This window comes from Dromiciops gliroides, chromosome 6 (assembly GCF_019393635.1).
Source record: "Dromiciops gliroides isolate mDroGli1 chromosome 6, mDroGli1.pri, whole genome shotgun sequence".
NCBI lineage: Eukaryota > Metazoa > Chordata > Mammalia > Microbiotheria > Microbiotheriidae > Dromiciops > Dromiciops gliroides.
Genome location: NC_057866.1, coordinates 157,331,123 through 157,574,915, shown reverse-complemented (window position 1 = coordinate 157,574,915; position 243,793 = coordinate 157,331,123). Strand labels below are relative to the sequence as shown.

Sequence of the window (243,793 nt, the reverse complement as noted above, 5' to 3'; positions counted from 1 at the left end):
AGTATAGATGTGAACATGTCAGCCCCTCCCCCTTCAATAAACTCCAATGACTCGGCACCTCCAGGAGCAAATACAAAATGTTCTGCTTGGCCTTCAAAGCCTTTCATAACCTGGCCCCTCCTCCACCTCTCCACCCCTCTCACACCTTACTCCTTTGTATGTATTCTGCATTACAATGGCACTGGCCTCCTTGCTTTCCCAGGAACAAGACACTCCATCTGTCAGCTCCAGGAGCTTTCTCTGGCTGTCCCCCATGCCTAGAGCTCTCTCCCTCATGTCCACCCCTGCACCTCCCCCCCCCCCCGCCCCCCTCCCCCCCTCCCCCCCCCCTTCCTTTCTTTGGCCGTTAGGCAAAATCCGGTCTTCTACAAGAAATCTTTCCTGATCCTCTTTAATGCTAATACCTTCCCTCTGTTGCTTATCTCCAATTATCTCCTGTGTATCTCGGATGTACATGGCTCTTTTCCAGTTGCCTTCCCCATTTGGCTGCAAGTTCCTTGAGAGCTGGGATGGACTCTGGCCTTTTTTTGTAACTGTAGCGTTAGCACAGTGCCTAGCACAGAGAAGGGTCCTAATGAATGCTTGTGAATGCAGTGAAGAAAAGGCCAGAGCCTGCCCATGGAAAAAGAGCTGAACTCTACCGAGGTTTCAGCTCTTGCCCCACAGCGCCATCTAGTGGCTGAGAGCAGTAAACCTCCCTGAGGCATCTGAAGGCTGTCTGCCGGCCTGTGGTGAAGAGGAGAAAGCTGAGCAGAAAAGACTGACTTCAAAGCTGCTTTGCTGTAGCAAGAAATTTGAAGCTAATTGAATGAAGCATTCTGTTTCGTGAAGAGCTGGGCCCTTTATATAACTCAAGGTTACTCATTAAATCCTATCTCCTATTAGATTCATGTGCTTGTACAGAGAGCCCTGTGGACAGAGATGGCAAGCTCCTTTAGAAAGAGAATGGTTTCTCATTTTATACCCATAGGCCCTAGCACACTTCCTTGGAAAGAGTACTCACTTCGCAAATATTGGTTTAATTGAATGTTGAGTATCTTCCCTGCAGCTTTCATGGACTGAGTTTTGGCAGGCATTGGATTAAATGAATTCTAAGTTGTCTCCCAACCCCAGGTTCTGGATGTAAAAAACATGCTGTCATCCAGGGTGGTTATAAATCTAAGCTGTAAGAATATGTGACTTTAACATTTTGATACCTTTTGCTTTTATATCATAGTCACTTCTAGGTATTCTGTACTCTTTCTCCACACCCTCTATCTCAATGAGCCTTTCCTTATAATAAAGAAAAACAATGGAGCAAAACTAAATCTCATTGTAATTACACCTTACATCATGTGACGTTCTGTACCAATGGTTGCTAACCTCTCAACAGAGACAATTGTTTCATCTCTTCTTTGGGACTAAAATGGATTATTACACAGGGTTAGTTAAAAGTCACAAAGGGGTTTCAATATTTAATAACTCCTTTATTTTTTTGTTTTTGATTTATGATGCCATAGCATCATATATAGTAAATATAGGAAATGAATTTACATTACATGTGAAAAATCAGATTTCATAAATAATGAAAAATAAAAATAATTTTCAAAAAGTTGTTAAAACATTGTGACTTTTGGTCCACCCTGTACTTACTCAGGATTTCAACTTCTATGTAGTACAGAACATATACTGTTAGCTTAAAGCACAAATACACATATTATAAAATAGTTTCTCTACATCCTCAATATAAAAATTTATTTCACAATGCCATAGTAGCCTCTATTTTTCTTATCAGCTAAGTTAATTCTAATTCATAAAAAAAAAAACTTTGATAGAAAAGCAGAGATAGGATCTGGATTGATGAAATTATAAATTCAGGGACCATTAGAAGACTAAATTTAGATTCAAAGATCTACTCCCTTTATAATTTAGAAGTATGCTTATATAGAGAGAGCAGAAATAGATGTCACAATTATAAGATTATAATGAAATTTGTGAATGAAGGACAAGAATATGAAGAGGAGCGACGCAAGAACAAAATATGAAGGACTTTGACTAGAAATAACCCAAAACTTTGGAAATGGACACAAATATTTTGGTAAATATTTGTGAATTTAATAAGACTGAGTGAAATTAAAATGTGTTCAGTATCTGGAAACATTAAACTGAACTGTAACATAAAGTACAGCCAAGCAAACACATTATCAGATAGGAAGCCAAAATATAAGACAAAAATCTTAATTCCATTCAGTTGGGTTTTAAAAAAGGGTTTGGAAAAAAAAAATCACCAATACTAAATTTAAATTCTTTTTAATGTGTCCATTTTCAATTTTTTTTCTTTCCATTCCTTTCCTACTATTTGATTCTAATCTTATTTTTCTTTCTACCACTGTCCCACACCGGCCCACCCCACTCCACTCCAGTCTCTTGGAATCAGTATCACTAGGATAATTTTTTCCTATGTCCAGTTAAAGATCACTTATCCAAAAAACTGCCCTATAACTAAGGAATCAGAGTTTCACTTATTACGATGGACTCAACAATCAGGTTACAGAAGGCAGGCAATATAGGATGTATAGTGAAAATAAGTTTGTTACATATTTCTTTGAGATGTTATTCTATCATTATAACGAGGTCCATAAATTCACAAATGTTAGAGCTGGACCTTAGAGATCATTTAGTTAAATGCCCTTAACACTCATGGACAATTAAAATGATCTTTCAGTGAAAAACTTTAAGCACTCTATACTTCCTGTTCTAACACTGTTTTGTTCTTTTACAAAACAATGAAGGATGTGGGAGAAATGATAACTCAAACTCCTCAGAAGCATTAATATTATAGTAGCAAAAAGGATACCTTGGCTTTTGAAGGTCTCAATTCTACTAGGTTGTAAACACCTTTCAGTTCTATTTTAACATAATCCTGGACATAAGCCTTGTATTTGTACAAACTCTCCTCATTAGTGGATCCATCCATGAATTTAATCACCTGCATGAGATGCAGAGTTGCTAAGAGACTGAGGAAGAAAGAGCCTGTTTTAATTTCTAGCTTGGAGAGAGGACACAGGTGCTTCTAGATTCTAGCTTCTTAAACTGTGGGTCATGTAACTGAATGTGGGGGTCATAAAAAAAGTTTGCAACAGCAAAAGGTTATGTATACCTATTTTATATACCTATATACCCAGAGTTGCATAAAAATTTCTCAGGCAAAAAAGGGTCATAAGTGGAAAAAGTATAAAGTAGAAATTCACTATGTAACTTGATTTTTTCCCTCTTCTTAGAAATAATCACAGGCTCATTTTAAAAGTTTTGACATATAAAAAAATTTTTTTTAAGTAAAAAAATAAATAATAGGGGCAGCTAGGTGGTATAGTAGATAGAGCTCTGGCCCTGGAGTCAGGAGGACCTGAGTTCGGATCCGGCCTCAGACACTTAACACTTACTAACTATGTGACCCTGGGCAAGTCACTTAACCCCAATTGCCTCACCAAAAAAAAAAAAAAGTTTTGACATAAAAAATAATTATTTAATTTTATTTGCAAAAGAAAATTATTTTAAAAAAACATAAAAAAGATGTAAGTATGCACAAGATATGACCAGATCATCTTACAGATTGTTTTTAATGCAAACTCTTTGTTATTAACTCTTGGTATAGTTGGAATTTAGTATTACCACAACTACTCAAAAGTTCTTTTAACTATTGTTGTTTGTCCTTCATTCTCAAAGAGGACCATGACATCCAAGTGATGTCATGACTTGCTCTGAATTGGATTTAAATGAAGGAGGGCTATGCAAGGCCATCAACCTCACTTTCTCTTCCAGAGCCATCTGGGTCCAGTGGCAAGACAGATATCAGGACAACTGGAGATGGCCCAGATGTTTAAGGCAGCTAGGGTTAAGTGACTTGCCCAGGGTCCCACAGCTAGTGTCTGAGGTAATATTTGAACTCAGATCCTCCCAACTTCAGGGCCAGTGCTCTAACCATTGCACCACCTAGCTGCCCCCTCTTTTAACTATTAGCATCTTTTTGAATGGCATTTGTGTTACCATACTGTTCAAAGTACCATAATTTCTAAAAAGAAATTACTTTGGAGATTTTTGTGCTATAATAGTGAAAAAGCCAACAAAAAATTAGGAATGCAGAAGGACCTGCAGACCCAGGAGAACTCTCTCACCAAGATGCCTGAGGTTTGGACTTATAGATCAGGTTTAACCACAGAGTGGGGCTGGTCTTTAAAGAGGGAGGTGAGCATCTTTTTCATGTTTTGTCTGGCTCTTCTTACTCCCACCCTAGAGTCCTGAGGAAAATCATTTAAAACTTAAATTTGGGGGGCAGCTAGATGGCGCAGTGGATAGAGCACCGGCCCTGGAGTCAGGAGTGCCTGAGTTCAAATCCGGCCTCAGACACTTAACACTTACCAGCTGTGTGACCCTGGGCAAGTCACTTAACCCCAATTGCCTCACTTAAAAAAAATAAAAATTAAAAATTAAAAAGTTTTAAAAAATTAAAACTTAAATTTGGCTTGAGTTTACAGTGTCTCAAAAAGGGATCAACAAAGTACCTTACAGAAAGGTAACCATTGTACAAGGTAGATTAGTGTTTAGCTTGTAGAGAGGCAAAAATATGTATCTCTTACATTTCCTCCTCCCTCCCCTCCTTCTCCAAGGGAGACTTGGATTCCTGCCAGAAGGGAAAGGAAGAAGGTGAGAGCTGATGCTCTTCCTAGCTCAGTGACCAATAGGGATGGGAAAGGCAAGAAGGGTAACCAATCAGCTTTTGGTTGTAGATGTACTTGAGCAAGAAGCCAAAACTCTTGTCCCATACCCCACCTGACCAAAGCATATGTTCCAAGGGGATCACTTTTATTTTATACATATACATATAAGTGATATTTACATAGACACACATACATATACATACACACAGACTCCCAGGATAGAATGTAAGTCCCCTGAGTGAAGATAGTGTTTCACTTTTTCTGCAGTTGATTGAAAGAAGAGCTAGGAGAAGCATAATTAGAATAGTAGAAGTTTTGAAACTCAGATCCCCAGAATATTATTGTCTTGAATGAAGCAGGTCCTTAAGTACGATAAAATGGACAGAGCACAGGCCTTGACCTCAGAAGAACTAGGTTTGGATCCTGGCTCTGTCTGGGTGGTCCTGGTTAAGTTAATTAATAGCTTGTATTTATAGCTTTAAGGTTTGCAGTGCACTTTACATATGTCATCTCATTTGATCCTCACAAGCCTGGGAGACAGGTGCTATTATTATCACCATTTTACAGATGAGAAAACTAAGGGGGGCAGAGGGTAAGCAATTTTAAGTGTGGCACTTGAATCAATCAATCAACAAACATTTATTAAATACCTACTATATGCCAGGCACTGTATTAAGTGCTAGATACAAAAGGAGGCAAAAGATAGCCCCTGCCCTTAAGAAGCTTACAATACAATAAGGGAGACAACATGCAAACATATCTACAAAGCAAGCTATAATATACAGGATAAATAGGAAATAATAAACTATGATTAAGAAGGGTTGGGAAAGGCTTCTGGTAAAAAAGGGATTTTAAATGAGTCTTAAAGGAAACCAGGGAGGTCAGTAGATGGAGTTGAGGAAGGAGAACATTCTGGGGGGGGGGGGGCGGGCAGAGGCAGCCAGAGGAAATGCCTGGAACCAAGAGATGGAATGTTTGTCTGAGAAATAGCCAGGAGACCAGTGTCACTGGATCAAAAAGTAAGGTGTAAGAAGCCTGGAAAGGTAGGAAGGAGATTAGGTTACAAAAGACATTGAAGACCAAATCAGGCATTTTATATTGGGTCCTCAAGGCAATAGGGAGCTGTTGGGGTTTATTGAGTAGGGGATAAGCATGGCCCTTCTCTTTTACATACCTTTGCATTTGCTTTTTCCTAGTCTCTCTCTGGCAGTAGTAACGTCAGTTCTCTGCGTTTACATGGTGGGTATAGCTTTAGTCCCCTGCTGTAAGGGAAGAGTAACTAAAAACTGTGTTACCGTGACCTTTCTGAAGTAAATGATTGTAATTTTTCTTGTAGGATCAGAGAAAGCTTTAATATACTATCTGACCACTGATGAATGGATCTCCTGGTCCACACTTTTATACTTTGTCCTACTTGGGATATTATTTTCATAATCTTCCAACTTTCGGGCTTGCAGGGTTTATGCTTGAGTTTTATTTAGTACTTAAAAGAAATGAACCTGAAATTTAAGTATGATGCCACCAGATGGCAGTAATTAGTGCAGTTACATGGGCTAAACTCTTACAGGGTTATGGGATCATGGGATTTAAGGGATAGAAGAGGCAATAAAGACAATGCCGTCCAATCCCCTGTATTTAAAGATGAGGGCCAGAGAAACAAACTGTAGGGGTAACTCATTGAGACACAGTATCAGGCTTTTCCCACGATTGATTAATTGATTGTAAAAATACAGGGGCAGCTAGGTGGCTCGGTGGAGAGAGCACCGGCCCTGGAGTCAGGAGTACCTGAGTTCAAATCCGGCCTCAGACACATAACACTTACTAGCTGTGTGACCCTGGGCAAGTCACTTAACCCCAATTGCCTCACTAAAAAAAAAATAGATTGTAAAAATACAGTTTATCAAGGCTAAAATCCTCTTTTCTGTGCTATATGGTGCAGAGCTTTGGGGTCTCAGTCAATCAGGAGTACAGCTTGAAAAAGTTCAAAGTTCCTCTTTGAAAAAATATTACCCATTTGTAGTATCAATGATAGCCGTGCCAAAGTGGGTTAATGTTCTTTGGGGGCAAGAACACAAATCCAGTCCTTTAATGTCCCCAGCAGAAGGCTTTTGTCTCTTTCTTGTATGACATTTAAGATTGATGGCTCTTGTTTTAATTTCATTTTAAATGAGAACAATGATAAAAGGAGGCAGCACAGTATGGTGGAAAGACCACTGGATGTGGAGTCAGAGGATCTGGGTTCAAGTCCTTTTACTTGTTATGAATCCGACGTTAGACAAATCTCCTAAATTTCCTGGCTCTTCACTTTCCTCATCTGAAGAATGAAGGAGTAGAAGAGATGGCCTCTAAGGACCCTTTAAACAATAGATAAATTACCCATATGAATATTTTTGCCACAAGTGCTTATGGAAGATTTGATTTTTCTTTGAATAAGATCCATCAATTGTCTACAGTACTGAGATCTTCTCCAATACTACCGTCATCATCAAACCATTAATCAGGGTCTGGGTCACAGGGACCATGACACTTGGGAAGCATTGCTCCAGTAGTGAGCTAAACTATCTGAACTCGAGGTACCTGAAATAGATCATGGTTTTTTCCAAAGCCTTCACTGAGTTAGAGTTCAGCATCACTCCATTTGTTCAGACAATGGGAGAACCATCCAGTTTTACAAGATTTCTGTTAAAGCCATTGTTGAATATTTAATTTTGATATATGATTCAATATCCTTTTTCAAAGTTGAGTTTAGTTCTAGGGGAAAATATTGTCCCTGGAGATAAATTTGTACATTTCCTGTGGTCAAGAAAATAAAATCTGCAACCCAGTGCACTTTTGCCAGGCACTGTACTAGGCACTGGGGAGTCAATGACAAAAAATTAAATCATCCCTGTTCTCCAGGCTCTTCCATGGATAATAGAACACTAGTTTGGTATTTAGAAGCTTGGTATTTAGAGGTATTTTAGGCCCCTAAAAGCTTGAGGAAAATGATGGGGTGGGAAATTGGGTAGGACTCTTTATAACCACCACGGGTTGTTTCTCTTGTCTACTATTCCTAAAAAGTCTGGGGTGGAGAATGAGTGGGAAATAGTAGGTCAGAGCCTAAGGTATATCATTATGAATTGAGCAACACATTTTATTAAACATATATTCTGTGCAGTGGGCTTTAGTAGACACTGTCAGGCATTCAAAGAGAAGTATGAAGCATAGTCCCTACCCTCCATAAACTTCTGGTTGAGAAAACAAAGCATTATGTACCTGAAAAGATTACTAAGAGTAGAGATAGGAACCAGGCCAATTATGATTTTGAGCCAAGTAGAAAAAGCACTTATTTATTCAGCCTACTATGTTCCATGTATTGACTAAGTGCTGGATTTCATTGGTATAGAAGACTTTGGGGGTGAGGAAACTGCCTCCCTCTGCCAACCAATTCAGGTTGGCACCTTCTCTGCCACTTACAGTCTTTTAGAGTTGCCTACATATCTGCGAGGTTGTGACTTTCCTGGGGTTACACAACGAGGATGGATCAAAGACAAGACTTGAACCGAGGTCTTCCAAACTCCAGCTCTTTATCCACCGTACCACAATGGTATCGGGCTGCAAATAAATGCCCAATGAATAGCAAGACGTTCAGAAGGCAAAAACACTTCCAACCTGTGGTGAAAAGGAAGGTCTTATGGAAGTGATGAAATTCAAACCTTAAAGCATGGATGACTAAGATTTGGATAAGTAGGGGCAGAGAAAAGACTGTGAGAGGTCTTGGGGAGAACAAACAGGAAACTTCTTTGAGATTCCCAAGTCAAAGATTGAACATCTTAAATCACAGTGATGGTGGATTGGAAATATTGGCCAGAGCCTGTAGTTCAAAGTTACTTAGAATCTTCGTTTACGTGGGTTGGGTGAAATGGTGTTGCATTATGAAGGTAGGATGTATAACAGACTTTGGGAATTTTAAAAGGGAAGACAGAAACTGGTCTTGGAGGCATAGGGCCAGATTACAGGTCCTCTTGAAGGCTCACTTAGGTTTATCATTCTATGACCAGATAAGAGCATTGCTTGAATTTATCCCATTTTCTTAGTCTTTAATCTCTTGCATACTTGGTTCCTTGAGCTTTGCATTATATGGGCACAAGAGGGAGCTCTCCACTAAACAATAGCATTCTCTCAAAGCTGAGGAAAGTGCCATATTTATGGTTTAATTTATGTTTTGAATTTGGTTCTATTATACTCTGGCAATCATTGCCTCAACCTCTATATGTATGCAGAATTGAGTCCTAGGATATTAGAGTTCACATGACCTTAATTTAGGCAATCTCCTAAACTGAGCCCCTGCCCTACCCAGGTTTTAGTGGCTTATGCAAGGTCATAAAGCCAGTGACAAAGGAGACCTTCAAGAAAGCAATCTAAATAATAATAATAATAATAACTTTTGGAGGGTGAATTTACCTGTTCCTAAGGTTAAGCAGATCAAACTGGCCTTCTTATCCATCTGTAATCTCCATATCTTTTCTTTGCTCCAGCTGTTCTCCATGTCTAGAATATATTCTCTCCTCCCCTCCCCCCTAGAATCCCTTGTTTCATTCAAGAATTATAGCTGAAGGGCAGAGAAGTTGGAAGTGAGAGAAAGAGAAGGCTGCTGAGACAGTCCAAGGAAGAAATAACAATAATTATTAAATTACTATTAAATAAATATACTGGCATTACTTTATAGCTAACATTTCTATCACCTTTTTTTTTTTTTAGTGAGGCAATTGGGGTTAAGTGACTTGTCCAGGGTCACACAGCTAGTAAGTGTTAAGTGTCCGAGGCCAGATTTGAACTCAGGTCCTCCTGACTCCAGGGCCGGTGCTCTATCCACTGCGCCACCTAGCTGCCCCTCTATCACTTTTACTATCTGCCAGGCACTATGCTAAGAGCTTTACAATTATTTTCTCATTTGTGCCTCAAAACAAACCTGAGAGCTAGGTGCTATTATTACCTCCATTTTACATATGAGGAAACTGAGGCAAACAGAAGTAAAGTGGCTTTGCCGGGTCACATAGTCAGTAAGTGTCTTAGACTGCGTTTGAACTTGGGTCTTCCTGACTCCAGGTCTGATGTTCTATCCGTTGTGCCATGGAGTGCCCACGGCTGTCCAGAGAGCAGTAGCAATGGCAGTGGAAAGGATGTATAATAGGTAAGAGTAGGGGCAGCTAGATGGCGCAGTGGATAGAGCACCGGCCCTGGAGTCAGGAGTACCTGGGTTCAAATCCGGCCTCAGACACTTAACACTTACTAGCTGTGTGACCCTGGGCAAGTCACTTAACCCCAATTGCCTCACTAAAAAAAAAAAAAAAGAAAGAGTTGGGGACTGATTGGATGTGAGGTACTGAAGGAGGTAGAACTGAGGATTCTTGAAGTTTTCTGCAAAATCAACTGGAAGGATATTGGGGACTAGGGAAGTCAGGAAGCCCAATAGGGAAGTAAGTCAGGAAGGGAGCCTGTGGGGTTTTGGAGGGAGGGGGAGAGAGAGAATGAGTTTGGTTTGAGTTGGTGGTGATGTCCAACAGGAGTTCAGAAAACAGGTCTGGAGGTGGGCCTGGGGCTGGAGCTGGAAGCCATCTGAAAAGAGGCAAGAACTGAAGCTGTGAATGGGGGTCAGGTGTCCCAGAAGTGCCCTGCATGGCGTGGTCCAAAGAACATTAGATCTAGGGCTGGAGATCCTGAGAAGCAACATGTTTGATAGCAGAGAGAGGGGAAACTGGATGTGGAGTCAGCTGGCCTGGTTCAAATTCTTCCTCCAAGCCTTATTACTTTCAATCACTTAACTTCTTAGGAGCTCAATTTGCTGATTAATGTAATATGGGTGACTAGCTTGAAGGTACCTTCCAGCTTTCAATCTCTGATGATAGAAATCTAGTCCTGTTATTTATTATTCATGTGACCTTGGACAATTCACATACCCTCATTTAGAGCCTGTTTCCTTTTCTGTAAAAGAGGACAATTGGATACATTCTAATCTATTGGATACTACTATTGCCCTACAGTGACTAGATTGTTAAGGTTTCTAAATCTTTGGCAGAAGCAGGTTGGAAAAAGTCAGAGGTTAGTGAACAAAACTAAATACTGATTCTACCCATTAGAAGAGAAAGGGGGTGGGTCTAACTGATAAGCCAGCCCTCTGATGTGGGGGAGGGAGGAGGAAGGACTAATAATGGGGAATGTTCCTTCACCATCTCTCTGCTCTTTTCTCCCTCACAAGAATGACAGAACACAGGTAGTTGGAACTTAGAATTTAGGAACCCCAAAACAGCTCCTTTGTGCAAAGAAGGGAAACAGGGAAAGGGGTGTGATGGGGTAAGACTGAGCAGAAAGGGGTCAGGAAGAATCTTCTCATTGATAAGTTGTGTGTGTGTGTGTGTGTGTGTGTGTGTGTGTGTGTGTGTGTTGTTAAAGCTAACATAGAGCAAGCACATCAGGGTTTGCAAAGCATTTTAAAACATACATTATCTTTTTGGCACAACCTTTTGACATGTATGCTATTGTACTGTCATCTCCATTTTATGAAGGAGGAAACTGAGTCTGAAAAGTGTTATGTGACTTATCCAGGGTGATAAGTGTTATGTGACTTATCCAGCTAGTGAGTATCTGTGATAAGATTTGTATTCAGGTCTTCATGATTCTCTAGTCCAGGACTTTATTCAGTCAGTACATCCCCTAGAGAGATGCGGTTATAAGCTATAGTAGGTAGGATGAGACCAGAGTTAAACTACTTTATTGGACTTTTATTCTTCCCCATGGCTAGAATTCTTCCTTTCCTTGTCTCTGACCCCTTGTTTCTCTGGTTTCCTTCAAGTCTCAGTTAAAGTCCTTCTGCATCTGTTGCAAGAAACCTTTCCCCATACCCCTTAAAGCTACTACCTTCCCTCTGAGATCATATCTAGTTTATCCTGCAAATATCTTGTCTGTACATAATTGTCGACATTAGATTATAAAGAATTGTTTTGCCTTTCTTTGTATCTCTGGGTGCTTAACACATGGTAGGTACTTAGTGAATACCTGTTGACTTGACTTTTACCTGTGTACCCATGAGGGCTCTAGAAAACTGATTCTGGACAGCTTACAGCCTTAAGTGAAGATTCAGGGTGAATTGAAGGTTGTAAAGAAATCCATGGTTAGAAGAATGGATCAGTAACTGGTGGATGTAGCCAGTATTTGTCAGTATCTAGGTATTTCTTTTGCTCCCACTTTTTATTGTACCCATGTTTATATTTAGCAATCATATTCCACTAAAGTCCTACTCTAGTGTCTCATCCTGGCACAAAAGTGACTGGGTTTTCAGTAGAGAATAAACTTCAGTCAGGGGTCATTAGAGGAGTTTTAATGATTAGTGATTTGGGGCATTTTTTATGTGGCTTTTGACAGCTGGGGCTTCTTCCCTTAACTGCCTCTTCATATTCTTTAATCATTTCTTTATTGGAGAATGGTCTTTTATGTTTATTTGAATCAGTTCCTTATTAGCTGCAAGTATTTTTTTTTCCCAGTTAAATTTTTCCCTTCTAATTTTGTTTGGGCAGGTTTTCAATTTTATCTAACCACAATTGTCCATTTTGTCTTTTGAGTCCCTCTTTATCTCTTGCTTGGTCGAGAATTCTCCTTAAAAAAATCTGATATGACCTTTTATATCTAAGTAATACATGTGTTTGGAGTCTATAGTAGTACATGGTATGAGTATATGGTATATGTTGGTTTAAACCTCATTTTTGCCAGACTGCTTTCTAGTTTTCCCAACCATTTTTGTCAAATAGTATGGGTTTATCAAGCACTATGCCACTCTGTTTGTTTCTGTATGTTATGTACCTATTCTGTTCTCCTGATCGGCATTTCTATTTTTTAACCAGTACCAAGTAGTTTTGATGACTATTGTGTGGTATAGTTTGAGATTTGAAACTACTAATGGGCCATTTTCCCTTACATTCATTACATGACCAGCCTACATTCTTTCCTGACCATACATTTCCTGGCCATTTCTTATGCCACCTGAGGATGTAAAATTATCAGTAAGTTACTGCAGTCTTCATAGTCATATAGCACCTACTGAAGAAGCAGAATTGAGCTTCTGGATCAGGGAACAGCTTCAGATTGTTAAAAGTACTATACAATTCATTGTCCATATGCACTGCTACTTCAAGTGGGACTAAATGGGAATCTTATAATGGGGACAAGAGGCATTCTTCATCTTCATTTGGTTTATTTGGACTGTTAGGCTTTTGACCAAACCTTGATCTCATTGAGAAGGCTCCAGAGTATTCTGAGGCTTGGAGCAATTAGCACAATGGTGTCCAAAACAAGGATATGATAGACCTTACCGTCTGTATGCAAAGCCTCTATGCAAGTCATATTCCACAAGAGCAGCCGACTTTTGGGGGAATATGCCACTTTCTGCTTTATACCTCACTTGATACTGATGATCAGGAGATTGTTGAACCAAGTTATCTCCATGGCTTCTAATTTTAACATATATAGGGGAGGAATTATTGGAGGTAAATAGCAATTTCTCTGTCTTCTGTTACAGATATTGATGCATTAACTATAATTTTCTTCAGGGTAGCCTCTTTGCTTATGTTCTACCTTCATTATATATTGTTGCTATTTTTTGTGCCACCTTTGCAATGAAATAATGGTTTATAACTTCAGTATATATGCTAATTTAGTTATGTCTTCGGTGTATATGTTAATTTATTTTATTTTTTTGGTGAGGCAATTGAGGTTAAGTGACTTGCCCAGGGTCACACAGCTAGTAAGTGTCCAGTGTCTGAGGCCAGATTTGAACTCAGGTACTCCTGAATCCAGGGCCAGTGCTTTATCCACTGCGCCACTGAGCTGCCCTATTAATTTATTTTAAATAAAATCATGTTCTTGGTAGATTTTCTCTCTCTTCATCTTCTGTCATAGATACTAGTGCACAAACTAATTATCTTCATGGAAGTTTTGTTTTGTTTTAATACTTATGCTCCTCTTAAGCCTTGAATGGTAAGATGACCAAGTTTCTTGTAAAGTGCTGTTTCTTAGCATCTTTTGGATACATCATCAAATCAACTCTCACTTTGTTAAAAAGTGGTTTACAGTTGGCTTTTTCCCCCAAAGATGATTAAAAAAACAAAAACAAAATTTTATTAGTATTAAGGATTATACTCTGTTTTTTAAAAATAGTGGGCAATCTAAGTCATTGAGACTAAATGACCTACCTAAGATCAAAGTGTGACACATTCAAGACTAAAACCCAGTCAGGATCAAAGAATCATCAAGTTCATGTAAATATATTGAGGACCAAATATGAAAGGACTTTTCCACGGTCCCAAAGGGAGAAAGTGGCAGAATATGAGATTAGAATCGGGTCTTCTGACACCAAGTTCAGTGCCCTTTCTATTGTACTTGTTGTAGAATCACAAGGCATTTTTTCACTGTTCATATACTGCCTCTGATCAGATCACTGATTTCTCCTTGAGCACATCATTTTCTCATAGGATATTTCCTCCTCAGTGCCTAACTCTTGGAAGAAAATATGACAGCAAGAGTCTGAGGTTGGTTCCAGTGGAGCATAATGGATTTAGACTCAAAAGACCTGATTTTGAATCCTACCTCTGCCTGCATGATCCTTGGTTAGTCATTTACTTTCTTTTTGTTTTTTTGGTTTGTTTTTTTTTTTTTTTTTTTTAAGTGAGGCAATTGGGGTTAAGTGACTTGCCCAGGGTCACACAGCTAGTAAGTATTAAGTGTCTGAGGCCGGATTTGAACTCAGGTACTCCTGAATCCAGGGCCGGTGCTTTATCCACTGCGCCACCTAGCTGCCCCATGTCATTTACTTTCTATGGGCCTCAATTTCCTCATCTGTGAAAGAAAGGTATTGGACCCTAAGGCTTCTAAGTTCCCTGCCAGCTCTCAATCTATGATACAATAGGAAATGCACCAAGTTCTCAATACTGGGAAAACAACAATAACAACACAATTTTGGAATTATTTCTCCTAATGGATTTTTAAATCATGCTTTGAAACCGCTATAAATATCTGAGCAAAATGGACCAGGTTGAGAAATACACAGCACTTACTGAGTAATGGCAAGATATCTTGGAACACATAGACCTGAGAATCAGGCATAGAAAGGTCATTTTGTTCATCATTGTTGGCAAGTGGGTCATGCTATACACACTTATATTCATAACTTCTATCAAGTGAGGCAGGCAGCCTCTCATAAAGAGCAAAAAATATGGAAGGAATAAAATTCAGCACTCCTCCCAATAGTCAAACCATCCCACTGAAAAAGGTGGGAGGTGGAATTCATGCAAACAAACCCTTAGGATACTGAGAAAGCTCACATTCCTGTGCTTCTGCAGTGCTACTTCAGGGTAAAAATAGGGTGTTTAGAATCCCTCTAAGCCAATACCACACAAATGTAATTTGTCAGAGGCAGCAATTTAATAAAACAAGAGTAGTAAAATAGAAAATTTTAAAACATGGTCTTTGACCAAACACAGATTAGAGAAACAAGATTGGAAACTTTGTTTTGAGTTTTTTATAGTTTTCCATTTATTTTAATAACCTTTAAGAAAAATAATTTTACTTAGTGTTAAAATGACTAAGTTTAGGGAAGTGTTACCAGATTAGTTCAACAGTAAGGAAATGTAACCTGTCACTCAAACACCTTTTAAAATATATAACATTCTGAAGTTGCAGTACCCCCAAGTTTCTGTGAACAAGGTAGTTAGACCTCTCTCAACAAAAGAGCAATCAGAAGTTTTGTTTCTACATTACAACCAGGAAAGATTAATTTCTTCTCAGGAAACATATTTACATTTGAATGCCTAGAATATTCATGAATTACATGGCCTAACTTTGCAGGCAGAAATATAGAAAAGGAGAGAGAATGTGGGAATTGAATTGTTCTTGCATCCTACTTCCTAACTGTGAGGTTGACCTTATAGAGGGCAATCACATCTCCCTATAGACCTACAACCCTCTGAGATACTGTCAGAGATAGAATAAGGAAATGAACAGGCTATTGGCCCTCCTCAGAATGGCAATTCTTATCTAGATTTTTATGGGGTACTGTTGATATACCTGTGTAAATACATCTATAAAATGGTTAAAGCAAAAATGCCAAATTCAGTTAGTAAACTGGGTCTAAGCTCATCTTATCATAGCTATGAAATACAATTTTTTTTACAATACCACACACATTGTTTATAAAAATGAGAATGTTATTAATAGTAGCTGTGCTATTATGGGAAATTATATGTATATAAATATGTGTGCTTATATTTATATACATATATAAATACATATGCATACACACATATTCGTATATGCTTGATTTTTTCATTCATATTCATATTACCCATCACTACTTGGTAGGCCTTGCCTTCCACAGTCAATCATCAGGTCATAAAACAAGAGCCATCATCCCATCTCTTGCTGTTTCTAAATGTTAAAGGCTTTGCATAGCTCTATAAAATACTTATTTCATCACTTTCAAGGAGGCAAAATAAGGAGGCATTAAGTATATTTGAAAGCAGCTGGGCATGTTCTACTTTGTGTCCCAGATATATTATGTAGCCATGAAACAACTTTAAGATTCAACAGAATACAATTAAAGAAACCTGGTAACTCCCCACTGGTGGGAATAAAACCAATGTTATATTCTCAGCTTTCTAACATCCACAAATATTAACATATTTCAAAAATCACCCTAACTTCATTTGTCCTAGTAGGGGGGAAAAACAGGCCAGGGAAAATTTTGATGGGGCTATGGACTGCAGTATTTATAAATCAAATTAAATTTGGTCTGCTATTACTTCCGTTGTGTGTAGTTTTTTTTTTTTTAATTAGAAGCCACAGTTGCTTTTATATATATCTATATCTATGTACCTCAGAGTATCTGCGTAGTATTCTCTATTCTGCTCACAGTTGTTCATGTGGTATTGATATAATTGTATGTACATTTAATTGGCTAGAGTACAAACAAAAACATTACCACTGACAGCTTAAAAACTGTACTAAGAGATGCCCGCTGTGGGGTGAAATAGCTTAAATCCTTTGAAAGTCAAGAGAGTAAAAAAATTTGAATTTTTTTTAAAAATGTAAATAAAGATTAAGTTTTGAAATGCTAGACACCTTCATGAAGTGTAATAGCTGCTTAGGAAGCAAGACATTAGCAAAATTATATTTAATGTTTAAAATACATATTTACCATTTTATGAACACCAATCATGTGGAAAAAAGACAGCTGAGATACCCAAAGCTAGCACAGTGTTCTTGAACTTTCACAATACCACTGACTGATTTAGCACCAGACTCACTTTCCAGGAGAATTTCTTTTTTTTTTTTCATTTAATCTTAGTGAGAAAATTTTCAGTGGATGTTAATTTCCTACAGCAAACTGCCTTCCTAAAATATTTCAAGTACCCAAAGTGCTCACCCTTCATGATGGGAAAACACTCACAACTATGACCTGCTGGGAGTGCTGCATTCCTAGGGGAAACAATGAAGAACTTGACGAAGTTATGCAGAAAAGAAACTATCACATTTTTTCACCATAGCTTGAGATCCAAGAGACCATTTAAAAAATAACATACAGTTCCTATTTCTCAGTTATCTTTAACTTCTCTTTGAAAATGTTTTAAGTCACATGTACTAGGCAACACAATTCTGCATTTTTTCACAGACCAACTAACTAAGTTTGGGTAGGTTAGGCACATTTCATAGCACTTAGCCTTTATTTTATGGTTCCATGGCAAAACAGTTATATCACATTTGAACAATCTGATATATTTTTTTAAAAATCACCTTGTAAAGTACATCTCAGTTTTAGTTTTTTTTTTTCTTCCAAAAAAGAAGCAAACATTGAAAGCATCAAAAAGTTACTAGCTCTATAGCCACCTTATTAGGATCATTTATACACTGTGGATTGAGGAAAAAATCCACTAAGATGATTAGGCACAGTAGTAAGGCCAACATGCTAGAAAACAGGACAGAATGGTTTAAGTAGGCAACAGTCAGGGGTCTGGATGTAAGAAGGGAGAGATGTCTTACAACTGGGGACAGTCTTCTCCCTTCCTCCTTTTCCCTCCCTCCTCCATGTTAGTACATTTTATTCCATATATATATATATTATATATATATATATATATACTAGGTCTTACATATGTCTGTTGGGTAAAGAATGGTAGTTTCTTCCTGATAACTAAATCATGTTTCTAAACCAAGGCAGATTAATATATTGTAGTCTGATTTTAATGCCATCACCGTGGTACTCATAGCACAGGACCAAGTTTAAGATGGGAGATAGTGTTATCTCAAAGCTCTTCTGGTGCTCTCAAGAGCAAACCTAGTTATGGGTGCCCAAAGCTGAATTCCCCATTCTAGCAAGTCATGTTACACTGAGGCTCCAAGTGTATGTGGAATTGGGGCAGTGAATAAAAATCACAGCACAAAAAAACCTTTACATCCTCTACTGGAAACGCAACAGGTGTCACACATGGCAATTACTTACATAACAGCATCTGTTCTTTTAAAAAAATGTATGTATATATATATATATATATATATATATATATATATATATATATATATATATATATATATATATAAAATATCAGTTGCATAGGGATTTAAATATAAGGCCAAGAAGAAGATTAAGTAAAATAAAAATTCATAGAAAGGGCACTATGGTGTCAAAACATAGTTATTTCCATTCCTAGAATAATAAATCTGTATTACTGTCTAATTAAAAAATCACAGTATGTTACTAGTACTAACAGTGAATGTCAACTGTCCCATTAATTTCAAGTTGGAAACCAAATACCAGGACTTCTAAGTGAGACTAAAAGCTCAGTCCAAACCTGATCAGTGTGATGAGCACAGCAGTGCTCCGTACGTACCTGATTATTTCTATATTTTCTACCTTTTGTAAATCATGTAAAGATCAATACATGTTAATAAATGTGAATCACAACATTACTGCATGCCCTCAGTGGTTTGCAGGCTAAGTCAGTATTTAATTATTGAGTCTTTTAAAGGTGCAAGATCCTACCCTGCAGAATCTTCACCTAATGAACCCCAAACACTGTCATTAACAAAAACCAAAAAAAAAAAAAATAGAAAATTCCGCTGCTAAACTAAATGTGTCTAAGGAAGAATGGTAGGTCCTAAATCCAGAATGGTTCATTATGATTAACTTATAGCATATGTGTTAGGGGGGCAAATGGCAAGCCCCTCATTATGCTTTGCATTAATTTTTTTTTCTTAAGTAGCAAACTATCGTTCACCACTTAAAGTTTCAGGTAGTCAATTAAGTTGTGAATCTACTTCTAATGCACTTTAAAATGGACAAGTGAAGTTTAGACACCAAGTTCTACTCTATATGTAGCTTAATTAACCTAGGATTGTTATTTGGAGTAGTGTGAGGAAAAATGAGAACTCCCAAAAGAACTTCGTTAAGGTACATTATTTGGGAATACCTGAACCCATATTTTAACTGAAAAAGTGCATAAATATAGTAATACTACAAATGTATTAACTGGAGAACAAATGTTTCTCTGGGAGCTAAACAATACTATTTTTATATGTTATTTACATCATGTATTTTGTTCAGATACCACAAAGCACCATTTAGGGTAATCAATTGCTTGATTTTGTCTGAAATGTCTATTGACTTCAACTCCATTAATTTCAAGGGCCTATCCGGAGTCGAACAGTCAAGTCCTCTTCAGTCAAACACTGCTGTGGATGTGGCTCTGTACCATCTTTTACCAGGAATTAACTTGAGAATTCTGGTTTCTTCTGTTCTTGGGAGGCAGCTAGAGAAGGATCTTCATTTGACACTCTTTGTTGGGGTTTCGGATTCTGTAGACTGTCTCCCATCAGTCCAGGCTTCTCGGGTACTCTTTAAGGCCAACGTCTTCTGTTGGTCTACCACAACATAGTCCACTCTCTCATCAGCCACACTGCTACCAGAGCCGCTGTTCTTTTGCTAAGAGGCAAGGAAAGAAAAAAGAATTAGAAAGAGAAAGGAAAGAGGTAAACAAATTAAGACTAAGAGAAAAACAGTCATCTAATAAAGTGCCTGCTTAAGAAACAAGAGACAGGAGGCAGCTAGGTGGCACAGTGGATAAAGCACCGGCTCTGGATTCAGGAGGACCTGATCAGGTTCAATCTGGCCTCAGACACTTGACACGTACTAACTGTGTGACCCTGGGGAAGTCACTTAATCCTCATTGCCCCACCAAAAAAAAAAGAAAAAAAAAAGAAACATGAGACAAATTACTATATGAAGATCAACCAACTGAATACATTCTACAAAGGCACCGATTGCAAACAATTTGTTCAGGCCCTTTCCCCATATTTATCAAAATTGCCATCTCTCTCTTGGATACCCCCCCTTAATACTAGGGTTAAAAAATTCAATTTCATCTGACAAAAATTTATTACACAATTACTACATGTAAGGTACAGCACCAAATTCTGGTGATATAAAGCTAAAAATGAATATCCCTTACGCTCAAGGACCTGGAGGGGGATGCAGGGAGAAGGGGGAGAGAATAGTGGCAGGAATATCTGACCATCTACACATACCAAACATCCACCATCTTTTATCAATCAACAGTATTTATTAAGCATATGCTATGTGTCAGGCACTACATCAAAATCAAATATGAAATTTCTAATGAAAAAAATAGTTGAACAAAAGCACACACATTTAGCCTATCTTATGCTTGTTGCCAACATCTCCTCTTCAGGTGAAATGTGTCTTTTTTCAAGTTAGCAAACTGTGTGTAGTCTCTATTTCCCTGGTATATAAATTTCATTTACCTTCCGCGGTGGTGTTGATTTCCCAGAATCTAAATCTAGGTCTAGGTATTCCACTTGTTTGTCTCCTTTAGGCTTTACCATTGGACTGCTTCCTCCATCTAGGCTATTGCTGCCAAACAAATTCTGAAATTGTAACAGAAAAAACCATTAACTTCAAGATATTGCAATGAACTCTAACCTGGTGTAGATGATCTAAACATTGTTCTACGGAGAAAGAGATCAAAAGATCATCTTGGTTTAATAATCAATGCACACTTTTAAAACTTCCCATAGGTGAAGCAAGATGTATTAAACTTAAAAAAAATAAAAATAACAAAGCAATTTAATATGTGCTTGTGACAACAACAAAGAGAATTTAAAAATTCAATCTCAGCTCACACTTAAGTTGGCACATCAAGGTGCAATCTCTGATGCGCCTTTTTGGGGGTTTTGTTTTATGTCCATATCTGGGTATTACATCATTGTGGGAAGTTCCCAGTGTGGAATTCTAACGCCATCCCCTCCCACACCCTCAGCCCTCTGCCAATGATGAAGATCAGCAACTTATCTGTTACTTATTGTCCTGGTGATGTCTGGGGCCTGTTGTCATTCAGTTAGTATGGGTTATAGGAAGACATCAAATACCACTGTTTTCTATCCTGCCTCAATGTTAATGTTATTTAAAGTAACTTTAATGAGGGGATGCCCATCAACTGGGAAATGGCTGAACAAGCTGTGGTATATGATTGTAATGGAATGTTATTGTGCTATAAAAAAAATGACAAGCAGGATGATTTCAGAAAGGCCTGAAAAGATGAATTGATGTAAAGTGAAGTGAGCAGAACTAGGACACTGTACATAGTATCAGCAATATTGTATGACAGTCAACTGGGAATGACTTAGCTATTCTCAGCAATACAATGATCCAAGACAATTCCAAAGGATTCATGATGAAAAATGCTATCCACATCCAGAGAAAGAATTGATGGAGTCTGAATGCAGATTGAAGCACACTATTTTTCATGTTATTTTTTTGTGTGTTTTCTTTCACCACATGACTAATATGGAAATGTTCTGCATGACTGTACATGTGTAGTTTATATCTAATCACATGTCTTCTGAGGGAGAGAGGAAGGGAGGGATTTGGAACTCAAAATTTTAAAAACAAGAATGTTAAAAATTGCTTTTACATGTAATTGAGGGGAAAATAATATTTTTTAAAAATTATTTTAAATTTAGCCACACTTCCTTGGATCATGGGTTTAGTGCTGAAAAGGACCGTATTAAGAATCTATTATAATCTTCTTATTTTATAGTTAAGTAACTGAGGTACAAAAGCAAAGCGACTTGCCAGAAGTCACAATGACAGGGCCCAGATCTTCTGCCTCCAAGTCTAGGCTCTTCCCTGCCTCTTATGGACTCATCAGAATACTAGGGCTGAGAGACCTGGGAGTAAGTAGCCCAGCTCCTGCATTTTACAGAACAGAGTGCAGGTCTTAGGAGGATAAACCAAGAGTAGGAGCCATTTACATTGGGAAGAATATTGACTTTGAGCCTGAGGCCTGGGCTGAAGCCTTGGGGCTACTATTTATTTTGTGACCACAAACAGGACCTTTCATCTCCTTGTCCTTAGTTTCCACACTTGCAAAATGAGAGGGTTGTACAACTTCTGGAGCCTCTGCCAGCTCTGAATCCCGGGCTCTGACTAGAATGTAGGGCTGGTAACACCCCCATCCAACTCTAATTTCTACTCCTTGGTCTGGCTATATTGTACTTAAGCTTTGATGCTTGAAGATTAAATTATGATAACAAAAATAAAATCAGTAGAATTTGGGCTGGCAAGTTTGTGCAATGGCTATTTTCACTATTTGTGGTTTCCTCCTCCTCTGCAAGAGAATGGACATTTCTAGGGATTCTTCTCTTTGCATTCCTGCTCTTATCATTTCACACAGTATGGGGGGAAAAGCTATATTCCAAATGGTCACTGAAAGAATTTTTGCTCTAAGTTTATTTGATGGAGAATACTTAGATTTACAGCATCCCATGGTTCTGTACCCACACAACCATACACATTTTAAAAAAAATTCTCTGGTGGAATAATTTTAATATTCTAAAAGGTATAGTTGTTCTATGTCTAATGACATCCTAGCATAGTTGTAAATTTTTTACTTGATAAGCAATGTTATACCATGGGGAAAGCATTAGATTTAAGTTTGGAGGGCCAGGATTAAAATCCTAGCCCTGCCTTTGGTGGTCATGTTAGCGTTTCTGGGGTCTTTCATATATGTAAAATGAGGATGCTGGATTATATGATCTTTAAGACCCCTTCCTGTTTCAAATCTGTCCTGCTAATTATTGTGGATCAAAACTGACGTTGTTCTAATGAAAGTCGATTTTCTCTTCTTATAACCTCAGATCAACTTGCCTAGATATTAGATCATACTCTATTATGTAGAGAGTGATCCCAACACCACATATTCAGATTATAATGCCTATTTGTAGTCAGCAGCATGATGAGCTTGAGGGAAGATGGCAACCATTCTAGCTTTCCAAAATGGCACCTGGCATTTTTTAACAATGTTTAAACAAGGCATCTTTATATACCTGTCCACTCATCAAGCCTTTTCCTACCCTGCTCTTCGTTAGATACCAGAGCAGCTAGTAGTGTCTATGTAGAAATATTTCATACATTCCAATTTCTTTCAGTTTACAGATCTTCAAATCTCTGATTTCCAACATTCCTCTTTTATTTAAATATCCACCCTCAATTTAGCTCTTTCAGTCTTTCCTCCTGCATGCTTTCTCTAACTCTTCTCTCTAGATCAGGCTGCTATAATCTCTCATGTGGGCTGCTGCTCTAGCCTCCTGTTTGTTCTTTGTGCCTCTGGTCTTTGACCTTTCCAATCCATTCTCCATTAAGCTATCAGATATTCCTACAGCCTATATCTAAGCCATGCCACTGCCCCATTCAGGAAGCTTCACTGGCCTAGAACAGAATATAAACACTGCACTGCAAAACTCAGCATGCCAAGCTCTTCCCAAGCTGGCTCCAATATATTTTTTCTAGATTAATTTCATATTACTCCCCCCTCACACATGTTTAGATTCCCACCATACTAGTCTACTTGCTTCTCCAAACATGATATTCTGTCTCCTGTTCTAAGCCCTTATAAAGACTGAAATGAGGCTCCTTCAGGTGATGATGCACTCCTTCATTCCCCAAATTACTTTGCATGTGTATTCACATCTATGTATGTGCTATTTCCTTTCAGTAGAATATAATTTCATTGAAGGCAGAGACTATTATTTGGTCTTGGTACTACCCATTTCTGTCACAGCAACTGGCACATAGGAGATGCTTAAGAAACACATTTTGAATGGAATTGAAAAAATAAGTAAAAAATCTTGCTGCTCTTTTAATATACTATTTTTAATCCCCACATCAACTCAAAAATACTTAATTTGTACTAACTTAGTCATGTATATCTTGAAGTTTTAAAATGCAAGGAGTTCTTTTCACACACAAAAATAGTTTTATTGATATTAAGTCCCCAACTCTAAAAAGTTTTCTCTGGTTTGGGGCCAATCTTGTAGATGGTTCATCCCATTTTCTATTATATTTCATACAATTAAACAAATGTTTTGTTTGCCAATAGGCTTATTTTAGCATGTGGGCCATAATGATGATGACCACCATATAACATTTATATAGTGCTTACTATGTGCTAGGCATTGTGCCAAGCACTTTACAATTATTATCCCATTTGATCCTCACAACACTCCTGGAAGGTAGGTGCTATTATTATTCTCATTTTACAGATAGGGAAACTGAGACAAACAGAGGTTAAGTGACACAGCTATTAAGTGTCTGAGGCCAGATTTAAACTTGGGTCTTCCTTGTTCTAGACCTGTCCCCAGTCTTAATGGACTCAGACCCTATGTGCTCTACAAATGGAATTATTGGGAAGAAAATAAAGTTACTAAAAAGGATCTGTCACACATAGTCAACTAATCAAAAATATAAGGATAACCAAATAACAAAGGTTGCAAAAAGTCATAATTTTATGTGCAATGCCTAAGTCCAGGCCAACTCCCAGATAGATCTCTGGGGAGTGATGAGCTAGGAACAGAGTGGGAAATGCAAACTATACAAACTAAAGATAACCATAAAAACTTCTTGGGGGCAGCTAGATGGCGCAGTGGTTAAAGCGCTGGCCCTGGATTCAGGAGTACCTGAGTTCAAATCTGGCCTCAGACACTTGACACTTACTAGCTGTGTGACCCTGGGCAAGTCACTTAACCCCCATTGCCCCGCAAACAAAACAAAACAAAACAAAAAAACCTTCTTGTAGCATTCTAATCTGGGAGGCATATATGTGTCTTGCTGCTTCTATACTGAGGTCCTGTGATGGCATATTCCAACTCCGAGTGGGCTTTAGGCTCTGTCTTGGAGGTGGAGGAGAGTGGAGTGGGGTTAATTATTGAAGGATCAGAAAGACTTTGTTCCAGCAGGACTCACTTCTCATTGCTTACTCCCACAGTAGGAGTTTGTATTCTCTCAAGACTCCAGCCACATGTTAATTTCCTGTTTTGAGGGGCAGGGTCAGAGCCATGATTGCATTATCATACAGAAGACTTGGTATGGAAACTCCACCCCCGACAATGCACATCAGCAACTTTTCCATAACTTCATAGGATGGAAGATTTAGATCTGGAGGGGACCTTGGAGGCCATCTAGCCCAAACCTCTGATTTTTTTTTTTTGGGGGGGGGAAGGCAATGAGGTTTAAGTGACTTGCCCAGGGTCACACAGCTAGTTAGTGTCAAGTGTCTGAGGTCGGACTTGAACTCAGGTCCTCCTGAATCCAAGGCTGGTGCTTTATCCACCGAGCCACCTAGCTGCTCCTCAAACCCCTGATTTTTCAAATGAGACTGAGGTACAAAGAAATTAGATGACTTACCCAGGGTCACACAGGTACTAAGAACTGAGATCTGAACCTGGGTCCTGACCTCAAATCCAATATTCTTTCTACAGCATCATGTTGGAGGCATAAATTGACCTCAATTAAAAGTAAATTAATTTGAGGGGGCAGCTAAGTGGTACAGTGGATAGAGCACTGGCCCTGGAGTCAGGAGGATCTGAGTTCAAATCCAGCCTCAGACACTTAACTCTTACTAGCTGTGTGACCCTGGGCAAGTCACTTAACCCCAATTGCCTCACCAAAAAACAAACAAACAAAAAACCAAAAAAAACCCCAAAAAAGTAAATTAATTTGAGTGGACACCTAGAGTTCCAGCTCAACCTTGATTAATGAGTTTGCTAACAGCTATTTCCCCTTCCAGGAAAGCTCGGGTTTGTCTTTAGTTTAAGAAGAATGAATTCAAGGGCAGGAATTTGATACAATGATGAGATTTGGGTGGGGAAGGGGAAGAGACTGAGAAATTTACAAATGCAATATCAGAGTGTCAAGAAAGGATATAATGAAATCTCCACTCAAACCATCTCCTTCCCCCCTGTTTGGCATATTAAATGTTGAATTAGAGTGAAAATGAGGTCTGATATTTATCCTTTATCTCTGAGGTTTTGGCATGCCATTGTATGACTGCTTTTGTATTCAGAAAAAAACTAAACTAAACAAAAACTCCCCCAGAGATTAAAGGTAAACTATACAAATATATTTTGAACCTCAAATACATCTCAAGGAGAGGAAATTACCTTGGTAAAGCACTTACACTCCTTTAATTAACCCAATGAGAAAATATTCTGCTCTTGATATAGTTTCTATATCATCAATGATAAATTTAGAGAGAAGGGGAGAAAGGATGGTAAGAAATTGCCTTTTTTCTTGTGTTGGATTAGTTTACAGCTTGGGAGAAATGAGTCTTGCTTCAATCTGAATGAGAGATAAGCAGCAGCCATATGAGAAGGGCAGAGGTTACATGCAGATTTTACTTACTGGGTCTTCGCTGGATAGATTTGGATTCATGGGCACATAATTCTCTTCACTGTCATGAGAGTCACTGCTTGAAGTTGTGCTATGAACTGAATCCGGTCGAGGAGACATAGGAAACCTGGAGGAGCTAATCACCAGGAATTATTTTTATAAGCAATATAAATTAGAATCAAATTGCTTAAAAATTGTATTAAAAATACAATTAATTTTTTTTGGTCCCTGTTTATATTCATCAGAGTTTTATTTACGATTTCACACAATCCTTTATTCTTAGCCCATTGAAATGTGTAATGAATCTCTGGAGTTTAATCTTTAAAAGGCCATCTTTCTGTTCATGCACAGAGTTATTTTGTGTGGGAACCAAATGATAGGATTATCAAACGACTCCTGTAAAGCTGGAAGGGACCTCAGAAAGTCACTGAGTCCAATCCCCCTTTTTATAGATGAAGAAACTGAGGCACAGAGGAGTTAAGCGTCTTCCCCAGTCACTAAATCTGGGGCAGTACTTGAACGTAAGTCCTTTTTACTCCAAGCCTGTTCTATCCATTGTGTCGCACTGCTTCTATTAATGAAAAGTAATAGGAACTGTAAGGGCATAAAATTCTAGCTATGATGTCTAAAATCTAATGAGTGATCACCTTAAATTAGAAGTTTTTGCAAGAGTTTGGAATTTTAAGTATTTATTAAAGTTTAACTCATGGATAAAGTATGAGATTTGCCTGCTCTCCCTGTCCTGCCTGTTTCTGCTACCAAGCCACAGAAAAGGCTTCGTTCCTCCCTGAAGCCTCCTGTGAAACAGGAAACAGGGCCATACACACACACACACACACACACACACACACACACACACACACACACACACACACACACAGCTCCAAGCTAATTGGTTGGTAGCTCTGATTGATGGGGCGGCAAACGTCACTTCCAGATGCTAAAGTCACATGGTTTCTTTTCAGGCCAGAGCTCACAATGTCCCTCCCAGCAAGGGGTGTCATTCCAATTCTCACAGAACTATCCACCTGATGCCATATAAAAACAACTTCAGTTAAAAAAAAAAAAAGGATATTAGAAAATTTCTTTTAAAAAATCCAGCCTATATTATGTATACCTACAGGATGTTCGGCTGGGGGGAAAAAAGATGAGCTGGTCATGCATTGAGAGCAAAAGACAACCAGGGACCTAGCTACATACTCAAGTGGGATTCATGGATGTTCAAATGATATAGAACAAGCATTCTTTACCTGGGGACCATGGCTAGGGTCCATGGGGGGGTGGGGGGAGGATGAATTTGGATGGAAGAAAACGATATTTTCAGTTTGACTACATTCTCACCATTATTTAGCAATTCTTTCCATTATGAGTGTGGACAACAATACGTTATTCTGAGAAGGGGTCCTAGGCTTCACCAGATGATCAAAGGGGACTATGTCAAAAAAAAAGTTCAGAACTCTGGATGTAGATAGAGGAAGGACAACCGCCCCTCCCCAACTTGTTAGATGTTCCTCATGTAGGGGATTTATATAAGATAACACAGATTGTGTACACATAGCTGAACTGGACCCCATCGCTGGAGGGATTACCAACATCAATGGGACCACAGATGTTTTGGAGTGGTGGAATATATTGAAAGTCCCTTTCAAAAACCACTGGCATATACTCATACATATTCATAATCAACACGCAATTCCTTCTGGTGTGGCTGCACCAGCATACAGAGAAAAAATATCCCACATACACAAACAATCTCTGGGCAATGCTTTTCACATTATTCTCACTTTTAAAGAAGAGACTCTTAGCCCTCCTTCCTCCATCTCATTCCATGCCAGCCTGCTTCCTAGGCATGCCACAGCTTCTAAAAATTACTCTCATGAACAATGGTAATTATTCAAAGTAATGCAAATAAACCAAAGACTTACTCTCTAGCAAAACTCCTGGTAATAGGAGATCTCACAGGAGCTGGGAACTCTTCCCACTCTGACAATGGTTTGATTTCCAGTGGTGCTGGCTTTACTGTATGAGAAACACACAAAGAGAAAGAGAGACAAGATCTTAAGGCACAGGACAATGTAAAACACATATGGTATTGTAATATTGGTGTGTATGTGTATATGTCTGCATACTTTTTTTTTTAAAGGATCGTAAGAAACCTGAGAGAAGATCTAGTTCAATCTTCTCATTTTACAGATAAGGAAAATGAGGCACAGAAAAATAAGTGACCTAAATCACACAGTTAATTAATGACAGACCTGAATTAGAACCCAAGTCTCCTGGTTCTTGGTCCAGGATTTATTTTACTAGACTACATTGCTTTTTGATTTAAATGCCTATTTAATTCATGAACATTTTTTAAAAAGGAAAGAAATTGTGAATAATTATTTCATTTTTATATATGCTTCTCAATTAAGCTTCTCTTGATTAGTTGAAGCTGAATAGCTACTGTTACATTATAGAGAGTTTTTTTCCCCTCTCTCTTTTAATAAGCATTTAAAAAGCACATTCCTTCCTGAATTTAGAAACAATATTGGCTCACTTTTATAGCGCTTCTATGGCTTACAATGCGCTTTCCTCACAACAACCCTGTGAGGTAGGTAGTATGAGTTTTATTATCCTCATTTTACATCAAGGGTGAGAGATTACCCAAGGCCCCAAAGGTGTTAAAATGCAGAGACAGGATTTGAACTCAGGCACTCTGACCCCAAATACCAGGGCTCTTTCCACCATAGAACCATGCATCCCAAACCCAACAGTAATCATACAACTCTATCCATTGTTTTTTTGGTTTTTTGGGTTTTTTTGCGGGGCAATGGGGGTTAAGTGACTTGCCCAGGGTCACAGAGCTAGTAAGTGTTAAGTGTCTGAGGCCAGATTTGAACTCAGGTCCTCCTGAATCCAGGGCTGGTGCTTTATCCACTGCACCACCTAGCTGCTCCTCATTGTTTTTTTTTTTTTAAAGAAACAAAGATCAACGTTTTAAGATATTTCTTTAAAATAGAGGATCTTAACCTGGAGTTCATAAACCTATTTTTTAAAAAAATATTTTTGTAACTATTTCATTATAATTGGTTTCCTATGTATTGTATTTTATTAATTTATAAATATTATTCTGAGAAGGGATACACAGGCTTCACCAGTGTCAAAGGGGTTCACAACACACAAAAAAGGTTAAGAATCTCTCTTTTAAAATATCATAATGAAACATAACATTTCACTATGAATTGTTTCTTAAAACATTTGATTTGTGTCTAGTCTAAAAAAATTAGTGATTCCACTTTTTTAAAAAGTAAGCCAAAGACATTTTTTTTTAAAGTCATCTATTTTTTGGCTAAATACAATAGCCTTAATACTATTTGCTTTCTCTATGGGAGACAAGGAAAAGATGCCCGCAGTTTCTGTTGCTGAATGATAATAAAACCAATAAATGACAGCTAGAAATAATTAGTTTGATTTATGGGTGATCCTGATTTGCTCAGTAAATCAGAACCCTCAGCAGTCTGAAAAGCTAAGTGACACATGCATGTGGCAGCTTAAAGACTTAATTTGGACACTGCCTCACTTAGATGAAGAATTCCTCTTTGAATTCCACAGTTCTTGGCCCCCATCACCAAAATCTTAAAGTTAAAAAAAAAATTTTTTTTCCAGAAATGATGGGCTCAGAAAAACAGCTCAATTGATTCCAAACAGCCATTACTATAAATAATGCCATAGTACATAATGTGTGGTTAGGTCAGATGCTCAAATAGTCTGCACAAGGCACATGACTGAGGGCTCTGGGCAAGACAAACAAGCAATGGGCTATGAATTGCTTCATTAAGATTTTTGAGATAATGAGATAATGTTGCTGATCACTGTATTTGGAGTAACTGACCCTGCCTTGGCTGATCTTGTCTTCTGAGATCATAATTCCCTCTTAAACCTAGATATTTGTGGCTGTTCTGACAAATGAAGCTCGGTTGTTTTTCTAAGTCTAAACCTTATTAACTCATGGAAATAGGTTACATATATGGCGTTCTCTAAAGTGTGGTAAATACCAGCAAGACACCATTTGCAACGATACAAGCCATCCACAAACTTGAGGGCAAAAAAGTGACACAACAGGTTAAAACTCAATACCAAATATTTCCTTTTTTAAACACATACACTTTTGTTTTGTTGTTTGTTTTTTTTAACTTTTATTTGCAAAAATAATAGGGATTATAGGTTTAGAGCTGGTTAGGAACCTAGAAGCCAATGAGTCCAATCCCCTCTTTCTACAGATGAAGAAACTGAGGCAGATGGAAATTAAATGACTTGCCCAGGGTCACACATCTAGTGTCTGATGCTGGATTTGAACCAGGTCTTCTTAACTCCAACTCTAAGCAACCTATCCAATTTTCCAAGAGTTGGATTTCCTTTCAAGGGAAAACTTTACTCCCTCCCCAAGTTACATGTAGATAGATAAGCCTCATTTGTAACAGCAGTAGTCATAAAGGCCTTACCCCCCATCTTTCCTTTAATGTAAAAAAAATTTTTTTTTAAATCCCAAAGTCCCATAGAACATGCGGTGCTAAAGTACATACCCTTTCGTCTTGTAGCAAAGTCACCTATGGTTTGTGAATCAGTTCGCTCTAAACCATGGGGTTTAGGTCTTAAAATTTTGGGACTTTGACCTAATTGGTAGAAAGAAGACTCTCTTAATATAATGTTCTTTTTTTAATGGGAAAGTTGGAATTCTGTAAATAAGCAACAGAACCCTGTGCAGAGAGGTTACATTTCAAAAGTATAAGCCCATGGAGAATCTTGCAATCCAGCCATGTCTCATGCTAGGATAGAGGAAGCACCACAACTGAAAGGAGTAATAAGTTGCATGCAAAAATATACATAAGAAGCAAAGGGTTATAAAAGATGGAGGCTTTTTCATAGACTGGTTAGGTCATTTTTAAGCATCTTATGGGAAAACCCAACCCCTTCCATGTTAGGAGCTTGTCTGGCTAACATGATAAAAAGACCCATCACCCAAATAAAAATTCTCAGAGCTAATGCAAACACATTTCAATGTCATCATTTCTCTGAAGTTTCATATCTTCTATAAACACACACACAGACACACACACACATATACATACATATATACATATATACAATTCACAGGATCATCCATCTAGAGCCAGAAGGGACCTCCAACGCTTTCCAGCAGAGCCTTCTCTTTTACAAATGAGCACCTAATCTTCCCTACACTTCCCCATTTTCCATATTTTGATTCATTCACTCATTCATTCAATAAACATTTATTAAGCACCTGCTACATGCAGGCTACCATGCAAATACTATGTGAAAGAATCAACAGTTCAACAAGACAGTCCTTTTCTTCAAGGACCTTTCAGTCCAATAAGGGCATAAGACATAAGCCGAGATAAAGATAATAAACAATATTACGTGAAAGTACATTGGACAGGGACAAAACCAAATGCTAAAGTGCGGCAGGAGGATGAAGGTCATTGCTGACCAATAGAAAGAAGGTTTCATGGAGGAGGTGGCACTGGAGTTAGGCTTTAAAGGATTAGTGCTAGTGGCTCTTCCGAAAACCCCATCTGATTATACATCTTTCCTCTGAGCTGCCATTTTCTGACAATCACTGCCCCTCTCCCCTCAATCAATTACATACTTTTGTTAGTCTAAGATAGAAAACTCTAAATTCTCCTATTTGACTTTTTTCCTGGTAAGCCTAAAATGGCATCCCCATCCCCCTCCCCCCCCCCCGCCCCCGATAACATGAACATATTCTGCAGGGACTCTGTATATGGTTCATACATCTGGGTCTGTTGATAATAATTCTCTTTGCTACTTTAGTTTGGCCACATAAAAATATTGCTGTGCCTACTATCATTTCCCCATTTAACCTCTTCTGAGAATTCTGGAGTAAACACTTCATGGACTTGCACTGACTGGCACCAAACTTTCCCCATTGTGACTTGATGTCAGAAAAGTAGGTGATTCCAAGTCACTCAGACTTGTAGGTTCCAGAGGAGACAGGATAAACAAGGAAAATTGTGACATGGAGAAAAAATGAGGAAGAATTTGAATAGGCAATTCATTCACATGCCTTCAAGGGCAACACAAGTCAAGATTGCTATGCCTATGGCTTTTAAATGTTTCCTATTAACTTTTAGTGATGTCATTTCCTTATCAAAATAGGTTTCAATGAAATTTAGAAAAAGTCAAGTCTCTGTAAAAAACAAACAAATTTCTCACTGTTGGCAATACACTAAAGATGAATTATTATCAACAGACCCAGATGTATGAACCATATACAGAGCCCCTGCAGAATATGTTCATGTTATCGGGGGCAGGGGGGCAGGGGGATGGGGATGCCATTTTAGGCTTCCCAGCACACTAACTGAAAATTTTGAGTAAAGATGATGACTAGCCTTATGGCATGTAAGGCCATGAAATTATTGTGTCATCCCTACCTAGCAGCTTGCTTTTTCTCTGCATCGTTGTCTCTAACTGCCAGATTTCCCCTCTAACACCCACACAGGAGGATTAATGGGATCCCATGACTCCCCACGCAGGGCTTACTGAATTTTGTTCCTTTACTCCTGTGTGTGTGTGTGTGTGTGTGTGTGTGTGTGTGTGTGTGTATGTACGTATGTACATTTGACAGGAGAGAGCTATAAAATCACACTTTGCCAGTGTGCTCACAGCCTAAAAATTTCTCAAACTATCCTACAAAAAGTTTCCTTTTCATCAAGTGTGCAAGACAAGTGATTTGCCCAAGGTCATAGAAGTTAGCCTAGAAGTAAAGACTGGAAAGATGGTCCCAGTTCCCCTGATGCCAAAATCTGGTGAGTTTCCAGTACACTATACTGCCTGGGATCTTGACAATAGAGATGGATGAAGATGAAATCAGTAGGTCAGGCCTAGTCTTCCTTAAAATCTGATCTAGGTAGGGGCAGCTAGGTGGCGCAGTGGATAAAGCACCGGCCCTGGATTCAGAAGAACCTGATTTGATACTTACTAGCTGTGTGACCCTGGGCAAGTCACTTAACCCCAATTGCCTCACTAAAAAAAAAAAAAATCTGATCTAGCTTACTAGTTTCATCTGTTGTGCAATCATACCACTATCTTCTTCCTTAGCTTAGATTTCCAGGTAGGAAAACAATGATTATATTTTATGTTTAAAAATATAACTATTTTGATAAAAAGAAAAAGAAAAAAAAGATATAATTTTTAGCCTGCAGATTGGTCAAAATGAGCAAGAGCTTTCACAAACAGAAAGCAACTCACAGATGATTCACTGAGGCCTACTAGAGTCGACAGGTCAACAGGTATTCAAGAGAAAGTATAATGTTGTGACATTACAATGACCTTAGATAAAAATCATAATCTTATATAAATTGTATCCAATTATTACTTAAATAATTTAGGAGACCAAAGAGGCTTTCAAACCAACTATATGTTCAATTCACCACTTACTTTTTGCTTAAAAAAATCATTATAATTTAATTCACTTCAACTCAAAATAAAATGTGGCACTTATTGTACATTTCATCCTGCTGTAGTTTAAAAAAAACAAAAATGTTAGATTTTATATATATATATATATATATGTAAACTATTTTGTACCCAAGTATAACTCAAGGTTAGTTGTTTTTGTTTGTTTGTTTTTCAGGGCAATGAGGGTTAAGTGACTTGCCCAGGGTCACACAGTTAGTAATTGTCAAGTGCCTGAGGCTGGATTTGAACTCAGGTCCTCCTAAATCCAGGGCTGGTGCTTTATCCACTGTGCCACCTAGCTGCCCCTCAAGGTTAGTTTTAAGTAATCCATCTCAAATGTTCATTATTCTCCCTTTTTCACAGGTGAACAGCACAAGGAGTCTTCAAGTAGCCAAAGATACACAGAAAAATTTGCATCACTTTGTACATATATTTCTGACGGGAGTCAATTACATGAACAAACATGAGCTGAATGTTGTAACACCAGGATTCAAGACAAAAAAAGTGAATTTCAGGCTTCCTCTGTAGGTTGGTCACGGGTTAATTTGGGTATGCTATAATTGTTTTTCCATATTGTCTGTGTATTTGTCTGTATGTCTGTCACTCTCCTGCCCCCACTACTAAGATATCTGGAATGTCTTGTCTTCCTATTCACCCCTTCCCCCAAATGTTCTAGAATATTGTGATACAGGTAAAAATACAACAGAACAAAGAACAGTAAAATAAAAGGAAAAGAGAAAAATCCATTCTTGTGAGATGTGGACCACTGACTTCATTGCTGACAACATGCCAGGGGAACTAAGGGTAACTCCCAGAAAGAAGCCTCAGCCAGCTGCAGCCTGGCCTCGACAGAGAGAGCAGAAAAATATAGTGACAGATAATTGTATGTGCAAGGCAGAGGGATAGAGCAGGAATAAAGACCTTCAAATACATTATAAGATGAAGCAATCTCCACTTGTTCCACCCCCCCTTCTCTGGTAACTTCAATGGAGAATCAGAGTGAAACCCAGAAGTCACCCTCTACAATGGAAATGTTGACATGTCATTCATTATAGGACAACTTCAATATGGAAAAGAAAATACAAACACAATCACAACTCTCATTCTAGCATATGAAAGTGTTTTTTTCTCATAACTCATAATTTGTATCAGCATGGAGATGATACAAATAACCTTCCCATTTTATAGAAGAAAAAAATAAGGCTCAGAGCAGTTAAATTTCTTGCCTAGTGTCACATAAGTGGGAAGCAACAGCTGGGTCTTTAAAGTTAAAGCTGAGTGAAAAAAAGAAAGGGATAGCAGAATCCCCTCAAGTTTGAAGGCACCCAAAGATCTCCTTGAAAAGACTGATGACCAAAAAAATAAAAAATACTGATGACCTAGGATGTTACTGATCCACCTCTATGATCCAGTCTTCACTTTAAAGGCATCTCCTGAGATATCTAATTATCCATTGTCTTAATCTCTACACTTGAACAATAAGAATGTACATCATTCATACCGAAGGTGATTGATTCATAGATTATCTGTATTGACTTTGTGAACAAGTGAATTATCCCCTGGTGGAAACTAAGAGATGAAATTTTTCTTTGATGAAAGATGGTCCCAACACACCCAAAGCCTACCTGACAGAGTTAGGTAGTATGCAATCTCTCTTAAAGGGAAAATACTATGTATTCAGAGTAAGAGTTGGTTGGTCCATATGTCACACTTCTTTTCGACTTAATGAGAATCTTGAACTTTAGAGCTGGAAGGGACATCGTGGAATCACCTAGCTCAAACTCCAAGGTTCGATTTGCTATTTTTAGGAATGGCAGGACTAGTTCCTGGGTCTCCTGCCTCTAGTCCCAAGGCCCTGCCACTCTACTATATCATTTGGGAAATTTAGTCACCAGGCAGTAGCTGAGTTGATGCTTAAGCCCTTTTATTGAACTATAATGTCATCAACTTGGATGTACCCTCTGAAAGTGCAGATTCCAGATCATTATCAGAAAAAGCAAAGAGATTATTTAAAAAAGAACCAGAGAATTATAATCCTTATATAGCCTTATATTAAGGCTAGGAAATGTGGCCTTATGATTAGTCTACATACTACCTTCCATCAAAAATAATCCCAATGTAATATAGCTTTCGAATTTTGGTGCTCCAGAAGACTTCTGAGAGTTCCTTGGACAGCCAGGAGCCCAAATCAATCATGACTTAAAGAAATTAACTCTGACTATTCATTGGAAAGACATTTTAAATATTGAAGCTGAGGCTTAAATACTTTGGTTATACGATGAGAAGACAGGACTCATTGGAGAAGACCCTGATGCTGAAAAGATTGAAGGCAAAAGGAGAAGGGGATTGCAGACGATGAGAGAGGTGGATCATGTCATGGAAGCAATAACCATAAGCTTGGACAGACTTCAAGAGATAAAGGGGGACAGAAGTGCCTGGTATGCTACGGGGTCATGAAGAGTCAGACGCAAATGAACAAAAACAATATAGCTCCCCACTTGGCAATTATAACAGGGGAAAGCAGAAATAAGCAGAATACCTTTCTTAAAGGCTTAAAAACACTTTGGATTTTCACTTCAAATTAAGAGCCAAAAGCAGCAAGTTGGAGTAAAAAAAAACCACACATATATACACTTACCTGTTTTGATTCTCTGAAAGTAACAACCCTGCATTAATGCACAGTCTTGTGGCATGAGTATGTGCTCTCCAGGTATACTTTAAGAGATCCCTCAAAGAGTCCAGAAAACACTGAAAGTCCCCCAACTGGAGGGAGCACTGTGAGCCAGGAAAGGGAGTAAGTACTGCTATATAGTCTGCCCAGACACCTCACCCTAAATAGGCCTCTTTGAGACCAGGCTTCCAGAACCCAGTATTTTGGAAAACAATAGGTTGGTGCCTTTAAAAAAACTTTTATAGGAGTAGTGATTAATAAAATAAAGTTCTGCATCATTTTACATTAAAAGTGCACTGTTTTTTACCTTAACAGATTTTAAAGACTTTTAATGGAGAAAAATAATTTGAGTCGACAAAACACTGACTAATAATAGCTAATGTGTGTGTGTGTCTTGAAGGTTTATCAAAGTGCTTTACAAATATTAACTCCTTTTCTTTTTTAAGCTCCTTTTATTTTCAAAACAACCCTGGGGGCAGCTAGGTGGGTTCTTCCAGCAGTGGATAGAGCACTGGCCTTGGATTCAGGAGAACCTGAGTTCAAATCCAGCCTCAGACACTTAACACTTACTAGCTGTGTGACCCTGGGCAAGTCATTTAACCCCAACTGCTTCACCAAACCCCCCCCCCCCAAAAAAAAAAACAACCCTGGGAGGTAGGTGCTATTGTTACACCTATTTTAAAGATGAGAAAATGAGGCAGGCAGAGGTGGATTAACTTGCCCAGAGTCACATATGATTTCTGGTCCGTCTGACTCCAGGTCTTACCCATTAAGACATCTAATTGCCAATCTAGAAGAGATGACTGTATAAAGTGTGTGTATATGGCACACACAGACACACACGTACTCATATATCCTCATTTTTAGATACAGAAGGAAGGGACTTTAGTATCTAATTTAAACAATGGCCTAGAGAGGTGATCTATCATACCCAAAGTCAAGAAGGTATTAAAGAAGAAACTGAGCCAGGATGTGAGCCCTGGGTACCTCTGATTCCAAATCCAGCACTCCTGCTACCATTTCATGATTTTTGAGATTCTTTTTATTTGGGAAGAACCAACTCAGGTGGTTTTAGGAGCTGCTCCCTGAGGAGGCAAGAAGACCAGGAAGAAACATGCCTTCAGATGAGCACACCCACACCTTTTAGAAGGGGGCTAACTGTCCCTTAGTGGTTTTTTTTACTCTAGGATGTTTACAAAATTCCACAAGATTGGTCACTGTGAAAATATGTCACTAACCCAGGAAAATTCCATCAGAAAAAGGTTTTTCTTTGTATCATATGTGATGCCAAATATTTAGCTGATTAAACTCCCAGCTATTTCTAGTAGGAATCCCCCAAATCAAGAGTGGAGAATAACAGTTGCTAATCTTAAATAAAGTGAAAGAAGATTTAAAATATAAAGACAACCCCCCCCTATATTTTGAATTAGGGGTTTGTTGTTCAATCATTTTTCAGTCCTGTCCAACTCTTTATGACCCCATTTGGGGTTTTCTTGGCACTTGGTTTGACATTTCTTTCTCCAGTTCATTTTACAGATGAGGAAACTGGGGCAAACAGGTTAAGTGACATGCCCAGGGTCAAAGAGATAGTAAGTATCTGAGGCTGGATTTGAACTCAGGAAGATCATTCTTCTTGTCTCCAGCCCGGTGTTCCATCTACTGCACCACCTGGCTGCCGTGACTTAGGGGTATATGGTCTTAAAAAATCTAAGCAAAATTTTCCCAAACTTATAACTAACTTCCACTTTAAAATTTGATTTTAAAATCTTAAAATATAAAATTCTCATTTTTACTTTCTTGGAGGAAGGAGAATAGGAGGGAAATAGAATGTTCTATCCTATGATTTCATCACTGTAAGCAACTGTTTTAACCAAAGCAGAAGGGCAAACTGCTCTGTAATTCCTCTCAGAGAGTTGCCCAGATCACTGAGGTTAAGTGAAATGCCCAGAGTCACACAGTCAGTAAATGTTAGGTGCAGGATTTGAACCTGGAGCTCCCTGATTCTAGTCTAGAATGCTAGGAATCATTCTATGCTGACTCTCAAAAGTCTCATTTTAAAAAAAAGTTAATTTGCATTCAATCATTTTACATCTCCATACCTCTTTATATTTGTCACATGAAAAAATTTTTATATCAAGCTTAAGCAAACATTATAACATGATTTGATAACAAATTAAAAGATTCTCCAAAAAAAGCCACATCATACCTTATTTTTATATCCACCGTACCTAAATGTTTGCCAAGTTGAATCAAAATTTACAAGTCTGATATAATATTTAGAGTAATATATCATTAAAAAATAAAAACTGGAGAAACTAGATTGGTTTTTCTGGTCCCTGTATTCCAGAGAATTCTAAAGTGACAAGGATGAAAGGAACCAAACTTCCTATGTTTCCTTGCATACCTTTTGCATTTACTTAACTCTGTACCTGTTGTTTCTACTGAAGGAATAAAAAATAACCCTTGCCCCCTCATTCCTATTTTGTTTGTCATCGTATTCCTAGTGCTCAACATAGTGCTTGGCACACAGCAGGTGATTAGGAAATGTCAGATAAACCCTGTAAGAACTCCACAGACATCTTGACACTCTCACAAATGAGAATGACTGAGAAATACCACCAGTGGACATAGGCAAAGGGAGTCATCTCAAAGCAGCCACTACCTCATGTTGGCCATCTGGGAGAGTTGGGGCTCATCACTGGGTCTCAAAAATTTTTGTAGGAATATTTTAACCTTAGTGGCCAAACTGTGACTTGATGCATTTCATCTTCCATCAATTTCTTTTTTCTTTTATTCTTTTTCTTTTAAAAATTTTTAAATTTATTTATTTAAATTTTTTTCATCAGTTTCTTGAAAATTTTAGTCTCATTCATAATTCATAGGTTTCTCTGTCAGAGAGTAACATCTCATATATATATATATATATATATATATATATATATATATATATATATATATATATATATATATATATATATATATTCCCCCCCCCCCCAAATCCAAAAACCCAAAAAGTCCAAACTCAAAATAAGCCCTATACTGGGGCTGGAGGGGAAAGGAAGATGGACTCTATAAGACACTCACTGGTAGAGAATCCAGGGTTATGCCTTAAATCTTGGAGGTTTTAGAGTTCCTGTGCATTCTTCTGGCTACATTCATGCCAAAAGTATTCTAAAACTCATTTGTGCCGTACACTAGCAGCTGACCTCTGTAACGGTCACCATAAGTAAGCCTAGTGTGTTACTCAGTGTTGGCTCTTCATAATAAGTAAGGGCAGAGGAGAGTCATCCACTGGAAATGACATCATGCCTAACAGTGACTACTTCAGTGTGTTTCCATTCAACACTAGCTTGAATCAAACTTGTTTTCCTATTTTAGATCCTACTAAATAGAAGACAGATGACTGCCCATACATTTCTAGACCACAACATTAATTTCTGGGTTGTCAAATCTACTTTGTAGGTTTTTGTATTTGTTAACTTGACATTTTTACCGTGTGTGTATACACATACACACACACATATATATATATATACATACATGTTTATGTATGTATATATATATATATATATATATATATATATTTGTATACATATATATGTGCTCACCCTCTCCCCCATTAAATGTAAACTACTTTTGAGTAGCCATTGTTTCTTACCTTATTTGTTATCTCCAGGCATCCAGCACAGTGCCTGGCACATTTATTTAGTTGTTCTTTTTAGTCCTATCTGACTCTTCATTACCCTATTTGGGGTTTTCTCAGCAAAGATACTGGAGTGGTTTGCCATTTCTTTCTCAGGCTCATTTGAGGATGATGGAGCTGAGTGTCTTGCCTAGGGTCACACAGCTAGTAAGTATCTGAGGTCAGATTTGAACTTAGGGAGATGAATGTTGCTGACTCTGGGCCTGGCACTTTATCTACTGTGCCACGGCACATAACTGGTACTTAATTATTGCTCATTCCAATGTGCTTGGCCAAAATTATTTTTCATGATAATGAATAGATAACATAGTAAGATTTATCAGTTTATCACTTAAAAGAAACTTTCCCACCAATGTGTAGTTGGTTTCAAAATGTATTTTGTAAAAGCCCAATAAGCCTAGTTTTAGAATTTCATTCAAACAGTAAATGGCAATTTCTACTTTCACCATATTTCTTTCACTATAAACATTTAAAATGTAGAACAATACTTTGGTTCCAGTAAGGATAAAGACAGCATGATTTACTGGATGGAGATCCAACCTTCAAGAGAGGAAAATCTGGGGGTTCAAGTGTGGACTCTGACACATTTATACTATGTAACCACAGTACTTTACTTAACCTCTCATTAAGATGAAAAGTTACAGGTAAGTTACTGATCTTTACTGGGAGTTCCTCACATTGATGTGGGGGACACAAAGGTTCCCACCAAAACCAGTTTTCTTTGGTATTGTATGGCAAGACTGTTTAACGATCAGCTAGGTCTATTCTACATCCATCCTACTGTCAACTATAAAATAAGCTTTCTGTTAGTTTTTTTACTATAGACTTTCGGAAATCCCTGAAGGCATTTAAAAAATAAAGATAATTATACAAACTGGCAAGAAAATTTAAGCTCAGTTTTTATTAGTCAAATAAATTTGAAAAAGACCATTAAAAAATTTTTTTAAAGGACCAATTCCCAGCATTCCATGATAGAAGCGAGAAAGTCCTTTATTTTTTTTTTAGTGAGGCAATGTGGGTTAAGTGACTTGCCCAGGGTCACACAACTAGTAAGTGTTAAGTGTCTGAAGCCAGATTTGAACTCAGGTACTCCTGACTCCAGGGCCGGTGCTCTATCCACTGCGCCATCTAGCTGCCCCCAAGAAAGTCCTTTATAAAGCAAGAGTATAATCTACCCCACAGGTCAATGTATCCCATCAGGAGACGCACCTTGACCTATGGTAGAGTAGGATCCCAGTCTCTTTAGTAATAATAACAACAAGATTTTCAAAGCACTTTATATAAATTAAAATCTGCACAGTCCTTACCCTGAAGGAGCTTCAACAGGGGAAAACATACACAAACACATATAAGTGATTAGAAAATATATAGAAAGTAATAAAGGGAAATGGTAGCCCCCAGCATTATTGTTGCTGATTAATAAGGCACCTGTAATTTAGCATCTTGGAAAGCTGCCAGGGGGTAATTGAGGTATTATCTTCACTATGGTGCCAGAGCTAGTAATAGAACTTTAGCTCAGGCCTTCTTGATTCTAAAGTCATCCCTCTATCCATCACCCCATGCTACTTCTACTGTGTAATCCTGGGCAAGTCACTTAAACCTGTTTGCCTCAGTTTCCTCATTTGTCAAATGAGCTGGATAAAGAAATGGCAAACCACTCCAGTATCTCTGCCAAGAAAACCCCAAAAGGGGTCACGAAGAATTGGACACGACTGAAAAAAGACTGACTGACAACTAAAACCTCTACTGAATATAGATAATTCCGTGCATAAAGTAATTAAAATAAGATGAAGCCATTCAGCACACAATGAAATGAATGCCCATCCTCTGAGTTCCTGGGTGTTTAGCTAGATTTTTAGGGAGACATAGACACAGAAAAATGATGAGCTCATAGCATAATAATATTGGCCACAGTTATTTTAAATGAAATTTCTCTTTCTATCTGTTGTTGCTGGACTTTATTGGTAACATATAGAAATGCTGATGATTTATGTGGGATGATTTTGTATCCTGCAACTTTGCTAAAGTTGTTAATAATTTCAAGTAGCTTTTTAGTTGATTCTCTAGGATTTTCTAATTATAAAATCATATCATCTGCAAAGAGTGATAGTTTTGTTTCCTCATTACCTATTCTAATTCCTTTAATTCCCCTTTTCTTATTGCTACAGCTAACATTTCTAGTACGATATTAAATAATAGAGGTGATAATGGGCATCCTTGTTTCACCCTTGATTGTATTGGGAAGGCTTCTAGCGTATCCACATTACAGATGATGCATAGCATAATAATCACTAACATAGCACTTTAAAGTAAAGCACTTTATATCTAGTATCTCACTCAGTTCTCACAACGCCCCCCCCCCCCCCCCAAGCAAGTGTTACTATTATGCTCATGACACAAGCTGATGTGAACTCAGTTCTCCCTGATCCAACCCTAGGCCTAGAATTCGATCTAATTTGTCACTTAGCTGCCTCAGAAAAACAGTTTTTTAACTTTATGGGGCCTCAGAAGTTATCCAGTCCAACTCCCTTACTGTACAAATGAGGACACTGAGTCAGATAAGAGATTAAGCAACTTGCTCATGGCCATACAAATAACTTCCTTATCAGGGACTGTATTGAACTTGTGTGCATATCTTACCAAAATTGCTGCAATGACTTAAATGTTTTTAAACAGTGTTTTTTATACACATAGGTCAAAGGCCAGACTGAAAGTAAATCTTTCTTTCACCTGTAACACCATAACAGGCACAAACAATAAAAAATCATTACTATAGTAACAAATAGACTGATTTTTTTACCTGGTAGAGTTATTAAAATGATAAAGAATGACATCAAATTATAACTATATTTCTCACTCATTAGATTCTATTCTGGGTAATAAAAAATGACCAATTCAAGATGACTGAAACACTATACCAAAATTGATTAATAATCTTTATGGAATTTCAGCAGATCACCGAGCTCACACTTGCATGCCCACCACACACACACACACACACACACACACACACACAATTTCAGGCATTTTCTGTCTATCTCCATTTGAGACATTATTAGAGCAGTCCAATGCTATTTATAACCACATTTAAGAAACCAAAATCAAAAAGACTATAGCATGCTGGCCTCACCTTTTCTGTCTGGCTTGAGATTCCTATCAACAGGGGGCGGCTCACAGTCTGCCACAGGAACTGGCCTTCGGGGAGGGGTCTTTGGGCTTGACCTGAAGCCCATGTGAGCAGGAGGTGGGACCTGCATTCCAAAGGATGAAAAGTCAAATGTCCCTGGTGTCATTGGCACATAGTTGGCTTCGTGAATTGGCTCTGTAAAACTGCTGGAATGCTGTCGTGGTGGAGAGTTGGGATTCATTGGGACGTAGTTTTCATCCAGTTCTTCACTCGATACACTCCCCATTGTCAACATGTTTTTGTTTTTCTAAAACACATAACACACATATTTCCTTTAATAAAGACAGAAGTGATTATCTAAGGCGCTATCAGTGGGATAAATCCCACCTACTTCTTGGAAATAAGGAGGTATATACCAAACACCTTTCTTTTCTTTTCTTTCTTTTTTTTTTTTAAACTCCTATGATGCTAAAAGGCACAAAGTTTTTGGTGGGGTGGCACACAGTGAGATGCCAGAGGTCAATCATACTTACAAGGTGGGCATGAAAGCCTTCAAGTGAGCTAGATCTATCGCTGGGAAATGTTCGTGGAATATCATAGGAGTCTTGAGAACTAGCATCTAAAAGAAAGAACAACAAATTATAAATTCTTATTATTAAGAGTCATTCCCAGTATAATCATAATGATTCATTTTTTTAATGAAAAAGTCTAAGTAAAAAAAAAAATTAAATGAGATTTTAAAATGCTTTCTAACAGAATGCCACCAATCTGGCTGGCACATTTTGAATAGTGTACACTCTTCCTGGTTCTAAGCACTATACAAGGGAGGCAGCCTAATAGAGTAGACAGAGTGACCTGAATTTTGGGTCAGGAATCATTGCCTCTGACACTTACTAGATGTGTGTCTCCGGGGAAGTCAACTCTTAGAGCCAGGGGCAACTCTATTTCCTTTGTATTTGTTTTGCATCTATTTTGTGTGAGCTCCTATTTAGAAAACAGTAAGTGACCTGAGGGCAGGGGCAATTTTATTTGTCTCTGCAATCATCACCTAGTACGCATATATCATGCATGTAACAGATTGTGGAGCTGAAACTAGAAGGAACCTCAGAAACCATATTATTTCATAGATGAAACAGAGGCTGGAGGGGGCCAAATTAAGGAAGCCAAAGTCAAGTAGGGGGTGGTATTGGTCAGAAATGGGTTTCAGAGAGGCAGCTAGGTGGTGCAGTGGATAAAGCACGGGTCTTGGATTCAGGAGGACCTGCGTTCAAATTTGACCTCAGACACTTAACACTTACTAGCTGTGTGACCCTGGGCAAGTCACTTAACCCTCACTGCCCCACCCCCACCCCCCAAAAAAGAAAGAAATGGGTTTTGATCTTTGACACTAGAACCAGTTACTCTTTCTGCTGAACCGTGATTGACAATCATCTGTCAAATGCCTTCCATGTATCAAACCCTGTCTTAGGCCCTGGGGGATAATACAGACAAAACCAAAGCATATGTTGCCTACAAATGCCTGTTGAATGAACTTCACGCTGGAAGTACTCTGTTGATGAAAACACAGATCTTTTGTAAAGGGGGTCTGTGTAGTCCTTGTTCCTGCTTCTGCTACTTTGTAAATCTTCTCTACATTGGATAAAAGAATAAGCTTGAAAAAAAGGTTTAAAAATAGCCACTTGCCTATATATCTATTGTTCTGAAAGTCCATTCTCTTGGAATCTCTAGCCAGTGTAGTCATGCCAGCTTCTAGGATGATCAATGCCATGCTAGAAGGTCAAGTGGGAGTTATGTGCAGAGAAGGTAAATCCAAGTTTCCTTTTAGGTCTGTGTCTAAAATTCTATGACCTTACGTGGGCAGTGAGGACAAAGGCAGAGGGGTATTTGTTTTCCTGCTTGTTAGAAGGAAGCCTTCCTGCCACCTTTAAGGCCGTCATGGCTGAAGGTGGGCAGAAGGTGGGCAGAAGCTGGGCAGCAGTAACCTTCCCCCTCTGATTCATTTGTGAGCTGATTCAGTCATCCATTTCTAGTGCTGGGCTAGAGCGTTATAGCAAGCTAGATTGATTATAATCTTATACTCAACTATGCATTTCTGCCTGGGAACTGTGTTCACAAGACACGGATGTCTTGGCAGTTGGGGATAGCAGGAAAAGGGGACAATATACATACCCACTTTACACAAGCCTTTATGAATCTGATCTCCTTATTTCAAAGTGGAACTTGAACTTTTCTCAACTCAAATTCTGTTCTTTTAAAAATATATATATTTTTTAAATATTTATTTTAAAAATATATATATTTTTAAAAGAGCAGAATATATATATGTATATATATATATATGTATATATTCACCTAACAGAATGATATGCTGGTTCTATATTAAAACTGTTTAGAAAACCTACAATAGCATAGCCTTATCTGATCATCTTAGAGGAGGAATCCTTAACCTTGGGAGTCCATGAGTCCTCAAAAAACCTGTGGATAGATTTGGGGGGTGGGGAAGAAGAAATTCATAAACTTGAATGGGGGAAAAAAATTACATTTCTATTTCCCCTAACCTCTAAGTGAAATTTAATATTTCCTTCATACAAAGACAACAATAGCCTTGACTTGCCTATATTTTGGAAAGTACTATCTTGTCATTTAATATTCATAAAGAATAGGGGGCAGCTAGGTGGCACAGTGGATAGAGCACTGGCCCTGGAGTCAGGAGTACCTGAGTTCAAATCCGGCCTCAGACACTTAACACTTACTAGCTGTGTGACCCTGGGCAAGTCACTTAACCCCAATTGCCTCACTAAAAAAAATTTAAAAAAATTAAAAAATTAAAAAAAATATTCATAAAGAATATATATCAGATTTGGGGTTTTTTAATATTCTGATAACTATTTCAATATGATGGTTCCCTATGCAACACTATGTTTTTCATTTTATATATTGACAAACCTTACTCTGAAGAAGGGTCCACAGTTTCCACTAGATGCTAAAGGGGTCCATGACTCACAAAAGGCTTAAAAACCCCTGCCTTAAAAGATCACAGATTTAGAACTGGAAAGGGCTTATCTAAGGCCCTTTGGAATGACGCCACCTGCTGGAGACTTACTGTAGAAGAGTTCCACCCATGAAATGAAGGTCTTTGAGGGCAAGACCAGGAGTCTTTTCTTTGGCGTCAGGAAGTGACGCAGGCTAGTGGGAGGAGGAAAGAAGAGACTGGCGCTTGTTCTCACTCTCTTGCCTTTGGACTCTGGTGGAGAGCAGAGCTAGAAATGTGCTGTCCCTTTAATAGATAGGAATCTAGGCCTTTCTCTCTCTTTACCAAATTCTTATTCTCCTTAATAAATGCTTAAAAGTCTAACTCTTGCTAAAGCTTATAATTTATTGGCGACCACTCATTAGATATTTTAGACAGTTTAGCTAGAATTTTAGCCCTTAACACCTCTCACTCCATAGAGGAGGAAACTGAGACCTTCAGAAGGGCAATTACTTGCCCAATTTCACACAATAGAACTAGGATTCAAACTTAAGTCTTCTGATGGCAAATTCAGTGATTTTTCCATGGCAATGCAAACACATTTCTTTAGAAAAAATAATTAATTCTCCACAGTTCAAAAGAAATGAGAGACACTTAAACAATGCCAAATAGGTGTGTGTATAACCTTCAGGAAAATCCTTTAAAATGTTATACACTGAAGACAGAACGTAAGATCCATAGCTTGGATTCTGGTATAAGGCAGGTCTTATCTTGGACAAACTATATATTTTCCAAGGAGATTTCTAAAGAGAGACCACATCATATGGCCATTTTACTTGGAATATATATTTTTTCTACATCATGGACTTTGAGGGAGCTGTTATAACAAAGTGTGGAGAACAGGGCCGTGGGGTATACAGTTTCTAGAGGTATAGAAAAATGCCTCCCTGAAACATTTTCTGGATAGACATTTACAAAGTCATTAAAACTAGCTTTGCGGGGCAGCTAGGTGGTGCAGTGGATAAAGCATGGGCCCTGGATTCAGGAGGATGTGAGTTAAGTGTGACCTCAGACACTTGACACTTACTAGCTGTGTGAACCTGGGCAAGTCACTTAATCCCCATTGCCCAGCGTAAATAAATAAATAAATAATTTGGAGAAAAAAAAACCAAACAACTAGCTTTGCAACTAAGATGGTCTAAAAAAATCTCTGCCTGCAAGGCTGATGAATCAATCACTCAGCCATGGATGATGACACTTCACAGAAAGGGGGAGCTGAACCAGTTACAGTTTTTTTCAAACAGCATCCACAAGCACAGGTGAGGGAGTGGGAGGAGCTCTCTGGCTATTCCAAGTCATTTTCCTGGGCTGCTATGGCTAGGAAATGGGGGGACAGAATGTTCTACTGATGAGGCTGAAGAACAGTTTTAAAGGTTAAGTGTCAGCAGGGATCAGCGACCTATCTCTAGGACAGGATACTAGTGTGGGGGTAGCTGAAGAATAAGATAGAAACCTTAACTGCTTCACCATTTTGGAAAAATCAGACCCTCTGAAAAGCCCAGTGGCCACCCGTTCATTAAAACTCTGGTACAAGGAACTCAGTGGAATGTGCAAGTATATCAGGGCTAACCTTTCCGCAATCTGTTCAGATCCACAGTGGAAATGGTATTACTACGAGATGGTGGGACCCCAGATGTGGGGATAGAGTAACTACTGTCTGTGTCTGAGGCGGTGCGGGTAATACATGTTTCCACAGGTGATCGGTCGTGAGCCGGGTGCGGTTTTGGGGGTCGTGGTGGAGGAATATCTGGGATCGTCTCTAACTTGGACGTCTGACCCAAAGCTCCGTCTGGAAAAGTCCTTGGAATCTGGTAGGCATTGCCAGGTGTGGGGGGAATGTCATAGCTAGCAGAGAGCTGTCTCATTTGCGTTTCTAGGGACGATGTCCCAGATGGCGTGTTAAAAACATAGAGCTCTCCATCCGCCTCCGTACTCGATGGAGAAGCTGTCTTTGGTAAGACGTCGTGGGAGTAACTCCGGGGCAGGTTATACAGGTTGGAGTCCACAGAGACAGAGACAGCTCGGGGAGGCAGAGGGTCATACATGGTTTGTTGCTGAAAGAAGCCATTCACCGCGGGTTTGCTCTGAGAGGGAGCAGAATTTTTATGAGAAGGGACGTTATCATTGCAGTCTGTCTCTGAAGAGGTGGATTTGGCCGAATCAGCATGGGGTCTGGAAGAGAATTGTTAAGTACAGAACACATTGTTAGTATGGTGAAAGAAAGCACAGGAGAACTTACTCAGGTTTAACCAAAACCAAACCAAACAGTTCAACAATTAAAATATACAACTTAATTTTTCTTGGGGTCACTTAATCACAAAAATCAAAGAACTTCAGAGATGGAAGAAGGGGACTCATCCAGAATCTGGATCAAACCTGTGCTGTAAAAGGAAGACTCTCTTCAACTACATGCATGAGAGGCGGTCATCAAGCCGTCCAGCGCAGGGAATCCTACTAAGCCCCCACCCCCACCCCCACCAGGCCGCCATTCCACCCTTGGACAAGTCCAATAGCTGGGAATCTTTTTTCTTCTACTACCACTAAATCATTGGCTTCTTTGCAAATTTCCTTAACTGCTTCTAGAACTGAATCCTGGGGCCCAAGAGCCCAAGAGCCCAAGTCTAAAGTTTCTGCACGACAGGCTTTGAAGTACCTGAGGACAGCTATCCCCTGAGCCTTCTCAAGGGCCTTCACAGTTGTTGCCCTCTTCTGGATCGCTTCTAGGATACAGAGGCCAGAATGGAACAGTATGCTCCAAATGTGGCCTGACCAGGGCAAGGGGCAGAGTTGTGCATGAAATGAATAAAAGGTAGCAGGTAAATTGAGAGGATGTCAAATATCTCAGTGAGTACACAAGAATAACACCAGACATAACAACTCCAAATGCAGCCCTGCTCCACCTTCCCTGCCTTCTCTCAGTCTCCCAACACAACTAGCTTTAGAAGGGTTATTACACTTTGGGAAGGGTAAATGTTTTAACATATAGACATACTCTCTTCTGAACATTATATGAAGCTTTTCTGGTTGATTTTATCCACTTATGCCAAATTCCTTGCCTGCTATAGTTAAAAATATAAAGATGACATAGTTTGGTTAGAATCTGGTGCGAGCTCCGTAGGTTTTGTAATGCATGGGTTTGATGGATTTGGAGTTTTCATCTTTCTATTTTGCAGTTACTCCCCTTCTCTGGAAACCAGCCAATAATGCAAGTACCATATGGGAAGAGAATTAGAAATTTAAGAAACTTAATTAACCATCTCTCCAAGTCATAACAAACCTCAAGAAATGGAAATTACTTTCTTCACATCATACCTTTTGTTTGGACATGCAGAGAAACATTCAACTAAATTAGGATTGGAATTAAAGGTGCTGGGGGTGAGGAGAGGGTTTAACATCAAGCAGTCTTCACACACAAGCCAACACAAAACTAATGACATTAGCAAACCCCATACCTTCAGGCTGATTGCTCAACAAGATGCACTCACCATCTGCTTGGGTTGAATGAGAACCCCTGGTGCATTTCAATGGAATTACTTCCTGAAATAGCTTGGGATAAATTTCCTGTCTCCATCCTCCTTGACCTCTCTGTAGTATTTGACACTGTTGACCATACTTTTTGAAAAAAACAAAAACAAAAACTTTTCTCCTTTGGTTCTGTGACACTTCAGCTATCCTGCTTCTCTCCCTTGCTTGTCTCTCTGAGCTGGCTTCTCTTCTCTAGGTCTAATTGTCCAGGTTTCTTGTGTCTTGGCCATAGAATCATAGCATTTTAGATCGGAAGGAATCTTAGAGATAATCTGCACACTCCATTTACAAAGAGGAACTTGAAGCCCAGAAAACTTAAATGATATAGCCAAGGTCACAAAGCTTTGTATGATGGGGATGACAATTAGCTATCACCGTGTTTATTTATGCTGACAGTCATAGCTGACATTTGCATAGCACTTTGTACATAGCATATTCTTCGAGCCTTTCAACAGCCCTGTAAGGATGGAAGGACAAGGTTCCACCCATTTTACCGGTGTGAAAATTGAAGCCCAGAGGCCAAATGACCCGTCTATCACTGCAGAACTAATGTTGAAGTTGGAATATGAAATCTCTTGTTTCGATCCTGATTTTAAAAAATAGTGTGCTTTCCATTATGCCACAGAAACTTATTGGTTAGCATAGACATCAAAGATAACAGTAAGTTAATGGCGGAAATGAGACGACAGTCCCAGCCTTCAGAATTTCCAGTTCAGTTCACCGCAGCTCCCACTATTCCATAGTTTCTCCCCACTACTTGAGAGGTTATATGCTACTAGAAAGCAATAAACTTGGGGCCAGAAGAAATCATGATTCGAAGAAACCAGGTTCCAGTATTTATGACTCATGGAAGCAGGAGCAAGTCCCCTTTCTCTGAGTCTCAGCTTCCTCATCTACTTTATGAGGTTGCTGTGAAGATTTGCGTTCAGTCCTTTTGCAGCTGTGTCTGACTCTTGGTGACCCCATTTGGGATTTTCTTGGCAGAGACACTGGAGTGGTTTGCCATTTCCTCCAATTCATTTTAAAGTGAGAAACTGAGGCAAACTTTTTTTTTGAGGCAAACAGGGTTAAGTGACTTCCCCAGGGTCACACAGCTAGTTAAGTGTTAGAGGCCAGGTTTGAATTCACAAAGATGAGGCTTCCTGACTCCAGGCCTGACACTCTATCCACTTTGTCACCTGGCTGCCCCTTGCTATAAGGATACCATTCTGTAAATTGTATAGTATTATATAACTCTGAATTACGGTTACTTTTCTTGCTATATTTTTTCCCTTGGAGACAGCAGGATACAATGGAAAACACTCTGCCTTAGGAGTCAGAAGGATCTGAGTTCAAATCCTAGTTGTATTAAAAAGATGGGGGACTGTAGACAAATCACTTTCTTTTTTCTCTCCTCTGTGAAATAATAGTATTGGCATAATGGGCAAGAATTCTTAACTTTTGTGGTCTGGTGAAACTGAAGGACCCTTTTCTAGAACATTTTAAAATATACAATGTCAAACATAAGATTACAAAGGAAACCAGTTATACTGAAATAGAGTTATCAGTAGCTAGTATGCAAAAATAAGTAAAGAAATATATTTCTATGTACCTTATACGTGCATGTATATAACTGTGTATATCTCTCTATATGTGTGTATGAACAAGTGTATGATGTATGCCTCTGTATCACACAGTGCTCAGCACTGCACTGAGTGCCTTACAATCAGCATCTCACCTGATCCCCACAATAATCCTGGAAGGTGGGTGCTATTGTTATCCCCATTTTACAGATGAGGAAATGGAGGCAAAGAGAGGGTAAGTGACTTACTTGCCCAGGGTCACACAGCTAGTAAGGGCTAGAGGCCAGATTCAACCTCAGGTATCCACTGTGCCACCTAGCTGCCCCATGATCTGTCACAATATTAAAAAGGCAAATTCACAGAGCCCAGGTAAAGAACTCCTGGCCAACGTGATCTCCAATGTCCTTTCCAGCTTTTGTTCACATAGGACTCATCCATTCTCATGGCTTTAACCCCTAACCTAATTCTTCGACCCTAATTCTTGCCCAGGATCTGCCCAGGGGGCAGCTAGGTGGCACAGTGGATGAAGCACCAGCCCTGGATTCAGGAGGACCTGAGTTCAAATCTGACCACAGACACTTGACACTTACTAGCTGTGTGACCTTGGGCAAGTCACTTAACCCTCATTGCCCCCCCCCCCCCATCAACTGCCCCAAGGGTATTTCCATGTGGTTGCCCTGCTGTCATCTGAAAGGCCATACCTTCCCTGCTGATCCTTTGCTGTGTCCCAGCTTCCTCCTTCTGATCTGAGGCAGGAGCATTCCTCCATCCTATAGGCTTATGGCCTTGGAGTCACCTTTGACCCTGTCCCTCTCCTTTTCTCCACAGCTAGCCAGTCACCAAGTGACATTCTTTATACTCATAACTAATGAAGGGTGCTTCAAGACAGAGGGGAGCTGGAGCCAGCCTGACCCTCCTTATTTAATTCTCTGTGTGAACATTTACACCTCAGAAACCAGCAACCCCTACAAATTAGGGCTTGATGTGTTTTGTTGGTTATCTATATTTAATTAAAATTAAGGGTGTTGTGTGTATACCTCCCCACCCCCAGGGACAGCCAGCTGTTAAACATTTACCAACACATCCCTGCGTAAATACCATCTTCAGTGTGTCATTTCCCTGCTTGAAAAGCCCTATCAGTTCTCTACTAGGCAGCAAATAGAGAGAGTTCAATTCATAGGATCCCAAACTCAGAGCTAGAAGGACCTCTGAGGATCAACTCCCAGCTATACAGGCATAGAACGGTCTTAGAGCAGAACAAGGACTTAATCCAGCTCTTTCCATTGGACCCTGATGCCTCCCAATTAAATTATTTCAACAAGTTCAATTCAATAAACTATTATGGAACAAGGCCCTGTCCAAGGGACTGGATGTGCCAAGATGAAAAGCAACATAGTCCTTCCCCTGGGGTGCGGGGGGCACTAGCATTCTTAGCAGGAAAGAGGATGCACAGACATATAAATACTCAATAGCATGGAGCAGGCACATCCCAGGATCTCCGATATGGAGCATTTTACAGTGAGGGAAAGTACTTCCCTCAGGACCCCACAGTCAAGCTTCATAGGCCAGATACAAACCCAGGTCCTCAGACTCCAGTCAGTGTTCTTCCCCAGCCTGACCTCAAAGCACAAGCATCCAAGTGGCCTGGGGATATTTGAGGAAGAAGAGATCCCTTTGGGCTGGGGAAGGGAGAGGCAGGGAGAGCTTCAGGGTGGACCTAGGCTGGGCCAGAAGGAGAGCATTTCAAAAGGTAGAGATGAACAAGACTATTCCAAGCCAGGGGCAACAGCCCCTATAAAGGCAAAGAGGTGTGAGGATCCAATTAATTAGATAATTTAATTAATGAGCTGAATTAATTAGCATTTACTTAATTAAATCAGAGCATTTAATGAATAAGAATTTAATTATTAAAGGCAAATTAAATCTGGGAGCAGCTCCTTTTTAGTCCCATTTATCTGGAAGACAGTATATATAAATGAGAAAATTATTAAAGCAAGCCAGAGATAGGGGGAAAGGGACCTACTAAATGCCAAGCACTATGCTAAGTGCTTTGTTCCAAATATTATCTCATCTGAACCTCACAATCCTGGGACATAGGGGTTATTTGCTACTGTTGAGTCATTCAGTCTTCTCTGACTCTTCATGACCTGTGGACTACAGCTCACTAACAATGTCCATGGGGTTTTCTTGTCAAAGACACTAGAGTGGTTTTGCCAGTTCATTTGACAGATGAGGAAACTCAGGCAAACAGTGTCAAGTGACTTGCCCAGGGTCACACAGCTGAGACAACATTTTAACTCAGGTCTTCCTGACTTCAGACTTGGTGCTCTATCCACTGAGCCACGTAGCTGCCCGAGGTGCTATTATTATCCCTATTTTTACAGTTGAGTAATTTGCCCAGGGGAATGCAACTAGTAAGTGTCTGAGGCTAGATTTTTTTGTTTTTGTTTTTTGGTGGGGCAATGGGGGTTAAGTGACTTGCCCAGGGTCACACAGCTAGTAAGTGTCAAGTGTCTGAAGTCGCATTTGAATTCAGGTCCTCCTGAATCCAGGGCCAGTGCTTTATCCACTGCGCCACCTAGCTGCCCCCTGAGGCTAGATTTTAACCCATGTCTCCCTCACTCTAGGCCCACTGTACCACCTAGCTACCTTGAGACAGAATGAGGAAGAACCTAAGCATCAGGATGAAGAGTTTTGACCTGTGCAATACAAAGATTATTTTGGCAAATGGATAATGGATAATAGATTAGGAAGGTAAAAGACTAGAGGCAGGGAGACCAGAGAAAAAATTATTACAACAGTCTTAGTCTGAAGTGTGTTGGTTAATGTTTTACAATCAGCTCTCTGGGGGAAAGAAAAACACATGACACACTTTTTAAGTTTGATCTGTGTTATTAACAGTTTTTCCATCACTTTCTTAAACCCACATAAGCAATAAATAATTAAAAGAGCCTTGATTGGTGGCATTTGTAAATTCAGTGTAAGTGCTCACACTGAAAATTTAACAATTGGCTTCGACAAACTCCTGAATCTAGGCAGGAGGCAACGAAGCCTCAAACTCGAATGATGGAGGTGTGACGGGAAAAGAGGTGAGAAATGAGAGACTGAACAGGGAAAAATAGCAGGACTGCCCAGATGTGGAGAGGAGAGCGAGAGGAGTAGTGATAGAAGAGGGGAAAGTCAAAAGTAACTCTGAGCACTTGTTTGGGTGACTAGGAGGATGGAGGCATTGATATAACAGAGAAATCCACGGGAGGAGCGGGTTTCAAGGGAAAATGGTGAGATCGGTTTAAGACGAGTCAAGGTTCTTGAGAATCTGACTTAAGGCTGTCTGTGTTTCTGAATGATTCCCACTCTGCGTCAGTCTGATCTCTATGCTTCTTTCCATTTCTTCATGCTGTTCACATGAAATTTGGCCTCCTGTCTCTCTGCCCATCCAACCCCTTACCTTGATCCCAGGCACTACTAGTTCCCACCCACATTTCTGTGAAGCTTTTCCCAATGACTCAAGCCCTTAGGGAGCTTTTCCTTCCCTGAATTCTAATGCTGGTGTCCCCCATACTTTAATCCTTCAATTTATACTGTCTTGTTATATAATTATTTCATGTCTACGCCATATGTGTTAAATAGAATGTGAAATCCTTGAGGAAGCATGGCACCTGTGACCTAGTAGCTTCTTAATAAATGACTGTTAAATTGAACTGGATTAAAGGAAGGATGACATCCCCTAGCACTGTGTTGGGCATATAGGAGGTACTTCAAAAAAAACAAAAACAAAAACAAACCAGACTTTTGATTTCACGAGTGTAGAGAACTCCCAATGAGAAAACTGGTTGTGTAACATATGAGACGTGGAAATGTCTAATGATTTGCTTCTGGGCCACACAGACAGCATTGGTCAGAGTTAGGACCTGAACTCATGTCTTCCTGACCCCGAGCTCTCCACATGCTACTACTGCCTCTCTAGCCCCCATAAGCACTTATCACGAGATTTTCACTTATTCATAATTTATGTACAAAATGACTGAAGAATGATTACTTATATATGGGAATTTCTGCCAGAGCAGCACAGCATTGCAACAGCTGTGCCCTCACTGATCAAATGAAATAATACATACAATGCGTTTTATGAACCTTAAAGAGCTCTGAAAATATGAGCCGATATTGGGCAACAGAAGACTCCAGGCAAAGGGGAAAATGTAGAAAAAGCTTGTGGTATAGCAGTCATTTTAGAAAGTCAACAGTGGAACAGCGGCACTCCTACTTTTAAGGGGAACCTTGGTTAGTTATCAAGGCAATAAAGCTGGAGATGTGAAATCTGAAAACACGCACAGCAAACAGTGCAAAATCAAGTTAGAGTGTATATTATTAACTAGTGAGATTTAAAAAAAAAAAAACCACCTTTCTTCTACAGGCAAAATCCCATCACAACTAATACAGAGAGTCTTCCTCTGGAAAAGGGAGAAAACACCTTCCATGTCCCCATTAAAGTCCCAGAAGTAAGAGCTCTGTAGATCTCACTACAAAAGACTGTACAACAGATCCAAAGAATAAGGTCTTTGCCTGGTCCTAGATCACACAACAGTCACTTACTATAGAGCAAGAACTTGTTTGACAACTTAATTCCCATGTGCTTTAAGGGTAGAGAAAGGAGCCAGTCCTGATTTCTCTCTTTATGGTTCTTTAAGTGCTTTTACACCCATCATCAAATCAGCATAATGTACTACTGGTCAGGAAAGTGGGGAAACCCTGGCTCTGTGTGGGGCTACCCACTTAACTATTTGTGAGACCCTGGACAAACCCGTAGCCTGCTCCAGGTAACTCACTAGGAGTTAAGTCAAGGGCTCTGAAATCTTCCGGCCAGAAGAAGCTCCTTCCTGCACTGGTTCCCTGTGTTGGTGAATCTGAGGCTCATAGATTTGGAGCTGACAGAGAACCTGAAGGTGACCATGAAGGTTTTACAGATGACTGACCTGAGGTTGGGGGGGTCTGGGGGAGGTCAAACTGTCCCCAAGATCACAAGATGATCTTGAATTCAAAGCCAGGTCCTCTGACTCTAAATGGAAGCAGTTCTATTGCATTACCGAAGAAGAAGGTGGATCGTACAGATCCTTCAGGATATATACGGTCATCTCATTTGACCTTCACGATCACCTTGTGAGAGATGCTAGTCACACTGAGTCATTTAGAGTTCATACAACTAGCTGCAACAAAGCAGGCCTCTTGACTCAAAGGTCTTTAAACTGAAGAGGCACCAGATAACTATTGTCTTCCAACTCTCCTTACCCCGCCCTCCTTCATATGTACTAACTAGCTACAGAGAGCCATTTAAAATGTCAAATGAGGAACTGCATGAATATAGATCTAGGACTGTGGAAGAGGAGGGTGGGCTTTTGTCTGTCTTTTTTCCTTTTTTCTTGGAGGGGGGGATATATGGAAAGGCTCTGAAGCCCTCCAACTTTACAGAATCATAGCTTCAGAACTAGAAAGGAACCTTCAAGATTATCTAATTCAATGCCTTCCTTTTACAGGTGAGGAAACTGAGGGTCAGAAAAGACTTTCTCAAGGTCATGTGTAATTGCCAAAGCTGGGATTTGGGTCCAGGTCTTTATGACTCCAGGTCCCCAGACCTTTAGCTTTGTGCCATATTCCATCTCCTAGATGAAGCAGAGGAGTTCTAAGAGGGGATTTAAATTAGATTAACTTCCATCCCAACCCAACAATTTGGATGTCCTAAGGCCTTTGTTATGTAGGGATTTTACCTGCTGTAATTAATTCCTCACACACAGACACCCCGCTTCCCACAAAAAGCCACAGAACACCAACACTCACAGCAATGGGATCTTTTTGCTTTCAAAGTCTTCAAGAAGCAGATATTCTTCTCCTTCTTCAGAAACAAAAGAGGACCCTTGGCTGGTTTATAATCACATAAGAAATGGAGCAAGATCACCATTTACACATCAGTGAAATGTAGGCAACTTAAGTCTGCAACAGAGGCTACGGCAGACAACCTGCATCATAACTGTTTTCTGACAGGGCTTTGTGAAACAAGCCTGCACCCCGCAGCCCATGGTTAAGATCTCTCCTACACTTCCCTGTGCATCCATTAACCTCAATATACCACATCATTCCTGCAGAGAAAGCAGGCCTCCAACCTGGAGTAGCAAAGACTGCCAACACAAAATGCTAAAAGACAGCACAGAATCTTACCTTGCGGGTTCAAGCTTCTTGCTTTGACAGTTGATGAGCAAGAGGTAGTCTTGGGGATCATCCTGAATAGGAAGAGGTTCCAGGTGTGGTGGTAAGTTAATTAGCTGATAGGGAGGAGGTAGAGGACCAGGGGATGGATCCATCTGCAGAGGGGCTGGTGATGGATTTACAGCTAAAGGGAAGTCAGCTGAGGGCTGCAAAGAGCCAGGTGGTTTCACAGGATCTGGAAAGCAAAGTACAGACATCAAGTTGTGGTCTTACTTAGCGTCATAGATTTAGGTGGAACAGGTCCTCAGAGTTGATGTTGTCTGCCTTCTTCATTAGATTCATGAGGAAACTGAGGGTCAAGAGGAAAAGTGACCTATATACAGTCACAAGGGTGGTAAGTGGCTTGGCCAGGATTTTAATCCAAATTCTCAGAGGCTAAACTCTGTCAAATCAATCAACTCGTATTTATTAACACTAATTGCTACTAGTATTAATACTAAGTGTACTCATAGTACTAATAATACTAATTAATGCTTAATAAATAAATGAAATGAACTGCTTAAATAAATGTTTAAAGAAGTTAAGTGTATTATTATAATCTATTATAAATTTATTATGATTTTAAAATAAATTATGTTTGATATTTTAATAAATCACAAATTTAAATAAATTTATGGCTTAACTAAAACTACCATTATAAATAGTTAAATCAATAAACAAAGATTTATTAAGTACCTATTATGTATCAGGAATTGGGCTTATAAGTACAAAGAATGAAGCAGGTCCTATTCACAGGGATCTTGAGTTTTAATGGGGAGGGCCAACAAATACACATAAAAATATATACAGCATAAATATAAAGTGAATAAATACAAGTATACACAAAGTACATTAAATGCAAAGAGGTTTAAGAGGTAGCACTAGTTGTTTGTCCTTCATTTTTTTTTTAAGTGAGGCAATTAGGGTTAAGTGACTTGCCCAGGGTCACACAGCTAGTAAGTGTCAAGTGTCTGAGGCCGGATTTGAACTCTGGTCCTCCTGAATCCAGGGCCAGTGCTTTATCCACTACGCCACCTAGCTGCCCCTGAATTCTTTCTTGACCAAAGCATGGATGTAACAAGGAGGATTCTTCATCTTATGTGACTTGAGAAGGCCTTGTCCTACAAAGTCCTCTAAAATGACTCAGCAGCTCCTATCAATGTGGGGAAAGTGTTAGATTAGCTGTTAGAGGAGCTGCATTTAAATTCTATGCTGTTACTACCTGTTTGTACTGAAGCCAAGTCCCTGCCCCACCACCCCCACCCCAGGCCACAATTTCCTATAAAATAAGGGGACTGGATGAGATGAGCTCTTAAGGTCTCTTCTAGATCTAAGTTGTACGAATTCATAACCAGAGGATATGGAACAAACAGTTCCAGAAGAAATGCAAATTGTCTTAGAAAGAGGAAATATGAGAAGACATTCATTCCCACTCCATTCCACCCCTTTGCAGAGATGGGAGGTCCACAAGTGTTGCATATATTTTTAGACATTTTTAATGTATTGATCAAACAAGCTTATTTTTCCTCTTCTTTTTTTTTTTGAGGGGGGGAGGTCTAAAAAAAGTCAAATTGTTATACAGGATGGCTCTCTGGAAGGTGAAAAGAGGAATACTAAGAGAAATTGGTGATATAAAATCAATATGTCAACAAAACTTTTTTTTTTTTGGTGAGGCAAGTTAAGTGACTTGTCCAGGGTCACACAGCTAGAAAGTATTTGTGTCTGAGGCTGGATTTGAACTCAGGTCCTCCTGAATCCAGAGCCGGTGTTCTATCTACTGGGCCACCTAGCTGCCCCTTGAACAAAAGTTTTTAAAGAAAAATGAAAAAAAAGAAATACAAATTATCAACAACCATATAAACAAAGCTCTAGGACCCTAAAAATAAGAGAATTACAAATCAAAACAACTCTGAGTTTCCATCTCCCACTTATCAGAAAGTCAAAGATGACAAAAAAGGAACTTGACCGTTGTTGGATGGACTTTGGGAGGACAGGCATACTAATGTATTGCTGGGGGAACTAGGAAGTGGTCCAACTGCTCTGGAAAGCAATGCAGAGCTATACCCCAAAAGTCACAAAACGAGGCATTATGCTTTTACTATGGTTTACATATCAGAAAGAGAGGAAAGACAAAAGTGAAAGGATTCATATGTGCAAAAATATTTATAGCAACACGTTTTGCAGTGGTGAAGAACTGGAAACCAAATGGGTGTTCATCTATTAGGGAATGACTGAAGAATTTATCATATATGATTGGGATGGGATACTATTGTGCCATAAAAATGATGAAAGGGTTGGATTTAGAGAAATTTAGGAGATCTCATGTAGACTGATAGAGAAGAACTGTGAATGACTCAAAAACCATGTTTAATGCAATGACTGTGCCGAGACATTCATTTTCAGACATGGTTTTTAGGGATCTGTTTTGGGTGAACATATTTATTTGTCCCAAGGGAGGCTCCCCCCGACCTCCCTTTTTGGTGATGGGCTTGGGAGTGGTACAAAAAAAAGAAAAAGCAGTCAAGGAATAATTAAAAATACACAGAAGAAAGTTCAGAAGGGAGCACACAGCAAGGGCAATGTTGGCACTACCAAATTAAATTGAAGCATACCAAAAATTCACCAGCTGTGCATAGTTGAGAGTCAGAGGTTCATTTGCCATCTTCTTCTTTTGTTTGTTTTATAAGTTCATGTTCATGCTTGTTGATATTTGTCAAGTTCATTATAATTAAAAGGGGGGAAAAAACTTCATGAGCATGCTTTGCTCTGTTTAGCAAAATACTCCAGCTTTTTTCTAGCAAGATAAGCAAAGCCAGACTCCTAGGAAGCCCTTTTTCTTATTTAAATCCTCCATCCTCATAGTTTAAGAGAGGGCTACAGTACAGTGGCATAGCACTTGGCCCTGAGATGATCTTGCTGTGCATTTTCTCTCTTTTATCTGGTATTTCAGCATTTTTTCTCAGAAGTCACAGGGGGAAAAATTTCCTAAGGCTAGGAACAGCCAAACCAACGTCCATTTCTATCTACCAAGGTGTCCCCACAAATGAGTCACTTCTGTTACACAATCTATGGCATCTGCATGACCACAGGGTCATTAGTCCAAAGGCCTAGCACTGGAAAAGCCCTTAGGGGTCATCTAGTTCAACCCCCTCATTTTACAGATGCTAAGGCCAGCTCTGTCATCTCTAGGTAGGAGAGACAGATTGGATACAGGTGCAGTTACTAAGGGTGTATTTCCTGCTGCAGCAGCTCTCCATCCTGCATGGAAAGTTTCTAATACCAAAATTTTTATAATATTTTGCAGGATTAGTCACTTGGCACTTCTAAAAAACCACCCTTGTGCCGATGCCTCCCCTTGGCATGGATGTGACCCCAGGTTACTTAGGACTATGCCAAGTCGGCACAAGCCCTGGCAGGTTTGACCAGGCTGGCAAGGTGTTAAGTGTGGGTCAGACTAAAGACTAGCTATCTGCTGCCTTGAGGACTAGCCTACTTAAGTAAAGAAAGGCTCATAAGGAGAAAACTGGCCACCAGGTTATGAATTTAAGGAAATGGATAAAACCTTTCACGTCCTTACCTGCTTTAAAATCTATGACCCTGTGCATGCGACAAATGTTCATTCTGTTCCCATGACTGAGCCGCCCTCTCAGCCCACAACGTCCATCTCTCTCTGCCACACCTGACCCTTTATTTCATTGGTGAGTTCCTTCTGGGCCTACATTTTAGGACAGATCCAGGCCCATTATGCTTCATACTGCTTTTTCTGATTTTTTTGGACTTCGCCACCACCAGAAGGATGTTATGAGAAGCTGCCTTTTTACCTTCAGTGTCACCAGGTGCCCATGTGGGTACCTTCTGCCATGTCTATTTTCAGCTCCCTTTTATATGCTATCTTCTCTCTCATTAGAATCTAAGCTCCTTGAGGGTAGGAACTGCTTCTGTGTGTGTGTGTGTGTGTGTATACATATATATATTCCTAATGCTTTGCATTAGCACAATGCCTGGCACATACAGTAATCCTTTCCACATCGAAGGGTAAGGGGTTGAGGGTTTTATGGGCAAGGTACCCCTGAAGCCTGGAAAAATCCACATAAAATTTTTGGCCCCCCTTTGTACCAAGGAAGTCTGATTTTTTTTCCTCTTTTTTGAAAATGGGGTGTTCACAACACCTTATTGTAAAATATGGGTTGATATTACACTATACTAGACGATACATGTATTTTATGCAATTCTGAGTTTCTAAACTTTTTCTGTGTCATCTTCTGGCCTTTGTGTGATTGCGGCTTCTACAAAACTCCCCCCAAATTCCCATTTAATTTCTTATGCTGACCCATGATATATCAAAACCTTGATGGGGAAGGTCATACTGTGGAAGGGATAACTGTGCTAAGCACTAGTAAATGCTAGCTGCCTCTCTACCTAACTGGTTGTCTCTCTTAACGAGTCCATTGACCAACAGTTAGGCAAACCATTGGAGGAAATAAGACACATCCATATCGACATTCTCACTGTAAATAAAAATAGAAGAGAAAGAAAGAGAAGTGAAATGGAAAGATGACTCCCAGGTTCATGGGGAGGGAGGAATATAAGAGTTGGTAATGTTGGTTTTACTGTGTTTCCAAAGGCAACAAGAAGCTTCATTTCATGAGCTACTGTAATGCCCACAGGAACCAAATATCCGATAGGCTGTCACGAATATGACAGCCCCTCCCCCCCATCAGACACATCAATGAAGCAGAGAAATTCAATGAAGAACTTAACAAGAGCACACATATTAAGTCAACATTCAGGTGAATAGCTGATATATATGTGTGTGTATACAGACAGACATACATGCATGCATACATACACACACATATGAAGGGAATTCCACTCTAGAAGATCACAACATGAGCAGGCTAAAGAGATATGGAGGAACTCTGATTGCCATTTGATGACTTAGGGGCTATGCATTCAGGTCCTAGAGTTTCCCTATTTGTGAATAGCAACACCTGCACAGCCCATGGAACAGGACTGTTGTGAGAAAAGTACTTTGAAAGCTTTTAAGTGGTACAGAGGGGCCATCTCCAGTCCCCCTGATACATATCTGGCCACTGGACCCAGATGGCTCTGGAGGAGAGAGTGAGGCTTATGACTTTGCACAGCCCTCCCTAATTTAAATCTAATTCACTTGCAAGTCATGACATCACCTTCCCAATGTCATTGGTCTTCTTTGAGATTGAAAAGACAAACAACAAGTAGAATAGAAATGTGAGTTCTAGGGGCAGCTAGGAGATGCAGTGGCTTTGTAGTCAGGAGACACTGGGTGAGTCACTTAACCCCTGACTGCTTCAAAAAGAAAAAGAAATATGAGTTGTTACTGTAGAGGAATTACCCACAAAGATGAAATCACAGATCCATGAAAAAATATGCAAGCAACTTGTTAATGCTCATGTCTTTCTGGGTATGCAGTGTGCTTTTGAGCTCTCTCTGTCTCTGTCTCTCTCTCTCTGTCTCTCTCTGTCTTTCTCTGTGTCTCTCTCTCTGTGTCTCTGTGTCTCTCTCTCTCTGTCTCCATTTAATTTCTATTCTGATACTGACCAAATACATGGATAGGGATAAAGTCCAATTTTCATACCCATTATGCATCCTTAATACTGAAAGAAAACCCATTTATACTATAAATATCTGCCTTCAATAAGATAAATTTCCTTTTTAAAATCAGCAGCCTCTTCCTTTCAAGGGCCAGCTTTGCAAAACTTGACAGAATAATTTATCTTAACTAACGCGATAAATCCTTTATTGAGTTCAAGTTTGGTCCCATACTTCCTAGATAAATTGAGGTCATCTAATTCAACACTTCTCCCCTACCCTTGTTTTACAGATAAGGGAAATAAATCCTAGAAAGGCTAACTGCCTTTCCAGTGATATCACAGGTAGTAAGAGGTAGAACCAAGATCCAATTCAAGCCCAGGCCCTCAGATTCCAAATCCAGTATTCTTTCCACTGCTGGTGTCATAGTTCTGTACTGTCACCCTTCCAAAAAGCCCCTGACAACATTTTTGAAATAAAGGGAAGGGGGCGGCTAGGTGGCGCAGTGGATAAAGCACTCTGGCCTTGGATTCAGGAGTACCTGAGTTCAAATCTGACCTCAGACACTTGACACTTACTAGCTGTGTGACCCTGGGCAAGTCACTTAACCCCAATTGTCCCACAAAAAAACCCCCAAAAACCCCCACAGAAATAAAGGGAGACTAAAAACGACATTATCCACAGTTCTCATAAAAATCTTGACACAGAATAAAGCTTTCTCTCCTTTACAATGACACAAACCAACCTAAAAAGTTACAGTGAAGCCACAAGAACTGTTCGATTACAGATCTGTCTGGCAATGAGAGCCTTTAGCACTTGGTGCATGGAGTGCTCATTTTCTGAGCAAATGGACCATTAGGAGAATTCGCCTCCTGATGCCACTAAGGTCCTCAACCAGAGAGAATTCCAATATGAGGCATTTTGATGCTGCTGTTGTTTTTGTTGGGATTCAGTCAGGCAGAAGAAATATCCAGTCTGTACTTTTTCAGAATCATCTCTTCTTTCAAGCTCCCCAAGTAGAGGAATCCATTCTTTCCCTTAGCATAATCTTCCTTCCTGGCTTCCACATGGAAGATACTAAGGGAAGGGAGGGAGAGAGAATGAAGCATTTGTATAGCCCTATAAGCCAGACACTGGGTTAAGCACTTAACAAATATTATCTCACTTGATCCTCACAACAACCCTGTAAGATAGGTGCTGTTACTACCTCATTTTACAGTTGAGAAAACTGAGGCAAACCAGAGGGCAAGTGACTTGCCCAGGGTCTCACAGCCAGTAAGTCTTGAGGTCACATTTGAACTCTGGTCTTCCTGACTCCAGGCCCAGTGTTGTAACCACTGTGCTGCCTCTAATAACTCACATGTACCATGTTTTAGGATTTACAGAGTCCTTTCATCACAACAACCTAATGAGGAAGGATAACTACTAATAATTTCACACCCCTTCCTTCTTTTGTCAGGATCTCTGATTTTTATTGGTGTAGAGTCTGACACTCCCTCCAATAATCTGTTAACTCAGAGACTTTGAAAGCTTCCAGGGGCACCAAGAGACACCCTCCAAGGTCATGCAGCTCAAATATACTTGAGGAAGGACCTTATGTATATATGTGTATATGTACATGTATATGCGTATATGTGCATATGTATATGTATATATGTGTATATGTACATGTACATGTATATGTATATATATGTATGTATAGGTGTATGTATGTACAGTCTGATCTCTATATAACCACAGAGACAGCATGGTATACTGAAAAGTGTTGGATTTGGAATTGAGATCCGGATTTGGACCTGGCTCTGAAACTAGCTGTGCAGTCTGAATAGATCACATGTGTTTTCTCATCTGTAAAATGAGAGGAAGCAGTGGCATGGTGTAGAGAGTGTGTAGCCTTCCTAAGCTCCCTGAGGGCAGGGACTTTCTTTCTCCTTCTTATTTGTATCCTCAGGGCTTAACACAGTGCCAAGCACAGAGAAGGTGCTTAATAAATGTTTATTCATTGAATTGAAAAGGGACCAGCCTTCTGCACTGAAGTAGGGTGAGACCGGTAAGGAAAGTCTGGGGAGCTCGAGCTCCCCGTCAGTAACTGACAAAGAGTGAAAGGAAAGGAGGTGGTGTGGTGAGGAGAGAGGGCACTTCCCATGTTCCCTTGGAGGTTGCAAAGTGCTTTGCTGTTCGGGCTTAACGTTAGAGAGCAGCATTGATACCAATACCTGACATTCTTATAGCAGTGTAAAGTTACAAAGCATCTGATTTACATCCACGTACTGCCTAGATGCACAGAAGTCTATTTAATGCACTAGAATTAACAGGTGACAGCACAAATCTGACCTAAGGCAAGTATTTACCTAGCTCTCAAAGAAGGGCTTATGAAAAAACATAGGTGTCATTGGGAGCCAAAGAAAAAGAGGATAGGATAATGGAAAGGTGACTGTATCCTAGGGATTATGTGTGTAACCTGCAGTCTGTGATGTGACACCTGCCCTAAACACTAGAGTATTAATCAGCTCAAGTTCAGAGGACCATCAATCATCTAGTTCAATCCCTTTTACTTTCTCTATGAGGCAACTGAGGCCCAGGGAATTTAAGTGACTTACCCAAGGTCATTCAGGCAGTAAAAAGAGGCAAGACTGGAACTCGGGTCCTCTGGTTCCAGACCCAGGGCTCATTTGGCTGTTCCATGCAGCCTCTTTTGAAAGTAACCTTAGGGCAGCTAGGTGGTGCAGTGGGTAGAGCACCAGCCCTGGATTCAGGAGTACCTGAGTTCCAATCCAGCTTCAGACACTTAACACTAGCTGTGTGACCCTGGGCAAATCACTTAACCCCAATTGCCTCACCAAAAAAAAAAAAAAAAGTAACCTCACTATTTGAAAGGTTATCAATTCTCATTTTTTATTCTAATTCATTGTAACTCATGAAAGTTCTGTTCCAATATCCTTTGCATAGAAATATTTTGGCTCTCTCTCTACCCCCAGGACATACAGTCATACAGCAGGGAGTACCTAAGTTCAAATCCAGCCTCAGACACTTGACATGTAACCCTCATTGCCCCGTAAATAAACAAACAAACAAATAAATAAATAAACAAACAAAAAAATGAATGAATGAAGTCATACAGCAAATCAATTGAGTAAATCTTCCTGGTGGGAGTAGAGGTGCAGAGAGAAGATAAAAAGTCATCACACAGCAGGACAATCCCTCTCCAAGGCAGCTTCATTTATTCACATGATGAGTTTTTCTCACCTTCTAATTTCCCTGCCAACAAATAGTAAACCGTGTTCTTACCCCCTCTGTATGCATAAGATGTTGCTATTTCATGAACAAGATCTGGGGTGCAAAAAGACAGAGAATTGAAAACTGGAAGATAATCCCTTCATTTTATTTTTCAGTACTGCTGATGCCTTTTGATCATTTGTATGTAATTTCCAGATAATAATAAAAACAGCTACCATCTCTATAGCATTTTAAGATCTTCAAAGTGCTTTCTTTGCAAATACTATCTTGTTTTACAATCACAACAACCTTGGGAACATAAATGCTGTTATTCCCATTTTACAGATGAGGAAACAGACAAATTAAGTGATTTGCCCCAGGTCTCACGACTAGCATCTGAGTCACATTTGAACTCATGTCTTCCTGGGGGCAAGTCCACCATTGAGGTGCATCTAACAGATATTTTCCTCCCTAAAAAGACTTTCCTGGTAACAAAGAAAAATAGTTCATCCCAGAGACCTGACAGTGTGTGCAATATTCCAAGCATATAGTCCTCATCAGAGGAGAGGAGAGGAGAGGAGAAGAGAAAAGAGAAGCTGGTGTCTTTCTTCATCTCTTCTCTGGGGCCAAGGTTCAAAAATTTTATTTTAGAGACATGGCAACAGATGCCCAGAAAGCTTCAGTGATTTGTCCAAAGTCAACCAGGTAAGAATTCATTCAATAGGCACTGAATTACACCTACTAGGTGCTGGGTGCTGTGTGTGGAAATAAGGCCAAGGGAAAAGAAAGACAAATGCCACTTAAGCCTTTAAGGAGCTTGCATTGCTTAAAAAATTAAATATAAAAAATGCAAAAAGTAGTTTCTGGGGGAGGACACTATCACAACAAGCTTCCAACAGGAGCTTTGAGCCCTGGTCTTGGGACTTCAGGTGTGATGGATGTATCCCCACTATATGTTTCCTGTTTTTTCTATTCTGCTCACAATATGGACTACTGAAGAGAACAAACCAAAAACATCTTTCATGATGTTTACTTTAAATAAGGGAAGGACAGCTGTGAAAAGAAAGTACCAACTTCCAAAATCAACAACATCCCATAAAAGATTTTCAGAATAATGTAATACAGAAAAATAAGATGAAAGGATTGTTTATCTTCCAACTTTAAATCCTCTCTGAATTTCTGCACTTGGCCTCTTGTTCATAAAATAAAAAGTCTTACACCTACAAAGGGAGTAAGGATTTTAAGAAGCCTCCCGTGCGTTGGCTCAGAATGCACCCTCGGCCCATTTGGTGGTTTCAGAGCTATTTGATGTGTGTGAATCTGCCTTGCTTCATTTCACATATTTGAGCAGAAGAACAGCCCTAGACAGGACAAAACCTCCATCCAAAGTTAAACAGACTTGAGGGGGAAAATCCTGCTTCAGTCACCAGAGTCATGAGATGGTGTTGGCCTGCTACATTCTGGAAGTGGCGCTCAGGGTTGGTTTGAGTCTGGCCAGTGTACTGCTGCTCTGGATCAATGCTGGCATCGAATTTCTGAGAACTAAATGCTCAGCTTGGGTGTGCTTCAGTATGTCGAAAACTATTCTCACTCTCCTAGCAGAAGGCAAGGAGAATGTAATTGACACCCATTAAAGACACTGTAGGCTGCTGGGGCAAAATCCTAATTGAAATTTACTTAAGAAGCGGATAATGACTAATAGAGAAAATCTCCTGAGTTTTTCTTCGGCTGGAAGTAGATTACTAAGTGAAGAGCCACACAAACAACAGGAATATCTTCCTCCTCCCCATACCCTTCCTATTTACTCAGTTTTATTAGCTTGAAACCAGTTGTACTTGGCATGCCCTATAAGTCTGCCTGGGCTGGAGTGTGTGAGTGAGAAGAAAATAAGTGTTACTAAATTGGTATAGTTTTTTAAAAAATGGCATAAAAATCCCAGCTTTCCCTGCAATGATGGTGAAAGTGGCCAACATGGTGAGCAGTCTGCCACTACTTCCTGTAAGCCCCTATAACCAAGGATTCAGGTCTGATCAACTAAACCACCTTCCCACTAATCCTGTTCCTGCTGCAGATGATAGAGACTTGTGTAGCATCACCAGACATCCTTAGGCTCCTATGGGTGCTCCCCTCAAGGGGTTGAACCATCAATGAATCCTCCATTTCCCTTCACACCCCCCATAAATGTCCTTGTCTAAAAAATTAAATTAAGTTAAAAAACAGGTGTCTTCCATCTTCATCACTAACATACTTGACCTGTATTTATTGTTTGTTTTGGTTTGTTTTTGTTTTTTTTTACGGGGCAGTGGGGGTGTCAAGTGTCTGAGGCCGGATTTGAACTCAGGTACTCCTGAATTAAGGACCGGTCCTTTATCCACTGCGCCACCTAGCCACCCCCAACCTGTATTTATTTAATCATAATAACTAGCATTTCTATAGCACTTTAAGGTTTGTAAAGTGCTTTACAAATATACCGAATATTATGACAAATAATATTCTGGAAGCTTGGAAGGTTGCTACTATTATCTCCATTTTGCAGACATGGAAACTAAAGTAGACAGATTGAATGATTTGGCCAGGATCACACATCTGGGAAACTGGGAAGTACCTGAGGCTGCATTTGAACTCATATCTTCCTAAGAACTCCAGATTCAGTGTGCCATCTACATGTCACCTAAACTGAGTAATGCAGCTATTTTGAGAATACCGAGGGTCAGGGTGAATGTGTGAGAGCAACTCAGGAAGATGTTTTCATTAAGAAGGATAGTTCGGCTGAACAAAGAGTATTTATAGGAGAATAACATAGAATAAGGTTGGAAATGCAACAAGGGGAGCTTGTGTTTGTTTCTAGAGAGACAAGAGAGCAACTGCAGTTATAAAGTAGGAGAGTGCCCTGGTCAAACCTACGATCTAGGAACCATTTTGTAATCTCTGTGAAGGATGGACTAGAAATGGAAGAGAACTGAAGCAGAGTCAATTCTTACCTGTGAGGATACTCTTTTAAAAAAATAGTGCCCTTTAAAACTGGTGAACAAAAGGGCAGCAAATGGAGTCTAAACACAAAGTATTCGCAGATGCATTCTCAAAGGAGATGACCCAGAGTAACCCAAAGGTTCTTCAACTGATTTCATCTCCTTCCAGGGACCCCCGCTTTAACGCAATCTAATTAAATCTTTCAAGTGGAAAATTTCTCTTCTTCCTCTTGCTAGTAAATGCCTTTGTCAAGAATGTGAAAAACACTTCACATAGCTTCAAGTGTAGGAACCCCTGAAGTGATTTTTTGACAAGAAATATATTTAACAGAAGGATGATCAACAGAGAGACCAAGATGACAGTATCCAAGAGGGATCGGGGAGAAGTCCAGCATTTACGACTCTGACTGGTCGGTCCTAGCTGGGCCAGCAGCCCAGGAGCTGACAGCAGAGAGCCGGTTTACTCTGACAGACAGGAGGCTGCACAACCATCCAGAATTTATTAACCAAGGACCTACTATGAATGAGGTAATTCGGTGCTGGGGAAACGAAAACAAGAACAAAACAAGCCTTGATCTCAAGGAGATCAGTCTATTGAAAGGAAGGAATACAACATGTACACACTGAACAGATAATGGAGGAGAGAGAGAGGGAGAGGGGGAGGGAGGAGGAGGAAAAGGAGTGAGAAGAGACACAGAGAGACAGAAAAAGAAGAGGGAAAGAAGGGGGCACAGAAGAGGGGGATAGAGGAAGTGAGAGATGGGGGAGAGAGAAGGGGAGAGAGAGAGAGAAAGAGATAGAGAGAGAGAGAGAGAGAGAGAGAGAGAGAGAGAGAGAGAGAGAGAGAGAGAGAGAAGGAGGGAGAGGGAGAGAGAGAGCTAGTTAGAAGGGACCTGAATAATCCATCAATAAATCAGCCTAACAGTAACTGCCTATTCGTGGGATAGCTAGGAAGATAAAATGAGTAGGGTGATACAGTAGAGAGGACCCTGATTTGAAGACAAAGAACCTGGTTCAAATCTTCTTTCTACCCATGTATTAAACATAAGGCTTCATGACCCTGAGTTTCCTCAGTTGTACAATGAGATTCGATAAGACATTTCCAAGGTCCTCTCTAGGCCTTGATCCTATATTTTGTAAGCATGAAGCACTCTATGTATGAACACTGTTATTTTGATTATGCCATAAGATCTGCTGTTGTTGTTTGTTCTTTGTTCTCAAAGAAGATCATAACATCAGGATGATGTCATGACATGACTTGCACTCAATGAGATTTAAATGAGGCAGGGCTGTGCAAGGTCACCAACCTCACTCTCTCCTCTAGAACCATCTGGGTCCAGTGGCAAGATATACATCAGGATGACTGGAGGTGGCCCTGGATGTTTAAGGCAATTAAGGTTAAGTGACTTGCCCAGGTTTATACAGCTAGTAAGTATCTGAGGTGAGATTTGAACTCAGATCCTTCCAACTTCAGGGCTAGTGCTCTATCCACTGTGCCACCTAGCACATGTCCCATGTCATGAAAACACATTAAATGTATTATAAATATAAATAAATATTAAATAAACCTTTGTAACACTGAATTTACACCAGAATTTTTCAGGAGCTCATTGTATGAAGTATACCTGGAATTTAGTAACTGACAATGTTGATGTCATATGAATTGGTAGGTCCTACTCCTACCTTCCCCCTCCTATGCCCCAATGGCTTAGAAGCTCAGATGATTAGGGAACTTCAAGTCTTGATAATGGAGTTGGTGGCTAAGCTTTTGCTTACTCTGAGAGAACTCCATCCTCAGAACGGACAAGGTGCAAGGGAAAGTGTTAAAATCAGTCTGAAGTGCATTATACACACCAAACTGAGGTTTGTCTACTGGGATCAATTTTCTTGGGCCTGTTCTCTAGGGAAACCTCAGGAATAAAAAGACTCAGGTTCAGGGTAGATAATATACTACCTACAAGCAGGTAGGTAGTGGAATGGAAAGAGTTCCAGACTTAAAAGTCAGGAAGACCTGAGTTCAAATTCTTCTTTACTAGCTAGATGACTAGACAATTTATTTAACCTCTCTGCTTCAGGACCCCAATATGTAAAAGGGTGATAATAATAGCACCTATTTCACAAAGTGGTTTGAAGGTCACAGGAAATAACAAATGTGAAGAAATTTGCAGAACTTTAAAATGCTATGTAAATGCAGGCCATTGTTACTATTGTTGTTATTAGCCCAAAGCATTATTATAAGAAAAACAATCTCAAAGCTTTTGCTGCAAGCTAGGTGGCTAGGTGAATAGAGCTGGGTCTGAAGTTAGGAATATTCATCTTCATGAGTTCAAATCTGGCCTCAGACACTTCCTAGCTGTGTGACTCTGGACAAGTCACTTCACCCTGTTCGCCTCAGTTTCCTCATCTGTCAGATGAGCTGGAAAAGGAAATGGCAAACCACTCCAGTATCTTTACCAAGAAAACCCAACTGATAAATTAAACATGACTAAAACAACTGATGGACAACAAAAATTACTATCCCTATGGTTCTTTCTAGAGGGGCCAGCACCAGGCTATCAAATAGGACCCTAGGACACACAAGTATTTGTTAGTGCTAGGATACCTTGGTCTAACCTATCAAACTTCTCTTGCTCAAAGAACTCTGCTCACACACAAGTGAATTAATTTGTAAACTTGTGACCTTGATGATTCAGAAACAATCCTTATGCAGACTTCCCAGAAAAAACACACAGACACAGACACAGACACACACACACACAGACACACGCACACACACACACACGCATGATATCACTCCCCTAACCCTCAACTCTACTAAATATAAGGCTTCTCAGAAACTTTACATAATTTCAACTAACTGTAATTGACAAACAGAGAGTGCAAGCCAACTTTCCAGGCATTCAGTAATATGGGAAAATAGCAGGGTCATGATATTCTAAGAAGTTCCTGGAACTAAGAGACAGGTCAAATCCACCACCACCTCCCAGCCCCTTTCCTTTTGTTTTAAAGAAGAAATTCATTGTTCTCAGAGGGAATAAGACTAGTTATTCTCTTCGACCTTGGGATCACAACTCAATCTACTCTTTGCTTGTTCTCCACCCCCGCCCACCCTCCCAAAAGACCCCACACAGAAATCCAGCATCAGACTAGGGGAGCTTAAATCATTTTGGGAGATCTTCTAAACTCCCAATTGGGGACATAATCAGCTTTCCCAAAAAAGGAAGAGAACTCTCTTGGGGCTAAGGTGGGGCAGCCCCACAGAAATATAAATGTATTTAGCATTGGCTTCAGCTCTTCTGAAGCAAGTGCATGGCAAGCAGATGACCCACCGATGGAAAGGAGAATAAAATGTTTGTGTAGACATGATTAAACAGTACGAATGAGATTATAAAGGACATAAATGACTATGCCATAGAGAGTGTGGCATCACTTAAACCAAGGGTTTTTAATCTGGGGTCTGTGAACTTGCATTTCAAAGTGTTTGATAACTTTGTTTCCCTATCATTGGACTCCTTTGTAATGCTCTGTATTTTATTTTATGCATTTAAAAATATTATTCTAAGAGGGGGTCCCTAGGCCTCACCAGGCTGTCCTGTGCTTGGAGTGAGGGGGTGTCTATGACACACAAAAAGGCTAAGAACTCCTGGCCTAACCTGTGGCTTAAAAAACAACACATCTTGCAAAGTCAGCAAGGAAGCATAGACTGCAGATGGCTTTAAAACCAGAATTGTCATTTGGTTACTGTGTTTTGAATACATAAAATACGTATTCCATGCCCATAAAAGCACACTACAGAATAGTTAGTTAAAACCATCATATGAGGGACATTTCATATTTAACTGTTACATTCTGGAAAATCCAGGTCTATGAATATAATAAAACATTCCCATTTTTTACTAATTCGCAAAGGTCATGACTTACTAAAAAACACAAATTAAAGAACATTCAAAGAAAGACAATTTTACTCTTTTCAAGGGCAGTATGCATGCTGGGCTAGACAAGGACTGGCAAACTGGTCCTTCAGGACTGGTTTTTGTTTTGTTTTGTTTTTAGGGCAATGAGGGTTAAGTGACTTGCCCAGGGTCACACAGCTAGTAAGTGTCAAGTGCCTGAGACTGGATTTGAACTCAGGTCCTTCTGAATCCAGGGCTGGTGCTTTATCCACTGTACCACCTAGCTGCCCAAGGACTGGTTTTTAATGAAGAGATAAGATAGGAAGATGTAGGGAACTCCCTGGATGAGGAAATTCTCTTCACTAATTAATAGGGTTAGTATCTTCTCTGTAATTTTTCACCTGAAGGAGTTGTAAAGAGAACTGAAAGTTTAAATGGCATGCTTAGAGTCACATACCCAGTATTCTTCACAGTCAGAACTTGAACCCAAGTCTGAGGCCAGGTCTAGCTGGACCTGGACTAGCCAATTTGAAATGGGCACTGATATAACGGCAACATAATTGACTATTTTTTCAAGTGCTCAAAAACAGTTACTAAGTTTTTTTTTAAAAAGATCCCTTTCATAACTTTGTTTATATTATCAAATTTCTTAGCAAACCCCCCCTTTTTAGAGCAAAAAGTAAACTTCAGCTAAGCCTTGGGCCCCAAATTAACAAATTCAGAATGAATAGAGCCAAGAAACATATCCTCTATCTTCCTATTTTGTGCCTCGGTTGATACTAGTATTCAGGGGGTTGAGTAAGTTGTCTGTTAACTCATCTTCCAAGCATTCAATATGATTTTGACATATGCATGGGGGGCAATTTGTCAGAAGATAGCAGACCTTAAAGGCATTTGTTCTACCAGGTCTAATGGGTTTTTAAAAATAGAGAGCAACAGTACATATACACAAAATTTATATACTTGTATATACAAATGTATATATGTAAATATGTAATGTGAAAATATATAAAATGTATATATGCACTATACTATACACATATAAAATCACACTGTGCTTACCGTTTACCATAAATTGTTCGCTGCGCACACTACCCCCACATATATAAATATTATTCACTATGTATATAAATATGTGTATAGATATATAAAAAATAAACACAAGATCCGACTGTGCTTTTGTTCACTATAAATTATTTCATATATATGAATGCATATATATATATATGTATGTACAAGACAATGGAATGTGATAGATGAGATTTGGCAGGTCTGATTTGACTGGATTACTAGTTGACTAGATTCTAAGCACATCTGGCTGGTACTTGAGAGTACTTAAGAAAGCATGGTTCTCAGAATCTAAAAACACTTTGAACTTCCGGCCCAGTCAACCAACCAGCTTGAAGAACTTCCCATTTCTGGGAGGGGACAGGAAGGAGGAAGGAGAGCCTGCGCAGAGAGCACTGTCTCCTTGGCTTCCTGACTTGGTGGCAGAGAACTACACAGAGGAATTGAGGAGAGGACTACACAGAGGAGTTGAAGAAAGATAGGATTGCCAGGTTGTAGGAATTCTGTTCTCAATCTTTCTCTTTCTATCTTTCAATAAACCCTTAAAAACCTAAACTCATTTTATCAGTGATTTTAGTCAGTTTCCCCCAAAACTGGGGGAACAGATTAGAACCCACATTTAGAATTTTAAATTATACATCCTACTATGTTTATTGTTCACTATGTATAAAAATATATATATATTTATAATTGTATTCTACCAAGTCTAATGAATTTTTAAAGTACACAATACTACATACACATGTATACATTATACATACTACATATAAGACATACACATGATCCCACTGTGCTTATTATTCACTAGAAATTGTTTTTATACACATGTATGTATGTATGTACAAGATCCCACTACGTTTATTGTTCACTATATATAAAATATATAATTATAATTTATTCTACTGAGTCTAACGATTTTTTTTTTTTTTTAGTGAGGCAATTGGGGTTAAATGACTTGCCCAGGGTCACACAGCTAGTTAAGTGTTAAGTGTCTGAGGCCGGATTTGAACTCCTGACTCCAGGGCCAGTGCTCTATCCACTGTGCCATCTAGCTGCCCCCTAACGAATTTTTGATGTGAACAATACCCCGCCCCCCCACACACACACACCTACCCCATACACACACCTTTCCCAACCAAACCAGGTTCCCTCCCTATCTGTCTCCTACTGCACTCAGTCTGACCTTCTAGGAGTGGAACACCTTGAGGACAGGGATTCAGAGCCAAACAATGAAAGCTTAATCTAATGTGGTCTAATCTAGTCTAAAAAGGCTTGCCTGTTCTCCTTTCAGACCTTCATCAAAGATGCCTTGGGCTGATTATTTTCATAAAAATGTTGTAGAGATGGATGGGACAGTAGGCAGGCCTATGGGCTGGTCATGATAATGTACTCCATCCATCAACCCCGGAACATTATAGCCCCTGATAATTACTTTAAAAGGAGATCTCATGCCTCACTAGGGAAGGCCCTCCAGGAGCACAAAAACATCCGAATTTGGAGTCAGGGGTTCAAATACTCCCTGGCCACCTGTGTGACCTTGGGCAAGTTACTTGAGGTCTTCTGGCCTCTTCTGTAAAAGGAGAGAGGTTAGACTGGAATTCTGAGGTGTCTTCCAGCTCTACAATTCTGATCTTAGGTGGTTGTAACAGTCCGGCGAAGGCTTGAAGTGTTTCAGATCCTGGCTTCAAGGACTGCAATCCTGCAACCATTCTGACTGTTCTCCTTTCCTCCCTTATATCCAAACGCTAAACAAGTTCTCCCTATACTTTGTGGTTTGCTCCTCCCATAGTCATTCTCTTGGCCTAAGCCCTGACCCCTTCATACCTGGAGTTATTCAAGATTTTCTTGGCTTCTTTCCCTGTCTTCAGTCTCTCCCCTATTCCACTTCAACCCACATAAGGCTGGCAGACTGATTTCCCAGGGTACTTTGCCTGTTCCTCTCCTTTGCCCTCACCTCGCTCCCCTCTGAATCATCTTTATTGTTGTTACATTTTCTCCTAATTAGTAAATTCATTAAGAGCTAGTCTGTCTTATTTATCCTAGTATCCTTGGAGTCCAGTTTTTGTGGCAGGTAAACAATGCCATTTTAGAACTGCTGTATGTGACTAAGAATCTCCATTTTGACTGTGATGTGCTAATGAGGCCTGAATCCATTTCATCTCATCCAGGTGTGCAACATGAAGCTTTGTCTGTTCTTTACAAAATAATCTCAGTGACCATCAAACCTGGGAGCTCTGGAAACAAGGCTTCCACATAGGGAAACCTAATAACATCAGCTATTTTTTCACCACAGGATTGGTTGAGTATCTGACCTCCACTTTAGCAGATCTGCTGGTGGGTGAAATTCTCCCTGGGCTCTCTGGGAACTCAGGCTGAGAAAGCCTCCTTTCACATAGTAGTAGGTTCTCAAGAAATGCTTGCTAAATTGCATCAAATCTTTATCAATCTATTTAAGAACTACAGGAGGTGGATCAAATCTCAGCTCCTTACTTCAGGTCCTTAAACGGCTTATCTTCTCACCTTTATGGTTCCCTGACATCCCCTCTACTCTAGCCACACCAAATTTCTTAAAAGTTACTCTTGCTTGCCTTTGTCTGGAAGCCTTTGCTAATGCTTCTCTTTTCACCTGGAATGCCCTCTTTTCCACTAATCAACTTCTATCTAAACCCTTCTAAAAATTCACTTCTCCCTAGAAGGAAGTCTCTGACTATGGCCCAATCAATCCTGATGCCATTATTTAGACCCATGATTTCACAGGAGTGGGGAAATACTCAGTGTGGATAATTTCCAAACTGATGTAGACCAGCCACTTGCTCATAAATTATAGTCATAGTAAGTTGTCTGGGGCACTGAGAGCCACCTACCCATGATCACAAAGCTTGTAGGTGTCAGAAGGCAAAGATTTGAACCCAAGTCCTTTTGATTCCCTCTATCTACCATCCTATGTTGCCTCTCTTTCTTATACTGCTTTGTAATTGTTTACTTGTTCCTCATGGTTATATTTGGTCCCATCAAGTAGATCTGAACATTTTATGTGTTATTTCTTTTCTAGTCCTTCCAAAGCAGTTAGTGTTGTACACACACAGCTAACCAATTAAAACTGAAGAAAGCCAAGATACACAGCAATACATCTTCCTATTTTATGCTTTACTTGATATTGTTAATCAGAGAAGTGAACAAGTTATCTCTGTGATCACATTTTTCAAGGATTCATGTATGATTTTCACATGTGCATAGTAGGGTGGGAGGGAGTTTTGTTCTATTAAATGCTATTGACTTTTTTCTTCTACCTTCAGGGAACAGTTTTTCTACTGATTTGCATTTTTTTAGTTGCTTATCTTAAAAAGAAATCTCTCTGAGCTTCTGAAATCTAGAAACTTATCTATCTCTATAATCACAAATAACAGATAAAGGCCTGGGAGGAAACCCAGGGGACATCCAGTTCAACCCCTACATTTAACAGATAAGGAAAATGAGATGAAAAGAAGTCAAAAGATTTGTTCAAGTTCACTTAGTCAACTGGTCAGTCAATTAACATCCATTAAATACCAATTCAGGATTTCCACATCATCATGAATTCAAATATGATCTCAGACACGTTCTAGCTGTGTGACCCTGGCCAAGTCACTTCACCCTAGCTGCCTCATTTACCTCATCTGTAAAATGGGCTGGAGAAGGAAATGGTGAACCACTCCAGTATCTCTGCCAAGAAATCCCCAAATAGGGTCATGAAGAGTCAGACACGACCAAAATGACCGAACAACAACAAAAGTGCCTATCCTATGCTGCTCACTGTACTAAGCATTGGGGATACAAAAAGAGGCAAAAGATAGTTCCCTGCCCTTAAGAAGTTCACAGTCTAATGGGATTTGATTCCCAAGGTCGCACATGTAATAAGCATCCAAAACTAACATCCCTTCCAGTGTACCATGATGCCTCATTATAAAGAGTGAATTTTGACCCTGCCTTTGCGCCACTGAGGGATTGGCTGGGTGGGGCCACCCTTTTAGGAAAACCTACACTTGAGCCCTGACTCTGTGGCCTCTCAGCATCCCAGACCACTAAGACAATAGATTTGAGTGTGTATTTACACAACTGTGTGGTTCCCCTGCATAGAACAAATATTCCTCTCATTAAAGATATAGGTACCTTTCCTAATGTGTTATGGAAGAGAAACAAGTATGTACCATCTATTTAAGCCAAGAAATCACTTAATGATAATTCTACAAAACACAGCAGAAAAGATGGTTCACTATTTGAGTAGTTCAGCTCATGAAACCTGGCACTTACCTTCCTCTGTAGGGTTAAACCCACAGATGTCACAAATACAACGAACCCACTTATTCATCTCCTCCTCACTGTCTGCTACCAAATAGAAGATGCGGTCGATTGTGTTGATATCAAAAATGTAGCTGTTTTCAAACTCCTTTTTGTTAAATGTCAATCCGGCGTCTACTTGTTGACATAAGTTTAAGTCGATAATGCGGATGGGCTTTTTGGCGTGATCATTTTTGTAGTATTCCAATACATCTGGATCTCCCGTTAAACGGCCACTTCGGAGTACGAACCACCTCCTCTTCCATGCCTGTGGAAGAGATCAAAACATTCATTTAAAATGCAGGAATTAAGAATGGTTTTTAAAATAAGACATGAAAAAAATATAAAAATAAGCCATGGACCAAAGGTTTCCTGAAAATATAACTACAGTTTTAATATTTGAAATCTCTTATTATGGATGACATGTTGATGGGTCATGGAGTAGACTAGCCAACATATAGAGCTCATCTCATCTGTCAATACATATTGTTTAAACAGATTTTTGTGGTTGTTCGGTTGTGTTGGTTTTGTTTTTTTTTCCAGTCATATCTGACTCTTCGTGACCCCATTTGGGGTTTTCTTTTCAGAGATACTGGAGTGGCTTCCATTTCCTTCTCCAGCTCATTTTACAGATGAGGAAACTGAGACAAATCAGGTTAAGTGACTCACCCAGGGTCACACAGCTACTGTGTCAGAGGCTGGATTTAAACTCAGGAAGATGAATCACTGAGAGTTGATAAACTAAGGTAAAGACTTCTTGGAAGTTTCACTTCATGGCAGAATTTTTGAACTGGCAAGCATTCCAGAAAACAAGCAAGCAATGGGAATCTCTTTGTCCGTGTCTCTCTCTCTCTCACACACACAGACACACACACATAGACACACAGACACAGACAGACAGACACACACACACAAAGTGTGGTTATCAAGAACCTGTTGTAGAGATCTGTCTGTCTGAATCCCCTCTCAGCTGTGTCTTGTGTGACTTTGGGGGAATCTGCCTCATCTCCCTGGTAGATGAGAAGATTGTAGAGGACCTCCAAAATCCCTTCCAGCGCTAAAGCTCTAACCCTAGGGGCCTACCTAGTAAAATTCAAACTCTTCTGTCCTGGGAAGCCCTTTCTGAACTTCTCTCCTGTGACTGCCTGCCACATCTTCAACATTCCATCCAAATAGGATTGCTTTCTACCCACCTAATACAACCTGCTTTCTATCATCTCTGGGCTTTTGCTCTGTGTCTGGAAAATCCTCCCTCCATCTATCACTGTCTCTTGAATTCTTTTTTTTTTTTTTTTTGTGGGGCAATTGGGGTAAAGTGACTTGCCCAGGTCACCCAGCTAGTAAGTGTCAAGTGTCTAGTGTCTGAGGCTGGATTTGAACTCAGGTCCTCCTGAATCCAGGGCCAGTGTTCTATCCACTGCGCCACCTAACTGCCCCTCTTGAATTCTTTAAAGCCCTTCACTAATAGTAGTTCTTCCATGAAACCTTCCCAGTCTCATATAGCACCCCCTAATGTATTCATCATGAGTTACAGTATATGTTGCAATTATCTGTGTATATATTATATCCTAATTGGTGCCTGTAAACTCCAAAAGGACAGAAATACAGCATCTCCCTAAGGGACCAACAGTGCTCATCACAAAACAAATGTTCAACAATGATCTATTGGGGCAGCTCGGTGGCGCAGTGCATAGAGCACCGGCCCTGGAGTCAGGAGTACCTGAGTTCAAATCCGACCTCAGACACTTAACACTTACCAGCTGTGTGACCCTGGGCAAGTCACTTAACCCCAATTGCCTCACCAAAAAAACAAAAACAAAACCCCAGAATTTTATAAACTCCTTCCAGGCCCAAAGAGTAGCATGCTGAAATGGATGAGTGTCCAAGTGCAGCCAAGCATGTGTGGTCATCTCAAGTATTCGATGACTCTGTGTTCACAAGCACACATGGAGTGAAGACGGAACCAGGAAAGGATGGACTCTGCCCCTTTCCCTTTCTCTTCCATAGCACTCAGTTTTAAAGGGCATTTGAGAACTCAACTAAATGGCTAAAGACAGAAAGAAAGGGAATAAAAGACAGGGAATGCACACACACACACACACATATACAGAGAGGGATGAAGGCAGTAATTTCATTGGCTGGTTTGGTTTGCTGAGTGAACATCACATGTGAGATGAGCTTTCTCCACAGGAAATTACAGTCCTAAAATATTGAATTTAGCCAACCAGCACCTGCTCCTTTTGGGGAGGGGGGTACCTAACGCAAATGAGAATGTTTGTTTCAGTCACATAATGAGTCACTCTCATTGAATCTGGCACCGATGAAACTGGAAAACAAAAGCAATTACATAAACTACACACTTTAATAAGGCAGATACAAAGATTCTCTGGATCACAGTACAAAGCACAATTTAGCAACCGAATAAAGCTGGATGCCAGACAAGAGAACTGACCTCAGCACCCCGGCTAATCACAGCACAAAGGCGTCTCTATGTTTTCAAAGCACAAAATGAGCCCACATAAATCACTCTTTGTTATCTGAAAATATCTGGGATTCTTAAAGCGTGTTCTATTTTTAACCTTGTGGCACTTGTCGCCCCAATGAAAGCCGTAGGTTGCCCCACCAAGTCTACAGTAGCAGGGTAGAAAATGCCTTTCAAAACCAAAACCCCTGAATCGATTTGGGGAAAAACTTTGCATGCAGAAGTCCATTCTAACTTAATTTTCACTGAAAGAGATGTACTTGGGACAACTGGGGGCAAAAAGCTGACTTTTCATATATCTAACTCCATTTCTGGCGCCTCTTCAGAGATCGCATGATGCAATCTGGGACCTGAATCAAAAAGACCAGGGTTCGAATCTCACCTAAAAACTTTTGCTATCTCTGTAACCTTGGGAAAGTCATAAAACTTTCCCTAGGTCTTAGTTTCCCAACTAGCCTCAGGAGGCAAAATTGGATGCATTGGGTGGAAGTTGCAGAGTCAAATTTTGGTGTAGTGTTAGGAAAGTATAAGGTGTAAGGAAAAACTTATCAACATCTAGAGTGCCCCCATGGGTAATGAACTGCCTATGTAGGTAGTGATTTCCCAATCACAAGATGTCTCCAAACCAAAGGCTGGATGACCACTTGTTAAGATACAAGTCTGACCTCTGAGGTCCTTCCTAATCTGGGAGATTCTGTAACTTTTTTTAAGGTCCTTATTTCTGAATTTCTTTTAGACTTCCTTAGGACTTTAGCAAACCTCCTTGGCTCAACTGTACACAGGTCTGACAGGCTGGCTGGGTGGACGTTTCAAATAGCTTATTTATTTTTCAGCATGGGAACTCAGGGCACCCTAAACTATAAGCAATGGACAGAAAATGAGGCATGCACTCATAAGCTTTGTGGAGATGGCAGCTTGTTACATAAACCACCAATCAATCCAACCTTCTATTTTGTATGCCCTATGTGGTATAACTCATGAAAATTCAGAGATCAGATGTTTTAATTCTCCTCTTTCCTTATACCTTAGCAAGCAGATGACTGAAAGAACGAAAAAATAAAGAAAAACAAAGATTTCCTGAAAAAGAATTTTGCCTGGATCTCTGCTTTGTCCCATCCATGTCTTATCCTGTCTTATGTATTGGTTATGCCAACGTCCATCTCACCGCCCCCCCCCCACCGCCCAGCTTAGGACACTGTAAACTATGTCAGGGTAAGGACTGGTTTCTTTCCCCACTCCCCCAACTTCATGTTTCCCAATAGTAAGTACAGCACACCGCACATATAGGTACTTAACAAATGTTTCAACTCAACTGAAGGTCTCACTGATCAATAAATAGGATAAGGCTACAATGCAATAGAATGGAAGATTCTTGAGGGCAAGGACTGTTTGGGGTTTTTTTTGGGGGGGGTCTTTATATCCTTGTGCCTAGAATATGTTGTTGTTGAGTCATTTTCAGTCATGCCCCTCTCTCTGTGACCCCCGTTTGGGGTTTCCTTGGCAAAGATGCTGGAGTGGTTTAGGCCTCAGCACTCTATCCACTGAGTCATCTAGCTGCCCCACAGAGCACATAGTAGGAATTTGATAGGTGCCAGTTGAATTGAATTAAACTGATAACATAAAAGGGGAGGCGAAGGATTCTGGTTTGAAGATATCTATGGAAATCTTGTAAGACGGTGTTATTCATGATTTGAAAAACACATCCTCCCCATTTTTGGTTGTGCCATCTCTCCCTCCCCTCTCAGGACTGCCCATTTCCTCCTTTCTCCTGACTACAAATCCTACCAAATCTTGAAGACTCCTCTGAGCAGCCTTCCTGGAACACCCGGGATACCTGGCTCCCACTGGGACTTAATACCCTTCATCTGAAAACCCTGGATCAGCTCGGGATGTCTCCAGTCATTGTACTGAACTGTTACTCATCTCTCCTTTTGCTATTAACTTTTCATCTATTTATGTCATTTCCCTTTTTCTTTGCTTCCCTTCTTCACTCCCCCCTTCACTCCCCCAAGCCTCCCTGTCAGAGAAGTGAAGACTTACTAAGAATGCCCATTTAGCCTCTGTGAGATGAGGGGGTTTGCACTTCTTGTTGTTTGTCCTTCATTCTCAACGAGGACCATGACATTTGGGTGATGTCATGACTTGCACTGAATTGGATTTAAGTGAGGGAGGGCTGTGCAAAGTCACCAGTTTCACTCTCTCCTCCAGAGCCATCTGCATCCAGTGGCAATTTGACTGGACAATGAAGGTGGCCCCAGATGTTTAATGCAATTGGGGTTAAGTGACTTGCCCAGGGTCATACAGCTACTAAGTGTCTGAGGTGAGATTATTTTTTTTGGTGAGGCAATTGGGGTTGACTTGCCCAGGGTCACACAGCTAGTAAGTGTCAAGTGTCTGAGGCTGGATTTGAACTCAGGTCCTCCTGAATCCAGGGTCGGAGCTCTATCGACTGCACCACCTAGCTGCCCCTGAGGTGAGATTTGAACTCAGGTTCTCCCAACTTCAGAGCCAGTGCTGTACCTACTGTACCACCTAGCTGCTCCTGGGGATTGGAGTAGGTGATTTCTAATGGCCCATGACATTCTAAACTCTTTTACCTTCCCCCAAGCATTCTGGGAAAATATAATGAAATGGAAAGCACACGGTATTAGAAATCTCAGGTCTGCCCTAACATGCTCTGTGGCCATCAGTGAGATATCTCCCCCAACCCCCCACCCCCCACCCCATCTGAAGTTAAATTTCCTAACTGGCAAAATAATTGATATGTATGACATGATACCTATATTCCCCCCTTGTTCTGATATTCACAATGCTAAATATTTACTCCCCCAACTCTGCCCATATTATGGGGCTAGGAAGTTATTAATAGTTGGACAAAGTATAAAAGTACAGATCTTTAGGGGAGATCTTTTAATTTTTTAAAAACATCTTATTAGACTTCAGCTTGATTTCTTTTAGGCTCAAGTCTAAACATCTATGGTCTTTGCTGAAAGACCAGTATCTTAGAATCATAGAAGGGCCCTCAGAGATAACTGAATTATCAGCTTTAGTAATGGGAAAGAACCACAAACATCATTCCCCATTTTATTTTATTAAGGTGGTAGCTGTGTTAGTAGAAAAAGTCAGATGTGAAAGATGACTGAATGCAGAAACAGTAAGATTTGGCAACTGACTGGCTGTAGGAGACTAAAAGAATGGTGATGCCTTCAAAAGAAATAAAGTTTTTCGGGAAAGTATTTAGGGGGTGGGGGGAAATAATGAGTTCTGTATTAGATATCTTGTGATTGAGCTGTCTCTAGGACATTCAGGCTGAAATTGCCAATGGGCAATTAATTAGGGATGCAGGATTGAAGATTAAGGGAAAGACAAGGCACATATATAAATGTGGTAGTTATTGGCATAGAGATGGTAACTGAACCCATAGGAGCTGATGAGGTTACACAGAGAGAGAGAGACAGACAGAAAGAGACAGACAGACAGACAGAGACAGAGAAGACAGAGAGAGAGATAGAGAGAGAGAGAGAGAGAGAGAGAGAGAGAGAGAGAGAGAGAGAGAGAGAGAGAGAGAGAGAGAAGGAGATAGGAGGGAAGGAGAGACACAGAAAGAATAGGGTAGGAGGTCTAGGAAGGAGCCTTGGGAAACGCCTGCAGTTATGGGACGGGACCTAGAAGATGAACCAACAAAGGGGACAGAGGAGGATCAGTCAGATAGGTAGAAGAAGCCCAGAGAGAAGAGCATTCAGAGAGGACAGTTAACAGTATGAAGTACAGTAGATGAATGAAGAAGGATGAAGACTGCGAAAAGACCACTGGATTTGGCACTTAAGGGATCACTGGAAATTTAGAATATTTTTAGCTGAATGATAAGAGCAAAAGCCAGACTTTAGAGGGTTAAGGAAGGAATGAGAGAAGTGGAAGCTGTGATCATAAAGAGGTTTTTATGGGCATCTAATAGAAAAAAGTAGGAAAGGTTCAGGATAACAGTTTGAGGAGATGCTATGATTAGTGATGGTTTTCTAAGGATGGGGAACTCTGGGCATATTTGAAGGACGCAGGGAAGGAACAGGAAAATAAGGAGAGGCTGAAGATGGGGGAGGTGATTGAGGCTGAAATCTGCTAGAGAAGATAGGAAATGATGGAATCAGGGACGCTGAGCAGTTGGTGTTAGCAAGGAGAGGAAGGAAGAGGGGAGGTGACCAGGCTTTTCTGAGATGAAGATAGGGGCAGAAGTGGGAACCTATGGCCTCACAACTAAATGGCTCTTTATAAAGCAATAAGCTACCAAAAAGCAGTTATTAGAAAGTAATAGAAATAACAAAGTAATTATTATAAAGCAACAGGTTATAAAACAGCAACCTACCCATGCACAGTATATTAAATAACAATAAGAGAGCGACTTGCCCCAGTGCCATTTCTATTTGAACACCATTGGAAAATATGATGATGGTGATCAAAATAATAATGAAAATAAAGCATGGTAGATTGCTGGGCTTGAAATCAGGATGACATGGGTTTCGGCTCTCACCTCGGACATTAACTGTGTAATCCTGGGCAAGTCATTTAATCATTATGTGCCTTAAGCAGCTCCAGGGGATTTATCTACTAAGGCAAAGGCAGGTTGTGTTAGTACAGGGAGTTCCCACACAAGGAATTCCCTATGGAGTCACATATTTATAACAATAACTCACCTTAAATATCACTAGAGTAAAGTTACAAAGCACCTTCTTCACAAATGCCGAGGGCCAGAGGCCTCTACCAGATATCACACTGAATTTTGTTCTCATTTTCTTTAGTAAAATTACTAGAGTTGGAGTAGTGATGAATATCGTAGCTATAAAGAATACTTATTTCTGTTACAAATGTGGCAACTGATTGTGTTCTTAAGTCAAGTTAACCCTTTAAAATTAGGTGATTCCTTAAAATATAATCGGAATTCAAAAGTATTGTGAACAAGTTACATAACAATGATTTTTTTCCCTTTTTTTTTGAAAACGCTATAAAACATCATAAGAATTTGCAAAATAAGCGTACTTCCCTCATGGGACCTTTTGGAAAAAACAGAAGATATTCACATTTTTTTGACTTCAGTTTTCAAGATATAAAAGCTCAGCACAGCTTCACACAGAGTAAGGAACCATAGCTGATTGGAACTCTTCTTAGGTACCTACCACTTCACATAGATATAGTCAACTCTTAGGATCATACTAATTAAACACAGTGCCCATCTGGTGAATTGGAGTATATAAAAAAACTGGGTAATTCACTCAGAATAAGCCTACATGTTAATGTTAGGATCTCAGTGGTTAACCAACCATCACCACACTGGGTTAACCAATGGTGGCAGACTGAAAACAAGAAAACATCAGGGAGACCACAGAAAGTTTTTCCTTGATGATAGCTACTGAGTCAGAACCAAAGTTTAATTTGGACCTGATAAGCCTGAAGCATTTCCTGTATTCTGGAAGATTATTCCTTCCACTGGACTGGACTGGTACCATTGTAATTTGACTAAATGCTATTCAGGAGAAATTAGAAACAAAAGTATAGTGAAAATGATGATGAGGCTTGATGATGAGGTCTTTAAGATATTGATTAAACAATAAGTTTAATGATTCTTTTGTTATGATGTTTGTGGGGTTTTGCTTTTGTTTTTGTGTTTTTAGGTAATTTAATTGATGTGAGGAAGTGTGGAACATCCGTCCACCAATGCTGACAGGACAGTCAGTAATTAGTCAGTAGTTTATAACCTTAGAGAACTGCCTGGGAGCATTGAGGATTCCAGTGTCACACAGCCAACAGGATTTGAATCCAGGGTTTTCTGACTTCAAGACCAGCCCTCCAAACATAGGACAAGCTACCTACGGGTGTCTTTGGTAGAATTAAACATTATGGGGCAGCTGGTTGGTACAGTGGATAGAGCACTGGCTCTGGATTCAGGAGGACCTGAGTTCAAATCCAGCCTCAGACACTTAACACTTACTAGCTGTGTGACTCTGGGCAAATCACTTAACCCTCATTGCCCCACAAAAAACATTAAAATAAAAAAAATAATAAAATATAGGACCTTTTACAGGAGAGGTCTCTTCAAGGAAGTGGCTCAAAAAAATTTGTTTTAAGAAGGCACTTGTGGGAGGGGGGACAACAAACCAAGGAAAACAGGAAACCTCTTAAACAGAGAGACAAATATTTCTCCCCTTGGGTTCTTCCCTTACAGCTCAATAACCATAATAATTACCCCGGCTCTATTTCTCTCAAAACTACATCAGTGAACAAAACAACTTCTGTTTTGATATTAAGATCACTGATTTAATACAATCCAATCAACCTACAGCCTACTGTGTTCTAAGGATGCCATGCTTAGCAGTGGGAAAAACAAAACAGAAAGACCAACAAAAAACAGTCCTTGCCTTCAAGTAGCTTACAGTCTCCGGGATCCACAAGCTGCCTGCCTCTAAGTTCTGTTTATTTGTCTATAACACAATTTTTCCACAATCCTGTTACTGACCAAATTCTGAACTGACCAAAAAGCACACGTCCACTCTGAAGGAAGGAAAAACAACAAGAGTGTTTGCTCTAACAGACTTGACTTGTTTTCCAGGAAGCCCCATCTTTTCTCACTAAGCAAAATAAGGAAAAAACAGACTCAGTGGAAGTTTCCACCCCCCTGGCCCTATCATCATGGTCATCTGTTCCAAACACACACATAAGTCTAAAATTTCCTGTTTTCCAACTATTGTCACCATTTTCTAGCCTCGCACTGTAGGGTCTAACTTTAGCTTAGTTAAATAAACAAAAGAAAATACTGAGAATAATGCAGAACCATGCTCAGAGGCAAGCTTACCCCATTCCCCGCCCCCCCCAAAAAAACCCCAAACCTTTCATTTGGTATTCCACAGCCCCAGTAAATGGTAGTTTTTGCACATGCTGTTTGAAATAAAATAAATTAGCCAGCATTAAAAAAAATTCATTACACCTTCATGGAAAAAGTCAAGCCTAATTCATAAGTCTCATAGTAGTTTGGAGGAAGTGGATTTAAAATTACCAACGGAGGATGCTGGCAACTCACTCTTTGAAAACAGTGCTAATTACAAGTCCTGGAATCAGCACCACATGAAAAAAGAGCAAACTTTGTCGTAATTAGTACAGTATGTCTCCTGGAACCTCGCTATAACACGATTTTACTCGTGGGGTGAGGGGCAAAAGGGCTTAAATGATTAACTCTTTCATTCAACAATCATTTATTAAGCACCTACGAAGAGCAAAGACCCTAGGCCTAGTCACTGGGGAGATGAAGACAGGAATGAATCGTCCCTGCCCTGTCTCAAGATCCTTCAGCGTTTCCCTACTGTATGTAAGGTAAAACTTCTCCTTGCAGTATTTAAAGACTTTCTGAACCAGGCTCCAACCTATCTTTCCAAACTTCTTTCGCAACTCCAGCTTGAGCCAAACTGGTCTAACTTGTTCCCAGAAAAGAACAGTTCATCTCCTGTATTTCAGCCTTTCCATAAGCTGTCCCCCATGTAAGGAATCTCAATCATCATTCCCACCACTAGGAACCCTTTCAAAGCCAAGCTAAGGCCTTTCCTAATTAACCCCTTCCAGCAGATAAAGCACAGGACCTGGAGGCAAGAAGACTCCTCTTCCTAAATTCAAATCTGACCTCAGACACTTACTAGCTGTGTGATCCTGAGCAAGTCATTGAACCCCAATTGCCTCCAAAAAAAAAAAAAGGACCAAATCAGTGTCTGCCCTCAAGAAGCTCCTATACCAAGGTTGGGGGGGGGGGGGGTGGTGGTGAGACAACATGCAAATAACTATGTACATACAAGGTGTGTACATACCAGGGCAACCTGCAGGTAGTCTGAGGGAGAGGCACTAGCATTAAGGGGGACTGGGAAAAGAGTCTAGCCGAAGGAGGGGTTTTAGCAGACGTGAAGGAGCCCAGGGAAGCATATGGTAGAGGTATTTGGGGCAGGCAACAAGCATCAAAGGGGCAATTAATACAACTGTTAAATCTAATTTGAGAAAGGGGTGATGTGGGAGAGAAACTCATGGTCATTATCTCTTACTGTCTTACAGAAGGGGGGGGGGGGAGACTAATTCCTTAGTCCATAATCCTTGGGACTAGAGTGACTTGGACATCCTTTAAGGTCCCTTCCAAATCTACATAAAATCTACACTTCAGTGATTCTAGGCTAGGCATCATTAATCTCTGTTCTTCATCAACTCACAATTCAGGTATTTTCATAGGCTCAGGAAACCTCTAACATCTGTCTCACTCATCTAAAAATTAATGAGTCAGGAATCATCTGAAAGCCTAGGAGTTCTGGTCAATGAAAGCTGGAGTTGAGACAGGTTATTGTGCCAAGGAGCAAGGGCAAGGAAAAGTGAGTCAGAGGATTATCACACACTGTGGAAAAGACAAAATGACTTGAGAGAGGAGACTGGGGAATCAGATTTTGAATCCTGACTGTCCTACTTCCTACTTGCATGACCCTGGACCGATCTGGAATAGATCAAAGAGCATTTGTAAAACAAGGCTGGACCTTCCTGCTCACAATCCATGATCCTGACCTCTAAAAGACCTAGTTTTCAAGCCATGTTTTTAAGAAGTGTGTAATAAGGCTTTCCTCCCTTATTTTGCCCTGCAACACACCTAGAAGATAAAAATGGGGACAAAAATTGCATCTAACTCCCAGGGTCACCTCAGTGGTGTGCAGTGGACAGTGCAGTCAGGGCAGACAAGAGTTCAAATCTGACCTCAGAAACTTACTAGTTGTGTGCCTCTGAGTAAATCACTTGACCTCTGTTTGCTTCAGTTTCTTCATCCATAAAATGAGGATAATAATAGCACCTAGCTATTGTGAGGATCAAATGAGATGATAATAATAATAATTATAAAGTGCTTATCATAGTGTCTAGCACAGAGTAGGTGCTATAAAAATGTTAACTATTATTATTTGTGATAATATAGAAATAAAAACACATCTTCCATAAAGTCATCAAATTTTTATATCACCTTTCTAAATTTTATACATTTTGATTACTCCATACCAGACTTTCTGGGTAGAAAACAAATTCTGAGATATAGACAGAGTCCAGTATAAAGGCAAGCAATTACTTCCTCTCTCCCCCAGTGCACACAAACTCACACTCTCTTAGTAAATTTAAAAATAAATCGCTCATGGCTTAATATAAATGGAAACACAAAAATACTCAACATCAAGCAAATGGAAAGAGTAATGAGACAAAGAGTTTAGGAACCCCAATTGTGAGGTTCCATATTTAAATTTATTTGGGATTAGTCGAAACAGTGGTTCATGGGCTTTTTCTGAAAGTAAAAACTCTATTTGCCAAATACTACAGGGACAAAGACTACAAGATGAAAAAAAAAAAGATCAAAACTCTTCTTCAGGCAGTCTTCCAGAAGAACAGAAATCATTCATTCCGGAAGCATCCAATTTAAAGCACACTAAATTAAAAACAAACAAAGAAAAAGGAAAAAGAAGCTCCTCCAAACTGAATCCTAAATTCTGGGCAAGGCAAAACAAAAACCCGAAACCCACCATGTACTCCCTCTAAATAATGAAACGAACAGCCTTTAAATACATAAAATAAAACGTTGCATAGAATTGCTTGGTTAAAATACTGAACAGTTTTCAGAAAAGAACCAGCCCCCCCCCCCCCCAGTAGGGCGGGATGGGGAAGCCAGTTTCCTCTTCACACATCACCTTCTTTTGGAAAAGCTCCCTTCCTTCTACAACATGCCCAGAGCAGTGCCAGCACTGAATGAAAAGCTGGTGACCGTTTACCTTTCTTTGTTTCCGCAAAATCCAAGAGCCATCCTGCCCATGTCTATGAACTTTGTCTTGTACGAAAAGAATCCAGGCTTTCTTTTTCCTGCTAGCTTTCTATCCTACTCTACAGCACCCAATCCCGCTAACCTTTGACCAACAGGAAGCAGACACAATGGACTGAAAATAACATCAATTCTAAAGCTAATGTGTGATTTAATTCGAGAGCAGTGGGTGTAAAGGATCAGGCCAGTGGAGGGAGAAGAGAGGATAGTTTCTTGCTTCTGTGGCCAAAAAAAAGCAATGGATGGGATCTGGAGGGGAAAGAATAAACATCTATTAGGTACCTACTATGTGCCATGTACTAAAAGCTTTACAAAAATTATTTCATTTGATCTTTGCAAAACCTGGGAGGGAGGTATTATTATTATCCCCATTTCACACTCTAGGAGACTGAGGCAGATGGAGGATAAGTGACTTGTCCAAGATCACACAACCAATATGTGTTTGAGGCTAGATTTGAACCCAGGTCATTGCCCTCCTGCCTTCAAGCCCAGCATTCTTTCCACTGCCATCAAGCTTCCTCAGATCCTCAATGGTATTCAAAGTTCATGAACTTAAAATGAAACTCTCAATGAAAATAATTGTCAAAAACTCAAAATTATAGTACATAGACATATTCTTCCTCCAAAGCCCTCTTCAAAGCCATAGCAACAGAAGGAAAGGTATGACAAGGGCCTGCCCATGTGGAAAAGCTTCTAGGTTGGCTCAGGGACAGATTGAATGATTGTCCCCTGAGGATGAGCAAGATTCATCACCAGGATGGCAACAAGCTGTAGAGGAGGATAGAGGGATGGCAACAAGATATAGGGAGGGGAGTTAGGGATGAAAAAGACAGGTAAAGTAGGGAGGGGCCAGGCGATGAAGAGCTCTGCATGAATTTTTTATCCCGGCCATAATAGGAAGCCACTGACATTTATTGGGCAAACCTCTGCTTTAGGGAAATCACTTTGACAGCTGAAGAGAAGATGAACTAGAGAGCTGAGGTCACCAACACGCAGAGCAGCAAGATTCAAATGAAAGTGGGAAATAGTGAAAACATTAATACAAATACAATCCAATGTGGAGAATATGAATTTGTGGTATTGAGTCAATCCATGGCCCACAGGGCACAGACTGGAAATGAAAAGGGAAGGAATGAGGAATGGAGGGTGATGCCAAGGTTGTGAGTGTGAGTGCCTAGGAGGATGGAGGGATCCTGAACAAAAGGAAAGTTCAAAAGAGGGGAGTGAGTAATGAGTTTTGGCTATGTTGAATTTGAGGTTCCTGAAAAACATACAGTCTGAAATGTCCAAAAGGCAGTTGGTGAAGAGACTGGAGCTCAGGAGGGAAAAAAAAAAAGAGCTGTAGATCCAGATATAGAGATAATCCAACTCTATAGAACATACAGAACCATTGGCACATTCAGTGATCACTGAATCCCCAGGAGCTGATAGAATCATTAAGCCAGATGCCACCTAGAGAAAAGAAAAGAAAGCCCAGGACGAAGGTCTGGGGGACGCTCACCTGCAGTGAGCAGGTGAAGAGGAAGAACCTGCTACGGTTCCGACTGATGTGGTTTTAACCTCTTCCTAAATACAACTCAGAGCCATGACCTGACCAACGTCATGCAGTGAGTGATGGTGCTAGGATTCAAATTCCTGTCTCCTCAGCCAATATTTATGGCTCTTTAAAATGTACCACCTCTACCAAGGTATCTAAGGTTGTGTTACCTGTTGGCGAAATTGCAGAATCCTAACAAATTACTTTCTAATTTGGATGCATCTACAATTTCATTGATTGTACCCTTTGACCCAGGAATATCACTACTAGATCTGTATCCCAAAGAGATCATAGAAAAAGGGAAAGGACCCACATGTACAAAAATATTTATACCAGCTCTTTGTGGTTGGCAATGAATTGGAAATCGAGGGAAAGCTCATCAATTGGGGAAAGGCTAAACAAGTTGTGGTATATGAATGTAATGGAATACTATTGTGCTATAAGAAATGATGAGCAGGCAGATTTCAAAAAAACCTGGAAAGATTTAAGTGGACTGATGCTGAGTGAAGTAGCAGAACCAGGAGAACATTGTACATAGTAACAGCAACACTGTGTGATGATCAACTATGATAGACTTAGCTCTTCTCAGCAATGCAATGATCCAATTCCAAAGGACTCATGTTGGAAAATGCTCTCCACATCCAGAAAAAAGAACTGTGGAATCTAAATGCAGACTGAACCATGCTGTTTCTACTTTTGTTTTTTGTTTTTGAGATTTTTCCATTTTCTTATGATTCTTCTTTCACAACATGACTAATGCAGAAGTACATTTAATGTGATTATACATATATATCAGATTGCTTTCTGTCTTGGGGAGGAGGAAGGGAAAGGAGAAAAATTTGTGATGCAAATAAAAACAAATGTTGAAAACTATCTTTACCTGTAACTGGAAAATAATAAAATACTTTTACGATTAAAAAAAGAATAAATCAGAAAAAAAATTGTTCTCTAATATTTAACAGCTGTGTGACCTTGGGGAAGTCAATCAACCCCTCTGTGCTTCGGTGTTCCCATTTATAAACAGGGGTTAACACTAGTACCTACTTCCTAGAACCTACTGATAAAATGAGATGATATTTGTAAAGTCCTATGTAAATGCTAGCCATTATTATAACAAGTATAGCCACCTATCATAGCTCATAAAAGAATTGATTAAGGTATGTTCTACTTTAAAAGTGTTTTAGAAGGAATAAAGTCACAAGGGTTTTTAGAGTAAAGTAATTTTTTTTTTTGGCAGTTCAATGGGGGTTAAGTGACTTGCCCAGGGTCACACAGCTAGTAAGTGTCAAGTGTCTGAGGCCAGATTTGAACTCAGGTACTCCTGAATCCAGGGCCGGTGCTTTATCCACTGCGCTACCTAGCTGCCCCCAATATTTTGAAAATATTTTAAAAATCAAGCATGGTCCAGACTGCTACTGAAGCTAGAAGCTAGAAGTTGGGATGGGACACCAGCTCAACGACTCAGCAGCTATGGGACTTTGGGAAAGCCACTCAACCCTTCTGGGGCCTGTGGCAACCTCGGATGTGAGATGAAGGTGTCCAAAGAAGATCAGCACTAATGGAAACTAGTGGAAACTGCCACAGAACCCTGGATTTCAAACCAAAAGGGTCCTTAAAGATGCTTCTAGATCAGGTCCCTCTTGTTACAGATGAGAACACTAAAGTCCAGGGAGTTTAAATGATTTGCCCAAAGATGCCCAGCCCATAAGTGGCAGCCTGGGATTTGAACCCAGGTCCTCTGACTCCCACTCCGGCTTTCCTTCCTGCCATCTGTGGTCAGAGGCTGACAACAGCCAGCCTCTGACTCGCCAACCAAAGAGTTCAGTAAAGTCTGCAAACCCTAAAAATAACCATACAAACATGTTTATGGCATTTTCAAAAACAGAATCCACAGTGTCTTCTAAATATAACCCTGGTATACAGCTCAGGGACTGACCTGGGATTTTCAGGGACGTCAGCAGGAACCACTACTCCCACACTTTACCACAGGCGGGTTTTCATGTCAAATAGCGGCGCTGTATTTTAAACATATAATTGCTGATATTTCACCAAAGGGAAGTGGGATGGGGGTCTGGGGGTGGCTGGGAGGTGTCCCTTATCCCACTTAATTTGGGAGCCTCCAGAAAGCACAAAGCCCACCAGTCCCTTGGGGCAGACTCTAACACTGATGATACCACAATAGAACGGAAGGGGGATATCCTGTCTGAAAGTTTCCATTCAACAGATGCACTCCAGAGGGTCCCCTTCCTCATACACAGAGCAGACGAGGCTTCTGCAAGAGATAAACATGAGAAAGGAAGCCAGTGTATCCATGTGTCTCTGAGCACAATATTTTCTTTTCCAAAAGGTGGACGTACTCAGTGGCCCATACACAGAACAATTTTAATTGATGGACTTCTTGTGGCAAAAAGTTTTATCATTTATATTTAGAATCTAACAAGAAATAAAGTTTTCCCAAACAATGTGTGTGGGGTGAATCACATTAATATCAAGTTCACAAAAGATCCTACTTGTCTGGTACACACATTGTGTTCCCATTAAAACAATCCCCAGCAGAATCTGATGTAGGATGATTCAAAAGTCCCTTAAGATACTGGGCCATTGCCTATCATCTTGACTTCTGTCCTGCCACTGGACTTCAATAACTCTGGAAGAGAGAGTGAGGCTGACAACTTTGTGCAGCTCTGCCTCACTTAAATCCAAGTCATGGGCAAGTTGGCATTGGTCTCTTTGGAAAACAAAGGATAAACAGTGATGACAACTACAACCATGGCATCCATAGCTTCCTTCAAAGCAGATCAGGCCTTCCATGAGGCCTAGATAGATAGATAGATAGATAGATAGATAGATAGATAGATAGATAGATAGATAGATAGATAGATAGATAGATAGATTCATAGATAGATCATAGATAGATCATAGATAGATAGATAGATAGATGATAGATCATAGATAGATCAATGGACAAGTAGATAGATGGATAGACAAATAAATAGAAAGTGAGATATGGACAGACAGATAAGTAGATGGTTAGCTAGACAGACAGCTAGAGAGAAAGCATTGATGGATGAATAGACAGACAGATGAAGTATTTATTAAGCACTTTACTATGTGCTGGATATATAAATACAAATAAGCTATTAAGTGCTGGATATATAAATACAAATAAGCAAGTAGGTCCCTGCCCTCAAGGACCTTACTTTTTAATGGGGGAAGACAACTTATAAAAGAGAGCTGAAGGTTGGGGGGTGGGGTCAGATCTGGGGTGGGGGGGAAGAGGACCCATTCAAGGGCAAGGAGAGTACTAAAGAGGCAGAGAAGAATAAATCTAGCCAGGAGGAAAGTAAACATAGTTGGGACCCCTCATGAAGTGGTGATCCAGCCTAGAAAATCACTTAGGAGGAGAGCAGAACCTCAGAATAAAGGTTGCTCCAAAACAGAATGGTGACTGGTAAGATGGTAGAGTGTGAATTGGCCAAGTGTGAATTGAGTTGAAATTACTTTGCACACACTCTTCTTCCATACTTATAACACATACATGTTATATCTCCCCACCTCACCCCCAACCCCAAGAGAAAGTTAGCCCTCTGTGAGAAAGCCAGTTGTTCAATTTTTTCTTTCTGTCTACCATTTTACATATAGTAGGCACTTGGTAAACAAATACTATTGAATTAGGAGTGACACTTAGATAACTCTGGATGACTAGTGTAGCCACTCCCCCTGTAAGTGAAGATCTGAATCTACTGGTACTTCCTCGAACTATGTAATTCTTCCTCATGACCTTTCACAAATCCTCCCAAGATCAACCTCACTGGAGACCTAACATCAACATCATTTATTATATGGAGGTGCAATAATTGGGCTAGCCACTTGTTATTTCTTTCTGTTGATATATAACAGGCCTACCTTATTTCCTGGTGATCCAGGTTATTTTGTATTTATGTCACTTAGAATTAGGGATTTAAGGCTCAAAGGAACCAGAAAGTTCATCTTGTCTAATCTCTTCATTTTACAACTTTAGAACCCAGGCCCACTGACTCCAGGTCTGATGCTTCTTCCACTGGACTGAGTTGCTGGTCAAACACCACCATTGGCTTTGGCCAACTTATATCCACCATAAGCCTTAAAGTTTTATTTGTGTCTTCTTGTGTCATGGCTATGACTGATTCAAGCTCCTGAAGGCTTCTGCAGAAGAACCCAAGTTGGGGAAGATTTCATCAAGCAGGAAAGTTTTTTAAGTCTCAACCTAGTGATCAAATGCTATCTAAGGGCCTGTCAATACAGACAATACACATCTATTATCAATAATAGTAGAGTCACTAAGTGAGGCAGTTGGGTGGTGCCTTAGTACTTAGAGCCCTGGGCCTGGAGTCTGGCCAGAACTCATCATCCTGAGTTCAGATCCGGCCTTAGGGACTTAATAGCTCTGTGACCCTGGGCAAGTCACTTAACCCTGTTTACCTCAGTTCCTCATATGTAAAATGATCTGGAGAAGGAAATGGCAAACTGCTCCAGTATTTTTGCCAAGAAAACTCCAAATGGGATTATGAAAAGTTGGATATGACTGAAATGATTCAACAACAAACACCAGGTAATATCTTTTTTTAACCTTGAAGATCTATGAAACAAATAAAGAGGTTGATAGGGATAAAAAGAACAGAAAATTACATGTTATCCTTAATAAAACAAGAGAAAAAACTTCTTAGTGTTTTCTAAACAACAAATAGTTCCCCATTTCCCTCACATAATTAAAAATAAGAAAATCCCCCAAAAGGGTAAAGATAATTAGTATAATTGTGACTAAAACATTTTGCTTTCAGTGCCCTGCTCCCCCCCTCCCCACTTTTGAGTTGCTGACTTATGACAGATGGAATGATAGAAAGAATGCTGGAATTGTTATCCAAGAGGGCTAAGTCACTATTTTTAATTTCAATTGGGCATATACAGATAAGTCCTTGCCCTCAGGGAGGTTATATTCTGCTGGAGGATACAGGTAAACAGGGAAGAAATGAACACAAAGGAGCAGGAGGATCAAAGAAGACTTCCTGGAGGCGGCTCCAGAACTGAGATTAGAAGATTTAAGAGGCAGAGGTGAATCAGGAAGGTATTCCAGATATGGAGGACATAGCCCTTGCCCTAGTATGGGGTCAGATAGGAGATGTGGGGTTCTGGGCACAGCTAATGGAATTGTTTGGCTAGCATAGAGGATGCAGGAGGCAGATTAGTGAGTGTGAAAACAAGTCTGATGGAAGCCCAACTGCATGGGCTAAGTTGAAGAGCTTGCATTTTATTTTATTTATTTATCTTTATTTATTTTTGTATTTTATCTTGGAAGCAATAAGAAGCCACTGAAGATTCTTGAGCAGAAGAGTGGCAGGGTCAGACCTGGTCTAGATTTATTGTGACTGTTGTTATTTGATTGTATTTTAGTCGTCTTTAACTCTTCGTGACCCCATTTGGGGTTTTCTTGGCAGAGACACTGGGTTGGTTTGCCATTTCCTTCTCCAGCTTATTTTACAGATGAGGAAACTGAGGCAAACCAGATTAAGTGACTTGCACAGGGTCACACAGCTACTAAATATCTGAGGTCAGATTTGAACTCAGAAAGATGAGTCTTCCTGACTTTCCAGGTCCAAGACTATCCATTGTGCCACCTAGCTGCTCTGGCTGTGACTTTGCCTAGCTATTATTCAATAAACTGAATTCCACGATGGAATATACTTAGTGATATTTATCCTCATAAATGCAATGTATTTTCTTATGGTGAACAATGCAAGATATGTCTCATGATAGGAATTCTATCAAATCTCAATCGTCCAGCTTAATTAAATTTTTCTCAAAGCCGATCCCATTATGTTGTGTCTGATTTGAGGCAATGTTGAGACAGTGCTCTTTACAAAAAATAAATAAAACAAGAGCTTGTAGGCCTTTCTCAAAGGATCCTAACCTCACTTGCCATTCACCCACCAAACTTCCACATTGAAAGGAATGGTCCCTCAAATCTGACTAACAGATGAGGGATTCATTCTAGCAGAAAACTTGAAGAAATGCTCACAACTTATTTTCTTACTGCTTAGCCAGTGAAGTCCTTTATATTTTAAAGACTTTAAGAAAAAGAAAAGAGAAAAGAAAAAAAACACCTTCATCTACTTAGAAAGAGGAAGAGCTGGAAGGTATGTTGAAGATTTTAAGTCCAATGCTGCTCATTTTACAGATGAGGAAAACTGAGCCTCAAGGAAGAAAGGGTTTTGCCTGAGGTCATAAAGCATATAAATTGCTAAAACTCAGACATACTCCTCTTTGATGACAATTCCAGCATTCTTTCTATCATTCCATCTGTCATAAGTAAGCAACTAAAGAATGGGGGGGGGGGGGAGGCAGAGAAAGTAGGACACAGAAAGCAAAATGCTTTAGCCACAATTATACTAATTATCTTTACCCTTTGGGGGGGGGTCTTGTTTTTAAATTGACAAGATTATATTGTTTGGTAAATGGGTGACTAACGCTGGAAGGAAATTTCATACCTCTTAGATTTATTTTATTTAGGAAGTTGATAAAGGACCACAAAAGGGGGTGGAAAAGATGTGTATATAGTACCTACTATGTTCCAGGCATTGTGCTAAATGCTTTTTAAAAAACAAGTAAATATTAGCTCATTTGATGCTCACAATAGCCTGGCTATTATTTCCACTTTACAATTGAGGAAACTAAGGTAAACAGAGGTGAAGTGACTCAATCACTTAACTTTGACTTTGCTCAGGGTCAAATAGCTAATAAGTTCCTAACGCCAAATCTGAGCACAGGTCTTCCTGGATAGAGCCCAGAGCTCTATCCATGCCATCAGATGCCCAAAACCTATAAGATAGTCATGTACAGGCTAAAATACATCCTAAGACTTGGAGAGAGAGAGTACAGAGCTCTATCACAATCTGGATTTGAACAATCACCACTAGGCTTACAAAAATGAACTAATCACTAAGAAACCTTTCAGTTCTTTTCTCCCAGCCAGCGCTCTTGGCTATCTGGTCTGACCACAAGGGATATCCTTGGCTTATTTCCCACTCCATCCTACTCAAGTCCTCAGAGTCCAGATCAAGGGCTCTTTCCATTATACTTGTTTTCAACCACAAAATAAAAGCCTAAATGACTGTCCAAGTTTTGTAAAGCTGCTTCCATTTAAAATGAAGAGGTTAATGTTAAATATTCCAAAATCTGCACAGCACAGTAGGATAAAGCACTGTGAGACACGCTGAGAGTCTGTTCTTCCAAAAAGTGCCGACAGGCTTTCAAGTAGATAGTGAGCAGCAAGAAAGATACCGGAATCAAATACCTGCAATATAAATTGGCCTTGGACTTCATTTCATTTCTTCCTCCAAGTGCCCCCTAGTGGAAGTGTTAATGAGTAAGGAACTACCTTCAGCAACCCAAGGGGAACAGAAACTCAAAGGAACTGAGAAGAGACAGGATTCCATTGGAAAACAGAAATCGCCACTGACTATCCTGACCCAAAGTCAAAACTTGTTCCCAACTCAGTGATACCAACAATTTCCATATGCACCAATGACTACTAATGGGAAACTATTGCTTCTAGATTGCATCAAGAGAATAAACACCTTTCTCCATTACTGGAGAGGAAGAAGACAGAATCAAGGGACAGGTGGGGAAGTATAATGAGGCCAGGTATGGTTTAAAAAAATGCCATGCACTCTCTCTCTTCTAACTTTAAAATGCCAATCAAGTCAACGACAAATCACAGTTCCAGAGGATTAAAGATAAAAGATGTCTGGCCTGAGAGGCCATAGATTTTAAAATGCAGAACAATACACATTTTTTTCGTGTGGCCAATGGGGGATTTATAATTTTTTTAATGTATTAACTTATTCTTAACAAATACAAAGTTTGGGAAGAAAAAAACTGTTAAATTTAACATTAAATACCTACTACAAACCAGACTCTGTATGAGGCCACTGTGGAGATGGACAAAAAGTAAATTAGAACAATCCCTGTTCTCTCTCTCTCTCTCTCTTTTTTTTTTTTTTTTTTGGTGAGGCAATTGGGGTTAAGTGACTTGCCCAGGGTCTCACAGCTAGTAAGTTGTCAAGTGTCTGAGGCCAGATTTGAACTCAGGTCCTCCTGACTCCAGGGCCAGTGCTCTATCCACTGTGCCACCTAGCTGTCCCAATCCCAATTCTTAAAGGGGGCTGGAGAGAAGGGAGGGACGAGGGAATATGCCATATGTGCAGATAAATAAAAAGTACATACACAAAGTGATGCAAAAGAGCTGGAGGGAGTCAAGAGAAGCCTTTAGTAGGTGACACCAGGGCTGTGTTCTGTGAGGTGGAGGTGAAGAAGGGAGCACATACCAAACATGGGGGAAAATGGGGAAAGGGGACAAAAGAGAACTGCTAGCAAAACCATATACTTTTTTGTGGGGGGGAGCAGGGCAATGGGGGTTAAGTGACTTGCCCAGGGTCACACAGATAGTGTCAAGTGTCTGACACCAGATTTAAACTCAGGTCCTCCTGAATCCAGGGCCACCTAGCTCCCCCCAGACCTATATACTTTTTAAAACATATTGATACTTTACCAAAATACTAACAATTTCTTTCAAATACAAATTTGCAACTGCCATAGATCAGCACTGAACTAATATCAACCTTTTCTGCCTCTACACAGTTCTCCAGTCCTTTTGACCCATTACACACATAGCTAAGAAAGCTTACCACAATTAAGCATGTAAAGTGTGACCAGTAAACAGAGGAAAACTACCTTTAAAAAAAAGAGCTATATTTATTTGACCCCGGTTTCTAGGCTCAAGTGGTCTGGTTGTTTTGTTTTTTAATCTCTGGAGTCATAGTATCCCTTAGTTACTATAAACAAAATTACTTCCAGTAGAACATTCTGGATATTTTCCCAAATCTTACAACTCAATTCCAAAGTACTTACAAGTTTGAAACTCCTGCTAAATCAGTAAGAATTCAAGGAACTGCATGGATACCAGTAAGATGATTATGTAATCAACTGACCAATCAATAAACATTTATTGAACGCCTATTCTATGTCATTTTCTGATATTAAGGCACTTACTTTGAACTCTACCTTTCATTTTGATGTGATTTACTCAAAGGGCTTGCTAAATTGTCATTTTACCACCTTTTGTAAAGCTTTGATGTTCCCAAGAAACATACCCAAATACACATAGACATACACATTGATTGGACAGGCTGTCCATCCAACTGTGTGTCAATTTTAGCAACAGAATTTTTCATCCACTTTATTTTTACAAAGTATTTTCATTGAGGTACTTTTATGGCATTCTGGAGTTTGATACAACTAGTAGAATATCTATAAATTGTAGAATTTGAAAAACCTTATTGTTCCATCACCCCCAAGGAGTCAATAGTTCAAAGACTACACAAGAAAGGTGACGGTGGAGGTAGCAGTTTTGAATAGAGACCTAATGAACCAAAGGGCTAGGCCAAGTCAGGAACCTAGATTTTCTAAGGACTGTTGAAATCAATGAAGCTGACATGAACAGAAAGGTTAGTACAAAATGAGAAGGCATCATATAAGGGATATCAGATAACTGACTATTTGCCCGGTCTCCACAAAACTTTATCATTTTTTTTGTTAGCGGTGTGTGTGTGTGTGTGTGTGTGTGTGTGTGTGTGTGTGTGTGTGTGTATATGTGTGCATGCACATTCACTCAACAGACCACAACCCCTTCTTAACTATAGCACACCAGTGAGGTCATGGGGCAGAAGACATGCAATCAACATGGAATCTCATTTTTTATGTGGACTCTGCAAGTCCCTCAGGTGGGCACATAGTTCCCTGATGATCTCACATGATGTCAATATGCAAGCAGGTGGCTGAACAATCATCTCTGCAGCTGAGTCTATCGTAGTTTTATATAATTTTAATGTTTGTGTAAGAGACACCTTGTTTGCATGTAAACCTGCATTACCATCAGAACTCTGGCATAATCTAAAAAGCGGCTGGAGCCTATGATTTCTGACTACATCTTGTGAGTGGATGCATTACAACACAGAACATTGCTGTGTCAGCAGATAGCTCACCATAAGCCCTTTCAAGGAGGAAGCAACGCAACTACTAAAATCATATAGGGAAAAAAGGTATTTCTTTAAAGGCACCTTTTTGTAAATGAACAATGATGAGCTTTTAGAATAATGCCAGACATTATTTGCCCTCAGAATTGCGGTCCTCATGATTGATTGCTATGGCTCTTTCTGAGATCACTTATACAGAGCTATCCAGCAGTGACTTTCAGAGAGGGGATGGGGTGGGGATCGAGGAAAGGGATGTCACCAACTTTGACAACCAGAGAAACTGCTGGGCTTGTCCATATGACCTATGCTTGGTGTTACACATCTCTAAATTTTCTGCTAGGAGTTCACCGAGAAGCAAACTTCATTTAAAGACTGTTACAAAAATACATGAGCCAAAATAACAGAATTTAGGGCTGGAAGGGACAGGAGAGGCCATTAGTCCAGCAATACCAGTACTAACTCTCCCTCAGTTCTTTTACCAATGAAGAACTAAGACCCAGAGAGCTGTAGGGATTCAGGGACCTAACCAAGATCACACAGGGAGCAAGAGACAAAGTTGGTAGTGGAACCCACATCCTTTGACTCCAAATTCAAGGCTAATTCCATAATACCACACTGTCCACTAATTTTGCAGTTTCTGCCCTAGTTTCTGAGCTTCTCCTAAACCCATTTCCTCCCCCTTCCATGGCCCAGCCCAATAAAATAAGTTGTGGGGGAGAAGGGGCAGTCTGCAGAGAGGGGAAAAAAAATAAATTTACACAACTTTATTATATATTTAAAAGGAACAGCATGTTGTACATAATAGTTTCATGCACAAACACCTTTTTTAAAAATTATTATACAATATTATGGAAATCCCTGCTTTATTCCATAAATTACAGATTAAATAAAATTTTAAAAATTAAAAAAGGCTGATGCATGTGTTTAATAGTACTAAGCTCCTAAAGGGCAGGAACTGTGTGTTTTTTGTATCACAATGCCTTTCACACAATGAGAATACACAGGCTGATTTCCAGCCCTATACAAGTGCATGGGGATGCTCAGCTTCATTTTACTTTAAGATATCTACTTTGTTCCATGGCCTATTACAGATTTAAATATACATACACACATACACATACATATGCACACAGACTCATTCACAACTACAGAGAACAAAGGATCAGAGATTTAGAATTGGGAGAAACTTTAGAGATCATTTAATCCAGCTTCTTTAACTTAACTAATGAGGACACAGGACGGGAGTGAACTGCCCTAAATGGCAAAAACCAATAAACAGGGTGAGGATTTTAACCTTAACCCTTTGGCACTTAATTTACCACCCTTGGGACAGCTGAAGTAGTTCATTTTCCTTATTCTGACTGCACTGAGATCATTCCTCACTTAAAAGTCTTTCTCTAAAGGCTGCATCTGGGGATGGAGGGACCATGGGTACCTGGAGTTTATTTCAGCCCCACACAAGTGCTGGCAGTTCTATTGAGCTGAGAAGGCTTCAGGCATCTGAGGACAATCGTGGCTGAAAAAGAATGACTCTTTAGTCTGGAAGTACTCTCCAACACCATCTACCTAAGTCAGATGGATTGATTGCCAACAGTATCAATGAAGGCAGGCCCCGTGCCAAAAACCAGGGATCTTGAAAATATTTGAAGCTTAATTATTCATATAATTATCATCAAAATGAAATTAAAATTTACTATTAAAGAACATTTCTTCATCTAGCTAAATAAACATATCATTGGATGAGTCACAAAGAAATAAAACAAAAGGAAGCTTATGCAACTTCTAGATTTGATTTCCATACATTGTATATAGAACTAGAGGTCAGAGGTAGAAATGAAAATTCCCATACCCCACCATGGAGGCTACTTAATTAAGAAGCTAATACCCAAGTGTGAATATTCCCTCTATTTGGGCAGATCAAAAGCTTTCCATGGCTTAATATACAGTCCCATTGAGTAGCCATGAAGGAAAAAATGAATCACTTGGTGGAGAACCTGCTGGGAATGGAAGATCCTCCTTGAATTTAGCTAGGATGGTCCTCCAAAGACAGAGAAGGCCTACCCTGTCACTGGACCCACTCCCCAAAGCCCTTCCAGCTAGTTAGAGTTCCTCACTCCCTAAATATAGGATTTATGTCTTTAACACCTAAAACTGATTTGCATAGAATGAAGAGGTTGGACCCTTTTCCTTTTAATTACTTCGTTTCCTTGTAACTCATTAAGTAATTTGAACAGATTACTAAAACCAGCTGGGGTTTGTGCCTCTCTGGCACAAAGGCAAAGCCTTTGAGAGCCCAGGGTCACTTCCATACTGTGATGAGGCAGCAGGAGTCCTACTGGCCATTTGTTAGAGGCTAAAATTATCATTTTTTAATTCAATCTAAACCAAAATCAAATCAGTACAGTGTTCTATTTGGGGAATACAGTTTACATAGGAAGTAAGGCTTTCTTTTTTTTTTAAGTCATCAATGAAATGAAGAGACATAATTTTACATAGCATGGAATATAATTACAAGATTTAAAAAAAAGGTAGGGAGGGGTAGCTAGGTGGAGCAGTGGATAGAGCACCAGCCCTGGAGTCTGGAGGATCTGAGTTCAAATGTGAGGTCAGACACTTAACACTTTCTAAGCTGTGTGACCCTGAGCAAGTCACTTAACCCCAACTGCCTCAAAAAAAAAAAGGTAGGGAAGGGAGAGCAAATTTAGAGACCAAATCTTTCAAAACCTAAATGTTACAACCTGGAGCAGAAAAATGAGTTCAGGGCAAAGAGAAAGACTTAAGTGTACAGGACAAATCCAAAGGGAAGCTACATAAATCATCTCTGAGACAGGCACTTTTGAAGAAAACATCCTATTAAAAAAGTATGAAAAGAGGAAGACACTGAAGACTTATCAGCATAAAAGTAAGACAAACAAACAAAATAGTGGAAGAAAAGAAATAATACATGTGAAACATACTAGGTAAAAATAGATGTCCTGCCCAATAGAACCATGCTTTCAAGACTGGTTTACAAACTAGTTTCTTTCTGAAAGAATCTGGCTCTATAAAAATAAGCATTTGGTAGGCTGGACTCGGCATTAGGGAAGCGAAAACAAGCTTGTTTTTAAAAAGCTTTCTTTGTTCTGGTTTAGAAATTGTCCCGGGAATTAGGGTTTAGACTAATCTTTATTGAATTGAATCAAAGTTGTCTTGTTCATGTAAAATCCTAAAATTCACGAGTAGAGAATTTATTGTAAAAATGAAAATGACATTTTCAGGTTTAGGAGCAAACAAGTGGCAAAATAAACAGAGGGTCCAAGGAGTAATGAGTCCTTTACTTGATGATTCCCATCTTGTCATTTACAGCATCACAGATTTAAAGTTATAAGGAGCCTTAAAAGTTATTTAAGCCAGGGGCAGCTAGGTGGCGCAGAGGATAAAGCACTGGCCTTGGATTCAGGAGGACCTGAGTTCAAATGCAGCCTCAGACACTTGACACTTGCTAGCTGTGTGACCCTGGGCAAGTCACTTGACCCTCATTGCCCTACCAACCCCCCCAAAAAAACCAACAAAACCAAAAAGTTATTTAAGCCAATCACCTCATTATGCAAATGAGGAAGGAGAGGGTCAGAGATTGCCCAAAGTTCTTATCCACATGCAATCCAAAACTTCAAAAATCGATTACTGACATGGAAGGGGGAAAGGGACCCACATGTACAAAAATATTTATAGCTGCTCTTTACGTGGTGGCAAGGAATTGGAAGTTGAGAGGGTGCCCATCAATTGGGGAATGGCTGGACAAGTTGTGGTATATGAATACAATGGAATATTATTGTGCTGTAAGAAATGATGAGCAGGAGGAGTTCAGAGAAACCTGGAGGGTCTTACGTGAGCTGATGATGAGTGAGATGAGCAGAACCAGAAGAACATTATACACAGTATCATCAACATTGAGTGTTGATCTACTGTGATGGACTATATTCTTCTCACCAATGCAATGGTACAGAAGAGTTCCAGGTAACTCATGATGGAAGAGGATCTCCAAATCCAAGAAAAAAAAAAAGAACTGGGGAGTATAGATGCTGAATGAACCATACTATTTCTTTTGTTTTTGGTGCTGTCGTTTTTTTTCTATTTGAGGTTTTTCATCAGTACTCTGATTTTTTCTCTTATAACATGACTAATGCAGAAATAGGATTAATGTTATTATGTGTATATGTATATATGTGTATATATATATATATATGTGTGTGTATGTATGTATGCATGTGTGTGTATATATATATAAAAACCTATATCAGATTACCTGCTGTCTAGGGGAGGGGGGAGGGAGGGAGAAAAATCTGAAATTGTAAAGCTTGTATAAACAAAAGATGAGAACTATCTTTACATGTAACGGAAAAAAAATAAAATACTTTAGTAATTTTTTTAAAAAATCAATTACTGAAAAAAATATAGTCCTCAAACTGTCCAGCCATAAAAAAGAGGAAAGCACAGATTATAATTCATATCTTCAGATTTCTACACATATATGTATAGAATGAATGAATGAAATGATGTAAATGAATGAAACATGTAAATATAAAATTATGGGCCAGGCAAGATAATCTCTAAAGTGAAGCTCTGAATCTATGATCCTATGTTGAAATACAGTTATGGTACAAATACTATATGGCATTATTCAGATCGCTGAATTTAAAGTCAAAAGAACTGGGTTTGAATCTTGGTTCTGCCATATCGTGTGATTGTGGCCTCAGTTTCCTTATCTGTAAAACGAAGGGGTTGGAGGCAAATGCCCAAAATCCCTTCTGACTCCAAAATCCTAAGAAATATGTTTTCCCCAAATCCACTAGTGCTGTCACCCAGAATAATGACTGCCTTGCTCCTGTGCAAATATTTTTTGGATCATTCACTGACAATCTCATTGTGGATACCTGGGAGGAAAAGTGCAGCGTGACTCAATTGGTAAAGTACCATTTCTAGAGTCATTAGCCAGCTTAGCACTGTGGGAAAACTGCATTTTTACTCACCTACCCAGCAAAATGAATGCTCATCCTGGTTTTCATTCTCCCTTATCCCCGTCTCTGTAGGTGTCCATATCTTCAGGGCTGGAGCACCTCTACTGAAGGTAAGTCTCCAACGCATGATGCCACTAGGGGGAGCATCCAAGGCTGGGGCTTCCAGGAAAAGGTAAAGTCCCCAGTGAAATCAATGCATAACACAGCAGCATTTCCCAAAACACTTTGGGGGGGGCAGCTAGATGGCGCAGTGGATAAAGCACTGGCCCTGGATTCAGGAGTACCTGAGTTCAAATCCAACCTCAGACACTTAACAGTTACTAGCTGTGTGACCCTGGGCAAGTCACTTAACCCCAATTGCCTCACCAAAACATAAAAAAAAAAAAAAAGGAAAAAAAAACACTTTAGGGGCCTGCTAGATGGCTCAGCAGATAGAGCGCTGTCCCTGGAGTCAAGAAGACCTGAGCTCAAACCTGGTCTCAGATACTTCCTAGCTGTGTGACTCTGGGTAAGTCACTTAATCTTCATGTGCCTTGACCCACTGAAGGAAATGGCCAACCACGTCAGGATCTTTGCCAAGAAAATCCCATGGCATCACCAAGAGTTGGAAATGACTAAAGAAGGGGCATGGAATTTTTGTGTGTTGTCACCCCCCATTCAACCATAAGCCCCCTGAGGGCTCAGATTGCCTTTCTTTTTCTTATCTGTATCCCCAGTGCTTAGCACAATGCCTGGCACATAGTAGGTGCTTAACAAATGTTTACTGTTTGATTGAGAGTAAACACTTAATGAATGTTTGTGGAATTGAATTTTTGAGGGGAGTGCTACTGAGGAGTGGTTCAGCCTTGAAATTTAATCAGTTAGGGAACTTAAAGCATAGAAATTCTTTTTACCTATACAGACAGACAAGCCCTGATAGCAGTAGAGTCAAACTCAAATAAAAATAAGGGTGGTCAAACCATATAGAAGGATCCCCCCTGCCCACACACTGACTTAAAAGACCACATATTACTGAAGTGAACAAAACCAGATCACCATACACAATGACAGCAATATTGTAATGATGATCAGTTGGGAAAGTCTTGGCGGATCTGATCAAGACAATGATCCAAGATAATTCCAAAGGACCCATGATGAAAAGTGCTATCCACCTCTGCACAGAGAAATGAGAACTCTGAGTTACAAATTGAATTACAATTTTCTCACTTTCTTTTTCTTGCCTTTTTTCCCCCAATATGGCTAACATGGAAATAAGTTTTGCATGATTTCACATGTATAATTGATATCATATTGCTTGCCTTCACAGTGATTGGGGGAGGGACTGGAGGGAAGGAGCTTCAAATTTTTGGACCTCAAATTTTTTTAAATGTTAAAAATAACCAAAACCTATTTTAAAAAGAGAAAACTGCATGTTAACATTATCTATATGCTATTTTTAAAAAAATGTATTTTGTTAAATATTTCCCAACTACATTTTAATCTGGGTCAGGCCCCACTGGCCCATCACACCTTTTTGTTATAGGTTGCCTGAAACATTGAGAGGTGAATTGCCCATGGTCACACAGCCAATATGGGTCAGAGGCAGGACATTAACATAGGCCTTCCTGCCTCCAAAATTGGCCCACTATCCACTAAGCCATGCTTCCTGGAATAGCATGAAATACCACAGGAATAAACTGGGTGAATTTCAGTACAAAACAGATAATTAAGTGTAGTTTAATATCCCCCAAATGGTATCTCCTAAGTAGTTTTGATACTTTTTAAATTGGACCTATGAATTATTTTGACTAAATAATGTTGGATTTTAACAAAAAATACTTCAGAGCATTGAACTTGTAGCTACTAAATACTCCTGATATATGAACGTAATCAAGTCTCCCACAAAGGGGAATAAAACCAAAACAAAACCTCACACTAGAACTGATCAAATTTTTAAATACATATTTAATTTATATTATTGCTCCCCAAAGTTTCTTAACTTTTGGAAAAAAAAAACCTAATCCTGATTTTAAGGCCTTGTATAGTAAACATTAGGTTAAAAGCTGGAGAATCTAAAAAATACCATAATATGAAAATCTGGAAAGAATTCACTGGTTCAGTTTAATTTTAATCTCTATTCTATTTTTACCCCAAAAGGAATAATTTTTAAGAAATATCTGCACTCAACACACTTTGCTTAAAATGTGCCTCCCTCCTTTTTTTTGAGAGGAAGGGTATGATGTCTGTGAAGTATTGTGTATGTGGTCAGACATGATCTCTATTTTGCTTTCAACTGTTTGTCACAAGACAAGGTTCACTGGGGTAGATGGGAATAACTGTGATGTAAAAAACAAAAGACATCAATACATTTTTATAAAAGAAATGCCTTCCTCAGGACACTATATTTAAAAGCATACACACTGATAATATTCAGGGCAAGATTCCAGAGGAAAGAAAAACCAACTTCAGTTTTGAGGCCTAAGCTGAACAGCGATTGATAACCTTGTCTGAAGTTTCAAAGGAAACTGAGGCCTGACAATGGTCACTCCACTGTCACACAAAACATTTTAGGGCACGAGAGCCACCATTATTCTTTACCCCCACATATGCCACAAGGCAATGAAATTTTCTATCCAGTGCTTAACCATGGATCCCAATGACTGCATATGTCCTATCTCTCTGAAAGCTCCAGAATGGAGCCTTGTCCTCTTTCAATCAGCTAAGGAGATGAGGTAATCAATGTGTGGTTTCACAGTGTAATTTCAATGGCAGCCCATCATTCCTTTGGTCCCCTGACACTTCCAAAGTACCCATCCTGAGCACTGATCTGAACACTCTATTAACCACAAAAGGAACAAACCACCCAAGTGCAAAGATATGAAAGGGACAGTAGCTAATTGATTACATTCCATTTAGCAGGAGAAAAATGTTTCTACAGCTTCTTCATATTGTCTATGTACAGTTTTGTCACATTGCTTTAAGGAAGGGGGTGGGGAGGGTGGAGAGGTGGAACTGGAGAGAAGGTTCACAGAAGAGTGATAATTATGTACTTAAAGGAAATGTCCACTTATTCATGGGAAGGATTAAAAGGGTTGGAAGGAATTGAGATGATTAAAATTGAAGAAGAGAAAGACAAAACAGGATGACTTTGGTTAAATATATGTCATTTGTGGACATGAATAAAAACATCAGCATAAAATTAAACCTACAAATACTTTTGAGCATAAGAGAACAGAGTGCTATAGTGAAAAAAGAATTTAATTTGAAGTCAGAGGATTTAGATTTGTGTCCCATTTATGTTGCTATAGAAAATTTGATGATTGATTAAAGAAATGCAAATTAAAGCAACTCTAATTGGCTAATATGACAAAAAAGGAAAGTGACAAATGTCGGAGGAGATGTGGGAAAATTGAGACACTAATATACTGTTGGTTGGAGTTGTGAACTGATCCAACCATTCTGGAGAGCAATTTGGAACTATGCCCAAAGGGCTATAGAACTGTGTCTACCCTTTGACCCAGCAATACCACTACTGGTTTGTATTCCAAAGAGATTATAAAAAATAATAAATTTTTTTAAAAAGGAAAAGGACCTGTTTATACAAAAATATTTACAGCAGCCTTTTTTTTTTTTTGTGGTGACAAAGAATTGAAAATTGAAGGGATGTCTATCAATTGGGGAATAACTGACCAAGTTATAGTATATGATTGTGAGGGACTGTTACTGTGTTATTTTAAGAAATGACAAGCAGGATGATTTCAGAAAAACCTGGGAAGATTTACATGAACTGTGACGCTTGATCATGAAAATGACTAGAACCAGGAAAACACTGGACACAGTAACAACAATATTATACAATGATTAACTGTGAATGACTTTGCTATTCTCAGTAATATGATGATCCAAGACAATTACAAAGGACTCACAATGAAAAATGCTATCCACCTACAAAGAAATAACTGATGAGTGTTGTTTGAAGCATACTTTTAAATTTTCCTTTATTATTCTTGGTTTTTTGGGTCTGTGTGTTCTTTTTTTGTTTTTTGTTTTTGTTTTTGTTTTGCAGGCAATGGGGGTTAAGTGACTTGCCCAGGGTCACACAGCTAGTAAGTGTCAAGTGTCTGAGGCCAGATTTGAACTCAGGTACTCCTGAATCCAGGGCTGGTGCTTTAACCACTGCGCCATCTAGCTACCCCTAGGGTCTGTGTTTTCTTTTGCAACATGGCTAACATGGAAAAGTTTTGCATGAATGCATGTATATAAAATCACTTGCCTTCTCAAGGAGGGGGAAGAGGAGAAAGAGGGAGAGTGTACTCAAAATTTCAAAAAACTAATGTTAGTATCTTTGGCTGTAATTGGAAAAAATTAAAATACTTTTAAGTGGGAAAAATATTTTAAAATGTTTTTATATGTAATTGAGGAAATAATTAAAATTTAAAACTATAGAAGTGTGACCAAGTCACTTAGTGTGGGCAAGATGCTTAAGACTCCATTTTTCATCTGTAAAATGAGGGGTTTTGACTACATGCCCCTTAAAGTCCCTTCTACCTCTAACTACATAAGCAGAGACATGCCAGGCTAGACATGCCTCCCCCCCCCCTCCCCAACATCTTTCATATACTTAACCAAAATTATTCCATCTTGTAATTTTCTTCATCTGCTAAAATGAAGGGTCTTAAACTTAAGTTCTAACCTTGATTCCATTTCTTTAACCCCTTTGGAAGTCTGGTAAAAAACTATGGACCCCTTCTTGGAAGAACGCTTTTAAATAATTGAAGAAAATGCTGAATTTCAGTTAGTGTAATGTAATGTTTGTCCCATCCAAGTGCAAAGACCCCCTGAAATTTCCATGGACCCCTTGAGGGTTAAATCATACTAATGGTACCCATATTACATAATTTTCCATTATTTCCAATGTCAAAGAAAAATAATGAAACTAAGGTAGAGAGATGGAATAAACAGTCTGATGTCCAGACTGAGGCAAGCTGCATAAGCTGCATAAGCTGTGAGACTATTTCCATATATTTTTTTCCTATCCCAACAAAGGCATATTGGGTTGGATGTATGGTTTGGATTGGATGATGTTGTTCTAATATGGCACTGATCCCTTCTTAGTCTTATGCAGTGGTGTGTTGATAAATAGTTAACAACCAGTTCTCCAGATTTTTTTAATGTAAGCACAACATATTGTAAGACTTTAAGCTGCATGATACACATTTTCTTCATCACCTTCTTGATGAATCTGGACAATCTACAGAAGAATCAATCAGTCCCTGATCCATAGAGCTTGCCAGTTTCCAAGAGGTATATGTTCACACTGAAAATTTAACTATCAGGTTGGGTTATGGTCCATGGGGCAATTGTCATAGAAATGCATTCATCTGACACATTACCACTTGTCACCCCCTCAGAAGATCTGAGAACTTCTGAACTAGTTCAAGCTTCCAAATCTTTGTTTTGTTTTGTTGGGCAATGAGAGTTAAGTGACTTGCCCAGGGTCACACAGCTAGTGTGCCAAGTGCCTGAGGCTGAATTTGAACTCAGGTCCTCCTGAATCCAAGGCCAGTGCTTTATCCACTGTGCCACCTAGCTACCCCTATGTTTCCAAATCTTTGAACAAACTTTCAACATTAACTCCAATATGCCCCCCCCCAAAAAGGCACATCTACTACAAGCATGACAGCTTGTTTTGAAGGAACATTGTTCGCAATGGGGTAACTCAAAGGTGGCTCTCAACTCAACTCAACCAACACAAGAGACCCTATCTGATACTATCAGGTCACCGGGAAGAGTGTAGCCCACAAGGCAGGTAACGGTTCGGCTGGGACCTGCTAGCAACCACAAAGAATGCTTTATTTGTGCTCTTGGGAAAGAAGATGTCATAAATACATAAGGAACCGCACCGCCACAGCCCCATCTCTAGTAATTCAGAGCCATCTGTTAAAGATAACCACTGCTATTTTCAGGAATGAGGCCATGGGTAACTTATAAAAACAAAAACAGATGCATGCTGTTGAAGACCGCCTCATTACCAAATGCATGAAAATACTCACAATCAAAACATCAGACTGCCTTTGCCAAGCCTGAAAGTACTAAGAAATGCCTGTGTTATTTCCATGCAAAAGGTCAGGTGTCAGGTGAAGAACCATACTGAGAGATTTTCAAAAAGAAAGAAATCAAAAGCTTGGAAGGCTCTTTTTAAAAAAAGAAATATTTCTTACTTTTATTTCCTTAACAATTTCCCAATTATATGTTTGGCTAAACTTCTAAAGTTGATTTGAAATAACAAACACAAAGAGATTTTTTTTTCCTCTTCAATGAAGAAATGAGTTTACTTTTCTTTTGACTGTTCTTTTCAAAAGGCCTGAGATATTAACTAATGTATTTATTTATGTGTTTTGTCCTCTCACATGTTCCCACATATGTTTCTGGGAAGGAAAATAAAAGGAAATGTTTTCCCTACTGAATTTCCCTTTTTCTTTTCACTTATTTTTGGTGCTTTGTTTGTTTGTTTTTGGCTTTGAAACAGCTACTATTCTCCCAGTATAGACTTCTCTAAGCTGACTGCATTTGCCAAGTCAGACCTGGGGTTAAATTTGCAGAGCCATTCATTCTGTTTCTTCTTACCTTTCATTGCCATTTCTCCTACTTTTCCCCTTTGGGTTTGGGGTTGTCTTGCTGTCAGAACCCTGACTACAATGTTCTAGAGAGCCATAAACAGTGCATTACAGCATTACAGCAGCCTGTTCCTTCTCTGTGGTCGCCCCCTCCATATCCTCACCCCCTTCAACGCATTTAAGCCCCAAACTTGAAACTTACAAAGAGAATTACTGGTAGAAAAAAACACAACCTTCCACTCTTTCTGAAAATCACTTCAATTTGCCCTATGGTATGAACTAAAAAATTAAAGCATGTAATTATATATCATAGTTTGCTTTCACAAATGCAACAAGTATCAGTATAAAGAGGCTGCCCTAGTCATCCACTGAGAAAAAACAAGGGGGAGAAAAAATTCGTCCTGGTTTTTACCATGAAAAAAATTCTTTACAATTCAAAGAAAATGAACACATTGAGGGGATTTTCGTCTCTCTCTCTCTCTCTTTTTCTTTTTTTGCAAAAACTCTATCAGGTAAAGGTTTGACACCTAGAATTTCATAAAGAAATGATACACAAAGATAACTTTTTTGTTGTTTAAACCTGATTTTAATAAATTTCGTACTGTCTTCTGCAATTTGTTTCTTTCTGGTGTCTCACTGAGAGTTGTATAATAAACTGTCCCTTTTCTTTTATTAAAAAAAAAGGGGGGGGCAGCTAGGTGGCACAGTGGATAGAGCACCGGCCCTGGAGTCAGGAGTACCGGAGATCAAATCCAGCCTCAGACACTTAACACTTACTAGCTGTGTGACCCTGGGCAAGTCACTTAACCCCAACTGCCTCACTAAAAAAAAAAAATCTGATTTTATTGCGTAGGAAAACTCCTAATGAATTCTTCAATTTATATTCCTTGAAAATCACGGGGGGGGGGGGGGGGGGGGGGGGGGGCGGACGACCTAAAGGGTTAAGTGAACGCCCAGCCAGTATGACTCACTGGCCAGCTCTCACTCAATCCCCTCTCTATCACTGTGCCTCTCTAAAAGTGGTACTGTCTTTGACAATGGAGAAATGTTCAAAGGATATGTAAAGATGATTTTTGAAGGAGGAAAAATAAATTGCTAATAATGACTTTAAAAGTTATTCAAAGTTTCTAATAAAGGAATGTAAATCAAGAAAATCTTGTGATACTAACTTACATCTAATAAAGAAACACATTAGAAAAATATATATACATATAAACACACACATATAAATAAAATTCAGTATAACAATGGAAAGATGCACTCCATTACATTGTTCATGGGGCTATAAAGTGATTCAAACTCTTTGGGAAACAGTCTAATATACAATAAAAGTCAAAAAGCTGATCAAAAAATTCTTAATACTGTTGATATTATTTGATTCTAAAATTATCATGAAAGAGAAAAAAGGAACTTCCTACATAAAAAATATAAAAACGACACAAGCAATGCCCAGAGAATGGCTAGAAAAAAGTATATTATTTTAATTATAATGCAGTAATCATGACACTATAAAATAAATAAATCTTAATGATATAAAGTTATTATTGCATAGCCAGACAGCACAGTGAACAGATCCCTAGGCCTGCGGTCAGGAAGGCCTGATTTCAAATCTGGCATCTTCCTCTCTGTGTGACCCTGGGCAAGTCATTTAATCTCTGTCTCGGTTTATTCAATGGTAAAATGGGGATAACGATAGTACCAACCTCCTATGAGCACTGTGAGGGTAAGTGAGATAATATTTGTAAAGTGCTTGGCACACAGTAAGTGCTATACAAATGTTAGCTATTATTATTATTATAGAAATATGGAAACATGAAGTGATACAAAACAGAAACAGAACTGCATGCATATAGACAGGCATGTGTTGGTTGTTTGTTTTTTTGTTAAGGAAAGAACATAGAGAAGATATCATTTCAGACAGATTCAGTAGGGGACAGTGCAAATTCATTGAATGTTCTTGACTTATTTGGTTAAAATGTACAAATATCAACCATTTCCATTCTTTTAACACATCAAGTAGTAAATGATTCAAAAGTGGGGATTTAGATTTAACCCTGGTTGATCTATCCTATGTCTGGGTCTATCATTAGCTCACTGTTATCACCTATGAATCACTATAGTGATCATAATAATTTTTGTTTTATTTTGTTTTTGAGGGGCAATGAGGGTTAAGTGACTTGCCCAGGGTCACAGAGCTAGTAAGTGTCAAGTGTCTGGGTTTGAACTCAGGTCATCCTGAATCCAAGGCCTGTGTTCTATCCACTGAGCCACCTAGCTGCCCCATAATAATTTTTTAAAGCGCATATTGCTCAGACACTGGCATGTGCTTGAATGGAAGAGCCCACTTAGTCTATCTTATGCTAGAGTGGACTTTGTAGATGGACAAGTTAGATACAATTTTAAACAGGAAGAGATGGGATATATTGCACTTGGGAAACTGTACTGGACTTTTAATGATACCAAACTGTTAACTGCTGCAAAAGCCTATATTTTAAAAAGGAATACTCTCCCTATATAGCTGCATATTAGGAAACACCATCATTTCAGCAGAACAAAACTTGTAGGGATCCCAGAGGACAAAGGAAGGATGTTTATTGGAAGTAAGTGGGCTTAGTACTAACTATGACTTGCATGCAAAGAATAGCATGAAATACATCATGAAAAACATATAAAGCTGGAAAGAGATGTGAGCTGGTCACAAGTCAAAACTGAGAGATGTGGGGGCAGCTAGGTGGTACGGTGGATAAAGCACCGGCCCTGGATTCAGGAGGACCTGAGTTCAAATCCGGTCTCAGATACAACACTTGTTAGCTGTGTGACCCTGGGGCAAGTCACTTAACCCTCATTGTCCTGCCAAAAAAAAAAAAAATGAGAGATGTTCTATGTTACCCTAACTGTCATTTTGAGTAGTGTTAATCACTGTCAGTTTGCCTCACTGTGGCAGAGAGGATCCTGGGTCCAGTGTGAACTCTGGAAGGTTTAGAAAGGGTTCTAGTACTGTTCCTATGACAGACTGACTGTCTTCTGTCTGGGGACCAGCCTAGTTAATCATGGAGAGGAACAAGACCAATAGGCTACTACTATATGATGATGAATTCTTGGGCCATAGCAACGCATGAAACAACAACAAAAAAGAAATGGATCAACTCGTATAGTGGGAGCAAAGGATGACGAACAGACAGATGGATAGATGGATTTATTGGTAATCTTGGAATGTTCAAACATCTAAATGAAGGTCTCTAGTAGCTCTGGAGGATACTCTACCTGGGATTGACAGAAAGATGTGGACAAAAACCACAAAGGATGAGCAATCGTGGATGAGTTGCAAACTATATCAGTGGAAGGAGATCCCAGATTCACTGACGCACTATCATATGAGTGGTGAATTTATAAGAAATACACAAATTCACTCCTTATGGCCAGTCAACAACAAAAACAGGTGAAAGTTTGCTTCTGTTTTTAACATCCCATCATACTGCCTTTAAAGCCAAGATCTGCTGAACCTCAGCTCTACATCAACAGAACAGTACTGAAACAGAACAGAAAATTAGTTCAAAATGAACTTGTTTTAGTGGTTTCAAACAATATGTTTACTGTGGAACAAATCTATGCAACAATTACACAACACGGCTGGGGGGGGGGGCCAGGGTTTCCTTTCAGTGCCATAAGTCTGCATGCACTCACATACACTTTTAAAAACATTAAAAACAGGCTAGCTACTGAGAAGGGGAAAAGAAAAATAATATGTTATTCTGTCTTTTGATTGCCTCTATTTTTTTCATATCTCTTTTTGCTGTGTTGGAGCCTCTTTTGGCAAAATATGGTAGTTCAGTTTTGAGAACCACCAGAGATACTAAAACATGCCAATAGAGAACATCATAAAATAGAAATATTTTTTTTAAATTGTAAACTAAATCTTTTAAAAAGCAATTGGGGGGCAGCTAGGTGGCGCAGTGGATAAAGCACCGGCCCTGAATTTGGGAGTTCCTGAGTTCAAATCCGGCCTCAGACACTTGACACTTACTAGCTGTGTGACCCTGGGCAAGTCACTTAACCCTCATTGCCCCGCAAAAAAAATAAATAAATAAATAAATAAATAAATGAATGAATGAATAAATAAATAAATAAATGGATGGATGGATGACTGAATAAATAAATAAATAAATAAATGAAAAAGCAATTGGGGGGGGGGGGGCAGCTAGGTGGCACAGTGGATAAAGCACCAGCCCTGGATTCAGGAGTACCTGGGTTCAAATCCGGCCTCAGACACTTGACACTTATTAGCCGTGTGATCCTGGGCAAGTCACTTAACCCCCATTGCCCCGCAAAAAAAAAAAAAAAAAAGCAATGAGGGGGGCAACTAAGTGGTGTAGTGGATAGAGCACCAGCCCTGGAGTCAGGGGTACCTGAGTTCAAATCCGGCCTCAGACACTTAACACTAACTAGCTGTGTGACCCTGGGCAAGTCACTTAACCCCAATTGCCTCACTAAAAAAAAGCAATGAGGGTTGTTTGGGAAATGGTCGAACAAGCTGTGGACTGTGATTTTAGTGGATTATTGTACCAAAGAGAATGACAACTATGAGGAATTCAGACATGGGGGAAGACTTGTAGGAAGTGATGAAGACTGAAGAAACCAGGCCCAAAGGAAGGACGTGCAGAGTGACCACAGCAATGCAAAGATACAAATATGAAAGCAGAGGAGCTGTTATGAAAAATCTCCGTGATGGCAGCTGATGGGCTCATTGGCTTGGATGCCTTTACTTAAATTGTATTTAGGGGTGGGGGCAGCTAGGTGGCCCAGTGGATAAAGTACTGGCCGTAGATTCAGTAGGACCTGAGTTCAAATGTGGCCTCACACACTTGACACTTACTAGCCGTGTGACTCTGGGCAAGTCACTTAACCCTCATTGCCCTTCCAAAAAAAAAAAAAAAATTGTATTTAGGGGTTCTATGGAATGGTTCAGTGGGGGAGGACCTGGTAAGGGGGAATGATGGTGGTGTGGTGGTTTAAAAAGACAGCAGTGGTGGATGTTTAAGTTTGGGGTGCCATCAGGTTTAAATAATGACAAAGTTCATGAATCCTTAGAACCTTCCCAAGAGTAAAAGTCCTTGACTCACTAGGGCCTCCTGTCTTGCTCTTTACTATCTGTGTGACCTCTGGCAAATCACCTCTGTTCAGTCATCTTTAAAATGAGGGAGTGGACTTACTGTGCAACATAATGGGTAAGTCTCTTTAAACCTCAGTTTCCTCTTCTGTAAAATTGGGATGATAACAGCACCTATCTGCTAAGTTAATATGGTTAACATGTTAACAACTTAACATAGCTGTTGTGAGGAACAAATGAGATGTGTAAAGCATTTTTTAATCCTTAAAAGTGCTATACAAATGTTAGCTGGCTTATTGAATTTAGCTTGCTGGACTTAGAACCTAAGTCTAAACAGTTGCTGGCCCTACCAAGTTTATCCAGAAAACTGTTTTCCTACTCCCTCTTTATTAGGATGTGAGACACACTTCAAATTGATGTGAGTAGAAAAATAAACAGGGCACAAAACGAAACTGGGCTAGCCATCTGCTCTTCAAAACCTCTGCCAGATTTACAGGGTTTTAATTAACAGAAGATGAGTGAACACTACATGTCCTTTGCCAGGAGAGAACAATTATTTTACTATGCAGATCTGGTCTAGTTTTCATTTCCACGGCTGGTAATAAAGAGATAAAAAAAAAAAAGGGTAGGGGGGAGTTCGGTGCTCATTAGAGCAAACCATTTAAGCTAAAACAAAAGGCTGAAAGCTCATGTTACCTCTGATACCTGCCTATAGCGAGATGAATCTGTGGGAATCATGTTCCACTGTGAGGGCAAATAATAAATGATGAAAAATGGGTCTTCACCAGTGGCTGCCTGGAAAGTTGCAATCTCTAGAAGCATCATTCGAAAATGTTTTCCAACCCTCAGCTCTGGCTGAATGGAAGGATACTGACCCACGATCCTAAGGCCTTACTCAGAGAGGGCTCAATTCACATGTTCCTTTTCAGGCTTCTTCATAAAAGGGCTCGATGACGTCTTGGTTCATTCTTGCTCCTTTCAAGAAACTGGACAAGATGTCCGTATCTGAAGGCATGAAAGGGCTCCTTTGGTTCTCAGGAAACCAAGTAAGAAAAGTCATTATCTCACACTGAAGAGCAGATACCAATCACTCCGGGTTGTTTTTTTCAAGTGTACAATCTGACATCAGATTTTTCTTGGATTCCTAACTCAGTACCTGATAGGAAAAGCTGAGGAACAAGGGGATGCATTCATTTTTTCTAGATGTATTAGAAAAGTGACTTGCGCAGAGTAGGCACCCAATGTATATTTGTTATTTGATTGCATTTCTACAGCATAGATATTCAAGTTTAGAATGGAAAATGGGTATGCATCTCTTTGTTGTAACTCAATTATGCTTTCACTGTAAACAATGAACTATTAATATCTGTGTATTTCTTTATTGGGTCTGGACTGGGAATTTCATCTGTGTAAGGGGTCTCTCACTGTGGAAGAACCCTCTAACAGTGTATTCATCTTTTCCTGACTCTTAGTGTTGCCTGGGGGAAGTAGGGGAGAGAACTGAGAGTCAAGTGACTTCTGCAACAAAGGACATGAGCTACTTATTACCAGGATAGCCAGCCAGCCATTTCATTCAAATCAATAAGCATTTATCAGGAGCTTACTGTGAACAGACCCTGTGGACCTGAGAAAACACCCCCCCCCAAAGTCTCTTGTTATCATTTGGAAGGGTCTTGGGAAGAGAGGTATACTCATAAGTAGATAGAATATTACATATTATCATACATATCATTTATATATGTTACAATTATATGCATATATATATATATATACACATAAAGCAGTTTTCAGGACTTGGCATGACTAATAACTTGCAGCATAATAACAACTGGAGTAATCAGGAAAAGGTGGCACATGAATTGAACTTTGAAGCTAAGTTGCTCAGGATTCTAAGAAGTGGAGGTAGAAGCAGGAATACCTTCCAAGCAGAAGGAACAGCAATATCATATCTAGGGAATAATAAGTAGGCAAATTTAGCTAGCACACAGAGGAAATTAAGGAATGTCAAGTAAAATGAGTTTAGAAAGAGTGGTTGGGACAGATCATGGAGGGCTTTAAACACAAAACAGAGGAGTTTGGCCATCAAGAATCATCTTGAACGAGGGCGTGGCATGGTCAAACCTTTCTTGTACTGTAGGAATGCCAATTTGATGCCAGTCTAGAGGATGGACTGGAGAGGGGGGAGACTTGAAGAGAAAGCCTGTTGTTTAGAGTACAGGTGAAAGTTGATGGCCCTGGACTAGGGTGTTGACTGTCACTTAAGAGAAGGGGGAAAAGTGAGAGGCATTGTGGAGGTAAAGTGGCTAGGTCTTGGAAACTGATTAGATATGAGGAGTGGGGAAGAATAAAGAATTTAGGAAGGATCCTTAGTTATGGAACTAGGGGAATTGAAGCATAGTGGAATCCTCAACAGAAAAGAGAATAGGTTTGGAGGGCTGGTCAGTGTGAGAGGAGAGATAGGGAATGTGGAATTTGAGGTAACTATGCAACGCCCAGGTAGACGTATCCTCTTGATGCTATCTCTTTGTAGACTTATAACTGTCCTATAGTTCTGGTAGAATAACAAAAACAGAGAGTATGATCTAGTAAGCAAATAACAGGGACTTAGCTTGCCGTTCCGACTGTGTCCATACTTCTGTGGACCCGTGATGTCATTGTAGACCCAAGGAGGTATTGAAAAAAATCTCTTTGTATAATTCTTGTCAAGGTCCTCTCATATAGCAACCACAGAAGATCTCTTCCATGTGCTGGAGACTCCCTTCTTGGTCTGTTAACATTCTGGGGGCACCAATGCACAATCCAGGCTGACCATTGGTTATCCGATTACTCTCACTCTCACTTACTCTCACTACCTGACTAGTCCACTTCCTCTTCAAGGCAGAACTACAAAAAGTGGAGATAGGAATATGGAATGTAATTATATTGGTACAAGAAACACCAAGATACAGAAGCTCCTTCTAGTAGTGGAAGTCAGATGCTTTGTGACAACTTAGTCTTAGTTGTCTACAGCACTAAAGGGTTAAAAGAACTTTCCCAGGTTCACATAGCCAGTATGTAACAAGGGCAAGACTTGAATGTTATTTTTTCTGGCTTTGAGGCTGGCTCTCTATCTGCTATAGCATCACTAAGATCGGCACAGTTGAAATGATCACAACAGTGAATGACAAAAAGTACTTAAATCCCAAGTTCAGCTTTGATATATATGTCTAAGTACAATTTTATTGACACTTGCACCTCTACCCCCTTCTTTTTGAAAATTTTTTTTTTTTTGCGGGGCAATTGGGGTTAAGTGACTTGCCCAGGGTCACACAGCTAGTAAGTGTTAAGTGTCTGAGCCCAGATTTGAACTCAGGTCCTCCCGACTCCAGGGCCGGTGCCCTATCCACTGCACCATCTAGCTTCCCCTTACCCCCTTCTTTTTAAAGCTGCCATCATTTTTCTCCCTTAAGTCATGTTCTAATGTACTCTGTTTCTCTGTCCCTCTCTCCCTCTCTCTGTGTCTCTCTCTCTTATGTGTGTGTGTGTATGTATGTGAACATGTTTGTATTTCTTTATATTCATTCATTCATTCATTCATTTCTCAAATGCCTGGATACTGGAAGTATTATAGGACTCAGAAAACCTGAAATGTATTTACTAGCCCAGTGATGATGGAAAATTCACTTCTCCTTTTTGCCCCCGCCCCCCGCCATTTTATAATTGGTAAAGTAAGGAGATGGCACTAGCTGACCACTGAGATTCTTTCCAGATCTAAACCTAGTGTATACTAAAGTCCTAATTACATTTTTAAAGCTTTCAATCAACTGGCTCATTACACCTCTACTTTTTAATCACATGCTACTTGGCATCAGCAACACCTGTGCATTTTCAAATTTTCTTCTGTTGGTTTATTACACGATGCTAATGAGTCCAACTTTGCAAGTCCAATACCATAAACAGGAAATATTTTTTCCTAAAGCTACAATAATAACTTATATTTCCATAACTAAAGTTTATAAAACTCTTTTCTCACAACAACTCTGACTAGAGGTATTATTTCCATTTTAGAGTTAAATAAACTAAGGATTCAAGGACCTGCCCTCAAGTCACATACCTAATAAGATCAGAAAGCAGGATTTAAGATTCAAACCTCTTGATGTTGCCTTCTCAGGATACCAGTCAACTGGCAAATGCACACTGCTGGCCACAAGGGGAAGTGGGTAAGAATGTGGGAGAGTGGCCCTCATCCGTCATCAGAAGGGAGGAGGAGGGCCACAAAGCTGAGGCATGAGACCACAGAATCTCAACACTAGAAGGGAACTGAGAGGCCATCTAATGCCATCTGTTCCTGAATTTACACAATATCACCAACATTATTTAGGTTTCCTTTAAAGCCCTTCAATGAGAAGGCAATAACTACCTCCTGAAGAGCCCATCCCCCTTGAGAAGAGCTCAAATTCAAGTTTGTTTTGCTTTTCTTTCCCTTTCATAGAAAGCCTGTAATTGCCTCTTTACAATGTCTCTTCATTGCTCCTCATTCTGCCTCCATTGGCCCAAAAGAACAAATCTAATTTGCCAAAGGTCACAGTTACTTAGCAGCACCAGCCAGGTGGTAGGAGAATTCAAAGCAGATTCATTCCAGATTTAACAAACCCAGGAATGACCCTTTTAGTAATCAGTAATCACCCATAACTGGGTTTCAGCCAAGAACCACTCCCATTGTTCTAATGCCATTGGATGCCACATTAGACCGAAGTTGAGCTGGGTACAAGGGAAACTGCCTGACTGATACTACAACCAGACATAGACCTCAAGGAGAACCCAATATACAAAAAATATTTATAACAGTACTTTATTATAGGTACGGAGGATTGGAAATGGGTGAAGAAAAGTAGGTACCTAATGCCTCGAGGGATGGCTAGGTAAATTGTGGTATGCAACTGTTGATGGTATATCATAATGCTGCAATCAGTGACAAATATTAAGAACTCCAAGCAACATGGGAAGACTTACATTAAAGAGAGCAAAGTGGGAAGAAACAACAATGATGATGACAATAATATAATGAAAACAATACTGAAAGACTTTAGAACTTTGACCAATACAGCAGCACCAAGTACTTTGACTTCAGTGCACCAACAATGAAGCATGACCCCTGACTGCTGGCAGAGTGTGGACTATGGTCTCAGAAGAAGGCACATGTTTTCAGTCATGGTCAATGAGTTATTTTTTTTTTGCTTGGCAATTCTTATTTGTTACAAGGAAGGGGAAGTCTATTTGAGGGGAGGTATGTAGTTTTTAGAAAGAAAGGGAAGGAAAGAAGGAGGAAAAGAAGGAAGGAAGGAAGGAAGGAAGGAAGGAAGGAAGGAAGGAAGGAAGGAAGGAAGGAAGGAAGGAAGGAAGGAAGGAAGGAAGGAAGGAAGGAAGGAAGGAAAGGAGGGTGTGAGGGAAGGAAGGAAGGAAAGATGGAGGGAAGGAAGGAAGGAGGGAGGGAGGAAGGAAGGAAAGTTGGAGGGAAGGAAGGAAGGAGGGAGGGAGGGAGGGAGGGAGGAGGGAAGATAGGCACAGCAATAAAACTTTTGAAAAGAAAGAAAAGAGCATCTAATTCAAGTCTTTTGTACCAAATAGCACATGGGCATTAAAGGGAAAGGAAGAGTGTATATAGGCTAATAATGTGAGGGCAGTTTGAATAAGGGAAGAATTTAGTAGGAAAAAGAAAAAACTATATAAAAGAAACAAATTTTTGGCATTGGCAACTGTTCCCAGGAACCAAGTTTCAAGGCCTCATCCATAACATTCACGTCTCTATATTCAAAGTCATTCGTTCCAGAAGAATTCTAAAATATGAGGTATTTCGCTCACATTGTCAGTCAGCGATTAAACAAATGAGCCAATTCAGTCTAAGCTTAACCACCAAACTATGCGGATAAGCAGACTTTCTCTAGCCACCTGGGAGCCCGGTGACACAAAGCAGCACACAGAGCGGAGGCGGATTTCCTAACTCCTTTCGCTTCACTTTAAGCACCAAATGCCCCAAGGGGAGGCACACTGCCCCGTGTTTCTCAGTCTCTTCAGGTTTGCTGCTGCCTTAATATACAGACTTAATACACACAGCACTCCTATGTCCATTCTCCGGCCTTTCTCGCTGGCCATCTTCTAGGCCTGTAATGCCTTCGCTCCCTCCGCTGCTTTCTTTAAGACCGCCACATGATAAAAACCTAGCTAACATTTGTATGGAGGTTACTACATGACAGGCACTGTACTAAGCACTTTATAATTATCTCACTGGATCCTCATAACAACCTGGGAAGTAGGTGCTATTATTATCCCCATTTTACAGACAAGGAAAGTGAGGCAGGCAGCAATTAAATGACTTTCCCAAGGTCACACAGCTAGTAACTGTCTGGGAGGCAGAGCTGAACGGAGATCTGCCTGACTTCAGGCCCAGCACTCTATCCACTCTTTGTTTAGTCATTTTGGGTCCTGTCTGACTTCTTCTGACATTTTGAGGTTTTCTTGGCAAAGATAATAGAGTGTTTTGTCATTTCCTTCTCCAACTTACTTGGCAGATGAGGAAACTGAGGCAAATAGGACTAAGTGATTTGTCCAGTAAATGTCTGAGCCAGTAAGTGTCTGAAGCTGGATTTGAACTCCTGTTTTCCTGACTCCAGGCCTGGCACTCCACATACTACACCACCTAGCTGCTCTGAAGCTGTTAGTGCCTTTCCCTTCAAAGTACCTTGTGTCTTTTTTTAACGAGTCTGGCCTATGGCTTAGGAGAACATGTTTCTCCCCACCCCTACCCCCAAGTAATCTTTGTGAAGGCTTGGATGGTTTTCTTTTTGTCTTTGTACATACCCTCCTCTCCCAAGTGCCTAGTTAAGTGCCAGAAAGCACCTTAATAAATGCTTTTTGACTGATTGGTGGATTAATATTCCAGAATATTTGACTGCCCAACTTGTTTCTTTAGGTCATCTTTCAATAGAAACACCAACATTTTGCTGTTAGTTCTGAGCTCTGGTGTTATCACTAGGAAATATTGTTGAGAGGATTAGGTGAAGCTCTTCTTAGAAATAGTCCACATAAGGTCCCTCAACTGAAAACTCAATTACAACCAAGTAGACAGTGAGGCAGGTTACCTATCACATTAAATGACTTACCAGAGAGATCCATAAAATGGAAGAGCTACTGCAAGGTCCTTTCTAGTTCCAAGTCTAGCATTCTATGACATCTTGAAAAGGCTGTATGATAATCCCAGAATAAAATAAAACTCATGATTTTGTGTGGGAACCTTAGCCACAAGAGAACCTAAAATCTTACATCAATTATTCTAAATAAATTTTGTTTTTATATATTTTGGAAAATAAATTCTATTCAGAATAAAAAAAATTAAAATAAAAAAAAATAATGCCTACCTGTCCCTATCTTCCCAATGCAAGGCCACCGGGTAATCCAAAAATAGACTAAGAAATATAGCTCTCCAGAACCAGGAGAACATTGCACACAGTATCCACAACATTATGTGTTGATCAACTGTGATAGACTTGATTCTTATTAGCAATACAATGGTCCAAGATAGTTCCAAAGGACTCATGAAAATTTTCTCCAAATCCAGAAAAAAAAAAAAACCTGTGGAATCTAGATGAGGATCGAACCATACTATTTCCATTGTTTTTTGTTGTTTTTCTTTTTTTAGGTTTTTCCTTTTTGCTCTGATTCTTCTCTCATAACATGACTAATGAAGAAATATGTTTAATGTGATTGTACATATATAACCTATATCAAATTACTTTCTGTCTTGGGGAGGGGGGAAGGGAGAGGAGTGAGGGAGAAAAATTTGAAATTAGAAATCTTATAAAAACAAATGTTGAAAACTATCTCTATATGTAACTGGAAAATAATAAAATATTTATAAGGAAAAAAAGAAATATAGCTCTCATAGCTTCTAGCAGACATGTAGCTCCCTTCTTCTCTCTATACAAGGACATGATCTATGGCCATTCAAACACAAGGGCCTATTTCATTGGGTCCACTTTCATTGTACCCATTTGGCTGTTCCTGGAACCACATTTTTTTTTCTAGTCTCAGGTACCAGAGGCCTTTAGAAGAGGGTCCAATCCACCTATCACACCACTGTCCTGTTGCCTAGAGGTAACATTAAAAGGATACAGTAGGGGCAGCTGGGTGGCGCAGTGGATAGAGCACCAGCCCTGGAGTCAGGAGGACCTGAGTTCAAATCTGGCCTCAGATAGTTAATAGTTACTAGCTGTGTGACCCTGGGAAAGTCACTTAACCTCAATTACCTCACCAAAAAAAAAAAAAGGATACAGTAGTAGCAGTGGCAATGTCAAGAACCTCATGATAATAAAATTTTAACTCCACTGGAATTATAGCTACTGACAAACTTGGCCTCACTTCTAAATCATAGAAAAAGTAATATATAAATTACAGCTTTATATTTTACTGTGGATAGGTGGTATGTTCTGTGACTTTAAGACACAGTAATGTAGAGACTAGGGTAGTGGTGTATTACAAATAGTTTGGCTAATTACTAGAGTTAGATTTTTATTACATCAAGGTAAATTAATAAATAGTATTGAAAATAAAAACATGTAGCTTGCATTATATCAAAAGTGTAACACTAATATTCTCTGCTAGGGTAAGTTGAATTTGGGTCATAAACAGAGTTATTTAACATGATTATATATTACCAAGAACCACAAGTGGGAAATTTTGCAACCCATACCAATACCACAAACTGTATCAATGGAAAATGGGAGGCTGGGTCATCCATCAGTCAGGGACGATGAGGAAGAACTTGCTAACTTGTAACTTCTTATTTCAATTGCTTCTAAAGTACTTAAGGACTGCAAGAGTTCTGGCACCCTTAGGTAAAGCCCTGACTGCCCCACTCTAGCTTAAGCATTAAAAGGCATTGTCAACTCACAATTATCTGAAAGTTACCTCCATCATTTATGGTCTGGGAGAGGCAGGTAGAAGGTGAATATGCACCTTTGATTGTATTCCAAAGCCAAATAGGTGAAGTTTGGCATTTCTGTTTTTGTTTTGACTGCAAGTTTTGTCCCTCTGAAGTAGCATGGAAAAATTTGTGCTTTATTATTAAGGTACAAGAAAATTGCCAAAAATCTTTATAAAACATTCAGTCCCTTTGAATACAAAGCATAGAAAGAAAAATGTTATCAAAACTACTTGTCTCTCTTTCTCTGTCTCTGTTTTTCTGTCTCTGTCTCTCTCTTTCTGTGTGTGTGTGTGTGTGTGTGTGTGTGTCTGTCTGTCTGTCTGTCTGTCTGTCTCTCTCTCTCTCTCTCTCAGACACTAAAGTCAAAATAAGGTCATGTTCTATTCCCCAGTGGGAGGGACTCAATCCATCTGAAATTACAACAATTAGGGAACTGCACAGGGAATCAAGTTCAAAGCTGGAATGCATCTCTACTTTTCCCAGTAACAATGGTTTGAAACCATGTGTTTCTTTTCACATATTACAAGGGAAAGGAGAAAAGATAGATTAACTGACCAAGTTAGCAAGTTACTATCTCCTCACTATATGCCAATGACCCAAGTACTCACTGGAGCCTTATTTCTCAGCTAATCTCTCTCTAAGCCATAACAAACTGTCATTTTAGAAAGCTAACGGAAGAAACCAAAAATCTGGAAGCTAGTTCATTTATTTTCCTTAAAGAGAAAATTCTAAAATAACTCAAAAACCCCAAAACCAACATTTCCCTTTTCTGGTGGTAGGGGGTTTCAGGAAAAGTGTCCTGTTCTCTTTGTCAAAGCTAGCTGTCCCCCTTATGCAAAATCCTCCTCCCATCTCCAGGTATTGATCCAAATGCCCCCCAAAGCTAGGTCTGGGATGCTCTCTGGTCTTCGCCTCTTCCTCATTGAATCCCTAATTCCCTTCAGAGCAGGGTTCTGGTGCCGTCTTCTACACTAGGTCGTTCCTGATGCTCTGGTTCTAAGTGCTTTTTCTCCCTTTATTTCATTTGGTACAATCTTATCTGGGCACCTATAGTATTTTCCTCTGACCTTTCCTTTCATCCATATCCTCAGAGAAATGAGGCTCCTTAGTGGCTTTTCCCCTCCATGTCCCTGAATTCCCCATAGCTAGCACAATGTCTGGCACATAGTAGACATTTGATAAATATTTATGGAATTGAACAGAAAATCAAATTTTCCAGGTCAGCTTTGATTGCCTTCACTTTTATAAGCTCTGGGGAAAGGGACTCCCCCGCCCCCAAAAAACAACAACAATAACAACAAGAAGTAAAACCAGTCACTGACCTCAAGGAACTTATATCCTACTGGGGAAATGATAAGGGTACACAATCTTTGTGGCTATGCAAGACTTAATGCTTCAACTAGTATTCTCTTTAAGGAGATACTTTAGTATAAAATTGTGACAATAAAACCAAAGACCCTAAGAGAGGGAGAAATAATATAAAACCACAGGAAAATGAGACTGTTAAGAAATTCCAACCTTAAATCAATACTGATTTAACTGAATTTAATAAAACTGTCTTCAGTGAAATCAAGTCACTTAATGAAGAAGGATCATTCCTTGCTTGGCAAACCAGAGAGAAACCACTTAACAAGTATTTTTTTTGTGCCTACTAAGTGTCAGGCACTGTGCTAGATGATGAGGATATGAATGTAACCTCTGTTTGTAAGAAGTTTTACAAAGTAGAGGGGGGGGAGGGGCGGATTATTAGCAAGAGGCAGCAAGTGAGCAAACTTCATTTAGGCTACATAAAATGACGGCATCCTGAAACTCAAATAATGGGATAGATCCTTGAGCTCATTCATTCAGTGGCTCATACAGACTGTGAGCTATCCATGGCTGCCCACCCTCCAGTCCAGGGTCTCTGTTCTCCTGATTTCTGATTGTCTCTCCTAGAACACTCCTTGAGGAAAGCCATTCTTCACTTTACTCCCACCTCTCTGACCATCTCTCTTCTTCCACAGTCTTCTCCCCTGACAAAAGCTAGTGCATACTCTTCCTTTCCCTCCTCCTAGCCCTAGCTAAAGTTCTCAATCCAGAAAATGATCATATCAACATTGCCATTGTCCTACCTAGAAGTCGCTGATCAACCTAGAAGCCATATTTTGTCATCTAGGTATTTTTCCGTGGTGTCTGACTCTTCATGAGCCCTTTTTGGGGGTATCCCTGGCAAAGATACTGGAGTGATTTGCCATTTCCTTCTCCAGCTCATTTGATATATGAGGAAACTGAGGCAAACAGAGTTAAGTGACTTGCCCAGGGTCACAAAGCTAGCTAAGTGTCTGAGGCTAGTTTTGGACTCTGGTCTTCCTGACTCTAGGCCCAGTGCTCTATCCACTGTGCCACCTAGCTGTCCACTTCAACTTCTACTGTAATAACAGAAAATGGAACAGATTGGAGATTTTGATCCAAATTTCTAAAAGAGCTTGACTATATCCTCAAAGTTGGAAAAAACTACACAAACATGGAGTATATGATCATGGATTTAAGACCTAGAAAAGGGCCTCAGAGGTCCACTCCCCTTATTTTATAGATGAAGAAACTGAGGACCAAAATTTAAGTGACTCCCCCAAGGAAACAAAAGAAGCACAAGGCACAACTATGTCCTCTCACTCCATATCCAACATTCTTTCCATTGTGTAACATGGCCTTCTACCATTATTAACAACCTAGAACAATTCTCAGTAACAAGAAAAGCCCAGAATCACATAATCTTAGAGTTGTAAAGAACATCATAGGACTTCAGTCCTAAACCATACCAGAAGTAGAAATCCCCAAGAAGCAGTTATAAAGTAACTCCTTTGAGACCTCCAACAAGCAGGAACCTGTTAGCTCAGTAAACATTTTTTGACAACTCTTATGGTTAGGAAATTTTTCCTTCAATTTAAGCTAAATTTGCCACTAAGTAGTGTCTACTTACCGGTGCTAATTCTTATCTTTTTTTTTTTTTTGGTGAGGCAATTGGGGTTAAGTGACTTGCCCAGGGTCACACAGCTAGTAAGTGTTAAGTGTCAGAGGCTGGATTTGAACTCAGGTACTCCTGAATCCAGGGCCGGTGCCTTGTTCACTTTGCCATCTAGCTGCCCCTCTAATTCTTACCTTTAGAGCATAACAGAGGAAGTCAAATTTCCTTGTCCCAAGCTAACCCTGAAAATATCTGACCAAAGTAATGGGTGTAAAGAATTCATTGTTATTTGAGGTTTTTATGACCCCATCTTTTGGCTAGAATTTGAAAGAAAAACCTTGGGTGTGCACTGGCCTGGGGCTCCGCAAACTGCACAGTGCTCCACCCACTGGTTGTAGCCGTTGCCATGGCACTTGCACCTCACATCATCACCACTCGCTGACGCCTACATGGGCCTAGCACAATTATTAGATGTCTATGCACCACAAGATGTGGTATAGTAACCTTTTCATAACATTTTCAGATGTCATCATGGACACATAACTAAATTTGGCCTTGATCCAGACATATAGTGGTAAAAAAATGTTAGTAATGTCATAACTGTCTCAATTTTGTATTGCGTATGGATATGAGTATCCTCCAAAGGGGGGACTCTAATATGCTCTAATATGCTGTATATATATATAAAGTTTAAATTTGTTTTGTATATTTTGAAGAACATTCATTGTTTAATTTTAACATTTTTGGACAATGCTATGCTAAAGATTAATGAAAATCCAGCAGTTCCAGAGACAGACCAGAGTCTAGTTCCCTTGATGACTTCTCAACCCTCCTTTGAAGACAAGATTTTAAGGACTTTAAATGGACATTTTTGGCTTTTGTTTTTCCTTCTGTTACTATATAGATCATCTGTAATATGCATTTTCCCTTTCCTATATTGTTATTAGTATATTGTTTGTTAGTATTGGTTATGATATTCTATTATTTTTTATTTATTTATTGTTTATTATTTATTGTTCCATCAAGGAAACACCCCGTGTTTCTCGACGAAACAAAGAGGGGATGTAAAGAATTAATTGTTATTTGAGGTTTTTATGACCCCATCTTTTGGCTAGAATTTGAAAGAAAAACCTTGGAGTGCACAGGCCTGGGGCTCTGCAAACTGCATGGTGCTGCCATGGCACTGGCATCTCACGTCATGACCACTCGCTGATGCCTACATGGGCCTGGCAAAATTATAATGATTGGAAGCCTAGTGAGGGCAGTCATGTGACTGTAAGAGCAGCCAGCCAATTGGCTGGGGACTGTGTGGGGGTGCTGGGAGAAGGGAGGTTTTTTTTCCCCAGCATTCTAGCTGGAAGCTGGAAGGCGCTAGAAGAGGCTGTGGTGTATTCTCAGCTGATTCCTGGGTGGTGGTATCTTTCAGGTTGTATAATTTCGCTTTCCCCATTTTATTTCCTTTCTCTTGATCCTACTGATCCTGTTTGTGGTTGTTTTTTTTTTTAAGTTCGTTCTTGTTAAAATAAATCCTGTTCTGTTTTGAGGTAGGCTGCCAGTCTCCTTCCTTGCCCCAATATTGCAGCGAGCCGCTTAGCTAACACTCCGCAATTAAAAATTGGTCCCCACATGGGTGAGAGTAGGATGGGGACTCTCATCTTATCATCTCTGATTAATCATTCTCAACAATATCTTGACTCCCTCTCTCCCCAGTGAGAAATATTTCTCTTATATTTAATAACTAATTATTGCATTAGGACCAAGGTTTTTCCCCTTTTCTACGTCCTCATATAGAAACCAACCAGTGTGAGAATTTCTCTTTGAGATTTACCCAGGTCAAGATAGTAAAAGAAATTCTACGTTTTGGTTAATGAGTGTATTCATGCTCATTTATTTGCTCAGACAGATCCTGGTAAAATGTTGATTCTTCTTAGTATCAAGACAGACAGGTGAGATGGAAATTGATATCTCTTTTACCAATATTTTAGTGACCTGTCATGTATCCCACAATAGTCCACCTCCCATTTGATTCACTAATCAGAGGTGATCGGGCATCCCTCAGAAACACCTTTTCTTCAAAGGATCATCCTTTTAATAATAACCTGCTGGCCTTGTTAATAAAATGATTAAATTACCCAGAAATTACATTTCTCATTTTCAATCATCACACTCCCTCCTCTTGAAGTCCTAGAACCTGTCAGTGTTCTCCCTAAAAGGGAAGAACTTTAAAAATATTCCAGATGTGGCCTAACCAGGGTAGAGGGCAGCAGAACTATCCCCTCCCTTGATCAGAACACCATATTTCTTTCTCTTAAGGCCGACTAAAATACCACTAGGGTTTTTTGGCTACCAAGTCACATTGCTGACTCACAATAAACATGAAGCCCACTGAAACCCTCAAGTCTATTTCATATAACTGTTGTTTACCCATATCTCTTGCAACAAACAACAGCTACAATACCCCTCAGATAAAAATGTATTCCCTTCAATAAGTCTTCATGCTACACTTTGCATCAATTCATAGAAGTCTTTCCAACACCAGGAGAACAATAGACACAATTACTATAATGATGTAAATGGAAAGAATAAATGTAACACAATCAAAACTGAATACTGTGAAATCATAATGACTAAGCTTAGCCCCAAAGAAGATATAGGAAAAGATATATCTGCCCCACCCTCTTCCACATGTCTTTAAAGAGGTGAGAGGGGGCAGCTAGATGGCGCAGTGGATAGAGCACTGGCCCTGGAGTCAGGAGGACCTGAGTTCAAATCCGGCCTTAGACACTTAACACTTACTAGCTGTGTGACCCTGGGCAAGTCACTTAACCCCAATTGCCTCACCAAAAAACCCCAAAAAAACCAAAAGAGGTGAGAGACCAGGGTGTAGAATACTTAAATAATATCAAACTTTTTAATATGTTGGTTGATTTTGCTAAATTTCTTTCCTTCACCATAAGAGATGAAACCCTCAAAATAAAAGGATGATATACCAGGAAATATAGGTGATATCAAAATGAAAGATATGAATGAAAAATTTTATTAAAAGATCTATAGAGATGATTTCCTCAGAATTTTTAAAGTACTTTGTATCAAAATGAAGTAACAGAATAGTTTCTGTTGTCAAAGATTAGGCTGATTCACCTCTTGGGTGCCTGTACCACTCTCTGGTTATAGTGCCAGAAAGACTTGAGATTTTCAAGATGTGGCTGGCTGCCCGTGGTGGGCTGGCTAGCCTGAGTATAGCAAGAGACTAAGAGATGGAATAAGATGGGATAAGCTCCCACTCTCTATAAAATGCTCCTATGGCATGTGTCTCAAATAGCCTCTGACAACCGAAGCCCAACTCCTGGCCTTCTCGTGGCGGAACTGTTTTCACTAACAGGAGAAGGGGTGAAGGCGAGTCACTGGCGCCTTAAAACCAGTCGCTTCGGGCAGGTGGGGCTCGTTAGCCTTGGCAGGCAACCCGCCTAGGGGAAGGGAACCCTGATTTTAAACCTCTGCTGCCTTGTGGCTATACCCATATATGGGAAAGGCTTTGGGAGTTAACCCCGAGGAAAAATCAGGAGTCGGAGTCCCTTAGGCAGTTGGATGTTGGACATCACATCCCTCTGGCAACTCCTGCTGCAGCACTGGTGCCAAACTGTATTGGCTCTGCCTCTCCTTTGGATCCACCAATGTCACGGAGAGAAAAAACCTGCTGCATGAGCAACAGCTTGTTTTCCATATTGATCCGCCCAGGCCAGTGCCCTAGAGAGGACACTCCAGCTACTCCTCATGGCATGGATACAACACAGGATGCGGTAGTTACCGGTTATAAGTCACTCAGGAGCTGCGGGCTCCCTTAGTGGACTACAAAGCCATGCTCGTGGCCTGTGGCTCTTCAAGGCACTGATCCATGGTCATCCACGACTGGTGGAGGCCTACTATGAGATGGAAATGGTCAGCTCCTTATGTCTATAACACCTAGCTTAATTCATTTGGACAGCAAGACCCCGACCCTAGCTTGAGTCAATCACCTCACAAGTCAGTGTGACTGGGATAAGAGAAGAGCTGGGAAAATGCAGTAAATAAAGGATTAGTACAAATTCTTGGAATGAAAAACTGACAGAAAGACATCACCCATGGAGTATGGGACTGTATACACTGTGTTACTGTTGCAGAACACTTTACATGATGTGTTTCATTCTGCAAATTTCTCTATCCAAATCTATATTTCTAGTGTCTATAAATTAAGCATCACAATCTGTTTTCCTCTATCTTCATATGCATACATACCTGTATATGCATATATGTGTGTACATATGCATGTGTATATTTGTATGTATATGTATATGTGTGTATATACATATACATACACATACATATACATATATATATACATACATATACATATATATATATATTGCATGTATGTATAAACCATTTAAAGGAACCTTGTAGTGAAACCTCTTACAAGGCTAAGAATTCTTTTTAATTCGAATAATTGGTGCCCCCTTCCAAAAATTTCTTATGTCTCAAGTTTTTATTTTCATATGTAGGATGTCTGAATATATCTACTAAGGTACAAAAGGGTTTGACCTGCCAGCTTAAAGTATCAGAATCAAAATCTTTGCCTCTCAAGGTCAGGAATTAATTGTTTTTGTTCTCATTTTTCCATTCCTTAGTCTAACATATTACTTTTCACAGTGAGTGGGTCCTTGGTAAAGACTTGTTGAAATGAACTGAAGTCAAAGTGATCATTAACTTTGCATACCCTCTGACCCAGCAATATCACAACTAGACTTAGGCTTCAAAGGGATTTTAAAAAGAAAAAAACCCATACTTACAAAAATATATATAGCCACTCTTACTGTGATGTCAAAGAGCTGGAAATTAAGGGATGTGCCCATCAGGTGGGGAATGGATGAAAAAATTATGATATAAGAATGTAATGTGAGTGAGCTCTCGAACTCATGACACTATTGCTCCAAAAAATATCCAAATAACACCATAGGAAAATGCCCGGAGCAGCAAAACTCACAGAAGAATGTGCTGCTGTGCTGATACAGGAGTTGAGCCCAACCCCACAGTCACCCTGACACAGATCCAGTCCCAGGAAGGCCTCACCAGAGAAGGAGACCACCAAAGCCTCTGAATCAGCTGAAGCACCAGTGTCATCTGGAACTAAGCTCACAGTTTGGTGAGAGGGCTGAACCCTGGGCAGGGGGGAGACTACAGGGGTCTATGCTGGTGCTGAGGCAGAATTTGGATTTTTCACCCCTGCTGAGAACCAGGAGGTAGGCTCGAGTAGCAGTGGCCCAGGTGGGGAAGGGGCACAGGCTCATCAGAGCTGACAACCACAGCACACAAAGCTGGTTGATTAGCAAGTTGGTCTGGGGTAATCTATGGACAAGGGAACAGGCCAGGCCAGTGAAGAACCTGATCCTCCTTAAATCATACCACCTGGGACTTCTGAAGCTTGGCATACTGCAGCCTGGAAACAGTGCTCCACTTTAAGGAGCTAAAGTCAAGTAAAAGAAAGGCAAGAGGAGCAGGCAGAGAAAGGTGAAGACCATAGAAAGTTTCTTCAGTAACAAGGAAGACCAAGGTGCACCCTTAGAGCAAGATGTCAACATCAGGGCCCCTATATCTAAAGCTTCCAAGAAAAATATGAATTGGTCTCAGGCCATAGAGGTGCTCAAAAAGGAATTTGAAGATAAAGTTAGAGAGGTAGAGGAAAAAATGGAAAGAGAAATGAGGGTGATGCAGGAAAGACATGAGAAAAAAGTCAACAGCTTGAAAAATCAAATTGGCCAAATGGAAAAAGAGGTACAAAAACTCTGATGAAAATAATTGCCTAAGAATGAGGATTGAACAAATGGAAGCCAGTGACTTTATGAGAAACCAAGACACAATAAAGCAAATCCAAATGAATAAAAAATAGAAGGCAATGTGAAATATCTTCTGGGAAAAACTGCTGACCTGGAAAATAGGTCCAAGAGAGATAATTTGAAAATTATTGGTCTACCTGAAAACCATGATCAAGGAAAGATCTTAGACACCATATTCCAAGATATTCTCAGGGAAAATTGCCCTGAAATTCTAGAAGAAGAATCTAAAATAGAAATTGAAAGAATTCACCAATCACCTCCAGAAAGAGATCCCAAAAGGAAAACTCCTAGGAATATTATAGCCAAATTCCAGAGCTCTCAGGTGAAGAAGAAAATATTGCAAGCTGCCAAAAAGAAAGAATTCAAGTACTGTGGAGCCCCTGTCAGGATAGCACAAGATCCATGGAATATGATATTCCAGAGGGCAAAGGAAATGGGATTACAACTAAGAATCACCTACCCAGCAAAACTCAGCATAATCTTTCAGCCGAAAAAATGGGACTTTAATGAAAAAGAAGACTTTCAGATATTTGTGGTGAAAAGACCTGAACTAAATGGCAAATTTGACTTTCAAAAAAAGACCCTGGAGAAACATAAAAAATTGGAGCTGGGGGACATACCTGGGGTCGTACAGTGGGCAACTGTCATGCCTGAGGCAGGATTTTGGCTGGGATACCCCTGGGTCCAGGGATGATGCTTTGTCCACTATGTCACCTAGCTAGGGTTAAATGGAGGGGTGAAGGAAATGCACTGGGGGAGGGGGCAGGGCAGAGGTGAAATCCTACATGAAAGAAACAGGAAAAGGCTTAGGGAGTGGGGGAAGAGATGGGAGAGGAGCAGGGCAGTAAGTGAATTTTACACTCATCAAAAAAGGCTCAAAGACCTTAAACTCATCAGAGCTGCCTCAAGGAGGTACTAACACACACACACACCCAACTGGGTGGAGTAATCTATTTAACCTGGGCAGTAAATGAGCCTAACACTCATCAGAATTGGCTCAAAGACCTCAATCTCATTAGAATTGGCTCAAGGAGGGAATAATGTACACACTCAATTGGGTGGAATAATCTCTCTAACCCTGCAGGAAAATAGGAGGGGAAGGGGATAAAGAGAGAGGGGTAAAAGAAGGAAGGGCAGAGTGGGGGAGGGGACAGACTGAAGCAAATCCCTTTTAAAGAGTGATAGGATGAAAGAAGATGGATAATAGAATAAATATCATGGGGAAGGGAATAGGATGGAAGGGAAACAGTTAACAATAGTAATCATGAAAAAGAGAAAAGGGGGAAAAATTGTACAAAAAATATTTATAGCAACTCTTGGTGGGGGCTAAGAATTGAGAATCAAGGGAATGTCCATCAAATGAGGAATGATGGAAAAAGCTGTACTAGATGATTGTAGTGGAATGGTCTTGTGCTACAGGAAATGACAAACAGGATGATCCCAGAAAAACCTGGAAAGACTAATGAACATCAATGTATAGTGAAGTGAACAGAGCTGGGAGGACATTGTGCATAGTGACAGCAGTATTGTTCAATGAGCAATTGTGAGTGACTTAACTACTCTCAGCAATGCAATGATCCAAGACAATCCCAAGGAACTAATGAGGAAGCTTACTATGCACCCCTATAGAAAGAACTGATAAAAAGAACACTTGTGGATTGTACATATATAACTTGGTTGCGATCTTGTGGAGGGGGGAGGAAAGGGAGGGAGGGAGGGAGAAAAATTTGGAACTCTAAATCTTATGAAAATGAATGTTGAAAACTACCCTTACATGTAACTGGAAAAAAAAAATAAATGTTTGTTGCTAAGAAAAGAAAAGAATGTAATGTACAATAAATGATGAAAGGAATGGTTTCAGAAAGACATAGGAAGATTTGTATGAACTGATGCAGAGTGAAGTGAGCAAAACTAGGAGAATAATTTATACATTAACAACACCATTAGAAAGATAGACAACTTTGAAAGACTTAAAAATTTTGATTAATGCAATGATTGATCTTGATTCCAGAGGATCCATGATGCAGCTCCTCCTCACAAAGATGTGATGGACTTAAGGTGCAGAATAACATTTTTTGGTCAGGGCCAAGGTGGGAAATTTGTTTTCCTTGACTGTGTTTATTTGTTACAAGAGTTTTGGTGGGGTTTTGTTGTCCATTTTGGTGACGTGCATTTACATGGACAACCTATAGAAGTATCCACCGGTGCATTTATCTCAGACAAATGCTGTATATGAGCTAAGAGTTGGATCCAGAGTAAGAAGGAAACTGGGCCTAGAATATGAAGTGAGTTGCTTTGTCTTTTGAAATGTTAAACTGTGCAGTGATTCTAATGGCCCCAAAGCACCCCCTTGGAATAAAGGACCATTTGTTTTACTGTCATTTATGGGACTCCATAGCCTCCAAAGAATGTAAGCTGCAGCACCCCCAAAGTTGCAAAAGATAGGCTTGTAGAGGGTCTGAATAGGCTGCAACTTGCAACCAAGAATTAGATGGGAGAAATGACACTAAGGATGCCTCTTGAGAGATTTACACAATAGGAAAAGGAAGAGAGCTGAAGATGTGGTCTGAGGAAGGCTAACCAAAGAAAGAGCAGTCCAGATGTCCAACTAATGCTGAAATCCAGAATAAAGCCCCTGGAGCACAGGATGGATCTCCTGTGAAGCATTTTTGTGTGGTATTGTGAAAAAAACACCAGCTCTGGAATCCAATGTTGTTGAATCGTTTTCATTTGTGTTTGACTCTGTGACCCCCTTTGGGGTTTTCTTGGCAGAGATACTGGAGTGGTTTGCTGTTTGCTTCTCCAGCTCATTTTACTGATGAGGAAACTGAGGCAAACAGGGTGAAGTGACTTGCCCAGGGTTACATAACTAATAAGTATCTGAGCCCAGATTTGAACTCAGGAAGATGAGTCTTACTGACTGTTGGCCTGGCACTCTATCTACTGCACCACTCAGCTGCACTTAGGAGTCCAAGGACCTCTGTTCTAATCCTGCCTCTGATACTTCTTATTAACCAGGTGATCCTGGGCATGATACTTCCTCTCTCATCTATAAAATGCAGGGATTGGAGTAGCTGGCTTTTTAGGTATCATCCAGCACTAGGTCTATTAGCCTAAGAATGAAAATGGACCAGAATTACAAATGAAGAAAGTGGTAGATGGCCTGTAATCTGCCTCACTGAAGGACATACCCACATTAATGATATCCTAGAGTCATCAAAGTGTCCTTTAGTCTACTGCTGTGCCCGTGTCTCACCAACTCAATCAATAACTGGTTTCATTTGTAGCTATCAATTCGCTTCACTAACCCTTAGTTTCCTCATGTGCATTAGGAATTTGTACTAAACTAAATGAGTTCCTTTCAGCTCTAAAGTTTTAGGATCTGCCAAAATAATCAATTTTGTAGCCAGCATTAGAATACAAACTGTTATTCTAATAAGGCATTTCTCAACCTGAAGCTTTGTTTAAAAGGCTAGTTGTGACTCCCTGCCATGACTTCTTCCCAAAGGTCCCCTTCTCCTCCCTCCTCCCAGATGTCACACATCTCTAACCTTTTTGAGTCACCATTAGGGATTCCTAATTCCTTCCCACAGTTGCTACAAGGAATTCCCCTCCATATCTCAGCACTGGCTACCTACTCAGTTGCCTAACTGGTTTTGTAGAGTAGAGGAAAGAGGACAGAACTGTAGATAATAAACCCTTTCAATTGGAGGGGCCTATTGCCTTAGAACTAAGAGGGGGTGGAGGGGCAGCTAGGTGGTACAGTGGATAAAGCACTGGCCCTGAAGTCAGAAGAACCTGAGTTCAAATGTCACCTCAGACACTTACTAGCTCTGTGACCCTGGACAAGTGACTTAACCCCAATTGCCTTAAACATCCAGGGCCATCTCCTGTAGTCCTGATCTATATCTTACCACTGAACCCAAATGGATCTGGAGAGAGAGTGAGGTTGGTGACTTTGCACAGCCTTCCCTTACTTAAAAAATTCAAATTTAGTCTAAGTCATGACATCACCCTGATGTCATGGTTCTCTTCAAAAACAAAGGACAAACCCAAAGAGGGGTTGGAGCTAATACTACTTTTTTGTTTTTGTTTTTCGGGGCAATGAGGGTTAAGTGACTTGCCCAGGGTCACACAGTTAGTAAGTGTCAAGTGTCTGAGGCACAATTTGAACTCAAGTCGTCCTGAATCCTGGGACGGTGCTTTATCCACTACACCACCTAGCTGCCCCTGGATCTGATACTACTACTACTACTAATATTTAGCATTTTTGCTTAAGGTTTTCAAAACACTTTATAAATATTATCTCATACAACCTTGGGAGAGAGATGTTATTATTATTCCCATTTTACAGATGAGAAAACCAAGGCAGATAAGTACCTGAAGCCAGATTTGAACTCTGATCTTCCTGACCTCAAGTTCAGCTCTCCTGGACCACCCAGCTGCCTCACAGACATCAAGAAAGCAATCTAAAGCTAAGGATCAAATTGTCCCAGACCCTCTCCACCACTCTCCAGGGACAACCTCTCCTCATTTTTACTCCATCTTCAAACCGAAATTCAGTCCTGGAAGAGTATGGAATTTTTTAGTAAGAAGACCTGGGTTCAAATGCCAGCTAGGAAACTTAGCCTCTGTATGACCTGGAAGCAAGTGATTTAACACCTCTGGGCCTCAGTTTTCTCATTTATAATATAGGGCACTGGACTAGATATCTCTGAAGTTCCAGCTCTAAATCTGTGATCCAAGAACACACCGACTATGTTTACATAAAACTAAAATGGAAAAATAAACAATCCCTTCCCTCAAGTAGCCAGTAGAGTGCCACTGTGGGTAGGGGACTGAATGATGATAATAGGCCTGTATTGGTTCCTAGCTCCATCCCATGAGTCAGAGCTCTGGGACAGGTTAGTCTAGCAAAAGCATCACCCCCCCCAAGAATCCGCCACCAACCCAGAATTTAATTTCTAGTCCAGAGTGAGCCTCTGAGTTGGACGAAGGTCTAGAAATCTGTGTCTAACAGACACTGGGGCTTTGCTTACTGGAGAAGTCAGAAAGCTGGTTCGAGTTCAGTGTTTGGGGAAACAGGAGAGGTCACTGGAGATAGACTATGAGACCATGAGAAAGAGACAGTAAGAGTGTTAAGTAGAATTTTTTTTTAAAGGGAGTCTGGGAGAAATCTGAGTCAAGGCTAGAAACAGACTCAAAGGCAGATCAGAGAGACAAAACTCGCTTTGAGGGGGGTTGAGGAAATTTTGTTGCCTGAGTGAAAGCATTTATTCTATTCATTCCATTTGTGAGCCTAATCATGGCTGATGGGCATGGAATAGTGTTAGCAATGCACTTGTATTAAGAAAAAGGGAAAACAGGATGGACTGAAGTGAAATTAGACATTATAACAAACCAGGGTCAACAACCTCTAAAACCCTTGAAAGGGTCAAAAGCCCCTTTAAAATCTTCCATTTCGATCTCCGGTTCCATTCTCTTCTAACTAGCCTGTTTTTTCCTCAAGCACCAGCATTCAATGGCAACAACAAAAATCTATTTCTTATCCATTTGTTACTGAGTTATTTTTCCTGCTTCATTCCAATACGTGTTGTGACTCCACTGTATTGTCTGAGTGAGACAGCCTTTACCGGCTGACCTCAGACCTGAAAGGCCACTTATAAGATGATTTCTATGGAAAAAATTGACTCCAAGTTAAATAAACTAATTCATCTGGGAATACAACTTATTTGTAAATTGGAGACTGCCTGTATTATGTGGTCTAAAAATACATTTCATAGCAAAGGAAGGCGTTGAGGTTTTAATTTTACTTCTTAATCTCATTTAAACACACACACACACACACAGAGTCTGTTTTCATTAAGTAGCACATAGAGCAAAGCATTTCACTAGAACAGAAGAGATTTCATCAATCTCCCACACATTCTGGCTGTTGCTTATATAAAGAAGTGGGAAAGTCCCCTTCTGGTCAAAAACCATGCCAAGACATCTGACATGCTCATGTCTGCCAGGACATTGCAGTCAGAATAATCAACTCTTAATACAATTTTCAAATAGCACGGTATAATATTGCAAGCAACCCAAAATGTCAAAAGGGATTTCTTGACCGAACAATCCATTTCTTGTAGTCCTTCAAAAACATCCCACATAAATTAGTTCTGAGAAAAAGCATACCTCTCTCAAATTACAAGTCAGCACCCAAAGAAGGAACAAAGAGTTTTCAGGAACAAACTACCTAATTCTCTGCTTTTCAACAAACCTTCCAGACGCAAGGTAAGATGTTTCTAAATCAGCTGATGGAGAAGCTTTAAGAAAAAATATAGGGAAAACCTAATTGAACAAAAACAAAAAAAAAATTAAGACATGATTATTCAGCCCATTACTGCTGGAAGTGATTGTCTAGTCCAATTCTCTAATTTTATAGATGAGAAAAATGGAATTTGAAGAGGCAACATGATTATCTCAAAGCCAAAGAGATAATAAGTAATTGAAATGGAGTTCAAAACCAGGTCTCCTGACTTCCAAGTCCATGCTCCCTCCCCAGGGTTCAGTGAAGGGGCCTGAGTTCGATTTTGGTCATAGATACTTCATTTAAATATGTTAAATAGCACTTTTATCATATGGTTTAGTCTCCACAAATTTTAGTTCCATAAATTTTAAACAAATCACTGTGTAAATTAGACTATATAGGTATTATTTGTGCACATATGAAAGGAAGACTGTGGCAGAGGACTTAGGAGGAATGCTAAATACTTGGAATTCAGGAATAGTTGGGTTCCAATACTTCTGATATCCCTAATTAAACCTAGGGGCAGCTAGGTGGATTGAGTGCTGAGCCTGGAGTCAAGAAGACCTAATTCAAATCTAGCCTCAGACACTTACCATCCCAGGAAATTTTTATGTCATCCAGGGTTATATAGGTATATAAAATAGGTATACAAATCAAACATTTACTGCCAAATTTTTCACAACCCCCGCATTCAGTTATGCTACTCCATATGGGGTTGAGACACAAAGTTTAAGAAGCTTTGATCTAGTATAACCCATCTCCTAAAGAGAATCTTCACTACAACTCACCCCACAAATGATCATCTTACCTTTGTTTGAGGACCTGCAATGAGATGAGGAAACCCACCACCTCCCTATGCAGTCCAATTTACTTCTAAGGCAGCTCTAATTATTGTTAGTTGTTTTTCCTTAAATCAAGGCTAAATGTGTCTCTTTGCCATTTCCACCCGATGCTCCTGCTTCTGCTGTCTGGGGCCAAGCAGAACAAAAATAATTCCTCTTTCATTCAACAGTCTTTCAAGTTCCTGAAGACAGATCACATGTCCCCTGAGAACTCTTATCTTTAAACTAAACATCCCCTGTTTCATGGATGGATCTTCACGCATTGTAGACTTGAGTCCCTATGCCATTGGACTCTGTCTACATTTTCTAGCTTATCAATGTCCTTCCTAAAACACAGTGCCCAGAACTAAACACAACATTCCATTTGTGGTCTGCCCAGGGCAGGGTAAATAGGGAATAAACCATGTTCTTATTCCTGGAAACTATGTCTTTCAATGAAGGCCAAGATGGTGTTAACTTTTTTGGCTGCCATATTACACTGCTGAATCCCATTGCTCTTAAAACCAGATCTTTTCCCAAAAATATGCTTACTATTCACACCTCCCATCTTGTACTTACAAAATTGACTTTCATCTGATTAGAAAGTCTGCTATTCTAGCTTGTCCAAAAAGAGCCTGGCTCTGTTATCTAATGCATTATCTATTAGTCCTAGCATTGTTATCTTCAAATATTTATTATAAAAATATAATTTAGGCCTTTATCCAAGTCACTAATGAAAATTTTCATGTGAATGGATTAAAGTTCCATTGACATAAGTGGACCAAATAGTTTACCCATCTTCTCTTTTCCTGTTGTACACTGATTCAGAACAGCCTAACAAAATCTTTAAATAAGACAGAATAATAAGACTCCAAACAATAAGACGATCAATGCTTGAGAAGTTCTAAATTGCCTAATTTAAATTCTATGAAGGCCCCATTGGCCAATATATAATTTTTGACAAAGTATACACAAAGACCTCCTTAAAGATGTTTGTAGTCAAAAGGTACAAAGTGTAAGAAACGAACTGCCTTAGCTTCTAAGAAGTTTTAAAATGACCATCTGACAACTAATATTTCACTTGCTGTCCTTGCCTTCATGGGAGAATTCTTCCCTACACATACCCCTCTCGTATAGTGTAACACAGTTTGGAAAACTAATCTGGCTCTCATATTTAGGCCCATTGTAACATTTTAAAAGCATATCATTTGCACAAGTCATTACCCTAAAGTTAAAACTATTGTGAGGATTCCTAAAGCACAATATTAGAAGATTCCCACCAGATTTAACTTCCAAGTGATAAACTACTTTTCACTGTTTATTATAAAGTACAGCATTCACTCTCAGAAAGAGTTGCTACACCTGTTGCATCCACTCTCATCTTCCACTTAACTCACTCTTGCAATCTGGCTTTGGCCTTCACCACTCCACTGAAACTATGCAAGATCACCAATGATCTCTGTACTGGAAACTTCAATGACCTTGTCTCTCTCTTCACCCTTCTTAACTTGTTGATAACAGTTGATACAATTTCCTAACAGCATCCTTCTAGAGACTTTCTTCTTCCTGGGTTTTCATGATACTGCTCTAGTCTCCCTTGAAGAATTATCATCTATGTCTTGCCCCTTTTGCATGGGTGAACACCAACAACTGTCTTCAGCTCTCTTCCTTCTCTTAGGTTTTTTTTTTTCTGTGATCTCATTTAGCTTTCAAAGACTTAAATGTCACTTCAATGCTAATGACTCCCAACTCTATATTTTCAGTCTTCTGAGAACCAGCACTACATCTTCAAATTCCTCCTGAATATCTCCACCTGAATGTTTCATGGATAATCACATTTCTAATACATCCAAAACAGAACTCATTATCTTTCACTTTCTCTCCTTCTAACTTCCTTGTTTCTACTGAGGACAACACCAGTTCAGGTTCTCAACTTTAGAACTCTCCCTAACTCTCCACTTATTAACCCCACATTGCCAATCAATTGCCATGTTTTGTCAATTATACCTTCACAAAAATCACCTCAATCTATCTCCTCTCCTCTAAATTGGACCTTGAAGGGGCAGCTAGGTGGCGCAGTGGATAGAGCACCGGCCCTGGATTCAGGAGGACCTGAATTCAAATCCAGCCTCAGATACTTAACACTTACTAGCTGTGTGACCCTTGGCAAGTATGTCACTTAACCCCAATTGCCCCGCAAAAAAATAAATAAATAAAATAAATTGGGGCTTGAAATCACCTCCCACCTGAATTACTGCAGTAGACTCCCAAAGCATCTACCTATTTCTAGTAGCCAATCTAGCTGCCAAACCGAAATTCCTAAAAGACTATCTTTCATCTCTGTCTTTGTGCAGTTGCCCCACCTCCACCCCCAATCTGGAAAGCCTTCCATATACACCCCTACCTCTGAGAAGCTCATTTCCTTTGAAGCCCAGCTCATTTTCTACATGAGATCTTTCCTGATCTCTCTAGTTACATAAACACTTTCCCCTTGCCCTTGTAATTACTAGGCATTACTTTGAATGTTCTCTGTCCCATATACACTAAAGTATTTGTGACAGAACTTTTTTGTAGTAACAAAGAACCAGAAACAAAGTAGATATCCATCAGTTGAGGGCCATGCTAATCATGTGTACATAAATGTAATAAAATATGACCATACTATAAGAAACAACAGATAAGCATGGAAAAACTTACATGAACGGATGCAGAGTGAAGTAAGCAGTAAAAAAAAAAACCACTACACACAACGACTACATCCATATAAATGGAAATAACCACCACAAAATAACTAAAAGTGAATGTTACAAAATTACAAAGAACAACAATGGCCCCAGAAAAGAGATATGAGAAGATACTTCCACCCCATTTCCTTGCAGAAGTAAGAGGTCCATGATTATGGAATATTGCATATATTTTCAGATTTTTTCAATGTACTGATTGGTTTTGTTGATTTTACCCCTCTTCCTCTTTTTCTTTTCTTTAAAAATATATGAGATGGCTCTCTGGAAGGGAGGAAAAGAAGGGTATTGGGAGAAATTTTGGTGATGTAAAAGCATAAGATATCAATAAAACTTTATTTTTTTAAATCATATATTCCAATATATTATTTTTAATAAATTTAATGTTATATTTTTTAAAACAATGTTTTTATCTAGGCATAAGTTATGTACAAGTTGAATGTGAGTTCCTTGAGGACAGGAACTCTTTTGGGTTGTGGGGGGTTGGTCTTTGTAGCACTCCTGCCTAGGGCAGTGCATTACACATAGAAAAGCATTTAGCTTCTGCAAGTTAAATTTTAAAAAATAACATCAAATGAAATTCATAACAAGATCTACAGAACAGAAAATATTCAAATCAATGCCAGATCTGGAAAATGAGAGCATACTTTGTTGACAAAACCAAACTATATCCTTCCCACAATAACTGGCACTAGCCATTTTCCCTGTGGCAGGAGCACTGCAAACACAGCTTCTTTTCCTGAAGCCTTATGGAATGATTCACCCTTCTGCCAGCAGAGGCAAGAGCATCTCTGATGCTCAGGATCAGCTCAAAGTGATTTCAACAAAACAAGCTAGGCGTATTTATCCATACACTAATAATCTATAGAAATTTCCTCAATTTAGCATCAGGGAAGACTAGTCACTTTCCTAGTTAAAATCACATAGACCAGAGAAATCAAACATCTATTTCCACAATGCTAGAGGTACTTTTTAGAGTTTTGAGGCACTCCCAATTTAATCTAAGCACACCATACTGGATACCAAACACCTGCATGGCAACTAAAATCCTCCTTACAGATAGGAGCAGCAACAAAGAAAGTGTCTAGGAGACCAAGAAGAGAGAACGGGTTGGAGATGTGCAATTCATGAAAACCTTGGGAGAAAGGGACCATATCCTTCAACCATTTTCAGTAGCAAAAAAAAAAAAAAAAAAAGTCAAATGTGGCTCTAGGTATGAAGAAAACAAATTTCAAAAAGTTCAGAAAATATAGGTGTGATCCCATGGCCAGAAAAAATCAGATATAAATCAGCTCAAGAAAAATGGAAGAGGAGAAAGACAGGGAAGAAGGAGAAAGGGGAAAGAGAAGAGGAGGAACTACAGTATGGCCACAAGATACAGTCTTTAGCTCTTTAACCTCTACAAAAATAATTCCCAACTTAGAGAAACATGTGAAGAAACATCCAAGCTGAAACAGCTCAAAAGCATCAGAACCTGGAGAACAATTAGTTAGCTAAACCCAGAGAACAGGTTTGAAACACTATCAGATCTTCTTAGTAAAGAGACTGAAGACTAAGGGTACAGAATACCATGGCAATTTTAATGAGCTGTTTTTCTCTGTTGGGAGAGAGGGTTTAATGATGCCAGTAGATTGAAAAATGATTGTGGTATAAAAGCAAAAGGCATCATCAAACTTTTAAAATGAAAAACAAAAGCATGATCACAAAAAATAAAAAGAGGAATTCCTATTCTGAAGCTTAATTTTCACAAGGAAAACCTTGACAGCATGTGACTTCATCTTGCAATTATCACTCAGCTGCAGTTTGTCATGTGTTGTTAGAGCACAACTCCTAAGGAGGTTGGTTTCCTGTTCTTACTTTAATAACTGGTGACCAGTTCAACAAGCACCCGCTCTGGCTAGAAATTCATTCCCTCACAAACAGGAAGCGACTCAAAGTTATCAGTAACTGGATCTCGGATTTGGGACAGTAAGGGCAGTTATCAGGAAATGCACACATTATGCTCTTTCTCCAGATGTCAGTGTGTAAGACACAGCTGTCCTGCTTCTCTTTTTTAACTTATTTTAAAGATTGGAAGCTTCCTTTAGGATTACAAAAACTATACCCTATTTCTAACCCAAGACTTCCTTCTTCCTAAAGAACAAAACAAAACAAAACAAAAATCCCCCAAAAACCTGCTGGAAAGTGAAGCATTTTTGTTTTCTAGAGAATCTTTCACTAGTGTACAATGTCCCCCAGCAAAAAAGTGAATGATCATTTTCTCTTTCACAAATGTGTACTGAGCAGCAAAGAAAGTGAAATTCATTTAGCACCAGCCTAGAAATGTCTACTTTCCCCTGATGTGACAAATGTTAAGCAGATTTCTGAGACAGTGGGTAATCATAGTAAGAAAAATCCAGACAAAGGAAGGCAAAAGTGACTAAAAAAGAAACTGTTACAAAGGCATGAGAAATAAGAAATTTTGCCCATTGAACCGAGAATAAAGAAAGAAGCTCCATGGGGATCTATTAGCTACCACACCAAGCATAACTGCCTGTATACTATAATTAAAAGGTAATTAGCGGCTTTTAAAAAACAAAATTGATGTATTTATGCTAATTAGCATATTTACAGCAAATACAAACCATAAACTAGACCCACAACTGATAGTGCTCAGTAGACACTACATGAAGGGGATGTGCAGCAAAAATCCAAGTCCCATTCTTACCTACCTCAACAAGTCTTCAACCTGCTTGTTGGCTTTCCATTTTAGTCAATTACTCACCCCACTGTCTGGTCTAGAAACTAGAAGATTCTCCTATAAAACATAAATTATCTCCTAGTGACAGAGAAATTGAAAGAACACACACCACAAAAGACCATTTGGAGACTTTCTCCTTTCCTTTACCTTTTAACTAAGGAAATTCTCCCTTCTGTTTGAGTAGATAAATATTCCAAAACTATGTTGGTTTCTGCTTCCCTGCTTCCACAAAAGAAGGACCTCTAGCCAACAGATATTGCTGGTTCTTCACTGTCAATGATGAGAGTGATTTTGATCTGTGGGTCTGGTAGAAAAGACCAAGATGGAGCCAAAGTCCTGTGACTCTGCACAGGAGGATACCATCCACTTCTACCGCTGTGACTTGTGGTTTACCCAAGACACTGTTCAAAAGACAACCCACTTTGTTCTCATTGGCTTTTAGATAACTCAATCAGTCAGTCAACAAGCATTTTTTTAAAAACAGTATTTTATTTTTCCCCAGTTACACATAAAGACAATTTTTAACATTCATTTAAAAATTTTTTGAGTTCCAAATTTTCTCCCTCTCTTCGTGTTTCTCCTCCCTAAGATGGTAAGCAATTTTATATAGGATATATATAGATATGGATATAACCATATAAATGATATCATAAGAAAAAAAACATGGAAAAAAACGAAGTGAAAAATAATATGCTTTGATCTTCACTCAGATTCTCTCAGTTCCTCTTCCATCACCACACAATGTTGCTGTTACTGTATACAATTCAACAAGCATTTATTAAAGGACTACTATGCATCAGTCATGGTTCTAAGTGCTAAGGAGATAAAGAAGGGCAGATGGCAATCCCTTGATCTCAAGGACCTCATGGACAAATGGTGGAGATGTCATGAAAACAACTATGTATTTTACACAGTAACAGCAATATTGTATAACGATCAACTGTGAAAGACTTAGCTCTTCCCAGCAATGCAATGATCCAAAACAATTCTCAAGGACTCATGATGAAAAATGCTCTCCACATCCAGAGAAAGGACTGATGGAGTATGAATGCAGATTGAGGCATACTATTTTCATTTTTTTTAATTATTATTCTTGGGTTTGGGGGGGGTCTATGTTTTCTTTTGCAACATGGCTAATAGAGAAATGTTTTGCATGACTGCACATGTATGATCTATATTAAATTGCTTGCTTTCTCAAGGAGGGGAGAGGAAGAGAATTTGGAACTCGAAATTTTAAAAAAGCTAATGCTAAATTTTTTTTGTTTACATATATTTGAGCTAGGTTGAGCAGTTGGATAGAGTGCCAGCCCAGCAGTCAGGAAGACTCATCTTCCTGAGTTCAAATCTGACCTCAGACACTTAGCTGTGTAACCCTAGGCAAGTCACTTAACCCTGTTTGCCTCAATTTCCTCATTTGTAAAATGAGCTGGAGAAGGAAAAGGCAAACTACTCCAGTATCTTTGCCAAGAAAACACCAAAAGAGCTCATAAAGAGTCAAATAACTGAATCAAATGAAAAACAACAAATTAAGGGGAAAAAATTAAATTTTAATTTAAAAAATAAAACAATTATGTACAAACAAGATAAATAAAGGGCAAACTAGAGATAATTAACAGAGCAAAGGCTAGTGCCATAAGGGGGATCAAGGATCAAGAAAGACTTCTTGTAGAAGGTGCCCCTTAAAGGAAGTCAGATGAAGCAGGTGAGAATTCCAAGACAATGAAACCCACAGTCAAGGGATGGAACAGTTCTTGAATCTGTTGTTCCTTCAAAGTCCATACTATTGGAAGCCATCCTGGAGGGGATCTGAAGAATATTTGCTTTCCTCTTCCTAACCTGTATTATCTCTCTATGGTTGTTCTGTAATGACTGCTTTGGTATCTTGATTTCTTCTCACTTTCTACAAAGTAGCTCTTCGGCATCCCCCAGAAACAGCATCATCGGTTTAAGAGTGAACAATAACACCAAGAGTGGAGACAACAAAAGGGGTCAGCATTCCACTCTAACTACTGTACCACCTAGCTGTCTCAGCAACAGCAGCAGTCAAAGCATCTAGGTAGTATAGTTGATAGAACTGGAGTGAGGAAAACCTGAATTCAAATCTAGCCTCAGACACTTGCTAGCTGTGTCTGCTGCACGAGTCACTTAAACAAAACAAAACAAAAACGTGTTTGCCTCAGTTTCTCCAAATGTAAAATGGGGATATTAACAGCAGGGTTGTTGTGAGGATCAAATGAGATGATATTTGTAAAGCATTTAGTATAGTGCTTGGCACACAATAGGTGCTATATAAATGCTGATTCCCTTCTTTCTCCCTTTACTATCAACCTCAGAGAGTTCATGAGATCATAAATCTAGCACTGGAAAGGAACCCATAAGGCATCTGGTCCAAAACTTCAGCTTACAGCTGAGGAAAAACTGAAGCCTGGGGAAAATGAAGTAACTTGTACTAGGTCACATAGCAGGTAGGCACCAGATAGGTGAGATCTGAACTCATTCTTTCTGCCTTCACTTTTTAAGAATGAGTTGAGTCTGGGGCAGCTAGGTGGTGCAGTGGATAGAGCACCAGCCCTGGAGTCAGGAGTACCTGAGTTCAAATCCAGCCTCAGACACTTAACACTTACTAGCTGTGTGACCCTGGGCAAGTCACTTAACCCCAATTGCCTCAATTTAAAAAAAAAGAATGAGTTGAGTCAGTTATTATCACACATTTACTTCCCAGTAGGAATTCTCTACTCAAAAAGACCCATCACCTTCCCAATTTTTCATGAGAGGATGATTGTGGCATTGGGGAAATCACCTAAAATAAGGGGGCTGGACAAGGGGATTTCTAAATGAGCCTTCCAAAGAAAGAGTCAAAGCAGTCAAGTTACCAGCTGGGGTGGGGGGTGGGGGTGGAGGAGGGGTTGGCATGGCCTTGGCTGATTCCGGCCTCTGGCATGTATTAGCCCTGTGACCAAGGCAAGTATTTTTCATTTCATCCAGCTCCGGGCAGTCTCTAAAACTATTAGTTAGTGCTGAGCTGCTGATCTGCAATTGTGGAGGTGTTGGGAGTTTCCATAAGGGGAGTCCCAAAGAGATAAAATCACAGATCCAGACCAAAAACAATAACAAAAAACCAACACAAACACCACACACATATACAAACACAAAAGGTGATTATATGCTATTGATTTCTTTGCAAAAGCCTACTTCACCTAATGTTTTATGCTGTGGTCTTCTTGTTGCCATCATGTAGACATACAGTTGTTTCCCTTGAGTTCAGCAGGCAGCAGCTCCCCACATAGGTGCCCCCTCATCTCCCACATTCAGATCAGAGAAATTGCACCACAGCTTGGACAGCTCCAAAGTCAGAAGGCAAATTTCCTTTGCCACCATGCATCCTTAATAGTACCAAGGGCAGTGCCCAGAGTTTCATAGGTTGCAATGGTCATATAATTCATCCACCCAACAGCCAAGGGGCTGCGAAGAGAGGTAAGGCAGGTGTAAGCTGGATGCATCTTGTCACCAAAGAATACTGGTTCTAAGAAGCACCATAAGAGATGTCATACCAGATTATATGTGACCAGAAAATAAGTCACTTAATGGCTCAAATTCTCCATTGGAAGGAACCTCGGTGGTGAATTTATCTCTGCCTAAATACCTCCAAGGAGGTGGCACCTCTCAAGGGAGCCAGGGCCACTTCTGGATAGCTCTGATTGTCCTGACCTCAAACCTAAACTGTGCTCTCTCCAACTTCTACTCGTTGTTGCTCCTTGTTGTGTCCCCTGCTGCCAAATAGGACAAGTAGAATCACTTCTTCACCTAGCAGCCTTTAAAATACTTGAAAACAGCTCTCAACTCCTTGGAGTCTTCCTTTTTATAACTGGGCTAAGTCATGGAATGAGAGTGGCAGATAATGAATGGTTAACCCAAACCCTGCTCTCCATTAAAAGAACTAATGAATGGCCTACAGCATATTAAATAGATTCTCTACAGAGAATGTTTGGAAGGCCATGCACAAGAATCACAAATCAAGGAGAGCACAGATCTGCTCAGAGATGGACAGCCCTAGGCTTGCACTGGGTTCCAAAAATCTGAGGATGATCTCCAGTGTATCAGGTAGCTACCAATGCTGCCATAGACCATAGTGTTCATCTTTCATTCCAGTTTAGCTCATAAACAAATAATCTATCTGTGCACCCAAACATTAATAACTGAGGAAAGCTAATAACAAGACTGTTTTGATTAAATTTGTGTGACCCTGGGCAAGTCACTTAACCCCAATTGCCTCAATTAAAAAAAAAAGAATGAGTTGAGTCAGTTATTATCACACATTTACTTCCCAGTAGGAATTCTCTACTCAAAAAGACCCATCACCTTCCCAATTTTTCATGAGAGGATGATTGTGGCATTGGGGAAATCACCTAAAATAAGGGGGCTGGACAAGGGGAATTTCTAAATGAGCCTTCCAAAGAAAGAGTCAAAGCAGTCAAGTTACCAGCTGGGGTTATATAAGTTTGTGTTGGACTTTAATTTTTCAATATAGTCTGAAAAACTTTTTAAGGCCCTGAGTTTAGGAACAAACTCTAATTTGCCCGAATGATCTAATAATCCAAATATAACTGCCCTGAGCCTACCCCAGGCCAAGAGCAGTCTGGCCTCCTGAAAGGTCTGGAGGAGTAGTTTCCAATCTCTTTTCCTAAATAGTTGCATTGTGTAAAAACTGAAAGTAGTTTTATCTTTGAAGTGCTTAAGGAGAGGCTAAAACCTGCAGACAGCATGGGAATTTACCCTTTAGAAGAACAGGCTCTTTCCCACACATTCAACAGTATCATATAAACATGAAAAAAGAAAGAGAAAAAAAGAAAGAAAATGGATTCTTTTTTTGTCCCTTTCCATAGAAAGAGGTCCCAGGCTAACAGAGCAGACTCCAGGAATGAATGAATAACATCATACTACTGAAACCTTCATTCCTGGAAAGTGCCCATGGGGGCTGCTTGGTAGACTAGGGTTCTAATCTGAAAATGATGTTATGCAAATAGTTTATAGTCTTGATTTCCCATCCTAAGGGCCAGTTCCTCCACGAAGTCTCCCCTAATCCCAAAATCAAGAAACAGCCTTTCCACTCTCAGATTTTTCACAGCATTTTATTCTCTTCTTGTGTCTTCACCATAGTCTGATATATCAGTCAGTGGTGTGCATTGGTTATGTTATAGTGTACTTTTCCTAGCTACCCTAGACAGTGAGATCCTCAAGATCGGGAATATCTTGTTCATCTTTGAATCACGATACTGACTGATATTTACACAGAGCTTTAAGGTTGGTCCCTCCAGAGACTCTCAGACAGGGTTCATGCAGTCTTTGCTTTAACAATTCCAAAGGATAGTGAGCTCAATGCCTCCTGAGGCAATTCCAACTCTTATGCTGATTCACCAAAGTTGTAAACATCTATGAAGCACCTACTGTGTTCAAGGGCACCATCCTAAGGACTGGAGGAAATACAAAGTTTAGACGCAGACCTTGACCCTGGACTATTATATTTTTAAATGCACAAAAGAAAACAAAACTAAGTTCAGAAAGAAGCACAGATAAGTGGGATAGATTTAAAAGTAATTTTTAGAATCTATTATATGCTTTAAAAAGAGTAAATAGCATTAACTGGAGATTCATGGTTTCAGACAGAACTCTCTTTTTGTGTTCTGCCGTGTGTTTGTAAATGCTTCTGTTGAGGATTTACATTAAGAATTTAAAAAGTAAAGAAACGGGCAGCTAGGTGGCGCAGTGGATAGAGCACCGGCCCTGGAGTCAGAAGTACCTGAGTTCAAATCCAGCCTGAGACACTTAACACTTACTAGCTGTGTGACCCTGGGCAAGTCACTTAACCCCAATTGCCTCACTAAAAAAAAAAAAGTAAAGAAACACTCATGGAGCTCAGTCTATTTATTAGACTCTTATAGGCTAAGGCACACACATTTCTCTCATGCACTTAACACATCAGAGAAATATACTCAAAATACCATTCAAACTTCTTTTGTTGGAGGTGAAAGACTGGGGATAGAATGCTACATAGATAGCAGACCTGGAAAACTCATTGGTTTAATTGGGTTTTTAAAAATTTGTTACAAGGAAATGTTCCCTTGGGGTGACAGAAGATATCTAGTAATGAACATGATATAAAATCAAAAGGCATCGTTAAGAGTTGAAAAAAATGATCATTCAGCAGGAAACAAAAAGTTTTCTCAGAGGCTCAAGGCAGAAGGCTGTTATCAATCTGAGGGGATCTAAGGGAAAAGGTGAAGACTTGCTTGAGGAGGTTGAGTTACCATTTGAGTTGGGCTATAAATGGTGAGTAAAAATTCAGGAATCAGAGGAGGAAGGAGAATATGCCAGGTATAGACAACAGTATAAACAAAGATCAGAGGCAGGAAAGCAAGAACTGAAGACTATAAGGGACCATTGACCTCAAAGTGGGAAGATGCTTCTGAACTTGTCACTGAATATCATGCATACTAATGAATGGATGAACCACCTGGATCTCAACTCCTAATTCTCCACCTGTACCCTATTCATTTGCTTCATGTTTTCCATCTAAAATGGGAAGCAGAATTAAGCAACCATGTGTAGGCCTCATGTGCCATCACTCTTGACAACCTAAATGATAAAGCTTTGGCATTTTCACCCTCATCAATCATAAACCAGCTACTGAGCCCTTACATATAAATGTCTCTGGGGATCTAAAATGTATGACTGTTTCTATTTTGTAGGGCCCTTTAGACTCTGATAGCTAGAATTCATTTCAGAGTATCTGGTAGGTGATATGATCATTCTTATGTATGTATAAAGATGTTTACTTCTTAGAATTTTGTTAACTGCAAATGTCAGCCTTCCTCTTGAGAATGTAAATGAATTAAAATTTCTGGCTAATAAATATATGTATGCATATACATATTTATACATAGATTCACAGGTGAGGCCTTTCCCCCATGTTAGGGGTTTTGAATGTCGGAGATTTCTTCTCCCCTCCCAGCAGGATCAGAATTAGTATTTGTATGTAGAATCTCAGAAGAAAAATATAGAAGTCCTTCCATCAGAGGGACTTTGAGGCTCACTTGGGAGGGTAAATCCAAGACTATCCTCTGAATATTAGCTAGGTAATTTAGAGGTAGAGCTCCCTGGGAAAACTAATGCCCACATTAATTAGCTTCCACCTGGAATCCTTCTATAATTTTAATAGCTCCTTGTGTTCTCTAACTTTCATTCTTAAAATCAGCCAAGTTATTAATATGACTTTATAGAAAAGTGACCACGTGTCCAAACAGTTCCATGGCACCCAATTTTTCAGTCCTGTCCAATATTCTGTCACCCCATTTGGGGTTTTCTTGGCAAAGATACTGGAGTGGTTTGCCATTTCCTTCACCAGCTTATTTTACAAATGAGGAAACTGAGCCAAACAGGGTTAAATGACTTACCCAAGGTCACACAGCTAGGAAGTATCTGAGGCTGGATTTGAACCTGAGGAGTTATCTTCCTGACTCCTGGCCCAACATCCTATCTACTGTGCCACCTAGCTGCCCTGAAACTAGGTATGAATGATCTTGTGGTAATGATTCAAAAGGCAAAAAATAAGAAAAAGAAAAAAGAAAAAAATATTAAGGAGAATGGGTGAATCTAAAAAAAAAATGAAAATCTGATTTATAATTCCAACTCTCTATCTCTGAATCTATGATCCTAAAAATCACACTTTGCAAATAGCAACACTGTATTCTAGGATACATCTATTATTCTAAGGAACATAAGAAATGTTGCTTTAAAATAGGCTACACCTGATACAACAAAGAACAGAGGCTGATGAAGAACTTGGAGAAATACTCAGTAAAAGTCTTCTGATGATCTCTTTCCTGAGCAAGGCTGGAGAACAATACTCAGATGAAATCACAACCTTTCAGAGAAATGCAAAGGTTGTTTTTGTTTTGCTATGTTTTGTTTTTAAAGAGAGCAGTGTTCTCTTCAATGTCTGCTTTATCTTTAGGTTCTAATGTTGCATTTTGCCATTTACACTGCACTTCATATAATCTTCAAGGGGACCACAAGCTTCCAGGACATGAGGACAGCTGACATTAATGTATCACTTTGTTTTCCAAAGTGTTTTCTATTACTTTGTTGGACTGAACACACAGATGCAGTGAAAGAAGTTGCCTGCCAATATTAGATTAAAATAGGATATATATATATATATATACACACATACATATGTTCATGTACATACATAATATACACATGTAATATATCTTTTGTTTTTGTTTTTGTTTTTGTTTTTGTTTTTGTTTTTGTTTTTTTTTTTTAAGTGAGGCAATTGGGGTTAAGTGACTTGCCCAGGGTCACACAGCTAGTAAGTGTTAAGTGTCTGAGGCCGGATTTGAACTCAGGTACTCCTGAATCCAGGGCCGGTGCTTTATCCACTGCGCCACCTAGCCGCCCCGTAATATATCTTTAATAATGCCAACAAAGATAACTATCAATTATAATTAAATTATAATTAAAGGGTAGAAAGTTATAGATTACTAAGTAGTCATCACTTAATAAGCTTATATTTATCTATTTTTTTTTAAATTTTTCGCTGGGCAATAAGGCTTAAGTGACTTGCCCAGGGTCACACAGCTAGTAAGTGTCAAGTGTCTGAGGTCATATTTGAACTCAGGTCCTGCTGAATCCAGGGCCAGTGCTTTGTCCATTGCGCCACCTAGCTGCCCCCTAAGCTTATATTTATCAACAAGATGTTCATAGCAAGAAATGATCAGAGAATTATAGGATGTTGAGCTAGAGGAGACCTAAGTGTAATCTAATACCCCCTGGCCACATTTTACAGATAAGAAAACCGAGGTCCAAGAGGTAAAAAGACTTGCCCAAGATCACATAGATAGTCTACTGCAGAGTCAGAATCCTCTAACCACAGATCCAATGCTCTTCCCACTGCCCCATGCTGTACAACAAAGATCTATGGTTATCAGAGAAACAAAGCATCCCAAATCTCCATACTAACTTTGTAATGATGTCCATTTTTTTCTAACAAAAGGAGCCTTCAATGAAAAATAAATTATCTTTCCATGCACTTATAAAAATGCTTCCTCTTTTCATTTCTGTAATGATGAAACAGTAATAAATATTGATCAAAGCAAGTTAATCTGTATCTAGCTCACTTTAATAATTCAAAAGTTTTTTTTTCTTCTGAAAAGAAATCAGTGAAGGCCCTTGCCAACTCTTGATAATAGTCTCCTTTTTGCAAATAGAAATATTGAGAGAACATCACCTGTTTGAATTAGGTTCCTGTATTAAGTAGCAACACCAAGTAGCACTTAAAAGATCACAGACAGAAGCTAATTCTTGAATAATTTAGGTATGGCTTTTCTACCAAAATTGAACAGCTTGTCAAATGTGGGTTTCCAATTTCCCATAATTACCAGGACTAAATTCCAGCTAAATATTGATTTTATATTCAGTAAAGCTGCTAAAATGACTGATATGAAATCAACAAGGTCATAAAGTTTGTTTATTTTTTTAAATCCCTTTCAAGTAGATTATTTGTAAATCAAATAACCACCAGAACTGAATCCAAAGTCAATTAGGTATTTCACTGAGCTCTGCTTGCCAAATGGGACCTCAGTGGTCTGAAAGGTTATAGGCATGTCCACCCAGAGCTTCAAGTTCACTGTCAGACTGCTTAGGATTTTCTTGTTAATTTGTCCTCCCAATGGGGACAGGGAAGAAATCTAGCAATAAGAAAGTTATTATTTTATTTTATTTATTTTGGGGAGGGATAATAAACATTTTTATTTAATGTTTTGAGTTCCAAATTCTATCCCTCCTTCCCTCCCTCCCCTTTCCCCTTCCTCAGGTGGTAAGCTAACAGTTACAGGTTATACATGTGCAATTATGTAAAACATTACCATATTAGTCATTTTGTACAAGAAAACTCAAATAAAAGAAAAAATGAAAGAAATAAAATGAAAAATAGCATGCTTCAGTTTGTGTTCAATCATTATCAGTTCTTTCTTTGAAGGTGGATACTATGCTTCATCGTTAGTCTTTGGGATTGTCTTGGATCATTGTATTGCTGAGAATAGTTAAATCATTCACAGTTCTTCATCGAACAATATTGCTTTCATTATGCACAATGTTCTCCTGGTTCTGCTCACTTCACTATATATCAGTTCATATAAGTCTTTCTGGGCCTTTCTGAAGTCATCCTGCTTGTCATTTTTTATAGCACAATAACATTCCATCACAATAATATACCACAGCTTGTTCAGCCATTCCTCAATTAATTGATGGGCATCCCTTTGATCTCCAATTCTTGAAAGCTAGTATTTTAAAATCCGTTTGAAATCGACTAAGACAGTGGCAGGAGCCAAAGAGAAAATATATGTGGAGGGAAAAGTTTATCCCATAAGTATTCAGTTAGTATTTTTTATGTGCTTAACTTAAAAAACATGCATTGCTTTTAAATTTTTCAAATAATTTTTAAATCTAATTTTCCTTTAGGTTTTACCTTGCAAAATACTCAAGAGTTCTATAAATTATGGTGTTACTCCAGAAAGGATGAAGGTTTCATGGATTTTTAATTTTCACATCAAAAATACATAAATGTCTTGAGTGTCAAATAAAAAATAAATTCATTTTTGAAAAATGGCAAAAATATTTTTTCTTGATCTCTCTCCCTCCCAAATGTGGGAAAATAGAATAAGGAAAGGATGTAAAAATGTAAACCTTTGAAAGCAGTAACTATTTCATTTTCATAAATTGGGGGGGGGCAATAAGGGTTAAGTGACTTACCCAGGGACACACAGTTATTACGTGTCTGAGGTGATATTTGAACTCAGGTCCTCTTGACTCCAAGGCCAGTACTCTATCCATTGCCCCAGCTCTTACTGAATTGAATGAAATTCAATAAACTATCTACTTAGAAATATTAGCAGCTTCATATTGTGCTTTTTCCTTCTTGAAGGAATATGAGATTAAGCCCTACTCATTCCCTTAGTCAAAGACATAAACTAGTAAAGGTATTTATACCAAGGACAACTGACTTTCTTAAAGGCATCACATGAACTGAGATCAGGTTGTACCGGGTCACTGCAATTTCTGCAGCTTTGGTAAAAAGGCCATTTCCTCTTCAACACCCTCAAGTATCTATAAACAAAAGCCTCCATAAATCTATGCAGGCTCAAACCTGCCAGACATGGAAGAAGAATCATCATCTTCAAAACACTTCCAGCTAATAGTGACTCATGGAAACTAAAGTTGATCTTCTAAGTCAGGGATTTGTAGTCTTTTTTTTTAAGAGTAGGTATGGGGGGCAGCTAGGTGGCGCAGTGGATAAAGCACCAGCCCTGGATTCAGGAGGACCTGAGTTCAAATCTGACCTCAGACACTTGACACTTACTAGCTGTTTGACCCTGGGCAAGTCACTTAACCCTCATTGCCCTACCAAATAAATAAATGAATAAATGAACAAATAAATAAATGAAAAAAAATAACTAAGGGTAGGTATCTTCAGAGAGACTGGATTGGGGAGTCAAGAAGATCTGGCTTCTAATCTCACTTTATTGCACTACTTCTGTGCATGAAGCCCTCAGTTCTTCCCCAGCTCTAGCTCTTTCCTCCCCTTCATCCTTGTGCTGCTGAGACTTTGCCAAACCCCAATGGTGAATTACTCCCACCATCAGCCTTCTTCAGTCCTATTCATGTGCTCCAAGATGGAAAAGGTGACAGATAAAATAGATCCACTACAAGCCTATGTCACTTCATCTCTCTGCAGGAAAGCTCCCAGTCTGCTTCCCTTCTAAGTAATTTGTTATCCCAATCTAACAACAGCTGCTTGGGACCCTGAAGCCTCCCATGGTACTCCCTCTCCTAACCTTACTAGCTAAGGCACTCTACAATACAGGGCTTTCATGAAAAACCTGAGGTCCATGGCAGAGATGGCCTAAATTCATCTTAATCCTACTTTGTTCGGACATCTTCTTCCATTATCTCTTCCTACATGATGGTCTCAAAGGAAGAGGTGGACTTCACTGTCAAGGAAAATCCCTCTGAATGTACCCTTTAATTCTAATCCCTCAAGGCTTTCCTACCATATTTCTTCCCTTTTCACACACACACACACACACACACACACACACACACACACACACACACACACACACACACACACACACACACACACCTCTATCTCTCATTGTCTACTGGCTCCTTCCCTGCTATATACAAACATGTCCATGTCTCTGCCATCCTCAAAAAAAACAACAACAAAACAAAAACAAATTTGATCCCACCCTTCCTGCTGGTTCTGGTTCTATAACTCTCCTTGCAAAAGCCATCTACAACCAGTGCCTCTACTTCCTCTCACTCATTCTCAAGTCTGGAGTCCAACATCATCACTCAACTGAAACTGCTCTCTCAAAAATTATTGATAATCTCTCTCTCTTTTTCTTTTTTGTGGGGCAATGAGGGTTAAGTGACTTGCTCAGGGTCACACAGCTAGTAAGTGTCAAGTGTCTGAGGCCAGATTTGAGCTCAGGTCCTCCTGAATTCAGGGCCAGTGCTTTATCTACTGCACCACCTACTGATAATCTCTTAATTCCAAATCTAGTAGCCTTTTCTCAATTCTCATCCTTCTTGACCTCTGAAACATCTAATACTGTTGATCTCCTACTCATGGATACTGCCTCCACTCTAGATTTTCAGAGTTATCTTCCATCTTGTTTCTCTCCTCGATCTCCTTTGCTGTTCCTCGATCCATGTCACACCGACTAACCTTGAGTGTACCCTGGGCTCTATATAATCTGACTTTGTGATAACAACTCCCATGCATTCCCTTAACATGCCTGTAGAGATGATTCTAAAATATACATAATCTATTCTTAGTCTATCTCCTGATTTATATCCTATATCACCAACTGCCTTTTGGACATCTCCAAGTAGATGTCTCATGCACACCACAAATTCAGCATGTCCAAAACAGATTTTCCCTCCAAACTTCCTCTCTTCTGAAGTGCTCTCTTACTGTCAAGGTCACCACCATTCCTGGAGGCTGACAACCTTCTGGTCATCCTTGACTTCTTATTCTCTCTAATGGCACACATCTAATCAACTGCCAAATCTTTCACAGCATCTCTCACATATATTTTTTCCACTCACACAACTATTACTCTAGTTCAGCTCCTCAACACCTTTCACTGTGTAGGCAAACACCTTCTAATTGGTCCCTCTTCCTCAAGTCTCTCTCACCCATAAAGTCAAGCACTAACTACATCATAGTAAGAAATATCCAAATAAGTAGATCCTTACTAGTAATATCTTATAATCACACCCATTCCACAGCACTTAATTTTTTTAAAAAGCACTTTATAGATGTGGTCAATTTTATCCTGTTTGCTCTTAAAACCCATCTTTCAAGGCTTTTAAGACGACCATTTACGCATGTTGCTAAATGAATTTTGAATATCTCTAGGAAACGGAATGGTCAAGTGAAAATGCTTATAAAAATGGAAAATATACTGATTCTCTACCTTAGGATGCTCATCAGTCTCATTTCTAGTGCCATAATGTGACATTTTAGAACAGAAAGTATTGAATTGGGATTTAGGCAATATGACCTCAGTTCTGTGACAAACGCTTAGCAATCTCAAAAAATGTTACTTTTGGGGGAAGGTAGGTGGTGCAGTGGATAAAACACCAGTCCTGGAGTCAGGAAGCTCTGAGTTCAAATCTCTTAGACACTTACTAGCTGTGTGACCCTGGGCAAGTCACTTAACTCCGATTTCCTTAAAAAAGAAACCCCAAAACCAACCAAAAAAAACCACATCACCTTCTAACTCCTCCCCCTTTTTTTTTCCTGGGCAATGAGGGTTAAGTGACTTGCCCATGGTCACACAGCTAGTAAGTGTCAAGTGTCTGGGGCCAGATTTGAACTCCAGTCCTCCTGAATCCAGGGCTAGTGTTTTATCCACTGCGCCACCCAGCTGTCCCCTAACTCCCCTTTTTAAGGAAAAATAAGCACGGCTTAAGGTCTTAGTCATTTACAGATGAAGAAACTGAGATCAAAAGATTTGCCCAAGGTTACACAGGTAATAAATGCTGGAAACATAATATAATATCCTGTGTCCTTTCCACTGTGTAACCTCTCTGGGCCTCAGTTTTCTAAGATGAAGGATGAGGAGGCTAGGTCTTTGGACCATGTGGCTCTAAGACCTCCTTTCCAGCTCTAAAGGTCAACAGATTTATGGTAGGTTTAAAAAGGGCTTATCACTGAGTTTGCATTCATCTGGGAAAATTCCACTGTCTAGAGTCCAAAGTCACTGTCTTAGTATTTTGCAAAACATTGTTGAAGGTGTGATCCTTGGGCAAGTCGCTTAACTGGACTTCAGCTTCCTCGTGTCTAAAATAAGGAGAGTAAACTAGCTCCTAGCTCCTTAAACTGTGGGTATTGACCCCATGTGGGGGGAGTAACTGAATGTGGGAGTCACAGAAAATTTGGCAACCGTAAGAGCTTATGTATACCTACTTATGTTATATACCTATATACCGAGGTCATATAAAAGTTTCTCAGGCTAAAAGGGGTTTTGAGTGGGAAAAGTTTAAGGACTAGATGACCTGAAAAGTCCCTTTCAACTCTAAATCCGATAATCTTTGCCTCTGCACTCGGGGATTGTTCAGGCAGGCTTGGTGAACTATTTTACCAAGGTTATTCTACTTTACTACCCTTCATGTACTCTCTCATCCAGTCAAATTGTCCTGCTTGCTAATTCTCACCAAATGACACTACACATCCCATCTGCTTGTTTTTGAAAAGACCACACTCCCCTATGCCAATGCCCTCCCTCTATGCCTAGAATTCAGACCCTCCTGACTTCCTCCTCTTAGCTTCTGGTTTTCTTCAAAGTTCAGCTCAAAAAGAGACCTTTTGCTTCTGCCCCTCAAGCTGCTAGTACCTTCCTGTTCATCACCCCACAACACACACACACACACACACACACCAATTACCTTGTATTTATTTTGTGCCTACATTCAAATGCACATGTGGTTTCCTTGGGGTAGTTTCATTCCTGTCTTTAAATCTTCAATCTGCCACATGGCTAAGAACATAGTAAGTATTTAAGAGATGCTTTCTGAGTGACTGAATTTCATCAGATGTCTTTTACTTGACAGGCTAACAAAGTCTCTATTATTGTTTCTAAAACATCATTTGGTAACAAGGCTATAAGTAATATGAAGGGAGGGTTGCATCTAATCTAAACTTTGTATTTTTCATATTTTTCTAGAGACCCGAGTGGAGTGTCCTGCACTCTTCAATACTCCCAGGAACTGGAGATTTGTCATGATGCCACTCAGACACACTTGGGTGGCACAACCAATAGAGGGTTGGGTCTAGAGTCAGGAAGACCTGAGTTTAAATTTTACCTCAGACACTTACTAGCTGTGAGGTCCTGGGCAAGTCAGTTAAACTCTATTTACCTCAGTTTCCTCATCTGTAAAATGGAGATGATAATATTCCATCAATCAATAAACTTTTATTAATTGTCTACTATGTGCCAGACATTGTGGTAAGCACTAATAATAGTACCTACCTCCCAGGGTTGTTGTGAGGATCAAATGAGATAATAATTTGCAGTATATAAATGTCAGGGTTGATGATGGTGGTGGTAGGTACCCCTTCTACCACCAAAGATTGTGATCCCTCTTCAGTTCAGCAAATGGCGTGGCTGTGGCCAAAAGATTCATCACCCTGTGGCCAACCCGGCTATGTACGTTCCTCTCTGAACTGTAGTTCTGAGACAGAAACACTCAAAACTGTTTCAGGTTGGTAGATTCCTGCTAATAGTTGCATCCCCACTGGCAATGCCCTCTAGAACCTGAGTATAACCTACCTATTTTCACATGATGAATCCTAAAGAATCTAGAAAGATGCAGGACTCTAACTGAGGCTGCACCCAGACGGGTGCTTAATAAATGTTTGTGGAATTTGTTCACTGTATCCTACCCATGAACCTCCTGTTGAAGTGGAAATGGAAATGTTGAAGTGGAGAAGTGGTAATGGGTGTCCACTGAGGATGCCTGTGAATATACTTCACTGAGGCGAAGACAAGCCCTTATTCTTGAATTTGCCTTCTCCCTTCACTGTTCACATATATGGACATGGTAGGTAAAAACCTGAACTACAACCTTAGTTTTGGAAGCTGTTATATTTTAGGCCATCTGCAAAACTCACTCAATACAAATGCTCACTAGATATGCCCCTGTGCCTGGCTAGTTGTGTAAATACCTGCTTCTATGAGCCTATTCTGTGAGCTGGATGTCAAAAGAAGTAGTCATTCTCCCATGGCTGAGATATGCTTTCCATCAGCTACAGGAAAATAATAAACTCTCACCACCTGGACAAGAAGAGACTTGGCAAGGAAGAACAGAAAGGGAAGGTCCCCCCCTCCCCCAGGACAGCCAGCCTCTAGTGGCATCCATCATCTCTAAAAGTGCTACCGAGCTTCTTAGACTATTTAAAATGTTATCATGCATTTACTTAGCTCTGCAATTTCTAACTAAACCTACCCAGCAAGACAGGCCAGTTTGGATTATACAATATGCAAACAAGCCTCAGAGCAGACCCAGACTAGGACAAGTTAGAACACTGGGTAAATTAGTTAAACCTCACTACACCTGAAGTAGCCTCTTCATTCCTAGTGCTTCCCATCACACTTTGTAACCAAAATAATAGATTATAAACATTACACACAATCAAAATTCCTCAGGAATGACTCGGAACCACCACGAAGCAGGCCAGACTAGGAAAGAGAAGGCCATTATCCAAATTTAACTTGTCTTGAAACAACCACCACCAATATGACGATGGGGAATAAAAGACATTTGGGCATAAATTCTGAAAGCATCCTACAGAAATAATCTGTAGTTGCTATCTTCTTCCCACCCACAGGCATGCTAGCCTGGTATAAATATGGGCCAAAGCCGGGGCGAGAGCCAGCACTGAGGTTAGTCTCAGTTTCACTGTGTCACTGGGTCAGCTAACTAAGTTGTTTTAAATTCTTGCGTTTACCTGTTTCAAAGTGAAAGCTCTCTCATCTACCACCCCTCAGAGGTGCTGACGACATGCTCAAAGGCAATAAATGATGAATACTGTTAGACTGGCTGTTTCAGTGTTACTTCAATACTAACAGCCAACTGATATCTCCTAAGGAATGGAGGTAGCATTTTATTGCAATGCCCCAGTGGACTGGTACTCTCTTCAATGAGTATTCTCCCCCCAAAATGCATACCCATGCCTGCCCATCATGAAGGACTCTTATTCACATCTGTGCCTCGGTTTCTTAGAGGGGGTCAGTCACCCAACAGGCTAAGACTTTATTAAAAAAGAAAATCACAATTATCACAAAAAGCAATAAGAAGTGTTTAGTAATGGCATATTATTTGTTAAATTAAAAAACCTATCCAAGATTGTTGTTTTAAAAAAAATCTTCAGTAAGCATTTATAAGGGCAGCTAGGTGGCACAGTGGATAGAGTGCCAGGCCTAGAGTCAGGAAGCCCTAAGTTCAAATACGGCCTCAGACACTTACTAGCTGTGTAACTCTGGACTTATGCCCATTTGCCTCAGTTTCCTCATCTATAAAATGAGCTGGTGAAGGAAATGACAAACCACTCCTAGTTTCTTTACCAAGAAAACCCCCAAAAAGGGGTCTGAAGAGCAGGACAGGACCAAAAATGACTCAACAACAAAGATTTATAATCAGCTAAAAATAAGTGTGATCTTATCAGAATCACTCCTTTGTAATTAGCCAAAACTAGATGGGTATTAAATCTAATACAATATCATAGGAATAATTACAGAAAGTCAACCAAAGCTGTTTATAACTTAACAAATTAGATTTGAAACAGAAAGTTACATTTGTATGTTAATTCTTAAAATTTGATTAAAACTGAAAGCTTGGTTTAACCTACTAGACAATAAGAAACAAGCATTTATTAAGTACTTACTATGTGCCAAGCGCTGATAAGCAATGGTGATACAAATACAAATAATAAGAAGGCAAGTTCTTGCTCTCAAAGGACTTAAACACTAATGGGAGAAGATAACAGGAAAAGGGGAGCTGAGAAGTTGAAGGGGATGTTGGTACCTCATGAGGTATCAAAGTCCAGAAAGTCAGAAACAAAGCTAGGAGGGGAATGAAGGCTGGCCAACCTGGAACCCTCTTCAAAATGGAAGTCTGGCAGGAACTGGCCAATGGGAGAAGGAGGCTGGCATGGTAGAATGATGTTCCAGAGTGAGGCGATTCCAGACACTGAGAGAGGTTTCTAGAGTAAAGTTCTATTTCATAGGATCACAGATTCAGAACTGGAAATGACCCCTAGTCATCATCAAGGCCCACAATTTCTTAAACCGCAGTCCATTAATTTGCTTTTTAAAATGATGCTGGGATGACACGATCGCTCCAAAAGACATCCAAATAATGCCATAGGACAATTTCTGGAGCAGCAAAACCCACAGAAGAGTGTGCTGAAATCATCTTCTAACCAAGAACGGCTTGGAAGGTCAGAAGGACCTGCTGTGCCGATAACACAAGTTGAGCCCAACCCCACAGTCACCCTGACACAGATCCAGTCCCAGGAAGGCCTCACCAGAGAAGGAGACACCCCCCCCCAGAGCCTCTGAATCAGCTGAAGCACCAGTGTCATCTGGAACTAAGCTCACGGTCTGGTGAGAGGACTGAGTCCTTGGAAGGTGAGAGACTACAGGGGTCTATGCTGGTGCTGAGGCAGAACTTGGATTTTTCACCCCTGCTGAGAACCAGGAGGTAGGCTCGAGTAGCAGTGGCCCAGGTGGGGAAGGGGCACAGGCTCATCAGAGCTGACAACCACAGCACACAAAGCTGGTTGATTAGCAAGTTGGTCTGGGGTAATCTATGGACAAGGGAACAGGCCAGGCCAGTGAAGAACCTGATCCTCCTTAAATCATACCACCTGGGACTTCTGAAGCTTGGCATACTGCAGCCTGGAAACAGTGCTCCACTTTAAGGAGCTAAAAGTCAAGTAAAAGAAAGGCAAGAGGAGCAGGCAGAGAAAGGTGAAGACCATAGAAAGTTTCTTCAGTAACAAGGAAGACCAAGGTGCACCCTTAGAGCAAGATGTCAACATCAGGGCCCCTATATCTAAAGCTTCCAAGAAAAATATGAATTGGTCTCAGGCCATAGAGGTGCTCAAAAAGGAATTTGAAGATAAAGTTAGAGAGGTAGAGGAAAAAATGGAAAGAGAAATGAGGGTGATGCAGGAAAGACATGAGAAAAAAGTCAACAGCTTGAAAAGTCCAATTGGCCAAATGGAAAAGGAGGTACAAAAGCTCTCTGATGAAAATAATTGCCTAAGAATTAGGATTGAACAAATAGAAGCTAGTGACTTTATGGGAAACCAAGACACAATAAAGCAAATCCAAATGAATAAAAAATAGAAGGCAATGTGAAATATCTTCCTGGAAAAACTGCTGACCTGGAAAATAGGTCTAGGAGAGATAATTTGAAAATTATTGGTCTACCTGAAAAGCATGATCAAGGAAAGAGCTTAGACATCATCTTCCAAGAAATTGTCAGGGAAAATTGCCCTGATATTCTAGAAACAGAAGGTAAAATAGAAATTGAAAGAACCCACCGATTACCTCCAGAAAGAGATCCCAAAAGGAAAATGCCTAGGAATATTATAGCCAAATTCCAGAGCTCTCAGGTCAAGGAGAAAATATTGCAAGCTGCCAAAAAGAAAGAATAAAACAACTCTGGGCCTGGAGTCAGGAAAACCAGAGTTCAAATGTGACCACAAACACTTACTAGCTGTGTGACCCTGGGCAAGTTCCTTAGCCTCTATCTCAGTTTCTTCATCTGTAAATGGGGAGAATAATAGCACCCATTTCCCAGATGGTTGAAAGCATCAAATGAGATAAAAATGTTTGTAAATTGCTTAGCACAGTGCCTGTCACATGGTAGGTGTTTAATAAATCCTTGTTTCCTTCCTATGTTTCATAACTGGTCTCCTTTTCTTACTAATTTGATGTATTTTTATGTAATTTTATGCATTTAAAGACATTATTCTGAGAAATGGTCTAAAGGTTTCACCACATGGTTAAAAGGGTCCATGACACAAAAAATGTTAAATAGTCCATTCCATCATTTTCATTTATAAATAAGGAAAGTGACACTATAAAAGGGAAGTGAATTGCCCGGGGCCACACAAACAAGCAAGTAGCACAGCCAAGATCTGAACCTAAGGCTTCTAACTACAAACACAAAAAAAGAACATCAAGAAGAAAAAAAATCTTTTACTTACTTTTTTTTAAAGGTTGTGGTCAAGGGACATCTCATCCAATGAGGACAGATTTTATATATTATGCTCTCAAAATGTCTCCTAAGTTTTTTAGGTTTCCAAGTTCAAGAATGATCTGAGTTATTTGTTCTCAGGCTTGTTATTTCCATTATGAATCGCACATGAATCAATTGTGTAGAGCCCAGACAACTCCCTAGTTATGAAAGGCATACCACTATCACACATGAACACTCTTGTAACAGTCCCCTAGACCCAATGTATCAACTTATTAAGTCCCACTGCTGGACCAACCAACCTTTCAAGTGTTCCCACCACAACAGGAAAGTTTATTTAAAAGAAAAAATTAGGTGAGTGGGTACCTTTTCCAAAATATGTTGAAAGAACTAAGATAAATACCTAGGCAAAAAAGACTCATCTTCCCATCCTGGAATGCCAACCTGAGGATGGCTCAGTCTGGAGAGGATAAAAATATCCAGGGGGCAGCTAGGTGGCACAGTGGATAAAGTACTGGCCCTGGATTCAGGAGGACCTGAGTTCAAATCCAACCTTAGACACTTAACACTTACTAGCTGTGTGACCCTGGGCAAGTCACTTAACCCTCACTGCCCCACAAAAAAACAAAAAACAAAAATAGCCAACCAGCATCAGCCCATTCGTACAATTTGGGCCTGGTGTTTGGACCAGATAGACAAGGAGCACGGTCATGGGTATTCATTATAAAACAGGAAAACAATTCTGTAGCATACAGAAGGAGAGATAAGATTCCATGATACCTAGGACTTACACTAGGCTAGCACTTATATTTTCTGAGCATCCACTGGGTACACAATACTATGCAAGACCCAGTGGGATACAAAAACAAACAAAGAAAAAAAAAAGTCCCTGACCTCAAAGAGTTCTATTCACTAACATTAAGGGGGTTCAGATGTGATGCAGCAGGGCATAAGCAAAGGCAGATGAAGAAATCGTGCTTACTCAGAGTTGCCAATAAAAATGGTATTCAAGATGAAATAACAGAACCAGAAATATATTTATATATATATATACACATAGATATTTACATAGATATAAATAAATATATATATCTATTTACATGTATATGTATATGCACTACAATAATGGAAAGGAAAAGAAAAAATAAAGCTGAATGTTGAATAACTGTAATAACCAATCCTGGCCCCAAATAAAAGAAAAAGAAGCACATCTTTCTTTCCTTAGAGGTATGAGACTGCATAGTGAATGCACTATCAGAATTGTGCTTGTGTTGGTTGGTTTTGATTAATTTTTTTTTCAAGAGTTGGCTCATTTTGGAGGCAAGGGAATAAAAATAACTAGAAATTTCTGTGATATTAAAAATATACATAAATAAAACATATTGAGATGCTCCCTATATCAAATATACATTTTATGTAATCTATTTTCCCCAATTACATGTTAAAACAATTTTTTACCATTTAAAAAGTTTTCAGTTCCAAATTCTATCCTTCCATCCTCCTCCCTTCTCCCTGAAACAATAAGCAATCAGATATCTAAATATAGTTAAAGAAAAAAGGGGTGACTGGAAGAGGGAAGATCCCCCAAAGAGTGCTATATGTCTCAGATTCACCTAATTTGAAAAAAAAAATTTTAAAGAGGGTAACCATGTTGGATGAGCCCAAATGATGAAGTAAGGGCAGCCTCAATTTTCCCTCCTTTCCTACCCTCTATACCACCTGTACAGTCTAGGAGCAGCAGCTCAACTTAGCTCCAAGAAAAGACATGAATGTGTACCACTCTCCCCTCTTTAATGAGGTGGGGTGTTGCACTGCATATAACATTGGACTTGGCTGATGAACTGGTTACTTTTACTGAACTATTTTTTTCTTCATTATTCTTTACCATAAGGCACAGTTCTCTGGGGCAGGGAGGGGGACAAAGATACATTGGGAAATAAAGATGATAGAATAACAAAATATAACAATGAAAATTTAAATTTTAAAAATTTAAAGCTTTTTTTTCCCCTTTAATCACATCTACAGCATCTTCCAAATCTTCCCCCTTTCAGGGGAAAAAGAAACTCTCAATTTGACAAGCCTGTATCTTTACAATCCCTACCATTAATCCTCCCAGAATTTTCCAGGGACCCATTGCTCACTTGGCCTTCCTCCAAGGGTCTTGGCTTCAATAGCATCCATTCAAATACGGTTATTCACAATATGCTAATGAGGCCAACATAAAACTTGCATCACTTAACCCCTCCCTTTCCTTGTGTGAATCTAACCTGTGCAGGTCAAAAAAGATGTGCCAAACACTTGCTAACTGAGATTATTGCTTGTCTGTACCACTGCCAGCCCCAAATATCCATGTAGGAAGACTGGTTTTGCACAAATATGTGTCATATACAAAAACAGAAATGGATTTTTGTCTTGATGCTCAACTGACTCCTGGTCCATGTGCCTCGTCTGTCACTATAAAAGCATTAATCATTAACAATTTATACTCCTTAAGTGCCCCACATGGGGCTATAGGACTTAGGGTTGGAAAGAGCCTTTAAGGTCATGGATAGTGGGCGTGTAGTCCAATCTCCTCATTTTACAGTCAAGGAAACTGAAGCTCAGAAAAGTTAAGTTATTAACTACCTCTAGGTCAAAGACTCTGTCCTCTGGATAGTGTCAGAACCAGGATTAGAACTCAGGTCCCCCTGAGGGCAGATAGGTGGCAAAGTGGATAGAATCCCAGTCCTGGATTCAGGAGAACCTGATTTCAAATCCAACCTCAGACACTTGACACTAGCTGTGTGACTCTGGCCAAGTCACTTAACCCTCATTGTCCTGCCACAAAAAAACAAACAAACAAACAAAACTCAGGTTCCTGCCCCCAAATCCAACATTCTTTTCACTGTGTTGTGATGATCACAAAGTGCTTTAGAGCTTCCTCCATTTTTCAAGAAGCCAGTGAAATGGCTGAATATTTCCCTTCTGCAAATGAAGATACTGGAGCATGGGGCAATGTGAGACAATGGAATGAGAGCATCTGCATTCAAATCTGTAAGGTCTATCACCTTCATTTTACACATGAGAAACTTGATCCAGAAACATTTTCCAAGGAAAAACACGTAATAAGTAGACAACAGAGACAATAATATGAACTCTCCAAACCACCCACACTATACTGCCTCCTCTCTACCTAGGGAAGAGAAGGATGTTTCATCATAAATTTTCTGGAACCAAGATGAGATGGTGTATCTAATCTGAATTCTGATGCCTTTTAGTCCTGCTTTTCATTTAGATTATCATGCTTCTGTTTTCTTTGCTGCTAGTTTCCAAACGTCTCCCCATATTTGTCTGAATTTCTCATATTCATCATTGCTTACAGGTTGTCATTTCCCCTGACAAGCCAATAATATTTCACAGCATCCACATACCACAATTTGCTTGGCCATTCATTTCAACAATTCAAGAAGCATTTTGTTAAGTATCTGTCTGCCAGACACCATGCTAGGAGATGAGGATGCTTAGGTGAAAGATGGAGAGTGTCTCTGTCCTCAAGGAACTTACATTCTATTGCCCCAATTAATGGTTACCATCCACTTTATGTCCAGTTTTTTGCTGCTATCTTTTGATATTTGTGAGCTTTTTCCATCAATGACCTCCTTGGCAGCTGGGTAGGCCAGTGAATAGAGCACCATGCCTGGAGTCAGGAAGACCTGAGTTCAAATAGAGCCTCAAACACATACTAGCTGTGTGACCCTGAGCAAGTTACTTAACCTCTATTTGCCTCAGTTTCATCATTTGTAAAATGGGGAAAATAATAGCACCAACTTCCCTGGGTTACTGGGAGGATCAAATGAGATAACATATGTGAGGGTATCTAGGCAGCGCAGTGGATAAAGCACCAGCCCTGGATTCAGGAGGACCTGAGTTCAAATCTGGACTCAGACACTTAACACTTACTAGCTGTGTGACCCTGGGCAAGTCACTTAACCCCAATTGCCTCAGTAAAAAAAAACAACCAAACAAACAAAAAGTGCCACCCCCATCTCCGTAGTGTGATTTTCTGAATGTAGCTAACCCACTGGTGACACAGGGTCACTGTCAATTTCTTCTAGTTGCAGCTTTGTTTTCAGAATTATGCACTTATGATCGAAATTAGGGGAACATGAGATAATATGTACAGTAACATGTAAATGTCAGTCATTATTTCCATTAATAATGGAATAATTAAATAGCTAAAGAGCAATATATAAGACACCAGCATAATGCCTGCAGTATACTGAAAGTGACATCTTGTATTTGGCAGATACCAACCGGAGAAGGAATATGGAAAAAGGTTTATCATCTTTAGAATACATGTGCCTAAAAGTTTAATTCTAATAAGAATATTAAAAAGATACATACACACAGATAGATGTATATTCCTGAAAGGCAGCATGAAAAATAAGTTCAAGTTCTACTTCCCAACCCATACTAACTTGGTGACCCCTAAACATCACTTAGTCTCTGAATGCCCTAGACCACTCTCTAAGACTATAAGTAACAGAAAGCGTTGCTGATCTGCATCTGTGGAGGGAATTTCCACAGTTGTTGCTTCGTCACTCTGATGAAATCACAGATCTGGACAAAACACACACCTTTATAAAAACAACAACACTGAAACCTCTTACTCATGACCACTTCCTCCAGGTGGATTTGAAGGAAAGGGACCTGGATTCAAATCCTAACCTTCCCGCAGAGGAGGTTCTTCTGACTATGCAGCCTCAGTTTACTCATCTGAAAAGTAAGAAGGTTGGACTAAATGATCTGTAAGGTCACTTCTAGCTCTAAAGTCTATGATCCAGTATGTTTTTTCCTGCTTTTCCTGGAAAACTTTAAGTGTCTTCCCACCTCTAAACATACACATACACTTCAAACAGTTATGAAAATGAATTCCATTAATAGGGTTTGAAAATATACAGAGTTACAGTGAAAAACAGCCATAAAAGGAGATAGAAATTTTACACAAATATAAACTTTCAATATCCCAGAGAATCTCAATTAGCAAAATAACGAGCTCTCTCTTAAAATAGAGCTGTAACACCAACTCAGGACAAATTCAAAATTTAAGTCTGGTCCATTTCCCCAACCCCCAGTAATAATTAAAAGTTTATATAGAGGCTTATGGTTTGCAAAGAATTGTGCATTTATCATTTATCATTTAATTTGGCTCTCTCAACAATGCTGTGAATTAGGTGCTATTGTGATTTACTGTTTTACAGATGGGGAAACTGACGCAAAAGTGACTTGTTTAGAGTCACACAGTCAGTAAAAGCCTGAGGCAAAATATGAACTCAGTTCTTCCTGAACCTAAGTCCAGCACTCTATCCAACATCCTTCCTGGTCCACTTGTTAACAGTACAGACAAAAATTACCCACTATCAAAGACGGTCTGAGGACAGTTGTAGAACTGTACGAGTCTTCTACGAAATGAATAGCTGGCTATTGCTGACTAAGATTTGCAGGATCAAAGGATTCCAAGCTGAACAAGCATTTAAAGTGCCTACTATGTACCAGGAACTGTGCTATAGGTTTTACAAATACCATCTCATTTGAGAGGGTCATTCAATTCTCAAAACAAACCTGGGAAGGAGGTGCTATTATTATCTCCATTTCACAACTGGGAAAACAGAAGCAAATACCACATTTCTCATTTGTCATGTGATGTACCCAATGTCATACAGTTTGTGTTCGAGGCAGGATTTGAATTCAGGTCTTCCTGTCTCCAGACCCAGTGCTCTATCCACCTAGCTGCTTCTGGAGGTCTAATCCTTTAGCTTTAAAGATGAAGAAACTGAGGCTCAGAGATGAGGGATCCTCACATTCCAAAAGGATCTTTCCATTCATTACCCCACAATACTTTCCACTTTTTCTATGAACTTTAGTACTATTCTTTTTAAGTACCTACAACCTAAACACTCACAAAGAATCAAGACAATTCTTAATCCTATAGTAATCTTTACACCAAGCACTACATAATGGTCAGATTTTAGTAAATGGAAAGTTGTTGTGAGACCAAAGAAATACTTTAATAATAAATTACTATTGTCAATAATAACAAATATTGTCAAAAATAATCATTTTTAAAAGCATGTTTCCAGTAGATTATATAAAGGGCAAAAAGAATTCCCTGGGGGTAACCCTAAATTTTAAGGTCCTCACTATTTCTCCCATACCTATAAATTGGAAGAATTAAGTTAAAATTTAATTATATCATTCATGCATTTTGCTGGATTTTTTTCTCTTTCTTTTCTTTTTCTGTTTTCTAAAAAAAAGAATTGTTATAAGGAATAGTTTCTGAGAGGAGGAAGGAATAAAGGGGGAAACACAGGCAATGCTGAAGCAAAAGATATTAATAAAGGATGATTTTTATAAAGAAAAAATGTAATTATCTTATGTCATTCTAGTATACTCCTCTAGCAATGAAAAATTCAAGACTACAAAGGAATTCTTTTTCTTTTCTTGTTGCAAATGATTACTTAAATATGATGACTATCCCTTAACAATTATTCATACTTTTCCCAGCAAAGACCAAGCCATTGATGGGTACCTATGACTAAGTGAAATAATGTAGCTATGTATGTATATTACCAATGCTAGTAAATTATAGGGAAAAAAGCAACAACAATTTAATTATAATTTTTTAAAATCCTATCATTTAAGGAAGAAAGAAATGTATCAAGTTAAAGCACCTTCATTTGAAAAGAACAAAATTATTAAGAAAAAAATGCTACCTGAAATGAAAAGATTAATTCCTGAGTTCTGGATACCAGAGGCTAGAAGTCACAGGGTCTGTTCCTTCTTGACTAGTTGGGGAAAAGTAGCTTCCAGACCTCCCACCTCAATTCATTTCTGAAGAGAAAAGATGAACTCCAACTAGATCCTGTGGATATCCTTATAGCAATGAAAGGGTGTGGTGAGGATACTCTGAATAATAACAGTAATAATGCTATATACTTACGTAGCAGATATAAAGATTTCATGAGATCACGAGGTACAAAAGGGAGTTCAAGCTATCTAATCCAATGGATTCCTCAATGGGAAACCTGCTGGCAAGAGTGGGAGTGAAGAAGAAGAAAATGATGAGGAGCAAAAAAAAAAAAGGAATGTAAAGTTCCAAGGAGTAAAGGTTTCTAGTCTTTCTGTTCTTTCAGCTGGGGTTCAATAGGAACAAGGAAGTCAGGGTTTGAGAAAAAATAAAATAAAGGCTGTCACATCATCTTCATAATTGTTCTACTTTGAGGTCTGAAGAAGGGAAGGAAACTTTTGTCTCAGGAAATACTTTAGATGTAGTTTTGATCTACTCTTCTTTGCAATGGGGGGTAATGGTTGAGTAGGGGATGGAGAAGGGAGAGGTATCAAGTTGGTAAATACAATAATTTCTTTAACTTGTAAAGAAAGTTTGAAAAACTTTGGATGATTTATTATTATTGTTTATTATTATTATTATTATTATTATTATTATTATTATTATTATTATTATTATAATCCAGCATATACATATCTCATTTGGAGGTACTAGGATTTAATCATGATGTGCCTAAGGAAAAAGAATCTGAAATGGAACCGAGTTGAAAGAGGTAAGAGTGAATTCAGGAGAGAGGGTCAAAAAATTGATTACTAAACTCATTCCTATGGGAAACATATTTCTAGGGGGTAAAATTCAGCCTTTGACCACAGTTAGAAGAGTCAGAAACTGCTCTATTTTAAGATCTTTTTAAAAATTAAGTTTGGAATTATAGCAAGTTTTCCTCCTATGCTATATCATCACCTTTTCCCTTCCCTCAAAAATTCTGTGGCTCTGGATTACCTCTGCGATAAAAGTATGCTCTCCTTACCTGGCCTTGAGAAATCCCTACCTTCTTTCTAGTGAAACTTCCTGAAAGAGGCCTTTCCTTAACCTCTTGAAATTACTTATTAGCTTTCAATATTCCTGGTACTTATTTGACTAGGTACTCCCCCAGTAGATGTCTCTGTAGCCTCGGAACCTAGCATATACTTCATCCATGTCTGTTGAGTCCAAATAATTTCTTCTCTTCAACTTTAAGCCTTGATTTGGGGATATTCATTTCTTTTTCTAAAAGAAAGGAATTTGCCCAATTATTTGAGATTTTCTCAATACAAACTAGGGATCTTTGAAAAAAATCCTTCCACCTCAACTTGCGCCATTTAAATATGTCTCCTTTTGGAGACACCTACAACACTACTTTTGTGATCCTTATCTAGAGAACCCAATCATCAGAAAGAACAATTAAATAGATGAAAGCATACACCCATTTTCAAAACAGTAACTTGATGAGGGCATGAAGTAAGCTCTCTCCATTCTAGGTCCCAGGTTTCCTGTTCTTCACTTGGCCCTGGAATCTCAGAAAAATAAAACTCTGCCCTTAAAAAACAATCCATGCATTAGTATAGTAGAGCCCAGAACTTGAAGGTCCAGTAATGGGGAAAGTATTTGACCTGGACTCAGAGGACCGAGGTTTGGAGGACCTCAGATTTTCCTTGAAGGAAGGCAGGGATTTCTGGAGGCCAGGAGAAGAGGGAATACTTTCCTAACATGAGGGCCTATTTGTACAGAAATCCAGATTTATTGATGGAACCAGGAACCATTTGACTGGAACTGAAATTGAGTAAATAAAGGGGAGTGATGTGAGGTGTGATTGGAAAGGTGAGAGTCATACTTTAAAAGGCTGGGGTGTTTTTATTTTATCCAAGAGGGGAATAGATTTCTGAGGAGGTAGGAGGAGTGGTGGAGTAGCATAAGAGGATAATTTGACATAATCCCCAACTTAATTTTTAAAAATCAGAGGACTGAACAACTTTGGGAAAGTCATGACCTTTCTGGGCTTCACTTTCCTTATCATTAAAGTGAAAGGGTTGGATGGTTTGACTCCTTAGGTCTCTTCTGTTCCTATCATTTTCTGAATAAGGCAAAGGTCTTTGCTCCCTTCCCTTCCCTTCCCTCCAATTCCCTCAACACAAGATACTTCCAAGTAGGTAATTCTCAGACCTTATCAGATGAAGAGACCACACATTGTAAGCCCCTTTCAGAATAGCTATCAGAGGTCACAAAAACCTGAATATTTTTTAAATGTAGATTAACTAAATGAATTCTTAGACATCAGTATAAATGTAGCTATACTGGCTATTATATATAAATGTGGCTATTACTGGAGTTAGAGTAGCTGGACCTGCAAGAGGGCTGATTAAGAAGTCATTTATTTTTAAAAAGTAAACAAACTGAAAGGCTTGCAAACGATGAATGGTGAGATAGCAGCCAAGAAGTAATAAAAAGCTCGAATAAATGAGTCAGTATCCCCTGAGACAACACTAGTTGTAGTCTTACCAGGATTAGAGATGACAAAATGAGTATTCTGGTCATGAGACTGAAATGGCAACAGATCTTTGGGGAGAAACTACCCCAATAATGCAACCCCCTGCATCAGGCTCTAGTGGCCAGTCAATAACACCAAGTGCTTCAGTCCTCAGCACCCCCAAGACAGGGAACTGAATTTGTCTTACTAAGAATCCAGTGCAACTCTGTCTCTGAATCATGTCCTTTAATGGAAACCTAGAACCTGGGACAGAATAGTGCAGATCGAAAAACCGCATTGTAGGGGATTCACCCTGGCCAGAGGAGAGAAAAACACCATGCTGGAGAGCAGCTGTTCATTCATACGTTGATGATCTAAATCATACAAAGTTCAGGATTCTCTTGTGAGAGTGCGTGCACACACACACACACACACACACACACACACACACACACACACACACACACACCTTTTAAATGGAATCCTACTACTCGGGAAAACTCTTTAAGCACAAAAGTCATGAGGTTTCCCATTGCCGAGTGTATAGCAGGTATATCGATTCTACTATTATTGCAGTCATGGTGGTTGCTATTGGTCATCATTTACTGTTTCACTTGTCAAAATAAATGGACATGGACTAACCATTTGGGCCCTTTGAGGCGACCATTCAATCCTGGCCAAACAAAGAATTAGGGCAGAAAAAAAGAAAAAAAAAAAGGTCCATATGTAACAAATTGTTCAAAGCAACACTATGTGGTAGCAAAAACAAAACAAACAAATAAACAAAAAAAATGTGTTGCCATCAGCTAGGTGGTGCAGTGGATAAAGCACTGGCCCTGAATTCAGGAGGGCCGGAGTTCAAATACAGCCTCAAACACTTGACACTTACTAGCTGTGTGACCCTGGGCAAGTCACTTAACCCTTATTGCCCCAGGAAAAAAAAGTTAAAAAAAAAAAACATTAACAAGTTCCCTAATTTTAATTGTTTTTTTTAAATTTCCATTTTACATATAGAACATAGGATCTCCTCTACTACTATGGTTCCAATATGGGCAAAATTTTATTTTACAAAATATCACAAAATACTCCTCCTGCCATCTAGCACTTAGCACAGTGCATGGCATCCAGTAAGTGCTTAATAAATGTCTGAACATTCACATGGTAGCTGATGAAAATGAACAGAGGATGTCTAATGAACCAGCAACCAACCAGCTGTCCACAAATTGCATGATATGAGATTAGATCTTCTGCTATAATTCTGGCTCCTCCAACCAACCAGCTGTGTGACTTTGGGTATGTTATTTACCTTTCTAAGCCTCCATTCACTTCAAGTAAAAAATGAAGGATTAGGGGGCAGCTAGGTGGCACAATGGATAAAGCATCAGCCCTGGATTCAGGAGGACCTGAGTTCAAATCCAGCCGCAGATGCTTGACACTTACTAGCTGTGTGACCCTGGGCAAATCACTTAATCCTCATTGACCCCCCCCCCCCAAAAAAGGATGAAGGATTAGACTGCTATCTATCAAAAGTATGCTGGCTGCCTGCTATACTATATAGACTTCTTTTCCAACTTACAAGCAGAATAAAACTTGAAACATTTTGAGTTGGAAGAATGCAGGGCATTTCAACAGTATCAGTAAGACTAGACTGGCAATAAAAAAAATCACTGGGGGTCATCATCACCTGGTATCCTCAGATTTGTCAAGCTCTGTTCTAGATAAATTGACCATCAGCTATTTTAAAAGACAAAACAGGTATCTTCTATCATGCAACTAATAATAATTCAATTAATTATATCAATATTAATTTAATTACTTGATAATAATATAAAGCCCCTTATTAATCAGTAGGATGTAAGCTTCTGGATGTCTGCTTATATAACAATAATACAAGGGGTCCCCGAAGATCTTAATGCTCTTTGAGCTTGAGACTGTACTAAGACTTTTGGGGACACAGTCACATTTATCCAGCACTCTAAGGTCTGCAAACACATTTTTATCTCCTTTAGTCATGCAACCCACCCTCCCCAGGATGTTGATTCTACAGGTCTATCTTCAAGTTATAGGCAAAAAAAGAAGCTGAGGCTTAGACAGTTTCAGTGGCTTTGTCCATGGTCACAAAGCTACTCATGGAATGGAATGGAATTGGAACCAAAGTTTGGCACTGCATGGACCACATAGGGTTGCTCTTCACCATCCTCTGTCATATGGGCACATAAGGACACATACTTTTCCCCGTTTATAATCATATTCCCAAGTGTTTTAAATTCTGATGGGTTTCTAGGTCTCTTTCCCCTTCTCCACCACTTCATAGACATTGGACTTGATCTCCTAGACTCCTACACAACCCGGGGTCAATTATTATTTTGCCAGAGGGAAAGAGGTTCAATTAATACCTCCCTGACAGAATGAGGTAATCATTCCTCATCAAGCTCTACACAACACCTCTGGAATTCAAAACAGTGAAGGTGGCATTTAAGCCAAAGTGTTTCTCTTCCAGTATAAAAGACGAAAGCATTGATCAAATGGCCATACAGTGTGTCTGGCCCCATCTTTCTGGGCTCTCCCCACCTCCCCCAATGCTTTAATCTTTGCTACCTATGGCTCTGGAATAGCCCTGGATGGAAATGTGCCCTGGATTTATGCTGACCAAGCATGTCAGGCACTTAATTCTTTAATCAGGTAGTCATCTAAGGGAGGGGCTGTGAGAGCCTGAAAGCCGCCCAACCACATTTCCTGATACGGTAGTAACTTAAAACTGCCTTTCGGGAAAGAAAGAGTTCACTTCGTGGGAAGAATGCATTCTAGCATCATAGTGATTATTACTGATATTCTTAAGCAACAGAGAAATAAAAGAGTCCCATTTTGCATCTGGGTTTTGAAGCTGTGGAAGAAACATTATTTGATGATGTTGACAGTTGGCTTGAGTGAAATGGAAAGGGAACTGGATTTGGCATCAGAGGACCTGAAGTTTAAACCCTAACTCTTCCAATTACTACCTGTGTGACTTTGGACAAGTCACCTAAACTCCCCACGTCTTAATTAATTAATTTTCTCACCTGGAAAATGAGGGGATTGGAAAGATGATCTCTAAGGTCCCTCTAATTTCTAAATCCATGATCCTCAAAAGAAGGGGGGGGGGAGCCAATTAAGGGAACCATGAGAGAAAGGGGTCCTATCTTGGCCTTCTCCTCTTGAAAATTATCAATTGGTCAACAAGCATTTATTAAGCTCTTATTACCCTAAGCGTTGTGGATATAATGAAAGGCAAAAGTAATCCCTGCCCTCAAAGAGCTTTCGTTCTAATAGAGTAAACCACATGTAAGTAATTAGGTACATATAAGAGGGAAGGGAAGGAATAGAGAAGGGAGAGAAAAAAAAGAAAGAGGGGGAAGGGAAGAAAGAAGACAGATTAATTTACTTCCAAAACTAGAGAGAAGGGGAAGGGGAAGGGAGGAAGGGAGGAAGAGAAGAAGGAAAGAAGGAAGGAAGGAAGGAAGGAAGGAAGGAAGGAAGGAAGGAAGGAAGGAAGGAAGGAAGGAAGGAAGGAAGGAAGGAAGGAAGGAAGGAAGGAAGGAAGGAAGATTAGTTTACTTCCAAAACTTCAAATTAGATTAACCCATCACACTTTCATTTGCTAGAGAAATAATCCTCTCAAACTAAACCTAAATATTTTTAACCTTCCCAATCACATCTTCTAGTCAAACAAGTAACAACCAAAAGAACCATTCAGCACCAGAATGGACACATTTCCCTCTGAAACTGAAAGTGGCATTTTCTGTTTTTTAAAGAGGGACAATGTATCAAGAAAAAAGTTTCCAAATATTTTAACTTCAGGAGTGGAGGCAAAGGAAAATAAATAAATGAAGGAAAAGCAAAACAATGAAGAGGATAAAAGTTTAGTATTTTTCTTCCCTTCCAAAAAGATCTGGATTTTTACATTGAAAACAAATCTTTGGCCCTACAAGATACTGTTTTTAATCCATAAAACAATGTAGCTGCTTGTTTTTTCCCCTTTGGGGGCACTATTTTAAAAAAATTCATAACACAGGATGCACTTAGGTCAACTATGAAATCAGAAAAAAATAGTTTAAAACTCAAATGACATAAGCAATACCCTTCATCCTCTTTACTGTTCACAAGAAAGGAAGAGAATCTACTTCTGGAGCTAGAAAGGAATTTCCCAAGCAGAAACAACTTAGAAAAAGAAAACAGGGAATAACAGAAATGCCATATTTTTCACGTAGCAACTCACGTTTCTCAAGAAGTGTCATTCCTTTGAGACTTAGATTCCTTCTGAACTGTGTGCCTGCTACTGCTCTGCTCACCACCACCACATGGAAAATTTTTGTTATAGATAATACTGCAGCACAGGGCTTGGCAGTTACAAGCTGTAATCAGAAAGGTTCAAGAACTAGTGTAGATGAGATAACAACCAAACGCATTTTACTGCAACAGTCTTAGCTTCTTTTTTCTTTTTGGGGGGGTGTGGGGGAGAGCCAAAAACTACTGTGGAAACTGTAGCCTCATAATGGTATGCATTTAGCAAGAGTTTTGTCTTAAATTTTGGAAACTAAAGATTTTTTTTCTACGTTTGAACAGGAAAATTGATTCTAACAGGAAAAAAAAGACAAATTAAGGGAGATCCACAGTACCTTTCCAATTAATTCGCTTTAAGCTTTTATAGATATCTGTAGCTTACTGGTCTACATTTAAACTGAAAAACTACATTTGAACTTGGAAAAATATTTGAAAGAAAGATGAATTGGTCTTAGTTTGGTATAAAGTTGAGTTCACAATTTTTTAAATCAGCTAGTCTTCTATTAGAATACATGTCAGAATATATGTATATATACACGTATATGAAATTTTTTTTTATCACTTCAGGCTGTTAAATAAGAAAATGTCTATAAAATGCTTGGCAAACCTTAAATATATTTATGACAGTCTCATCCTTAAGCATTCCACTTCTCCTACCATCACCTTAAACTTATATTTAAAAAAATAAACACTCTATTCATTTCTATCCTTCTGACTTCTATAATTTCAGAGTATTATTTAGAACTGGAAGAAACCTTAGGAATCCTCACCACCTTCATTTAAAAAAAAAAGTCAACAAGGTAAGTATGCACAGTCAAGAGTGAAGCAATCCCCCCTTTAAAGACAACTCAGAAAATAAATATAATACCAGAGAAAGGCACTAATAGTTCACCCCTTCATTTTAATGAGGGTGCTACTGGGATAACTGAAGATCTGTTAATAAAAGAACCAGTAAGTCCTACTTAACCACCAATAAACAAACAAAAAAGTAGCAAGTATAATTGCCTCTTTCTTAGTGTGTGTAGCAGGAAGGAAAGGAGTTGAGGGTTAATAAAAATGATGGCTGAATAAATACTTAGTTGCAATAATGGATGGAATAAACCAAGACTTGAGACACAGAAATGTGACCCTGTCCAAGGTCAAACAGCCAAGTACAGTTTGACCTATACTTGGTGGATGTGAATCAGGAGACCTGAAACTGACTTAAAAGCTCCTACCAAACTGTTCAAAGTATCTTAATGCAATACAGTGGTATTCTCATTTCTTCCCAAATGACATTCGCAACCAGGCTAAAATGGCTTCCAAAGTCCAGAGTAAGACACCAAGCCACACAGGGCAGCCAGCCCTGGTCCTTCCTGATTAAACTCAGAAGCAACGAATCAAAGCCTCCTTTATTCTGACTTCACAACACTCTATGTTCTCTGTTCCTCTCCCCGCCTCCCTGCCTTGTCAACTAACAGCTTTGCCCAAATGAATTATATGGTTAAAAACAAGCATGAAGAAATCTTAAACCCCACAAATCCTTCAGAATTCTCATAGCCCAGGTGACCAAACAAGGTTTATTTTGTTTTTGCTTGTTTGACCTTTTTTTTTTATTCCTTCCCAATTTGATACAGAAAATTCGCTTGGTGTCAAATTTCAACCTGGAGCAAGAGGTCAGGGTAGATACACAGACTCCTGACGGGACAGGGTTATGATTGATGTTCAACCTCAGCACGGAAAAAGAAACAGGTTTTTAAAATACCATATGACAATGGGAATGAAAATGGATTTTATTAACCCAGCTCCAGTTCCATAGTTGCAACTGTCTGCCCACCAGCACCTTCAAATTCAATGTGTCTTTAAAAGGAAAAGAAAAAAAACACAACTCCTATCCTCCCTCCTGATATTCCTATTTTCATAAGATTATAAGATTTGGATCTAGAAGAAACCTTGGAACCAGCTAAAGTGAAAATTCCCCTACAATACTCATATCTTAACAGATGAAGAAACTGAGGTTAAATGAATTGAAAAAAGTTAAACCAGAATTGAAGCTGGGAAAATGAACAGAAGTCTCCCAAATGCAAATTCAGTGCTCTTCCCCACTAAATGTCTTTCATGGTACTATCATTCTCTATCCTGATCAACCCCACCAAAATCCTTCCCCTTCAGAGACTGACCTAGCCTCATATAACTCCATCTAATCCAATCCCACACAACATGTTTGGTTTGGTTTGGTTTGGTTCTGTTTTGTTTAATTGGTTATTGTCCTCAAAGAGGCTTCCTTCTTCTGTAGGTTAAGGGTGACAGACATTTAAGTATAAACATGATTATTTCAGGAAGGAGAAAGTACTAACAAAGAGAAAGAATCAGAGAAGGCTTCCTGTAGGAGGCAGTTCATGCCTTGAGGGAAGGTAAGAGTTCTAAGAGGCAGTAGAGACAACCCAGTACAATAAAGTCATGGCCAACACCCATGGAAAACAGGACTTGGAATGATGAACAGCAAGGAGCAAAGTCCCTCCTTTGCACTCTTAGACCAGTTAATTTTTTGTACCACTTATTTGGCAATTGATTATTTACTGCCTCGTGAAATCTCTGTGTTCTCCAATTGTTACTTGTTTCCTGCATTACTTAAATTTTCACACATTTATGCCTCATATACCCAACTAGATTTGTTGTTGTTCAGTCGTGTCCAACTCTGTGACCCCATTTGGGGTTTTCTTAGCAAAGATACTGGAGTGGTTTGCCATCTCCTTCTCCAGCTCATTTTACAGATGAAGGTAAGTGAGGCAAACGGGGTTAGGTGACTTGCCCAGGGTCACATAAGCTGGTAAGTGTCTTGAGGTCGAGCTGAACACTGTCTTCTGACTCCAGGCCTGACTTTCTACCTAGTTACCCTCCTAAAAAGAGTGGGTAGAGTCCTAGGGCTGGAGTAAAGAAGACTTGGATTTAAATCTAGACACTTTCTAGGTGTGCGACCCTGGGCAAGTCACTTGACCCCTATTTTTCTCAGTTTTCCCTTCTGTAAAATAGGAATGCTAACAGGAACCTGTGGTTGTGAGGACAAAATGAGATGATATTGGCAAAGCCCTTTGCAAGCTTTAAAAGCATCACCTAAATGCTAACTATTGTCTTTATCATAGGACCCCATAAACCACTTCAATTAAGTATCTGCTGGATTTTTTTCTACATCACAAAATATCCAAATGACACCAGATTTCTCCAGCCTCAAGTGTCTAGTGTTTTCAATATTTCTTATGTGCTACAACAAAAGCCAACAAGAAAAACTAATGATACTGCAATGCAGAACAACAGAATTTGAATCAAATGGGGGTGTTAGGGACCATTCAGTCTAATCTCTTAACAGATTATCAAACAGAGGCCCATCAAGGTTAAATTGCCTAATACAGGCAATGGTATGGGACAGCTAGGTGGCACAGTGGATAGAGCACCCGCCCTGGATTCAGGAGGACCTGAGTTCAAATTCTACCTCAGACACTTAACACTTACTAGCTGTGTGACCCTGGGCAAGTCACTTAACCCCAACTGCCCCACAAAAAAAAAATACAGGCAATGGCAGAGCTGTAGTCTTAGGTGTTAGACATGTATGATCCATAGCATCGGATTACTTTTTTAAAAAATTAAAATAATATAGTGTATAAGTATATTGATGACCGTGTCTCATATTTGAGCATTAGGCTGTACTTACAACATGGGTAACTCCTAATACAAAGATTAAGTAATTTGGTCAAGATTACAGAACTGAGATTGTACATATATAACCTATATCAAATTACTTGCTATGTTGGGGAGGGGGGAGGAAGGAGATGGATAGAAAAAACTTGAAACTAGAAATCTTATAAAAATGAATGTTGAAAATGATTTCTAAATGTAACTGGAAAATAATAAAATATTTATATGGGGGGAAAAAGATCACAGAACTTCCATGTGTCTGTAACGATTGGAATGACGCCACCTGCTGGATACTTACTGTAGAAGAGTTCTGCCCATGAAGGGAAGGTCTTTGAGGGCAAGACCAGGAGTCAGGAAGTGACGTGGGCTAGTGGGAGGAGGAAGGAAGAGACTGGCGCTCAGTCTCGCGCTCTCTTTCCTCTGGACTCTGGTGGAGAGCGGAGCTAGAAATGTGCTCTCCCTTTAATAGATAGGAATATAGGCCTTTCTCTCTCTCTTTACCAAATTCTTATTCTCCTTAATAAATGCTTAAAAGTCTAACTCTTGCTAAAGCTTATAATTTATTGGCGACCACTCATTGGCTATTTTAGACAGACTAGCTAGATTTGATTATTGACAAAGCTATTTTAAAGTTGTGTTAAGCTCAATTTTGTAGGAAATTTCCTGGCTGATTACCAGTATCCACACATCAACCCCTGAAAAGACTTCCATTCCACGACTACACCTAGAGGACATCTGAGAAAAGACTTTCAGAGACTTTAAATGAACAGTTTTGATTTGTTCTTTTTGTTGGTTTTTTTCTCTTTCTGTTATAATATACACCATCTGTAACATGTATTCTCTGCAGAGGCCCTCCCTTTGCAAGACTAATGTCAAAGCGTCGGTTCATGGGGACAAAAAAAATCGCCCCTCTGGACAAAACTTTCCTCTCTTCCTTTTCTATATTGTTGTTCACATATTATTAGTTAGCAATAGTTATTATATTGTTTTTACTGTTCCGTCAAGGAAACATTTTGTTTCTTGAGGAACAACAGGGGGGACTGTAACGATTGGAATGACGCCACCTGCTGGATACTTACTGTAGAAGAGTTCTGCCCATGAAGGGAAGGTCTTTGAGGGCAAGACCAGGAGTCAGGAAGTGACGTGGGCTAGTGGGAGGAGGAAGGAAGAGACTGGCGCTCAGTCTCGCGCTCTCTTTCCTCTGGACTCTGGTGGAGAGCGGAGCTAGAAATGTGCTCTCCCTTTAATAGATAGGAATATAGGCCTTTCTCTCTCTCTTTACCAAATTCTTATTCTCCTTAATAAATGCTTAAAAGTCTAACTCTTGCTAAAGCTTATAATTTATTGGCGACCACTCATTGGCTATTTTAGACAGACTAGCTAGAATTTTACCCCTTAACATGTCAGAGGCAAAACCTGGGTCTTCCCAACTCTGAGTCTGGTCCTTTCTCTCCACTGAACCAAGGCAAGGGCCATCTGGATTGTTCATCTTTATATCTTCAGGACTTAGCACAGTGCCCTACCTGGTCTGTGCCCCACAAAGATCTGCTGACAATGACCTTGGGACAAGTAGTTCCACCTCTAAGCCTCAGCTCCCTCATCTGCTAAATGGGGATAATAAAAGGAAAACATCTTGCTCTGTAAACCAAGCACTGTATAAATGTGAATTATGATTGTCTATGTACTGAATTTGAATGTAGACCAAGAATTGGATGGGCTCCTTTGTTCTTTTTTTTTTTTTCCATTTCAGCTTCAAAAAATACTTTAGGTTAGTTCATTCCTTAAGTGTCCATTCCAGAAACCTTCTGTGGCAAAACACACTGAGAACATCAGTTCACCTGTCAGCTCTATTCCCATGTATGACAGTAACAGCTCCCACTGGCACAGCCACTGAGAGGCAGAGATTTCCAAGCATTTCATCGAATTAAAATACGATAAGCTAAATGACTACTTTCAATACTCAACAAACACAGCCACCCATGACCAATCAAATGTTCAGAAACAACCTAATTGATAAAGCCTAACAAAAACTTGCAGTATTATGAGTGGTATTTTTATTGGAGGAAAAAGGAGCCCTTAAAAGAAAAATTACTAAAAGAGCAGCACTATTCAACAAATACCACACCAAACTAAAAATGTTTCCAAAAGCTAGCCCATGATCTCTAAGATGTCAGCTTTCAGATGTGGGGATTTGGCAAATTTTACATGAGATCTTGGGTAACTTATCCTTAACCTCAGGAACCAGAATAGTCTGTTCCAAAAAGTCTTACAGTTATATAGGGCTTTAAAGTTTGCAAAGCTTTTTAATGATAGTTAATATTTATATATCATTATGTGCCAGGCACTGTGCTAAGCACCTTAGAATTATTGTCTCATTTGATCCTCACAAAAACCCTGGGAGGTAGGTGCTCTTATTATTCCCATTTTATAAATGAGGAAACAGAGGCAGACAGAGGTTAAATGATGGGGGCACAAAGCTAGTAAGTGTCTGAGGCTGAACTTGAACTCGGATCTTCCTGATTCAGGCACTATACTACCTTTACATATTTTATCCCACTTGTGTCTCAGTTATCACACCATTAGGCAATTTTCACCATGCCCACTGTACAAATAGGGAAGGTGAGGCTTAGAGGTTAAGCGACTTGTCCCAGATCACACAGCTGTTAAGTGTCAGGGACTAGATTCAAACCCACATTTTCATGATGTGATTTTGGCATTTAATCTACCAAATCAGATAACCACTGAAAAGTAAAGAGGAAACAGGACAAGTGTGATACTAATATAAATTAACATGGACTGCTTCCTGATGGTTTCAGTTTCCTTGATAGTAAAATGAGCTCAGACTGGATGGTTTCCAATGTCCCTTCCAGGGGCTTTGACTTATGACTCGGTGAGTCTTAAAATAGTCCTTTTTAATTAATAATTCACTTGTACAACTCACATCAATTACAACCAAGGGTTAAAGAATCTCTGGACTGCTAATGGCAAAATCAAATTTGCAGCTCATGAGGGGAAGGGAGCTGCCAGACACCCCTCACTGGCATCCCAACCAGGGGCTTCCAAAACAAACAGACAAGACAGTGGGAATCCAAAGATACTTCTGAAACCTATGCAGGGCTGGTATGTGGTCAGGCACCAGGTGTCAGACATGTGCCCCGGCCCCCCCACCGGGATATTTCTGTTTTCAGGCATACTCCCTGGGCTCAGACAAATTGGACAGCTGCTATGCAGACAGAACCCAAGCTGGGTGCCCAATATAAACCCCAAGAAGTGGTTTGGACCCCATTCTTGAGCCAACTGTCAGTGAGCAGGTCTCTGGGCTCTGGAGCCAGAAGTGGATTCCCCCACCCCCTGCAAGCACACACCTGTCTAAGAACTGACAGTCAATCCAAGGAAGGAGCCCAAACCTGGTGTCTGGGCTTAAAACAAGCATACAGGAGGACTCCTCTGCAGGTGGAAAGGCTGCCCATCTGGGCCAAGACCAACCACTATGTTTCGGTCTTAAATATTACCCTACCTAGAATTTTAAAGACCTGTTCAAAACATAATGCACACTCTCCAACAGAATTTCAAGAGGAAAAGGGAGCTAGTGGGGTATAGCAGAAAAACTCACTCCGTCTGAGTCAAGGGCACCTATATCTGAATTCTGACACTGATAAAGTCCAAGTCAGGCAAATAACAGAGAATCATAGATGTAGGGCTGAAACAGAGACCTTAGCTTCCACAGAGTTCAATCCTGTTGTTTGACAGATGAGGAAATTGAAGCAGAGGAAAAGTTTTGACATATTTGACATATTTGGCCACAGAAACATAAAAGTAGCAGAGGTCAAATTGGAATCCAGATCCTCTGACACCTTCTTGGGGCCCCACTTTCCTCATCTGTAAAACGAGAGGTTTAGAGATGTTCTCTAGAACCACTCCCTTCCCCCCCCACCCCATTTTAACTTTTTAAACCCTATAACAAAAGCCTCTTTACATAGCATCATAAAGGAAGAGGGTTCTGCTGATTTGTCTGAAAATAACATGGGAAAGTTTTATGGCAGACCCTCCCTGTGGAGAAGGCTAAGGTTTCATTCTTTGGAACCCTCAGTGAAGCTAATCTGTATGTGAATGCCGCTGGAAGAAAGATTAAAAATAAACAAAGGTTTAATATCCAACATAATCAGAAAATAGTAATGTGGTAAAGGAGCAACGAAGATGTTAAAGAGAAGGGTTTTATTTTTTTAGAAAAGCCAAGAATGGGGCAGATGAGAAAAGACTGACCCTTGGGTAAACATGGGCATTAAAAAAGACAAAACCAAAGGAATGAAAGAGAGGATGGGAAGGAGGTCTTTGCACAATAAAAGGAAATGTCTCACTTTATTTAATATCACTCTAATTAAAAAACACACACACAGTAACTCCAGAGGGGCCTGAATAAACTATATGAACATACCTGTGAGGAAAACACCTTTTTTAGAAAACTGACATTAAAGTTACTGACTCCCCCCAATCATTAGTGTTCAAGCTCTCTCTCTCTTTTGTTTTTGTTTTTGTTTTTTTTGGTGAGGAAATTGGGGTTAAGTGACTTGCCCAGGGTCACACAGCTAGTGTTAAGTGTCTGAGGCCAGATTTGAACTCAGGTCCTCCTGATTCCAGGGCCGGTGCTCTATCCACTGCACCACCTAGCTGTCCCTTGTTCAAGCTTTCTTGCAAAAAGTTTGTATTTTGCTTCTCAGTGTATCTGTATTATCCTCCCACCCCCTCAGTAGAATTTTAAACTCCTTGAGGGCCAGATGATGCTAACTGATTTGAAGTATGGTTTTGGAGCAGGAAAGGATCTTAAATACCAATTAGTCCAACCCTTTCATTTTACACATAAGGCAACTGAGGTAGAAGGTGGGGGTGAGGGCTGAGGGGAATCGAATAGTCCAAGGCCCCACAGGTAGTAAGTTGTAAGTAACAGAGCTGGGATGCCAATCTAGGTCTCTGGACTCCAGATCCAGAGCACTCTCCTGTGGTCCATGCTTCTTTCCTTCACTTCCAAGCTGTCTTTACACAGTATAAAACTGTGAAAAAGCAACTCTGCTCTTGCAATGGCTTTCATCCAGAAAGCAAGGATCTTCCTTTCCAAAAAAAAAAAAAAAAAGAAAAGGTGGATTTTTTTTTCTTTTTCCAGAAGACAAGTATAAGCACTGCATCAATACAGGAGCATGTCTTTGGAGTTCAAAGAGCATTTTATCAGGTGCCATTCTGATAGACAGACACCAAGACCAAAGGGAGACCTGAAAATGATGAATCTTTCTACTCAACCAATCTGACAGCTATGGCATATAAATAAGGCCAGATATAAGCTGGGGAAGTGTGGCAGAGTAGATAATAATAGCTAGCATTTATGTAGCTTTTTAAGGTTTGCAGTGTTTGACATATGGTATCTCATTCGATCTGAAAACTTGTGAAGATAAAATCAGACAAACATATCTAACGATTGCTATATAAAAGCTAGCCATCACCAGAATGGTAGTAGTAGAGAAAACTGGGTGAAGTACTAGTATTATCCCCTTTTTGCAGAAAAGAAAACTCAGGTTGAGATTGATTAAGTGACTTAACTCAGTGTCACATAGTTACCATGTGCTTGAATCAGGATTTGAAGCCAAGTCTTCCTGACTTTAACACCTGGATCAATTATTCCCCTTCCTGCCTCCCTAATCAAAACTGACTCCAGTTTGGATTGAATCTCCACTCTCATGGCTATTAGCTCTAGGCAAATCATTTATCCTTTACCCTCCAAGTACCTCAGTTAAGTCCATAGGTCTTATTTAAGTCAGAGACCCGTTGTCATCTGCTGCCACACTGGGAGATGCCCCCTCAACACTCAGTCATAACCCACATCATAATCCACCTCCTTATCCACCCTTTCCCCTCAATTCCTGGTTAATACCATTTTACTCCATCAACTTTTTTATATAGCTTTTCCCTTAAGGGTAGATGACATTTCAATTGACCATTAAGGTTTACAAAGTACTTTCCTCTCAGAGAGACCTGGTTAGGTAGGGAATGCAAGTATTGCTGTTCAGTCATTTTTTCAGTCACATCTGACTCTTTGTTACCCCATTTGAGGTTTTCCTGGCAAAGATACTGGATTGGGGTGGGGGGGCAGCTAGGTGGTGCAGTGGATAAAGCACCAGCCCTGGATTCAGGAGGACCTGTGTTCAAATCCTGCCGCAGTCACTTGACACTTACTAGCTTTGTGACCCTGGGCAAGTCACTTAACCCTCATTGCCCTGAAAAAAAAAGATACTGTAATGGTTTGCCATTTCCTTCTCCAGCTCATTTTTATAGATGAGGAAACTGAGGCAGACAGCTAATAAGTATCTGTGGCCAGATTTGAACTCAGGAAGACTCATCTTCCTGACTTCAGGCCCAGCACTCTATCCACTGTATCACCTAGCTGCCTGACAAATATTAATTATCCCCATGTTATAGATGAGGAAAACAAGGCCCAGAAATGCTAAGTAATTTGCCCAACCAAGGTTAAAAACAATAAATGTGAGAGAGCTGGAAATGAAATCCACAGGTCTCCACAGTCCAATGTTGTTCATTCTATTACACTGTCATAAGATCTCTTTGATCTATCTTCAATGTTCATTTCTGCTCCATGGCCCTGTCCCAGCCTCTACACACACAGCTGTGGACATTCCTCCTAAGGGAAGCCTTTGCCCAAATATTTCAGTCAACACCTAGGTCTCTTTCCCTTCTGGTTATAAGATTCAAGCCTGGGGTCTCTTGGATTATGATGGTGGTGTAGCTATGTGACATTTGTTAGAACAGGAAGACGAGATGCGGTAAGCAGAGACTTCGTGTGTGTGTGTGTGTGTGTGTGTGTGTTTTTATGCTATACTGACTTGAACATAAGAGGCACTTCAAAAATAGTTGTCAAATTGAATTCTGCTGTGTGCAAATCATACTGGCTTAAACATACACTGACTTGTGTTCTATTTCACTCTATCCAGCAATTTTTCTCAAAACTGTAATCTGCATGAGGGCAAGAACCTCTATTCTGTAGCATCCTACAACCAAAGCCTGAAGCTCTAGATCCAAGAAACACTGGAGGCCTCACAGCATAGTGGATACTACGCTGGCCTTGGATTCCATGACCTTGAAGCAGACAAGTCACTTAACCTTAATGACCTTCATCTATAAAATGAAGCTTGTATCTGCTGTGTTTGTTGTAAGATTCAAACATGATAATAAATGTCAAGTGCTTTGCAAACTTTAAAAGGGGAAAGGAATAAATATTTATTAAGCATCTAGTATGTGCCAGGTATTATGATGAGTGATTTTAACAAATATTATCTCATTTGATCTTCACAACAATCCTGGTAGGTAGATGCTGTTACTATTCCTATTTTACTGTTGAGTAAACTAAGGCAAACAGATGCTAAGTGACTTGCCCAGGGTCATACAGCTAGTAAATGTCTGAAGTCAGATTTGAACTCAGGCCCAGCACTCTATCCACTGAGCCACCTAGCTACCTACTTTCCATTCTAAGATTCTTTTATTTTAATTGATGCAAACCATTGTCTGAGGTAAAATTTGAACTGGAGTCTTCAAGACTCTGGGCCCAGCAGTCTATCCACTGTCCAAGCAGTTGCCTTAACACTATTTATGATTATTGGATCTAAGCCATTCCTTTCCTATTTTCACATGTATACAGTCTTTCAGAATTTGCCCTGGCATACTCACTGACTTATCAGAGGCAGGACAGTGTGGTATCAATAGTAAGAAGTGAGTCAGAAGGTCTGGGGTCAAGTTCTTGTTTGACAAATCTCTAGCCAAGTAACACCAATTCAATCCCCTTCCTCCCCCTTGCCCTCAAACCTACTATGTAAAAAACAAGACAACTCCTATCTGTAAGGACATCACAAACTAGTAAGACTACAAGACACACACAAGTATATGAGAGGGACAAAGGAGAAATCCACTCTTCACTCTCCCTCACTCCACATTTCTAGTCAATGACCAAGTCTTGTGTATTTGACCCCACAACATCTATCACTACTCATCCCTTCTTTCCACTCATCTTGCCACCACCCTAGTTTGGACCCTTACTCCCCCTTACCCAGGCTATTGCAAATAAGCTCCTAATTGGTCTCCCTCGTTCTTGATCCCCCCCCATCCTAGAATCCATTCTCCACAGTTTCCACAATGGCTTTCCTAAAGCACAAATCTAACCATGCTACTCCCCTCCTCAAATTTCAGAGGCTACCTGTTACCTCTGAATTAAATCAAACTCCTCTGTCCAGCATTTAAAGCCTGTCACCCCAGTCTACCTTCTAGGCTTATGCCAACTAGGCTATGAGCTCCTAAAGCCTTCGTATCCCAAGCACTTAGCACAGTACCTTGCACATTAATAGAGGGTGCTATAAAAAATTAAAAATAAAGGGTGCTAAATAAATGTTTCTTTACTGACAATCTACTATTTTACAAATTCAACTGGCATCCCTGCCGATCTTCACACAGATGTCCCTCCTCCCCTCTCTTCTTCTTGGAATGCCAGCAATGGAGTCAGAAGATCTGAGTTCAGGTCCAGACTCTAATGCCTATTAGCCTAATGAAAATGACCAAGTCACTTACCCTCTTTCAGGGCTCCCAGGCAATTTTCTAACATTATATTTTATAGACCAAGAAAGGTTCCTCAAGAGAAGATCCCTGGGGCAGCTGGGTGGCACAGTGGATAGAGTACCAGTCCTAGAGTCAGGAGTGCCTGAGTTCAAATCCGACCTCAGACACTTGACACTTACTAGCTGTGTGACCCTGGGCAAGTCACTTAACCCCAATTGCCTCACCAAAAAAAAAAAAAAGAGAGAGAGAGAGAGAAGGTCCCTTTGCTGATGAAATCATGGATCCAGACAAAAAAACAACATTCAACAAAACAACATTCATCCTATTTCATGGGATTATTTTCAGCACATGTGGATGAGTTAATGCAAAGGCCTGCAAATAAAAGGCTGTATGTAAGGCTGGGGATTCTTACCCAGGGCTCCTAATGTATTAGACAACTAACCCCCGGAGGCTAGAACCATTCATTTTCCACTATGCATTCTGTCCTCTAGGGAGCCTTGCTAGTAGAATGCTCATTTCAAGATGGCCACACACGTTAACCAGACAAGCAAAGCAGGGATTTAAATTCCTATATATATACATTAACTGTCTCCATGAATCCCCTTCCTTCATCCAAACTGTTTAAGAAAGTCAGGACACAGCTATGTTTGATGATGTGGGTGGTTCTTTACACTACCTTCCTCTCTCTGGAATTTACTCCCTGAGTCACTATCCAAGCCTCAGTTTCTCCATCTGTAAAAAGGAGTGGATAAAGGGGCAGCTAGGTGGCGCAGTGGATAAAGCACCGGCCCTGGATTCAGGAGTACCTGAGTTCAAATCCGGCCTCAGGCACTTGACACTTACTAGCTGTGTGACTCTGGGCAAGTCACTTAACCCCCATTGCCCCACCAAAAAAAAAAAAAAAAAGGAGTGGATAAGGCCTGGACCTGTAATCCCATTGGTATAGCAAATTCCCTCTCCCAATTCAGGTCAACGCCTTTTCTGCAATTTACAACCTTAAGCAGTTGTCTAGGGCAGAGGTGTCCAACAGGAGGCATGTGGCTGCCTAGTGTTTGTAAACCAGATTAAAATGTAATTGGGAAACATTTAACAAAATCAATAAAAATACAATATTCTGTTGTTAAGTAGTTTTCAGTCTTGTCTAACTCTTTTTAACTCCATTTGGGGTTTTCTTGGCAGAAATACTGAAATGGCTTGCCATTTCTTTTTCCAGCTCATTTTACAGATGAGGAAACTGAGGCAAACAGAGTTAAGGCACTTGCCCAGGATCATACAGCTAGTAAGTGTCTGAGGTCATATTTGAACTAGGGTCTTCCAGACTTCAGGTCGGGTACCTAGTTGCCTACAATACACTATAGATAACGTTAATATGTGATTTTCTAAGTCAATATGTGGCTGGGAAGGATACCACTGGTCTAGAGAGAGGTGAAAGGACTTGCCCCAAAGTCACAAGCCAGTATGTATCTGAGGGGGGACTGGAATCAAGATCTCCGTGGCTCAAAGGAGCTCTCATTTACTACTCCCAGCCTACCTGATGACACTTCGACCTCTAAACGTCATAATTGCCTACAAAAATGACCTTTCAACTCCCTAAGTTTTGGACGAAAGCAAAATTATTTGCTAAGACAATCAGACAAAAGTGAAACGAAGGAAAAGGTAAGACCATGCTAATTAGGTGGAATTTGTAACATCGAGCCTTTCCTAAACAGTAATTAATTTTTACCAATAAATACAATTCTGGAAGAAAAGTAAACCAGAAACTCACTGATGAGACATTGGAGAGGTTGAACCGGACTGCTACTTGACCATGCTGCGTTAAGTAAACAGTAACTTTAACTTAAATCCTATCATTTAATCATAAAAAAAGGTAAACATCTACCAAGAGACACAGGTGCCCAACACAAAAATTTCTGATCTCTGAGGACCAGTAAAAAGGTATAGGAACATTTTTATAAGAAAAGCACGTAGCCAAGACAAAAGTGTCATCCCTTCCCTTTTCAGGAAGCAGTGGTAAAGACATCAATCAGTTTAAAAAAAAAAAGCTCCAGGAAGCAGGATCCTGGAACTCCCTGAATAGGACGCAAATCTCCACTTTGGTCAAGCGGGTTCTTTCAAGGAATTGTTTTTCCAACAACTCTAAAGGTTTGGCGAAGAAACAGCCCCTTGTATCAATTACATGGATACTGTTTTTAATAGACTCCGGTGCCCAAGGAAAAAAGCCCTTCGGAGATCTCGCTTTTGACAACAGCAGTCCGCCTCCTACCCTAGGTGACTTGACGGCGCATCGGAGGAGCCCGAAATACCAGCCTTTCCCGGGGTGAGGAAATTAATCAATGTCTCAGCAAACCACCATCGATTCCTTGCAAAACAAAAACAAAAACAAACCCCAAACTCTAGTGTCACCTCGATCCTGCATTTCTGTTCAGCAAACGAAGGGTCCTACTGAAATAATCTGTCCCTCCGATCCCCCTAAGATTGCCAGTTCTCCTTCCTTCCCCCCCACCTCCCCACCCCCACCCCCACCCCCAGCGCAGGGAGGGGGTGTGGCAGGGAGCAGGGGGGAGAATCCTGCAGAAAAGCAGAAAAGGGGAGACGGAAACAGAGGAAGAGCAAGGGGGGAAGGGATAGGGGAGAATTCATAAAGAGTTCCAAAACCTTTTTGCTGTAAAGGGGCTGAGGGAGAACCGGCGGGGGGGGGGGGGCATCCTCATACTAATACGCGTGTGTGCCAGACTCTAAGATTTCAAGATGCATATTCTAAAGAAGAGCTTCTCTTCTCTGCCCCTCGGGAAAGGGATAATAAAAACAATAACAGCCCCCCTCACCCCCTTTTTTTTCCTTTCAGAGAACTCTCGGGTCTGGGTCTTACGGCTTTAACCCGTAAATGACGTAGTCTGCAAGAGGGAAGGGAGAGAGGGATGGGAAGGAGGAAGGAAAGTTGCTGGAGAAAGTCTCACGTCCGTGTGCCTGTGTGTAAGTGTGTGCATGTGAGTGTGTGTGCATGTGAGTGTGTGTGCATGTGAGTGTCTGTGTGTGTCTGGCCAGAGAAGGGGGCTGGAGGCTGGGGGCTTGGGGGAGGGGGGGCTGGGTGAGGGTGGGAAAGCAACCGAGAGCGGCCGAGCTTGGGTCTCATTTTAAGACAAATCCCAGGGCGCACACGCACGCACGGTCGGCGGTTGCCCTTGCCCCTGCCCCGGGGGACCCGGGGGGAAGCCGGGGAGGGAGAGACAGATGCAGAGGCAGAGCGCCCGCCCTGGGACGGCCGGAGCCGAGGTGCGAAGCCCGCTCCAGGTAGAGTGCCCGCGCGGTACTTACGTAACGCTTCAACTTCTTCTCCGGGGGGGATTTTCGGAGCCATCCCGAGCAAACCACTTCGCCGCCGCTCATGGTGAGCGAGTGTCTCCCAGGCTCCGCCGCCGTGGCCGCTGCTGAGTCTTGAGAGGGTGGGGGAGGCAGGGGGCGGCCGGCGGCAGCAGCAACACCGACGGTCCGAACCCTCTCACGCCCTACGGCCGCTCCGGCCTCCTGGGACGGCCGGGGAGGAAGGGCAGGCGAGCGGGAGGAGAGAGGGAGAGGAGGGCGCCTCTGCGGGCTCCCCAGCAGATGCGGAGAGGAGCGGCTCTGGAATGAGCCGGGGCTGGCCGGGGAGCGCACTCCCCCTCCCGGGCTCTGCTCTCTTTCTCTCCCTCCCTCCCTCCCTCCTCTTTCCCTCTCCCTTCCCCGCCCCCCGCCCCTGTCTCTGCTCCCGGCTCACACAGACATGAAAGGAGGCTCCGACGGAGTCCGCCCCTCCCGCGCCTCGGCCGCCGCCGCCGCCGCCCAGCAGTCGAGACCGTCCCGCTGCCCGAGCGCGGGGGACGCGCGGGGAGCCGCGAGTCGGAGCCCGACCTCGAGCCTGTTCCCCGCCGGCCCGCCTGCAGCCGCAGCCCCCGGGCGCGCCCCGCTCTGGGCAGCCGCCCCTGCGTGACTAGCGTCTCCCGGAGACTCTGCCTGGAGTCGGAGCCCGAGCCCCTGGCCTCCCCACTCGCTCCACCCCCTGCTGGAGAGGCTACACTGCACACAACACACACACACACACACACACACACACACACTCACACTCACTCTCTCACACACATACACACACACACACACACACACACACACAGACCTTCACAAAAGCACCCTCCCTCTGTCTCTGCAGCCCCCGGTCTACTCCTTCCCAAGCCTTTAGGGAGGGCGCCCGGGAGCGCGAAGGCAGCCCAGGAGCGCAGGGGCTTTGGGAACTGGGCAGCCACCAAAGTTCCACCGTGAGATCGCAGGGCCCCGCAAGGCCCTGGAGCGGGGATTAGCTGGGGGAGAACCGCCCTGGGGCTGGGGAGGGGGCGAAGGGGTGGGAAACCCTTCCTTCTCTCGTCTCCAGTGGAAGGTGGAAGAGTGAGGAGGGGGCCAGCAAGCCCGGCGCAGAGCTACGGCGAGACTCTCCTCCCTCCGCTCCCCTCCTGGGAGTGGATTCCACAGACCTAGCCCTCCTTTTTCCTCCTCTGCCCCCGCCCCTACACTTTCTCTCCCAAGATCCAGCTCCAGCCTAGGCGTCGGTGACAGGTTGGACACACTCCCCCACCCCACCCCCAACTCCTACCCCTCCCCCTTCTGGCTCTCCTTCCTCCCACCCCTTGCCTTTTCCCACTCCCTCTTCCTCTCTTTCCTCCACCCCTTTCCCAAGTTTGGCCCCTGGTGGTTGTTTCTCCCTGTCCGGACTGAGAGGCCAAGACTTTCCCTTGAAACTCAGCCAAAGCCCTTTCAGCTCAACAACAAGGGCAGAGCTGAGAGACAGGAGGGAGGAGAGGCACTCTGGGATCTGTAGTCCGAGAATGGCGAGATGTCTGTTTCCTTTCCTCCCCACTTCCCCGATGGGCAGAAGGAGACTCCTATGGAGCTTCCATTTGTCCTGAAAGTTGGAGGCCAGGGCCCAACCAGGCAGGCACACTGAGAAAGGAAACTGATCTAAGAGGAGGAACGGTCAGGGGAAGGCGGACCCTGAAATAAGAAATCTCAGTTTTTGCCATCCGGACGTTATGTTTAACCAAGTTCTTTTTTTTTAATGTGGTTGAAAGGAAGTTTTGGAATTTTCTCTGGGGAAGAATGTGCAGAACGGCCCAAAGAAGTCTGTCCAAACTATTGGGGGCTGGAGTTGCTTCAAGTCCCTGCCCTTGGGTGGGGGTGGGAGGGATAGAGGAGAAAGAATGAGACTTGCTCACCCCCCCCCCAACCAGAAGAAGAAATGATGCCTAATCTAAGACCATGGTGAGATTTTTTTTAAGTTTTTTGGAAGGAAAGAATAAACTAATTTAAATTTAACCAGAATTAAATTGAAGAAAACTTAACTCCTGTTGATTTACTGAGCAGAATTATAGATTTGGAAGAGAAACCTCAGTCCAGGAATCCACAACAACGATAAGTATTTAGTTAGGCTTTTGTGTGAGGCACAAAGATGGAAGCTTTGGAATCAGAAGTGACCTATAGCACATATCTTGCCTCTGACAGTAGCTATGTGAGCATGTGAGCTAGTTTCCTCATCTGTAAAGGGAAAACTATAATACCCGTAGCATCTCCCTTCTAGGGATCAAATGAGATCGTGCACGTGAAGTTCTATGCAAATCTGAAAATGCTCATTAAAGATCAGCTATTATCATTTCAATGACATTTTATGATCATTCCCCTCTGTTATCAATTTCTGCTACTTTTTGCTTGTGCTGGCTGAGAACCAACTCCGAAGTTTTTGAAAAAACAAGTTGTACCTAATGTTTATGGTTTGGTGCTAAAGTCCATTTCATAATAATGAGGTGTTTTGTTTTGTTTTCCTGTTAATACCCATAAGCCTGGCTTTTAAAGACTGAAAATTTCAGCTCCTGCAACGAGCACTTTCCCCAGTTTATCTTTGTGGGTCTTGAAATACAAAGTATTAAAATTTAAAATTGTATATTTGACCAACCAAGAAGCATTTATTAGGCACTGGGCTGGATGCTAAGAATACAAATGTGAGAATGTCCTTGCCCTCCTAGAGATTAAATTCTAAGGGAATATAATATGTACATAGATAAGCAAAACCTGTATAAAGGCTGGACCGGTGATTACAATGGGGTATGAAAATCCTGGAGGAAGAAACACTCTTTACCTGGTCAGGTTGTCCACCTCTCTGCAGTTTATAGAGTTGCCTAGAGCATGACTTACCCACTTGTTAAGTGACTTCTGAAAATACAATCCCACCATTCAGGGTCACACAGAAATAGAATTTGATTGCAGGCATTACCGTCTCTATTTGCCTCAATCCACTGGAGAAGGAAATGGCAAAGCACTCCAGTATCATTTCCAAGAAAAGTCAGACACAACTCAACAACAACAACAACTTCTGACTCCCAGGCCAGCTAGGCCTCACTACTTTCATATATAAAATATATATGTGTGTGCATATATATGTGTGTATACTTATACATATGTGTGTATGTGTGTATGTATGTATGTATGTATGTATGTGTGTGTGTATGTATGTGTATGTGTATAGTTTAGTCATTTCAATCCTGTCCAACTCTTTGTGATCCCATTTGGGGTTTTCTTGGCAAAGATCCTGGAGTTGTTTACCATTTCCACGTGTGTATATACACTAATACATAGATAAACGTCTCTTTAAATATAAACTAAATAGGAAGTGATGATTGGAAGGAGGACAATAGCTTGAGCCAACTGGGATGATCAGGGAAGGGCTCCTGAAGGCAGCACTCTTAGAGATAGAAGTGTCATTATCATAGCTCATCATACATTTCAAAAAACATCTATTGGGGCAGCTGGGTGGCACAGTGGTTAGAGCACTGGCCCTGGATTCAGGAGGACCTGAGTTCAAATTCAACCTCAGACACTTAACACTTAACTAGCTGTGTGACCCTGGGCAAGTCACTTAACCCCAATTGCCTCACTTAAAAAAAAATCCATCTATTAAGTGCAAGATACCACTAAGAGGTGGGTATGAAAGATGAAAAACAAGGAGTTTTACAGTCAAGTAGAAGAGACAGATGAGGAAACAAACCTATGGGGATTAAACAGTTAGCCCAAGGTCACCGAGTTAGTGACAGAATTAGAAGTCAAAAATTCCCATCTTCTGACGTTTACACTGATCTACTATATATATATTCTTCATTTAGTCTCTCTAAGCTTGTTTTTTCATCCACAGAATAAGGACATGGGTCCATTACTGCCTTGGTGATTTCGGACAAGCTACTTCATTCACCTGATTGAATCTCATATCCTCTCTGGCTTTCTGTTTCCTCATTTGTTAAGTGAAAGGTTGGACTAGATGACCTCTAAGGACTCCTTGGTTTGTAACTGGGATTCCATGCTGATAAGCCAAAACGATTTTTAAATTGTGTATAAAGATTCTGACTAAGAGATCTCCAAATCTGAAATAATGCAAACATTTTCTGTACTACTTGATCCTTGGCCATACACAGTGTACAGTATTTTTGCACCCCGAACATTGGGAACCAGTGGTTAACACAAGGTCCTGAAGAGTATCTGCCCATACTTTGAGAAAACTGGGTCCGGCAGAGATCTGGGGAGAAACCATAACTGTATGGAATGGGGAAAGTAACCATAACCACTGTATAAAGGCAATTTAAAGAACTTTTCAACATGAAATAAAAAATTAGTCTTCTGCTATGTTATGAACTTTTGATCCCCTAATCTCTCCCCTAATGGTTCCCAAATAAAATAATCTTATTCCCATCTACACAACCATTGCATCTAGAGATCTGTTTGACAGGCAGCTAGGTGGTTGTAGCTGATGGAGAGCACAGGCCTTAGAGTGAGGAAGAGATCTCAGTTTGAATTCTCAATTAACAACTCAGCCTAGTTTTCTCCTATGTAAAATGGGAATATTAATAGTATCTACTACTTCCTAGCATTATTATAAGACTCAAATAAGAGAGTACATATAGAAATAGATATTTATATGTATATGTGTGTATATGGTATATATATATATATATAATATCTAGAGAGTGGATCAGTGTTTCAATGTTTTATTAACTTTTTGAAAATTGTTTTTTCTTTATTTTTTGCCATTTAGGAGATTTAATTTTTCACTTGTACTATAAATTGGTTTCCTATATCTACTGTATATAATGCTATGGTATCGTAAACTAAAAGCAAAAAAAAAAAAAAAGGAGTTAATAAATGTCGGAGCCCCTTCGTGACTTTTGGCCCACCCTGTATTTCTAGATATTAAATATCTTTATCTATATATTGATTTTTAAAAATCACTTCACCTTCTTTCTCTTTGTCTTCTCAACAAACCTCTCATAGATCTACATAGATCAAATTTTAAAATACATTGTTCCTGCCATGAAATGACATCAAAATGTGTCTTCCAACTACCAGCCCTATATTGAGAGATAAATGCTAGCTATTATTAAGGAATCCACTATCCTTTTTTTGTTCCCTAGTTGTGAGCATTCAATTTTGTTTTTACTTATCTGTGGACAGGCTGTCCCACCCCTCCTCCACCCCGAGGCACACTACTCCTTGAGGGCAGGGTCATTTTTGGTTTTCCATCTCTATCTCCAAGGATAGTGAATGTCAAATAGTAGGTAATTCTGAAATGTTTGTCTAATTTCAATCTAGGAACTAATTTGGAATTGGAATTAATTTCAAATAGTTAATATTAAAATGTTTGTTGAATTAATTTTGCATGGATATATAAAATTCACATGTGTTTTTTTTAAGTCTCATTTCTAGAGATTAAAAAGACAAGGGCATTAAACAGGAAACTACAGTATATCCAGTTTTTTAGACATTATCATAACAAGATTTGGAGAAGAACCTTTCATTTATAATAGGGTTACACAAATCAACCAATTTCACTAGTAAGTCATGCTCACTCTGCTATTTGACTGGTTCCCATAGATAATTTTATCATCCTGATCTCTAGGTAATCCAGGGTTATGTTTCTACATTTTCTTCTTAATAAAATTTCAATATAACTCTGAATCAATCAGCTAAACTCAAAATCACTATCAGTTCATCGAATACTATTTTTTAACAAATTGAGAAAGCCTTTCTGAATAAAAGTATTCATATCTTTCCATATATTAAATCCCTTAACCTCCTATGATTAAATAAGCAAAAATTGGATATAAAATTTATTAACAATAATCAAACAGACATAGGTAATTATTTACAACCTTTTAGCTGTGAGGGCAATCATAACCAGTCATAGCAAACCAACAGTATAACTGCAGATGACCTCTTTTTACTTCTGGAAACGCAATTCCAAAATTCTGTTCACTCAGGATGCCAGTTAAGGTCTTCTCAATAATAGTTTTCACTCTCTTCTCGAGACAAAGGTTAAATGGTTTCATCAAGAAAAAAGGCCTCTCCATCCTCTGGTTGTTGTCTGTTGTTTTTTGTTTTTGTTGTTTTTTTTCTCCAACCATGACAAGAAAAGTTTTTTTTTTTTCCTCTAGCTTCTCTCATGCTTATTTTAATTTCTTTCTCTAGGCTCACTCCTCATAAAATTTCCTTTGTAATGGTTCTTCATAAAATAATGGTTGACAATACTAAAAGGAAAAAAAATTTCAATTCATCTTCTTTCTTGTCTTCTCAACAACCCTCTCATTCCTCTTTTGTTGTTTAGTCATTTCAGTTGTGTCAGACTCTTCATGACCTCATTTAGGAGTTTTCTTGGCAAAGATACTCAAGTAGTTTGCATTTTTTTTCTCCAGCTCATTTTACAGATGAGGAAACTAAGGCAGATGTAAGTGACTTGCCTAGGGTTACAGAGCTTGTAAGAAACTATGGTAGGATTTGAACTGAGGCTTTCCTGACTCCATGCCTAAGTCTCTATCTATTGCACCATCTGGCTGCCTCTCATATATATCTACATACATCCAATTTAAAAATACATTGTCCCTGACTCCATATTTAAGTGAAACCCCTCATACAATAACAGTCAAACTACCAGTCCTGTTTTTATCCTGCCACATTCCATTTGGCTCAGAAAGATATAGTAAAAGTATCTTTAAAGACTGAGAGAACCTAGTGAATCAGGAGTAACATTATAACAGTCAGCAATTGAAAGGACCTTAAAGATCATTTGGTCCAAACCCATTGAAGCCTTGAAGTTAAGTGACTTTATACAATGTCACATAGACAGTAAAAGTGGAAGATCTTGAATTCTAATCCTGGTCTGGCTTCAAATCCAATGCCCCTTTTCAAGCTAAATATTGGGAGGGGGGAGCAGTTACTAGTAATGCAGTTCTTTAAAAAATTAAAAATAAAAATTTGACATTTGTACATACATTTTACATAAGTCTCCTAAACTGTCTAGATTTCAAAACATTAGCACTTTCTTATGAATTTTAATGGAAAGAGTTGGACTTGGAGTCAAAAGAACCTAAGTCTCAAAAAAAACCACTCAATTTTGTCACCAATTGTTACAGAGAAAAGAAAGCATAAAACTGGAAATAACATTGCATGTATACATATCACACCTCTACCACAGTTAATAGCTACATTTCAAGGTATGTATTCTTAGTTTCCTAGTCACTGGTCTACTCTTTTTTTCAGTTCATTTATTTTTTCCCCCAGTGCTTTTCTCTCTTTTTTAAAATTTTAATTTTTTAAAAAATTTTTTTCTCAATTACATGTAAAAGTATTTTTTGAATTCAAAATTTCTCTCCCATTCTCCCTTCCCTCCCCCTTCCCAAGGCCAGCAAACAACTTGATATAGGTTATATATTACAATCATGTTAAACATATTTTCACATTAATCAGAACAAAAGGGAAAAATGCAAGAAAGAATAAACAAGAACAATAACAAAAAAGCAACAACAGAAGTGAAAATAGTATGCTTCAGTCTACATTCAGACTCCATAGTTCTTTTTCTGAATGCGGAGAGCATTTTCCATCATAAGTTTTTTGGTATGATCTTAGATTATTGTGTTGCTGAGAAGAGTTGTCTATCACAGTTGATCATTACAAAAATGTTGTTGATACTGTGCACAATATTCTCTTGGTTCTGTTTATTTCACTCAGCATCAATTCATGTAAGGCTTTCCAGGTTTTTCTGAAATCCATCTGCTTATCATTTCTTACAGCAAAATAGTATTCCATTGCATTCAAATACCACAACTTGTTCAGCCATTCCCTAACTGATGAGCATCCCTTCAACTTCCAATTCTTGGCCACCACAAAAAGAGCAGCTAGAGGGGCGGCTAGGTGGCGCAGTGGATAGAGCACCGGCCCTGGAGTCAGGAGTACCTGAGTTCAAATCCGGCCTCAGACACTTAACACTTACTAGCTGTGTGACCCTGGGCAAGTCACTTAACCCCAACTGCCTCACTAAAAAAAAAAAAAAAAAAAAAGAGCAGCTAGAAATATTTTTGGTCTACTCTTAATGCCGTAAATTACATATAAATACTTGAAAGTTATTTCCTAGGGTACATTTGGGTGGGTCCCTCGTAGAGGTTCTAGAAGGGAAAACAGGGACAATATTTCAAAGTGCAAGATAGAGAAAATATTCACACTAATTAGATCACAGAGCTTCTGAAGTATTAAAAAATATTCTTTGTCTAGTGGGCTTTTAAGAAAGAACCTGGCTTGGGCAGCTAGATGGCGCAGTGGATAGAACACCGCCCTGGAGTCAGGAGTACCTGAGTTCAAATCCGGCCTCAGACACTTAATACTTAACTAGCTGTGTGACCCTGGGCAAGTCACTTAACCCCAATTGCCTCACTAAAAAAAAAAAAAAGAAAGAAAAGAAAGAACCTGGCAGCCAACTGTATTAGTGTGTGCCTGTCCTCTCTTATTCCAATGATTGTCATCTTCCATTTTTTGTATGATGGGTTAGGTGGAATCTCAGAGTTGTTTACATATACATTTATCTAATTATTAGTGACTTAGAGCATTTTTATGTGGTTTTGATAGCTTGGATTTTTTCCTCTTTGAAAACTACTTATACTTATATTTTGCTTGTTTATCCATTGGAGAATGGCTCTTGTTCTTATAAATTTGAATCAGTTTCTTTTATTTCTTTGATAGGAAACTTTTATAAAGAAACTTGCTGCTAAGATTTGCATAGAGATTTCAGCCTGAGTCATGTGTCACAGATTGCATAAGAGAAAGGTTTTTGTTTGCGAAGGCAGTTCTGGCAGCAACCCACATGATACCATGAGAACAGCTACAGGAAAGGAGTTGTGTGATGTTTAAAATCTAGATTGTGGTTGCCTTAAATTAGAAGCTTCAGCACCAGTCTTTGGGCATTAAACATCTATTAAAGCATACAGGTATTAACATGGAGTTCAGAAAGTTAAGAAAAGGTCTATCTAGCCTAGAGTTCCAGTCTGGTTGGGTTCCTCCTCCAGGAGCCTGCTTTAATCAGGAACTCTCTCCAGCAAACTGATTGTGGGAGCTTTTTATAGGTCTGGAACAGAGGTGGGCCTTACATACTGCTTCAAGCTGATTGGTTGGCATCATCCAAAGCCATTGGTTCTGAAGGTGTTCTCAAGGTGTGATTACAATCCAGTTAACTTGAAGTAGGCTAATCAGCACTTAATCACTCTCACTTGATTCAATCAGTCTAGATTAATCTCCAGGTGGGTCTTTGAGTATCTGCTAAATCCCATTATTTCATCACATTCCCCCCTTTGTTTCTTCTAGGAACAGGTGTTCCTTGATGAAACAGTAAAAAATAGCTTTGCCAGTAATCAAATCAAACAATGAAAGTTCTTTAAAAAATGAATTGAGAAAAAAAAATGAATTGAGAAGACAAGAATTTTTTTAAATCTTCATTTCATCACCTTTTGTATCATCTGCCTAATTATCCTTATGCCATTATGAGAAATTTTAAAATCTAATATAATTGGTAACAGATGTCAAGGCCAAATCCAACACTGTATTCATGACATCTGAGATAATCATGGGGATTACCATTGAGCAATATATACAGCACATGCAGTATGCCAGGCTTAAAATAGGTGGATGGGACATACGTCCATGCCACCAAACATATTGGAGGAAACTGAGTCAGGCTTAATCAGATGCATGGGATTGAGACATCCATGGCATCAGGCATATTGTAGGGGAATAGAAGCCAGGTGTAGAATGAGATGGGTGGGATGAAAACTTCCAGCCATCTGTGCAGTACCTGGACTTCATAAGTGTCTCCCCTTCTGTGAGAGTTCAATGCCTGCTCTTGTATGTATTCCTCTCATGGGTAAAGGCAATTAATGTCTTAAATGACAAATTCCCATAATCCAAGTCTCATATGGATTTAAAAATTTGAGGATAATAATGATAGCAAAAAATGTGAAATGATCACAAAAATTGTGAATTTGCTTTGAGTCAGAATATAAGTCACAATGTACAATGATTCCAAATAATATTTTTTTGCAAAAATAGTATATCTAGAATTAATTTACACTTGTCATCGTAATCAATTTACTAAGAAAATACTTTATATAATTTGATCAAATAATCAGTTGGAAAAACAAAACACAATCTTAAAAGAATGAAAATCTCTATGAAAACAAACTCATACTATTAATTTCAAAATGTAGATACAATGGCATAAAAAGGAAACCTTTATGTAACATTTGAACTGACATTATTTCTCTGAGTGAATTTAGAGCATTTTTGATTTTGATATCTAAAGTCTCCACATCTCATTAATATCTTGCTGTCTACTTCTGCATTTCGGCAAAATATGTCCCAGTTTATGGCAATAGAAGCAGATTCTTGAAATATGATGATGATAAAGTTTCTCTTGTTTTCCTACAACCCCTTTATTTTCTCTTTCATAATACCAATGCTTTATAAAGTTATTAGTTAAAGGCAAAAGCAGGTAAAGATAAATAAAAACAGAAAGTCCACAAAAATGAAGCATTAACATACTTACAAACATAAAATTTCTTACCCAATATGAAGATCAGAAGGTTGAGGGGTTCAGCAATCCCTTCATGGTCACCAAACTGTAATGTTTAAAATCTAAATTGTGGTTGCCTTAAATTAGAAGCTTCAGCACCAGTCTTTGGGCATTAAACATTTATTAAAGCATACAGGTATTAACATGGAGTTCAGAAAGTTAAGAAAAGGTCTATCTAGCCTAGAGTTCCAGTCTGGTTGGGTTCTTCCTCAAGTCCTCCTCCAGGAGCCTGCTTTAATCAGGAACTCTCTCCAGCAAACTGATTGTGGGAGCTTTTTATAGGTCTGGAACAGAGGTGGGCCTTACATACTGCTTCAAGTTGATTGGTTGGCATCATCCAAATCCATTGTTTCTGAGGGTGTTCTCAAGGTGTGATTACAATCCAGTTAACTTGAAGTAGGCTAATCAGCACTCTCACTTGATTCAATCAGTCTAGATTAATCTCCAGGTGGGTCTTTGAGTATCTGCTAAATCTCATTATTTCATCACAGTTGGTACCTTCATCTACTATGGTAGACTTGACAGCTGTGAACAGAGTGTAGGGAATGTCCCATCCCTGATGGAATTTCCAGGTAACTAATGAAGATGCTTTCCCTTTCTCCCTTCCCTTTATGTCCAAGAGGTTGGATATATAATCCAGGATTTTTGTGCTTTAAAGTTATTTATTGTATTTACTAGTGCTTTTAAAAGCCAGCCCACTCTGGATAAAATTGGATCTATTTTAACTGGGTTTTATTCATATATCTTCATTTTTTTCAACTGGGTATTTTATCTTATTTTTTTCTTGGTTTAGAATTTTATGTTTTACATGGAAAAACAAATTTTCACATTGATTTTAAAAACGTTGTGTTCCAACTTCTCTTCCTTCCTCCCTCCCCACCCCTTCTCCCTTAAGACCTCAAGCAATTCAATGTAAGTTATTCATGTGTAGTCATGCAAAATATGTCCACTTTATTCAGGTTATGAAAGAAAAGTTTTAAAAAACTTTAGAAAATGGAACTAACCAAAAAATTATTATGCTTCAATCTATTCAGATACTATCAGTTCTTTGTAGATGGACTGCATTTTTCCTAAGTCCTTCAGAGTTGTTTTGGATCATTGTATTGCTGAAAATGACTAAGTTATTTACAGCAGATTATCTTACAATATTGCTGTTATTCTGTATACAGTATATTTCACTTAGCATCAACTCATGTAAGTCTTTCCAGGTTTTTCTGATGGCGTCCCGCTCATCATTTCTTATAGCACAATAGTGTACCATCATAATCTCATCCCACAATTTGTTCACCCATTCCCCAATTGATGGGCATCTCTCCAATTTTGAATTAAACTTAAAAAAAAATATATCTCTTTTTGGATACCAACCTACCAGTAGTATTACTAGGTCAAAGAGTATGCATGGTTTTATAGCCCTTTGGCCACAGTTCCAAATTACTCTATAGAATGTTTGAATCAGTTTACTTTACCAAGAGTGTATTAATGTCTCATTTCCCCCATATCCCCTACAACAGCTGTCATTTTCATTCACATATCTTCTTAACTGGAAATAGGGACTGCAGAAGGAAAGAATGTGTTTGGTTTTAATATTAAAGAGATACAAAAAGGAACAAGTTTTAAACTTTAGTCCAAAAGTGCCTCCTGTCTGGAAGCATATTTAAATAACGAAAAAAAAAATCCTATGGCTTTGATTTACTGACTTTAGATGAACTTCCCCCAAAACAGAACTCAATTGGATCCCTGGGGTTGCTTTTGTCCCCAGTCTAAAATAAGTCAAAGTGCCATTTTGCTGTTTGAAACTAGGTTAGGCTTGTTGAATCATGACCTTAGTTATTCATCTTTCCCTTCTTGTTCCCATGCATATTCAGAGGAAAAAAGAGAGAGAGAAAATTCTCTAGAGGAATGTAGTTGAGAACAGTGACTAGGGAATAGAAACTGTTGGTGTAAGGAGAGAAAATATAGTTCTAGCAATGTTTGCATTCCAAAGGTGGGGGCCAGAGCAGGTAGTCATTTTCCCTTTCGGCTTTACCTTCATCCTCATACTTGGACAAATATAAATGCTACAATTGTATTAAAGCAGTCTTTACTTCTCCAAAGTTGTTCGCTTAAGATATCTCCACCCCTTCTTTGAAGGTGAAGTTCAAGTTGTTTGGGTCATATGATTTTTGTTTTGTTTTGTTTTTTGCAGGGCAGTGAGGGCTAAGTGACTTACCCAGGGTCACACAGCTAGTAAGTGTCAAATGTCTGAAGCCAGCTTTGAACTCAAGTCCTCCTGAATCCAGGACCAGTGCTTTATCCACTGTGCCACCCAGCTGCCCCCTCTGGGTCATATGATCATGGGATTTCAGACTGTCAAGAACTTTGGGTATCATGTATTCTAACCCCCTCACTTTACAGGTACAGTAATTCATTCTAAAAGTAATTGAAGCAAAGTAACATAGATGTAGCAAGGATCAGAACTGGGGTTTGTTCCCCAGTCCTACACTTCCAAATTCACTTTTGATTCTACTATATGCATGTCTATTTCTCCTTGACAGTGCCTGGTCACTCTCTTGGATTAAGAATTATTTGCAGAAAACCTCTATTGAAATGTTATGTAAGGGGAGATCCATTATCAGCTGCTGATCTTTTAGCATATATTATTTTAACATATTAGCTAGGACTCACAGGTACATTTAGAAAGAGAAGTGACCAAGTATTGAATGCAGTACTAGAAAATTGTGATAACTGAAAGAAGAGAGGATAAGGTGAGGGATACCACCCCTACATGAGACCTTTCATGATCCCACTAGTTGTAATTGCTCTATCATTCATGAAAATAATGATTTCATCTATAACTTAGAGAAGTAGCATGGGAATAGTGAATAGAAAACTTCCCCTTGAGTCAAAAAGACCTAGTTTCAAATTCTACTTTTGACATACACCGGCTGTGTGTCCATAGGCAAGTCACTTAACCTCTAAATGCCTTCCAGGCAACTCTCTATGACATTATAGTTGCAAAAGAGTTGCTGATCTATATTAGTAGAGGGATGTTTTCTCACTGAGTTCCCTACTCCAATGAAATCACAGGTCACAACCCCACCCTCCCCTTCAAAAAACAATGTGTAATTGTCTGTGTCTGTGTTTGACCTTGTGCAAGTCATTTCATTTCTTTAGACCTCAGTTTCTTCATACATAAAATGGGGGTTGGACTAGATGACCTTAAAGATTCTTTCTAGATCTATGTCCATAAATGAACTGTGTTGTTCCTCTCCTATCCCTCTACCTTCAATGGGTATATAAGCTTCTTGAAGGCAAAGATTATTTAATTTTGGGGGGGCAGCTAGGTGGTGCAGTGGATAAAGCATTGGCCTTGGATTCAGGAGTACCTGAGTTCAAATCCAGCCTCAGACACTTGACACTTACTAGCTGTGTGGCCCTGCAAAAAAACAAACAAACAAAAAATTTTATTGGTTCTTCATTGTTTTAACTTAATGTTCAAAATCTTTTCTCAATGTGTAAGAGAACTCTCTCTTTTTTGGTCCATGACTCTTTTCCCCCCTTTTTCTTTTTTTAAATAATAAATATTTTTATTTATAATTTTGAGTTCCAAATGTTATCCCTCCTTCTCTTTCTCTCCTGTCCTCTCCCTGAGTTAGTAAGCAATCACATGCAATTATGTAAAGTATTACCATATTATTTTTCTACAAAAAAACTTGAATAAAAGAAAAAATGAAAGTGAACAATAGCATGCTTCATTCTGTGTTCAATCAATATCAGTTCTTTCTCTGGAGGTAGATAGTATGCTTCAACATTAGTCCTTTGGGATTGTCTTGGATCATTGTGTTGCTGAGAATAGTTAAGTCATTCACAGTTCTTCATCAATGTACATCAGTGTACAATGTTCTCTTGGTTCTGCTCATTTCACTATGCATCAGTTCATACAAGTCTTCTGAAATCATCCTGCTTGTCAATTCTTATAGTACAATAATATTCCATCATCATATACCACAGTTTGTTTAGTCATTTCCCAATTGATGGGCATTCCTTTGATTTCTAATTCTTAGCCACCATGAAAAGAGCTGCCATAAATATTTTTGTACAAACAGATTTTTGAAACTCATTTGGAAAAACAAAAGATCTAGGCCCTGGAAAACTTTTTAAAAATAGGAATAAAAGTAGAATAGCAATTCTAGACTTGAAATTATATTATAAAGCTTGAATCATCAAAATTCGTTTGTCACATAATATACCAACTATCCCTCCCTGCTTTAAAGAAATAAATATATAGGCACAATCACATAATTTTCCAGGATAATATAATAATATAATATAATAGTTAGCTGTTATCAATCTGTTTTACCCCAGGGACATCATCAGGAAAGTTTTTTCTAACATTCTACAATCTACCTTGGATTTAAATACTTCATACAACTGGGATATGGTTCTGAAACTCCAAGCAAATCTTAATCAGCTTTATCTTCAATTTTCTGCCTTCATGCACTTAAAAATTCCTTTTCTCCTAGCTACAAAGCTTTTAAAAGGCCATTCCTATAACTATCTTTTGAAAATAAATGTTTTGCTAATGTTTAATACTGCCACTACCTAATGACTCTTCTCTTCTTGTAACTGTCCTCATTTCCAAAAGAACCCTCCCTTGTAACAAGGAAGTATGGTTAAACTAAAAAATTGAACACGTTGTCTAGGTTTGAAATATGTTTTACTGTCATTCCACTAGAGTAAAAATTAGTCTTTGTTATACCTCCCCATGCAGCCACCGTGTATCTATGAACACCTGTAACTACTCATTCTTTTGTCTGTTTTTTGGTGTTCTTTCTTGATCTAATCTGAATGAATACCTGAAGACAGAATGGATCATCTTACAGCTTTGTGAGCTTCTAAAAGTCAGAAGAACTAATAATTATCACATGAGCAACTGGAGTAAGTATCAAGTAACACCTGAGTTGGTCTGTGAGTCAATAGGCACCTACTATGTGCCAGGCTCTGTCCCAAGCACTGGGGATGTAAAACAATCAAAAGACAGTCCCTTCTCTTAAGGAACTCACAGATTAATGAAAGAGTCCACATGAAAGCAACTGTGCAAATATGCCATATACAGGATTAATTGGAAATAATCAACAGAGGAAAGGCAAAAGAATTAAGACAGATCAGGAAAGGTTTCCTTTAGAAGGTGGGATTGTAGGTGAGAGTTGAAGACACAGGTTATATAGGACTTTGAACATCCAAGAGAAGATTTTATATTTGGTCCTAGGAGTGATACGGAATCACAGGAGTTTACTGAGTGGGGCTCAGATGAGATGTGACATGGTCAGACCTGTACTTTAGGAAGATCACTTTAACAGCTAAATGGAAGATAGATTGGGGGGGGGGGGGTGTGGAGATTTGTGGCAGAGAGGCCAACCAGCAGTCAGCAGTGTCTGAATCCAGGGAGAAGCCATCCCTGAACAGGAACTTATTTGAAACAATCTAGCAATTGACTGACCCATCAGCCCCTATATTCATGTCTCCTTTGTGGTTCAAGATGGAGCTCATTCTGCTTAGGGATATTGTTTGTGTGCAGCTGGAGTGAGATCATGTACCCAGACTGGAGAGGGAATGTTTTGTATCAATCATTTTAAGTTTGATCTCACTCTTCCTAGGGACTGAGTATGTGCAGAGTTGAAAGTGTGCCTCCAATATGGGACATATTTTATCATTTCCCCTCTTTGCTATACCTTCTCAGTATATATCTTTTTGCAAAAGCTATTTATATAAACTGTTTAATCAACTTCAGAGAGAACAATGCAAGAGGCTTTATGAAATAGCATTAGAATTGCAACTCCTCAATGTTACCCAGTGAGGGAACCCTCAAGGGAAAAGTAGTCACTTTCTGGATACCCAATCTGCTAATGATGTCAGAAGATCACTTGAGGCAGCTAGGTGGCACAGTGGATAGAGCGCTAGCCCTGAAGTTAAGAGAACCTGAATTTAAATCTGACCTCTGACACTAACTAGATGTGTGACCCTGGGCAAGTCACTTAACCCCTATTTCCTTAAACATCAGGCCATCTCCAGCTGTCCTGATATATATCTTGCCACTGGACCCAGATGACTCTGGAGGAAAGAGTGAGGTTGCATATCCCTCCCTCACTTAAATCCAATTAACTGAAAGTCATGACATCACTCTGATGTCACAGTTCTCTTTGAGAATGATGGACAAACAACAACAGAAGATCAGTAAAATAAGGAAGTAGGATTAGTTGGCTTCCAAATTGGACTAGATGGCCTCTAACTGTAAAATGAGCCATTAAATGGCCTCTTTGCTAAATTTGATGCTATGATCTTTGTCACTCTTATCTTCTCAGTCTCAACATCTTGCTTGAACTATAAACTCAAAGTAGAATCAATGTTGTATATGATCAGAAAACCTCAGAATTCACAGCCTGTATTTTTCTTTATGTCCATTTCAATAAGACCTAAATATGTACTTCTTGAAGTAACATTAATGGTATGCTTTGGGTATAGCAGAATTCCTGAAGGTTTAGCTTTTTAAAACTAAAATGATCTCAGTTAAAACTCCTGTACTTTTATTTGGCTCCTAAAGCATTGGAGCCATGTGCTACATTTTTCCACATTATAGGTCTTTAATTATCCTTTTAAGTAATTTTTTCAAAAAGTTCAAAATCAAGCCTTTTTGAAAGTTCATTTAGGTTTTTAGCAGCCTTTCTGTGTCCCACGTTATTGTCAAAGAAATCATCACCTTATTCTCAAAGCATCTACATAAGCATTACAGTCTGTTAGTTGAAAATAAATGGGCTGGATTAAACTAAATTCAAATTTAAGTAGTCATTCAGCTCTCTCATTTTAAAGATACAGAAACTAAGCCTGAGATGTAAGATGCCTTACCTAGGGTCACACTGCATGGCAGAACCAGGAATTCAACCCATTTGTGATGGATTTTTTTGTGTCATATTAGACAGTTTTAAATGAACACACTTTTTAAAATGGAAAATAATTTTTTATTCATTTTTTTACATCTAAAAATACCTTTAATCTAGTAACCACTTGTATGTTGAACTGTTGAGTTTTGAAATTGAAACATAAAAATAAACCATTAGCACCATTTTTGTTTTTAGAATATAACTTATTATTATGAAATAATAATAATGAAAATTATAAAAATATTAAAAATTATAAGAAAATACAGTTTAAAAATACCAAAAAGGCATAAGTTGTAAAGAAAATAAATATGAGAAAAACTGATAATCATTAAGTGAAACAAAGCACTTTGAAAAATCCTATTTCTTTCCAAAGGACATGAAAATATTAGTCTTAAATCTCAACTGTAATACAGCAAAAAAGGAAGAAGGGCAGGAGTGGAAAAGCAGGAAAAACAGCCTATGAAATAATTACCTCCAGAGTCAGTGTAGTATAGTAGCTAGAGAGCTACTCTCCTCATCATGATGACCTGGGGCTGTCTTACTGTAAAACACCCTAGCTGTGTGACCCTGAACAAGTCACTGCCCTCTCAGTGGTCAGGTTACTACCTCAGACTAGAAGTTACAAGTGAGTTGCTGATTCCCATGGAAATAATTGCCATCCTAGACATTCCCTAAAACCAATGAAATCCCAGATCCATATCAAATAAAAATAAAATAACGTGTGTGACACAATCATTTTGGGTACACGAAGAAATTCTGCAAAAATCTGACCTAGATGAATATAAGGACACTTTGTATTTTTATGTTAATTTCTATGTAGAAAAGCTTTTATATGCTATTAATGTTATTTGACAATGGTTGCATAATTATGTACACTGGGTGAAAGTATGAATTCTTGTTCAGTATGTAGTAAAGTTTGATTTGTTCAGTCATTTTCAATCGTATCTGTCTCTTCATGATCCCTTATGAGGTTTTTTTAGTAAAGACACTGGAGTGGTTTGCCATGTTCTTCTCCAGCTCATTTTACAGATGAGGAAACTGTAGCAAACAGGGTTAAAGGACTTACCTAGGGCCATACAGCAAGTAAGTGTCTGAGGCCAGATTTGAACTCAGAGAGATGAATGAGTCTTCCTGACTCTGGGCCTGGCACTCAATCCACTGTGCCATCTAGTTGTTTAATAGGACCATGTATTACAGAATCTCTGAGTTCACAGGGATCCCAAAGACCACTTAGTCCAACCTGGATCTGAACAAGAATCCTCTCTGCATCATACTTGACAAGGGGTTGGGGCAGCTAGATGATGCAATGGTTAGAGCATGAGCCCTGGAGTCAGGAGGACCCGAGTTTAAATCCAGCCTCAGACACTTATTAGCTATGTGACCCTGAGCAAGTCTCTCCTTGTCTCTGAACCTTCACTCTCATTCTCTATCTGGTAGAAGAGGGAAATAGGTTGATAGAAACACATTTACCCAGAATCCAGAGAGACAGATGTTCAGTTATCCCCTTTGTCTCTAGTCTACGGAACTTTTTCATTCCTTGGTTTCTGTTGTTGTTCCCACCAACCAAGTAGAGTAGAGAATTGGTCCAGCCACAGTGATAAGGCTATGAGTTCATTGGAATCACTGACACTCTCCTTTAAGAAGAACAACCTCCCTTCGCTAGGATGCCACACTCACTAAGCAATGTTGTGACCTCAGTTTGGGTTTCCCTAATAGGCTTCTATATTAAGAAGACCAGTAGATATAATAATAAAAGATTTTTCTTAAGTACTCGCTGTGCATAGAGCATTTTTCTAAGTGTTGGGAGAAATATAAAGTATAAATAAGACACTTCATGTCTTCATGCAGCTTACAATCCAATAGAAGTGGAAGGCACAAACACAGAAAAATAAAATACACATGCCTGGAAGAGAATGCTAGAAAACTTCAAAGCAAAGTGCTCGATGAGGGACTTGTGAAGGGAGATCATAGTGAGGAGAAGTTCAGGGAAGATTTTGTGGAAAAAAAAAATAGCTTTAGAATTAGGCTTAGACCAGAGATGAGGATGAGATGATGACTATGATTTCATTGGTGTAGGGAGCTCCTTCTAATGACTGTCAGCACTGTCTAGTCTTAAGAGAGCTTCCTATGGGCACTTAGAGGGTGGGTGACCTACACAAGGTATATATTAGAAATGGTACTTGGACCCTTATGCTAAAGGTGGCTCTCTAGCCAAAGTATCAGATTATCCTCTATGATGAGTAGGGATTCAATTGATGAAGAGCATGGAGGTGGAAATTCTAACATCTGAAAGAGCATGAGCAACGGCAAAAAAGAGTAATTGGGGTCATAGAGTAGTCCAGTGGCTGGAGTGTAGCGTGTAGAGTAGAATAACATGAGATAAAGCTACAAAGGTTAGCTGGTGCCAGACTGGATACCAGGCAATAGAAAACCATTGAAGATTTTTGAGCAAAGGACTTTATCAGATTTATATAAAAGAAAGATTATTCCGATAGCAATCTGAAGAATGGGTTAGAATTACAACAGAGTGAAGCCAGAAAATCCATAAGGAGGTTCCTGTAAGAGTCCAGGTAAGCATAGAAGAGAACAAAAGGGGGCTCAGAAGGAAACACGGATAAGCAGGAGAGCTTTGAAACTAAAAGTTGAATTTATTATCTTTTTTAAAAATGCAAAAGTGGGGGGCAGCTCAGTGGTGCAGTAGATAGAGCACCAGCCCTGGATTCAGGAGGACCTGAGTTCAAATCTGACCTCAGATACTTAACACTTACTAGCTGTGTGACTCTGGACAAGTAACCCAATCGTCATTGCCCAGTGCAAAAAAATTAAAAAGTACAGTAATTTCCAAAAGTGACAAACAAAAATGCAAAAGTGGTATGTAATTGAGATAATAATAATGCAATAATAAATAATAACATTTATATCATGCTTACATTGTGCCAGGCACTGTGCAAAGTGGTTTTACAAGTATTATCTCATTTGATCCTCAGAATAACTGAGAGGTGGGTGCTATTATTTTTCCTATTTTACAGATGAGGAATCTGAGACAAACAGAGATTGAGTGATTTGTCCAGGGTCACATAGCTAGTAAGTTTTGGAGGTTAGATTTGAACTCAGGTCTTTCTGACTCCAGGTTTGGCATTCTGTCCAATATGGCACCACCTAGCTGCTTCACTGAGAAACTATGAGATTCATGGCTCTATTTATTATCTCTTTTTTACATTTATTATCCTTCCTTTTTATTTCTCTTACTTTCTCACTGTATATATATATATATATATACACATATATATATACATACAGACTGTATATATATGTATATGTGTATATATACACATACATGTGCATATACATATAATATAGATATATCTAGAAACAGACTTAACTCTAGATTTATATAGATCTATAGAAGACAACTAGATCTAGAAATAGATCTAGGTCTTCCTATATCAAGAGACAGAGAAAAGGAGATTATAGAGACATCCAGTTTCATCTAGGCAGTTAGGTGCTACAGTAAATCAAGTTCTGGACCTGGAGTCAAGAAAACCAGAGTTCAAATTCAGCCTCACACCCTTACTAGCTATGTGACCCTGAGCAGGTCATCCAACCTCTGTCTCAATTTACTCAACTCCAAAATGGGGATAATAACAGCACCTACATTTCAGAGTGGGGAGGCTAAAATGAGCTAATATTTATAAGGCACTTTGCAAACTTTAAAATGTCAATAAATGCTGGCTATCATTATCATGTATAATCTTCTGTTCTACTGTGCATATCCAAATACTCATTCTATTTTTTGACAATTGTTAAATTTAGAATAAAAATTAAAACTAATTTTGAAAAATCTATACTCTGCATGGGCTTAGATGTATATAATAAAACTTTCTGGATTTGTATGAACTGTTATAGAATGAAGTGAGCAGGACCAAAAGAACTATTTATATAATAACTGCAAAACTGTAAAGAAAACAATGCCAGTGACTGAGAACTCTGTTCAATGTGATCACTAATACTGACTCCAGAAGAGCATCCCACTTCTGATTTTTATTGTGTGTGTGATGTTGGACAGATCATTTAAGTTTTCTGGACCTCAGTTTCCACATCTGTAAATTGAGGGGGTTGAACCAGCTGACCTCTCAGATCTTTCCCAGCCCTAATTCTGTGATCCTTTGAGCCTAAGTGTGATGATAAAGTCTTCTTCCTACCTCTCAGCAGAGATGTGACGTATTAAAGGAACAACTGAAGCAAGACACCTACCAGAAGCAAATAGATAGGAAAAGAAACAACAGTAAATATCTCTGGGGATGTCCTCAGATAAATAAAACAGTCATTTAAAGAAGTTAAGCAACAATTATCACCGCTAAAATCATAGGAGTAGGTCAAATACATGTTTTTTAAAAGTTAAAAATCACTCTAGAAAATCAAATGTGGTTCCAAAGATGCTACTGTGCAAAAGAAAAGAAGAGATAATTTATAAAATGACCAAAATAGAAAATACATTAGAAAAAAATCCAAATAAGCAACAAATACTGAACCTATTAGGGTAGAAAATACACACAATGCAGACCAGCTAAAAATACCGGTTTGGTTTTTCTTTTTTAAATCACAAATTATCCATACTATTGGGAAAAACATAGACTCAATTGGCAGACCAAAGTAGAGCAAAGTCAAGATTATAGACATTCCACAGAACTGAGGAAAAAAAAGAATTTTGACCTTGTATTTCAAGAAACTCTCAAAAAAAAATTCCCAGAATTATTGAAAACATCTGATGAAATACAACTACAAAGAGTCCAAAGGACACCCACAAGGAAGAACACAAAATTTAACATGCCTAGACACAGCCTAATTAAATTTTTGAAAATCTTCAAAGATAAGGTTAAGATGTTATGAGTTGCCAGGAAAAGAAAGGAATTAATTCACCAATGAAGTACTATTAGAATTATAGTAGACTTTTCAAGGAAGATTATAGAAATTGGAATATAACATTTAGGAAATTAAGATACTTGGCCCACAAACCCAAACTTTCAAACTTGTCAAAATTATTCAGCAAAAGTCAGCATTTTTTATGATGACTGGAGATGGATATTTGAGAAGAAGACTCAGAAAACTTTACAGAAAGACAGTTTCACTTTAAGAAAGACTTTGAACAACAATCAAACCTTCCAGCCAAAAGATAAGTATTTAAAATCACCTTCAAGGCCACATAAGATTTTAAAAAGGAGTGCCTAAATGATTTAATACCAGGAAAACAATCAATATAATGCATTTTATCAACAAGAGAAAAAATAAAGACTTCATAATCAGAGAAAACCTTCAATGCAATACAGCACTCATTTGTATTGTAAAAAAATTTTAAAATAGAGGAAAAGAGGACCACCACCACCACCACCACTACTACTAGCTAGCTTGCTAGCTAGCATTTATATAGCATCTCCTTTGTCTCAGCCACTTTAAAACTGTGATTCCATTGGATCCTCACAACAACTCTGGAAGGTAGGTGCTATTATTATTCCCATTTTGTAGTGGGGGAAAATGAAGCAAAGAGTTTAAGTGACTTGCCCAAGGTCACATAGCTAGCAAGTACCTGAGGTTGGATTCTAACTCAGGTCTTCCTGACACCAGGCCCAACACTCTATCTACTGTACTGCCTAGCTGATTCATCTTTCTATAAAGATAAATAGAATGTATCTCAAACAATGAATTAATATTATATAGAGAGGAATATTAAAAGCATTAACTTTGAAAACAGGGTATTAAACAGTGATGTCCACTTTTGTCACACTTATTTTACATAGGTTTAGAATATTTAGCAAGAGCAAAAAGACATGAAAAAATAAAAGAAATAAGAGGGGACAATGAAGAAGTTAAACTATTTCTGCTTATAGAACACATGATTGTAAAGGTATTCAACAAAAAATTAATGGAAGTAATACATGATATTAGTAAAATAGAATTCAAGATAAACTTGCAAAACCAACTGTATTTCCATAAACTATCACCAAGAATACAGAGAATACAGAGACTTACTGAAACCCTTTACACTAGCAATAAAATATATCAAATATTTAGGCATTAACTCATCAAGACATAGGACAGAGACATCTTCAAATGTATTTTGAAAGAAATTATGGAAGAAAGGAATCCAGAGAAGGCTATCCCTAACTCATGATTAGACTGAACAAATATAGTAAAAATGGCAATATCTCCCAAACTAATTTTTGGAGGTTATTTCATATAGAGGTCATAACCCATTCATATGGAAAAATAAAGACAAAAATATCAAAAAGAACCAAGAAAAAGAAAACAATGCATGACTAGCACTTCTGAGTACAAAAAATATATTCTAGAACAATAATTATAAAAGGTATCCATTACTAGGAGAAGAAAAGCAAGTCAATGAAAACAAGCAGAAAACACAAAATCAGATGATTATTTTAAAAACTAATGTTTGATAAACCCATACCAAAAAAACCCAAACCTCCTATGGTATAGATTTTAACAAAAATTGTTGAGGAAGTTGGATAGTAATGTGGCTAAAAATTAGGTTGGATCTACATCTCACCATATTCCTTACTACATTAAACTCCAACTTTTTAAAAACTTAAAAATTAGAAGAAAAAGAAGCAACATATCTGACTCAACTCTAGAAAAGAAGGACCATTTTTATTAAACAGTAGAAATTACTTGAGAAGCAGGACTTTTTTTTTTGAGAAGCAGGACATTTTGAAAATAACACTTAAAATTTATTACATGCTTTTTAAAAAAATGGGGCAGCTAGCTGGCACAATGGATAGAGTGCTAGGCCTAGAGTCAGAAAGACATTTTCCTGAATTGAAATCTGACACTTACTAGCTGTGTGAACCTGGACAAGTTACTTAACCCTATTTTCCTCAGTTTTCTCATCTGTAAAATGAGCTGGAGAAGGAAAAAACAAACCACTCCAGCATCTTTGCCAAGAAAATACCAAATGGGGTCATGAAGAATCATACATAAGTAAAAACAACTCAACAATGACATTTTAAATGTATATAAAATGGAAATTCAGGCATTCATCTTTCTTCTGAAGATGAAAGTACTCTTTTTTGGTATTTAAGTTCAGAATTTTAAGAAATTTTTAAAAAAGAAATCATTAGAGAAAGGGTATGGTTCCAAATTAAGGAACAAATGGCTGATAGCAGGGTTTAAACTTTTTCCACTCATGACCCCTTTCTGCTCAAGAAATTTTTACATGACCCCAGGTATAAAGGTATATAAAAAAGGTGTACAAATCAAACATTTACTGCCAAATTTTTCTCGGCCCCCACATTCAGTTATTATGGGGCCATGACCCACAGTTTAAGAAGCTTTGGCTTATATCGAGATACTAAGGATGGCTGCAGTTAAGAAGTAGTATAAAAAACATCATTAGGGATATGTTTTGATGTGGAATAATGATTTCATTGGCATCCGGGAATTCTTTGTAAAGAAATTCCCTCTACGTATGCAGATAAGGAACTGTTCTTAATCTTATCATCTTAGTTGCCTGGGGGCACTGAGAAATTTAATAACTTGCTCAGGAACTGGATGTATTACAGAATCAGAATTCAGTCTGTCTTCCTGACTCCCAGCCTGGTGCACTATGTGCTGTCCAGCATTGCTTCTCAAGGACGTACGTGTCAGGGAAAAAATCATGAGTCTGTTAAGTAGTAAGAATGAGGACAAACAGATGGACAAGCACTGATGTGGGGAAAATTATTTTAATGAGTAAATTTTGTTTGAACTTGCTTTGACACATACAAGTGTTCAAATAGATAATAACTGACATTTATATAAGCCTGAAAAGCAGTGTAGTGTGGTGTATGGAGAGGTGTCTCTGGAGCTAAGAAGATCTGTGTTCAAAGGATGCCTTTGACACCTACTGGCTGTGTGCTACTGCATGGGTCCAGACCCCTTGGTGCTGGTCTAGCCAATAATATCCATCTCAAAAAGAAACCAATCCCTGGGGGCCACATATTGATTTTTTTTTAAGTGAGGCAATTGGGGTTAAGTGACTTGCCCAGGGTCACACAGCTAGTAAGTGTTAAGTGTCTAAGGCCGGATTTGAACTCAGGTACTCCTGACTCCAGGGCTGATGCTCTATCCACTGCACCACCTAGCTGCCCCCACATATTTACTTTTTTTTTCTTTTTAATGTATAAGGTATTTTATTTTTTCTGTTACATGTAAAGATAATTCTCAACTTTTGTTTATACAAGCTTTACAATTTCAGATTTTTCTCCCTCCCTCCCCTCCCTCCCCCCTCCCCTAGACAGCAGGTAATCTGATATAGGTTATGTCTATATATCTCTATACATATGCATATAGATATAGATATACACACACACATATATGTACACATAATAACATTAATCCTATTTCTGCATTAATCCTGTTACAAGAGAAAAAATCAGAGCAGTGATGCAAAACCTCAAAATAGAAAAAAAAAAAACAGCACCCAAAACAAAAGAAATAATATTGTTCAATCAGCATCTATACTCCACAGTTCTTTCTTTCTTTTTTTTTCTTGGATTTGGAGATCCTCTTCTATCATGAGTTCCCTGGAACTCTTCTGTACCATTGCATTGGTGAGAAGAATAGAGTCCATCACAGTAGGTCAACACTCAGTGTTGATGATACTGTGTACAATGTTCTTCTGGTTCTTCTCATCTCACTCATCATCAGCTCACGTAAGACCCTCCAGGTTTCTCTGAACTCTTCCTGCTCATCATTTCTTACAGCACAATAGTATTCCATTATATTCATATACCACAACTTGTCCAGCCATTCCCCAATTGATGGGCACCCCCTCAACTTCCAATTCCTTGCTACCACATAAAGAGCAGCTATAAATATTTTTGTACATGTGGGTCCCTTTCCCCCTTCCATGATTTCTTTGGGCAAAAGACCTAAAAGTGGAATTGCTGGGTCAAAGGGTATGCACAGCTTTATTGCCCTTTGGGCATAATTCCAAATTGCTCTCCAGAATGGTTGGATCAGCTCACAGCTCCACCAACAATGCATTAGTGTTCCAATTTTCCCACAGCCTCTCCAACATTTATTATCTTCTTTTTTTTGTCATTTTAGCCAATCTGATAGGTGTCAGGTGGTACCTCAGAGTTGTTTTAATTTGCATGTCTCTAATCATTAGAGATTTAGAGCATTTTTTCATATGGGAATAGATAGCTTTGGTTTCTTCATCAGAAAACTGCCTGTTCATATCCTTTGACCATTTCTCAATTGGGGAATGACTTGGATTCTTATAAATTTGATTTAATTCCCTAAATATTTTAGAGATGAGGCCTTTATCAGAAGTACTGGCCTCAAAAATTGTTTCCCAGTTTTCTGCCTCCCTTCCAATTTTGGATGCATTGATTCTGTTTGTACAAAAATTTTTTAATTTAATATAATCAAAATCATCCATTTTGCATTTTATAATATACTCTATCTCTTGTTTGGTCAAAAACTGTTCTCCTTTCCAAAGATCTGATAGGTACACTATTCCTTTCTCTCCTAATTTACCTATGGTATCACCTCTTATGTCTAAATCATGTATCCATTTTGACCTTATTTTAGTATAAGGTGTAAGATGTTGGTCTATGCCTAATTTCTGCCATACTATCTTCCAGTTTTCCCAGCAGTTTTTGTCAATACTGAGTTACATATTGACTTTTAAAACCACAAATTAACATCATTTATGTTGTATTATTTTTTTGTTTATTTTGTTAAACAGTTCCCAGTGACATTTTAATATGATCCACAGGCTTCACTGGAGTGTCTCAGGCTGCTTGCTTGTGGCTGGCCACCTCCCTAGGCAACTCTAAGGTTCCAAGTTGCATAGAGGATACAGACCTACATTGGTAAAAAGGAGTTTCCTTATATGAGAGATCCCTGAACAGATGAAATCACAGGTCTAATCCCTTCCCCTGTATAACACTTTCAGGTTTGTAAAGTGCAGTATATACATTATATTGTTTGAGACTCCAGCAGTTAACCTCTGAGGTGGGCACTACAGCAACTATCATTTTATTAATGAGGAAACTGCAAGATTTAGTGCCTTGCCTCTGTGGGATCAAATATCTAATGTTGGAGGCAGACTTTGAACAACTTTTTCATGCCAAGTCCAGAATTCCAGCCACTATTCTGTTCTGACTTTGAACAACTCAGATATTCAAATTAAATCAGAACAAAAATCATATTGCTTTACTCTTTTGTGGAGGGAATAAATGGGAGCTGAAGCAAGAGAGTAGATGAGTTTATATGAGTGTCTGAAGAAAAGTGCTAAATGGGAGGTCCAGATCTTCATCTAAGATTATGTTGGCTTCATTCTAACTTCTGAAGAGCCAGGAAATACATACTCAGTTCCCTTCCCAGAGAGGTACAATTGTGTGAGACAGAATAGTTATGTCCTACTTACCCTTTTGTTCCTTCCCTTCTTAAATAGAGATGAATAAATAATCTGAAAGCTAAGGTTAGGAAAATACTTGGGAAAACAAAAAATCATGGCTGTTAAATTTTATATATATATATATATATATAATGTGTGTGTGTGTGTGTACACACACACACACACACACACACACACACACACACACTTTTTTTTAACACACCATAGAAGTTAAGGTATTTGAAATAAATGTAATTGGGAGTGATTAGAAGAGTAAATGACCAATTTGAGGAATTCCCCATCAACCCAACAAGATTATAGGGCATGGACCATTGTTTGAAGGCACCTGAAGGACACCTCTCCATGGAATAGGAGCCTGTCCATCTTCTGTAGTAAGTAGGTTTCAGGGACTATAGCTGCCTCCTAATGATTAACTTTCTGAGAATAAGACACCCATCCCTGAAGTCTGTCAAAGTGAGCTGGGTTTTGAGGCATAAAATTCAGCTTTGTGCGATCTAACTCTCCAGATCTTTAGGCACTCTCCAGGTAACATTTAGGCAGCAGCATCCCCCTCTCTCTATCTCCTTTCTTTCTTCTTCCTCCATTAAGCTTGTGTCCATTAAGGACTCTTCCTTAATTTATGAGGCCACTCCCCATAATGACCAGCAGTTAGATTCCTTCATACACTTAGCTGCCCAGGGGAAAACTTATACATGCAGCCAAGTGGCTGGGTCCTTCTCCACCCATCTCCTCCCCACCCTTCAGTCACTCTCTTCTGGGAAATGCATAGATGCTGTGGGTGTGTACAATGCCTAGGAACACAGCAAAAAAGTTTTGGCTCAATAGGGAATTTTTACTATCACTTACTGCTTTCCAAAAGTGAAATGAGCTGCCTTAAAAAATAATGGGCTGCCTATCTCTGGAAGTCTTTAAAAAAAAAACTTTTTTGAAATGTAGAAGGCCATAGAGACTGTACTTGGGGTTTTGTTGACATAGTTAATAATTAGATGAGGAAATTCATAACAATGAAGATAGGGACTTTGTCTGCAATTTATATTTGTAGAGTAGGGGTTAGAAGGCTTTCCAGTCACATGGGCCCCTTTGGCAGTCTGTCAAAGCTTAATGGACCCCATTTCAGAATAATGTTTTTAAATGAATGAAATGACATACATAGTTACATAGGAAACCAATTATCTTGAAATAAAGATAGAATTTCTTTTACCCATCTGATTTCATGCATTTCCTGAAGTCTATCCAGGGGTCTATGGATCTCAGGTAAATAACCTCTGACCTACTTACTAGCTGTGTGACCCTGGGCAAGTCACTTAACCCTCATTGCCCTGCAAAAATAAAAAAATAAATAAAATAACCTTTGCTCCAGAGAGTTGCCCTAGAGCATTTAAAGTTTAAATGATGTGCCAGTATGTATCAGAAGCAGGCCCTGAATCCAGGTATTCTTGCTCCAGGGCCAGTTCTCTATTCACTTCACCAGGTTGCCTCACTGGGGCACAGAGTAGACTGAATGACCTCTCAGGTCTCTTCCAACTCTGAGATCCTATGATTACATTTGGTAATAGAGAAGGCATGTAAATGCATGCTGATATCCACATTGATGTATGTGACCTAGCTCTTCTCCCTGGAACTTACCCCCACAAACTTCCTTATTTCTTAATAAATACAGCACATCTTCCAAGCTTAGAAGTCTCATTTAATGGGGGCTAGGTATTTTGGGTGGCTCTTCCAAAACCTCTAGAGATTGTAAATTGCATTTTAAAAATATAGAACTTTTGGAAATGTGTTGGCAGAGTGAGCATTGTGGTTTCAGGGGATTTAAATGTGGAGGGGTATGCTAGGCTTGCATTTTTCATTCATTGAGACAGTGTTGGTGCCAGACATCTCTTCCTGTTAGTCATTCAGTCAGGATTACTCAACACATGCAGACATGTGATTGGCTGCAAATTACAGAGAGTAGGATCATTACTAATGCAATCGCAAGAACCAAAAATCTTGGCACTAGTTTCTTGGACAATTTCTGAGAAATCCAAATGCCTAGGAAAAAAAAATGCACAGATTTATATAAGAATAAAAGGTTCATCCTAGCATGTGCCCTTTTATTTAATCAGCAAATAATTAATTTAGCCTTCTAATGAAATCAGTCCAAGATTATGAGTTTAGAGCAGATGATCAAACTCTTATTTGAGAGTGAGGAAACTGAAGCCCCAAAGGAGAAGGGAATTTTCTCAAGTCTTTTAAGTACTAAGCAAAAGAGTCAGAATTTAAAACTAGTTCCTTTGGTTCCAGATCCAGAACTTTACATTACTGGATGTGTTTAAGCCAAAGAGGGATCATTAGCAACTAACCTGATACTATTCAGAGACCTTTGTCTTGACTCTGGTGGTTTTGTACTCCACTGAGAAGAAAGGAAAAACTCCCTGTGGTCCTCAGGGAATGAATAGCCTTTTATTTCTCATCTCTGCCTCTTCCTGGGTGGTTATGTTTGTTGATATAAGGGTTGTGCTTAGTGTGGATTTAGCAAATCAAGATAGCTCTGAGTTCCCACCAATTAGAAACTCCATCTCCTCCTGGAGTCTACTATATTACAATCAAAATAGCTCTGAGCCCCCGTCTCATCTCACTCTGGAATCTGCTATATTTTACTGAACCCTAGTCATATGATATGGTCTTGGTATAAGAATCAGCCCCTCATATGAAGAGATAGATTTACTTGGATATGATACACAGCATTTTCTTCTTTTTGCATAAAATCCATAAGAGGAATAAACATTACATAATGGAGCATCTACCATACATCTACACTTCCACAGCTTCTCCTATTTCTGGCCCTCCTGCCAAGAGTACATGAGAGTGGCACAAGTTTTAGGAAAGACACAGTTCAGTTGTTTAGTCCCCTTATGGATGATGCTCCAGAGAGTAAACAAAGGAAGATGAGAAATACAACACAGTTCTCAATAGATATTTGATTTGCAACATCCAGTAAAGCCAGTTATTTGTTAAAAGACTTGGAAGTCTAGGTCCTGGTCTTGGATTCTCTGAGCATTGAAGAATATGGAATCAGGAGAACTTTCCCAGGTCAGACAGAAGCTCCCAGGACTGCTCCTTTTTTTTGTCTGGTCACTGGATGGGATCTCCAATTGTGTGCTGTGATGGAAAGACATCTGGAGTCATAGGACCTAGGTTTGATTCCCAGTTCTGTGACTTACTGTCTGTGCAACCTTAGGCATATTATTTAAACTCTCTGGTCCTCATCTATAGAGTAGGGGGGTTGAGCCAGAAGAACTTCAGTATTCCTTCTAGTTCTAAATCTATGTCCCTCTGATCTTCCATAGTGGTTCTTGCCGTGGCTAGCATACCACTATTGGAATGGTAGAGGGAAGAACAAAAATCTTTTAAAGTATTTCCTTAATAGTAAGTCTATTCAGGGGGAATCTAGATGGCTCAGTGGATAGAGTATCAGGACTAGAGTCAGAAAGACCTGAGTTCTAATCTTGCCTCAGACACTTATTAGCTGTGTGGCCCTGGGCAAGTCACTTAACCTCTGTTTGCCTCAAACCACCAGAGAAGGAAATGACAAATCACTCTAGTATCTTTTCCCAGAAAACCCCATGGACAGTATAGTTCACAGATTCATGAAGAGTCATACATGACTGAACAAAATTTATTCAAATTAAATTATGTTTCTATACTATATTACCTCCTAAATTGTAAGCTCCTTCAAGCAAAGGACATGTCTAGTCAACACCATAATGTATTTCTGACAATACCTAGGACATTTTCACACCTGGGACTACTTGGTGATGGCACATTGAAATAAGTAGAATTATAGTATTACTCAGTACTACCGCATGGTGGTTTATAACCAGTCCTATATACCTTGCAAGGGAGGAACCCGGTCTGAGGGAGCAGTTAAGACTTGATGGGGGAAGTGCCTAGACTGAGCTTTGGATTGGATTTCAAAGGAGAAGTCTCTAGCCAATAGAACATATAATATTACAAGCCACTAGGAGTCAGGGGATGCTGACAGACAGTAGGCCCCCCTTCCACGTAGGCAATTAGAGCATGAAGGTTTCTTTGTTTCAAGTATAACTTAAGGGCTTGCGCTGGAAATATGTGATCAGGTAGCCCTGTAGACATATAAAACCACACAGCCTCCTCAGGCCTGACCATTGTACCAGCCACCAAATGACATCTCCATGGAAAAGTAGATCAGGAAGGTCTTGGCAGCTCAGCTACACCAGAACTGGGTCATTGAGAACCAGAACCAAGACTACAAATATGTATCTTTGTTCTGGAGTCTAAACCTGTATCCATATAAGCCAAGTAAACTTAATTTGTAGCAACACCGCCCTACCCCACTTGTTTTTAGCCTATCCTTTGTGTCATCCTAATACCTAGGTTTAGGATGGTTTCTTCTGCTTCCTAGCAGATTTTGACATTGAATTGATTAATTACTTTGTAAAATTATGAAACAGGGCAGGCATGTCTGATTCTTTGGGTATTCGTTAGGAAAGACCACAATGACAGCAGGAAGTGAGGCTGCAGTCACACTTTAATAAGGCACAAAGGGCATAGGAGTAAACACTGCAGAGACAAAGAGTGAAAGGGGTACAGAGGCACACAGTGTGGTGGCAGGGAATAGGTTAGTTAAGGAAAGCAAGCAGTGTGAGGAAGAGGATGGGGAGAGGGAGAGGCTCAGAGTCACTCATACCACCAGGGATTAAAGTTGGGATTACTTGGCAGCATGGACCCAAAGAAGATAAATGAATGCTTGGAGCAGGAATTTGAGGTCTCATTTTTATAGGATTTTTTTTTTGGGGGGGGGGAAACAGATGAACTCTTATCTGTGCCACTATCAAAATATCCAAATCATCTCAAATTTGTCAATAAAACTTTAGAGTTAACATGTCTGCATCATTTCAAAATTATCAGCACCATTCAGTTTTCTTCTGGTCTTACTGCCAATATCTGGAACTTGTCCAAGATTTTCATATCCTAGGACCAAAAAATTCCTGACAACAAAGCCTAGATGGCTTCTCCTTCTTCATATTACCAGGATGTGATCTTGGGACAGTTTGTATGTCACTTCTAGGGTCCCCTTTGCAAACTTACTTCCTACAACTGCCGCTTTATACTCACTACTTATAAATTTAGCATGCTGATGAGAAGGGAAGTGGGGGATAGGAAAACTAGAACAAGATACAATTTTAGCACAGCCAGCCTCTGTGTTTCTAGTAACCTTCATCTGAAACCCACCAAGGAATGATATTCATAATAATGACTAGCATTTATATAGCAATCTAAGGTGCAAAGAGCTGTACAAATGTTATTTCATTTGATCCTTACAACAACCCTTGGAAATAGGTGCTATTATTCCCATTTTGTAGATGGGAAAACTGAGGTTAAGCAAGCACAGATTAAGTTACTGCCCAAGGTCACACTCCTAGTAATTGTTTGAGACTGGATTTTAACTCAGGTATTCCTGATTCTAGGCCCGTTAGTTTATTCCCTACATAACCTAGCTACCCCTTATATTCATTTACAGTAATACTTTTTTTTTGCCTTTTAAGGTTTTTTTTTCACTCTGAATTTAGCAAACACCAAATAAAATGAACATTTTAATATATATTATATACAGAAAGAGAAAAATATACATGAAACTGAATCTTTATTATATTCAGCTTCCTTTTTAGTCAGCCAGTCAATTAACATTTATTAAATGCCTACTAGAGGCTCAGCCCTGGAGTCAGGAGGACCTAAGTTCTAATCAAGCCTTACACCCTTACTAGCTATGTGACCTTGGGCAAATCACTTAATCCTGGTTGCCCCTGTTTCTTCATCTGTAAAATGAGATGGAGGAAGAAATAGCAAACTACTCCAGTGTCTCCTGTATGACCCCAAACAGGGTCACAGAAAGTTAGACATGACTGAAACAACTCAACAACAGCAACACTGTGTCAGGCACTGTGCTAAGTGCTAGGGATACAAATACAAAGAAAAAACGAGAAAAGACAGTCTCTTCCCTCAAAGAGCTTAGTCTAATGGGAGAAGACAACACACAGAAGAAAGTTCAAAGGGGTAAGAGGGAAGGGGAAGAATTACTGAAAAGTCCTAAGGGGTACAGCAGGGGGGAAATGAAGAGATGGCTGGCCTGGACATTGTCCTTAAATGGAGATTCTGGGAGGAACTCTCCATCCTCCAGTCAGAGGCATCCCAGGGTCAGATGATAGTGATGAGATGAAAATTCCAAGGCTGATGTGGTCTTGCAGAATGAGAAGGTTCCTGGAGCATGATGGAAAAATCTAAACGAGATCATCCAGGTGGGCTTAAGCATGTGATAAATATTATATTGTAATATAATCTTAAAGACATAATAAATTTCACATGTAACTTTCAAAGATGTCCTGCTAATCTGTGGTTTCTTGTTCACAATCTCTCTCTCTCTCTCTCTCTCTCTCTCTCTCTCTCTCTCTCTCTCTCTCTCTCTCTCTCTCACTCTCTCCCTCTCAGAATATTATTCTTAATCCACTTCCTATTCCCCTTCTTTCCATTTGAAAGAAAAGCCAAACCATCTTAACAAATGTGCATAATCAAGCAAAACAAATTCCCACATTGGCCATGTCCAAAAATCTATGTCTCCTTTGGCATTTTGAATCTATGACTTCTCTGTCAAATACTCTCATCCATCATTCCTCTGGAATTGTGGTTAGTCATTGCATGAAGTCTTTCAAAGTTTTCTTCATGTTGCTGCTGTTATTGTATAAATCTTTCTGGTTCTGCTCTCTCTACTCTGCATCAGTTTGTATAGGTCTTCTCTGAAATTCTCCTTTTCATGATATATAATGAACTTATATTCCATATGATCATAAACTATACTTTATTAATCTCTTTTCCAATTGATGGGCACCCCCCTTTGCCACTATAAAAAGAGCTGCTATGAATATTGTGCAAATGGGTTATTTTCCTTTTCTTTAATCTCTTTGGGGTACAAACCCAGTAATAGTATTGCTGGGTCAAAGGATATGCAGTTTAGTAACTTCTGGTGCATAGTTCCAGTGTTTTCCTGAATTATTGGACTCACAACTCCACAAACAATGTGTAAATGTACCTCTTTACCCAGCGCCCCTTCAACCTTTGTAATTTTCCTCATTATTTTTGCCAAACTGATGGGTGTTGCTTTTGCCTTTCTCTAATTATTAGCAATCTAGACCATTTTTATATAGCTATTGATAACTAGACTTCTTTGAAAAGTGCCTCTGATCATTTATCAATAAGGGAATGACTTTTTAAAAATGAATTTAAAGCAGTTTCTTACATATCTTGAAAGTGAAACCTTTATCAGAGAAACTTTCTGCAAAGATTTTTTTTCTAGTTAAATTTAGTGATTTCTATATCTTCCTGTAAGTCCTTTAGACCATTACATTCTCTGGTAGTAGGAAGAGAAGAATTTTCTCAAATTTCCCCACAAAATATCCTTTCGCATATTTTATGTCTAGGCAGAGGTGAAAGTAGAATAACTATGACTGTAAGGTTCACACCCAGACTTTGAAAGAGCACTTCCTTTTAAAGGGTATCTCTGGGTTTTCTTCTCAAATCCAGAAAATCTTCAAAGATGACCAAAGATGGAAATAGTAATTATTCAAGGGATTGTATATACATAATGCACTATTGATGGCACTAAGGATTAGCATTACAGAAAGCAATTTGTAATTTTGATAAGAAAGTCAGTAAAAATGCTTATACCCTTTGACCCAGAGACCCTTCTTTTAACTGTGTTCTCCTGATCCAACCATTCTCGAGAGCAATTTAGAACTATGCCCAAAGGGCTACAAAACTATACCTTTGATCCAGTAATACCACTGCTAGGTCTATATCCCAAAGACATAAAAAAATGGGGTAGGGAGAGGACCTATTTGTACAAAAATATTTATAGAAGTTGTTGTGGTAGCAACAAAAATTGGAAATCAAAGGAATGCCCATCAATTGGGGAATAGCTAAGCAAGCTGTGGTATATGATTGTGATGGAATATCATTGTGTTTTAAGAAATAATAAACAGGAGGACTGATGCTGAATGAAGTGAGCAGAACCAACCAGGAGAACATTGTACACAATAATAGCAACATTGTGCAATGATCAACTGTGATACTTAGCTCTTCTCAGCAATACAATGATCCAAGATAATTTCAAAGGGCTCATGATGGAAAATGCTCTCCACATCCAGAAAAAAGAACTGTGGAATCCGAATGTAGATTGACCATACTGTTTCTACTTTTTTTTTTTTTTTTAGTTTTTTCCCTTTTGTTCCGATTCTTCTTTCACAACATGACTAATGCAGAAATAAATGTAATGTGATTGTACATATATAACCTATAACAGATTGTTTTGTACATATATAACCTATAACAGATTGTTTTCTGTCTTGGGGATGGGGGAGGGGAGGGAGGGAGAAAAATGTGCAACTGAAAATCTTATAAAAACAAATGTTGAAAACTTTCTTTACATGTAACTGGAAAATAATAATATACTTTTAAGACTGAAAAAAAAATGTTAGGCCAAAAAAAAAAATGACAAGCAGGATGATTTCAGAAAAACCTGGAAAGACTTACATGAACTGATACAAATGAAGTGAGCAGAACTGCTTACCTATATTTTTCATCCTCTACTATTGCAGTGTAAAATCCTACAAATTTTTGGATATGACCAATATGGCAATTCATTTTGCTTGACTATCCTTGTTACAGAGTTTTTCTTTTCTTTTTTCCTCCCAATGGCAGGGGAAAGACAGGAGGGGAAAATGCTCCATGATTGAAAAAAAGATTATTAAAAAAAGAAGAAGGGGCAGCTAGATGGTGCAGTGGTAGAGCACTGGCCCTGGAGTCAGGAGCACCTGAGTTCAAATCTGGCCTCAGACACTTAACACTTACTAGCTGTGTGACCCTGGGCAAGTCACTTAACCCCAATTGCCTCACTAAGAAGAAGAAGAAGAAGAAGAAGAAGAAGAAGAAGAAGAAGAAGAAGAAGAAGAAGAAGAAGAAGAAGAATGTAAACCCTTTGAGGGTAAGGGCTGTCTTGCTTGTCAATCATAGTTCCACCACTCTATACCTCCTACCATTTCCACCCCAGATCATCTTATACTTCCCCTATCCTTCTCCACTTTTCCTACTCTAGCACTGAGAAAAGTATTGAAACAACAGAAACTCTCCAAAATAACCACCAGTCTGCTATATATGTTATCTTCACCTATTAGAATGTGAAGTTCTTGAGGGTAATGACTGTCTTGCTGGAGGAACCACCTAGCTGGAAGTAGAGGAGCTGATGTCCTGACACTTTACAACTGTGCTCAGCCATGTGGCCCTAGACTCAATCCTTTGGAGAGGAAGCCTAGACTCTTTTTAGGAGGAAATATATTTCTCATTTTCACATTCTTTGGCTCCCTAACAACCCTCCCAACCTGGCAATTCAGGCATGGTTCTAAGTACAGTAAAAGTTATGGCTCTGGGGGCGGCTAGGTGGTGCAGTGGATAAAGTACCGGCCCTGGATTCAGGATTTCCTGAGTTCAAATCTGGCCTCAGACATTTGACACTTACTGGCTGTGTGACCCTGGGCAAGTCACTTAACCCCCATTGCCCTGGAAAAAATAAAAAAAGAATTAAAAAAAAAGTTATGGCTCCTATCTGGATCTTCCCAAAGAGATAAATAAAAGATACACTCAGTGTAAACTATTAATTAGTTATGAGATAGTTTTTCTATTTCTACAGAGAAAGCAATACAAAACCTAGAAGAGTCATGGCATGCGTTAACAGACTCATTTAGAAGTAATTCATTAATAACTATAGTTAAATCTGATCAAGACAAAACAGTTTGACCTGGAAAGACTTACATGAAGTGATTCTGAGTGAGGTGAGCAGAACCAGGAGAACCTAGTACACAGTAACAGCAACATTGTGTGATGATCAATTGTGAATGACTTAGCTCTTCTCAGCAATACAATGATCCAAGATGGTTCCAAAAGTCTGACGATGAAAAATGCCATCTACATTCAGAGAAAGAACTATGGCATCTGAATGAAGATTGAAGCATACTATTTTCACTTTGTTTTTCATAGTTTATTTTTATTTTGTTCTGTTTCTTTTTTCACAACATGACTAATATGGAAATACGTTTTACATGATTGCACATATATAATTTGACTATATCAAATTTCTTACAGTCTTAGGGAGGAGGGAGGGAAAGGATGAGAGAATAAGAAATTTGGAACTCAAAACCTTATTTAAAAAAGGAATGTTAAAAATTGTCTTTAAATGTGATTAGAGGAGGCAGCTAGGTGGCTCAGTGGATAAAGCACCGGCCCTGGATCCAGGAGGACCTGAGTTCAAATCTGGCCTCAGACTCTTGATGCTTCCTAGTTGTGTGACCCTGGGCAAGTCACTTAACCCCCATTGCCTCACCCCCCCCCCCAATGTGATTGGAACAATAGATTTAAAATGTAAAAAAAAAAAAGAAGAAGAAGCAGCTTGAAAGATCATTAAGCGTTTTCCATTTCACCTTGCTTGGCATTGTCCAATCAGATTCCAGCACCAGCCAGCCTGGAGAAATTCTCTTTTCAGTGACCTCTCCCTTATAGGCATTCTTCTTCTGGAATATCTATAGATGTTGTTGCTGCCACCTTGTCAGGAGAGGAGGAAGCTGCCACTGCAGACTTTCAGACCTTTGGAAATACACAAGGTCACCTACGCAAAGACAGGAAATAGAGGATCCAGAGCAGCCGGTCTGAAAATGCTCCAGGTACTCTCCCAACTTAGCCATTTAAAATGAATAAATAGCTGAGTTAAGAAACCTTCCCCACCTCCCCCTTGCCCTCCCCTCCCCCCAGACTGGCCTGTGCAGCCCTGTTCTAAATAACTGTCAGGCTTTCTGACTCACCAGGCCAAGAGGAGAGTTACCTCGGTATTTGATTGCTCTGGCACTAATGTAACTTTTCGGATGACATTGTATTCCTGGCATAGGGCTACATGATTTGAGACTGTGACTTGAAGGTGTTTCAATGGAAAGTGCCAGTGTGGCATTTTCACTGACGTCAGTTTTCCAATCGAATCACTTACCATCCACATTCAGCCTTAACACTGCACCACCTGCGATGACATTTGTATTGACATAAAATTAAATAAGTGAGTGCCAAGGGCTCTGGGACTGTTTGGACCAGGGCTGGGCTTGAAACAGCAATTAGATTTGTGCTTCGGGAGGGAGTGGCCTGGCTTTCTTAAGAAGCGTTCAGGGAAAAAAAAAAAAGGCCACGTGGCCTTTTATTGGGTGTTCTCTTGAGTTAGAGGAGAATTTCATCTTTGTCTTTGTCTATCTGACACTTTGCACTGTGCCCAGCATCTAGTAGGCCTTCAACAAATTCTTGTGGAATTGAAAACATTTCTTCAGATACAGGCTAGACCATGTGGCCTCTGAGGTCCCTGCTAGCTCTGAGATTCTGTAATTAAGTAACTTACTGAAGGTCACATAGCCAATTAGTGGAAGAACTATAACTAGCACACAGGCCTCCTATTTCTCATTCCCGAAACCTCTTTCTAGCTCTGGGTATCTAAGAATATTCACCTGCTTCTAGGTGAAGATCCTCTAGCACTGACCTTTTATAGGGAGTAATTTGCTTTTATCTGATCAGCTACCTGTTTAATTTTAGAACTAAATACACCTGAAGCTTATTAGGCCATTATCTAATATATATATAATATATCATTAATATATTAATATATCATTATCATTATATTTGAAAGTAAATGCTTTCAAATAGTTTTGAGTTTTCTTAAATGACTTCTTGTTGCTTTACAATAATTTTTATACTTGACACTTCCCAATAAGTCTTTCCTGTCCCCCAAAACTTTTCCTTGTAATTAAAAATAATAATAATAAACCAAACCAATAAAGTAAAATGAATAATGACTGCATCTGACAGTGAATATGCTATTTCTTAACTGTCTCCCACAACCTCTCTACTGAGAGAAGTTTTCTGATGTTTTTCAAAATATAATCCAGCCTCTGGAATCTTGCTCATCCATTTTCAAGGAAAACTTCTTTGAAAGGAGCTAAAGGCACCTCAAGGCTGACCATTCTGTTTTTAGAGAGTACTAGATAAGAATTATACTTATCTCCACCTCCATCCCCAGCATTGCTGTTCTAGGGGCATGATTTTGGTTCATTACAAAAATTTTGGTCCAATACCACTTTCTTGATGACTCAAGGTTGGTAACCAATTAGCTTATGCTTACCAGTTTGACTCTTTTCCATCCAACGCTAGTACAAAAAAGACCATCACAAATAATAAATAAAGCAAATCCATTTATCCAAGCGGGTCATAAACAGAAATCAGAGAAGTTCTGCAGATCAGAATACACCAGGAAAGACACAGAGCTAGAAATCAGGACTGTCTCTTCCCTGGAGTCAGGTCTGAAGAGAATCTGTAACCAGGTTCTTGAAGAAGGAATGAAGATTGTCTATCCTTTACAAAGAAGACTTGCAGAGTCATAGCATCAGCATTCTCTCCACCAGGTAGGAGAGTCTCACCCAACATGCTCCAGCTTGGCTAGAAACTTGGGTTCCAAACTTAATGGAACATCACTGTACCACAAGAAATGACAGAAGATAATTTCAGAGAGTATGGGTAGTATGAACTGATTAAGAATGGAGCAGAACAGGAGACTTTAATAATATAAAGAAAACCAATGTTGAAAGACAAGAATTCTGATGCATACAATGACCAGTCCTAGCTCCAGAAGCCTGATGAGTCATGCTTTCCCACCTCTAGGTAGAGGGGGTGGATTAGAGCTGCAGAATGAGACAAATTTTCAGACAGAGACAGTGTGTGAATTTGTTTTACTTGACTATGCTAATTTGTTATCCTGGGGGGCTGCTGTGTCCTGGAGGAAGTTAATGAGTACATAAAGAAAGGCAAAATTATTATTATTTTTTTTTGTGGGGCAATGAGGGTTAAGTGACTTGCCCAGGGTCACACAGCTAGTACATGTCAAGTGTCTGAGGTCAGATTTGAACTCAGGTCCTCCTGAATCCAGGGCCGGTGCTTTATCCACTGCACCACTTAGCTGCCCCCAAAATTATTTTTAAAAGAACATCAATTTAAACAAATTTAATATGAACCTAAGTGAAAGACTTAACATAGTAGAGTTAGGGTTAAGAATTTCAGAGAATTCTCTGCACTTTGAATTCTAGATGTCCTGCTGCCTCCCTGAGCTGTAACAGGATTACCAATTATTCTACTCTATTTCCATGCCTAATCAACAACATGTGCATCTGGAAGGACACCTATTCAGCATCATATTAGGAGTTCAGCAGTAGCAGCAGTAAGTCCTTCTTGAGTACTTGAAGGTCATCAGGTGAACTAATTATGTCACCTGGCTTTAGTCTTCAATGGTGGGGATGGAGACAAAGATTAAGGACCCTATGTGCAATGCAATGCAGGGATCATGGGAATGCTACCACTTTCAGAGAAGGGAACCTTATTTATATTTTTAATTTTTTATCCATACACTTCACCCTTCTCCATTTCACTCACACCCTGCCCCACCACACACACATACATACACCTCTGGAGAGGAAAGAAAAAGAAAATCCCAATCACAAATATGCATAGTCAAGCAATGCAAATTTCTTTCTTGGCCCCATCAAAACTGTTTGTTTCCAAAAAACCAACCAAACAAAAAAAACAAAACAAAACAAAAAAACACCCGTTTGTTTCCTTCTGCATATTTATAATCCATCACCTTTCTGTGGGTAACATTCTTCAGCAGTGGTTCTCTGAAATCATAGTGGATCATCACCTTCACCAGAGTTTCACCAGTCTTTCAAAACTGTTCACTTTCACACGGTTGTCATTGTAGAAATTGCTGAGCCAGAAACTTTTTCCAACAGCCCCACTGAAAAGCTGAGCCTGGAGTCCAAACCTGCAGATGTGCTCAGGAGTTGACAACCTTCCAGAAGTGGGGTGCCAAGTTGCTAACACCCTGTTCTTATGCTGGGGTAGTGGTGTAATCTGTCCAGTTCAGAAGCACCAAACCAAGGAGTTATTTGCTAGTCTTTTTACAGCTTTGTGTCAACTACTTTATTCATAAAGGATTTCTTCTTAATACCTGGATGTGACCTGAAAGGAATGGAAGTTTTATCGGTGGGACCTACAGAAGAATGGATGTTTTGATGATAAAAAAGGAGCAGGGAAAGGGAAGGTGCTTTAGGGGGCACGCAGTAAGTCAGGGAGGGCGAGCTGGAATGAGGTGCTGTAATGGAGAGATTTAGACAGTTGGGATGCAACATAAAGAATCCCTAAGAGGGGCAGCTAGGTGGTGCAGTGGATAGAGCACCAGCCCTGGAGTCAGGAGTACCTGAGTTCAAATCCTGCCTCAGACACTTAACACTTACTAACTGTGTAACCCTGGGCAAGTCACTTAACCCCAATTGCCTCACTAAAAAAAAAAAAAAAAAAAGAATCGCTAAGAGATGAGAGAGAACAACAGGAGGTGAAAGAGTTGTAAACCAGGGGGACACCAAGACAAACTTCTCTTACTTTGCAGTTTTGCCAAGGTCCTTGATAATCATCAGTAGGCTGCTTGCCTGTACCTTAGCCGGTGAATATATTCTCCCTCTTTAGAAAATAAATTTTTTATTCTAAACTTAACTACCATTAAAAGGCCATGAGCACACATGTAGCAGAACAGAAAAAGGTGAATGCACACAAAACTACAGGTCTTTATTATGTACACTTATTTTTCTCTTAAAGTTTATTAATTAAATTAACCAAAAGGTTTCAAAGCTGACCTCTTTGCCTGTACTTTCTAATAATGATGAGGAAAATAATAACAGCTAGCATTTATTGAGTGTTTACTTTATGCCAGGCACTGTGCTAAGCACTTTACAAATATCTCATTTGGGGGGTGGCTAGGTGGCACAGTGGATAAAGTACCAGCCCTGGATTCAGGAGTACCTGAGTTCAAATCCAGCCTCAGACACTTGACACTTACTAGCTGTGTGACTGTGGGCAAGTCACTTAATCCCCATTGCCCTGCAAAAAAAAAAGAAACAAATATCTCATTTGATCCTCACCTCAGCCCTGGGAAGTAGGTATTATTATTATTATTCCCATTTGACAGATGAGGAAACTGAGACAGAGATTAAGTAACTTGCCTAAGGTCACAGCTAGGGAGTATCTGAGGTTGGATTTGAATTTAGGTCTTCCTGACTCCAGGTCCAGCACTTTATCCACAGTACTAACTGCTTCTGTTGTTCAACCATTTTTCAGTCATGTCCTATTCTTTCTGACCCATTTGGGTTTGAGGGGGATTTTTTTGGCAGCAATACTGGAGTGGTTTGCCATTTCCTATCCCAGCCCATTTTATAGATGAAGAAACTGAGGAAAATGGGGTGAGTGACTTGCTCAGGGTCACACAGCTAGTAAGTGTCTGAGGCCAAATTTGAACTCAGGTCTTCCTGACTATACAAAGGGAAGCAAGACAAATTTGCACATTGCTTGTGTCTGAAAACGTGCCCCATTCTGCACCTTTATCTCTCTCTCATGAAGTTGGTAGGTAGCATGTTTCATCATCAGCCCTCTGGAATTGGCTGACCATCGTATTGATCGGAATGAGCAAGTCTTTCAAAGTTGTTTGTCTTTATGATGTTACTCTATAAACCATTTTCCTGGTTCTACTCCCTTCCCTCTGTATCAGTTCATACAAATCTTCCTGGTTTTCCCTGACACCATCCATTTCATCATTGTTGGTGGTACAGTAATGTTCTGTTACTGTCATGTGTCATAGCTCATTTAGACCTTCACCGGTATATGGGTGCTGATGGAATGCATTCTTTTTTTCTCTTTCTCTTTCTTTTCTTTTTTTTTTTTGTGGGGTAATGAGAGTTAAGTGACTTGCCCAGGGTCACACAGCTAGTAACTGTCAAGTGTCTGAGGTCAGATTTGAACTCAGGTCCTCCTGAATTCAAGGTCAGTGGTCTAGCCACTGCACCACCTAGCTTCCCTTGATGAATGCATTTTTGAAGAATAACAAAGGGGGAGATGAGTGAAGAGGCTAGAAGATGAAAAGAAAGGTTTTCCCTGTGGGTAGTGGGCCTGTTTCAGAGTTAAGGATTTCTGGCTTCACATACACTCTCTGACTGCATTGTATGGGTGACCCTGAGCAAGTTCCCCTTTCAGGGTTGCCAGGGCACAATTTAAGCATTGCTTATTCCAAATGACTTACATTACCTTCTCTATTCTTCCTTAAAATATTGAGTTTTATAGTACTTCAACTGATTTTTTTTTTTACCTCTTAGGGAGTAAGAGGATATATCAGAATTGCTTTAAATTGTGCTTT

At 39.5% G+C, this 243,793-nt stretch overlaps 1 protein-coding gene across 4 annotated transcripts; it reads right to left on the bottom strand.

The window, feature by feature from the left end:
• Window positions 1–18,331: 18,331 nt before the first annotated feature.
• GAB1 (GRB2 associated binding protein 1) lies at window positions 18,332–199,802 on the bottom strand. 4 transcript variants are annotated; one of them, XM_043973057.1, is made up of 12 exons: window positions 199,437–199,802; window positions 78,809–79,103; window positions 57,775–57,997; window positions 57,397–57,477; window positions 48,048–48,649; window positions 43,980–44,065; window positions 43,450–43,753; window positions 31,029–31,118; window positions 28,389–28,482; window positions 26,476–26,599; window positions 20,541–20,663; window positions 18,332–19,701 (listed from the first exon to the last, which is right to left on the bottom strand). In XM_043973057.1, exons 1-12 carry the CDS (start codon window positions 199,506–199,508, stop codon window positions 19,543–19,545), a joined length of 2,253 nt encoding a protein of 750 aa, XP_043828992.1. In that variant the 5' UTR covers window positions 199,509–199,802; the 3' UTR covers window positions 18,332–19,542. The 4 variants fall into 4 exon arrangements, with proteins under 4 accessions (XP_043828992.1, XP_043828994.1, XP_043828993.1 ...); XM_043973059.1 differs by lacking the exon at window positions 31,029–31,118; XM_043973058.1 differs by lacking the exon at window positions 57,397–57,477.
• Between the last annotated feature and the right edge of the window lie 43,991 nt (window positions 199,803–243,793).

Bases quoted from the DNA above. Each gene is read 5' to 3' on its own strand.
- GAB1 (XM_043973057.1), bottom strand. From the start codon at position 199,508: ATGAGCGGCGGCGAAGTGGTTTGCTCGGGATGGCTCCGAAAATCCCCC. The intron at 28,483-31,028 runs GTATGTACTTTA...TTTCTCATACAG, and splicing joins CTTTGCTACAAGACGAAAGG to TAAAGCCAGCACCACTGGAA. The intron at 19,702-20,540 runs GTAAATGAAATT...CTTGCCTCTTAG, and splicing joins AATCAACACCACCGCGGAAG to CAAAAGAACAGCGGCTCTGG.